Here is a 288358-nt window from a genome sequence, read left to right as displayed (position 1 = left end):
TAATTAAACCTCCAGCCCCCTAAGAGCCTGTCTACAATGGCTTATAAAGGAAGGGCTAAGAGCCAAATTCCAGGTTGGCCTCAGTTATGTCTAAATGTCAATTTGCTTATCCCACACAGTGAAACATATGAACATCCTGAGGCAGACCTCTTTTAAGGGAACAGGGTCAAGTTGCTTAGTAAGTTTTTTCACCCCAAAGGACAGACAGGAATGTGCTGTCTCTATGATTCTATGGATAGATAGAATCATGGATATGTTTATCATTCCATTATAATTCTTTACACTCTAGACCTTATGTTCTCAAACCACAGTTTTAGAGAAGATCTGAATGTTTTAGTAAAGTACAGGCACCATCAGTCCAGTGTTATTGTGTCCGTGTGTGTATGTTCTGGATTAAGGCACTTTTTTTGTTTGAATTATAAACCACATTACTTGATAAATATCTGAGAAAAATGGGAGTGAGTTGGAAATGAAAGTAGACTTTACTTATTCTGTGAATACAATCCTCCTAAGAAAAAAGATTCTTGCGAGTGTTTAGTTTTCTAAATAACTTGTAATGCAGCAAAATCGTATTTTCGCAAAAAGAGCCAAGGTTCTTATTTTGGAATAATTTATTCTATTTTGGTCAAACAGATCAACAATAAGGCCATCAATTTCCTTGGCAACACCCACATCCATTTCCACCCCTACACTGCATTAATGAATTTATTTATTTATGCCTACCTTATCTACAAAGGTTTTTTTCCTATTAGAACTATTAACATCAATTTATTCCATTGTGTTTTTTCAAGGAAGATTTATTAAAATGGTATGGAAAGATCATGTCTCAAAAAAGTTACCTTCAATTTTCAACAAAGCAGCATTATATTTTATTCCATATCTTTTTGGATAAGCAATACTTGATAATATTTCCAGCACAACATGTCAGCAGTTCTTGTAACACCAAATGACTAAGACCTTTTATTTAAGAGCCAGATTTGCTTATATTGGCATCTAGATAACACGACCTTAACATCTAATTTCCTGATGTTAAAAAAGTCAAATCCCTGCTTCTTTAATTTATGAGTATAAAATATATTACCTTAAAAGCTATTTCCATGTCTCAAACTTCTAAAGCACATTTTTTATCCAATAAAATAAACACACCCACTACAACACATCCAGTGATGTTAACTCATACTGTACTTGCCCTTAACAAACTTGAAATAAAGGTTTTTTTAGTTGTAATCATCACTCTTCTTAAATCTGTAGGGAATCTCAATATTTGAGTGACTTTTCTCAACAAAGAAATACTGGCAAAGAAAAGAAAATAGTGACTAATTCTCACATAAATTGGATTTAATTTTGACCAAAGTACATAATTTGAACAATAATTTTTAATTCAACTCCTTAATATGTTGTTTAGGATATTGCATCCTCATTTATAAGTGAAATATGTTTGTAGTTTTCCTTTAGAATAATATATTTTTTCCAATTTTATTGTCAGGTATAACCAGATAAAGTAAAATGATTTTGAAGTAGTTCTTCTTTTTCTGTTATCTATAAGACTTGGCATGATCTGGTTTTTTTTTTTTTCTTTGAAATGATCTTCTATTTTTAGTTATAAATATTAGTTATCTAATTTTTGAGACTTTGGGAAAAAATTAAAAAAGAAGTTAACTGATGACTCCATATTGAACCTCAGAGTCAAAGCATTCTATGATAGACATACTTTTTATCTGACAATGTGAATGTTACTTTTTTTGAATTATTATTATTACTGCTCAATATTTCGTTGCAGCAATTGTCTGATTTCTTTTCCAAATGTATTTATCTTCATTCATTCTTTACGAGGTTTTTGTTTCTAGTCCTTATCTTAAACATTGTTATTGTTATTAAATTTTAAGCCTTTTTAGTTTTGTGAAGGCAAAAAGTGGAAACCAAATAAACACATATGTATGTACAGAGAAAATTAAAAAAAAAGAAAAAAGAAATAGTAGCAACACTGATTATCTCCCAGAGCTTAAACAGTTTGAAAATGTTTTATTGCTCAATCCTTATATTTAAAGTGTTAGTCATAAGGCAGTTGGTGGCAAACTGGCCCAAAGCTGGGTCACCCTGGGTGGGAAGTGGCTAAGAAAATTGTAGCAGGTTTTCAACTTTTTAAAAATCTGCTGGCCACTTTGGCTAAATAGACCAAAGACCACCTACTCTACTATTCCCTCCCTGCTATCACAACAAAAAAGCACTTACCAGAATGGATAGGAAGGAAGCACTTCAATGAAACACCACCAAAGTAACAGCCTGGATTTTATGAATATTTAATATATGCCAGAAACAAAACTATAGATTTTATCATATTAGAAACATTGAATAAGCCAGTCCACAGACCACCAAGGGCTCCCTCACAGATGACACTGTAAATTCAAACTACAGGACTATCTGACATGCAGGTATGTGACTGGGACTAAGTAGTATGCATCCTGGTTAGTGCATGAAGAATCCAGGAAAAACACACACAGCTAAAGCAATCCTGGAAATGATCTGCTATAACTTACACAAAAAGTAAAGATCCCACTGCCAGAAAAGAAAGTCTCTCTTTTTAAAATAAGAGGGCTTGAGACCTACGCTCTCAAATCAAAATTAGTTGAAAGAAACCAGGTTTCAGGGCGGCACCTGTGGCTCAAAGGAGTAGGGTGCCGGCCCCATATGCCGGAGGTGGTGGGTTCAAACCCAGCCCCGGCCAAAAACTGCAAAAAAAAAAAAAAAAAAAAAGAAAGAAACCAGGGTTTCCTTTTCGATTCTGAGTAGCAACTTTAAAATAACTACACAAACTTACACTCTGAGCCTAGTAACATTACAGGAATGGGAAAGTGACTTTATTGGTAAATATGTAAATATACCTCACAGTAAGAATTAAAGTTTAAAAGATCTTGATTATTTGTAATAAATAAAGGTTTTAAAGTGTTAGATAATTTTTAAGGATGAAGTGACTAGAATTAATGCTGCAACTTTGTAGCATTATTTGGACTAATTTTTATGACACCCCAAAAAGGGGTGTGAGCTAAAATCTCATATTCCAAATTGAGTCAGATACACAATTTCAAACATATCCTCCATACATACAAGTAACCTCAAAAAATTTCAAATAAATGGTTTATAATACTGAAAATAAATCACCCTTGAATTCTTGATTTTCCTCATTGTACTGCAAATCACATCCAGAAACAAAATAATCACTGAAATGTTTGAGATCTGCTCCTGAGATGTTTGAGAGCTACAAGACGAGAAAAGGAGAGAGAAGGAAGCAGAGAGCCTGGTGTCTCTTGGCTTGGGCAATGCTGGGCTATTGGAGGTCCTAAGCCATCCACGTTAACACTGTGAGTTCATAAAAGTCAGCAGTAACACTACAATAATAATAATAACATAAATAAAACAGGCTCTGGTTAGAGAGAGAGGATCCATTTACTGCCACCCTGCTGAGGTACATTTGACCACTGAAGGCAGGAAAGCTATTAGCATCCTGAATTAATGGGTGTAGTGGTTTTCAAACAAGATATTTTCATGATGGACACACTGTGGACTCAGCAAAGTTTCTCCTTCAAGAAAAATACAGCTTCTATTTCAAAGAGCACTGATTAGGCTTAATACCATTAGGGAACCATCAAGGTTTTGTGTTGTTGTTACTGCTTTTAACTATCAGTTACTTTCTAAACCAAAAATTGTGGGTAGTTAACTTGAGCAACAGTCAAGGTTTAGGAATGCAGGAGCAATTCCAAGGTACAGATGAGGTTCAGATGTGGACAGGCCTTAAGGAGTTTGGAATTGTTTTAGGTTGTCAGGTCCCAGCCTTTCTGATCATCACCATTATCATTAGTACTCGTCTGCAATTTCAAAATAAAAATCAAATTTCCTCTTCACGTCTCCCTGAAAAAGCACAAAATACTACAAGATTTTAGAAATTCTCAGTAAGGTTTATTAGTGGCAAATAATTACAACAAAAGTCAAATTAAACAAATACACCTAATGAATACATTCTTAACCACTATTAACTGCTTATATGTTATGAGGAGTTATGCTTAAATATAAGCAGATACGCTTAAAAAGTCAATAATATTCCCATTGAAGATTATTTGTAAAAAATAACAGAGTCGATGTCCATTAATACTTGAAAGTATAAATATAAATTAAATAAGGTTCAAAAATCTTTATAACACATACAACAAAATATTTATAAAACAAAGATAACTTTAAAAGAATTGCTCAATTTACTTTATAGCATCTTTTATATAAAATATTTTACAACAGTACATGTTTTCTAGATCACACATGAAAGTTAACATCCAATTTCTTTTCTATCAAGTCCTTATTCTTTCTTCATTGGTAAAATCTTAATTTTCATTCGTGGCTTGATTTTTCTTCCTTGGCAATTCTTTTTGTTACCCCACTAAAATATTTTTCACGGAAGGAATTATGACCTTGGTATGGCAGAAAACGATCACTTAGCAGACGTGAATACTGGTCCCGGTTCTGTTTGGTTGGAAAATACAAAATAAAAAGTTGTCTGAGTTACTTCTTTAGTTAGCTTAAAGCAAAAGCGGTCATTTACTCTATGTGAAATCTCACTCACTGGTGCACATTTGTTTCTTTATTACTTCAATTAGAAATACACAATCACTTTACATCCATATCATGCTTGGTTATCCAGAGAGTTTTTACTTACCTTACCTCTTTTTGATCCTCACAACAACCCTCTTTGTACAGAGGACAAAAACATTTTTGTCCTTAGAGGGGCCAAAGAGAACCGTTTCAGGTAACATAGTCAAGATTATAGCTTTCTTATTTCTTAGTTCAGCACTCTCTGAAACCATCTGCAGCTATGGATAAAAATTATCAAACGAGGAAGCTTCTACTCAAGAAAAGTTGTGACCTAACAAATTACTGCATTTGAGTGATGTCAAACAGACACATAAAACTGTTTGGGAGTCTATCCATACTCAGTTAACAAAATAAACAATTCCTGGCAACATTAAATAATCATAGTAGACGAAGATATAGGCTAAACAAGAGGTTTCCACACTTTATACTTCACAGACAAGTAAAGAGTAGTGCTCAGATTGATATATTTAATGGAAACATCAATCTGAGTTAGAATGTCAAACACATTTTGGCTTAGAAAATTGAAGTTCTTGGCAGGTAACACTGAAACATCAGTTTCTCATCCAATTTCACTAACCATTCCAAACTGTGAAAAAATCTAATTAAAAATAAAATCTGACTTCCCAGTACTCTTGTAAATTCATATTCAATTACACATGGATTCCTATGATTTCTTTTTTTTTTTTTTGAGACAGGGTCTTGCTTTGTCACCCAAACTAGAGTGCAGTGGTGTGATCGCAGTTCTCTGCTGCTTCAAATTCCTGGGCTTAAGCCATCTTCCTGCCTCAGCCTACTGAGTAGCTGGGACTACAGATATCTGCTATCAAGTCCAGCTAATTTTTGTACTATTTGTAGAGATGGACTACAGATATCTGCTATCAAGCCCAGCTATTTTTTGTACTGTTTGTAGAGATGAGGTCTCCCTGTTGCCCAGGCTGGTCTTGAACTCCTGGCTTCAGCGATCTTCCTGCCTTGGAATACGATTTGAGAATAGATATGAAGCCTCAATCAGAAAACATGAACCCTAAATTTTTATACTGACTTCAGTATTAAAATGGTAGCTAAAAATAAATATAAAAATAAATCTGGGATATAAAAATCTTCAAAATATTTTGTATTTTTGTTTAGTCCTATAGGAAATAAGGATCTTTCTTCATCCTTTCTCATATCTAACATTAACAAATATCTAGGTTTAACAAAATAATGTTGGCTTATTTGTGTATTCAGAAACTATTTTTGCCACTCATATTTGCAAAAACCTCAAATAATTAAAAATTATTCAACATGCCCAGATTTCCTATTTATCAAAAATAAAGAGGTGGCTATCTAAATTTTATGGCACTAAGTATATTTCAGTTCCAAATTCTTGGACGCACAATAATCATTACTAACTTCAGGCAACATTCAATCCCCAAAAGGTAAATTTTACACTTACAGAGTCAATCTATGGGTATATAACTAAAGATATCAAATGAAAGGTAGTATTGTGGATATTAGTGAATACTTATTATACTCAATGCTTTATATGTGCTATTGTATAAAACTATTAGTTCTAATAGATAACTATACTATTATCACCATTTTACAGGTGAGGAATTATTTAAGAGCGCAGCTGGTAAGCGGCACAACTAGAATCTAAGAGCACAGATCTGCCCAACTCTCAAAACTGCACTGTTAAAGACAAAGTAATGTGGGTTTTGTGGTTTTTCTCCAAAAGAGCTTTTCCCCCAACTCCATAAGTATGAGGGGCTCTGAGAATAAATAGATGATGAGCTGAGAGGCTTTGATTGCTGAGCTGCTCACCAACAAAGGAGTAGAACTGGACATGGGACACTATTAACTAGGAGGATGCATTTCCATGACACAAAACTTTCATACCAAGGGGATGCTGAGGGATATTAAAACCCTAGGAGTGGCCAGGCATGGTGGCTCATACCTGTAATCCCAGCACTTTGAGAGGCTGAAGCAGGAGCATCACTTGAGGCCAGGAGTATGGGATCAGCCTGAGCAACATGAGACCTCTAGACAAAATAGGAAAATCAGCTGGGCATGGTGGCATGTGCCTCCCAGCTACTCCTCGAGCCCAGGAGTCTGAGGCAGCTGTGAGCTATGATGATGCCATGCATGTAACCCAGACAACACAGCGAGATCCTGTCTCAAAAAACCCCACAAAAACACTAGGATACAGCTGACTTCACAGATGCACTCAAGTCTAGTCCATATCTCGGGACTGTACCAGGACAACAATGTGGAACAACATTCCAGCATTCAACCCTGACTTTTTCACGACGACTTTCCTCAAATGTCTGACTGAAGGGACAGGAAAGGAAGGATCACGCCATCGTCTCCTCCTCCTCCACAGATTCTAAATTCTGCCCTTATGTCAGTTAGGATCACTGGATTAACTGAATCCTGGTAGAAATGTTTTCCATTGTTTCCATCTTAAAGCTGTGTCCAAATGCTGGCATCCATCCTGCTGCAGTCCTCACAGTTCATAGCATCGCTCTCCACCCAGGCATCAAAATCAGAAACCTGCGTCATACCCCTCTTCCTCCTTTTCTCACATTTGCCTCTTCTCACAGTTCTGAAATCTAGGCCTGTATCCTAAATCCACTGCTCTTCACCCATAATTCTAGTACTTTTATCTAGGCCTTCCTCATCTCTCTTCCTTTTCCCCCACATGGCCAGTTGCCCTGCCTTCAGAGGCTCCTTCTCCAGTATATTCTCCATACTGGGACAAAACTTAGTTTATTAAAATGCAAACTTAATATGCCAGCTCCTTGGTCAAAAGCTACATGAGACCAAATTTTCCCCAAATCCTAGGCCTTTCCCTTAACATCTGGGAGTTAGATTTAGTTACACATCAGTTTGCTAAATGACATCTCGCTTTCCTCTCCTGTACAAGAGAAATGAGAGCACACTCAGGCAATGAAGTCCTTCCCAAGCCTGCCCTCCTGACCACTACTACTATCCCATGGCCCCTCTCGGCTGTACAAGATCACCTCCACAGACTACCCTACAGTGCAGCAGTGAGGAGGATGAGGTGGGGGAGAAATATGTGATTCCTGCGCACTGGCCCAGGCCCAGTGTGCCGGGCTGACCTAAGCTGCTGTTACGCAGCTCACAGAGGGAGGCAGGAGGCACGGCCTGAAGCATGGTGAAGATGCACTTCCTTCACAGACCAAAGAGAGAGCTTAACAAAATAGCTTGTCTTTGTCCCGAAGGACAGAGATTGGGCAAACTGGTAATAAAAAAACAAGGGATATAAAGATAAGAATCAGAGACTGGAAATGAATAGCAGAAGCCAGAAAACCCAAAACTAGCAATTAAAAACTATGCTAACTGACGGTTATCAAGAAAACCTTTATTTACTACCTGAGATTCTTTACTGGAATAATTTTAGACCCAAGATACCTTCCCTTAGAATCAGGCAAAAGCAAAAGAAGCGTTTAGACTGTGTGTTCTGTTTAATGCTACAGGGACACAGTGGGAAGAACATACTTGCTCCTGGAGAAGTTAGGAAAGAACAACATCCTTAGAAATGCAACCTCGGGACTGTGGGTGGGAGAAATCGATTTTCCTCATTTCCCAGGTAGTAGAGAAGTATCAATGTGAGGTGTATGTTTGGGTCCTATCCTAGATTTCCCCCCTTTCTATAAGACCAACTGTCTTCTGATTATGAAACAGAACATTTGCAACAGGAACTCTGGAAAAGCCAAAAGCTCCCAATACCTTGTGCAGCCAGAGAACCGCCAAGAGCCAGCCTATTACCCAGCAGCACAAGTCCTGTTTCAGGACAAACCAGACACTCCAAGAACTTTGCTTGGAGTCACCTAGGTAGAAAAGCTACAGTTCATAATGTTTTTCAGAAAACATTCAGTATATCCGTGGTCTAATACATATCATCACATATGATCATACATATGAATACTATATAAGCCTATGACCAAGACACATTTAAAAAATACCCAGTCCGTTATGGGGGCAAGACATGATTGCAAGAGGGACTTTACCTAACAATTGCAATCAGTGTAACCTGGCTTATTGTACCCTCAATGAATCCCCAACAATAAAAAAAAAAAAAAAAAAAATACCCAGTCCGTATGAACTGTACGATACACAGCACTCAGAATGCACAACTTAATGCTGAAGACAATGGCAAACTCAATTTTTGCTTTCTCTTTATCTCTCTTTCATCCTATCTTTAGTTTAGTTTGCCAGGGCCTTCACTTGAGATGATGATATTCAACTCTACATATTTTTCATCACCTTTTCATGACTCTTCGCCATTCACATTCCCAGCCCATCTCAACCAGGAATATCTGCAAAGTTTTTTTTCAACTCAATATCTCAAAGGCCAAAGTGTTTTGTTTCTTTTTTTCAACTCAGTATCTGAAGGCCAAAGTGTTCACTTAAAAGGAGAAGATTATCCTCAAGCAACACAATCTTTGATCTCACTCATTAACTCCAGCTTGCCCCCGTCTGTGACTTCTGTTTTTTCTAACATTTCCAAATCTGTCTACCAGTATCCATCATGATATCATCTACCTATTATAAAACCTGAGTTCTGCCAATTTTTAGTAAGCAAGAAATACTCTTATGGAAAATAAAAATACACAATGAATTAGGGCCTGCCAAGACAGAATATTATGGCAATAAAAGATTATAGACCCACCTTTCCCAAATTTAACTATTGGTAATAAGGAGACATGAATAAAATATTATGTTAAGACTGCTGATTATACTATTAACACCATTTTTTATAATCAGAAGTTAAGAATTTCTGTAGGAAAATTTGTGCTAGCCACAAATAACTACAGAAGGGAAATATACAGCTTTCAGGTATACAGCTATCATTATCCTTATAAGACAATCAGCAATTGCAAATACTACAAGACATAAATTGCAATTCAAGAAAGGAAGTAATATATTTGCTATCAACTGTGTGTTTACACAAGTTATTTAATTTTCTGCATCTTTTCACAATAGATTATTATCTAAATTTTGCAGATAGGGAAACAGAGGCTAACAAAGTTTAAAGAAGCTACCAAGGTCCAAGGTCCACAGCTAGTAAGTAACATTGCCAGATTCATAACCTAAATCACACAGCTAGTAAGTAACATTGCCAGATTCATAACCTAAATCAGACTTCAAAGCCCATCCTTTTTCCATTATGCTCCTCTCTCTCTCTTTCTTTTTCTTTGAGTAGAAATTACATCAAAACAATTGCTAAAGAGTTAATTTCCCACATGGTAGATTAGTGGGTCATTCAAAATGGAGTTTGACATCTAGAGGACATTCCTCACGGAACAGCAACGTTATGGTAGCACATATTTCAGATGTAAACTTTTAGACAGAACCCCTTTAACCACTGTCCCACCCAACCAATTTCCTGTCCTATCAGTTCGACTAATTCTAAACATAAACTACTCGAGGAATTTTAACACACTTGCCAAAGAAACCAAAGGAAGGCTTACAAATTGGTAGTTTACTTTTATGTGCACACTACCCTCTGCTGGCTAGAACAGACAACTCCTTCTTTATATTGATAGTATTTCCTGAAGGGCTGGGAACAGTTTACAGCAGAGTAGACCATACGTCTGACAGGAGCGCTGTTGTTCTAGCTACTTGTGAGTCCTAACTGCTGTAACATCTAGAGTCACACAGCCCCAACATGACCAGCACGGCCTTTCCTGCAGGCAACTTCAGCATTTATTCATACCATTTCATATTTAAAGAATGAGGTATAAATACACAAATACATACTCACCTCAGTAATTCTGGAGGGTATCATTATCATCTGTGTCTACCTAAAATTGCAAATTACTCTCTAAACAAATAAAAAGTACAAAAACTTGACCTTATTCAACTTCTTAACTACTTTTCCAACTAACTGTACATCAAAACTACAGCATTTAAAAAAAAAAAAAAAAGGTTGCTGAAAGGAAGGCCGGACACGGTGGTTCACGTCTGTAATCCTAGCACACTGGAAGACCATGGCAGGCAGACTGCTTGTGCTCAAGAGTTCCAGACCAGCCAGAGCAAGGATGAGACCTTGTCTCTACTAAAAATAGAAAAACTGAGGCAAGAGGATCGCTTGAGGTCAAAGTTAAAGGTTGCTGTGAGCTATGATGACGCCATGCTACTCTACCCAGGGCTATAGCTTGAGACTGTAAGATATAACAAAAAAAAAAAAGATGCTGAAAGGAGAGCACTTCACTTGCTTATAATTTAATAAATTTTAATCTAAAGGGGAATTAACACTCAAGAAAAGAAATCTACCTGCATGTTCTATAGTAACATCTGAATCTGCCACCTTAAATGGAACTAAAGATGCTCTGGATTATACTGTGAGATTACACATATTTAAAAATGTTTCTTAAACTAAGCATTATAAACAGCTCAGATTTTAAAGAACTAAAGATTATTCAGTGAGAACTCCATTTAAGTAAAGTCATCCTCCTACTTACTGCCTTTTCCCAGAAATTTACTATTCTCCTTTATCATTATCTCCTTAAATAAAGGTGTCATGATCGTCTACAGTGTGTCAATTTGGTTGTTTTTTGGGGTTGCTTCTCATGAGAAATGAGGCTTAGGCATCAGAGAATTAAAATGTTTTCATCCCATTACTCTTTTTGAAGAGCAATGCCAGGGTAATGATAAAATTCAGTGTTTTTCTAAACAGAAGCCTTTAGGCTGGCCATAACTATCTGTCCTACTCTTCCTTCAACAAATGATTTAAATGGGCGGCGCTTGTGGCTCAAAGGAGTAGGGCGCCGGCCCCATATGCCAGAGGTGGTGGGTTCAAACCCAGCCCTGGCCAAAAAAAAAACAAAACAAAACAAAAAAATGCAAAAAAAAAAAACCAAAAAAAACAAATGATTTAAATACTGTTGAAAATGATTGTTTTTATTCTAGAAAGGCCCAAAGTAATCACAGAAAAGTTACTACTCTCTCCATAAATATTTATTGAGTGGTGAGCAAAAGAGTCAAAATCTGTGAATTCACAGAGTTTGTATGGTAGTCGGAGACACAGACATTAAACAATATGCACTCAAACATACACTTACAAACTGTGATGAAACGCTAGTAAGAAAAGGCTACCACAAGGATACAAGAAACCTACTTAGAGGAGGTGAAGAAGGACAGGAAAGGCTTGCCTAAGCAAGTGACATGTATCTGAAACCTAAAGGATGAATTAAACTTACTCATAAAAAGAGAAGGGAAGGAAACATTCCAAGGGCAGGAAACACAATGTGAGAGGACTCTGAGTCTAGAAACAGTAAGTCCATTCTGGGACGTGAAAGACGACCAGTGTGGCTAAGACTTGGCAAACAAAGAAGCTGCAAAATGAAGTTGGAGACAGGCCAGGAGTAGATCAAGCTGGTCTGCAGGTTTTCTGAAAGATTCTGAATTTCATACTAAACTCCCCAGAAAATCATTGATGAGATTTAAACAGGGGAATTTTATCATCCATCTACGGTCCGAAAGGTACTCCAGCCACTGTGTAGGAAATGGAATGGAGGAGGAAACTGCAGTGGTGGAGAAACCAGTGGAAGACTGTTACGGTCATCAGGAAATAACACTGTACCATGGTCCTTGGGCAAGGGCAGGAAACAAAAATATGTGCCAGAGAGCTATCACTAACTCAGTTGTCCCAAGCCAGATTTCTAAAAAGTCATCCTTAGTTCACATCTAACTCACCCCAGTTAACCAATTAGTCACCCAGTTCTGCCACATCTGCCTCCCCCCAAACTCTCAATTCCATCATGTCCTCTACAATCCCCATTTCCACCTCTCTGGGTTTACAGCCTCATCATCTTTGCATACTGTGCCAGCAGCCTCCTCACTGGTACCACAGGTATTGTCCCACAACTCAAGTTCCTCTAGATAGTGAAGGTAGGGTGACCTTCAGAGAACAAAGTTCTGCCACTCTTCTAGCTGACATCCCTTGTACATTTGTCCTCACCAATAGGATAAACTTAGAACTCTTTGGTATGTAAGGCCCTTCAGCACTGGGCATCCCTTTCTTTAGTTTTCCAGGGCATCTCCAGCTGTTCCTCCCACGTGTGCTCAGTATGCCAGTCATGCTGAAATGTCTAGGGCTCCCTGCCTGTACCGCAGCCCCTCTCACACCTCCGTACCTTGCTTTAGATGTTGATTTCCCAAACGAATTACCCACCTCTCTTGCCTCAAGCCCCATCTCCTCTGGTAGATGCCTGATCACACAGATCACCGCAGAATACATTACATTACAATGGTCTGCGTGACCGTATTCCTATCGATGTGCAAATTCTCTGAGGGTAATAATCCATTCAGCCTCAACACCTGCAGCATGAAAACCATGCCTTTCCCCCCAGGGAAAGGGTAATCAAGTCAGGGAAAGAAAGTATATAAAAATAGGAAAAGTCCATGAAGGTAAAAATTTTTAAACAACAGTTTTCTTTCTTATTTCTCATAGCACTTTTTCTAAAATGTTACCTGTCCTCAAGTTCTTACGTTAATATTGGTTTATTCAAGCTTAGCAAAAACTTACATCCTTCTTTACACAGAAAACAGCAATCATAAGGTATGGATTTCCTCAACTTACACCCCTACATCCATCCTTTACTACTAACTGGCTCCTACTTACTGATTCTAAAGCCTCACACCACTCCTTACCCACATTCTGGCTTAAGCCAGAATTCACTCTTACAGTGTCCCTTTACTGCTAAGAATTTAATTTTACAGAATCCTCAAAACTTCAGTGAAAATGCCTAAGGATAATCATAGATTTATAAAATTACTGTTCTTTAAAAACAAGGGATCTCCTTTTTCTAGCAGATAAAGTTGTAGAGCTCTGTAATCATTCAGCAGAAAACCAAATGGCTTCTATTTTAATTGCAGGTCAGGTTTAATCTGTCCTTTTACTTACTGACAGTTCCTGATAATGAGATAATGACTTCTTCTACCTAACTAGTATTAACCTTAAGCCATTTATATTCTCAAAGTGACAGTAGTTTATACAAAACAGCAGTTTCACTGCAAACACTTGAATACAAATGGCTTATGAAACTTATTCTATGATAAGTGAAAACCAATGATGCTGTCACTGTAGTGAAAAAGCCACCAATCTGGTGGAGTTCATCTAATTTTGTCAGCAAAGACTTTAGAATCAAAGAACAGATTAAAGCTACAGTGTACATTCTTAAATAGGGTGCAAAGAAGAAGGCAAAGAGATGGAAGAGAAAAACAGTGGGTAGTCTCTTGTAATCAGCTGAGAGTGAAATGAAATGTAAATGACAGTGCCGAATATAAGGGACCTCAGTTCAGCTTCAGGGTAATTACCCACGTCCGGCTTTTGTTTAAAAATCCTGCTCTCCTTATCAAAGCTTCCCACTGTTCTACATCTGGTACTGAACAGTAGCTATAGAAACCACTTGTGCTAAAGTTATACAACTATAAACAGCACTAGGCCATTTCCAAACTAAGGACAAGTAGGTCAAAAGTCTGGCATCCAATAAGATTAAGAGAAATCTCTAGCACTTTCCTTAATGGGTACAAGGTACCAGTGAAATCCTCATCTCTAAATTAGGTATTTACATATAAACTTTTTAAAAATTTCTTTACTATGCAAGATATGCAAGTTACCTAAAGTCTATGAAAATATTTCCATATATTAAAATGTTCATATCTAGAGTTCTGAAAATGAGTGATAATTAATAATTAAACTTTAACATCTGGCACTCAGCACATAATTTCTATCTAACTATTTAAAAAGCATAAAAGCATTGCAGATATCTGTGCTTACCATAATGACATAGAAGTATTAGCACTTTCTACATACTATCTACTAAAATCTGTAACTCTATAAAGTCTAAAACTTAAACCAGATAAAAAATTAGTAATAACTTATTACTATATTTAATATTTAAACACAACTAAGAATCTTGCTTACCTTCTTAAGTAGCAAAGGATGAGTAAGAGACCAAAACACAAACAGGCATGCACATACGTACTTTCTCACTTTAATTTGGGGACTATTCCTCTCCTAGGTAACTTTTTGAAATTATTATTATCTATTAAAAGAAAAATTAATAAAAATGCATATACATTTATATAAAGATCAAAAACAGGCAAAATGATTTTGCTTAGGATAAATTTACTAGTGGTAATATTACAAAGGAAATCAAGAAAATGATTACCATAAAAGTCAGAATAGTGATAACACCTATAGGAAGTTTTTATGGTCAGAAATGGTCACAAAAAGGAGGGTCCTTCTGGAGTGCTACAAAACTCTGTAATCTTTACCTTGGCAGTGGGTACATGGGTGTTTACTTTATATTATCAAACTATACATTCATGTTTTGGATAAAAAAATACATGTTAAAATTTCTAGGTTGAATTCTTGGAGGGTCATGATGTGGGAAGAACATACAAATTCATGTTTAAATTTGAAGAACTTCAAAAAACAATTTGAAGCTAAATAATCATATGATAAAAATGCAATAAGAAAATATATCACTCATTCAAGAATTATAAAAGAAGATCCAGATGACTATACTGACTCCATATAGAAACTTCCATTTCCCTAAAGCATTCTCTTTGGAATCCTTGAATCATATTTATATTTTGTAATTGACCTATGCCTAAGATTCTATAACACCATTAGTTTAAGACTGTTTTACTATCATAACTTAAAAACATGAGGTTTACAGCTCGGGCCATAAGATATATGTTCTCTCTGCCTTCAGAGAACTGCTTGTTCCTGTAAATCAGTGATTCTCAACCTTCCTAATGCTGTGGCCCTTTAATACAGTTCCTATGGGTCATGACCCACAGGTTGAGAACCGCTGCTGTAAATAATGTAAACAGCAACAAAATGCTAGGTACAGTGGCTCACGTCTATAATCCCACCACTCTGGGAGGCTGAGGTGGGTGGATCCCTTGAGCTCAGAAGTTCGAGACCAGCCTAAGCAAGAGTGAGACCCAGTCTCTAAAAAATAGCCAGGCATTGTGGCGGGCGCCTATAATCCCAGCTAATCAGGAGGCTGAGGCAAAACGATCTCTTGAGCCCAAGAGTTTGAGGTTGCTCTGAGCTATGACACAACGGAACTCTACTGGGGGCAAGGAAGTGAGACTCTATCTCAAAAAAATAAAATAAATAAAATAAACAACAAAAGTTGCAAGATCCAGATATCTTTAATGCTTGCCCTCTTGGTGCTGTGAGGAACAGAGTTTTGCTTTTTCTTGGTTTACCAAAAATAATACCGTGAAATAATTATGATAGCATCAACTTTAAAAATCCAATTTGTTTGGCAAAATCACTTAGTTGCAAAAAAGTCAAATGATGACCCTCCAAGATTTAAACTCAAGGAAAAATACAATTTACAGCAAAAGCAAATTCATTTCAAACTAACTAGATCACATGAACCTGAAAACTGAATTCCAGTAGCACAACACGCAGATTCACCAGGCTCCTGTCTGTTTCTGTGAGCCTTTTACAAACACCTCAAGTTAAACAGAACTTAGTGATAATACAAATCAGTTTCCTTCTGACTATGAAGTCATTTTAAAAAAGGTTTTGTTTCCCTTTCACTCTCTCACATACACAACACACTTTGACAGTAATAAATACTAGATCATAGTAAGACATAGACTTGGTTTATGTCCCATTAGTATGTTCTTATTTAGTGTTGCCCTATCCTGTTTTTCTCACCAATTCTTGAGATATCATCTATATCCTAACACTCAATTTTTTTTTTTTTTTTGTGGTTTTTGGCCAGTGCTTAGTTTGAACCCACCACCTCCGGTATATGGGGCCAGCGCCCTATTCTTTTGAGCCACAGGTGCCGCCCCACTCAAATGTTTTAAATACTTCATATTTAATCTCTAATCTCAATGTTGGATTAATAGCACCAATCAAAAGGGAAATATCCACAGCCCTGGCAAGAGACAGGCAAAAACCACAAAATATTTCAGAAGGAAGAGTCAATCATAAGGGAGTACCTTTAATTCAAATAGCTGCGGAAGAAAAACACAGCTACCAACATTAATCCTGAGAAAGAATAATACACAGTGGAAATGGACATCAGCATTATGTCAGCAAACACTGCAGTTTATGACTGGCGACACTAATCTTTTAATGTGTAAACCACTTATCAGAGACTAATTTTTTCCACATCAAGACACTCCTAAGTCATTTTCTCAAGTGGAACCACCGTGTCTATTCTGTCCTTTACTCACTTAAAAAACACTGCTACAATGCTAATGGTTCTTTTGTCCTTCATGGCTTCAAAATCTTTCAGTTCTTTAGTCAGAACCTTTGCTTTTGGCTATCTTCCATTCTGATCAATACGTTCATCAGCTTCATGTTATTGGACCCTTTCATTCAATCCAAAACAAAAAATTACATAAAATTTCTTACCTCCTACTGTGACCTTCTAATGTCCCCCATATTAAATCATGTGAACTATACTGGATAGCTATAAAACTTGACAACTGATTTACACGGTATTATAACTTTAGTCTAAATTAACAGCCATTTAATATCTAGAATTAAAGTTACCCATACTTCTCAAACCACTAGAAGTATATGGTAATGTGTCAATAAATAAGCCACAAAATACATGTGGCACAGAACAGCCCATTTAATGCAAAGGTAATTTAAAACAATTTTTGTATTTAATCAAGTATCCATCATGGAATAGACTATAAAAGTTACATGAAGTTTTAAAAAGGATGTAATGTTGAAAAGGGACTTTTTCATCAGTCCACACAGACTTTGGTAGACAAGGTTGGGAAAACACGGTTTTAGGTGACTTTTATTGAAGACACAACTATTTACTCATAATCTGTCCTGGATAACTCTGGAGATCAGCATTTTTATCCTATAAATTTTATATGAGAAAAATGTTTTATAGAATTAACCACAGTATAACAATCATATATAGCAGCATCAACTACATGTTGTGTAAAAGACATTGACCATGGCCCCATGAACAAGATTAAATAGAATAGGAAAAGGAAACACTATCTTTAAAAGAAACTAGTAAGATGCTACTCAAGAGGGTGGAGACAAGATGGCTAACTGAAGCCAGCTTTCCACAGAGGCTCCTGTCCAGACAGAGAGTTAAAGGACAGAAATTTAGCAAGTAACCTGACGGATTAGAGCTGCACCAAGAGAAGGTTGAAGAATGCACATCAACCCAGCTGAGGCGAGCTGTGACCCCAATGATACAAACAAAAGGTACAAATTCCATCACCAAGCAGATAGGAGTCCCCTCCCACATAAGAACAGTTCAGAGTACCCCATAAACAAACGAGCAGAGTTCAAAAATCCTCCCATTACATCCCACAGGAGAGACCCTCTAAAAACTGGACCTACTTTCCCTACTAGGGTGCCATGGCACTCTCATGCCAGGCATAAAACTATATAAAACTGTATATATTCTCTACCTGCAATTCTGAGCTCCCAGTACTCCCCTCCACTCTCACTTTGAGGTCTGAAGGCCTGTCCCCCAGGAGTCCAGATTCTTCGGTATTATCTAGAGAGGTGCGGCCAGGGCCTGGACTGCTGCTGGCCAGTGCTGATTCTGCGGCATGGGAGTGAGGAGAGGACAGTCGGCTGAGAGAGAATCACACCAGAGCGGCGGTGCCCCGAGGCGAAGAGCAGCAGCCGTTTTTTGACAACAATAGGGCTCAACCCAGGATATTCCAGTCACACCCCCTGTCTCACTGGGCAACCAGAGGAGGCCGGGCATCTTCTCGAGTGGCAGCCACTGGCAGAAAAGATCTGGGACGGAAAGGCAGGCCTCGTGAGTAAAGGGTCTGCTTGAGGCGGTACTGGCCCGGTTGGAACACAGGAACTAGAAAATGCACACACAGAGCCGGCAGATTCCCAGGGCGGGGCTGATCCAGAGGACCGCTTTACTGAGCCTAAGAAGCACCCAGCCCTCAGGGGATCATCAGCCTAGACAAAGGAGGCTAGAACTAACAGCTAACAGTGCTGCAAATACAAACAACCAGGCAGCAGCAAAGACAGGGCCTGAGGCACAGGTTCTGGGAACTCAAAACAGCTTCGCTTCTGCAGGGGAATTTTACCAGGACAGAAACAAATTCCACAAAGTTGTTCTGTTCTGTCAGTAACATCAATCAGGGGCAGGGCTGGAAATGAGTGAACAGTCCCAGCCTCCATGAAGCGCCTGAGGTTGTCAGGCCTCACCTCCCCTGGCCGGATAGTGGCATAGAGCAGGGGCCTGGCTGACAAGACATAGATCTCTCTGTGATTCAGGCAGGTGCAAACCCTGGAGAATCTGCTCATTGGAGGCAACTGGGTTACAGCCCTGCAGGGTTATCAGTGACTGAGTGTGACAGAGATTCAAGGTGGGGAAGGAGGCACCAACCTTCCCAGACTAATCTATTTGCTGATGGGTCCTCCTGACCTCACAGAGCACCAGAGCAAGTCATATTTAAGTTGAGTTGTCAGCAGACCCCTATGATCTAGTTGCCAGAGACCTTTTAAACTCTCCCACCTGAGACAGGTGCTGACTGAGACAATTGATTTGGACTTCTTTTGGGCCAATCGCCCAAGGACTATCCAAGTGGGACCCTGGGTGTGTGTTATAGGAAGGTTTGATTTTTCTTTTACAATTGTTGCCTGTGGGAGGCGGGGTGACGTAAGTGCTAGTATTTCTCCACAGCTGAGACTTCAACCCAGAGTAACTGATTCACTAGGGTCGGACAAAGACGAGTTGAAAACAAGACAGAGCCACTTAGCCCCACCACACCAAGCAGGTCCCCAGTTTCTCAGGCCGTAGCACTGTACGGATCCTTGGCAAAGCTCCAGGGGAAAAGGTACAGACACCAGTCTCAGCTTTGGGGCAAAGGGCTGGTTAATCACTACTCCTGGAGCCCCGAACCCAACTTTTCTTTATCCACTCATCTAGTCAAACGGTATAAAATAATCATAGGACAAAATCAGTGGAAAAACTCTGGTAACATGGATAACCAGAGTAGATAAACCCCGCCAAGGAAAGATACGGCAAACGTAACTGAAGATCCCATTCATAAACAGATTCCACAGACGTCAGAAATCAAGTTAAGAGTTTGGATTACAAAAAAGATTAATAGAATGGAGGAGTACACAGCTATGACTTAACAATAAAAATAAATAAATTAAAAAAAATAGAATGGAGAAAAAGTGGGAATTGGCAATTCGAGGACAAATTCAAAAGTTGTCTCAAGAATTCAATGAATTTAAAGGCAAAACCACCAAAGATTTTGACACATTGAAGCAAGAATTTGCAGCCCTCAAAGATCTGAAAAATACAGTAGAATCCCTCAGTAACAGAGTGGAACAAGCAGAAGAAAGGATTTCTGACACTGAAGACAAAGTTTTTGAACGCTCCCAAACTCTCGAAGAGGAAGAGAAATGAAGAGCAAAAACGGATCATTCTCTCAGAGAGCTCTGGGATAATTCAAAGAAGGCTAATATCTGGCTCACTGGAATTCCTGAAAGCAATGAAGTGGCTTCGGAAGGCACAGAGGCTCTTCTCCATGAAATTATGAAAGAGAATTTTCCAGACATGCCAAGAGATTCTAAAATTCAGATAGTAGACAGTTTCAGAACCCCAGCACGACTCAACCCGAATAAGACATCCCCCAGACACATCATAATCAATTTCACTAAAGTTAATATGAAAGACAAAATTCTGAAAGCAGCCAGACATAAGAAAACCATAACCTACAAAGGGAAGAATATTTGAATGACTGCACATCTCTCTGCTGAAACTTTTCAAGCCAGAAGAGGGTGGTCATCGATGTTTAATCCCCTAAAACAAAATAACTTTCAACCCGGGATCCTTTATCTCCATGACTTTCATTTATCATGGAGAAATTAAATACTTTAATGACATTCACATGTTGAAGAAATCTGCCATAACTAAACCAGCTCTTCAGGATATTCTCAGACCTATCCTCCATAATGACCAGCACAATACTCTACCACAAAAGTGAACAAACTCAGAAACTTTTGATCAAACTCCAACTTCCACAGTGGCGAAAGGATTTAAAATATCCACTGGACTTTCGAAAAACTCAATGCCCAAAATTTGACCAGGCTTATCAATATTCTCCATTAATGTAAATGGCTTAAAACTGTCCTCTAAAGAGGCACAGGTTGGCTGACTGGATACAAAAAGTTAGTCCAGATATTTGCTGCATACAAGAATCTCACCTTACCGGAAAAGATAAATATAGACACAGGGTGGAAGAACGGTCGTCCATATTTCAGGCAAATGGAAATCAGAAAAAAGCAGGTGTTGCAATTCTATTTGCAGATACAATAGGATTTAAACCAACAAAAGTAAGGAAGGATAAGAATGGTCACTTCATATGTGTTAAGGGTAATACTCAATATGATGAGATTTCAATTATTAATATTTATGCACCCAAACAAAATGTGCCTCAACTTTTAAGAGAAACTCTAACAGACATGAGCAACTTGATTTTCAACAACTCTATAATAGTCGGAGATTTTAACACTCCTTTGGCAGTGTTGGATAGATTCTCCAATAAGAAGCTGAGCAAAGAAATTTTATATTTAAACCTAACCATCCAACATTTGGATTTAGCAGACATCTACAGAACATTTCATCCCAAAAAAACTCAATACACATACTTCTCATCAGCCCACAGAACATACTCCAAAATCAATCACATCTTAGATCACAAGTCTAACCTCAGTAAATTTAAAGGAATAGAAATTATTCCTTGCATCTTCTCGGACTGCCATGGAATAAAAGTTGAACTCAGTAACAACAGGAATCTGCATACTCATTACAAAAACATGGAAGTTAAATAACCTTATGCTGAATGATAGCTGGGTCAGAGACGAGATTAAGAAGGAAACTGCCAAATTTTTGGAACAAAACGACAATGAAGACACGAATTATCAGAACCTCTGGGATACCGCACAGGCAGTTCTGCAAGAGAAATTTATAGCACTGCAAGCCTTCCTCAAGTGAACGGAAAGAGAGAAAGTTAACAACTTAATGGGACATCTCAAGCAACTGGAAAAGGAAGAACATTCCAACCCCAAACCCAGTAGAAAAAAAGAAATAACCAAAATTAGAGCAGAATTAAATGAAATTGAAAACAAAAGGATTATACAACAGATCAAAAAATCAAAAAGTTGGGTTTTTGAAAAGGTCAATAAAAAAGATAAACCTTTGGCTAACCTAACCAGAAAAAAAGGAGTAAAATCTCTAACCTCATCAATCAGAAATGACAAAGACGAAATTACAACAGACTCCTCAGAAATTCAAAAAATCCTTAATGAATATTACAAGAAAATTTATTCTCAGAAATATGAAAATCTGAAGGAAATGGACCAATACTTAGAAGCATATCACCTTCCAAGACTCAGGCAGAATCAAGTGGATATGTTGAACAGGCCTATATCAAGTTCTGAAATAGCATCAACCATACAAAATCTCCCTAAAAAGAAAAGCCTGGGACCAGATGGCTTCACGTCAGATTTCTACCAAACCTTTAAAAGGAACTAGTACCTATATTACTTAACCTGTTCCAAAATGTAGAAAAAGAAGGAATACTACCCAATACTTTCTATGAAGCAAACATCACCCTAATCTCCAAACCAGGAAAAGACCCAACAAGAAAAGAAAATTAGAGGCCAACATCACTAATGAATATTGATGCAAAAATATTCAACAAGATCCTAACAAACAGAATCCAGCAACACATCAAACAAATTATACATCATGACCAACTCAGTTTTATCCCAGGGTCTTAAGGCAGGTTCAATATACGTAAATCTAAATATAATTCAGCACATAAACAAATTAAAAAACAAAGACCATATGATTCTCTCAATTGATGCAGAAAAAGCTTTTGATAATATCCAGCATCACAACACTTAAGAAAACTGGTATAGAAGGGACATTTCTTAAATGTGGGTTTGCTGTAGATGGCCTCTATCTACAGCAAACTCACAGCCAATATCCTATTGAATGGAGTTAAATTGAAATCATTTTCACTCAGAACAGGAACCAGGCAAGGTTCCCCATTGTCTCCACTACTCTTTAACACTGTAATGGAAGTTTTAGCCACGGTAATTAGGGAAGAAAAGGCGATCAAGGGTATCCATATAGGGTCAGAAGAGATCAAACTTTCGCTCTTTGCAGATGATATGATTGTATATCTGGAAAACACCAGGGATTCTACTACAAAACTCTTAGAAGTGATCAAGGAACACAGCAGTGTCTCAGGTTACAAAATCAACACTCATAAATCAGTAGTCTTTATATATACCAATAATAGTTAAGCTGAAAAAACAGTCAAGGACTCTATTCTGTTCACAGTAGTGCCAAAGAAGATAAAATATTTAGGAGTTTATCTTAACAAAGGACATGAAAGATCTCTATAATGAGAACTATGAAACTCTAAGAAAAGAAATAGCTGAAAATGTTAACAAATGGAGAAACATACCATGATCATGGCTGGGAAGAATCCACATTGTTAAAATGTCCATACTACACAAAGCAATATACAATTTTAATGCAATCCCTATTAAAGCTCCACTGTCATACTTTAAAGATCTTGAAAAAGTAATACTTCGTTTTATATGGAATCAGAAAAAAACCTCGAATAGCCAAGACATTAATCAGAAATAAAAATGAAGCAGGAGGAATCATGTTACCAGACCTCAGACTATACTATAAATCGATAGGGATCAAAACAGCATGGTACTGGCACAAAAACAGAGAGGTAGATGTATGGAACAGAATAGAGAGCCAAGAGATGAATCCAGCTATTTACCATTATTTGATCTTTGACAAGCCAATTAAAAACATTCAGTAGGGAAATATGCCCTATTTAACAAACGGTGCTAGGTGAACTGACTGGCGACCTGTAGAAAACTGAAACTGGACCCACACCTTTCACCATTAACTAAGATAGACTCACTGGATTAAAGATTAAAACTTAAGACGTGAAACTATAAAAATACTAAAAGAAAGTGCAGGGAAAACTCTTGAAGAAATCAGCCTGGGCGAATATTTTAATGAGGACCACCCCCCCAGGCATTTGAAGCAGCTTGAAAAATACACTTTTGGGACCTGATCAAACTAAAAAGCTTTGCGCAGCCAAGAACACAGTAAGTAAAGCAAGCAGACAGCCCTCAGAATGGGAGAAGATATTTGCAGGTTATGTCTCTGACAAAGGTTTAATAACTAGAATCCACAGAGAACTCAAATGTATTAGCAAGAAAAGAACAAGTGATCCCATCTCAGAGTGGGCAAGGGACTTGAAGAGAATCTTTTCTGAAGAAGACAGGGGCACGGCCTACAGACATATGAAAAAATGCTCATCATCCTTAATCATAAAGAAATGCAAATCAAAACTACTTTGAGATATCATCTAACTCCAGTAAGATTAGCCCATATCCCAAAATCCCAAAACCAGGGATGTTGGTATGGATATGGACAAAAGGGAACACTTCTACACTGCTGATGGGAATGCAAATTAATACATTCCTTTTGGAAAGATATTTAGAGAACACTTAGAGATCTAAAAATAGACCTGCCATTCAATCCTGTAATTCCTCTACTAGGTATATACCCAGAAGACCAAAAATCACATCATAACAAAGATATTTGTACCAGAATGTTTATTGCAGCCCAATTCATAATTGCTAAGTCATGGAAAAAGCCCAAGTGCCCATCGATCCACAAATGGATTAATAAATTATGGTATATGAAATATTATGCATGGAATATTATGCAGCCTAAAGAAAGATGGAGACTTTACCTCTTTCATGTTTACATGGATGGAGCTGGAACATATTCTTCCTAGTAAAGTATCTCAAGAATAGAAGAAAAAGTATCCAATGTACTCAGCCCTACTATGAAACTAATTTATGGCTTTCATATGAAAGCTATAACCCAGTTATAACCTAAGAATGTAGGGAATGGGGTGAAGGAGGGGAGGGAGGGGGGAGGATGGGCGGAGGGAGGGTGATTGGTGGGATTACACCTACGGTGCATCTTACAAGGGTACATGTGAAACTTACTAAATGTAGAATATAAATGTCTTAACACAATAACTAAGAAAATGCCAGGAAGGCTATGTTAACCAGTGTGATGAAAATGTGTCAAATGGTCTATAAAACCAGTGTATGGTGCCCCATGATCACATTAATGTACACAGCTATGATTTAATAAAAATAATAGTGATTTAATAAAAAATAATAGTGTAAAAAAAAAAGAAGGCAGAGCCCAGATGATGGACAGGAAAAAAAAATGCTGCTCAAGAATATTTACCTTTTAATTTTAGTATATTCTAAAGGTAGAAATACGTTTTGGTAGAAAGGCAGCATGATGGAAAAAGGAAGACACAGAATTTCAAGTACAGGAAAGAGCTTGGGTCTCAACTCTGCCAGTGAACTGGGATAGGCCTAGGTCAGTTTCTTATCATTAAAATGTGGAAAATAAGGTCAAATGTATAGAAAAGTTTTGTTAACAATAAAGCCTTCTTATAGTGTTATGTATCAGTCACTAAGCTTTCAGAATATATCAACAATAATGCAAAAACCTGGCTCTTCTTACCAGGAATCTTTGTAATTTTAACGTGGTTATCAATAATTTTCTTTTTTACTAGTTATGTACAATAAACAAGTCAAAAACTATAGTCAGTAATGTAAGGATACAAAATTTTATAAAATATCCATATTCTTCAGACAAGTTGTAACTTAATGTTTATATTTTAAAAGGAGGGAGAGACGAACACTTTAAAACCACATATGGTGTGGGCCAAAAGTTATACTAAAGTTAAACCTAACAGTGACAAATCAAAATTGAAGAGACAAGGTACAGGGCGGCGCCTGTGGCTCAGTGAGTGGGGCGCCGGCCCCATATGCCGAGGGTGGCGGGTTCAAAGCCAGCCCCGGCCAAACTGCAACAACAACAAAAAAAATAGCCGGGCGTTGTGGCGGGAGCCTGTAGTCCCAGCTACTCGGGAGGCTGAGGCAAGAGAATCGCGTAAGCCCAAGTTAGAGGTTGCTGTGAGCCGTGTGACGCCATGGCACTCTACCGAGGGCGGTACAGTGAGACTCTGTCTCTACAAAAAAAAAAAAAAAAAAAAAAAAAAGAAGAGACAAGGTACACAAAAGTATAAAAATCTAAAATTAATAGTCTGGCATTGCCAAAACCAACAGCTCTGAAGAAGCCAGAGAATAATTTGTTAGATGCATGTGAGAACTATTTGACAATTTAATGTCATCACTTGCCTTATAAATTATTTGGAACTTGCTGCAATTATATATACTCCTCTCCATACAAACAAAAGGTAAATTAAAAACCAAATATGACTTATACGACAAAGGATTTTCGTTATAATAAATGTCATACTAGTTAAAACTCACCAATTAAATCTGGTCTTATTAAATTAAGACAATTTCAAAAAATTGCTTGAGTGTCAGGCTTTCTCTTGGTTTTTATTTTATTTATTTATTTATTTATTATTATTTTTTTTTTTTGGCAGGGGCTGGGTTTGAACCCGCCACCTCTGGCATATGGGACTGGCGCCCTACTCCTTGAGCCACAGGCGCCGCCCATTCTCTTGGTTTTTAAAATCAATTTGAAAAGGACAGAAGTAAAATCATAAAAGGAAACTAGGCAAAACTAACACTCCCTTTACAGATTTAAATATACTAAAGATAAGCACCCTTATTAATCATTTTACTACAGACCAAAAATTCTCAAAAGCCTATTTTTGCTTTTGTCTCAGATAAATTTGCTTAGAGAAATATTATACCTCTGGGGAAAAAAATTGGATGTTTTAAACAAATAAAACTCTACCGAAATTTATCATTATTCTGACATTACTCTTTCAAATGTATCACATAAACCTATACATCCATGTGTATGTTTGTATACACACAGCTCCAAATATATGCACAGTAGATGCCCATCAACTACGTATGTACATATATAGGTTAGCTTCCTGAAAGGCCCTCATATTATAGTCTAATTATGAAGGACAGTTTATGTCACACTGAACATTCTGAATGTTATTGATTTTTTTTTTTTTTTTTTTTAGTTTTTTTGGCTGGGGCTAGGTTTGAACCCACCACCTCCGGCATATGGGACCGGTGCCCTACTCCTTGAGCCACAGGCGCCACCCTTGAATGTTATTCATTAATAAAATAAGTCACTAAAAGATTTTGTGTAAGGAAGTGATATAAAGAATGCAGTGTTTAGGAAGACACTTAACAGATAAAAACTAGAATTGTGAAGGAGAGAGATCATTTAGGAGACTGTCAGCATAAACTAGGCATATGGTAATAAGGGTCTAAATTAGAGACAGCAGATAGAAATAATTAGAAAGAACAAAAACAAGAAAGATATAAAATAATATATCCAAAAAGCATTATAAAAATATTAGTTTTTATTATTGTCTAAGAATCTATAAGATGTAAATTAGATAAAAACAAACCAAATGCAGACCAGAGGTGCGTATGACAAAAGCTTCAGACAGCACCACCTGTGTTCGGATTGCCCTAAAGATCCACAGCAAGGAGGGGGCTCATTCTCAAGTTTCCAGTGAACTTGGGGAAGTTTTAGTTGTAAATCCAGAAAAGGACAGCCCAAAAAACATTTGGAGATTTAATTAAGCTCCTTTATGAGGCATTATTCATATCAATTCTGATCTAGACATAAAATAACAGATGTTTTGTTCTTTCCTCTTAAACTTAAATGAAGAGTGTGTGTGTGTGTGTGTGTGCAGGCGGTACACGTGTGAGGTGCACGTGGTAAGAGAGAAAGAGAATGTGTGTTGGACCCTAATAGATGGAAAAATTTACTTGCTCTCTTACATGAAGCAACATACTCTTCTTTATCATAGTCTGAAATCAAGTACTACTGGGTTTCTAATTTTGGAGAAAAATGATAACTAGGAGACTGCTAACCAGACAACAGTTGCTTAACTAAGAATGCTGCTTTTAAGGCTTGGAGCCTGTAGCCCAGTGGTTAGGGTGCTGGCCACATACACTGGGCCTGGTGGGTTCAAACCTGGCCCGAGCCCACTAAACAATGATGACTACAACAAAAAAATACCCAGGTATTGTGGTGGGCACCTATAGTCCTAGCTACTTGGGAGGCCAAGGCAAGAGAATCGCTTAAGCCCAAGAGTTTGAGGTTGCTGTAAGCTGTTACGCCACAGCACTCTACTAAGGGCAATATAGTGAGACTCTGTCTCAACAAAAAAAAAAAAGAATGCTGCTTTGTAATTGAGTTAGCAACAAGTATGTCAAATAAAGCCTAAGAAGTTAGGGCCAACTTCTCTTTCTTTTTTTTTTTTTGTAGAGACAGAGTCTCACTGTACCGCCCTCAGGTAGAGTGCCGTGGCGTCACACGGCTCACAGCAACCTCTACTCTTGGGCTTACGCGATTCTCTTGCCTCAACCTCCCGAGCAGCTGGGACTACAGGCGCCCGCCATAACACCCGGCTATTTTTTTATTGCAGTTTGGCCGGGGCTGGGTTTGAACCCACCACCCTCGGCATATGGGGCCGGCGCCCTACTCACTGAGCCACAGGGCGCCACCCCAACTTCTCTTTCTATTCTTCTACCCAACTTCTATGCCCAACTTTTACCCTCCAATCCCAACCAAATGCCACAAACTTCTTCAGCTTCTGCTTCTTCCTGAATTCATCTATAATTTTTCAAAAGTCAAGGACTAACATTTCCAAACTCAATCATAGGAAAGCTATTTAGAATTTATCCTAAAAATACTAGGGACATTTACCTCAAATTTCTTCACCTTTTCCATTGTGATCAAGCGCCTTGAAGTGTGACTGGAAAGCTTCTGCTCACAGTTGCTAATGAGTTCCAGGCAAGGGTGCCAGGGCACCATCTCTTCCTTGTACCTGAAGGGTGAATAGCTGACTGTTACAAATACTCACATCATCATGAGCGTCACCCCATGTGGGGTACAACGTCTTTCCAATATATGTACCATTTTTTCCCCACACATGCTAGTTGATCATATAATTATAACCAATCTACCTGTACTTTAATAAAGCGAAGTATTTTAACTTTACTACATCTAACAAATGCAGCTTAACTTTTTTACCTGTAGAATGAGAGGTTGAGAGAAATAATACAAGTGTGTTTTATAGAAGAATGCCAAAAATCTAAACCACAAAAATAGAAGATGACAATTCCACCTCACAGAATCCCACAAGGGCAGATAAGACAGATAGAAATGGACTCTACAATACCCCTTGACATTCACGAGTGACTGATTCATCTGTAGAGTTCTACAGATTCCCAAAGTATAAAGTCCACTATAGCACAGACATTCCCTTATAAGATAAAGTGCCCTTGCAAAATTTTAATGACATCTTGACACTACTATGAAGTTTACAAATATAAGACTAAAGTTATTTGTAAAATTGTTCAAATAAACTACATCTAAAATAAACACTACAGGCTCAGTGCCTGTGACTCAAGCGGCTAAGGTGCCAGCCCCATACACCTGAGCTGGTGGGTTCAAATCCAGGCTGGGCCCGTTAAACAACAATGATGACGGCTGCAACCAAAAAACAGCCAGGAGTTGTGGCAGGCGCCTACAGTCCCAGCTACTTGGGAGACGGAGGCAGGAGAATCACTTGAGCCCAGGAGTTGGAGATTGCTGTGAGCTGTGATGCCACAGCACTCTATCCAGGGTGACAGCTTGAGGCTGTCTCAAAAAATAAATAAATAAATAAATAAATAAATAAATAAATAAATAAAACACTATAGATCACATCAGTCTTCTGGTCATATAGACCATGAAATAAAACTGAAGCTGTAATACTAAGTGGTGCAACTGCTTCTGGACAGCTCATGAACAAAGATGACACGAGGACAGTCAGGGACAGAGTTCAGAACTGGGCATCTGACAGGTTGTTGGCATCAATCTTGCCAAAAGAAACAGGTAACAGGCTTGGGGAAAAACAGCTATGGATTAGAATTCAGACAAACAGCAGGGAGGACACTCACTATTTATGGATAGCTTCAAGACAGTTTTTATTTTTCCTTTACAAACCTTTACGCCTTTTGGGGTACTGTCTGCATACATTTAGTATATGGGCATCTTAAACCTCTGATCCAAAATGGGAAAGGTGCTGATTTGTTCTTCATGAAAAGGCCCGTATCTCAGCTAGCTGTCCTAATGCATCAACTTTGTCTTCACCATCACTCTTCCACTGATTTTTCTAGGTCTCTCTGACCTTTAATGAGCTCTCCCTCATTACCTCAACCACCTTCTCAAAACCCTCATCACCCACTTACCAAGCAACATTCATAATGCACTTCAGTCTATTATCAGCGGAAGGAATTTTCTTGAACTCATGCTCTGCCTACTTCCTTAGAGCTGTCAAACAAGTAATGACCATTTCAGATTTCACCTCACCTAATAATTCTCCAGTGCTCACTATATAGCCAGAAATATTATATTTCTTATAACATTAGTTGACATAAAATTTGGAATCTTCATGCAAAGCATTTATGTTACGAAGGAACACATTCTATACCATGGTTGAAACTAAAAATGTGGTAAGAGAAGATATACTCTTGGCCTCAAGCCTGTGAACAGCAGGATCTGTGAGTGTTTGAAACAATAACCTTAGTAATGTACACTTCTCTAAAAAAATATTTTATTTTCTGGTGGATGTAACATATTAAACTGTAACTTAAATATGTCTCAATGTGTATTAGATAGAAGTTTCTTATTCTTATATCCCTAACAACTATAACACCTAAAACAAATTTATAAATAAAGTCCCAAAACACAAAACCAATACAATTTTAATTAACATCTATGACATGAACAATGCTAACCTGCTGAAATTAAGTTGCTGTTTTGGCTTAACAGCAGAAAAACTTATTTACATGTTTTATATTATCTTTTCAAATCAATCTTTGATTTTAAGCATAAAAGAACATCATGTCAGTCATCATTATCATTAACAAACTTATTTTTAACCACAAATCTATTACATTAGCAAGTCAATTTAACAGTATATTCCCAAAATAATATACTAAAAAAAGAATAGCAGTTAAAAAATTCTTTGCTGTGTATATACCAATATATTTCATACCAATGGACTATCTACAAACTGTTAAGTAGCAGATAAAAATCTGTACTTTGAACTATAATGGTATTACAGTATCCTTTCTTAATTTCCTGTTTTTATTACTATCCCTCTACAATCCAAGTTATCTACTTAAAGACTAAATGAGCCAGAATAGCAAATCCACAGAGATAGATAAGGAGTTGCCAGAGGCTGGAGGGATGGTGATGTGCTAATCTGTGCAGGGTATGTTTGGAGGATGATGGAAATGTTCTGGAATTAGATTGTGGTGATGGTTGCATAACTTTGTGGATATACTAGAAACTATGGAGTTGTATACTTTAAAAGAGTGAATTTGAATTTCAAGGTATACAAATTATCTCTCAATTTTTTCAAAAAAAAAAAAAATGGTTGTGTATAGGCTCCTACGTTTTTCATGAATCAATTTTTAAAGTCACTCATTTTTCTGTGTATCTTCATGCCTCAACTACTTTCCAAAAGTCACCGGAATTTCATCTCTCATATGATGAACACTTACTGAGAAAAGTTTAAGGAATCACTTTTTCCTATTTCTTAGGTAAAAGATGAAAAACATGTCCTCTTCACTGATCTGAACCACCACAAAGTTCATTTTACTACCATTAAAATTTATTTGCAAATCCCACTTTGGGTTACATATGGTTTATTTTTTTTAACTTTTAATTGACAAATTATAATTGTATATAATTTATGGGGGACTATGTGACATTTTGATATAGGTATGTCACCACTTTTATCATTAACACTAGAGGCTGGATTTCTGTTAAAGATCATCTTTCACAAAGAAACAGTTTCTAATCACTATAAGAGTTACCTGTGTGTGTGTGTGTGTGTGTAAATATGTAACGAAATTAGATAACAAGCCTATGTGGTTATGTGGAACCTTAGCAAACAGCTACATTCATTAGTGATTCCTATGATACCAAACACACGTGTTAAATGTGTGTCCTATCCAAACAAACATAACACAGATCTTCAGATTCATTTGCAAGGAACCAAAATTGTGGACAGTAAACCCACAAATGCCAGCAGTCTACACTAATGTTATATGATAGGTCTCTATGAGTGGTAAGAAGAGACTGTGAGAGCCCAGAGGAAGGACTGATTGATTCTGCTAAGAAGGGTCTGCAAACGTGTCACAGAAGTGTCTGGATTAAGCCAGAACTTGAAAGATGACTATAATTTCACCAGATGAGGAAAGAAGAAAGGGCATCTCAAGCAATGGGGAAAGAATAAATAAAAATGAAAAGATAAACTACACAGAGTATCTTGACGCTGACAGAAAGTCTGATGTACTGGAGTCAGAAGAGTCTAAGACTATAAGAAAACAGCAAAGTTGGTGAGTAGCGGTTTCTTCCCTGCAATTTACATTATCAACAGTGAGAAAGTCCTTTTTCAATCAACAGCTCTAACAATGTTTCATACATCACTAAGCTCTGAGGCAGTATTTTGTTTCAATTATGTCTTAAACTTTTCAATAGGTCTTGGGTTTAAATAATACCTGAACTTGGTTAGCTTGTATAATTTTATTTTTAAACCTGAATCATACAACAGGATTTGGCATAATAAATATAATTCCATAGTAGAATCGAAAGCCTACACTCACTACACCAAAAACACAAACGTCTTAAAATTACACTATGGTATGGCATGATTTTAAATTTAATTTATTTTTATTCTTGATCTAATAAAAGGCTACATTTTTAATGAAGCATAATTAAACTAATTCTACACTGTTTAATTCAGAAGCAAGAATATTATTTCAAACGTTTCTAGATATTAGTCTTAAATTAATCTTGACACTGTGTTATTTTAAAATGCGTAAAGATTTTGAATATATACTACAAAAGTGAAAATAGTTCATTTTCTAGCATAAATGCTAGCCAAAATTCATTAATAACTTAATAATTTATAATAATTAGTAATTCATTAAGAAGATCACTAAGCGTAAGGACAGAAGACACCACCGGGGTCTAGTAATGAACATCGGAGGACCTGAAAATAACTCTGCAAGGAGAAAGAGTTCAGGAAAGTAAATGCTACAGTAGTCTTCCCACGTCTACTAGCCACATACCTGCAAGCAATCTATCCCTCAAGAAAAGATCTCAGACAAAAAAAAAACACTCATAAAACACGTCTCCCTTTTCTTCTTCTGAAACATCCCTTATTGCATGTACTGGAAAATTTCTCCCTATCCGAAATTAGTAAAATAGAGAAGTTAGTGAAGAAATTGCCCAATGGCTACTTTTTACGGTCTTTAGAAATACATTTAAAGTACCTGCAATTTTTAAAAAGGAATGAATAAAAGAATTCAAAAAGTAATTCTTAATCACATATAATTTCAATTATAATTAAATCATAAATTGCAAAATGGTGAGCAGTCAGGTATGTTACAAGGTAAGAAAGCACACAACTTAGCAAGGACTGAGGAGCCAGCTCAGACATTCCCACTGTTCAAATCTGGAACAATTTCAGCAATAAAATAACAACAGTAATAAATTACAACCCACTGAATAATAAAAGAATCCATGACTCCATACCACAGTTAAGGAAGGAAGGAAGAGAAGGAAGGAAGGGAAGGAAGAAAGGAAAGCTGTTCCCTACAGAATGCCAATTTACAAACACAGAAGGAGTGATAAGCAGAAAAATCCATCATTTGGCAACCACCACAATGGTGGTTATCAACAATGGAGACATCAGTGTGAACAGTGGTTTAATGAAAAACAAGATGCTGATGTACGGCAGCACCTATGGCTCAGTGAGTAGAGCACTGGCCCCAGATACTGAGGGTGGCGGGTTCGAACCCGGCCCTAGTCAAACTGCAACAAAAAATAGCTGAGTGTTGTGGAGGGCGCCTGTGGTCTCAGCTACTCCGGAGGCTGAGGCAGGAGGATCACCTGAGCCTAAGAGCTGGAGGTTGCTGTGAGCTGTGACACCACAGCACTCTACCGAGGGTGACAAAACACTGTCTCTTAAAAAAAGACGGTGTAATCTTGGAATATTACCCCACAAAATACAAATCAAAGAGGAAAATGATGATTCAAAGTAGAGAAACCTGTCAGAGAACAGCATGACCAGGTAATGAAAGTTAAAATCCCCAGCAGGGGTCACTTCGTGTGCCCTGTGATGTGCTGCACAGAGATCGTGTTTGTGGTGCTCTTACCAAGAAAGCATTACATCATTCTGGTCACAGGAAAACTCCTGGCTGAACCCTGATTAAGGGTCAACACTCAGAATGTAAGCCATGTACTCCATAAAACTGTCAAGGACACAAAAGATCAGGAAAGACCGAGGAATATCCCAGACTGCAGGAGACCAAAAGATGAGATAGATGAACGCTGCACACCTTCCTGGATGGACTGCAGTTGGTAAAATGTGAACAGGGTGCATAATGTAGATGGCAGTATTAACCAATGCTGGTCTCCAGACTTGGAGAGAGGACAGTGGTTAGAGAGTAATATTCTTATTTCTGAGAAATACACTGGAATATGTACAGCTTTTCAAATGCTTTCAAAAAGGTTAATGATAATGGAGATGTGCAGGATTGAAAGGATAGAGAAAGATGCATATTAACATTTGGAATATCTGGATAACCAAAGAGATGAAAGGTTTAGTACGATATGTGAAACTTTTCTGTAAGTTTGAAATTATTACAGAATAAATTTTTTAAATTTTTAGCCCTGCAACTTAAATTAAAACAAAAAGTAAGTAGCATGCCACTGGAATTCCCCTTGTCTAAGGTAGGAACATTGTTGCATAGAAATGAATTGTTGCATAGAAATGAACAAATACGCTCTTCTTTGAAACTGTTAATAAAGCCCCACCTATTGTTTCAGACACCAGGTCTATGTGATCCGGAAGGATGCTGAATTACACAAATGCAGCACTGGGAATAGGAATCCAATTAGCTAGCTAGTCTTTAACTAGATAGGTCATTTCACTCATGAAATAATTTTCTTCATTTGAAGAGGTTAAATGAGATCATCATTGACAACAAAATATAAACTCAGTGTTAAAGAGGTCTGGGCACAAATGTATGTTGTCTTATTAATGGATAAAATATATGACAAAAATTAAGCGATGATAACTTCTAATACAACATTTGTGAAATAAACAACAAAAGTCAGCACAGATCCCAAGGGCTCAGAAGCTGCCCATCATTGCATAAAAGAGACAGGCTATCACTATCATTTGTACAATGCTTTTTGTATAATTATTTATAGTAAATATAAGAATTATTTAATAAAAAACAAAAAAAAAGAATTAAAACAATTTTATAAAAAATTTCTATGGTGGATTGAAGACATACCCAAATTTTGAGCTCAATACCATCTTTTAAATCTAAAACTCTTTACCTGTTCAAATTTCTTGTTTTTCACTATTGATGTATATAGCTCTGTTTATACTTAATAGTTACTATTATAAATAATGAAAACTTAAATCAGTAACACTGAAATTAAGGCTTTAAATATATGCATAGCTTTGATTTTGGTCAAAGTTTTTTAAAAAGATATATTTTATTTAAAATAATTGTGATAGCCAATATACATGTATGAAAACTAACATTAGAAGGTAGTAGACCCATGAATCACTCAGCTAAATTGTTGAAAATTACCTGTTTGTAAACTGGCAAAAGAGCTATTGAATAGCTATGACAAATAGGTGCTGAGCTAAGTCCGGTGTATAAGAGAAGTTGGTAAGCTTTTCCTATAAGGGGGCAGAGAATAAAAATTTTAGATTTGGGGGGCCATATACTACAGGTTTTTGTCACATACTCTTTTGTGTGCAGTTTTGAGTGGTTTTTAACAACTCTTTAAAATTATAAAAACCAGTCTTAGCTCAAGGGCCTTACAAAAACAGGCTGAAGACCACATCTGGCCCACAGGTAGTAGTTTGCCAATCCAATAGAAAATGAAAACATCCAAATAATTCAATCACTAAGAGGAAGGAGACAATTTGATATACATACGAAATAACCATAACTAACACACACAAAATTCAAAGATACTAAACACAACTAAATATAAAGAAAAATTATGCCAGATATATAAACATTATAAGAAAAATGAAATTTAAAATAAAATTAAAATTACATACTCTGGTGTATACACTGGTAACCAATAGACTAGTCTTCCACCTAATGCCAGGGTCTCAGCTGCAAAGTTTAACAGGTCAAAAAACATATCACTCAGATGATAACTCAAGGAAACAGGAACGTGGCTTTCTGGACTACACAAAGAAAACAAAATTTTAAAATCAGTGAAACATTGTTAAGACCACTTAAGTTAACTAAAAAGGCAACATGTCTCTCAAAGTTCTAATGCACTATATTTAAATTTTACTTACCATTTTTCTATCCCTTTTGGTATTTCCTTCTGTGAACCTGTTCTTCTTGTAGATTCTCTGATACCATATGGAGCTAGACAGAAAACACAGGCAGTACAATCAAAAGTCACCGAATCACTGATGAAGGGCAGATACACACCATGTACCTTCAGATGTGACACCCTGACAAGGACACAACATCACCCATGCACTACTCCAAATTTGATTACACAAAATAAAGAGTTGGGGGAGAGGCAGCTGTCTTCTTCAAAATTGTCAATGTTTGAAAAGGCATTGAGAAGGCTGTGGAAATGTTACAAATCAAAGGAGGCCTAAAAGATATCACTTCTAAATGTAGTATCTGATTCTAGAGTGGATCCTGCACTACACAGAAAATATATGCTATAAAAGATATTACTGAGTCAAATGACAAAACTGGATGACAAACTAGAGACTAAAGTATTGTAGGATTTTTTGAAATTGCTAACAGTACTTTGGCTCTCTAAGAGACTATCTCCATGCTTAGGAAATACACAATGAAGTGTAAGGGTAATCAGCCACAACAAATGCCACTTACTCACAAGCAGATGAGAAAAAAAAAACTTTATATTTTATATAAATAAAGATACAAAGAGAACAAATAATAAAGCAAACTGTTAATTTTTAAAAATCATCCAATTTTTATAAAGTACATTCACAAAGACACCATAATGCCTTGATAATTTTTATTTCATTAATACTGAAACTATTGGAGAACAATCCAAGATGGCGGCCGAGTAACAGCTTCCCTGCAACAGGGCACAGTGAATCAGGGGAGATAAGACTCCAGGCATCTCTGGCTGGTGGGATCTGCCTATAATCATCCCTTTGAGGACACAGGGAGTCAGCAAGGGACTTCTGGATCCCAAGAGGAGGACAAAAACAGTGGAAAACTGTTACATGTGCTTGATGGACCTAATCCCACCCGCAGCTGTAAGTACAAGCAGCAGTGAGACTGCAAACTGGAAAGGCCTTACCTGTGAATTGTTTTGGTGTTTTTGGACTAGGCACTCAGTTGAACTGCCTTGGGGAGAGCTTGAGCAGGAATACAGAGAACTTTGGGGATTGTCTAGAGCCCCAGACTGAGCCACTGAGCCAGATGGAGCTAATAGTGTTCGGCTGTGGGCCGCAGGGAGCCATTGTGAGAGAACGGCCCAGCAAGCTCCGCCCTCAGGGTCACAGAGCAAGGATGGGGCAGGAGCTAGTAACCTAGTGACTGAGCAGCCTAAAGGCGTGGACTGAGCTGGCTTACAGCCTTAACCCTCAAGGGCAGAGTGAGACGGGTTATGGCACACTGGAGCCTCAGGCTATTGCCCTGGGTAGAGTGCCATGGCGTCACAGCTCATAGCAACCTCAAACTCCTGGCTTGGCACCATCTGGACCTGCATAAGAGCTGCACCGCGACCCCCGACCCGCGCCCACTGATCCTCCACATGCCCTGACCACGAACTGTGGCAGCTGAGCAACCCTGCGTCCTCCCCTCCTGTACCCTCCCTGCCTCCACAACGGCATGCCCATCTGGCCAGGGACTCTGGTAGCCGCATGCCCTCCGGAGCCCTCCCTGCCTCTGCGCAGAGCCCTTCTCCTGGCCAGAGACTGCTGGAGCCTTGGGCTCACTGTGCCAAAGTCACTGGGCACCAGGCACTCCCAGGACCACGCACATCATCTCTCGCCCGGTTGCTGGATCCGGGTGTGTCACACTCCAGAGCTGCTTCCACAACCAGAACTCCCTGGCATGGGCAGCCCCAGAGGAACTACACAGGGTCACTACCTACAAAGAGCCAGTAACAATAGAGTGATCTGTAGGGGTCTAATCTTGGAGAGACACCTCCCCAACTCTGAGGACGGCCAGAGGCAACGGTGAAAAACAATAATGAGGCGAAATCAACAGAAAAACTCTGGCAATATGAATAATCAGAGTAGATCAACTCCCCCAAGGATCAATGGGGCAGAAACAGCACAAGATCCCATGCACAAACAAATAGCTGAGATGTCAGAAATTGAATTCAGAATCTGGATAGCAAATAAGATCAAATTAGAATTCCAAGGAATAACCCAAAAGATATCTCAAGAATTAAACGAATTCACACTGAGACAATAAGTTGCAGCCCTCAAAGATCTGAGAAACACAATAGAATCCCTCAGTAACAGAATGGAGCAAGCAGAAAAAAAGATTTCTGACACTAAAGACAAAGCTTTCGAATGCTCCCAAACTCTCAAAGAGGAAGAGAAATGGAGGGCAAAAACAGATCACTCATTCAGAGAGCTCTGGGATAATTTGAAGAAAACCAATATTCGTCTTATAGGGATCCCCGAAAGCGACGAAGTGGCTTCACAAGGCACAGAGTCTCTTCTCCATGAGATTATGAAGGAGAACTTTCCAGACATGCCAAGAGATTCTGAAATTCAGATAGCAGACAGTTTCAGAACTCCAGCACAACTCAACCCAAATAAGACATCCCCCAGACACATCATAATCAATTTCACTAAAGTTAATATGAAGGAGAAAATTGTGAAAGCAGCCAGATGAAAGAAAACCATCACCTACAATAACTGCAGATCTCTCTGCAGAAACCTTTCAAGCTAGAAGAGGATGGTCATCGACTTTTAATCTCCTAAAACAAAATAACTTTCACCCCGGATCCTGTACCCAGCTAAACTGAGTTTCATTTATGACGGGATGACATTCAATGACATTCACATGTTGAAAAAATTTGCCACAACTAAACCAGCTCTCCAGGATATTCTCAGACCTATCCTCCATAAAGACCAGCGTAATCCTCCACCACAAAAGTAAACCCACCCAGAAAATTTTGATCAAATTCCAACTTCTACAGTCGCAAAAGGATTAAAAATGTCCACCAGACTCTCGAAAAGCTTATCAATATTCTCAATTAATGTGTATGGTTTAAATTGTCCTCTAAAGAGGCTCAGGTTGGCTGACTGGATACAAAAACTCAAGCCAGATATCCGCTGCACACAAGAATTGCATCTTACAAATTTAAACTAAAGGTGAAGGGATGGTCATCTATACTGCAGGCAAATGAAAAGCAGAGAAAAGCAGGCGTTGCAATCCTATTCACAGATGCAATAGGCTTTAAACCAACCAAAATAGGGAAGGATAAGGATGGACACTTCATATTTGTTAAAGGTATATGTTAAAGGTATCTCAATATGATGAGATCTCAATTATTAATATTTATACACCCAACCAGAACACACCTCAATTTATAAGAGAAACTCTAACAGACATGAGCAACTTGATTTCCTCCAGTTCCATAGTAGTTGGAGATTTTAACACCCCTTTAGCATGCTAGATAGATCCTCCAAAAGAAGCTAAGCAAAGAAACTTTAAATTTAAACTTAACCATTCAACATCTGGACTTAACAGACATGTACAGAACATTTCATCCCAACAAAACTGAATACACATTCTTCTCATCAGCCCACAGAACATACTCCAAAATCGACCACATCCTAGGCCACAAATCTAACCTCAGCAAATTTTAAAAAATAGAAATTATTCCTTGCATCTTCTCAGACCATCATGGAATAAAAGTTAAACTCAATAACAACATGAACCTGCATACCCACACAAAAACACGGAAGCTAAACAACCTTATGCTGAAGGATAGATGGGTTATAGACGAGATTAAGAAGGAAATCACAAAATTTTTTGGAACAAAACAACAATCAAGACACGAATTACCAGAACCCCTGGGATACTGCAAAGGCAGTCCTAAGAGGGAAATTTATAGCACTGCAAGTCTTCCTCAAGAAAATGGAAAGAGAGGAAGTTTATAACTTAATGGGACATTTCAAGCAACTGGAGAAGGAAGAACACTCCAACCCCAAACCCAGAAGAAAAGAAAAGAAATAACCAAAATCAGAGCAGAATTAAATGAAATTGAAAACAAAGAATTATACAATAGATCAATAAATCAAAAAGTTGGTTTTTTGAAAAGATCAATAAAATAGATAAACCTTTGGCCAACCTAACCAGGAAAAAAAGAGTAAAATCTCTAATTTCATCAATCAGAAATAGTAAAGATGAAATAAAAACAGACCCCTCCCTCAGAAATTAAAAAAATCCTTAATGAATACAAGAAACTCTACTCTCAGAAATATGAAAATCTGAAAGAAATCGACCAATACCTGGAAGTACACCACCTACCAAGACTTAGCCAGAATGAAGTGGAAATGAACAGGCCTATATCAAGTTCTCAAATAGCATCAACTATACAAAATCTCCCTAAAAAGAAAAGCCCAGGACCAGATGGCTTTACGTCAGAATTCTATCAAACCTTTAAAGAAGAACTAGTACCTATATTACTAAACCTTTTCCAAAATATAGAAAAAGAAGGAATATTACCCAACACATTCTACAAAGCAAACATCACCTTGATCCCCAAACCAGGGAAAGACCCAACAAGAAAAAATTATAGACCAATATCACTAATGAATACTGATGCAAAAATACTCAATAAGATCCTAATGAACAGAATCCAACAACACATCAAAAAAATTATACACCACGACGTGGGATTTATCTCAGGGTCTCGAGGCTGGTTCGATATACGTAAATCTATAAATGTAATTCAGCACATAAAAAAACTAAAAAATAAGGACCATATGATTCTTTCAATTGATGCAGAAAAAGCTTTTGATAATATCCAGCATCCCTTCATGATCAGAACACTTAAGAAAATTGGTATAGAAGGGACACTTCTTAAACTAATAGAGGCCATCTACAGCAAACCCACAACCAATATCATATTGAATAGAGTTAAATTGAAATCATTTCCACTTAGATCAGGAACCAGGCAAGGTTGCCCATTGTCTCCATTGCTCTTTAACATTATAATGGAAGTTTTAGCCATTGCAATTAGGGAAGAAAAGGCAATCAAGGGTATCCACATAGGATCAGAAGAGATCAAACTTTCACTCTTCGCAGATGATATGATCGTATATCTGGAAAACACTAGGGATTCTACTACAATACTTTTAGAAGTGATCAAGGAATACAGCAATGTCTCAGGCTACAAAATCAACACCCATAAACCTGTAGCCTTTATATATACCAACAATAACCAAGCCGAAAAAACAGTCAAGGACTCTATTCCTTTTACAGTAGTGCCAAAGAAGATGAAATATTTGGGAGTATACCTAACAAAGAACGTGAAAAATCTCTACAAAGAGAACTATGAAACTTTAAGAAAAGAAATAGCTGAAGATGTTAACAAATGGAAAAACATACCATGCTCATGGCTGGGAAGAAGCAACATTGTTAAAATGTCTATACTATATATACCCAAAGCAATATATAATTTTAATGCAATTCCTATTAAAGCTCCATTGTCATATTTTAAAGACCTTGAAAAAATAATACTTCATTTTATATGGAATCAGAAAAACCTCGACTAGCCAAAACATTACTCAGCAATAAAAACACAGCAGGAGGAATCACGCTACCAGACCTGAGACTGTAGTATAAATCAACAGTGATCAAAACAGCATGGTATTGGCGCAAAAACAGAGAAGTAGATGTCTGGAACAGAATAGAGAACCAAGAGATGAATCCAGCTACTTACCGTTATTTGATCTTTGACAAGCCAATTAAAAACATTCAGTGGGGAAAAGATTCCCTATTTAACAAATGGTGCTGGCAACCTGTAGAAGATTGAACCTTTCACCTTTCACCATTAACTAAGATAGACTCTCACTGGATAAAAGATTTAAACTTAAGACATGAAACTATAAAAATACTTGAAGAAAATGCAGGGAAAACTCTTGAAGGAATTGGCCTGGGCGCATATTTTATGAGGAGGACTCCCCAGGCAATTGAAGCAGTATCAAAAATATACTACTGGGACCTGATCAAACTAAAAAGCTTCTGCACAGCCAAGAACATAGTAAGTAAAGCAAGCAGACAGCCCTCAGAATGGGAGAAAATATTTGCAGGTTATACCTCCGATAAAGGTTTAATAACCAGAATCTACAGAGAACTCAAACATATTAGCAAGAAAAGAACACGTGATCCCATCTGAGGGTGGGCAAAAGACTTGAAGAGAAACTTCTCTAAAGAAGACAGACGCATGATCTACAAACACATGAAAAAAAGCTCATCATCCTTAATCATCAGAGAAATGCAAATCAAAACTACTTTGAGATATCACCTCACCCCAGTAAGAGTAGCCCACATAACAAAATCCCAAAACCAGAGATGCTGGCGTGGATGTGGAGAAAAGAGCACACTTCTACACTGCTGGTGGGAATGCACACTAATACGTTCCTTCTGGAAGGATATTTGGAGAATACTTAGAGACCTAAAAATAGATCTGCCATTCGATCCTATAATTCCTTTACTAGGTTTATACCCAGAAGACCAAAAATCACAATATAACAAAGACATCTGTACCAGAATGTTTATTGCAGCCCAATTCATAATTGCTAAGTCATGGAAGAAGCCCAAGTGCCCATCGACCCATGAATGGACTAGCAAATTGTGGTACATGTATACCATGGAACATTATACAGCCTTAAAGAAAGATGGAGACTTTACCTCTTTCATGTTTACATGGATGGAGCTGGAACATATTCTTCTTAGCAAAGTATCTCAGGAAGGAAAGAAAAAGTATCCAATGTACTCAGCCCTACTATAAAGCTAAATTATAGCTTTTATGAAGGCTATAACCCAACTTATATAGCACAAGACTATGAGTAAAGAGCCAAGGAAGGGGAAGGGATAGGGGAGTTTAGGGTGGTAATGGGTGGGGCCACACCTACAGTGCATCTTAGAATGGCGAAACTTACTAAAGGCAGAATACAAATGTCTACATACAATAACTAAGAAAATGCCATGAAGGCTATGTTGCACAGTTTGATGAGAATATTTCAGATTATATATGAAACCAGCACATTGTACCCCTTGATTGCACTAATGTACACAGCTATGATTTAACAATAAAAAAAAACTGAAACCATCTAAGTTACTAAAAAACTAAAGAGGGATAAGATAGAACGTTTCAATGTTGCCACAATTTATAGACTTATTGTCAAATACTATAGAAAAGGCAGATCTATTCTTAGATGCACTACCTTAAAGACAGAAGGGAAAACAAGTTCTCATGCACATTCTTGAAGCTCATGGGGTCACAAGCCCAATAGTCCACAGAATACCAAGTTTCTTATAACTCTAGAAAGGAGATGCCAGTGAAAACAGGCCCTACAAAAACATAAATGCCAACACATAGAAAAACGTGTGACATGTGAAACTCTTTTCTTTGAAATTTAATACTATAATTGCAAATGACATTTTAGCTCCAGTTGGTATACTAATAACCAATTAAGATCATTATAAAAACAAATATATGCCTCAAAAAACAAGCTGAAGGGAAAAACAGACAAGTTAATACATAAAGTTATGAAAATGGATGGCAAGTCAATATATTTGCTTAAGAAAAACAAAATAAACCATATACGACTTAGTTAAGTTGGTAACCCACCCTACATTAACAATTTTCTCCTCACTGTATGAAGCAGTTGAGAGTGGGAAGAAGACTCACAAGTGGACAATGTAGGTATATGCTGATAAATTTTGTGCACACAACTTTAGGAAACTAATTCTACTAATTCTATTGCTAGTTTTGTATAAAAATAAACTTACGATCAGTGATAATCACATCAAAATATGTGCCCTTCCTCCAGGAAGGTTTAGATGCATCTGAAACCAGGACATCAAGGTAGTACTTCTCTAAACCATACTGACGAAGATTTGCCCTAATATTTTCATCTGGTCCTCTCCATTTCTGGTTTTTCCTACTGGCCTTTCCTAAAAGGAAAGAATAAGGAAGATAGAAAATATTAGCTCAAACAGAGCGTTTTTACTTCCTGTCACGTTACCTAAAAGTAGTGTTTTAACTCATCTAAACGTACGTTTACTCAAATAAAATTTACTTTCATTTAAAATCTTAATTTATAGGGCGGCACCTGTGGCTCAGTCGGTAAGGCGCGGGCCCCAAATACCGAGGGTGATGGGTTCAAACCCCGCCCCGGCCAAACTGCAACCAAAAAACAGCCGGGCGTTGTGGCGGGCGCCTGTAGTCCCAGCTACTTGGGAGGCTTGAAGCAAGAGAATCGCGTAAGCCCAGGAGTTGGAGGTTGCTGTGAGCTGTGTGAGGCCACGGCACTCTACCGAGGGCCATAAAGTGAGACCCTGTCTCTACAAAAAAAATGCTTAAAATCTTAATTTATGTATACAAGTAAATAATTATCTTTATCTCAACTTACTATAAAAATATACTTTGAATAGTGAAAGTACTGATGTCTAACTGATACTATTCCATTGCAGTTCAAGTAAAATTGCCTTAAAATGCTCACTGAGGCATTTAGTAGTAAGACGCACAGTTGAATAGAACCTGGACCCTTTCCTCTAGCAGTAAACAGTCCTGTGTAGAGATAGTGCTGAATCAGATAAATAAATTAGACATGAAGAAAGCTGACTTGAGAAACACAGTGGCTGTGACCATGAAGAAAGAAGACCAAATGGAGACATTAAAAGTTACAGCGTGAGCAGAGAAAAGGCTAAAGAAGTTCAAAAGTTCCAGTTTAGGAGACACGACTGTTTGAGACAATCACACCAATGATTAAAATCAGAGAACCAGGAGGAAAAACAAGCTTAGGAAAAAAGATGAGATTCATTTGTGATACATCAATTTTGATGTATCTTGAGATACCTACAGAACATTTACAGAGAGACACTCAGCAGGTAGTTGAAGGATGGAATATATACACTTGGAAGATATCAATATATAAACTTAAATTGAATTCATATGAATGAATGATGGTTTTTGTTAACCTAGATGTTACATTAAGTTATGTAAGTGTTGGCTCTATAATTATTCTTAGTATTATATACTCTTCTGTACTACGATCAACTTCACAAGAAAAACGTGTAAAGACCAATACCATGACTCTGAACAACAAGCACTGTGACAGGAGAAGGGGCCAAAGACAGATGCCTGGAAAAAGCACTAAGTGCAAGAGATCAGAGAAAGTTGGCAGAGCAAAGGGACTAAAATGAAACAGTCAAAAAGTAAAAGTACCACCCAGTGAGACCACTGTCTAGGAAATCAAGAGAGCTTTCTGAAGGTCAGCATAAGCCAAATGCTTCTCTAGCCTTAGCAAGTGTTCTCAGCAGAACAGTACGCACAGAAGGTGTAAATAATAGGAAGAGAAGAGAGTGAGAGACGGTGAGGAGATAGAAACTAAGTACTAGTGTTTCAAGAAGCATTTTGACAAAGAAAACAGAAAAACCAAGTGGTAGCTAGAGGGCCCTATAGGACTGATAGAAAAAGTTTTGTACTTTTAAAAAAATCAGAGAAACTATTTCAGAATACAGTAAGTATGAGAAACAGCCTGAGTGTGCTTGCTCACGCCTGTAATCCTAGCACTTTGTGAAGCCAAGGCAGGAGGACTGCTTGAGCTCAGGAGTTCATGGTAAGCCTGAGCCATAGCAAGATACCATCTCGACCAAAAATAGAAAACACCAGCCAGGCATGGTGGCCTGAAAAGGTAGTCCCACCTGCTCAGAGCAGGAAGATTCCTGGAGCCCAGGAGTTTGTGATTTCAGTGAACTATGGTAATGCCACTGTACTCTAGCGGGGGTGACAGAGCAAGACTCGATCTTAAAAAAAATAAAAATAGGGCGGCGCCTGTGGCTCAGTGAGTAGGGCGCCGGCCCCATATGCCAAGGGTGGCGGGTTCAAACCCGGCCCCGGCCAAACTGCAACAAAAAATAGCCGGGCGTTGTGGCGGGCGCCTGTAGTCCCAGCTGCTTGGGAGGCTGAGGCAAGAGAATCGCGTAAGCCCAAGAGTTAGAGGTTGCTGTGAGCCATGTGACGCCACGGCACTCTACCCGAGGGCGGTACAGGGAGACTCTGTCTCTACAAAAAAAAAATAAAAATAAATAAAAGACACACATATACATGTGTATATGGAACAAAGCACATATCTAACAGCATCTTGGATAAACTCTGAGCAAATTCCACTTCAATCAGAATTCTACCTATATAGACTGAAAGTTATAAAGTTTTTAAACATATAAAAACATATGTATAAAGTTTTCAAACATAACTTTAATAAATAAAATTTTGAGTAAATTATACAGTACAATTTCTTCAAAGCAAATATGCTGCTTCTAAAAGCAAATTAAAATAATGCTTAGCATTTTGTCTACTCCAACATATTGCAGATAAAGAATATCCTTTTCTGGTTAGCCCATTTATGCAAACCTGAACTGTAACTCATTTTCTTCCTGACAAATATTACTAAATTTCTTACAGTCAAGGTAGGGAAAAGGTCATCAGGACAATATATCAAACTGCTTCAGCAAAAGAAAATAAAGTACAATAACTCTTACTCATACAGTAACTTATACTGGGTAAGGAAAAGGAAAAGAATATTATAAGGGTTGATTCGAGTTACTATAATGGAATATCAACAACACAAAAAATTTCAGAACATCAATAAAAACTCGACATTTTTAATATTATTAAGCTATAAGGAAATGCTTTTTCAGTTTCATTCAGTTCTATCCTATCACACATCTTTATTGAAACTTCTAGAATTTAAATTATTCTCCAAAATTATCTCAAAAGTAAAGGTGCCTGTCTCAAACACCCTGAGTCTAAGGTAGAATCTTTAAAGTTACTATCACCTTAAATATTTCGAAGATGTTTCAGTCAGTTATGAAATTAAAAACATACATGGTAGCTCAAACACTATTTAATCCAATATTTACTCAATGTATGATTACTGAATAAATGAATGCTGGCAATCTTTACATATAAACTCTACTTATTTTCTTAACATGTATACGCTGATTACAAAATGGCCATCTCTCTCCGACTTCTCTCCCAATCCTAAAGTACCCAAAGATACAGTTTGCCTACTTTTCCTTTAATTTCTACCTCCCTACTAAGTTATAAACACCTGTGAGAGAAGGGCTTTTTCTTACTCATTTTTGTTTTCTCTCAGGAACCCAATTCGCTCACACTGGATTACTTCCTAAAAGTAGAATAATAACCAATGAAGTTTTGTAAAAATAAGTAAAATTACATCACAATTTTTTGTATTTTAACATTAAAATACTATCATATAAAACTACAGTTGACCCTTGAACAATGCAGAGGTTAGGAGTGCCCACTTGCCACACTAAATTTCTTACAGAGAAATTAGTAAGAAATTCTATTTGACACAGTCAAAACTCTGCACAGAACCAACTGATGCCCCAAAAATGTAACTAATAGCTTATTATCATCTTTACTATATGTAATAAAAGTATATTTACTATTCATTAAGTGGAAATAGATTATTCAAAAGGTCCTCATTCTCATCTTCTTCAATTAAGATGAGAAGGAGGAAGAGAAAGGGTTGGTCTTGCTCCGTTAGGGGTGGCAGAGTCAGAAGAACCACCAAATATAAGTGGACCTATGGTAGTTCAAACCCTTGTTTTTCATGGGTCAACTGTGTTTTGTTATTTTATCTCCCTTCCCTATTTCTTTTTTCAGACAGTGTCTCCTTGTGTTGCCCAGGCTAGATTCCAACTCTGAGATCAAGCAATCCTGCCTCAATCTCCTGAGCATGTATTTTATTATTTTAAAGGCACTGGTGTAATGGCAAAAATATAACACTATCTATAACCTCTACTCACCTAAACCATGAACTGTGTTGTAGTCTATATCTGTCCCATATACATATGCACCAAAATGGGCAGACGCTATCAGGAGGCCACCTGAAAAAAAAAACAATCACAAAATTATGACGACTTGTTAACCAGAAAGTCCACGAGTCCTGTTCCTTACTGTATTTAATTTGATCCAGAGCTTACAAACTAGCTGCAGGCAGAGTTCCCTGGAATGACAATGAGCCTGGCCACCCTTATCAAGCCTCTGAACTGAAAAAACAAACTCCTACGCTGTATTCACTAAACTGGTCACGAAGTAGGGAATTAATGTATGCCCTGTATCATTACTTTAAATAGCACTACTTAGGGAAAATTATCTGTGTTTTTATCAAAATAATGTATATTTAGACATTTTCTTATTTTGAGAGATCTATGCAAGGGTTTATAAAAATGAACACATAACACGGCTTATACAAAGAGCTAGCAATCAATTCTGACAACTGGGGTCCATTCTCACTGAAGTTACAATTTTATATAACTAAAGAGGGCATAATTAGTATGTGAAATATTAGTTCTTACAGAAGTTAAAATATTCGGACGTATTTTAACTTTTGTAAGCATTAACTATTTTATTCCAGTTACTCCTATAACCAATCAAGTATCTCCTGTATCAAACTATAAATACACATTTCTTAATAACAACTATCAAATGCACATAAAAAAATCAGTACAATTATTTTTGCCCAATTAGTGCTGCAACTAAAAACAATTATCCCAGTAAAGTTGACAAAGTAATTTGACAGATGTGACCAGGTCACACATGAAGTTTGAAAATCCTAATAAAAATTAAAGTAACAGTGAAACTCTTTAAAATAAAAGGTAATGGTATTTTTAAATTATTTCAGAAAAAGTTTTACAAGGTTTAATAAATTTTTAGTAATTGTACTTTATATTAAACATCATTTTTTAAAAAGTCATTCAAATTAAAAGGCTTTTAGTGCGTGGGCAATTCCTAATTAGCCATACTACAGAAAGGTCTGTCAGTCAAGTTGAAATCATAATTATATTCTTAGACTATAAAATGCACCGTCTTGAACAAGGGGGAAAAAAAAAAAAACTAGGGCTCTTTTCCTTACATCCTTTTGAAACATAACTCGAAAATTAAGATGGGTAGTGCCTCCAGAAGGTCAAGATCTATAAATTAAAGGTGTTCCTTCCACAGCCATTTAAACCACAGTCTGGTAATACGTACTTAAAAAATACTTTGCTCATGACAATACCTGTAACTGACTAGTTCCCGTCAGAGCCCATGAAGAAGAGAAATGAAGACTGAAAGTACAGCAGAAACCAAAACCTAGGTCCTCTCATACTTACTACAAAAGGCATTTATGTAACAGGGAAGGTTAAAAAAAAAAAAAGTCCTCCTAATTCTTGCTCTAGAAATGCAACAGTCCACATTTAGGAAAGGCAGTGTATGTGATGACTTTACCCAAACTATGAGGAATTACTACAATTCTGCCAATTAAGGCAGATACTCACCTAGAAGAACTAGTTGTCAAGGGGAACAGAAAAGCTTTCCTGTGCTTCCTTAAACAGAACCTTATCCATTTGCTTAGAGTGAGTTTTGAGAAGACCCAATTTACAGTACAACTGCTGAAAGGAGATGAATAATCTGTTAGACTACATCTGATAGTCAACTTTGTGCCTTTTAAGCTTTTAAAAATAAAATCATAATAAATTAGCTTCTCTGAACTGTCACTGGATAATCACTATTTGGACATCTAGTTGTTCTTTTGATTAAGTTGGAGCTCTTTTAACTTTTAGTTATACCTCAGCTTGAGTTTTCTTGGAAGCTTTTTGGTGGAAGGAAAGACACCACAAATGGAAAGTGAAGTGTCAGGGAGCCAGGTAAGGTGACTCACTCACTTCCTTTTATGCTATCAAAAGTGAAAATGTGGCGTATGGATCTGGACCAGCAACTCTGTGTTTCAATTTTCTATCACTTAAATAGTAACCACTTTAAGTTTAGGAGAGTATCTTATAGGCAAAGGGATACAATAAAAAGCAGGATTTATTCTGTGATATAGAAATTAATTCATTATTTTCATCTTTAGAGAGCTAAGTGGAAAGCTTTGCAAATGTGGGGGAAATGAGACACTGAGCTTTGGTTTTGCTGAGAGAAAGGAAGAAAATAAAGAAAAATGGTAATATCATTGCATCTATGTGATGTTTTTTTAAAAAAGAACTCTACTTAAATAAATTAACAGGATAAACAGAAGAGCCCTGCTAGAAAATAAGAATCTGCGAGACAAACTATGAGACTGAGGAAGAGGGGACTACAAAGAGAACGAGAAGAAAATGGGAAGCGGAGGATATTGCACAGGCCCACAGAGATCCATTGTCGCACTCTCCCAGCCTTCTCTTTTCCTCCCATAGCCTCCATAGTACCAGGACAGTCAGCTTCCCAACACCTTACTTGTGTGTCCACTATCGCGTAATGACAAAATGTCAAAAGAAGCTACATTCCTTGCCTTACACCTATGGGTCACTGACAGTAGACAAGGCCCGGGAATGCACATGTCTCTCCCTGGGGCATTCTCATTACTACCTGAGCCGACACAACGGAAAGGGCGTGAGAAGGAATCAGGGAACGGCGATAGCTGCACAGCTTTACATTACCTGAGGCGGTCAGCACACACATGCACAATTACTTCAATTATAAACAAACAATTAGAATTTTCAATATTAAGCTTTAATTTTTCCTGTGTGCTAAAATTTGCCAATAATTGCATATTAATAATATCTTGGAAATCAGCCTACAAAAGGACTAGAAAATGAATTCATGGTCAGATTCTTCCACATCACCATTTAATATTAGCTATATCTAACATCTTTCAACAAAAAGCCATCTAAGTCTTTATCAAAATAATAATTAAATGTAATAATGATAACCGTGACAGTACACTGAATGTTTTACCATGCCTCAGGCAACTTCCTAGGAACATTATGTACACATATTACACCTCACTTAATTCTCACAGTATCTTACTATCACCATTGTACAAATAATGGAACTGAGACACGGACAAGTTAAGAATCTTGCCTAATTCACGCAGTAATTTGTCAAGATTTAATTCACTCTATTTGCTCTTTTCTTTATTTTTTTTGCAGTTTTTGGCCAGGGCTGGGTTTGAACCTGCCACCTCCAAGCATATGGGGACGGCGCCCTACTGGGTTGAGCCACGGGCACTGCCCTGCTCTTTTCTTTATACCATAATCAGCACCCATGGAAGTAAATATACATTAACTTGCTGATTAGATAAACAAAAAGAAGATTTGCTACAAAACAAATTACATTAAGTTAGTAAAGCTGTACACTCAGTTAGTAACAGTTGTATTCCAGTCCCAACTCTGGCACCATATCACAAGCAGGGTGTGCCATTATAAGTACTCAGTAAATTCATGCTGATGATTCTTTCAGCCAAAGTCATATGTGAAGAGTAGTACTTCCTATCTACTGAGAGCTGATCCAATGGTATGTATCTTCCCTCTCAGGAAAGTAGAAATGCACTTTAAAAAACAATCTACTAAAATGAGAATCAATTTGTAAAATAGAAAGGAAATGTGTTTCTGCAGCTTTTGTCATTCCAAGTAACACTAGCAAACTCTCTAAAAGAAAAAGGGAAAGTATTTAGGCAAGAAATATTCGTTTCAATTTCCCAGAAGCTTCCTACCCTACTCACAAGACATCAGTAGTCAGTGAATAATATACTTGAGAAATTACATAAATTTCAGTTTGGGACCTTTAAAATGGAAAAGGGATTAGATGCGCTTGAACTTTTTTCTTTAAACACTAAAAAAGGAAACTGAAAGAAAGAAACTGAAATACTTGGTGAAAAACTATGGCCAAGAGGAGGGCACAGAGCCATGTATTTCTCCAGTCCTTCAGAAGGTACTACCCATCAATGAGGCAAAAGGCCCAAAAGAGAAGAGGTGAAACCGTCCTTAAGCATCTATTCACAATTTTTGGCTATTACTAGTTTTAAAACAAAAGTATCAAAAACTCACTAATATCCTAAATGTATGCTTAAACTATAAACGCAGATTATGAAGATATAGTTTAGCACCATCTCTGCAAAGATCCCCCTCTCATATATAAATAGTCATATGATCAAAATATACTACCACTATGAAGAGCTGCCCTAAAATAAACTGAAGCCAGTCTTCTTGTCTGTCACCACACTAAAGATTCACACTGACTTCTGTAAGTTAGAATTTCCTGTGTTATGTATACCCAACCTCATCTACATCAATGGAAAGGAATGTCACTTATACTGACAACTCTCTTTTTAAACTCTATGGTCTAGTCTAGGCGCGTGAGTGCATATCAATCATGTTGTAATTCTATGTATTCTTCTCGTTTCACAGAAAAAGTTTTTGAAGAACAAGATTAAGGATTAATAATGGCTTTAATATTTGGAAAAATGTAAGTCAGATCCACTCTTTACATTATAAGAAAATAACTCTCTCAAAACTGCAGATGCTGGCGTGGATGTGGAGAGAAGGGAACACTTTTACACTGCTGGTGGGACTGCAAACTAGTACAACCTTTCTGGAAGGAAGTATGGAGAAACCTCAAAGCACTCAAGCTAGACCTCCCATTTGATCCTGCAATCCCATTACTGGGCATCTACCCAGAAGGAAAGAAATCCTTTTATCATAAGGACACTTGTACTAGACTGTTTATTGCAGCTCAATTTACAATCGCCAAAATGTGGAAACAGCCTAAATGCCCACCAACCCAGGAATGGATTAACAAGCTGTGGTATATGTATACCATGGAATACTATTCAGCCATTAAAAAAAATGGAGACTTTACATCCTTCGTATTAACCTGGATGGAAGTGGAAGACATTATTCTTAGTAAAGCATCACAAGAATGGAGAAGCATGAATCCTATGTACTCAATTTTGATATGAGGACAATTAATGACAATTAAGGTTATGCGGGGGGGGGGAAGCAGAAAGAGGGACGGAGGGAGGGGGGTGGGGCCTCGGTGTGTGTCACACTTTGTGGGGGCAAGACATGATCGCAAGAGGGACTTTACCTAATAATTGCAATCAGTGTAACCTGGCTTATTGTACCCTCAATGAATCCCCAACAATAAAAAAAAAAAAAAAAAAAAAAAAAAAAGGAGACTTTACATCCTTCGTATTAACCTGGATGGAAGTGGAAGACATTATTCTTAGTAAAGCATCACAAGAATGGAGAAGCATGAATCCTATGTACTCAATTTTGATATGAGGACAATTAATGACAATTATGGTTATGGGGGGGAACAGAAAGAGGGAAGGAGGGAGGGGGGGTGGGGCCTCGGTGTGTGTCACACTTTATGGGGGCAAGACATGATTGCAAGAGGGACTTTACCTAACAATTGCAATCAGTGTAACCTGGCTTATTGTACCCTCAATGAATCTCCAAGAATTAAAAAAAAAAAGAAAAGAACTCTCAGTCGGTGGAGTGGCTCACACTAGTAGTAGTGTAATTCTAGTACTTTGGGAGGCTGAGGTCAGGAAATTGCTTAAGGCCAGGAGTTCAAGACAAGTCTAAGCAAAAGCAAAATTAGCCAGGTGTGGTGGTACTACTTGGGAGGCTAAGGCAGAAGAATTACTTGAGTCCAGGAATTTCAGGTTGCAATTAGCTATGAGGATACCACTGTATTCTTGGCCTGTAACAGACCAAGAGCTTATCTTGGAAAAAAAAAAAAGAAAGAAAAAGGAAAAAAGAAAGTAATCGGCAAATGGACCAGAAATCTAGAAGCAAAAAAAAAAGAACTAGAAAAGTACTAAAAGAAAACATAGTGGATCTCCTTAGGTGTAAGGAAAACTTTTTTTTGCCTGGCAAGAAGCAATTACTAGCAAAGTTTACCCAAGAATCATCAATGGATACTAAACCTGACAACCTGACAAAGGTAAGGGGGGACTTGGGTAAAGAACAAAATATTAACATAGTTTTAACATGCCTCCTCTCCACAGATTGCTTAATAGTTGCAGGGATAAAAACAGTAATCATACAGTGGAAAAATCAAACACTACTTGACTGGCTCATCAAAATTAACATTAAAAGTGGGGGTGGGGGCCGAGAGCCTTGAGAAGGATACAAAAATCACCGATGTAGTAGTCTAGCTCAGAATGTATAAACTAAATTGAATCATGAGGAAGCTGCGAATAAACTTGTGCAACATATATCACAGGTAAAAAAAGGGGGAGGGATAATGTCCCTTACTTTAAAGAACCTTTAAAAATGAGGGTGAAAAGACCAAAAGTTCCATAGCAAAATGGGCTAAAGACATGATAATTCAAAAAAGGTAATAAAAATGCCCCTCAAAATATACAAATTTGTTAGACTTCACTCATAACAAGAGAAAGACAAATTAATACTATGTTGAGATGCCATTTCTCACCTAGCACGCTGGCAAAACTTCAAAAGCTCGACAATATATTCTGCTGGTGAGACTGTGGGAAAAGAGGGACTCTCAGTTACTGGCAAGGATCCTAAATAGTATAATGAAGAGGAATTTGGCAATATGTAACAAACTACATATGTAATGATTCCTTCAACCCAGGAATCCTACTTCTATATCACCCACATTACAAAGGTATATACATATATTCCATAAAGTGAATCATCACAAGCATTATATGTAATGGTAAAATAATGGAAACTACCAATGTCCAAGTACAGGGCTGTCCAGAATGTATCCAGCCATGTAATCCAAAAAAAAGAAGCCTATATGGCCAGATAGGTTCCGGGCAGCCCTTGTATACATGTCTCCTAGCTTGCCTAGTGAAAGGGTCTAAAACCCAGATACTGATCTCTAATACCATTTCCTCACTAAAAGAAACACTGTTTCCTGAGAAACAGTGAGAAATGACAAATGACTAATTCCAGGGCTTAAACAGGTAGAAAAGAATCCAGTAAGTAAATGCTCAAAACAAAAAAGATAGAAACATGTCACAGACAAACAGATAAACGATAAATAGATAAATGAATATGTGAAAGAGAAGAAAGGGCTCTTGCTTACAATAGAATAGTATTACTGGTAACTAGAGGGAGTGCTAGAGCTTGGAAGATTATCCCTTTGAAATCATCAAACACTGGTTTACCCAAGAATCATCAATGGATACTAAACCTGACAACCTGACAAAGGTAAGGGGGGACTTGGGTAAAGAACAAAATATTAACATAGTTTTAACATGCCTCCTCTCCACAGATTGCTTAATAGTTGCAGGGATAAAAACAGTAATCATACAGTGGAAAAATCAAACACTACTTGACTGGCTCATCAAAATTAACATTAAAAGTGGGGGTGGGGGCCGAGAGCCTTGAGAAGGATACAAAAATCACCGATGTAGTAGTCTAGCTCAGAATGTATAAACTAAATTGAATCATGAGGAAACATCGAACTACCCAAAATAAGGAACATTCTAGATAAAAAATAAGGGAGGAGAGATAGTATTCTTCAAAAGTACAAATTTAATTAAAAAAAAAAAAAAAAGTCTTTGGCTATGTTCCAAACTGAAGAGATCAAGAAACACTGGCAATAAAATATAATACCTGATCCTACACCAAAGAGGGAAAAGGTGCTATCAACGATATCATGTAGCCAATTAACAAATTGGAATATGAATATTATGGAAGTATATTAATACATTTATTAACATTGAAAATTATATTATACTTATATAAGAAAATATATCCTGGAGTGGTGCCTGTGGCTCAAACAAGTAGGGCGCCAGCCCCATATGCCAGAGGTGGCAGGTTCAAACCCAGCTCCAGCCAAAAACTGCAAAAAAAAAAAAAAAAATATATATATATATATATATATATATATATCCTTAAGAAATGTATATTTGAGGATAAAGGGATATAATGCATACAATTTCAAATGATATAAAAAATGAAATATTATGTATATAAATAGAAAAAATGATAAGGCAAATGATGCCAAATGTTAATAGTATCTTAGGCTGGGTTACAGATACATGGATGGTCTTTGCTCTAGTTTTATTCTTATAACTTTTCTATAAGTTTAGTATTATTTCCAATAAGAAGTTTAAAATGTGAGTGGGAGACACTTAGGATAATGAGGATGGGAAGGAAAAGAAGAGATAGTTTGTTGGGGATGGACTATATGGAGATACTAGTAGAGTGGGAGAAAAATGACTCATGAATGGATTAATTCAACAATAACAAATATTAGTGATCATTCTATCAGTTAGAAACCTCAATCTCCGTACTACTTCTTCCTAATGATATGTGGTCACATTCCTCAAGTTAGAGTATGACCTAATAGTTGGCTGGCAAATCTTAAAGTAGAGAGAGGCAGCTCCCTAACAGCATTAAGAACATGAACTCTGGGCCAGGCATGATGGTTCACACCTGTAATCCTAGCACTCTGGGAGGCTGAGGAGGGTAGAATGCTTGAGCTGAGTTCGAGACCAGCCTGAGCAAAACTGAGACCCCCGTCTCTACTAAAAATAGAAAAACTGAAGCAAGAAGATCGCTTGAGCCCAAGTTGGAGGTTGCTATGAGCTATGACACCACAGCACTCTTCTCAGGATGACAGCTTGAGGCTCTGTCTCAAAAAAAAAAAAAAGAGCATGAGCTCTGGAATTGTACTGCTTGAGTCTGACTCCTATGAAACATACATGCTGTATAACCTTGGCCAAGTCACTTAACCTCTCCATGTGCCATCATTTCCTCAAGAAAAATTTTAAAAGTATCTCTATGTTAGTTGTTATAAGAACTAAATCAGATAGTAACATTAGAGTACACAGCACAATATCTGACACATTCACTGCTCAACAAATGTTAGCTGTGCATCATCAATGCTCAAAGGGAAAGATGGCTACAGGAGAGGCTCTAGCCACAAATGGAGCCATGGTAGGTTTGGCCAGACAAATCTATTAGTAAATGTGAGTACTCCCTGGGTATGGGCAAGATTATGCAAGAGTGGAAAGAAGAAAAAGTCTTCAGAGTCAGATGAAGTAAGTTTGGCGTTCACGACTGCCACACAGTTAATTAATTACGAGGGCACCCCAATGAAGGGCACACAAACCTGCTTTAGTGGCCTGCACACCACTGATACCTCATCACTTTTCCTACTCCTATACTTATCTATAAACCTTCACAAACCACATCAAAAACAGAACATGTAAACTATTTTGTACCCAAATATATGGTTATTAATTTAAAGGATGAATAAATTTTTTATCTTGTCATTTGAGTATCTCTCCTCACTCAAGATTTCCTATTTATATAAACTATACAGCTTTATAACATTCCTACAATGTATGACATTGAAAGTTTTTCTACAAAAAAAAAAATAAAAAATATGCTCGCCTCTAGTGGTTTACTTAGAATAAGACCCACAACTTCTATCTGCATAATCTCTGAAGTGGTGAAAGTGTTAAAAATACTATTACAAACAAGCATGTGGTTGCCTCTTAGCCACTATCCAATGATAATTAGAAGATTATTCTGTACATTTAATCTTTTAACCCAAATATTACTATGGCCTTCACTAATATAAAAGCAACATCTCCATACTAGCTTGACAGCTAAATAAAAATACCTGTTCCAACAAATGGATCAAACACAACATCATTTGCTTTCACTTTTCCATGATTAGCCATGATGAATGCTAATCCAGCATCCATGCTTGTATTTCCAATGAAGTGTCTCTTTTTGACACTGTATGATTCAATAAGCTCTCTCTGTCCATCTGCAATCTAGATCAGAAATATTTATCAAGTTAGTAGAACGACACAAAACAAATTTAAGATAATCATTCACGATAAAATCATAGTACCTTGTTGACAAAAACTTCTTTCTACCTCTACTGCTCTAAACTTGTTCCTTGAAAATAATATGATTGTGGTCATTACGGATGAAACCTTTCATTTCTTAAGGTCTTTCCATTTACTTTGTATTTTTAAACCAAATTTGAATTGAATTTGAATGCAATTATTCCAGGGGGTAAGTAGTAAGATTTGCCCCTTTGTTTTTCCTCTAAATTAACACAAATCATAGCTTCCATTGACTCAACCTTAGGGAAATGGGCAGAACTACTTTACAGTAATTATATTTCTGTTCAGAATGGAAGATCTAGATTGGAGTTCTTCACAAAGGAGATCTCTTAACTATCACAGCATTTTGTCTTATCTCTAATTCATGAAAAAAGCAGTCCAGATATTTGAAAAGTCTTATTTTTAACATTTCCAGGTACGCCACTTCCTCCCTAAGACCTATATGGAACAAGTCTCTTTTATGTCATAGGATGCTCTGGGGAAAAAGAAAAAAAAGCTTAATCATATACTCTGATTTTAATCCGTATGAGTGGTTCTAACTTTTCAGCTGATTTAAAGTACTACATATAAATCAAATATAAAGACATTTAGCTTTTAAAGAAACAAACTGAAATAGGTAAAAAGAATACTTGCTTACCCATCTACCAAAATAAATATTAAGTGGATTCTCAGGGATGCAGTTTGGGTCCAAACCATAATCCTCCAAAATAGAGAATGTATGTTGTGGCTTCTTTAAATTCACTTTTCCTTCAAATGGCAGAAATTCAAGTGCCTAAAAAAATAAAAGTAATTCTAATGTCCTATAAAAATTTACAAAGAGTAGGGCTTATCTAATAATACCTATCCTATAAGTTTAATATCAGCATAAAATAAAATAAAACATGAAAAACACTCAGAACAAGATGTGGTAAACAATAAGCACTTTAAAGACATTAGGTATTCTTTTTTTTTTTTTTTTTTATCACCCTCGGTAGATGCTGTGGTGTCACAGCTCACAGCAACCTCCAACTCCTGGGCTTAGGCAATTCTCTTGCCTCAGCCTCCCGAGTAGTTAGGACTACAGGCACCAGCCAGAATGCCCGGCTATTTTTTTGTTGCAGTTTGGCCACGGCCAGGTTTGAACCCACCACCCTCAGTATATGGGGCCGGTGCCCTACCCACTGAGCCACAGATGCCACTCAACATTAGGTATTCTTATATATCAACAATGGCTAGACTACATTAGGACATTAATCCTATAGGATTATAGGATTAATCCTACAGGTTTTTTGTTTTTGCCAAATTCACTTACATCTATTCGCTTGACTTTTTCTTCTTGTGTCAGTGTTTTATTAAATGTGTGAATCTTTATTTTATACGTAGAGTCTGAATGTAGAAATGGAACCTAAAATAAAAACAAATATATTTTTTATGTTTAGTAATTCTACAGAATCTGCATATATGCCTATACAAAACCACATTTCACTACGCACCATCTTCTCCACAGGGTAATTTTTAAGAGAACTGTACAGCTCTTCAGGAGATTTTCCATGACCCCATAGTTCAAAAATAGACCTAGGAAATAAATGATTGGTACTAACCTCAGTAAAGAACTCAGTTCACATAGTAATTAATACATTAACAGTTACTTTACTAATTATTTATGCCCATTCACTATTATTACCTATTTTTTCTAAACTATAAATGAAAAACCTGCATCCTGAAAACAAAGATAACTTAAATCCAAACTATACACAGAAGGTGAACTTTACACAGAAAAAAAGGAAATTCAATGTAAGTCATAAGTTTTTCAAGTTTTCATTGTTTTGTTTTTGTTTTTGTTTGAGAGTCTCACTACATTTCCCTCAGTAGAATGGCATGGCAGCATAGCTCACAGCACCTCCAACTCCTGGGCTCAAGTAATCCTCTTGTGTCAGCCTCCCCAGTAAAACAGGTGCCTGCCACAACACCGGCTATTTTTAGAGACGGGGTCTAGCTCTTGCTCAGGCTGGTCTCAAACTCCTGACCTCCAGCAATCCACTCATGTTGGCCTCCCAGAGGATTACAGGCTCTATTTGTATACTGTAACAAATGATGTCATAAAATCACTTTCTTATTTCATAGAAATGGGTAAAAAGCTGCAGAAAAATCTATGTTTCCCTATCTCCTCCATTATACAAAAAGAACAATAATCAGAGTAAAATGTTACTGTTAACATTTAGCTATCATTTAGTAACACTCAGTAACTAAATTACTCAAAATATTAAGATCTAACAAGATAGGTACCCAGGTGCTTGCTACATTTCTCACTCTTTTTGTTATGCTCAAAATATTTTGTGTTAAAAATAATTACAATTAACTTTCAATCCCTAAACTATCAAAGAAAATTTTGAATTAAATTAGTTTCTAAAAAAAGTCTATTCTCCTTTTAGTACAATCAAAGTTACAATTAGATTCTGAATTGTATCCTTTGAAAACAAATTCCTTCTTTTCTATCTACTGAATTTATAGGGACCTTTACAGTAATAATACTCTTACTCAGCTATCACTGAAAATATACCTACACAAAATATACACAGAATAAATAGCAACCAAGGAAATTTTTGTAAGTATTACACAACTATTAATTATACCATTAATCAAATATATGCATAAGAAGATATACACCTTGAAAGTATGCAAATTCTTAGTACTTATTTAGCTAACTTAAACCTAATACGCTGTACCTTTAGAATTCGGACACCTCTTATAGCCATGAATTTTTAATATGTTAATCTATAACAGTAATTATTCAAAGTGTGTTTTTAGTTATGTTTCTATTTTCTAGTCATTTTTATTTAATAGTAAGACCCATCAACAAGCTTCAGTTTAAAAGACTATATATTTAGAGGTCCAGGCAGTTCTCAACGGGGTAAAGTTAACTAAATATGGGATTGTATCCAATTCAACAATAATAGCAATCATGTATGACAACATAAAGCATTGTTAACCATGTTAGTAAAAGTAGATCTATATAGATTTTTATTGGCATTACTTTATCAAATATAATTTCTAAGGAAAAGAAAGTTTTCAGCAATCTGCCAAAATGTTCAGGAAAAAAAGCAGCTCAAAGATGACACTAGCTGTTCAATTTTTAAGATGCTAGTCAAAAATACTACAGTTTAATTTTCAAATCTGATGACAGAAAATTTTCCAACTGTAGGAAAAAAATGAAAGAAAAGGAAAAAAAGAGCAGATGTCAATAAGATCCAGAAATATTCAAGGTAAATGATAAACATCACTGCATTAATTCGTACAAGATGTGATAATAAGAATTCCTTTCTCTAATAAATGAAATAGTAAAAAACACTTCATGTCAGTACCCACCTTTTGTCACCTTACACTTTACCAGTCTGCTCACTCAAATAAAAAACAACCATAAGCAAGGCCTTTTCAATACTTTGGTTATATTAAATGTGGCATCTATTCTATGTAAAAACATAGCATTTACATTCATACTAGACTGCTGCTTAATATAGAAGTTTAAAAAAATTATTCTAAAAGGAGTGTTTCTACTTTTCCTCCACTGAGATTGCTGTTTCAGCAGGTAACTCTCCTGTTCCACCACCACCACCCTGTGGCAAGTGCTGTAACTGCAGCCTAAGGAGAAAACAAATTCCTCCTTTTCTATCTACTGCCAATATAGCAAAAAGTACATGTGCATTCACGGGAGAATATAAGTTTCTCTTACTTGGCACACACTGTCCGTTTCATTAAGTTTCTTGCAATTTCTTCAGAGGGAATGCTCAGAATCCAAAATGGTGACTGAAAGAAATAACAATATACAACTTAATTTTATAAGTGGCTACGTGGCCTCATATGCTTTTATTCAAAAGATATCAAAAAGGAGAAATTCCTATTTGCTACTTTCATGTAAGAATACTTGATTAGGATAATATGGTACAATTAAACTTAAATTTAGAGGTTTTTTTTGTTAAACTACACTAAATTTAAATTTCATTTGCTGACATGTTCATTTATAGGGTCATTTATAAAAGTGCTCTCACATTGTACTATATTATCCTAATTTAACTTTTTACTATTGAAGCGATTTTTATTTTGGTTAGAGTCAGATTGAGTATTCTTACATCCACAGTAAGTAGCATTCCAACAGCAATAAAAGTACACCAAAAAAAAAAAAAAAAAGACTGAAAGGCAGAATCCACAAATTATTAAGCCATGTCAAGGAGGAAGGACTGTGAATGACTTTTTCTTTCTCTATTTTCCAAAGTATAAACTGACAAAAACTACAAATACAAAATGTAAACCCATATGTTCAGTCTTACACAATGAACAATTTCAAATTTTAAAATGTTTTCCAATATAAGCCCAAAATTCAGCCAAATTCTAAATTCTAATTCTAAATACACATGAACAGAAGACAGCCATTATTTCAATGGAAGGATAGATGCAAATTATGGTACAACTGTTCAATTAAAAATTAAAAACTAAATAAAATAAATGAATGCTAGAATCCAAATTATTTTCCAAAGCCACAATTTTTTCCCAAAATATCCCTTTGACTCCATTGCCTCTAGAAACAAATCTCAGTAAGCACACAAATATGAATTTACAATAAGCAGTTCTCTTCAAATCCAAGCTTCTATTATAAGCATACTACATATGGTCTAATGAAAATTGAACTTACCTTTCCATAAGTTTCCTGACTGCTAGTGAACTGTCCTCCAAAAAGTGAAAGTAAAGACTTTATTTCCTATATTGAAAATATTATAGAAAGAGTACAATTTAATACAGAGAGTTCAAAGTCTACTAAGACAGACAGGTATAATATGACTCACAAAATCAAAAAAGTGGGCTGATGATCTACTTGAAAAGGCATTTAAGTTTCAATATCAATTATAATTCAGGGTTCTGAAAAAATTTAATAGTCATAACCATAACCATTTAAAATTTTGAGAAATTTGAGACAACAGGAAAGATGCCAAAGACCTGATCATAAAAGTCCTGATTTTGAAAAAAGAAAAAACAGATTATAGAAACTACAGATTAGTAAATCTGACAACTGATCAATAAAAAAGAAATAAATAGCTAGACAGATAATTTGAGGATGTCTGGAAGTAAACAAATAAATAGGGTGCATCATAATGGATTTAACAAATATGTTAATGTAATCTTCTCTTCTTTCTGGACAAAGTTACAGAACTAGAAAGTGAATTAACCCAATAAATACTTTTAAAGCATCATGGAAAATTAAAATCTATTCAGATGGTGTCCATATTCTCCAAAGCCATCACTTTATACTGATAAATACAAAATGACTATACAAATTTTATTATTCATACTACTAACAACTTATCTCCTTAAATAACATAAAGCAGGTAAAATCCTACTCCTCTGCGCAGGTCTTATGGAGAAGTAACCTAATGAGAGGTAAGTGTCCCCACCGCAGGCTGCTGACAAGGCCCTATTCTCCTAACCAGAAGGAGCCTTTAAAACCAAGCCCACCATGAGCCACAGCTATTAAAAAGCAAAACATATACCCAGACCAGGAAGTTTCCGACTCCATGATCATTTTATATTATAGCAAGTTGTAAAATCAGCCTTATGTTTAAAACACTGGAGTATGACCAAGCTAAAATACCACTTTGCTGCACCTGAAATGCAATTAAAAATCAACAACAGCTTACAATATAAAGATCCTAAGAGTTGAGGGGGGGAAGGGATAGATTATCTGAAGTTGTATGGCACAGCATTAGTTCTACTACCCAAACTTAAGCAACCACTTAAAATTGAGAATAAACATGATAATCCCAGTTTCAAATTGAAAAGCAAAACATGTTTAAACTACTCCATCAACCTACTTAACAAAGCAAAACACAAGATTTTCAATAATTATATGGAAAATTCGCTTTCCAGTTGAGAATTTTTCGACACTAGGAACAGAAGAGAATTTATATTGAACACTGGATATAAAAACGTGGAATGATCTGGGGCACATGTAATGCATTAATTCACATGAGCTTTTCAGTTATTTCAGCCACTCTTTCATCCATACAGGTTGCTTCAGAACAGAAATAAAATCCAAGTGTGTGAATTTTATTTTTAGTATAATAAGACAGCTGCCAACTAAAATTGAACCTAATTAACTCTATTATAGGTAAAACTGGACCACCCATTTCTAATCTCCCATTTTAATTCATAAAGGCAGCCTCCCATTACAGATTTCCTGACTACTGGTTCTACTGCCCAAAAGTATGTATTTTTTTTATTTCAAAATTTTAATTCTTTTTCTATTATTTTAGTGGAGATGGGGGGGTCTCACACTTAACTCAGGGTGGTCTTGAACCCCTGAGCTCAAGCAATCCACCCATCTCAGCTTTCCAGAGTGCTAGCATTACAGGTATGAACTACTGTGCCCCACCCCAAAAGCACAGACCATCATTTTCATTCCCTTCTCCAGATGGGATCCTATTTCACTTAACATATTAAGCAACTTATACATGCAAGATACTGAGCTACATGAAAATAAACACATTTATCCTGGGGAGCAAGTCTAGGAAATTAAAATATTTAACCTCACAACTGAAATATGAGGTGGAAAATCATACATGCTCTCAAAGAAGCAAAAGCAAAAAGGTATTAGAGTACAAGAGAGGAAATGATTACTTCAGGTTTTGAAGGGATGTTTCAAACAGGAAGAATCCAAATAATGACAGAGGACTTCCACTTTCAGAGATGCAAACTAGGTAACTCAGATTAAGCCTCCTGCTAGGAAGAGTTGGAAAAGCAGGACCTTTACTGTAAGGCATGGAGAGATATCAAGAATTACCACACAATGATCCAGGACAGGACAGAAATTACAAGGTGGAGCCACATTTTCCCTGAGACATTTACTAACTCCAAAAGCAGGTATGAGAGTCAACAGCGCTTCTGACAACCTAATGGAGTAAAAGACACACACACACAAAAAAGTACAGAGCCACACATGGGGAAGAGAGGAGACTTGGAACTACCCAAAGATTAGGATCCCTAAAAGCACAGACCTTGATAGTACGTGGGAATCAGAACACAAACAGAATTTAATGCCTGAAAACGAATTAAAGTGATTACTCATGCTCCTGTGTGTTCCCCCATCCTCTTCAAGAGGATGTATATCATCCTAGGCAAGAGGATGTATATCATCCTAGGCCTGAAATTATTTCTTCAAATAAATGTTCAAATATAGCATATGGCACATATTTAAAAAACAACCCAGACCGGGTTCCCGCCTCGCAAGCCACAGGCCATCGGTGGGGGAGTCTCCACGTGGACTGCCTCAGCCCTCCCGGATGGCCACGAGTCAGACTGCACTGCTGTGATCCATCACGTTCTCCTAAAGAAGCATCCTAACTTAATCGCCACACTTTCACACTGAAGAATGCAACACTTTGATTAACTTGCTTAAGGAATGTCACAAAAATCACAACATTCTGAAATTTTTTGGTCATTGCAATGATCTTCTTGATGGGAAGATGAGAAAATGCTTGAAGAAAGAGGACACTGAAAAAAGGACCAAGAGCAGGGAACATGGTGAGGGATGTAAAAGAGACTTTTTAATCCTCAGGGGAACCTGAAAAATAAATTATATTTCCACCGGATGCCTTGGCTGAGACAAGACTCTTGCTTCATAGCTGAAAGAATCCTATCTTATTTGGTCTCCGGGATTATTTGAATGGAAAGTGACCCATGAGAAATTGAACCATGGAAAAACATGAAAACTCTGGATTCTGAGTATTTGTTGGGCAGAGCCTTTAGTTACTGTCTGTCTACCAACAAACCTGACTTCTACCATGTTTCTTGCCTTTGTTTACAACAAGTTAACATTTGAGTAACTTAATAAAATAATTTAAGTAAAACAAACAAGGCTCGGCACCCGAGCACAGCACCAGCCACATACACCAAGGGTGGCAGGTTCAAACCTGGCCCAGGCCAGCTAAACAACAATGACAACTGCAACAAAAAATAGCCAGGCGTGGCAGGTGCCTGTAGTCCCAGCTACTTGGGAGGCTGAGGCAAGAGAATCACTTAAGCCCAACAGTTTGAGATTGCTGTGAGCTGTGATGCCATTGCACTCTACAGAGGGTGACATGGTGAGACTCTGTCTCAAAAAAAAAAAAAATAGTAAGTGGGGCCTTGGTGTGTGTCACACTTTATGGGGGCAAGACATGATTGCAAGAGGGACTTTACCTAACAATTGCAATCAGTGTAACCTGGCTTACTGTACCCTCAATGAATCCCCAACAATAAAAAAAAAAAAAATAGTAAGACTAATAAGAAAAGTAACCCAGCACACATATGAAAAAGAATCAAAAGAAACAATAAATAATAGAAACAAACAAGACCTCTTTGATCAGCTACATACTTTAACTATGCTTTTTATATTGAAGGGGGAAAAAGACAAATAAATCATGTAAAAAAATATAAGACTAAAATAAAAACACAGATAAATCTACATGAATTTTGATTAGTCAATAGATTAGATAATGGAAGAGGAAAGACTCAAAGCAGACTATAGGAAGTTATCCTTGGAATAATGAGGACATAACACAGAAATGAGCTTCTGGAAGATTAAACTGGCACTAGGGTAATACAGTAAGAAGAATTTAAGTGGCAAGAAACAGGTAAAATCAGCAAGTCCTAGGAATATTACTCTAGAGAGCACAGCCTAAACACTCCATCCTCCCTGCACTGCCTGCCTTTAGTGCACTTATCCTCCTTGGCTTATACCAAGTCCCACTCTAGTATCCTATAAGTAGTATCTTTTCTCTAGTACTCTAGAATTATCTCTCTAAAACACAAATGGTCTTGTCATTTCTTGGCTTAAAAAAAGTTAGTGGCTCCCTGTTAAATCTAAAACAAAATCCAAACCTCCTCCATGAACCTCAAAACATTAATACTGAATCAACATTACAAACTTCTTTCATACTTCTAGGGACAATGAGTTGAACAATACTGAAGAAAATTACAATTAAAAATATGTGATCCTCACTTTCAATGAATTTTCAGCTTTGCTCTAATACCTGTATTCTTCTCTACTCAGTGTTTTTACGTGGCCTTGACAACTCTTTTGCTCTCAATGACTATTTCAAATTTTACTATTTTTCTCAATTTCTCCATTCAACTGCTGGCCCATCAACTCTCAAGAAATAACCTCAACTCATCCATTACCTAGAAAAGAGGCCCTTGGGCAACTACCTCATACCCATCTTAAATCTCCTTTGACCAATCTCCCCTTCAACTGAAAGAGGAACACCTCCCATGGTGCCCTTATATCTATTCTTCTCATCCCCTTAGCTTACAAACACACTCAAGCTCAATGTCTTCATGGAAGGAATCTACCCTAGAACCTAAGTTCCCCTCCAACTGTTAACCAACCTCTTACTTTCCTTCTTGTGCTCTAATTAAGAACAGTCCACTTTATCTCTCCTTGCTTATTTTCCACTGACTACTAAACCAAGCACTCTGGCTTCTCCCACTAAAACTCTACACAACAGACTAGCAAAATCACCAATTAATTACCTTCTAATAGAGAGTATCAATGAACATTTTTTTCATTATTTTCTAACTAATAAACCAACGGCATTCAACATTATCAATTTATCCCTGCTTCTTAAAACTTTGCCCTCCTAATTTCTGTGGCCTCACATCCCTCTTATTCTTACACTTGCTTATCTTCTTCATGGACTCCCTTTTTGGACCCTTAATACTTCTATTTTCAAGCACCTGTACTTAGCCCATCATTCCTTTAACACTATACTTTGAGTAATTTCATCCTCTCTCTTCGTTTCCATACGCAGAAGACTCCTAAATATTGACTGCCAGTCCAGACCACTCTGTGCATATTCATATATCCACTGCCTACTGGTCATCTACATTTGATGTCACACATGCACATCAAATTCAGTATACACAAAATTTAAATCATACTTCTGCCTGTGTTACATATTGTAAATGGAGTACTCCTATATGTACCCAAGGAGTCATCCTTCACTGGTCCCTCTTCCCCCGACATTTAACCAATCCAGACCCAATGATTTTATCACTTAAGTATTTTCTCCATTTATGCTATCCTTTTACCCGCTGCCCTCGGTCAGGCCTGCTTAATCTAACAGACTCTCAACTAGTCTCTGATGCCAGTCTTATTCCTCTCAAATTCATCCTCCACATTGCTATCAAAATGATACTTTAAAAAGTAGATTTTGCGGTTTCTCTACTTAAAATTAGTCAATAAATTTCTCTTCCAAGCTTGAGAGTATTCAAGGCTTTGCATTTTCTAGCCCCTATCTACCTCTCTTGGTCTCTTCTTAACCACTCTCAATCACACAGCTGGTGATTAATTAATAACGAACAGTCTGCAATTCTAATTTACATATTTCTCCCCTGGGCCAACTAACTCCTACTCATCCACGAGTGTAAGTTGTCATCTCCTAGGGAAGACCTCCTAAAGATTCCCCTTCTGTATGTTCTCTTATTTCCCACCAAAACTCTCCGCAACAGCCCTAGCAAAATCACCAACTAATTACCCTCTAATAGAGAATATCAGTGAACATTTTTTCATTCTTTTCTAACAACCAAAAAAAAAAAAAAAAAAACTGCATTCAACATTATTGATTTATTCTTCCTCCCTAAAATGTTGCCCTCCTAATTTCTGTGGCCTCACACTCCTCTTATTCTGCATCTCTCTCTCATTGCATTTATCACCTTTATTTTATAATTCTACATTATGTGTCTGCTCGGCTGTTCAGTATAAACAGTAAACTACTTGGAGGAAGAGGCTGTTTTTATCATCCTTATATCCCCAGAATCTGCACATTCAATTACATGCGCACTGAAAATGTTTCTTAAATGAATAAAACACTTTCCAAGTTCTCAATCATCTAATTCCTACTACCAACCCCCTCCACTGAGTTTGACTAGCATAATATGACATTTAAAACATAACATTCTATTTCTGTCAGATGTCTCTATCCTCTGCTAGAGGAAAAGCACCAGGGGTGAGATGAACGGTCATATTCACCTGCCTAATTCTGGTATTTGGCAAACACACATAGAAATGAATGAAAATGCTTAGCCAGCCTTCTCTCACACATCCTCTGCCAAGTTCACCCCGCCCAGAGGGCCAAAGATTGGTTTGGAGACGCGTGATCCGCCCCAACACAGTTCCCCGAATCCCAGCATCCTCGGGCTGTGCAGGTCACCCCCACCCCCACACTAACTCCACTCCGCTGCCCTCTTCTGTCCGAGGCTGCGGAGGAAACTACGGGCTCACCGGCAGGCGGAATTCCAGGTGTTCCTGCGCCATGAGCAGCAGATACCTGTTCAAGGTGCCCGGCAGCGCCATTGCAGCTGCCCACCAGCGCCTGCGCGCTGTGTCCAGGCCCCCGCCCCTCCTTGAAGCGGAGCCTGAGGACCGGAAACGGAAGCTCGGCGAGGCCAGGGCTGTCCCGTCGTTCCTCGCGCTCAGAGTCTGAGCCCCGCCCGCAGTTGGGAGGCGCTTCTCACCTGTCAGGCTGCGGACTCTGAGAAGGAGCCGCGGGTGCGAGGGGCAGCGTTGTTTTCAGGAGCAGGTTACGATAAAACATTATAGTTCCCGGTGACCGTTCCACCAGCAATATACTTCCAGCTTTCTCTACAACTCTTCAAATCTGGTATAAGCTGCCTACTACTAGAAAACCATTCCTGGGAAGGACCAGGAATTAAAGAGGAATTTTGAGCTTTGGTTTATAACATGCCACTTCAGTGTTGAGGCTAGTAGGAAATAATCAGGGATATGAATTCAGACTTAAGTAGCTGGAGTTGATTTAAGTATGATTTAAGCTCCTCCAGGTCAAATTTCCAACAAGCAAGATCTCCAGAAGTGAAGAAAAGTAGATCCCATTCTTTCAACCTGCCCCCAACAAACCTATATCCTCTAATTTGGTATCTGTGAATAAAGTTCTGTGCACAGAAAAAAATGTGAAAGAAAATGAGCTAGAGATTCAGCATTCTCTCCTAGTCATCCTCAAACTCCAATGCTGCCATGATTCAAATAATCCAGCGCCAAACATTTCCAGGCAAACATGATATGGCTGCTTGACTGAACTAAACTAGAGAATTCTCTTCTTATTTCAGCAACTGGCTAAAATAGAAAGTTTTCTGAAAGGATCCTAACTTAGGGCCTGCTAAAATTGCCTCTCTGGATCAGTCCTTAGCTTGATTCTTTGTCTACAATGAGATTAAGATTGCAAAATACCAAAAAGCTTTCATTTTTCTTTTACTCTGCTCCAAATACAAGGTCAAGCAAGACCTGGATACTATCCACTCTGCTCCAGGCTTCAGCTTTGCAGGTTCGGGGCTCTGCACAGATTCTCAAAATTAGCTGCACATTGGAATTACCAGAGGAGTTTATTAAAATACTGAGGCCTGGAATCTATCCTCGGAGACTAAAATTTAATTTGTCTGAGGTGTGGCCTGACAAAGATTTTTAAAAGCTCCCCTGTTGTTAATTTTAGTGAGCAAAGTTTAGAACTACTATAGCAGGAGTTATCAAAGTGTGGTCCTGGGAGAAGCAGCACCAGTATCACCTGGAAAATGTTTAGAAATACAAAATCCTCCCTGACACCCAAACTCCCTGAATCAGACATTATGGGGATAGGTCTAGCAGTTGGTTTTAAAGAAGTCCACGGAGTGGTTCTGAAGCACACTAAGGTTTAAGAATAACCTCCTGGGAAAAGGGGGAATGGATGAATAGGCTTCAAATCCCAAAAGCCCCAGGTAACACAAATAAATAGCATGTTTTGTTGTCTTCTTATCCACTTTTAGGGAGAGAATTTTGTAATAAATTTTCAAAGCACTGCAAATATTTTTCTCTGAGGAACATGTAATACACAAGTATTTCTCTATTGCCAACTGGATTGAGAATTAATGTTAAGAGAATCTCTTTAGCTCACAAAACATCTGAAATAAGCCTACTTAAGTTAGGTCATTTCCTGTGGGCCATGCATGCAGGCTAGAATTAAGGCTTCAGAGAAAATTAAAACATGTCTAATGAGAAAATAAGATAAATGTGTTCCAAAGGCAAGGCATAAAATAAAGGAAAAGACAGTCAGCAAGATGGCAGGAGCTATACAACACTTTTCCATAGCCATGTAAATGTTTAGTTATTAAATGCTTGAAATGCCAAGTGTGGGTGGATTCTTCTCAAAACTCAAAAAGGTTTCATATTTGGAGTGATATTGCTCGCTCGTGGATACCACCATGAAGGACAAAAGGCCAGAAAGATCCAGCTGACACCTATGTTATATTTTTTATTTAGGATTCCAAAGTTGCCCATCGTTATAGTCTCCAAGCATATTTTAATTTGTAATGGTAACACTTTAAAGGATTTAAGAAGTCCTTAAATACTTTACATGTTATTTTTTAAATGTTGTCACTTCTGTCACTGTAAGTTCACATAGTAAAACATCCGATGGTTGCATCTGTTAAAAATTCCTTCTCTGAGGTTAATCATATTTCTGATTCATAAACTTACAGTTTTTAATCTATGTAAGTGCGCAATGAGCTATATTACAAAGCAATACTGGAAAACCTTCAAATATAATTTTGAAAACCCATAACTCATTTATTTATTTATTTACTTTTTATTTTTTGAGACAGAGTCTCACTTTGTGGCCACCCATAGAGTGCTGTGGCATCATAGCTTGAAAGCCCATAACTCATACTTCCAAATCCTTCTTTTCACTTTCAGTGAATGAGATGAAATTTGGACATTTACATCAATTGTACTGTAAATAACAGGCTAAGTAGAACTCAAGGAAAGTACATATGAGTTTCTTAGCCTAAACTGTCACTGTCTACTCACCTAACATTCTATCTTGAATACTCAGTTCCACTGCCACCTGCTCTCAGAAGGTTTCCCTTCCACATTCTCTTCTGTAGCATTATGGCACCTAACACACTAAATTCTAATAGCTGATTTTATCTGACCCCTGTATTAGCAATTGTAGGCAGACTTTCCATTTGCATTTCTTTCATTTCCATCCTTTATTTTTTATCCTTCAGTGTCTGGTACACATTAAGTGCTCAATAAATGTTTGCTAAATGAATAAATTAATGAACAAATGATACACTATTGATCCCAGATGTTGAAATATCAGTGTTAACATTGTGATATTAAAATAATTTTCTCATCTAAACCTGCATCTATCTTCACTTTCAAACAAGGCTTTTTTTTTTCATGATTGTAAAAAAAGCTAAGTTTAACCACTTTTTATTCTAATTTCCTTTCGGTTAAAAAAAAAAAAAAAAAAAAAAAAGCCAGAAAGTAGTTTCTGTGAATCACTTGGTTTCTTTTCCTTTTATGTTATTACAGGTAAAATTAGTGACTTCTGATAGCATATTTGATAGTTACTGTAAACTCACTGTTAGACATTATGTTATATATATTATACGGCTTTCAGGGCCAATTTATTTAAAAAGATATGAGGTTTAAAGAAGTAAAAACCAGTACCTGAAATTTGATAAAAAGTGACATATATATAAGTCTTTTCAGAGATCAGCGATCACTGAGTAGTATGGTATTCTTTTGAAAATTTATGTGTAAAACTGTAGAACTGTCAAGAAATAGCTAAGTTCTTTCTCTCTTTCACTGTAATAAAGGTGCCAATAAAGTACTTCCTATAGATGTTATGTATATGCTATTATAATTGACTTCATAAGGAATTAAATTACTTTACTTATAAGTTTATTTATAAGTAATTGAATTTATAAGGAATTAAATTACTTAAATTAATTTATTTATAAATTTATTTATAAGTAAATGCTATTATAATTGACTACTGAGGAATTAAAATAGTTTGACTTTTTAAAAAATGCAGAACCTGGGCTCGGCATCTGTGGCTCAAGCAGCTAAAGCACCAGCCACATACACCTGAGCTGGTGGGTTCGAATCCAGCCCAGGCCCACCAAACAACAATGACGGCTGCAACCAAAAGCCAGGCGTTGTGGCGGGGTCCCAGCTACTTGAGAGGCAGAGGCAGGAGAATCGCTTGAGCCCAGGAGTTGGAGGTTGCTGTGAGCTGTGATGCTATGGCACTCTACCCAGGGAGGCTTGAAGCTCTGTCTCAAAAAAAAAAAAAAAAAAATGCAGAACCCTTCTTGATAAACAGAATTTGTTTTAAATGGGATTTTTCCATAGCATCATACATATAAAATCTTTAGACAGGTAACCATTAAACCCTATAAGTCAATGACAAGTATTCATATAACTATATCATAGATTATCAGGAAATATATAATCAGAAAAAATTTAAAACTACTCAATAATAGCTTCTCATAAAACCAAACAAACCTTAAAACTGCAGTTAGACATCAAAAGGATCAAAATATTAGTTAATATTGAACCAAGATTAGGGAAATCTTCCACTGTTGACATTTTCATTTTCTTAGTTTTTCAATCAAATGTTCAGCCTGTAATTAAAAAAGCACACACTTTTAAAATTCTAGATATCATAGTCTTTATCAAATAATTCTGCTGCCATCCCTATTATAATACACCACATCAGAAAAGCTACCACATACTTTGTTCTTAAAAATACCTTACAAAAATCTGTGTAACAGTTTTATAAATTACAGTAAAGGCGGTCTATATTGTATATGAATAGGCTGATTGTTATCTACATTGAAAATCCATTAAGAAGTTTCAATAAGATAACGAAAATCAATAACAATACTAAAGATTCAAAAAGTAAAGTAGATATGGAGGAATCTTCAATGCATATTAATTACTAAGTGAAAGAAGCCAACTGGAAAAGGCTGCATACTGTTATGATTCCAAATATATAGCTTTCTGGAAAGGCAAAACTGCGGAGACATAAAAGATCAGTGGTTACGGATGCATAGACATAGCACAGAAGATGTGTAGGTCAGTGAAACCACTCTGTACAATACCATACTGGTGGATATACATATTTATACATTTGTGAAAGCCCAAGAATGTACAAGAGGGAATCTTAAGAAAAACTATGGCCCATAGATGATAACAATGTATCCGTGTAGGTTCACTGGTTATAACAAATGTACTACTGTGGTGCAGGATGCACTAGTGCAGAGTGGGTACACGAGAACTCTGTACTTTCCACTCAACTTTGCTATGCTAAATGTGCTCATTTAAAGAAAAAAGTAAACTAAAGTCTTCGAGTTAGATCATTTAGAGTTTTTTCTCAATTATCCTATATAATCTAGAACATTATATAAGAGTTAGAATAAACTTCAATATTTATCTTTATTTTTTTCAAAGTCTCATATACTGACAAAGTTCCAGATTTAAAAAGAGTTCAGATTCCCAGGTTGACCTATCAATGGATGTCATCATTTTGTACATTGCTGTTTTATAACTAAAAAGTCTTTCATGTAAGAAATACAGTTAAAAACACTACAAAAATGTATGTGCATTAATTTTTTATCACAAAGGTATAGATCTAATGGAAAATTAGAAATACAAATAGGAAAAAAAGTCCCTTCTCTATTATACAAACTTTTTTAAGAAAACCAAAGCAACTACCCTAGAAAATGTCCCACTTTTTACATTTCAAATACATACACATATGTATACATATATATCTTAAATGTATATTATTTAAATAAAATCATCTGGGCAATTTGGGAGAGAAGGATAATATGTTTGAAATATGAAGTTACTAGAAATCAGATACTTTTTCAATTCTTATGTACTATGACTAGAAATATTATTAACTAATAATAAACACTACCTGATGATTATTCAGACAGAGTAACGATAGGTCACCTTACCTTCATAGACACATAAAACAGCCTAATAAACTACTCATCAAGTGGCCTTAGAGAAACCAGAGTCACTTGATCACTGAGGCTTAGCTTTCAGACTACAGGCTTATAAACAGCTGAATTCTAATCTACTTTTACCTCAGCAAAGCAGACTTCTACAATTTTTTAGGCTCAAAGATTCATCTTCAGATCTGGCAGTTGATACCACTACTACAGCCCTTTTTCTAAAGTGTTTAAACTATCAAAAATATAAACAATCAAGTTCTATAATGATGCTAATTATGAGGATGTGTACAAGAAATCATCCCCCCAAAAGTGCTACCTATCTCAGGACTGAATATCATTATGATCACCTTCAAAATATTCCCTTGGGAAGCTATGCACAGATGCCAGTACCTGATAGCTTTGCAATTCCAAAGCAATTTTGGAACTCTTTTTCTAGAATGACCCTCAGAGCTATCTGTGTAGGTGGTGTGACAATTAAGTTCACTAACTTGCCACCATGCGGGTATGTTGGCAGCACTATACAAACAATTCAGTAAGGTTCCATAACCTTGATATATCAGTGTCTCACAGCTGTGTTAGTGTCAGTATGTGGCAGTGTCTCTCTGAGTGGTGTTTATTATTAATGTTACATGTTTTTGTGTGCCATCCAACAACAGCCATGATGGCTATTCCAGAAAAAGAATTCCAAAGGTGTACAGCTTCCCAAGGGGAGTACTTCAAAGGTGATGATAGTGATATTCAGCAATGAGGTACACAGCACTTTTTCTAGGATGAATCCATGAACTTTACTGTCAGACCTTACAGAGGCACCAGATAACATTTATTGAATACTTACTATTTGCAAGATACCATCTTAAAAGCTTTGCACGTAAAGTATCTCATCAACTCATGTAAAGAATGTAACTTTCACCTGGACCCTTCAAGTAAGTATAATGGAGCCAAAATTTGAAACCAGCTCTGACTCCAAAGTTTCAACTCTGAACACCCTGGTTCTTCTATATCATTTCTCCAGCTTACAAAGTGGGATGCTTTAGTCATAGCTTTTCTTCCTACTGATCTGATGACCTGGAAAATGCTGCAAATCAAAATTATTTTAGGGCCAGGCACGGTGGCTCATGCCTGTAATACTAGTACTCTGGGAGGCCGAGGTGGGTGGATTGCCTGAGCTCACAGGTTCAAGAGCAGCCTTAGCCAGAGCAAGACCCCCACCTCTTAAAATAGCTGGGTGTTGTGGCAGGAGTCTGTCGACCCAGCTACTCAGGAGACTGAGGCAAGAGAATCACTTGAGCCTAAGAGTTTGAGGTTGCTGGGAGCTATGACACCATGGCCCTCTACTGAGGGCAGCAAAGTAAGACTATCTCAAAAAAAAAAACTATTATTTTGGATATGTGCAAGCAGTATGTTAGAACAGATGATCAAATCTATAAAAGCTGCTGCCAAGAAAGGAAAAACTGCAACAAAGGGTGGCACTTGTGGCTCAAAGGAGTAGAGCACCGGCCCCATATACGGAGGTGGTGGGTTCAAACCCAGCCCCAGCCAAAAAAAAAGAAAAAGAAAAACTGCAACAAAAAGAACAAATATTTTAAGTATTTTTGTAAGCTATTGATGCAGCATTAACACTTACTGTGATAAACCAATAGGAATTGACTCTATAAACCAAACTGGATAAGAAGCCAAGCTGACTCACTGGCGCCAGAACATGAAGATGCAGGTGGGAAATAGAACAGAATGGTGGGACATGGAAACCCATCCTAAAACAGAAAGATAGAGATGACCAAAAGTCACTTCCACAATAGTTTCCACATTTTTTCAGATGAAAATACAGAAATATTACAGATATCCAAAACAGATACCTTAAGTAAACAGGTTACTTACAAATCTCTTTTATAGTTTTTCTTTTTGCACTTCAGAGTATTTACACACTTCCTCTTCTTTTCATATTAAAGTTCACAGAAACATAAACTTGTAACCAAGGAAGGCCTTAATAACATATTATGCCTCAGTATAATCCTTATGAATTCTAAATTGGCATAATGTCTTATCACTTCAGTCCTTATTCTATTCAGATTTAATTCTCCTAAAATATGCTTCTGTACTGAACTAAAAATCACTGGACATTAAAATAGTAGTGTTCCTTTATTGTAAGACACAGCCAATAGATGGCGTGCTTTTCCCTTAAGAAAGCACTTAGGCATTTTCTTACCAATGAACAGTATTTCAGTAGTAAGACCACGTCATCATAAAAAATTTAAGTTACATGATAATTATTCAAAATTATTTGTTTTCTAAAATTTTCTAAGATAATTCCTTTTAATGGTAAAAAAGCATTTTTAAAGTATGATTTAACCTCTTAAAAATTAATTTACAAACAGTTTTGTAAGTCTACCTATGCTGAATGGTGCAAGGCACCCCTGCAACAATAATCCAAGCCTAGAAATATTTCCATGTTTAAAGTAAAAGTGAGTGAGAGTATGAAAGGAGACACAGGAGAAGTGTTACACTGCAGTGATGATCCTCTGGGACTAACAGTGTGGAGTCATACATGCAGTACATATGCAAGAGCTTCTACCAGTACCTAGAATAGAAGACTAAATTTTTTCCGTCTGTGAAATAGTCATATAATGTAGAATCAAGTAATCTAGAAACTAGAAACAACTCAATACTTCACCCACCCCTTTCATTTTAGAGACGTGGAAGCCAGGATCCTTCCTAAGGTCACAAAGTTAGTCAGTGGTAGAACTGGGATTGAGACTTAGCTCTTGACTCCTTTCCCAATGTTCATTTTTCTAATGAGCACTCCTATGACTAGGAATGAAATGTGCTGACCAAAGGATCTCAAAGGCAATCAGTTCCTTGTAATTATCTACTTGGATGATAAGTAACGGTTTTCACAGAATTTTCACATATGTAATCTCATTTGAGCCTGTAAGGTGGCAGAGTACGTACTATTTTGGAGAGGTTAAATGACTTGTCTAAACACAACAAATAGCATGGAGAGCATTAAAATTCAGTTCTACTCTGAATTCCAGTTCAAACGTGTTAGAAGTAATCTCCACTATATCTTCCCTGGTACTGCATGGGTCACACAAGCAAAGTTAGAAATCTTTTTAAAAGAAAAACTTCACATAGATTAATTAAAACAGTTGACAAATTGAACATCATGTGCTTTTGTTCAAACATTGGTGTATACCACCAGAGTAAAGTTGATGAATTAAAGTTAATTTCATTTTAGAAATATAATTCATCTTTAAATTGCATAAAAGTTTTTCTAAGAAAATTCAACTTACAATTTTATGAGAATGCACATATTGAACAAAGAAAAAAATAGACTTATAACTATTAGGGGGGCCAAAAAATGTATACACATTTTAAGCACTGTTATCTATGTATTACTTTCTGAAGTTGAATTGAATTGCGGAAACATGTAGTATGACGTTCATTAAAAGATGGTATTAATCAAATGAATGCTACCATTACCATGCAACAGACAAGACAAAGAAAATGGCAAAAGCACAGTTGCCTTTTGTTGGAGGAGGGCAAGACACTTTGAAGCGGTATTTTAAATTCAAGAACACTGTGGAGAGGCAGGGTGCAGAGGCTCACACCTGTAATCCTAGCAGTCTGGGAGGCTGAGGCAGGTGGATTGCTTGAGTTCAGAAGTTGGAGATCAGCCTGAGCAAGAGGGAGACCCCATCTCTACTAAAAATAGAAAAATTAAGTGGACATTGTGGTGGGTACGAGTAGTTTCAGCTAGTCAGGAGGCTGAGGCAAAGAAGATCAGTTGAGCCTAGGAGTTTGAGGTTGCTGTGAGCTACAACACCATGGCACTCTACTCAGGGTGACAGAGTGAGACACTGCTTCAAAATAAACAAACAAAAAACGTTGTGGAAGTACAATGACAATGGAGGTGTGAGTGGGGGTGCCTTAAAGGATGTGGGATACTATAGAAAACCAGCTACACTGACAGTACTTGGGGAAGAAATTGAAACCACATGGATAGCCATACAAGTGGACACTTCGGTCAGTGTTACTCAAGCAGCAATTTACCATAATCAGAAGTGTCTGGACGCCGGTGCCACTTTAAGCACCTCCTAAATGCAGAATTCAAACCTGACTTGTATTCATCTTTTGTTATGGATACATATTCAGTATTACAACTTTAAAATAGTTTTTTCCTTTCTTAAAATCTATATACATATTTTTGGCACCCTCTGTCTTTTGCCTAGCGACTGTACATATGTACTTGTTTATCTAAACTGTATGTGGAGATTAGTGGAAGTTGTTGAGACATGAAAGGAAGATATTAAATTTATACTACCAATGAACTATATTCTTATTTTTGGGGAAACTACATTTAAACCACAAACTCTGACACTGCTGCTTCCATTTTCCATAAAGAATTAACAGTTTTAAAATGTCTATAATGTCTAATATTTTCTTTCTACCTTTAAGGATTCATACCTCACATTTGTTAAGTCAGTGAAATTATTCCTTTCAAGAATGGTCTTTCCAACAGTTACCATGTTCTCAACTGCAAAACAGGAAAGAAATTACATTATCCATTTGGAGACATTATGTTCACAAAACTGCTACTAATCTTAACATTTAAGGTCCTAGTTAAAAGTCAGATCAAGGTGGTAAATGTTTAAAAGACACATTCAATATCTCTAGGTTACTGAGAAGTTTGCTAATCAACAACTAAAATGAAGTTTCACATTGAGCCCCAGTGCAACATCACCATCACAAAATACCATACATAGGCGGACTTTAGACAACTGTTAAGAGGTATGATGGAGGAGCAATTTAGGACATCCAGTCATACTGCGACTAATTCTAATCATAAGAAAACTAAGTAATTAAACAGGTATTGTCTTAATTAGTAAGAAAGACAGGAAAACTCTGAATTTGTCTTGAGCCACTTGGCACCTGTGGCTCAAGCAGCTAAGGGGCCAGCCACATACACCTGGGCTGGCGGGTTCAAATCCAACCCAGGCCCGCCAAACAACAATGAGGGCTGCAACCAAAAAATAGCCGGGCTTTATGGCGGGTGCCTATAGTCCCAGCTACTTGGGAGGCGTAGGCAGAAGAATCGCTTGACCCCAGGAGTTGGAGGTTGCTGTGACAACCCAGGGTGACAGCTTGAGGCTCTTCTCAAAGAAAAAAAAAAAAGTCTTTGACCCCAAATTAAGAATACAATTTCCCTTCAAGTAAGCCTAGTCTTGACTAGCCAAACATTTATATAATGACTTTGGCTTCCAAACTCTATCTGCCTTTTGTCTGTTAGTGTTTCAGATGGGAATAAACCACTCCATTAGAAAAATTTTGGTAACCTGATATCTTCAAAGTATAATGCCAAACCGTCATCCCTCTTTGTTTCTGAATGGTATAATCATGCATTTGAAAAAGGAAGAACTAAAAGAATCTATAGAGAATGGTTCTACAGAGGCTTATAAAATTGTCATTAATGTTTAAGTCAGACTTCAGCTGGGAGACTGCCAGACTTCTGACTAGGCGAGTACCATATGGTTCAAAAAAGCTCCCAAATCACTTCAAGCCAGACTGTATCTTTTTTCTTTAAAATATACTCATGTTGCCTTATGGGTAAATATAAAAGCGTCAATTCAATAAGAAGACATAACAATCATAAAATCACAATTATATATTACTTAAAATCATATTAAAATATGTGGAGCAAAGCCTATCGTATCCTCTTTATTTCATTGATATCTACTCTTTATTATTGCTTCCTTTACACTTACTTTGGTTGACTTGCTTCTCTTTCCAGAATCTTAAATGAAAACTTAGATCATTGATTTTAAACCTATTTTTCTAATATGAGCATTTAAAGCTATAAATTTTCTTTATTAAATCATAACTGTGTACATTAATGCATTTATGGGGTACAATATGCTGATTTGATATACAATGTGGAATGCTTACATCTAACTGATTAACATAACCATCTCCTTGCTTACTTATTTGGAAGCCAAGAGGAGGGAGGGTATTTGGGGAGACTTCATCTAATGTGCGTAATGCCATGATACATTTCAAAATTATTAAGATTAGAGTATAAAGGTCTCACCACAACAAAACTATAAATTTTCATCTAGGCACTGCGTTAGCTATATCCTACAAATTCTGATATAGTGTATTTTTATTACCAGTCAACTCAAACTATTTTCTTCTTTGTCTTATTTATTTAAATGTTGTTTATTTAGTGCTATTTGAGATTGTTTTATTTTTCTAATTTAATTCCATTGTCTTCATAAAACATACTTTTTAAGAGTTCAATCATTTGAAATGTTTTGAGTCTCATTTTACTGCTCAGAATATGACCAACCTTGGTAAACATGCTTTTTAAAAAATGTACATTCTGTAGTTATCTAGAGTTCTATAAATATCAGTTAGACTAATGGTGCATGGTAGTGTTATTGAGTTCTTCTATATGCTTACTATTTTCCCAATTTTGTAGATTGCATAAAAATCATTAATTTGCAACTTTTATTACGAAAACATTCAAATATACACAAAAGCAGAAAGAAAAATACGAAACCCGAAATACATCACCAGCTGCTCCAAAACTAGTGACATCTGATTTGCAACATTTATAAATCTAGTTATAACAGCAGTCTCTATTCTCTACAAACTTCCCTCTAATTTGAAGATAAACTGAGAAAGTCCCAAAAAGCTAAAGTATGGTCTCTAAGAAATAATTATAAGAATGAAAATAGGAACTTTAAAATAAGAAAGGTTTTAATTAGTCAGGTAAGTTGAAGTCTAAGAATGAAAATAGGAACTTTAAAATAAGAAAGGTTTTAATTAGTCAGGTAAGTTGAAGTCAAACTGGTATCTATAAGCTCAAAGCTACCCTCTAGTTCAGTGATTATCAACTTTCCTAATGCGGCGATATATTTTCATTGTTACAAAAGGGTCACGACCCACAGGTTGAGAACTGCTGCTCTAGTTTCAAATCATGTATGCTCTGAAATGCACTATCGGAACTTCAAAGCACTTTATTATTGCCTCATTTACACTTATTTTGGTTGACCTGTAGGACTTCAAAACACTTCAAGCACAAGTTTTGCAGTTCAGAATCAACAGGTTGAAAACTGTTAATTTAGTAGCCTAAAACTAATAAATTACACATCAAGGTTTTTCAATAAAAAGGTTGCTCATCTTTTAAAAATCTGGCCCAATTTATCTATCTTGTAGGCTTACTTTAAAGTATTTATCAAATTAATCTCAGACCTTGGTCACAAAGCCTGCCAAAGCAGATTTAAAGTGAACTTAGAAATGTCATAAAATAGCTCAGTGCCCATAGCACAGTGGTTATGGCATCAGCCACATACACAGAGGCTGGCGGGTTCGAACCCAGCCCAGGCCAGCTAAACAACGACAACTGCAACAAAAGATAGCTGTGGCGGGCACCTGTAGTCCCAGCTGCTTGGGAGGCTGGCAAGAGAATGGCTAAGCCCAAGAGTTTGAGGTTGTTGTAAACTGTGACGCTACGGCACTCTACCAAATGCTATGATATAGTTTTTAGCTTCTCCTTTTCAGAAGCTAAAATTTTATCACTAAAATTTATATTTTGGTGCTAATTTGACCTCATATAGGAGACTGCAATACAAGTACCAAAGCAATACAAGACCATATATCATATCATAACTTGTTTGTTTACAATTTTTAATAGCACCTTTCGTTTCAGAGTCAAGAAAAGCCATCATTTGAAAAATCATAAAAGGTATTATCTTTTAGAGATTATAAAAATTAAATAGCATGATGCCTAGGATTTGCTTTAAATCCACTATGGGAGAAGGTTAACACATTAAAAAAATTGTCCATGAGTTAATAAATGTGGAAGTTGAGTGACAAATACATGGAAATTATACCATTTTCTTTATTTCTGCATAAATTCAAAATTTTTTATAATGAACATTTAAAAAAAACATAATGCTCCCTTTTCATAATACCTAGAGAGACTTTTTCTTTTGAATCTTCACTGTCATCCCTGCTACCAATTCAAAGTGACATATAACAATGAAGAATACTGCCATCATCTTACCCAGTTCTATTTGATCTTTCTTTAGCTCTTTGCAGTTTCCCATATGCTTTTTTGGCACTACAAGATAATGATGAGGGACTGCTGGTTTGATATCTTTGAAACAAACTAGGTCTTCGTTCTAAAGAAAAAACATATTGTTAGTGAATTTTTAAAATGAACGTCCTAGTCCTGGTCTGGCATGACTTAAACATCATAAATCTGTCTGACAGGGAAATAGTACTTAAGTTACAACTAAGCCCTACTGGGCAATTTTATAATTACACATTAAGTTCATATTGCTTTCTTCATGAGATGCTTATTTATTCAAAAGAATAAAAGACCACATGAAGTCAATTTCAGGGAAACAATTATGAGTGAAGTTCATTAAAACTTCATTACCAATAGTCCCAGAATTTTTTATTTCATTTTACATTTTTCTACCAGTGCGGTGGCTCACGCCTGTAATCCTAGCACGCAGGATCACCTGAGCTCAGGAGTTGGAGACTAGCCTGCACAAGAGCGAGACCTCATCTCTACCAAAAATAGAAAAAGTAGCCTGGGTGGTGTTGGGCACCTGTAGTCCCAGCTACTCAGAAGGCTGAGGCAAGAGGATCTATTGAGCCCAAGAGTTTGAGGTTGCTGTGAGCTCTGACACCACAGCACTCTACCCAGGGCAACAGAGTGAGACTCTGTCTTAATCAATCAATAGTATCATTTCTCCATTCCTACCCTAAACCAAGGTTTTTTTACTCCTAATATGTACTTTTAAAGGTTTGACTATAGAATCAGAGCAAAATAGATAAATTCTTTTTTATATTTAACTTTTTCCAAAGTGGCATTTTCCTCAATTATAACAAGAATGTCTGCAAGCATCTACATATCCAGGGATTATATTTTAAACCTTTTTTTTTTTGAGACAAAGTCTCATTTGGGTTTCAAACTCTTCTAAGAGAAAATGTGTGTTCCTCTAAATAACTATTTAATATCTTATATTAAAACATAAAGCCAAATTTTTTTTTTTTTTCGAGACAGAGTCTTACTTTGTCACCCTTGGTAGACTGCCATGGCGTCACAGCTCACAGCAACCTCCAGCTCTTGGGCTTAGGTGATTCTCTTGCCTCAGCCTCCCGAGTAGCTGGGATTATAGGCACCCACAACAATGCTCGGCTATGTTTTTGTTGCAGCTTAGCTGGGGCCAAGTTCGAAACCGCCACCCTTGGTATATGGTGCTGGCACCCTACTCACTGAGCCATAGGCACCACCCCTGTAAAGCCAAAATTTAATAAAATCAGTATCAATAAGTATAATTTCCCTGAGTACAAGGTTGCTCATTAGTTCTCCATTCCAAAAGCCAAAATTCTATTCAAACAAGGGCCTCAAAACCATTCCCGTATTCTTGGTTATCCTAAGACAACATGTATGACAATTATATTAATTTTAATCCATTTTATTACGGTTTTTCTGTCTAACAGTAAAATAAAATATTGATATCTATGTAATGTTTTAAAAAAGGAAATGTCAAGGACTACAATGTTTTTGATTGCTTTTTCCATTATTAAATTCTTCCAGTTGAGAAACAATATTGGGGGTCAAATCTAGCACAGTAAAACTTACACAATCATACTTCCAAGATTGGTTCATAACACAACATTATATATTTTTATTTTCTCTCAATTATGGCATTAATTTTTAAAAATCCAGAGGTTAAGTCTTTCAGGTATAGAATACATCCTGGTTGGACTTAGTTTGAGATGACATTGCTGAATATACCCCAGAGCAGAAGTAACACTTCTTTAGATTAATACTACCAGTAAGTGCCACATAATAACAAGAGAAAAGCTAAAGGTCCTAAAACCTGCTGTCCCATCCTCTATAACTTAGCCATAGAAATGCTTAGTTCTCTATCTTCCAACCCCTATTTTGAAAGGTTTTGGTTACTAAATGTCATATATAAATAAATAATTTATTTTCCCAATTCCAATTAATAAAAAATATCAATCAACATAACTGTCATCATCACCAAGAATAGATAAAATTCCTGTTAAAAACAAAGAAACTTGATGTTTTAGTCTATGCTGTGACTGAATTAGATTCCCACTAAATTTTCTAAACTATTGAAACTGGCTCTGTTAAGTCATCGTCTCTTCTACTCCTACTACTGACCCAGCCATCATTTAGATTGCTCATGTTAAGACAGATGATCCTCCTATTCCAAAAATACAGTGGCAAAAAATAAGAAACGACATAAGGCTATTCTTTGCAGCATGATTTATCATAGCAAAAGACTGTAAATCAACCAAATGTCCTTCCGTCATCTGGGGGACTGGTTAAAGAAATCATGATAAATCCATACAATGGAATACTATGTAACTATAGAAAGGAATGAGGAAGACATTTATATACTTATAGAATTATTTCTGTGATACAGTCAAGCTAAAAAAAAAATAGCAAGGAGCACGGCAGTGATTAAGCTATATCGTGTGTGTAAGAAGGAAGAATAGGAGGCAGGGTGTGGTGGCTTGCACCATAATCATAGCACTTTGAGAGGGTGAGGTGGGAGGATCACTTAAGACCAGAAGTTTGAGACTAGCCTGAACAAGAGCAAGATCCTATCTCTACAAAAAAATTAAAAACTTAGCTGGGCTTGGTGGCATGAGCCTGAACTCCCATCTACTCAGGAGGTGGAGGCATGAGGATCACTTGAGCTCAGGAGTTTGAGGTTGCTGTGAGCCATGGTGATGCCACTGCACTCTAGCCCAGGCAACAGACAGAACAAGACCCAGTCTTCAAAAAAAAAAAAAAAATTACAAATATAGACACATACACACACACACACACACACACACACACTCTTACTCACAATGGATGGATAAACTGTGGGGCATGCCACATTCATCTTGAACTCCAAGTAAGTAACACATAGTAAGCCTGTAAAACTGTTGAATATAAATAACAAATACTTGATAGAAGATAAAATTACTAACACATCCTCCTCTACCCCTTAAAAAGTGGTATGTCATTCAGGTTTTCAGATATTTTTCTAGGAACAAAGATGGATTTTCCATGATCTTTCAGTTTCTCCTTGCAGAACACTTTTTTTACATTGAAACTGTGCCTATTTGGGCTTTCCTCGTTATAAGGAGCCTACAATTAGTCTTTTTTCCCTAATTACCCTGCTCCCATATTTTAATACCACACATAACACTGTGTATCTATTTATGTCCTGTATAGTATATTTGTGCTTTATATATTAAAAGAATAAAAATTCTTCTGCCCTTCCTACTTCCACTCCACCCTAGGCAAGATCAAATTTTTACTCTTTTTGATAATATAGAACATAAACAGATACTGAAGGATCATGGAAAGTCCATCTCCATTCCTGGAAAAATATCTGAAAACCTGAATGATATACCATTTTTAAAAGTTTCTATGGATAGGGATAAATAGGGTAGTGATAACTTCATTATCACCAATGACTCTAACCACCAACTTAAATACAATGAATAAACTGTAATGAAAAGGGTAGATTGGCACTCAACCTCCATTCTAAATATTTCTGTGCTTTCTGTACTACAGAAACCAAAAAGGCTAAAACTAACAGATGGAATTTAGATCTTGCCAACCAGATGCCAATTAGAAAGCCATGTTTTTGCTGCTTCAGCTATTTCCACCTGGTCCACAGAGTCTACCGAGATAAATTTCTTTCTTCTTTCTCCCCTCACCCCCCACTATTTCAACTTTTGAAGACACTGGGTGTCAAGAATGGTGATACACCCATGTTTTGTCAGGATGGGCTGCCAACGTGGACCCAGGAGGTATAGTGTGGTTCTTTAGCAGCACCTCTCAATCAGGGGTAGAAACACGAAGGTACTCTTTGGTAGTGGGTGCTACTGTCATTCAGAGCCCAGAGTTCAGGGATGCTAACTATTGCAGCAAAAGAAATAGCCAAAATGCCAAAATGTTCTCCCTGGAAATCACTTAAGTAGCAGCAATCACACTGCTTGCTCATCTCTGAATCACACCTCAGGAGGCATTTTTCTGAAGCTCAAAGTTCTGATTCCCACTTTCCTAAGTGCAGCAGAGGAAGCAACTGCCCCAGGAGCCAGTTCTGCAGTGTGGATATGGGCATCATTCTTGAAGGCTCTTTCTAGAACCTGCTCCACAGCTCTTCCAAAAATAAATAATTTCCTACGTTAAATCAATTCCAGCTTAAAATAGCTAGGATGGTTTTTCTTTCCAGCAACTGAAACTCAATGATATCTAAAGCGAATTAACAAATATATTTGAAAGAATATTTAAGTACCATGCCATTTAAGGTGTTAGGTCAATTTTGATTAAAGAATGGGAAGAATATTCAAGTTAAATTTCCACTGAGACATTTCTCCAGTAGGGTCTCAAGCAAGACGAAATCTAGCCCAGTGCTTCTGAACTATATTTTCATTATTGTCCATCAAATCAGCCTTTTAGGACTTTTTCCCCCTAATCTCACCCCCATGAGATTTTAATACCACAGGTCTACTTCATTTATGTACTTATGTATAACTGTGCCTTATACATAAAAAGAGTAAGATACTGCCTTCCAACCAAAAAACAATTTTCATCCCCTTGGGAGTCACATCATCTCCCATTGAGAAGGCACAGTCTAGCCTTTACTTGTTTTTAAATCTTCAGTATGCAGATTTAAAAAACACCACATAGAGGTTTATGGAGTGAGGAGTCTTCTCTAGCTTTTGTCACAAGTATTTTCCAGACTAATCCCACAGACACTGGTAACACCAATGATTCCTAATAGAATTTTTCTCCTCTGCACTTGAATTACAAATACAACTCACTTTATGTAAACCCAATAGCTTCTGAATGTTTACAATGAATATATATGAATATATGAACGTTTAAAACAAAACGTACAATTTAGATGCTATACGATTATTCTCTTTCTAAAAATATTAATCTTGGCCAAGTGCAGTCATTCGCACCTGTAATCTCAGCACTCCTGGGAGGCCCAGATAGGAGGATCACTTCAGTTCAGGAGTTTGAGACCAGCCTGAGAACAGCCAAGACCCTGTCTCTACAAAAAATTAGAAAAACTAGCTAGGCATTGTGGCAGGCACCTGTACTCCCAGCAACTCAGGATGATACAGGAAGATCGCTTGAACCCAGGAATTTGAGGCTGCTGTGAGCTAGGCTGACCCCATGGCACTCTAGCCTGGGGCAACAGAGTGAGAGACTATCTCAAAATTAAAAAAAAAACAAAATATTAATATTTTTATGTTTTTAATAAAAATAAAACAAAATATAAATTTTTATTAAAAAATAAACAAAATATTAATCTTTAACCTTTAGTGAACTCTTATATATCAAATCATCTTATATTCAATTTGAAAAAAATACTCAACTTTTGGAAGCACTACTGCACAAGCATGTTATCTTATGTTCTGTATTATACATAGATATGATATCATAATAGATGTATTAGTTTTTATCCACATTTCCTGGCTCCTAACTCCCATACCCTTGTTACAGTCTTTTGTTATAATATCAGGGCACTTTAGGCCTCAGAACAAAGACTCTCTCTGACCTCCTGCTCCCCTTTCACCTGCTAGTTGCTGGTCATTGGCTCTCATTTCAGAATGGGGTTCTGCCCCATATACTGGAGGAGGGAATACTGCAGAGAGGCCATGAAGAACCTGAAGGGACAGGCCTTGCTGGGTTTCCCCACTCAGTCTCAGTCAGTCTACTACCCTTTTGGTCTAATCACATTTTATACACAGTGGTCAATTATGCCTATCCAAGGAAGCGTCCATAAAAGCCCCATGAGGACAGAGTTTGGAAAGCTTCTGGATAGCTGAACATGTAGAGGTTCATAGAGAGTGGTGCATGTGGGGAAAGCATGGAAGCTTTGTGCACCTGTCCCACCCAACACTTTGCCCTACTCTTCATTTGTATCCTTTGTAATGTCATTTATAATAAATAGGTAAGCTGAAGTGTTTCCCTGAGTTGTGAGCTGCTCTAGCAAATTAACTGAATCCAAAGAGAGGGTTGTATCCCTAACTTGAATCTATTTGGTTAGAACTTCTGGAGGCCCAGACTTGCAACTGGTGAAAAGGCAGGAACCAGTCTTGGATCCTGAGCCCTCAACCTGTGGGATATGACACTATCTCCAGGTAGACAGTGTCGCAATTAAACTGGAGGACACTCAGCTGGTAACTGTTGCCAAACTGATTGCTTGGTGTGTGGAGGTTTGAGTCATAGAAGTCTTTTGTGTCGACCTTTGCTGAGTAAGAGGAGGGTTTGAGTTTTGTCCACTGACAATAGACTATTATGTACATTCACCCTGTGCTGCCCATTTAGGGGGCAAATTAGTCGAAAGTATTTATCATGTTTAATTTACTCTGTAAAAATGCCCCCAGACTCTTCATATTTTTTACTCTAAGAATGTCCCTAATAAAGAAAAACCCCTGACTGTTGGCTATAATAAAAGTCTGGACCATCTCACACCCTTTGATGAATATTTTTAGTATTTTATTTTTAATTATTATGGGTACATAATAGTTATGTATCTTTATAGGATATACATGACGGGTGTTTGGGAGGTTTTTCATGTAATTTTTTTCATTTCAGATTAATATTAGGGTACATACAATGAGGTTACATTGTCATGTGATGTTTTTATATAGGAATGTGAATTAAATCAGAATAATGAGAGTATCCATCACCTCAGACATTTAACATTTCTTTGTATTAGGAGCATTCCAATTCCACTCTTTCAGTTATTTTAAAGTATACCTTGACTTACTGTTGATCATAGTCAAATATTGTTCATTCTTCCTACCTATTTTTACACCTATTAACCATCCCTACTTTATCCATCATGTTTCACTACTTTTACCAGCCTCTGATAACCATTCCACTCTCTATCTCCATGAGAGCAATTGTTTTTAATATTTAGTTCCCACATATGAGTGAGAACATGCAAGATTATCTTTCTGTGCTTGGCTTTTTTTACTTAACATATTTTGCAAGTATTTTCTCCAGTTTCATCTATGTTGTTGCAAATGACAGGGCTTCATTCTTTTTTCTGCCTGTGTAATATTCCATTGGGTATATGTACCACTGTTTCTTTATCCATGAATTCTGGATGTACGTTAAAGAATTTCCTGATGAATTAGATATAAGAAGTTAAAACATCAAGTTATAATTTCAAGGTTTTTGTTCCAAGCATCTGGAAGAATGGAGTTTTACTCAACTGAAATGGTAGCAGGTTTCGGGAGTGGGAGGGAACGCTCTCCCCAGAGCAGCTCAGTTTCACACAGGTTTGTAACATGTGCTAGACATGGGTATGGGGTGGTTGAGTAGACAGTTAGATATTCAAGTCTGAAGTTCAGGAAAAAAGTCTGTACCAGATGTGTAAATTTGGGGGTCATTGGCAAATAGACAGCATTAAAAGCCAGAGACTGCATGAGATGACTAAGGGGAGTGTAGCTAAGGAGGGAAGAGAACTTCCGTGGTGAGAGAGATCTGGAAGAAGAGAAAGCAGCACACGACAGTAGGAAGGAATGGCCAGGAAAGTGTGGTGTCCTGGAAACCAAGAGCAGAAAAGTTTATCAAGGGGGAGACAATAACTGATTGTTTCTGACACACTGAGGACTGAGAAGGGATCCTTAGGTTTAGTAACGTGGTCATTGGTGACCTTGACAAGAGTAGCTTGAACAGAGTGGTGGCAGTAAAATATGATAGGAGCCAGTGTGGGAATGTATAGGAGACAGGGTTTGGGAAGCAAATAGACTGTTTTTGAGGAGTTTCATTGCAAAGAGGTGCACAGAAATGGATCGGTCCGTGACGGGAAAAGCAGTGTTCAAAGTCAGCTCTTAAGAGTTTGCTACTTATAACAGAAATGAGACTTCCATCCATATCCCCCAGCAAACAGCAAAAATACCGCTGGAGACCAACGCCCCCTGAGAAAAGTAAGTCTGTCATTAACAGTAGGATCCCTAGCTTCGTTCAGCCCCACGCACATAGGGCAGCCACGCCTGAGCCAGCTGAGTGGCGATCGGATCCCTCCAGTCCCCGACCACACAAGGCGAGGCCTCCCCCCACTCGCAGCCACACCCGCCGCCCGTCGCTGCCTACCTCACAGAACAGGAGTTCGGTGCCCGGTTCCTGCCGTCTCGCGATACGGCAGAACACGCACTTGCTGTCGTAGTCCTTCGCGGACTCCGCAGAGTATTTGGGGGCCTCCACAGCGGGCACCGTAGATTCTGCAGTCTCCGCTGCCTCACAATCTGGGGTGAAGTCAAAGTTGCAGTTCACCTGCTCCTGCGCCATCGCACCCGCCCCCGCGGCCTACAGCCTCGGCTTCTCCGGCACTCCAGAGCCGATGCAGGGAGCGCCTCTCGCTCCCGCTCCCGCACGTCCTCGGTTTTACCTCGAGGGGTCGCCCGTCGACTGGCGCTGGGCCATGCCTCAGAGGGTCTGGGCGCCAGCACAGAGTTAGGCCGGCCGCTAAGGTAAAGCTACACCGTGCGGAGCCCAGGAACCAGAGGGTGGCCTTGAGGCCGGCTGCCACTAGGGGGGGCGCGACGGCGCTGCCGGGAGTGACCCCGCCCCCTGAGCCTGGGTGGGAATGACGCAAGACGTCCGGCAACACGCAAGCGCGCCTCGCGTCATGGTGACGTCACTGGGGCGCTGGAACGTCTGGATTAATGGCTCTTTTCGAGCCTTCTGAACCCCTTTTCTCTAAGGCCGTGATACGTCAACTACATGTCCCAAAATTGCACCGCGCTGTTATTTAAAAAGAAAAAAAAGATTTGTAAATTTTTGCTTAAAAAATTAGGAGGCTTTAAGAGAATAAACAAAATCTCCAGATCCTTGTTTCCTGCATAGATCGTGTTCATTTTCAGGCAGGATTTTAGGAGTTTAAGCTCAAAATGTTTCAAACTGAACTTACCATCTCTGTCGACTTTTTGATGTTGTTTAACAGCACCAGTTAGATCAAAATTAGCATCCTTTCTTACCTCACATTCTTCATATGTAAGAAAATGCAGAGTCCAGTAGTTGATAGTCTGAAACAGTCCAGAAATTCCAATACTGGTGCCTCTTTATGCCTCACGTGGACCACTGCAATAACCTTTAAACTTATCTCCTGATTTATTGCTTTATTCATTTATTTTGTCACTGAGACAAAACTTAAACAACTGTAATGTCCAAGAAAAAATAGCCATTCCTTAGCTTGGTATTTATGGTGGACTCTGATTTGATCTCACTGTTTTATAATACTTGGCACGTGCTGAGCACCTAAAATGTGCCGTCTAATCATCAAAACAAGCAAGGTAGGCTTTATAATCTCCACTCTGGAGATGAGGAAACAAACTCAAAAAAACTTGCCTGGTATCACAAGTATTAATAAAGACTTTTTAGCCGTTACACCCCTGGTATTTGTTGACTGAGAAACTACATAATAACAAAGCTTTGTGGTGAATTCAGTAATGTTTTTGAGTGAATTCATGTTGTAGTAATCAAAGAGGGTTATATATTTTTTTGAATAGTTGTACAGACATTTAAGAAATGTTTCATTCCTTTTATAGTTGGCCCTAAGTTTAGATAATTACAATACCTTTATAGCCCCTCAGCAACTTAAGACAGAATTCAAAATCAATACATTAGGCTTTGACAAATGTAAGTATTCACTATTTCCAAGTCTGTACTGCACCTTCACATCGTGCTGTTCCTTACAAAATATTCTTATTTCCATCTCTTCACATCTAAATTCCACCTTCCACGCCACTCCTCAAATGCTAATCTTCTTCATGAAATTTTCTTTAACCAAACTGAAATAAACATTTCCTCTTGTGAACTCATATAGCAGTTTTTTGTTACTTATAGAATATATCACTTTGTATCTTATAGCTATTTATGTTCATATTTTTCCTGCTCGAAAATTGTTTCTTGACAGTAAGAAAGGGTGTCTTTGAATCTCCCATAATGCCTAGTACAGGGGTTTACATGCAGTAGACATTTGACAATTGTCTAATGAACCCAAGAATGGTTATGAGGCCACAGCATGACAGTGTTTAGGTGTTACAGTGTACAAGGATAGCACAAATTAGAAAGTGCTAATTCACATCATATACATTTATTAACTTACAGAAACCAGACAGGTCTGGACATTCCAGGCCTCCTGGCCAAGTTCTGTAGCAATGAAGAGCTGAATCCTATAAAAATTTACACTGGGAGTGGCCTTTATGGTTTCAACATGGCAGAGCTGACGGGGAGGTTTTTGGCTCCCACAAGGCTTTCTACAAGGAATGTATCAAAAATGTTTATGAAGACCCCCCTCACAGTTGGATTTTTAAAAAATCAGCAACCAGAACACCAGGTTTCATTTAATGAACTTAGATTATCATCACCACCTGTTTTAAAAAAAGAAATCAGTGATGGAGATGAGGTAGAGGTATATTTAAGAGCAAATGATCAAGAACCAAGTGGATGGTGGTTTGCTAAATTTGGGATGATTAAAGGAGAATTTTATGTCATTGAACATGCTGCTTGTGATGCTTCTTACAATGAAATAGTCACATTTAAAGGAGTTTGGCCTATCAATTAAAATAAAACTTTCAAAAAAAAGTACCTTCCTTAAATGCACAGTAATGTTCCTGAGGATTTGAGAGAGGCATAAGCTAATGAAAATGCTCATAAAGATTTTAAGAAAGCAGTAAGAGCATGCAGAATTTTTTTCATCCAGAAAACACACAGCTAATTATATTGTGAAGCAGTATATATTTTAAGTGACATGAATTTGCAAAGTATTGATACCAAGTTGATGCTTATGTCCAGAAATGAAGAGGCCACTAAGCCTCTGATGTACAAACAACTCTCAGCATCTTTCCATGAGCAATTTGTTGAGAGAGAAGAATTAATGGATCTGGCAATAGGAACACATGGTGGTAATATATGGCAAGCGAGGGAGCTTCCTGGTGTTACCCCTACTGAGCTGGATGAAGATGCCGGGACACTTATAATTTATGAAGAGTGCTGGTGCTGTAAAAAAGGCTAGTGGCTTCTTGGAATTTGTTTGAAGGATTTTATTTGGGTTCCTAGGAAAAATGAGAAAGTTATTCAAGTAATTGTGGAAAAATCTGGTGTCATTCAGGTGAGAATTAAAGGAGACAATGAAAACAAACTACCTATCCTTTGTTGGCATTAAAGAAAGTGTCTGAAATGTGCAAGTTCTTTTAGAGAATATCTGAGGGAAGTAGAACAGCTAAGAATGGAACTCCTACAGATTGATGAACATCTGCAACAGGGTAATATGGGTTTCAGACCTTCTTCCACAAAAGGGTTTGAAAATGAGAAAGGATGTGCTGCTGATGAAAGTATTTCAGCAAAGTACCATTTGGGATCCAAGCAGCTGTCTGCATTCTTGGTTCTTGGAGTGCTCTTGGCCAAAGAATGACCAGACACCCCAAAGTAAGGCAAGCGTGAAACAAAGTTTGAGGAAGAGAAAGATAGGTTTACAAAGCAAGAGCAATATACAGATTTACAGAGAATTATACATTCACCATAGACAACGAACAATCCCCTTTTTTATGGCAACAAGGCCTTGATTATGACTGGGGCTTCTAGTTTATACTGTTTGGGTTGGGCGCACCTCATGGTTCAGAGGTTACCTTGAAACCATGGAGACTTATTGAGAATGCAGACCTCCCCTGAGTATCTGGAAGGGCATTGTGAAGGAGGGGTAGTGTGAACTGCAATGTAGATTCAGCCAATGGCATACTAATTAGGTGATTATTCTAGGTCACCTCAGAATGTACCTATGCTGCTTGACCTGTGGGCTAGAGTCCTCTGCATCTTCTGCAGTTGGCACATTAAGTTCTGATTGATAGATTGGTGGGGGTTCCCTCCTCCCCAGGTATGAGCAATCACTTGAGACAGGATTAGGGTGGGGTAGTCCCAACATAGGGGGCTTGGTGCCTTCTTTTTGTCGTCTTTCCCAAGGAGACCTGAAATCCTAACTATCTACCTAACAGTATCATCTCTTCTGTACAAGGTTCTAGGTTTTATAGTGGAAGAGGCAGGGGTTGTCAGGGCCCTAATTATGATACAAACTCTGAGCTATTTTACCCCTCTGAAACAGAATCTGAGCATAAAGATGAGCAGGGTGATCGGTCATTAGCAGGAGACAAGACAGCTAACATCAGGATGACAGCAGAAGACTCCTAGGAGGAAGAGGCAGAAGTTTTTCAGGGAGGTTGAGGTTGTGGTGGACCATGTGGTGGCAAATCCACATTAGTTCTAAGTTCGAAGATCCAGACAGCAATCCAGACAGCTTACAGGGTAATACAGAATCAGATCAGCCTGCAGACAGACATCGATGCCAGGCCGTCTCAGAGATGAAAGACTGATGAGGATGCTGTTCCGATAGATGGAATGGGCTAAGCAGAAGATGCCATTGAAGAGCCTGGTCTTTCAGAACAGGCAATAAGTGGTCCAACTAGTGCTGCTGGCAATGAAATTTCTAAGCTACGGTGTACTCCTAAAGAAAAAATGATTAACATCTTATAAGTAGAAAACACTCAAGAAGCAGCAATCCTGAATGGTGTTTCATACACCAAATAAGTTCCCAATTTGCAGTTCTTTTACACTACATTTACAATAGCACTTGTGCAAGTTTGCCAAATACAGAATATGGATTGCCAGTCTTTATCTCACACGTTCAGCTCCTCCATTTGGAATTCAGAAAGGGAAGAGAGCCTGAAGAAATCATATATTAAATACCCTCTGACACCTACTGTGTTAAAAAATATGTTGCCAGATGTGCCTTAAGGATAGTATGTGTAACATTTTTTTAAGTTATTGGCTATAAAACAAGTTTATATGGGGTGCATATGGCCACGACACATACACTCAGGAGACCATTCACTCACAGACTGGCACACACATGGGCAAAAGTTGCATCTGTCCTGAATGCACTCCTGGTGACTCCCAAGATTGCTTCTTTCACTTACATAGAACGTTCAAAGTCTTTCTTCTCATTCCCCAACTTTGAACTTGATATAATTGGCTACCAGGGAAGTGGAGGGGCAACACACTATTTGAAAATTGTGTTATGTGACCAGTGTGGGAGTAAGTAAAAGTACAGGCACTTGTGTGTGTCCAGGCTGGGCAGTCCGTGTTCTGGATAACTGCCCTGGGGAACAGCCATTCGGGTTGTACGACAGTATTAACTTGTGAAATGGAGTGCTATTGTCTATTTCTCAGGGGTACCATATGGGCTAGCAGCAGCCCTTCTTCAGGGGAGGCTCTGGGGTCAGAAAGCTCTACATCTTACCATCTGTGAAAACTTCGGCTAAGTTATTTATCTTTCTGTGCTGAAACACAGAAGTTATTTATGTTCCTGGGCTGAGGCTTTCTGTTTTCTCATCTATAAATTAAGGGTAATGCAAATAATAATGATGTCTGATACATGATTATATTGCATACAGAATGACACACCACCTTGCTTGAAAATAAATCAGGATATGGATGAAAGTCTCGTTTCTGTTATAAGTAGCAAACCCTTAAGAGCTGACTTTGAACACTGCTTTTCCCGTCACAGACCAATCCATTTCTGTGCACCTCTTTGCAATGAAACTCCTCAAAAACAGTCTATTTGCTTCCCAAACCCTGTCTCCTATACATTCCCACACTGTGGCTCCTATCATATTTTACTGCCACCACTCTGTTCAAGCTACTCTTGTCAAGGTCACCAATGACCACGTTACTAAACCTAAGGATCCCTTCTCAGTCCTCAGTGTGTCAGAAACAATCAGTTATTGCCTCCCCCTTGATAAACTTTTCTGCTCTTGGTTTCCAGGACACCACACTTTCCTGGCCATTCCTTCTACTGTCGTGTGCTGCTTTCTCTTCTTCCAGATCTCTCTCACCACGGAAGTTCTCTTCCCTCCTTAGCTACACTCCCCTTAGTCATCTCATGCAGTCTCTGGCTTTTAATGCTGTCTATTTGCCAATGATCCCCAAATTTACACATTTGGTACAGACTTTTTCCTGAACTTCAGACTTGAATATCTAACTGCCTACTCAACCACCCCATACCCATGTCTAGCACATGTTACAAACCTGTGTGAAACTGAGCTGCTCTGGGGAGAGCATTCCCTCCCACTCCCGAAACCTGCTACCATTTCAGATGAGTAAAACTCCATTCTTCCAGATGCTTGGAACAAAAACCTTGAAATTATAACTGATATTTTAACTTCTCATATCTAATTCATCAGGAAATTCTTTAAGGTACATCCAGAATCTGATGTTATCATGACTATCAGATTTGACTTACCCACTATCAGCTCTCACATGAATTATTTCAATCACCTCTTCATCTCCCTGCTTCCAGCCTTACCTCCAACCCCTGTTACTGTCTAGTCTCAACACAACAGCTAAATGGATCCTTTTAAAATGCAAGCTGGATCATGTTGCTCCTCTGCTCAACATCCTCCACTGGTTCCCTATCCCCTTGAGAGTAAAAGCTAAAGTTATGGTAGCCTATCTATATCCTCTGCCATATCCTTTACATTCTAACATCAGTGACACTAATATTTCCACTGCTTACCCTCCTCTTGCCACTGAACTCTTTGTTATTTGTACAGGCCAGGCATGCTCCCACATTTGAGGCTGGCCCTGGCTGTATCTCTTCTTGAACAGGGATTACTCCTCTCTGTAAATTACTCCTTTCACCTCTTTCAAGTCCTTCAGAGACAAACACAAGTAGGTATTAGTTAAAGCAGTGAGATGGGATTTATTCAGTAAGGCATAGAGCTGAGCTCCATTCTGATTTGTGTAGAGGTGGTGGGAGATTCAAGAAGAGTTACAGAAGTGAAAAATTACAAAGGGTTGCTCGGGGTAAATGGGATGAGGCCTACTGTGTCTTCTAGCTGGCAATTATCAAAATTAGATTCTGTCCTTCCACAGAGAGGCTTTGTCTCTCATGATAATTACATTGCAAAGGAATGACTTTCACATCCTTGAGAAAGACACCTCTGCATTGTAGGACATACAGATTCATAATTATAAGCCCTTTTTAGTAAATGCTGTAAGACCAAAAGACTGAGGACCTATTGTCATGGCTTGTGAGAACAAACATGACACCTTTGGGCTTTCTAAAGCTAGTGTTTGCAGGAGTCATCTTAGGGACATGTCCTTATGAGGCTTGAAGCCTAGGTACAGTATGGTGGTCTCTTAGTGGAGCTTTGGGCAGGGTCAGTACATGCCAACATGTGCTTCTCACATCTTTTCTACACTGTTTTTTCCTCAAAGAGGTCAATTCCCACGACCCTTGCAACCTACCCTCTTACTCTCATCTCCAGTACTCCCTTCCTTTTCCTTTTTAACCTGCTCTTTTTTTTTTTCCATTGCATGAAGTACTTTCTATATATGTAAATTAAAATATTTAATATTATATTGTAGAATGTATTATGTGTCATATGAATTTACTATGCTCATTCATTATTGTCTGCTTCAACTCTGTTGAATGTGATCTCTTGACAGGAATTTATTTATTTATTTATTTATTTTTATTGTTAAATCATAGCTATGTGCATTAGTGCAATCAAGGGGTACGATGTGCTGGTTTCATATACAATCTGAAATATTCTCATCAAACTGTTCAACGTAGCCTTCATGGCATTTTCTTAGTTATTGTATGTAGACATTTGTATTCTGCATTTAGTAAGTTTCGCCTGTACCCATTCTAAGATGCACCATAGGTGTGGCCCCTTCCTCCACAATAACCTCCCCCCTCCCTTCCCCTCTCTTGGCCCTTTCCCCACATTCTTGTGCTATAGTTGGGTTATAGCCTTCATGCGAAAGCTATAAATTAGCTTCATAGTAGGGCTGAGTACATTGGATACTTTTTCTTCCATTCCTGAGATACTTTGCTAAGAAGAATATGTTCCAGCTCCATCCATATAAACATGAAAGAGGTAAAGTCTCCATCTTTCTTTAAGGCTGCATAATATTCTGTGGTATACATGTACCACAATTTGCTAGTCCATTTGTGGGTCGATTGGCACTTGGGCTTCTTCCATGACTTAGCAATTATGAATTGGGTTGCAATAAACATTCTGGTACAGATGTCTTTGTTATATTGTGATTTTTGGTCTTCTGGGTATAAACCTAGTAAAGGAATTATAGGATCGAATGGCAGGTCTATTTTTAGGTCTCTAAGTATTCTCCAAACATCCTTCCAGAGGGAACGTATTAGTGTGCATTCCCATCAGCAGTGTAGAAGTGTGCCCTTTTCTCCACATCCACGCCAGAATCTCTGGTTTTGGGATTTTGTTATGTGGGCTACTCTTACTGGGGTTAGGTGATATCTCAAAGTAGTTTGGTTTGCATTTCTCTGATGATTAAGGATGATGAGCTTTTTTTTCATGTGTTTGTAGATCATGTATCTGTCTTCTTTAGAGAAGTTTCTCTTCAAATCCTTTGCCAACCCTGAGATGGGATCATTTGTTCTTTTCTTGCTAATACATTTGAGTTCTCTGTGGATTCTGGTTATTAAACCTTTATCAAAGGTATAACCTGCAAATATTTTCTCCCTTTCTGAGGGATGTCTGCTTGCTTTACTTACTATGTTCTTGGCTGTACAGAAGCTTTTTAGTTAGATCAGGTCCCCGTAATGTACTTTTGATACTGCTTCAATTGCCTAGGGAGTCCTCCTCATAAAATATTCACCCAGGCCGATTCCTTCAGGAGTTTTCCCTGCACTTACTTCAAGTATTTTTATAGTTTCATGTCTTAAGTTTAAATCTTTTATCCAGTGAGAGTCTATCTTAGTTAATGGTGAAAGGTGTGGGTCCAGTTTTGGTTTTTTACAGATTGGCAGCCAGTTCACCCAGCACCATTTGTTAAATAGGGAATCTTTTCCCCACTGAATGTTTTTAATTGGCTTGTCAAAGATCAAATAATGGTAAGTAGCTGGATTAATCTCTTGGTTCTCTATTCTGTTCCAGACATCTCCGTCTCTGTTTTTGTGCCAGTACCATGCTGTTTTGATCACTATCGATTTATAGTACAGTCTCAGGTCTGGTAGCATGGTTCCTCCTGCTTTGTTTTTATTGCTGAGTAATGCAATAGCAATGTTTTATTGCTATTTGAGGTTTTTTCTGATTCCATATAAAACGAAATATTATTTTTTCAAGATCTTTAAAATATGACAATGGAGCTTTAATAGGAATTGCATTAAAATTACATATCACTTTGGGTAGTATAGACATTTTAACAATGTTGATTCTTCCCAGCCATGAGCATGGTATGTTTTTCCATTTGTTAACATCTTCAGCTATTTCTTTTCTTAAAGTTTCATAAGTTCTCTTTGTAGAGATCTTTCACGTCCTTTGTTAGGTATACTCCCAAGTATTTCATCTTCTTTGGCACTACTGTGAAAGGAATAGGGTCCTTGACTGTTCTTTTGGCTTGGTTATTGCTGGTATATATAAAAGCTACAGATTTATGGGTGTTGATTTTGCAGCCTGAGACATTGCTGTATTCCTTGATCACTTCTAAAAGTTTTGTAGTAGAATCCGTAGTGTTTTCCAGATATACAACCATATCGTCTGTGAAGAGTGAAAGTTTGATCTCTTCTGACGCTATGTGGATACCCTTGATTGCCTTTTCTTCCCTAATTGCAATGGCTAAAACTTCCATTACAATGTGAAAGAGCAATGGAGACAATGGGCAACCTTGCCTGGTTCCTGATCTAAGTGGAAATGATTTCAATTTAACTCCATTCAATACGATATTGGCTGTGGGTTTGCTATAGTGGCCTCTATTAGTTTAAGAAGTGTCCCTTCTATACCAATTTTCTTAAGTGTTCTGATCATGAAGGGATGTTGGATATTATCAAAAGCTTTTTCTGCATCAATTGAGAGAATCATATGGTCTTTACTTTTTAGTTTGTTTAGATGCTGAATTACATTTATAGATTTACGTATATTGAACCAGCCTTGAGACCCTGGGATAAATCCCACTTCGTCATCATGTATAATTTTTTTTTGATGTGTTGTTGGATTCTGTTCATTAGGATCTTATTGAGTATTTTTGCATCAATATTCATTAGTGATATTGGTCTATAATTTTCTTTTCTTGTTGGGTCTTTCCCTGGTTTGGGGATCAAGGTGATGTTTGCTTCGTAGAATGTGTTGGGTAATATTTCTTCTTTTTCTATATTTTGGAAGAGGTTTAGTAATATAGGTACTAGTTCTTCCTATAGGTTTGATAGAATTCTGACATAAAGCCATCTGGTCCTGGGCTTTTCTTTTTAGGGAGATTTTTGTATAGTTGATGCTATTTGAGAACTTGATATAGGCCTGTTCAACATTTCCACTTCGTTCTGGTAAGTCTTGGTAGGTGGCATACTTCCAGGTACTGGTCGATTTCTTTCAGATTTTCATATTTCTGAGAGTAGAGTTTCTTGTAGTATTCGTTAAAGATTTTTTGAATTTCTGAGCGGTCTGTTGTTATTTCATCTTCACCATTTCTGATTGATGAAATTAGAGATTTTATTCTTTTTTCCAGGTTAGGTTGGCCAAGGGTTTATCTATTTTATTGATCTTTTCAGAAAAACAACTTTTTGATTTATTGATGTTGTATAATTATTTTGTTTTCAATTTCATTTAATTCTGCTCTGATTTTGGTTATTTCTTTTCTTCTGCTGGTTTGGGGGTGGAATGTTCTTCCTTCTCCAGTTGCTTGAGATGTCCCTTTAAGTCATTAACTTCCTCTCTTTCTGTTTTCTTGAGGAAGGCTTGCAGTGCTATAAATTTCCCTCTTAGGACTGCCTTTGCAGTATCCCAGAGGTTCTAATAATTCGTGTCTTCATTGTTGTTTTATTGCGAAAATTTGGTGATTTCCTTCTTAATCTCATTTATAACCCATCTATCCTTCAGCATAAGGTTGTTTAGCTTCCGTGTTTTTGTGTGGGTATGCAGGTTCCTGTTGTTATTGAGTTCAACTTTTATTCCATGATGGTCTGAGAAGATGCAAGGAATAATTTCTATTTTTTAAAATTGTCTGAGGTTAGATTTGTGGCCTAGGATGTGGTCGATTTTGGAGTATGTTCCGTGGGCTGATGAGAAAAATATGTATTCAGTTATGTTGGGGTGAGATGTTCTGTAGATGTCTGTTAAGTCCAGATGTTGAATGGTTAAGTTTAAATCTGAAATTTCTTTGCTTAGCTTCTTTTGGAGGATCTATCCAGCACTGCTAAAGGGGTGTTAAAATCTCCAACTACTATGGAAGTGGAGGAAATTGAGTTGCTCATGTCTGTTAGAGTTTCTCTTATAAATTGAGGTGCGTTCTGGTTGGGCGTATAAATATCAATAATTGAAATCTCATCATATTGAGTATTACCTTTAACAAATACGAAGTGTTCATCCTTATCCTTCCTTATTTTGGTTGGTTTAAAGCCTATTGCATCTGCGAATAGGATTGCAATGCCTGCTTTATTCTGCTTTCCATTTGCCTGGAGTATAGATGAACATCCCTTCACCTTGAGTCTATATTTGTCTTTGATGTAAGATGTGATTCTTGTATGCAGCAGATATCTGGCTTGAGTTTTTGTATCCAGTCAGCCAACCTGTGCCTCTTTAGAGGACAATTGAAACCATTCACATTAATTGAGAATGTTGATAAGCTTTTTGAGAGTCCGGTGGACATTTTTAATCCTTTTGCGACTGTGGAATTTGGAATTTGATCAAAATTTTCTGGGTGGGTTTACTTTTGTGGTGGAGGATTATGCTGGCCTTTATGGAGGATAGGTCTGAGAATATCCTGGAGAGCTGGTTTAGTTATGGCAAATTTCTTCAACATGTAAATGTCATTAAAGTATTTAATTTCTCCATCATAAATGAAACTCAGTTTAGCTGGGTATAGGATGCTGGGTTGAAAGTTATTTTGTTTTAGGAGATTAAAAGTCGATGACCATCCTCTTCTAGCTTGAAAGGTTTCAGCAGAGAGATCTGCAGTTATTCTAATATTCTCGCCCTTGTAGGTGATGGTTTTCTTTCATCTGGCTGCTTTTAGAATTTTCTCCTTCATATTAACTTTAGTGAAATTGATTATGATGTGTCTAGGGGATGTCTTATTTGGGTTGAGTTGTGGTGGAGTTCTGAAACTGTCTGCTATCTGAATTTCAGAATCTCTTAGCATGTCTCGAAAGTTCTCCTTCATAATCTCATGGAGAAGAGACTCTGTGCGTTGTGAAGCCACTTCCTCACTTTCAGAGATTCCTATATGATGAATATTGATTTTCTTCGAATTATCCCAGAGCTCTCTGAGAGAGTGATCTGTTTCTGCATTCCATTTCTCTTCTTCTTTGAGAGTTTGGGAGCGTTATTTTTATCCTTTGTGTCTGTTTTATTTATTCATGTGTTCTAAGTGACTTTATGCAGAGTGTCATATTCAGAGAGCAATTAAGGACAACTCCAAGTTTCTTAGTCTGAAAACTGGGTGGTTTCATTTATGGGGAACTCTGTGGAAAGAGCAGTTTTTGCAGGGGAAGGGAAAGTCAGGTGCTCAGTTCTAGACATGTTGATTTGAGATGCTATATCACTCTGTTTAGGCTAAGTGTATTGCAGTAAATAACTCCAAAGATGTTAATGCCTTAAAGCAAAAAGCTTTATTTCTTTTTTATTATTTTATTTTATTTTTATTGTTTCAGGTTAATTGAGGGTACAAAGAATTAGGTCATAATGATTGCATTTGTTAGGTAAATTTCCTCTTATAATTGCGTCCTGCCTCCAAGAGGTGTGCCGTGCACCCTAACATTGTGCCCATTAAGAGGGAGAACATCCATCCCTCCTCCTCCTCCCCAATTCCTGCCTCCTCATTCCCCTGCCCCCCACCTTCAATTGATTTGAATTTTTCTCTTATATTGGTGTGTTTTAGGTCATCTACTGGCTTCATATTAGAATTGAGTACACTGAATTCTTGCTTCTCTATTCTTCCAATACTTTACTAAGAAGAATGTGTTCCAAAGCTATCCAGGTTAATACAAAAGATGTAAAGTCTCCACCTTTTTTAGTGGCTGGATAGTATTCCATGGTATACATATACCACAGCTTATTGATCCATTCCTGGGTTGGTGGGCATTTAGCTTGTTTCCACATTTTGGTGATTATAAATTGAGCTGCAATAAACAGTCTAGTGCAAATATCCTTATGATAAAAAGATTTTTTTTTCTTTTGGGTAGATGCCTAGTAATGGGATTGCAGGATCAAATGGGTGGACTAGATTGCAGATTCTTTATACTTCTGGAGTATGAAGTACTTCAAAGACCAGAGTATGAAGACCACAGTATGAAGTACTTCAAAGACGGGAGTACTTTGTCAATTCTTCATATTTTCTTCCAAAAAGGTTGTACTAGTTTGCAGTCCACAAAAAGGTTTATTTCTTGCTGACATTTGTGTCCATTGAGGGTCAGCTGTGGCTTTTCAGACTTCATCTCATGACCCAAGCTAAAGGAGCAGCTTCCAACTGGAGTATTTATGTTGTCAGGATAGAAGGAAGAAAGAGCATAGTAGTCATATGATGGCTCATGAGGATTCTGAAAATGGCTCATGTCATCTGTATTCACATATTGGCCAAAGCAAGTTGCACAGCTAATCCCAACAGTGTTGGAACAGTATATATATAATTTTAGTGCTGGAAAAGGCAACAAATATTTTAAACAATAATACAACTTACTACAGATGCATGTTTGGTACATCTAAGCATCAAGATCATTATTGATTGGGCATCTGAGCCTGAAATTCAAGGGAGAAAAGTTTTAGAGTGTTCAGCATATAATAGCATATTTATATACACAAAATTAGAAGAGCATGAAGGGAGTAAGTAGAAAAAGAGACAAGTTCCAAGGACACAGCTTGGAGCACTCTAACATTTTGAAATCAGAGAAATGAGAAATGATCAGACACAACTGAGGAAAAGTGTTTTATGAGTCAGAAGAAAAACCAAGAGAGAATCATATCCTGAAAGCAAAGCAAAAAGTTTTTCAAGTAGGAGGAAATCAACTAAGTTAAAAGCTGCTGATAAGTTGCAAAAGAAGACGGCTGAGAATAGAGCTGAGGTCACTGGGAAAGCTGATAAAAGTAGTTTTAGTGTTGGGGCTGAGGAGAAAGCCTGATTTCAGTTAGGAGAGAATAATATAAAGGAATTTAAGGTAGCAAGTGTGAACACAGAGATTATTCACAAGGAAAAAAGAGGCAGTACACAGAGAATATCAAGACCATGAGCTACACCAATAAAGACCAGGACAGGCAGAGATGATGGGATGGCTAAGCAAAGTGGTTGTTACCAACTCCAGGTAAATACACAAACATATCAATATATTCATTCAAATGTCTCTATTCCTTGCAACCTGAGGAACCTGAATTAATTCAACATCCTTTCCCCACCAATTTTCTAACTCTAATTGTATCATATTTTTACTTCTTACACACTTACTTCAGGGTCCCATCTTTATGTTCTTAAATATTGGCTCCTCTAGTCATGCCCTGTTAATTTATTCTATTATTATATGCTATTTTTATCCTATCCCTGGGACAGATGCTTCCTAAATGCTCCTGTAAACTCCCTGTACTTATTTCCATTAGAATACAAGTTTCCTGTGGGTGAAATGTGGCCTTCTTTATCATAATATCCAATCTAGTATCTGGCGCACAGTAGGCATTGAAAAACATTATTTGCAAGAATGGATGGTTGAATTGTACACATTAGAAAATGGAGGGTAAGGCCAGGCTCCATGGCTCCCACCTGTAATCCTAGCACTCTGGGAGGAGTTGGAGACCAGCCTGAAGCAGAGTGTGATACTATCTCTATTAAATATGGAAAAATTAGCCAGGCCTTGTGGCAGGCACCTATAGTCCCAGCTACTTAGGAGGTTGAGGCAAGAGGATAGCTTGATACCAAGAGTTTGAGGTTGCTATGAGCTTTGAAGGCACCATAGCACTGTAGCCTGTCTTAAAAAAAAGAAAATAGAGGGCGAACTCTCATTTTCTCAATGGCATCACTGGTGGCATAGCTGCTGGTGTTGTTTTTTTAAGTTCAACTTTTGGTGCCAAATAATTCTCTTTTTACTTCTGCTTCAGGTGTCAGCTAATAATCAGTCTTCTGGGTGGAGCTATTCCTGGTAAGCTGCAATGAACCTAAGAGGCTGCCTTGGATCAGGGGCCTTAGCACAATTGACAAACAAATACTTTCTGAAGAGAATCCTGGGGCACCTTCTTCTCAGTAGGGGGCTGCCAGCTGAGTAGGAGGTGGTGGGATCAAACCCAGCCCTGGCCAAAAACTGCCAAAAAATAAAAAAGAAGAGGACAATGGACCTTTCTAGTACAAGAGATTAATTCATAAAGGGAGTCTTAACAACTTGCCATCATTTTGGTGGGGGTGGGGAGATAATAGCTTCCTTTATATCTTACACCAAAATATACTTCTGATGAAATTAAGTATTTAAGTGTAAAAAATGAACTGTTATGGATTTTTTTAAATGTAGGTGAATATTTACTTTGTCTTGGAGACAGAAAGGAAAAGGCTTTCCTAAGTGCTCAAAATGGATTCCATATAATAAATGACCGATTGATGTGAAATAGCACTTTTTAAAGTATCTATAAATACTAAACACTACTTGAAAGAAAAGTGCCAATTTAAGTAAAAATATTTGCAGTATATATGAGAAAAAGGATTAATAATCCTAATATAGGAAGAGTTCTTACAAAACAATTAGAGTTCAAAACCCCAATAGAATAATAAGCACCAGATATGTAAGTAGTTCATGAAAAAGTATAGTCAACAAGTACAGAGAGAATATATTCAGCCTTACCAGAAATCAAAGAAGTCTAAGTTAAATAACAATGAAATAAGTTTCCACAAACAGATTACCAAAGATTCCTCGATGTGATGGCATTCAGTATTGTCAGGGTCATACAATCATGATGATGCACCCTACATTCCTGAGGACATAAGGAAGCAGCTTCAGAAGTGAGGGTGGGAGGAGACTATTTATGGGAAGTACAGAGCTTTACAAGGGTTAGAGAGCTGGAAGTGGGGGCGGGGATCCTGGGACTCTGATGCTTCCTGTGTAACTGACATGAACAAGGGTAAACGAGTGATGAGAAAATTGAAGCAATCAGAAGAGAACTTCAATTGACTCCCTCCAAAATGATGACTCATTCACTTAGCCTTCCTGGTGTTGCCAAAGATAAACAGCCTGTGCTCACATCAAAGCCAGTTCCTCCACTTATGTGCTCCATCCTGCTCACACAAGAACACCACTTCAGAAATTCCCCTGTTATGTCCTACATCATCAAGTGTATTCTCTTTACTGGAGCATTTACGGTCCACCTACAAACATGCTATCATCTCTTCCACTCTAAAAAATAAAATGAAACTTTCCTTTGAGCCCACTTTTCCCATCAGGATCTGACCCATGTGTTTGTGAGTCTTTGAAGGAAATCTTGAAAGAAGAGTCTGTACTAGCTCTAATTTTTCTCCTCCACTTCTCCCTTAAACTCATTCTTCTTTCAAGCTTTCTCTGTATCCCAACTGCTCTTACAGACAGTAGGTAACCCCTCCATATTGTTGAATTCAGTGGTCAATTCTCAATCCTTTTCTTACTTGACCTATTAGCAGCATTTGGCACATTTTATTACTCCCTCTCTCCTTGATACACCTTTTTCATCTATTTCCAGATCATTGAATTCTCCTGGTTTTATTTTTTCCTCCTAAGTAAGTCTTTCTCGCTTCCCTTTGCTTGTGTCTTCCTTCTAAACTCTTAGTGTTGAAGTACTCCAGGGCTCAGTCCTTGGTTTCTCTACCATTACTCCCTTGATTCCATCCAGTTTCAAACCTCTAAATATTGATATGCCCAAGCCTCCTACACTCTCTCTTCTACCTTTCTCCAAATCACATTCCAGCTGCCTACTTGACAGTTCCATTCAGATGTTAAATAGAATTAACTTCTTTAGCAATTTCGATCATCCTCCTATCTTTACTTCATCTCCTACCCCAGCATACTACAAATCTTGTTTATTCCCAGACTTCCGATCTTGGTTAATGGCAACCTTATTCTTGCTGTTCTAGATCCTTTCACTCCTCTGCTCAAAACTTCTTTTCCCATCAGCAGAGTTGTTGAATAACTTGCCCAATGTCATCCCAGGAGTCAGCAACAGAGCTGGAACCCAAACCCAAGCAATCTGATGGGGATCTGTGTTCTTAACCACTGTAGTAGGATACCTGAATATGTGAAATAGATAACAAGAAAGTCCATCTAGTATGATTCCATGTTTATTAAATATACATAAGCATTTGTAACCAAATGCCTAAAAATTATATTAGCACTATGATCTCTGGCTTTTGTTTATCAGTGTATCATATAACTTCAATAATGAGAATCTGTTACTTGTCATAAGGAAAACATCCTGAATTATTTTTTAATTCAGAATTCCAGGTAAACTTAATTTCCTTTAATAACTCTCTGCTTCATAAATAATCTCATTCTATAATTTTTTTGAGTTGTTCAACCCTGACGTCAGCAGATGTAGGGCATTTTCAAGCAGATTTCTTGGTGTTCTTGGTAGAGGTGGACCACAGAGTTGCTGTGACCATATGTGTGATACAATGTCATGCTTCTTTCCATTTTACAGGGAGGATGTGGAAAGTGTGTTGATGGGTTTGTCCTAGTCTGACAAAACACCCCCTTCACAATAGGCAGATCCTTTTCTACATCCTAAATAGAAATTTCCTGAACAGGAATACAAAGACTTTCCCTGTCTTCTGTTCAGTAAATAGGAATAACTTTTTGCTATTTTACTGGTATCTTAAGAATATGAAATTTTTCCAAAGATAAAAGAAAAACAAGCATCAAAACATTTCTCCCTTCTTAAGAAAAAGAAGAATAAAGGAAATACTAGAGACTAAAGTGGCTGTTGCCTGGTACTAAATATTGCGTGTCTGTTAGCCTTCTGTTGGAATGAGCGTGGTATGTCTCAGCAAAGGAAGGGGAGGGAGGAGTGTTTATGTGTGGGAAAAGAAAGAAATTTCCAGTTTCTGATTATTTAACTGCCATACTTAGAGCTCTCTTTGAACAAATATTGGCAGGTGGCCCAAAGTCCCAATGGTGGTTGTTTGAGCTTTGCTAAAGAACTTGAAGGCAAGTCCTGTTCTGATGCCTTAAATGGAAACTCTGTAAATCATTTGTAATGGAGAGAATGATAAAAAAAACCAAACAAACAAAAAGAAAAACCAATCTCTGATATTTCCTTGATAAATAGCTTTTTTTACTTGTCTACAGAATATAATGTAGATATTTCTCCCTTTTTCATAATGCTTTTTTATAAGCCATGTCCTCAAAGTCTTGAAAGTAATTCCTTTTAAAAACAAATCATAAACAAAGTGTACCTGGGCTTTGTATTTCTGATAAATAATTCAGCATCAATGAAGTTTATTGTGACTAACAATGTAATAACTCTGACTTCACTTTGGGATTTTACAATTTTCTAAGAAAATTTCCATATACATAAATTAATTCTCATGGCAACTTGGAAAAAAGCATGTTATTTCCTCTATTTTAAAAATGGAGAAAATGGGACATAGGAAGATGAATTGACTTGATGGAAGATAGAGGGGTCTGTCTTGCAGGCCTTTTAAGGGTATGGGAGGCACTTTTTATCTTCCCCAAAGCAAGAGAAAAGAGCTACTGTGTAAATCGGCACACCTCCAACATCTTGAAGTTAATGTCGATTTTCTTGTCAAATTCACCCCTACACTTCCTCATAATCTCAAGGCCAAAACATCTCGCCCACACCACCCATCCTTGCTTGTTTTCACTTACCCTCAGAGTAAAAATTTCTCTCTAACTCATACCTAAACTTTCCTGTGCTTACTTTCACCCAATTTTTTTCCACTACTAATCTCCTTTGAAACCCTTTCCACTGTAAAAAAAAACAAACAAAAAACCCCCCACGATTTCAGTGTAAGACCCTAATCTACATCCTCAATCTCAGTGCAGAACCATTTCTTCACCTCCTTTCCTTCACTGAAACCTGGCTTTCCCCCAAGGACATCATTTCCCTTGAGCCTTGGCAAGAAAAAACTGCTTGTTCTCCCCACCTCCCAACATGCTGAGAGAGATTTGGGAGCAGGGTTGGCATTCTCCTGTTTTCTTACTGCCAGTTCCAGGAGATTCCATTCCTGCCTATGTAACTCCCCATCCTTCACCCTCTTTTGAGTCTTATGCTAAAGAGTTTATAGTATAGACACTCAGTCATCATCTTCTGCCAGTTTCTAGGTCACTCCCAGATTCACAAAGAACTTGAGCACCTGACTGCCAAATGCTGCCAAAGTCCTGCTCCTATCTCAGACCACTTCCCTAATCAAGAGTCACTTCTTTTCAGATACCTGGATTTCATGGCCTTTCATTCCTCTTTAACAACTTTCCCCTGTGGAAAAACCTTCACCCTTCACTTGATGTTCACCCAGATGCTCTGAAAATCTGAAGAACAATGACTCGTCACACTTCTGCAAGCTCCTGTCCCAGCAAGGTCACACTCCGCTTTGTGGCCATTTCTGCCCTTGATTTTGCTTTCTTTAGCTCTGTCAACCATCATCCTATCTTTACTTCATCTACCCAGCATACTCCAAAGGCCCATCCATTCCCTGAATCTCTTCTGTGCATTCACCAAAGCCTCCCTCTATCTTTCTGCTGTGCTCCTAACTAAACTTGCTGTTTCCTGGGGTTAACCTGGTGGTTCAAGGCATAGGTCAGAGTCCCGCATCCTGAATTTGAAGCCCATTTCTACCATTTAGTAAAGATTCTACCTTGAACAAATCATTCAATTTTTTAGGGTTTCCATTTCCTCAACTGGAAAATAATAATACTAGTACTTTTCTCACGGCCATCAAAAATTAGGATGAAAGTTGAGATAACATATGTAAAGTGCTTAGACTAGTACCTAGCATATAAGTGCTCAGTAAACACTATTATTTCAATTAAACTGATGGATGCTGCTTCTAGAAACAATCACATAGCCAACTGACAAGTGAAAATACATGCCCAAACCTTCAATGCAAACCACAAACTGAAAAAAATCCTCTCTTTAGATACTGCCAGTTAAAGGGAGATTCTTGAGAAAATACTCTGTAGGTCCTGAGATCTTCTGATATTGTCATGTTAATTATTTGTCTTCCTCATCAGAAGTACATAAAATTACAGACTGACTAATGTCTATTACTACTAAGGTAGGAACAGCAAGGATGTCAGGTGACCTCTCCCAAGAAGACAGACTTAAAAAAAATGGGCAGGAGACATGAAAAGACATCTCACAAAAGAAAAAAACATGAATGGCTGAGAAACATGCTTAAAGATGCTCATTTTCATAATCAGACAGATATTCAAACCAGTGTGATAACATTACACACCCCTGAGATTGGCAAAAACGAAGGTGTCTAACAACGTTAGCTGTTAGATGGGGTACTCTGAGAGGCATAAACACTTTGCAAAACACTGGGATGTTATGTCATAAAGTCAAACCTTCACAAAAAAAGCAACCCTAACTGCAGACAGGAGAATGGGTAAATTGTAGTAGGGAGGTATGTTCACATAGAGCAGTGGTTCTCAACCTTCCTAATGTCGCGGCCCTTTAATACAGTTCCTGTGGGTTGTGACCCACAGGTTGAGAACCGCTGACATAGAGGACTCTCAAACACACATACAGAGATGAAATACGTCTGCATTAACAACATGAATGAACCTTACCAACAGTATTGAAGCAAAAGGAGAAGAGTATGTTTCTGACAGGGAAATGCACCTAGTGTGGTGACACTTTATATTAGTAACCTATTCAATTCTCATAACATCTGTTTGAGGCAGGTGCTGCTGCTTTCATTTTATAGAAGATTCTGAGGGAGAGTTTAAGTAGCTTTTGCTAATGGGTGAAGGTGCTATGATCCGGCTAATATTTATTGCATGTTTACACAACAGTTCCAGACACTGTTCTACTTTGCCTAGATTTTCTATTTTATAAAAAATGCTTTCTAAAATATCATTCTTGATATATTTTTTTTTACCTGATAAATCATGCTTTCCTCCTTCTAATCCAACACTAGTAGCATTGCCCATAGCTCAGTTGGTAGGGCACCAGCCACATGCACGGAGGGTGGTGGGTTCGAACACAGCTTGGGGCAGCTAAAACAACAATGACAACTGCAAAAAAAAAAAAATAGCCAGGCATCGTAGTGGGCGCCTGTAGTCCCAGCCACTTGGGAGGCTGAGGCAAGAGAATCGTTTAAGCCCAAGAGTTTGAGGTTGCTGTGAGCTGTGACACCACGGTACCCTACCCAGGGTGATAGCTTGAGACTCTATCTCAAAAATAAAATAAAATAAATAAGTAAATAAATAAACGAACAAACCAACACTAGTGAGGGCTGGAGAATCTAGGTAATGGTGAGCACTTGCACTCTTCTCCCAACGCCATCACCTAAGTGCACCATTCATTGAGAGCATGATCTTCACTTAAATGGTCTTTGAATCATTTTCCGGGTATGACATTTGGAAACCCAGAGTGTGACTCAATACCAATGCCCTAAAGACCTGAGGCTCTAGAACTGCCATTTTGTCTACAGTTTTCAGAGTGTTCATAACTAAGAGCCTTGAAAATGAAGAAATTCTTCTCTAGATACAACCGTCCCCCAGAAATCTCTTCCCTAGCCTTTTACGTACACCCCTAAAACGCAAAGGGAACAACTCCAGCAGGTGGAGAATCACTTCTCCCTGCATCACACTAGTCCATCTCAAGAATGTGCTTGTAAATTTGTGATGCGGTATTGTGCAGGGATGAGGAGGACAGCTAGGAATCTCAACTCTGTATTTTCCTCCCAGTTCTGCCAGTTAGCTGTGCAACACTAGATATTCCCATTAACTTCTCTGGGGCTCATTTCCTTCAGTTATGTGCTTCAGTTCTGTTAAACTTGACATGCATTTCCTGAATCTAAGCTCCCCTGCACTCTGCCGGGCTTTGGGAATATAAAGATGAGTAAGGCACACTTGGCCAGGGAGGAGCTTCCAGCCATTCAGGAGATTTCGTTCGGCTTTGGGGGCAAACATAACTAAAGATACCCTGGTACTACGCCTCATTAGCTGTGACTTCAGGCAAGTTACCTAACCTCCTGAAAATGAATTTCCTTATCTCTAAAACAGAAATAATAATTGCACTGTCTTCGTTTTGAAGATCAAATAAGACAATGCATATTAAAAAAGGGAGGATGGATATACATGCTAAATAAATGTTACCTTTCTTTCCTCATCATCACTATGTTTAGCATATAAATTATTAGTTAGCAAGGCATCGTGACAGGGTCTGGGGATCTAGGCAGAAATCTGTCCATCAACTTTGTTTAGCTCTAGCTTACTCACAAGAAGAGAATGTTACTTAAAGTGAACATTCAGTTTTTGCCCTAAGACCCTTCCTGAAGATGCTAGCATGTGTTAAAGGATTGATAAGAGGCCAGAGCAAAGTGAAATTTATTTGGGGAAGGTTATTTCTAAATGTTTTGAAATATGAGGGGGATATAAGTTTAGTGTAGAATAAGAGTGTGTATTCTAGATAAGATGGAAGATGGTATTAATACATAATTTGGGGACATGTTTAAGTGAGAAGTGAAAATCATGCTGAACAAATTGGACTTGATCTAAAAAATTATTATCCAGAAGTTACAAAGGAAATGACTGATACATCTAACTACAAAAAATTATAATTAAAAACAAATTCATAACAAGAAAAGTGTGTATTTTAAAAGTATCAATGAACACCAGGCATGGTGGGCTCACATTTGTAATCCTAGCACTATGGGAGGCTAAGGTGGGTAGATTGCTTAAGGTCACAAGTTTGAGACCAGCCTGAGCAAGTGCAAGACCCCTGTCTCCAAAAATAGCCAGGCTTGTGGCAGGCACCTATAGTCCCGGCTACTTGGGAGGCTGAGGCTAGAGAGTCACCTGAGCCCAAGAGTTTGAGGTTGCTGTGAGCTATGATGCCTTGGGAACTCTACCGAGGGTGACAATGTGAGACTCAAGGGACTGTAACAAACTGATCAACATATGGAGGTGGTCAACAGAAGGAAGTAGGCCTTCATACATACATACATGTGGTGCATTTCTGGTCTATCAAAATTAGGTCAACTTAAGGAAATGGTCAATATAGGGAGGTGGTCAACTCTGGAGTTTCTATTAGCTTTGCAGTATCTATGTGACAAAGGGCTAATTTTGTGAATATACAAAAAACATATACAAATCAGTAAGACAATGATGAAATAACTCAATGGATGAAGGTCATGGATAGGCTATTCAGAAAAACAAGACATATAAACAAGTGATACATGTAAAATCATGTTCAACCTCATTCATGATTGAAGAATGAAAATTAAAATAAGATTCCATTGGAGTAAAGAACAAAGAGTGGGGCGGCGCCTGTGGCTCAAGGAGTAGGGCGCCGGTCCCATATGCCGGAGGTGGCGGGTTCAGGCCCAGCCCTGGCCAAAAACCAAAAAAAAAAAAAAAAAAGAACAAAGAGTGATTGCCATAAAGCAGTACTGGTGAGGGCGTGAGGTGACTGACATGCTCACACACAGTTAGTATGAACTGTGTAACCTTTGAGGAAGAACAACAGAATCTTTTAAAATGAAAAACAATTGCACTCTACTTACTGATAAAAATTATCCTGTAAATACATAATTCATAAATGCACAAAATTCTAGGCATAAGAATGTTCACTAAGAATTGTCTGTACTAGCCAAAAAAAGTCCATCAATGAAGGCTGTTCAAACAAGGCTAGACCCCTGCCCTGGGGAATGAAGTTAAGTCTTGAATATGGATAGATTATGTTGTTCATAGTATAATGTTAAATTAAAAGAGCAAACTGAAGAGGAGCATGCATGGTATGCCTCTGTTTATATGAAGAGGTAGAAGTAAATTTATATATGCATTGAAATGCTCTAGAAGGAAACAAAAGGAACTTTTTTACCTCTAGGAATGTAGGGAGGGAAACATTTGCCTTTTATTGAATTCTCTTCTGGACTGTTTAAGAATTTTACCATGAACACACATAATTAAAACTTTCATAATTAAAAAAAAGGAAACCAAACCTTAAAAATATCTAAACAGCAAATGAGAACCATTGCATTATGTCTGAAAATAGTTCTAAAAAGTAGATAAGTTGCCGTCTTAGAAGATGAACTTTCCTTTGCAACTGTTACATCATTAGATCTTTCCAATAGAAAGAGGAATTCCTCCACTGTTTTATTTAACACTTAGTAGTGTTTACTTTAGGCCAGGCATTATTTTAAGTGCATTATTCATCATATAATCATAGGAAGTATTATTATCCCCATATTCCAGGTAAAGAAATGGAAGCATATAGAGGTTAAGCAACTTAACCAAGGTCCATATAGCTAGTAAGTTTTAAAGCTGAGATTCAAAGATTTCTCTCATCTGGCTCTAGAGAAATCATATTTTAACCATTATGTTTTGTTGGCTCTTGAAGTCTTTAGAAATTTTGGGCTCCGGATGGTCTAACTACATGCTTATTAAAAGGGGACCCTTTCTTGGACTCTTAGCTCTTCCTAGGATATTTCAAAATCAAACCTATCCACTTTTCTGAGCCTTTGGAGGATTTAATAGGGAAACAAGACACTACAAGAAAAAAAGACTGGGTCTTATTGGATGTGAAGTAACAATGGGGCCTTTTAACAGTTCTCAAGGTCAACACAGTACTTCAACACAGCGTATCTTTGTTAAAATAGTCTTCTTGTTGGCTCAGCGTCTGAAGCTCCGTGATTAAGGCGCCGGCTAAGTACACCAGAGCTGGTGGGTTTGAACCTGGCCTGGGCTTACTAAACAAACAACAACAACAAAAGTTCCTGGGCATTGTGGCGAGTGCCTGTAATCCCAGTTACTAGGGAGGCTGAAGCAAGAGAATTGAGAGTCCAAGAGTTTGAGGTTGCTGTGAGCTATGACGCCACAGCACTCTTCAGAGGGTGACAAAGTGAGACTGTCTCAAAAAAAAATTATTAACTGGAATCTTTCAGGACGAGGGGCCTGATTTCAACTGTTGGGTAATGTGGCTGATCCATCAGCCAATGAAGAGTGAGGTTGAGCCAACATACAGTGTAGGGATCAAAGGCTGAGTTGCTTGACTGAACTCCAATGTTTTCAAAATGACATCAAGGTGAAGTTTTTTCTTAGTGGCAGAGGCACAATTAGATATGCTTTATCATCTAAGCTTGTTGACAGTGAACATTATTTTTCTTGTGGGTGTTCCTTGTTTAGTATTGTCCTTAAGGATTACGTTGAGCTGGATCAGGGTTATTTTTTCTAATCTTAGAAGTGGAGTTGATCAAATGATGGCCCCTTAATGATGGGTAAATAAGACACAAAGGTTACCTAATAGTCTCTCTCTTAAGGTTTTGGTTTTTTATTCTAAAAGGTAGCTGTTGAAAACCTTTTCCATGTGCAGGTAGGTTTTCTGGGTGTACACGCAGCTAGCTGGCATGCCAGCTGGCAAAATTAATAAAGAAGATGGGTCATTTCAATAGTATGGTGTGAGGCATTCTAGGAGGTTCCATTATTCCTGTAGGCTCTGGGACTGGGTGCATAATCCTGTGTAAGGAATGAATTGCTTTTTTTCTTCTGTGGTTCATTATGCATCATGGATGCGCATCTGGTAAGCGGCATCACACCCTACGGGGCTGCCATGAGCAGTGGAACTTAACATGGGCTGATGTCCAGGAAAACTTTGTGTAAGACAAGGCCTGGGCACTAGAAGAAGTTTTCATTAGCTTTAGTTACACATGGGAATCAATAGTCCTATAGAAATCCGATTTTTCAATAAGGAAAGACTCTTACCTTCCTGGTTACTTATAAGCTGACTATTTAAACAGTGAATGATCTCTATAACCTAAAGCTTAGGTGGTACCAAGCTGTTTGAAGATCCATAATGGCACAAATCAAAATGCTTCGAACTACAGGGTCTCTTTGGTTGAAGGAGTCATAGTCTAATTCAATTGCTGACAAAAATATGGTTGAGCGCTAACAAATTGATTTAGAGCTGTGCTGTTCAATATGGTAGCTACTGGTCACATACGACTATTTAAATTTGAATGAAATAAAATTAAATGAAGAAATTCAGCTCCTCAGTCACACAGGGCACACTTCAAGTGTTCAACATTAGTATACTAGCTAGTGGATATCATAAAGGACAATGACAATTCACGGAACATTTCCAATGCTAATCTAAAAGATAAAAAGTCCCCAAAGATATTCTATCAAGAAACATCTTGATGACTTGATTGGCCATACAAGGAAGGCCATGTCTAATTTTTATTCTGAACCCTCAGAACAATGGTTCTCAACCTTCCTAATGCTGTGACCCTTTAATACAGTTCCTGTGGGTCGCGACCCACAGGTTGAGAACTGCTGCCCTAGAAGGTTTGTAACAGAAAAGAAAGGGAAAGACCTTAGAGTTTAGGGTAAATTGTGAAGCTTAATTTTCTCAGGAAAGACACCTGTTAGGGGATCACTATGAATAATGGTCATAGACAAGGAGGTAGGAACAGGAACAGAGTATGTGATGCTCTGGGGCCAAATGCTCTGAATGAGAAAGAGCTGACCTGACTGGGTAGAAGGAAGTGGTCAAAGACACTTTTGATAGTTGCACAAGGGGTGTGACTGCCCTTGAGTTTTCTGGAATTTCCCTTGGCTTCTGACCTCCTCACCTTCTTCTATCTGATTAAGTTGGTAAAAACAGGTTAGGCATCCTAAGAAAAACATGAATCGTAACACCCTTTTCTGATGCAACAGATTCTCAATGCCTTCCTCAAAAAAGCAAATAAACAAAAAAGAAACAACAAAAAATAGTGACTGTTTTATTAGTCCTGTTTCTCTGTCTCTAAAACCTCCAAAGGAATAAAAGAAAGTGAAATAAAATTAAGAGCAGACATACTTCTTATATTAGTTCATGGTGTCTCTGGCAGCTTGTAGAAAGGGGATACATTTAAATAATTTTCAACAGAGTCTGAAGAAGTATTTGATTGCCTCCTCTCACCCAAATCCTTCAATATGGACTATGGACTTAGGAAATGAGAAATTAAGAAGCAAGGATGACTGCTTGGGGTTCTCATCTTTAGGGGCTAGGTGACAGGAGGCCAAAGGAAATTTATCAGAGGGTTTAAGTTGTCCCTCATGAAAATTAGGAAGCAGGTTGAAACATAGTAGAAAGAGGAGGTCATTATTCATAGAAGAGTTAGAAAGTTTAGAACAGAGAAGGAGCTTGTAGATGGAGCCAAGAGTTATTTTTTTCCAAAAATTGCACCAATATAAAGCAAAGCTCTAGTTGATGCGAGTGTGTTGTGTAGGCGTTAGCAGTGCTGCCCTCACTATGCGCTCATTGGACAGTAGCGCAACCCCAAGAAAAGGATGGTTCAGAGTTATTTCTAATGACTATACCAAGAGCAGTTTCCATGAACTGATGAGAACAGGAGAGTGGCTGCAGGGAATGAAGAGGGAGTCTCCAGGGCAGAAATGAAAACATGAGCACTGCACCCTGGTTAGCCCAGAAAATTAAAAACTCTAGAACCCAATAAATACGTGAGGCTATTTACATTTATACGAATTAAAATTCATGACGAATGGAGTCTCAGGAGAGAAAATCACACTGAATGCATAAATTCCTTTATTGAAAATATTGGGTTAGCACTGCATTACATATAGTCAGTATTCATAAATCCACATTTCTGATTGGACAATACTGTTTTAAATAGAGAAAACACAGCATCTGGATATGCTCTCACAAGTAAAGTAGCATGGACTAAACTAGGTCAGAGTGAACTATACGCAAAATGATCACTTTATTAATAGCGTATGGCTACAAATGGCGCAAATGGTAAATGTGATCATCTTGAGACATTCCTGGTATCTGACACCAAAAGATTACTTAATGAGCAAGGTGAAACTGCTAATATGCTGTTAATCAAAAGTTCTCAGGAGGAGAAGTTGGGTGAAAAGTACACCCAGGTTATAGATTTAAAATTTTATAGCATTCATTTAAACTTGTATGGAATGTGAATAGATTATAATAATTGTGGGTCTGACAGGAGGCCACCAGACAATGTTAGGCTTTTACCAATAGTCTACACAAGGAGAATAATCTAAAGGAAATATTCTAAGAATTATTTTAAAATGCAGATACTTAAGTACTTTAAAAAACTTTTTTCCTTTTAAAGATTATTGAGGAAGTAATTTATGATAGACCACATCTCAGCTTTGGCTATTATTTGAAGTTTTTTTCCGCTAGCAGTCTTTGGCTTTCGTAAAAATCTGGCAATCAATAATATTGTTTAAATTTTTTAACAAGGCCTTATTATTGTTTCTAATAGAACATGTTTTATGATGTGAAAATGGGTTATTTAAAAAATAGATTTTCTTTTTTATTCCAATTTTGGTATGAATGAATTTCTTTGCATTGTTTTTTTTTCTCAAACAAGTCTAAAAACCAAGACAATTGGTCTAATTTGACATTTTTCATCTGATTTTTTAAAAACATAGAAATTAAAACACTCAGTCCCTTTTGGAAACAGAGGCCTGCTGTAAAAGCTTGGGAAAGTTATGCAAAAAACACTATGAAAATAAAGTTTCTGTTATTAACACACATCATTTTATAAGAAGCAAAACATTTTCGTTTCAAAAGCAGGGTTTTTTCATAAGTCTAGTTTCATAAAGGTATCCATTTCTGTAAATATCAACTTAAGATTATAAGAAATTGTATATTCTTCTTTACACAAATATGTTTAGGGTAACTGAAAATGTACCTTTTAATGACTAAATGGAAAGATGGCCTATAATAGTCAAATCAATATTAGTGATGAGTTTTTAAAAATTCAGAATTATACACTCATATATATGTATATACACATATACATACACACACTCACACACACACACACACATATATATATATATATATATGCTGCTTAAGACTTATCACCCTAAACAATCAGGGCAAAAAAAAAAAAAAAAGACAATATAAAACTATATAAAGCAAATGGATTTGTTTCCAAAACACAGCACAAAATGTATACATTTCTGTATTTCAAGATTTGACACAATAAAAGAAAAAAAAACTGCCAACATATTTCAGACAATGTACTAGAAATAATAAATAAAAGTTTAAAAAAATCATATATTCCCTTTGAAGTGCTGTGCACTTTCAATTTTTCTAAACAAGGCTAACCTGTTTTCTAAACAATGGCAAACAATAACTATACATTTTGGTAATGAAAATTATGCCGATAAATACACAAGGCATGTATATATTTCCACAGTATCTTTTTTCACAGTTACCAAAAATAAAAATTGCATTCAACTCATACATCTATAAACACTCCGATTCCTCACTGTGTGGACTTGAAGGAAGTAGCAGTACATACAAAGTCTTTCAACAATGTAGACTTGGAACTTCTTTCTTTAGTGCCTGCCCTGCACGTGTACTTTCTGGAGTCTTTCTGCAAGGCGATGGCGCTCGAGATGATGGCAGAAAGGAAAGCATTAGGGTGGTACGAGGCAGCCTCAGCTGGGACTTCTTCCAGCCAGCGTTAGGAGGGCTGATCTAACCCAGTCTTTTTAATGTTGTATTTTAAGGCAGTCTGAATGTCACTCAAATGTCCATACCTCTAAGTCCTGAACTATGAAGTCTTCCTTTTTGGAAAGAATATCATTATTGAAAGTGCTGCAAGAATTGCTTCGTCCATGGTATAAATCAGCATCTAGCCATAAACCAAATCGTCCTCTGAAAAGGTTAAAAAAAAGAAAGGTTAAAAACATTTAAATACTTTCTGTTTTCTTTAGACCCCATCTTCTTTCTTTTATGCCATAAACAGGCAAAATTCCAAACCGCTTGTAAAGCAATGTATATGTATTCCCTTTTTTACATTTAAGTGACCTGTCTTCCTAAAATACAAGTGGTAGTAATCCCTCATTTAGATGTACAAACAAATGATTTTATCTTTGATTCTTTTCTTTTTTTTTTTTTTTTGACATAGTTTCACTTTGTCATTCTCAGTAGAGTGCCATAGCATCACAGCTCACAGCAACCTCAAACACTTGGGTTCAAAGTGATTCTCTTGCCTCAGCCTCCCAAGTAGCTGGAACTACAGGCACCCGCCACAACACCTGGCTATTTTCAGAGACAGGGTCTCACTCTTGCTCAGGCTGGTCTTGAATTCCTGAGCTCAGGCAATCCACCTGCCTTGGCCTCCCAGAGTGCTAGGATTATCGGCGTGAGCCACTGCTCTGGCCTTATCTTTGATTCTTAATGTTAAATCACTGTCCTAATTAATCTAAGCACAATAGCTCAAATCATCTGACACTAAGGTTTTAGTTACCTGGTTCAAAACAGACCCACTCAGGTCAGGTGGTAAAAAACAACAACAAAAACCTTACCCTCCACCACCAAGTTCTAGAGAACTTATGTCTCCATTGATAAAATATGAGTTTTCTCCACTCCACTTAAAGACCTTGGGGTAGAAACACAAAACAGAGAGCAGGTATTAATTTGAAGAATGAGCAAAGAGGGACATTCAGAAGGGCATGAACAAAGAGGGAAGTTTGGAGGTACAGAAGGGCAGCACCTCACTATTGAGGAAGCTCCTGACCATCAGACCTGGCCCACACCAGCATGAGATCCCCAAAGCTGTTATGAAATAGAAAAGACCTTTCAGGGACATGCTGGCTCTGACCTACAACTCCTGCTTTGAACTCAAACTGAGCAAGTCCAAAGGCCAGGGGCCCTTAGCAGTTTCTGTGTTACAGTTATGAAGGACTAACCCAGGCTGGAGTGAGTCTCGATGAGCTTACAGGACTGGGCTACCTCAATGCCTTACCCACTGTTGACACTGTAACATTGGGAAGCTGGGTATTTCGCTCATCTAAGTACCTTGAAATTAGGGCTAAATGTGTAGAGAAAAGTTTCTCCTGTGCCATAATAGTGATCACTGAACTTGAAAGGATGAGTTGCATATGCTCCAAAAATCTGTCAAAAGAAAACAGAAATGTTACTTATGTGCAAACCTAACCAAGAACTTTCTGAAATATTCTTGACACATTCTTGCTCTGAGACTTCATTATTTCTCTTTCAGCAAAGATTATTACCTAATTGGAGCTCTTAAATACAAAATACCACCAACAAAAGAAAAAACAAAATATCCCAAGTTTTAACTGGAACCCAAGTGGCCAGGCTTCCTGGTGCATGGAAAATCCATCAGACAAAGCTCAGAAAACTTGTTTGTCAAAGGCCAACAATTTTTTCCAATTTTAAAATACTTCCGAAGTCCACTATGGACACAAAATTCCCTTAGTGAACACAGAAGACAGATGGGAAACATTAAACAAGAAGATGCATCTTAGACACAGAAACGAGACAACAGTCACATCTTGGGTCTGTTTTTAAGTGGAATCATGTCTAGGCATTTCCCCCAAGAAAGTGGAGTCTTCTTCCTTTTGATCTCTAACAATGAGTTATTAATATGCTTATTAAAACTATGTCCTTAATATGGCTGATCCAATACATCTTAGTTTGAACTGACTTAAAAAAAAAAGCAAAAACTCAGGTGGCGCCTGTGGCTCAAAGAAGTAGGGCGCCGGCCCCATGGAGGTGGTGGGTTCAAACCCAGCCCCGGCCATAAACTGCAAAAAACAACAACAACAACAAAAACCCTCAAAAATACCATGGGCTTAAAAGGTGATTTAGATGTGTTTAAATCAATGATTCTACTACTTTTTCTTGTTGGGGGATAGAAAGAGCCAAGTTACACAAAGAGCAATGTTTTTAGAATGTCCATTACCTTGGCATTCCATCCTTCTGATCCTGATCTGTACTGGCAGAGTGAGGACATTTTGAAGATACCACTAGGAGATTCCACGATACCTTTTCCAAATGCTACTTGAAAAACATCATCTTAAAAATGTCTCATAATTTTCCATAAATTATTTTAATTGGATCACAATTTCTGTGCTCTTCCTCATTGATTACACTCAGTTTCTGACTACCTGCAATACTAAATATTAGGTAGAAGATTTTTTTAATTAACATTCTTCACACTTCCTGGTACCAAACCTTTCCCTAGAACTGCTAAGAACAAAGAAAACAGAACAGTAACATCTTTTTCCTTTTTTCTGTCAATCTTTCAGTAAAAGAACGAAGGTACAACTGAAATAGGCATTTTAAAAAGCACGGTGTTAAAATGTGACCAACGGAGCAATGGTTGCAGGTGGAAGAAAGTGGGTCCCTCGCTGATTTACAAATAGTTTGAAAAGTCATCCTTACTCTCAACTGCCACAGAACTTTCAATAATCAGTTTCTAACATTTTCTCAATGATGATGAAATCCATTTAAGGACTTGGGATAGAATGATATTCAGGAAATACGATTAACGTTGTTAGGTTTACAGTATTCTAATTATGTTAAGAAAATGTCTGTTTTCTTTTTTCCCTTTTTCTATTAATTTAGAAAGATATTTTACAAAACAATATATTTAATAATGGTATTACTATTCAGCCTATAGTATGTAAAACGCAGTATATTAACAATAACAGAACAAAAGAATCTTACAGGAATAGAAAAGAACCATTAGAAATGATGAAAAGAAGGTTAATGCTACAGAACACACAGGTGTAAATCTGTTCTCCTTTCCTCTCTTAACTTGTTTAGTAGACATACAAAATTATGGAAAGTCGTAATCATAACAATCTATTATTGGGTTTATAATACATGTGGATGCAGTATGTGTAAAAACAGCACTGATACTACAAACTGTGGGAAGATGCAATAGTGGAACAGGGGAATACAGGAGTAATATATTTTTTTTTTTTTTTTGTAGAGACAGAGTCTCACTTTATGGCCCTCGGTAGAGTGCCGTGGCATCACACGGCTCACAGCAACCTCCAACTCCTGGGCTTAAGCGATTCTCTTGCCTCAGCCTCCCGAGTAGCTGGGACTACAGGCGCCCGCCACAACGCCCGGCTATTTTTTTGGTTGCAGTTCAGCCGGGGCCAGGTTTGAACCCGCCACCCTCAGTATATGGGGCCGGTGCCTTACCGACTGAGCCACAGGCGCTGCCCCAGGAGTAATATTTTTATGCCCCACTGGAATGAAGTTGGTAATCGGGCTTTTCTAACTGCTTGATTTGCTGTAATACTTTCAAACAGTGCCCGGTGGTATAAATTACTCCACAGTCTGATTTGATTACATTTAGGTCCCTTTGCAGGGGTAGTTTCTTTGGCCAGACTGAAGTTTACCAAGACTCCAGGAGGCTCTCCTTAGGTGCCTGTTTTCCTAGGTCTCTCTGGTGTACCAGATGGTCTACACCAGTGGTTCTCAGCCTTCCTAATGCCGCAACCCTTTAATACAGTTCCTCATGTTGTGGTGACCCTCAACCATAAAATTATTTTCATTGTTACTTCATAACTGTAATTTTGCTACTGTTATGAATCGTAATGTAAATATCTGATATGCAGGAGACCCCCAAAGGGGTCGTGACCCACAGGTTGAGAACCGCTGGACACATTTTAGCTTGTTGCTGTCATGGCTACCAGTCTTCTCCTAAACATTTCATCACAAAAGTTCTCATTGTTTTCTAGAGAGCTCTTTGGCTTGAAATTTCCCACAGGCGTCTAAATAAAGTCAGTTCCCTAGGGAAGAACTTCAGTGTCCTGTGACTGCCTCTTCCCCTTGGCAGAGCCTCTGATCTTGGCATGGCTCACCTGGTGTGAACTTCAGCTCTGTAAGTGGCAAATGAGTGGAAGAAGGCGGCCTAACCCCAGGCCACGCTAGCCTGGAATTTAGCCTCTGAAACACAGAGGTTTTTTTTCTTTCTTTTTTGTGAGACGAAGTCTCTGTCACTCTGGGTAGAGTGCCTGGAGTCATACCTCACAGCAACCTCAAACTCTTGGGCTCAAGTGATCCTCTTGCCTCAGCCTCCCAAGTAGCTGGGACTACAAGTAACTATCACAATGCCTGGCTAGTTTTTCTATTTTTAATAGAGACAAGGTCTCGCTCTTGCTCAGGCTGGTCTCAAACTCCTGAGCTCAAGCAATCCATCCGCCTCAGCCTCCCAGAGTGCTAGGGTAACAGGCATGGGCCACGGCGACCGGCCTGAAACACCGATCTTGGGTGGGGGATAAGAAACGCTGGGGACATGCACCTAGAAGGGGTATACAATTGCCCTTGACTGGCAGCTGTGGGGGGAAAAGAAGCCCCACATTCTTGGTCACACATACTCAGAGTGAACCCAACATCAGTCTGAGCTGGGGGTTGGAGAAGAGAAGGTTGTGCCTCAAGTATAGCAGAATTTCACTGTTACTACTGAGATTTATTAGATTTTCTCATAGAAATCTTTCTTCACTTGCTATACGCCCTTAAGAAAATCTCCAGAGGGGTGGCACCTGTGGCTCAAAGGGGTAGGGCACTGGCCCCATATGCCAGAGGTGGCGGGTTCAAAGCCAGCTCTGGCCAAAAACTGAAAAAAAAAAAAAAAAAAAGAAAGAAAATCTCCAGAGACTTTAAATGATGGTTGTTTTTATAATTTCTACCAGTTAGGGTTCTTTCACTGGGGATCAGACCTGAATCTGCAGAGCTCCTCACTGCTGCCAATCTACATGTGTAATATTTTTATTAGAATTTTATACAATACATATCCAGACACATTTACAGGGGTTGTTCTATCATGTTCTCAAACAAGGCAAAGCCACATTCTCCCCTTGGGGGTAGACAGGGTGTGGAAAGTAGAGTTAGAGTCCAGGTGTCCTCAAACAACATGAGCGCCTCCAGGTACATGATTCAGTAAGAGTCTACCACCTGCCAAATCGCACAACCTTCAGTTGCAGGCCTCCTTTTCATATCTGCTGACAGGAAGCTTGGTGAAACCACTTCATCAACACCTGCTCTGGGTGGACCATGGCATTTCCTAACAAGTTTGACATCTTTGATAGATAAATAGAAGAACTAATCTATACTTAGGTGAGGGTTTGTATGTGTGATACTATAAGACAATCTACCCAAACCACATCCAAAATGTTACACCCAAATTCTGGAATATTTCACTAATCAGTAATTCCATTTCAAGCCATGTGTTATTAATATTTTAATGTTTTATATTGATTCTTCCCACTATGCAGCTTGGTTCATTATTAAATGAAATATCACTAACATAACAATAACAATGATACACAACTAGACTCCTCCTTGCAACTCTTAAGGTACAATAATATTGCAATAAAGTCACACTATCACCATTGAGAAAAAGTATCTTCAATACCCCCATCTCTCCACTAATTTATCCTAAGAAAAATTATGACAATTAAATTCTAATTTTTTTTCTTTTTTGGGGGGTAAACAAAATCTTGTTCTGTCCCTGGCCTAGAGTGCTTTGGTGCCATCAGAGCTCACTACAACCTCAAACTCCTTGGTTCAAGTGATCTTTCCAACTCAGCCTTCTGAGTTGCTGAATTACAGGCGTGTGCTACCATGCTCAGCATTTTTTTCTATTTTCTGTAGAGACAGGGTTTTGTTCTTGCTAATGCTGGTCTCAAACTCCTAACCTCAATTAATCTTTCCACCTTGGCCTCCCAGAGTGTTAGGGTTACAGGCCTATGAGTCACCGCCCCTAGCCTATGACAGCTAAGTTCTATTTCCCCTAAAACGATCTTGCTTTTATGGATCATTAAGAGATAGGCATGTTGTCAATATAAAAATTCTACACTTCACAGCAAGCTCCCAATGCTTAACAGAACCCAGAAAATAACAAGCACTCTTTAGACATTTGCTAAATGGATAAATGAATGTATGGTTGTTGAGTGAAACCTGCCTCATTGTTAGAAACTAGGAAAGGATGGTACTCGCATTTTAAAATCTTAGAGCAGAGGTTCTCAACCTGTGGGTTGCGACCCACAGGAACTGTATTAAAGGGCTGCAGCATTAGGAAGGTTGCACTGTCTTAGAGGAATTCCTTCTTAATATAATACAGATCAAGGGCTAGATACTGTGGCTCACACCTGTAATCCTAGCACTTTGGGAGGCCAAAGCAAGTGGATCACTTGAGGCCAAGAGTTCAAGACCAGCCTGGGCAATTGCAAGATCCCCTCTCCACAAAAAAAAAAAAAAATTAGGTGTCTGTAGTGGCATGTGCTTAACTCCCAGCTACTTGGGAGGCTGAGGCAAGAGGACCACTTGAGCCCAACAGTTTGAAGTTACAGTGAGTTATGGTGATGCCATTGCACTGTAGTTCAAGCAACAAAGCATAACCTTATCTTTAAAAAAAAAAAAAATATATATATATATGTGTGTGTGTGCATATAGTTTGTTATAGTTCCTTGGGTGGTGAACTTAGAGAGGTTTCATATATATACATATATGGGTTTTTATATATGAGCTTTTATTTATTTAGATTAATTTATATATATGTGTATGTGTGTTTGTATATATATATAAAAAACCAATGTCCAGAGGTTTTAAAACCTCTGCAAATTGACCAAGTAACAAACTAGTTAACATGTGGAACTAGCCCTATTGTACTGGTAACATACATTTGGTATATATCCAGTCTGTGAAAATTAGGTCACCTGGCTCAGTGCCCATAGCTCAAGCGGCTAAGGCGCAGCCACATACACAGAGCTGGCAGGTTGGAATCCAGGCTGGGGTCTACCAAACAACAATGACAACTACAATGAAAAAATAGCCAGGTGTTGTAGTGTGCGCCTGTAGTTCCAGCTACTTGGGAGGCTGAGGCAAGAGAATCGCTTAAGCCCAGGAGCTGGAGGTTGCTGTGAGCTGTGATGCTACAGAACTCTATCCAGGGCGACAGCTTTGAGGCTCTGTCTCAAAAAAAAAAAAAAAAAAAAAAAAAAAAAAGAAAATTAGGTCCACCTTAAGGCAGTAGTTAACATGGGAAGCAGTTAACATGTATTTAAGCACAGATTAAACTGAAATACATGAAGAGCAGACTTCAGTGATGCTTTCGTTGTGTTATGCAAAAGCCTAACTGGGTAGTGCCTAAGAGAAACCTAGACAGACTCCACTCACAGTCTAAGCTGAACTGAGGGAAGAAGTGACAGTGTAGGGTAGACAGGCATAATATCTAGATTTCACTACTGCCTCCACGAAAGACCAACCATAACCCAGACGAAGGTGCAGTCAGGAAGGGTGCTGTGCATCTCCCACTGGGTCCCCCAGGCACAGCACACCAAGCCCTTCACAGGCCTTCCATCATAGCCTGCATGCAGGCAAGGTCTGTGGGCACTACTCCAGCCACCCAGCAAAGCTCTGCTATAGTACCAGAACTTACTTCCCCAACTATCTCCAAATCCAGATTTGACTTTCCCTCCAATTTTTCCAGCTGCAGAATATCATTATACTTTCCTGGTCCATGAAGAGCACAGGGAAAAAAAATTCTTAGAACATGACTGTATTTGTAAGTATGCTCCATTCTCTTTTTAGAGATGATTCTGAAATATGTTAGTGTGAAATGATGTAACAACTGGGATTTACTTCAAAATTCTTTGGCAAAAAAAAAAAAAAAAAATGAAGACTAAACAATAACAAAAAAAGACAGATGAAGATGTGGCAAAATCCTACCAACTATGAAATGTAGGTGATAGGAGTTCAATGTACCAGTCTCTTTACTATTGAGTAGGTTTGAAAAATCATCATTAAAAAACGTTCTCTATGAGAGGAATAGGCCTCACCTGATTATCCATATCTTTGATGACCAATAGGACAGGACTGTCTAGTGATGCCGATTTTCGATAGAGTGTTTTCAAGCTGGTCCCGTGCTCTAATGTGCTGTAGGCCAGTCTCCATGGATACCCTTGCACTCTTGCTGGAAGGCGGCGGGCCAGCTATGAATCCAAAGGAGGAGATGTAAATACATGGTCCGGGAATAAAGCACTCATAAACGTGAAGTATAAAACAAGTGCCTGTGACTCAAACTTAAAATCATACACATATTATTTCCCTTTACTCTGGCAAACATTTACCACTCTGTGCCGAGAGAGAGAAAGAAAAAGCATGGCTTGGCAGGGATGCTGCCCAGAGGATGTTTCCCCACTTGGGGACCTGACTGTGAGGTCCCTATGCCATTACATTTGGAGGGATTATAATGTATACATTACACATTATACAGATCAAGCCGAACAGAGTGTTATTAACTAGACATATGCTCTTCCTTCCCATTTCAACCTGACTTTTACCAATTAGTTCAGTTTTCTTCAACTGTTCTTTCTAAACCCTCATAGGCTCAGAGCTGCTATTGACAAATGCAGCTTCCCAAAGAAGTGAGAGCCTGAAAACGCAAGTGTTTTATGCTGGAAGTTGGATATAGTCTGTCCTCATCCCACCTGTGTCTTTCACCTACATCAATATTTAAGCTTAAATATGGCTGCCTGAAGTACCAGTAATGTACATTACCAAAGGAGGCTATGATGTGCTAATTCTTCAGAGTGCTTAAACTCAGTTCTAGTATCATCATGAAGCCCGTCTCTATACCTGCTTGGTAAAGTCTCTTGGCTTTCTTGGGTTCACTGGTTCACCTATAAACTGAGGGAGGTGACCTTTATTTTTCTTTTCTGAAACAGTCTCACTCTGTGCTCTGAGTAGAGTGCTATAACATCACAGCTCACAGCAACCTCAAACTCTTGGGCTCAAGCGATCCTCTTGTCACAACCTCCCAAGTAGTTGGGACAATAGGTGCCCGCCACAACCCCAGCTAGTTTTTGTATTTTTAGTAGAGACAGGGTCTTCTTGCTTTGTTCAGGCTGGTCTCTAACTCCTGAGTTCAGGTGATCCATCCACCCACCCGCCTGGCCAGAAGTTGAACTTCTTTAAGATCTCTGAAATTGAGGTTTCTAAACTAACTGATGAAAGAAAAATATAAGAGAGTCCTTAATAAGGTCCAAATAAAAAAAAGCACATGGTAATAGCATTTCATAAAATTCAAGTAACAGATTTTCAGAAACTATAAAGGCAATTATAGAAAAAGAAAAATTCTTTTGGAGAGACAGATATTTTACATAAAGTGAGTAAGGTATATTTGCTTTATTACTTTTATTGAGCCCTAGACATGAAAGCTATTAGAACTCCACAGTAATCACCAGAATAAATTTGGATCCTTTTTTAAGTCCATTAGGACTATGGTAGGACATTTAAATAAACTTTGTTGTTTCAGATAAGAAATGGCCTTCCCTTCAGGTGCGAGAGAAGGCTGCTAGCATCTGACCAAGCCCTCACACTCCCAAGGAGGCAGTGGGGAATGTGACTGTCACTGTTCAGAAGCAGAGTTGGGAGCCCACGGTCTCGGGGAAGCACTGACCTTCTGCCTTCCTTACGTGACTCCCTCCTCATCCCCACTGAGAAAAGCAAAGGCAGGCGGGGTGGGCAACACACTCCCCACTTCCTGGCCAGGAAGCACCCCTCGCAGCCCTAAGGGCGCCCACCTGCTCTATGTGCATGTTCTCCAGGAGCGCACTGTGGGGCTGCAGAATTGGCAGCGCCTCCTCCTCCTCCTCGTCACAGTAGCTGCACGTGCTCTTCCTGCGCTTTGCCTCCTCGACGGTGATGATCTGCAAGGAGGAGACACGAAAGCCCAAAATATAACAGACTTGCTCTTCCTCCACCTGACGAGAAAACGATCTCAGGTACATGACTGCCTGAAAAGGTGGAGCTCTGGCAGAAGGAGATAAATTGAACAAGATTTGGGAGGGAAATGGCTTAAGTTTTCAATTTCAGGACAAATGCAGACTTTAAGGCAGTTAACATACACATTAAAATCACAAGTTTCCCAGTTTGACTGCTGGCTGATGGCTCACTCACTGAGAGCAGTGTATAACTCCAGGAGCAGCTCACGCCTCTGAAATGCCTTAATTTAGTCTCCTTCAGCCTACATCCAAATTTGAATTCTTAAGCGCCTAATCAGAGACCCATCAGTCTGTCGTCAATAAACAGAGAGCTTGGATGAAAGGATAGCTTTTAATCAAGGTTCCTGATGTTTTCTCTTTAGGTTTTACACACAGCAAATAATTCTAATAGAAACAATGGATGCTAACAGCAAACAGGAGCAACAATACAATGGCATACAAAGTGTTAAAGTCTCAATTATTAGGATTGATGATTCTTTATACACAGTTCCGAAATGATCAAAGTATTCTTCTCTCCTAAAACGAAGAGCATTATACTGTCCACATATACAACATTTATTACTTAGTTACAGCCATGCTTATGAAATACCCATGTCCATTTTACCTTAAAATCCATTTTTTGTGCCAGAATTAATTCTGATTCAGAATAAATCACTATTATTTTTGAAATTGAAGGATATATATTAGATTGCTTGGCCTTTTAACTAAGATCAAGCAAAGGATTACATTAGACAACTAGTTCATCAAAATTCCCATGGTACCAGCATTAATGACTTTTACAGTAAAGAAAAAACATTTAAGACACATTAGTCAAAGTTATCAGATAGTTTACTACTCAATTTCCAAAGTGCACAGTGACGAAGTACCTGCTGCTGTCTCAGTCAGATTTACAGGTAAGAAAATTAAGTGTATAAACATTACCATCTTCTGGAGGAGTGTTTATGAATCAAAGAATGACAACTACCAAAGAAGCAAGAATCCAGCATTAAGAATATTAAATAAAGTACCATGTTTTTGGCAAACTCTACATTTATCACAAGCATAAAGTGAAACTGTGGAGCAGAAAAAAAATCAAATATATGGATTTCTGACTGCAAAGGGAAGGGGCAACCATACCATGTCCCCCTTCACAATGAATAAAATACCTGTGCTGGTTGAAATGTCAGCACAACCCTAGCTAAACAGAATGAATTTGAAAACATACTGAGCGGCAGGTCACTCAGAATTCACCAGGACCTTCTTAGCCGTTGGGGACACGCTCAAACATACCTCCACAAAAGGCTCTTGGTCAGGTCTGGCACAATAGAAAATCCGGATGTCCAAGGGCAATCTCCGGCCTCTCATTGTTAGCAGGGAGAAGTGTGGCTTGCTCTCTAATGAGGACGATGTCTCTCTCTGCCTCCCAACCACAGTTACTTGTAGCCACGCTGAGCTACAACTGTTTTTCAGTATCTAGTTTCCTGCACGACTGAGTTTCTGTTTCCCTTAGGAGAGGGTTCAACATTTCTACAGGAACACACCCAAATTAGGATTTAGAGCGAACTCACTTCCTGCCTGGCTGAGTTGTGAGACTGTAAAATGACACTTTCACCTTTGAAACAGTGATTTCCTAACACTACCTACCTACAAAGAACCCCCCACTTTGTTTTTCCTTTTCCTTCTTATGATTTTCTCATTTGTCCTCCAGCTAACCCAGCTTTTCTAGCTCTGCCTTTTCAGAATTTCTTTTCCCCAGCATTTTATTTAAAGACTAACACTCCAGTTTAAATGTTACGTTTCCTGGAATCAGTTTGAATCTCAAAGGAAGGATGAAAAGGAGGCTTTGAGGGAGGTAGTTTCCTAACAGTGAAAACAATGGTATTTCTGGCATTTCACTTCAATACCAAGTCCTGTTTGTTGAGTGTAGGGGACTTCAAAGAATGAGAGACTGGTTTATGTGAGGCTGTAAATGTTTCATTTTATAGATACTTTTACAAATAGCTGGCTGGATAATATTTATCCTTTTACATTTTAGAATTAGTCTTAATGGGTAAGAAGCATAATGAGTCCTCCTCTACTTCCTGGATCAGATAGCAAGGGACTGGAAAGACATGTAGATCCCCACTAGGTCAGTTTCCAATGATCATTCTGGGACTCTTCCAGGTCTGTAGTGGCCTTTCTTTCAGTCATGGGGACTGATAAAGGAACTGCATCAGAGGGCTCCTGGATAGCCCATCCTGGGGGGTCAGCTGTAAAGAGGACTCTGGCAGATAAGTAGGAAACAGTCCCAGGTCAGCCAGAATCTGCTCTCAATGAAAGAGCCTGGGCACAAGCTGAGGCAGAGTATCTGGGGGGCAGTGCTCTCACCAGGCCTGGCTAATGTTGAGTACTTTCCATATGACGGTGGGTGTGAGAGCGTGTAGTGAGAATAAGATGGAGTCGGTCAGGGTAGGGCCAACATGCCACAGCTCATCTGCTCCATGTCTCCCATTCTTATTGTTCTTACTGTTCTGCAAATTTAGCTCCCTTCCTAAAGATGTATATCTTGAGTACTTTTTGAGACCTGATTTAGGAAACTAACTTTTGAACTGGAAATGTTGTAATAGTCACTGAGTTATGCTGATTTTTATTTGAAATAAGGGTTAACAAGGTCTTTGCTTTGAACTTTTATGTTTAAAACTGTGGTTTTGGAAATGGAAGAACAGAACAGTTGTGGAGAGACTACTCTCACTATTCTCCAGAGTCTCTGGCCTTCTGACAAAGTTTGCTAGACACATCCCCATCTCTGCATATTGGCTGCCAGTGACAGGCAGCTGGACTCTCTTCATCCAGCAGCATTTCTCTTTATCTGGTAACAGGTGCCAGATGCTTTGCTGGACACAGGGACATACAGCCTTCCTCAGTCTACACAGAGTGAGGAGACCAGTAGAGAGACAACTATAAATAAACAGATGCCATTCCGTGGGACGCAGACGCTAAAGCAATAGTAGGTGCTCAGAAGAGCCTGGGGGCAGCTGGAGGATTGATTCTGAGGGGCTCACACAGAGGGTGAGGTGTGGAGAGTTGTTCTATGTGGAAGGACAGAAGGAATACAGAGATGGGTTCTAGGGTTACTACTGCTAGGGTATGAAAGCAAGGGAAGTTGAAATGAGGGAGGTGGAAGAGGCTGGGGAGGAGGAAAGAGCAGAGAAAATGAAGAACCTTGATGCCACAAAAGGACTTAGAACTTATCCTATAGGTCAGTGTTTCTAAAATGTGGCTGTTCTTCAAAATCATCTAGGAGCTTTGAAAAATACAGATTCCATCTTTCCTACTCCAGATCTACTGCATTAATGTCTCTAGTGGTAAGGGTCTAGGATTTTTTTTTTTAATCCCAGGTGATTATTCTAATCTAATGACTAGCCAGGTGGGTAACAATTGATATAGACAGTGAAAGGCCACAGAAGATTTTAAGCAAGGAATGTATGGGCATGCTAGGGTATTTTTTTTTTTTAAGATATGCAGTCTCCCTCTGTTGCCCAGGCTAAGAGTGCATGATCATAGCTCACTGCAGCCTCAAATACCTGGGCTCAAGCAATCCTCCTGCCTTAGCCTCCCAAGTAGCTAGGACTACAGGTATGTGCCACCATGCCTGGGTAGTTTTTCTTATTTTTTGGTAGAGACAAGGTCTTGCTGTTGCCCAAACCGGTTTTGAACTCTGGCCTCAAGTGATTGTCCTGTCTTGGCCTCCTAAAGTGCTGGGATTCCAGGCGTGAGTCACTGTGTCTGCTCTGCTTATGTGTTTTAATGATATTAAAGAAACAGCACAGTCCACATATAAGCCCTTTCAACATGATGAAGGAAATATTATAAATCATTAAATATGCCATAAAAACTATTAAAAGTATCACCTACAATAACATCAAAAAAATCAACTATAAAGAGTTTAAGTTGATACTGCAAGGCCACTTATACATGAAAGTACTTGAATAAAATAACAAAACAATGAGCAAAATTAAAACACAGATAGCAAACTAGGAAAAATCTATTAAAAATATGAAAGATAATTAATATCGTTAATCATAATGAGGTGAAAGAATATAAAAACTAAAGACTCCTTTAGGAAAATGGGCAAATGAGTGAACATCACAAAGAACAAACACAAATGGCTAATACATATTTACATTTATCCTCAATGGGAATCAAGAAAATAAACATTGGATTATGTCATTTCTTAGCTTTGAAATTAGCAAGTATTTTTCAGAAAAAAAAGGATAGCAATAACATTTTCTCTTGGCAGAAGCACATTTAGAAGAGTTTTCCTCATATTGCTGGCATGTTAACCTGGCATTATATAAAAAATAAGGAATCTTAAAACATTAGTATCACGTAATTTTACTTCTAGGAAACTAAGGCAATAGTTAGGGATACAGATCATCTCATCCTTGGGAAAAGCTTGAACCAATAAAATGATTCCCAGAAGTGGAAAATTGCTAAATAAATTATAACAGCAATTAAAAATACTAAGTAACAATTCGTAATGAGGCTCTTAAAAATCCTTATTAAAAAACTTAACAATTTTCACAGTATGTCAAGTGAGAAGAGTCAGATACAAAACTATAGTTAGAGCACAACTCCATTCTGCAAAAATGAAAAGCAAGACTCCATACCACCACCTAGAAAACACACTGAAACAAAATAGAACAAAAAAGTTGATTCAAGTGTACAAAAGTTTTAAGTGTTGTTACATATTATTTCTAAATTTTCTGCATTATATCTTTCTATAACTTCCAAATTTCCTACAATATGTAGGTATTACTTTAATAAAATGAGAAAATGAAGCTTATTTAAGGATCTTGTCTGTAGGAACAGGAACTGGTGGTTGGATTGGGACTACAGGTACCCTTGGGATCCAGGAAAGCTGGGAGGCTGACTATGGCAGGGGTGGTAGAGGGGAACAAAGGCACCGGTCCCTCTTAAGATCAGAATTAACAAGATTCTGACTTATAAAGACATGACAAAGGAGAAGAATCTGGGATGATATCTAGGTTTCCAGCTTGAGCACCATTAAGATGGAAATACATAGATGGAGAAGCAAGTTTGGAAGAAAGATGAAGAACTCTTTTGGCCATGCTTAGGATTAGACACCTGTTAGACTGTAGGGAAGTAGGAGACTGCTCTTGCCCACCCACAAAGGAGGAGCAATGCTGTGATGGGGCATGGCTTTCAGATAAACCTAGTGAGCAGAGCTTCCTTCTGCATAGGAGGGAGCATGGCCAACATTCTCCTCATTGTACTTTTAGACTCTGTCTTCCAGGTTGACAGAAAGTAGGGATAAAGTGGCCTGGACAGTCTGGTCACCTCTCTCCAGCTATTTTTTCTTTCCACGTGTCACGAGCACTGGCCAGAGCACTAGAGTTTTGACAGGCTACCTACTGCTTCCTCCTTCACCATCTCTTCTCCTCTTCCTCTGAAGGTCCAGATCCCAGAGACTACCTTCCAGAAGGACTTGGCGTCTCATTCTTTTCAGCATCTGGGCCAGAGAAGGCCTGGAGCAACTTGCCCAACCCCACTCTCCCAACTCTAGATCCTGAAGTAGACCTTTCTCACTCTGCATGCCTCTTTAGCTTCTTTCTTCTGGGGTTGGTATATGTGGCCCATTCCCTTTCCCAGATACACATACTCCCTCTTCTGATTTCAGATCTGGGAAGCTTCTCTGATCTTCCCAGCTTGGTTCAGGTGACTGACTACATAATGCTACTGCACTGGACACTTTAGTTATGATGGCAATTATTGCATTATATTATAATGATTTATCTTTACTCTTTGATGTGAAACTCTGCTTATCTCATTCATTGTGCTTCTAGCAAGGAAAGGGCTTAGTAAGTGCTCAGAAAAAAATTATCAAGTGACTTTTGGGTCAAGAAAAGAAGCTTGAATTTTTTCCATTAAATTAAAAAGACCTGCAACATTTTTTTATCCAGAGAAGTGACCAAACTATAAACATCATGAGATCAGAGACTATCCTTACTGTGTTTACGACTGTATCCAAAACACCCAACATAGCATCTGGCACTCAGCGGACACTCAAATGAATGAAGCTTTCCTAGAAAGATGACTTGAGCTAAGATGGAAAGGATGGGCTGGAACGAGAAAGGTCAATGTGGTGAAATCAGTTTGTGAGATGTGGCAAATAACAGCCAGTAAAGTAGTATCAATGGAGAAGGGTTACAGAAGCCAGATGGAGAAGGGTTACAGAAGCCAGATGTAAGAGACATTCCTGCAAAAGGATTGGAGGCTATTCAGATGGGAAGATAAGGGACAGAGAGTAGTTGATGATGCAAACCTTTTTAGTTTCGGTGATGGGGATTCATTGAGGGTTACACTGATTGCATTTGTTAGGTAATGTCTCTTTCATAAGGTGATAAGGGATTGATGCAACCATTAACAAAATGACGATGATATGAAGCAAAAACAGAACCCCGAGGACAAGTGTGTTGGGTTAGGGAGGATCCCTGACCACAGGTGAACGTGTTGAATTAACACGTAGGCTAAGCCTGCAGAAGGGGAGAGAGGCTGAGAAAGCAGAAAGAGAGCCAAGAATGGTCTGCACTCAGGTGCTCACCAAGGGCTCTAGGAGTAAGGGAGGAGAACAAGAACAGAAATATGGGGGAGGAAAACATTTAAGAGGGTAGGTGAGGGAAAGGAGTAGAAAGAAATGTCAGGGGAAGTTAGGCGAAGGTGGAGCATGGTGGTATGCAAGCCAAGTGGTAAGAGTGTTAGAGATTGGGTGAGGTCAGCTGTGCTAAAGACAGAGGAAATCCACAGAGAATGAAGATGGTGCCTTAGATGGCGATTTCAATGGTGACTGGAGAACAAGCTGAGCTTCAAGATGACGACGATGAAAGGGCAGTTGAGAAATTGGAGACAGAGTATGAGCCAATTTCTTAAAAGAGTTTGATGGTGAGAGAAAAGAGGGGATAGGGAAGAACCTGGAAAGAGATTAAGGATGAAGAAAAGTTTCTTCCTGTTTTGTTTTTAAACAAACATCTTTATCATAACCTGGTAAAAGAGAGGGAGCTAGGAAGGAAGGAGAGAACACTGACACACAAAAGGACAGCTATAACTGACCAAACAAGAAAAACAAGAACCAGCCTTAGTGAGGGGAGAGATAAACTCTTCTGAGCCAAAAATGAGGGGTGCAATAGCAGATGAATAAAGAGATGCAGAAGATGAGGATCATCTTGTCCCATGGTGACTTCTTTGTAAAATGAAGGAAAAGCCAACCTCTGGGATTCACGAAGATGAAGTGGGCTAGAGAGCTTACGAAGAATGGCAAGAGGTTAGGAAATGAATGAAGTGATGAAGTACACAAAAGGTCTGTAACCCTGGAGGAACTCCGATGAATTCAGAAATCATGTATTTGTAATGCCACCTTTCTCCCCACTGGACAGGTTTTCTCCAGCAATGTGTGGCTGCCTAGCCATTGTATGCGGGGGGACTCATCCGGGACTGCAGGCAGGCCGGATGTGTATAGTGATGGAAGGGGGACTGAGCACTCATGAGTCCTGGGAAGGGTGTCCCTGAATTCATTACATCTGCCTAAGCCGGCAAAGAAGAAATGCTTTGTGGGATCCAGGAGTGGAGGAGAACAGCAAGGAGTCATGATTAAATAGACACCGGCGCGATCCATTAGGATGAAGGACAGGCTTAGTGCCAGGAAGGAGGAGCAGACATATTTGTCCTTGTTTTGTCTTCCATCATCACTGTTGAGCCAGCTTATTAAGGACACAGCCTATCTTGCCATCACCATATTTCCAGGGCCTTCCCCAAAAGGAGTACACGGTACATGCCTGTCTAATTAGAAGGGATCTGAGATCTGGCAAATTATAGCCTGTCAGCCATATATGGCCCACCACCTGTTTCTGAATAGCACATGATCTAAGAAGGTTTTTTTCATATTTTTAAATGATTAAAAAATAAACAATATTTGTGACATATAGTAACACAGCAAAGCTCCTTCATTTATGTATCGTTTATAGCTGGTTTTGCTCTGCAATGGCAGGAGTGAGCAGTCATGACAGTAATTATGTGGCCTGCAAAACCAAAAACAATTACTACCTGACCTTTCACCAAAAAACTGTGCTGACCTCAGAACTAAGGCATGGCGTTATGAGTGAGAACATAAGTGGATCCACACAGTGTGGTCAGAATGAACCGTGTGCAGGTGTGCATGGTGGTGGTGATATCTTTCTTACACATATAATTAGCTTCAAACATAAAGAATAAAGTTATTTTCCCTATGCTTTCATCAGTGCACAAGGACCCCAACTTCTTACCAGCCAGATCCTTGGAATCTGACCATGAGTACATTTTGACTGCACACCGCACTTTAGAGACATGACAGCCTGATCCTAAGTGCTCTCACCTCCCAGCTCTTGGTCGTCGGCTCACTGAAGAAGTTGTCAATCATATTCAGTTCTTCCTTTTCCACCACCACAAAGCCTTGCTCTTTGGCATCTTTCCCATAGACATCAGGAGACCACTGAACAAAGAACGTGTACAAATGATCCACCCTGAAAAACATGTTTGTGATAGGTGTTAACACCTAGTCTGCTTTCTTGACAGACACTAGTAGGGGCATAGGGACATAAACCATCTTTCTCCTACTAGGCAAATATATTTTGCTAATTGGAAAATTTCACGCTGCCAAAATTATCTCTGAGTGACCTTCCAAACTCAGACAAATTAAGAGCCAACAAAATAAAAGCCAAGTCCACAGTCACTGAGGAACTGTTCAAACTGTCTTCCAATCTGAGGGATGGACCAAGAGTTGGGACATAAAACTAGAAAACACAATGAAATATTTACATCAAATGGTTTTTTTCCTTTATTAAGTCTTCATTTATTGAATAATGGTAACCACTGAGGAAAAAAAATGTAGATCTAAGGCTTTAGCTGAGTACAAAGATAAATAATACTCCAGCGGGCCTTTATGTAGCTCAAAGTATTCTTTAGATTGTAATTTTAATAAAATGTTTGATAACTCACAAGTGTCAGAAATAATACCAACTATTATTATTTTTTTATTATTTTTTTTTGAGACAGAGTCTGACCATATCACCCTGGGTAGAATGTTGTGGTGTCACAGCTCACAGCAACCTCCAACTCCTGGGCTTAGGCGACTCTCTTGCCTCAGCCTCCCAAGTTGCTGGGACTATAGGTGCCTGCCACAATGCCCGGCTATTGTTTGTTGCAGTTGTCATTGTTGTTTAGCTGGCCTGGACCAGGTTCGAACCCGCCAGTCTTGGTGTGTGCTGCTGGCGCCATAACCACTGTACTATGGGTGCTGAGCCCCAACTATTATTTTAATAGTAGAAAGAAGTCCTTGTTTTATTGACATAGCCATATACTTTGCTTCCAATTTCTCTGTTCTTTTCATACATATTTATCATATGAAGGTTTTGAAACATCTCTCCATGCTCCATCAATAGAAATATGCATAGTTCCTGAGCAGAGAATGGGAGCTCTTAGTTCTGGCACTTGCAGTATCTCTCAAGGTATGACAGTTACAGCCATTCTGACCTTAGATTCCACAGTTTATTACGATCACAAAACGGGAAAGAACAGTGAGTAGAATAAAATCATTCTTAAAGTCTCTTCTTATTGCAAAACAATAATTCCAATTTGAGGCTACTGTATGTCAACTGATCATCAACTTCAAAATTTATAAATACATAAAAATATAACAGGAAGACTCAAACAGAAACAGAAATGTTATTCTGATGTTCCAATAAATCAAACTGTTTTTAGGTTTCCACATTCCTATCTGCTCTTATCCACGTGTATGCATGGTTTATACACAGCTTTCTTTTCATTGCAGTTAGAGCCAAGACATGATTGTTTGTTGTACAGTATGTAATACACATTTATCACGTTGCTAGTCTTCATACTCATTTTTAACAGCTACAGTTCAGGAAATTAATAAGCCACAATTAGCCTGTGTTCCGACAATTGCCAGGATACTTAGGTTTTAGTTTCTATTTCTTTGACTTTATAAACGATGTTCCTGTGAATATAGACAGCCTTTTACCATCATTTGAATTATTTCCTCACAATTAGTTCCCAAAAAATGGATTACTGGGCCAAAGGGCATGATTTTGCAGTTTTTTGTTTTTTTTTTTTTTGTAGTTTTGGGCCAGGGCTGGATTTGAACCTACCACCTCCAGCATATGGGGCTGGCGCCTTACTCCGTTGAGCCACAGGTGCCGCCCCGATTTTGCAGTTCTTGATTTATTTTGTCAAACGGCTTTTGAAAGCTTTGCTAGTTTACTCTGACATCAGCATCGTAGTTTGTGTATAAATTACATTAACAACCTTTATCCTTAAAAAAAAAGAATTTAATATATGTACGTTTTGCCCAACTCATTCTGCCATTCTTTGAGTGCTAAGGCATTGAACATTTTTGGTGTTTTCTTCCTGGTTGCAGCTTTTCTTTTGTGAACTGGCTCTTTGTGACTTGTGGCATCAATGTTTTTTTCAATTTCTGGGAGCCTTTATGTAACATGAACATTAATCATTATCAAATGGGTTACCAAGCTGTTGTTTCCCTTTTTATATGAATCGTGTCTTTTCCCCACTATTCATATACCTTAAAGGCATATTTCATTTTAGATTTGTCCTTCAAAACATGAAAAGCTGTTATCCAAGACAAGGTATATGTCAATGTATGATCCATTAACATTCTATTAAAAAATACCTTACAGATAGTGATAGATGCTATAATTACCTATGTACATAATGGTTATGTTTCAACTTGGTGAGGCCAAGGTACCTAGTTTTTGGTCAAATGCCAGCCTACATGTTGCTGTGAAAGTATTTTAAAGATATGATTAACATTTAAATCAGTAGACTTGATCACCCTCCATCAGGTCAGTGGGCTTCATCCAATTAGCTGAAGGCCTTATGAGAAAAGACTGAGGTTCTTTAAGAAGGAATTCTGCCTTCAGACTTTCTTCAAACTTGATACTGCAACATCAACTTTCCCCAGGCTCTAGCCTGATAGCTTGCCCTGAAAATTTCAGACTTGCTAGCCCTCACAACTACATGAGCCAATACCTTCAAATAAATCTCTCTTTCTCTCCATATATATGAAATATATATATATGTAATACATGTCCTATTGGTTTTTTTCCTCTGGAGAACCTTGACTAACACAATAGACTATTCTGAAAGGCTACAAAAGAAATTGATCAAAACGGTTACCCCTGGAGAATAAAATTCTCCTGGGGTGGGAGAATGATATTTTAAATCATATATATAGATACTTCTTTAAATTATTTTAGTATTTGGAATAGGCAGTACATTTATATCATCCAAACATCAACATTCTTTTTTAAAAGTCATATAATGAGAGGTTTCCTTCTTACATCCTTGTTCACCCCAAGTCCCATAGATGATCGTTCATTTTTGTACTTGTAGTACTATTTATGTAGATAAATCAATACATATGTTTGTTGTCTTCCCTTTTTATTATTCTTTACCTTGTCTTTTTTTTTTTTGCAGTTTTTGGCCGGGGCTGGGTTTGAACCTGCCACCTCCAGCATATGAGGCCGATGGCCCTACTCCTTTGAGCCACAGGTGCCGCCCTCTCTACCTTGCTTTTCACTTACCAATATACCCTACACATCTTCCCGTGCCAACATATAGACAGCTTCCTCATTCTTTCTCTTGTAACTACACAGAACTTTAGTAAACGAATTTACCTTAATCTGCGTAAGCATTCTCTGTTCCAAGATTGTGTCATGAGGAATTAACCTTGTACGTGAGTCATTTCACATGAGTACAGGTAGATATTCCCCGAAGTAGAACTGCGTTGTTAAAGGAATGCAATCTTTTTGATGTGCGGCAGCACATTGTTCTGTAAGGGGATTATATTATTTTTGCCCTCCCACCAGCAATACGTATCTTTTTTGAACCTCGGAATTATTTTTACCATGTGGTATGAACATCCCTATTAAAAATTAACTTTGAAAATATGAAATAAACCACTAGTCCAGAGAGGTCTCTTAAGTATATAATTTTAACTCTCTTAGTATTTTTTAATATTTAAAAATTTAGTCCATCTTGAATGTCTTTTGGAGTAGAGAACCAAATATGCTTCACTCTGAAGTTTGGAAAAGGAAACTCTACGTGCATATCCATACTGGACAAAATGCCTGGGTACAGATGGCTTCCTGATACTTGTTGGCTAGCTTCCGTGTAAGAGAAGAAAATTTGGGAGCTAGCTGGTATGATCGGTTAGGTGTTGCTAGGGGCTGGTCTAGAGTTCACAGCCATGCCAGGCTTCTCCTATTGAACATAATTTTATAGAACATGAACATCAAACAAGGTTACTACTCTACCACCATGATGAATCATGACAAAAAAAAACAAGACCACTCTGTAATCCTATCTGAAAATAAGCAAAACATGAATGTTGTTTTGCTACAAAAATGACTAAACAGCCCCCTTATCTAGTATAATATGAATGACTGTGCTTCTTTGCCAATTTTAGTATTAGTTTCCCTAGTCTTCCTTCCTAGATAAGATTTAATAAAACAATAATCATAAAATGACCTCCACTTCCTGACAGCATCTCATTCAGAATACAGTCCTGCTTCCCAGAGTCCTCCTGCAAATAACCTAATACAAATCTAAATCCTCTAACTCCTTTCTAACACCCTCTCACCAGGATGGCCCATGGGTCCCTATTGTGTGTTCTCCCTTGTTGCAACACATCAACACAACTTGTTCAATGGCAGGTGTGTTCCTGGTAGCCTCTGTCTACAGGGCCCTGCTTCCTTTGAAAACACTTTCTGTACACCCGCTATGTGCTAACGACCCTGCCTTCTGGAGCTTACCCTCTGGAATATTAGAATGGAACACTGGCTATTATGTAATTCAGTGAATTCTTCTGGGATATAAGGGAATGAGGGCTCTGCAGTCAACCATGAGGATCATACCCAGGACTCATTTCCTGAGGTGGCAATCAGGGTTCTTTCTTCCATACCGCAAGACTCTCCCCTTATTCCATATGGGTTTCTGAACCATTTACCATTTAATTTCCTAGTTTTGACACAATACACATTTTTGTCACTTTTTGGACTCACTTTCCAAGAGGCACTGCTCATTTGTCCCTAACATTTTACCCTCATAGGGGAGGTCGACATATAAGCCTACAACTGAAGGACGACATGTTCTGAGCTCATGCTGTTGTGCGTCCTTGTGCAAGACTGCAAGGGAATGAGGAACAAGTGGCAGATTTGAAGTTAAGCTTTCATTTCTTCTTAGACATTTTAAGAAAATGTAAAATGTGAAAAATAAGATTTTAGGGAGAGAACCTAACTGAGCAAATGCCAGTTACTTCCCTTTCTGGTGGCAGACACTGAGTTGCTCAGGGAACCCACTTGGACTGTCCTGCTTAATTACGTGGATATGAGGGAAGCAGAATTATGAGAGGGGAGGGTGATGGAGAGGATAAAATTGGGCATTCACTGCTTTACGAGGACAACTAAGGCCAGGCATGGTGGCTCACGCCTATAATCCCAGCTGAGTGAAGCTGAGGGGGGTGGATCACTTAAACTCAGGAGTTCGAGACCAGCCTGAGCAAGAGGGAGACCCCACATAGCCAGGTGTTGTAGGGGGCGCCTGTCATCCCACATATCAGGAAGTTGAGGCAAGAGAATCACTTGAGCCCAAGAGTTTGAGGTTACTGTGAGCTATGACGTGACAGCACTCTACTGGGAGAGACAAAGTGAGACTCTGTCTCAAAACAAACAAACAAATAAACAAACACAAACCACCCAACTAGTTCCTACAACCAGTTGGGAAGGTGAAAGGGGTGGAAGATTGGAGAGGGAAAATGTGTGTAAAGCTCAAAGGATTTCCTGAGGAGGAATTAAATACCCAGTATCCTCTCTTTTGAAGTTCAGAACTGAGATAAGGCCAAGGAAAGGACAACACCTTTTCCTTCATCTCACTGTTCCTGAAGGGAACACTCTGCAAGGGGCTCGGGGACTTGGTCAGATCTTGCCATAGTCATTTTAGAAGCAGCCACCTTTGGGCATGGTGTGTTGCTGATTCTGCAACTTAGGCCAAGCCCCTTGCCACTGCTGGCCCGCTACGGAAGGAAATGCTGCCATCTGTATACACGTGGGGTTCTTAGGAGCTGTAATAAGGGCAGTGCTACGAGTCCAGCAGTGGAAGGAACAGGGACTGGGCTGCTTGTGTCCTACAGGCCACACAGGATGCCTCACTAATACTACTCCAGCTTCATCAATAAAACCCAAAGCTGAGGAAGTAATTTATCTTCAGCTGGGGAGGGCTGCTTATCAGCGTGAAGCATTCTTTTTTTTTTTTTTTTTTGTAGAGACAGAGTCTCACTTTATGGCCCTCGGTAGAGTGCCGTGGCCTCACACAGCTCACAGCAACCTCCAACTCCTGGGCTTAAGCTATTCACTTGCCTGAGCCTCCCGAGCAGCTGGGACTACAGGCGCCCGCCACAATGCCCGGCTATTTTTTTTGGTTGCAGTTTGGCCGGGGCCGGGTTCGAACCCGCCACCCTCGGTATATGGGGCCGGCGCCCTACCGACTGAGCCACAGGTGCCGCCCAGCATTCTTTTTTTTTCTTTTGAGACAGAGCCTCAAGCTGTCACCCTGGGTAGAGTGCCGTGGCATCACAGCAACCTCCAACTCCTGGGCTCAAGAGATTCTCCTGCCTCAGCCTCCCAAGTAGCTGGGACTACAGGCACCTGCCACAATGCCCAGCTATTTTTTGGTTGCAGCCGCTATTGTTGTTTGGCAGGCCCGGGTTGGATCTGAACCCACCAGCTCAGGTGTATGTGGCTGGCGCCTTAGCCACTTGAGCCATAGGTGCCCAGCCAGCATGGAGCATTCTTGCCTGCCTGACAGGTGATGAGCAGCCAGGGCTGGCCCTGTAAGCTGAGGAAGGCCCTACGACTTACCACACTTTCTCTGTTACCCTCTGGAGAACAGGCAAAGGCATTTGCAAACTATCACACAGGCTTAAAGTCAGACATTTAAAGATCAAACAGAGAAGCAACCTTATGCTTTAAGCAATGCTGGTGTCATGTAACACAGAAGCTCCTTAAAAAGAAATGCTGTGATGCCTGCTTCAAGGACCCTACTCTGCACAATAACTAGGAGTCACATATTACTGTGCCCAGTTTAAAGACAGGGAAACTGGAGCTCAGCAAGATTGAGTGGTGTGTCCAATACTCCATCCCTGGAAATGTTCTCGCCATCCCAAGCTGGCCACCTATTTTTTTTTTTTTTTTAATAAATGCTAAACTCCAAGGGGACAGGTACATTTTCGTATCTGTCCATAGTCAGAGGTCTCCTATCATATCGTGGTACAGATTGATTACTTCCTCAGCTTTAGGTTTTATTGATGAAGCTGGAGTAGTATCAGTGAGGCATCCTGCATGGCCTTTAGGGCACGTGCAGCCCAGTCCTTGTTCCTTCCACAGCTGGACTCCTGGCACTGCCCTTCAGGCCTGAAGCAGCCGGTCAGCTCTGTGCTCTGCGCTTAGGGAACAGTGAGGGAGCTCTGAGGGGCAGAAGAACTGAATTCGTGCGCCCCTCAGGTGGTGGGCTCTGTCTCGGCAGCCAGCAGTCACTCCCACCTTGGGAAGCCTCAGCAGAGGCCCTGCCATGGGACAGACATGTTCGTGACTTTACTCCAGAGGTTCAGGGCACCAGGACACCCCAACTCCCATCAACGGCAGGCTTCCATGTAGTATTCCCTCATTCTCTCATGCAGAGGACCCTTATACCATGCCTCTGAGGGAGAAGCAGGAGAAATGAAGAAAAAAAATGGCTTGTTCCCTGACAGAATATTGACCCTTTCTGATCTGACATAACGACTTTTTTTGTTTATAAAATGAAACACTTTAATAATTTTATGTAACCTAAAATAGGTAAAAAATTATCAGGTGAGTTCATATTTGTGTTTTTCTCTTTTAAAACTGTAGAATAATTACAAGTAATCCACCAACATCTTTCCCACCCAAAATAAATAAGGGCTAGGAGTATGCGGGTGGTAGAAACACCGGAATGGAAAGGGTTAAGGTTGGTGTCCATCGATCTGCGTACTAAGTTGTAATGTGCCCAGATCACAGGGAAGGAATTAATGTCCCTCTTCCCAGTTGTACTTACGTCCCATTCTCTATCTTTTGTTTATGTTATTTTTATTACTTAAGAGGGGGATTTAAAGGATGTGACTTCATCTTTCTTTCCTTCTAAATTAGAACTGCCTTAAGTTTATTTCACGTAATTCTCAGAAGAGTTCTTTTCAGCTAACTGGGTTTTTCAAGTGGTTTGTTCCTAGAACTCAGCCCGGCCTTCTGGAAACAGATCTCAAGTCCTGAAATTCCCCGTCTTGTCCCCCTGCCTTCCATCTCACCCACTCCTTCCTCCTGGGTCTACCAATTCTCACCCACCTTGACCTCTGCTCCTCTGCTCTCCCCCAGCTTAGGCCCCTCCTGGATTCACATACTTCTGGGCCAACCTTTCTGATGCACCAACACTCCCCGGTGAGCCTTCTGCACCTGCCTATCCAAACACCCGTCCACACAAACAGAAACACAAACAGGATCATCTTTCTCACCTGTCTTGGGATGACAATATTGCTGGGTTTGCTTATTCATGCTTAATGTGTCCACAACCAATCAAAAGTACCTCAGCTTGGGAAAAATCCCCTCCCAGTGCAGCTCCACAACTCACCTGTAGCTCCTCTCCTACTGTTACAGACCTTCTGTTCCTCAAGTTCCAACCCCACTCTCTGTTCTGCCCCTCTGTGAAGATTCTGTGGTATCATTCTTAGAAGGTGCCTCCTCCACCAGTTCTCTCTGCAACCTTTTCTTCAGAAGTAATTCCTTTCTCGCCTGTCGACCCTCCTCTCTGAACCTCTGAAAGCCCCACTCCTTGGTGAACCTCCTCCCTGATTTCCTCTCACCACGCTCATCCTTTCCATCCTGATCTCGTCCTTGATCCATAAATCTAATTACATCTCCTCATCCTTACAATATACGTTTCTGAATTTTGTTTCCTCTTAAAGTTCCTTTCCATGGCTCATTTTCCCTTCAGGGTGTATTGTGAACGTTTGAGTTAAGATACTTCCCAGCTCCTTTTCATTCCTCACCTCTTCTACTCTGATTTTATTCATCCTTTTGTATATGCCCCTCGTTAAATCAATCCTGGCGCAGATGCTTTCTGGAGGAGGGCAGAATTTTAAAATCTTGTTCCTTCCCTTATCCCTTCAAGTGAAGCTGGTTTTCTCAAAAGTCACCAACTATGAAAATTAGCAGTATCACTGTAATCATTGATCTTGACCTCTGACAGCCTGTTGATAGCTTTTTTGAAATTTCCTCAGTGACTCACCCTGTGGTCTGGATGAGTCACTGAGCATCTCTGGGCCTCATCTGCCTCAGGACACTATCCAGGGCCTCCTGCAAACCGACACAATCACCAGTAATCACAGCCACCCTGGCTGCTCACGGTTCTTGAAGCAGTGGGTATGGTAACACCCATGAGCAGAAAACTAGGTCAGGAAATGGGTCTTGGGAAACTAATATTTGAAAGATGAGACAGAAGTGATCCTGGAAGGAGGCCAAGAAGAAACAGCAGAGCGTTAGAGGCCATCTTATAAAATGCAAACCCTATTGCTTCACCAAGCTGCGTGAAATCCTTCCAGTACCTCCCCACAGGTTTTGGGATAAATTCAAACTCCTGCAGCTACCTAGGAGCCATGTTTTGTGCCCCTCTCCAAAACGCACTCTCTGTCTAGCCATTGCTCAGCATCTGAGCCAGGATCCATTCTGGCTCTGCACTCACACTGCTGCTTTCTTTTTGAAATAAGAGTAATGAAAAAAGTGAGTCCAGTGGAGACATGTGTAAGGCTGCAGTTGGGGAAGGCTTCCCAGGGGCCATGGTTAAACTGTGCACTGAGGGAGGCAGAAGGGTCCGTCATAGGAAGAAGGGGAAATGTTACTCTACCAGAGGCAGTGTGCATTAACCTTAAGATCAGGGGGATCCTGTGATCAGATCAAAGCAGACATAGCAGAGAGAAAGAGGGACAGCGTGGTCAAGTCACTGGCCATCTCTGACAGAGGAGTCCGTGATGTGGATGAGGCTGTGGGATGCAGGAGATCCAAGTTCTGCCTCTGAGTACTCAGGTTGTGGGGCATAAACAAAAAATCCTAACACAGGACCAGCAAGACAGCCGGTGGGCATCTGAGCTGGGATGTCTACGTTCAACAGGAACTCAATAGGCACGGGGAATTCCTGATGTGAGGGATGACTAAACGAGACTTATCCTTTGCTTCAGGGAAAGGCAGGAGCTGAGGAAAGAAGCTGGAGGGGTTGGGTCACTGGGTCACAGAAAGTCCTGGGCAGAAGATGAAATGCTTGGACTTCATCCTGAGGCCACACAGGGGCAGCCCCAGTGACTTCAGAGGACATATCTGAATAGTTATGTATGTACTTAAAGGGTATAATATGTATAACATATTTTAATAGTTATATATGTCCTTAAAGGGCATAGTAATAAATACAACCAACATATTATATTCTGATTTAACGGATATTACTGCTTAGAAAAAGGCAGTAAAAAAGTTTTTAAAAAATGATAATTTAAATCCTTTCAAGACAACTATTAAGTTCACAGTAACACAGACAGTGTACAGATCTAGGGATATTTGTGAAGGAAAGCAGGTGTGTGAACAGTCTTGAGAAGTGGGAAGGAATGCCTACAGCTCAAGCAGGGAAGTGGCATGGCCAGGTCTGTGAGTGAGAAAGACAGCTGTGGAGCCATCAGGGAAGGACAGGAAGGGACAGGAGCAGCTGGTATCGACAGCCACGAAAGTGATCTAGGCAGGAGATGATCAAGGCCAGACCCCAGGTGTGGCAGGAGGCATGGGGAGAAACCTGTTATACACACTTTACTAAAATTAATGTATTTAGTAACCAAAACCTGGCACTTGGGCTTTGCTTAGGTTTTCTGTTTCATTACAAATTTGGACTTAATCAGATTTCTTCACATACCTCAAAGGTCTTTATCTTCAACATAAGGACAGATAAAGTTATCTCTAAAGAAGAAATTCAAAGAAGGTACATGACACAGGTTCTTGGAAGGCAGGGCTTTACTCAGAAGCAACAAAGCACTGTAGATGCGTGAAGTAACAGCAGTGGCAGCATCAACGAACTTTCATTCCATGTATGAACAAGCTCATTTATTGTCATCATAACCCCACAAGGTAGGCACTATGAGGAGCATTGGTATTTAACAGAGGAAGAAACAGATGCTTGCACAGACTAAGTCACCAAGATGACAGAACAGTAGGGGAGCCCCTAGGTCATATGTGGTCTTTAGCAACATGCTTTGCCATTGCCTTTAGGGTTAGTCCCACTGATCTGGTATTACTGGTTCATAAATGCCTGACACTGACAAAGCTACAGGGCTTTAGGGATAAAAAATCTAATGAAAAATCAAAGAGTTGATGCTTGGAACAACATATATTCTATTATTCATGCTTTAGGTGTAAGGACTTTAGCTACTTTAGGTATAATTACAATCTATTTTATTGAACAAGAGTCACTACCAGTTATTGTGGGATTTAATTTACTGTTGCTTCTCCCACAACACACTTAAAAAAAAAAAATAACTGTGCGATAAAGTTTAAAAAGTACACATTTTTAAGTCAAAGGCCTGAGTTCCCAAGCTGGAGGGAATTAGCTGGAGGCTTTGGGAAAGTTCCTGAATCTCTCTGAGCTTCTGAAGTGAAGATAAGAAGACCTAGCTCCTCTCAGAATTATTAAATGTGCAAGGAAGTCCACTCTACTTTTGGGCAGACCTTACAGAAAGTCCCTCATATGTGATGATCTAAAATCTTGTTACCACATAAACCAACTTGACCAATACTACCCAGAAGCAGTTAAGGCATTATTATTTTATGAAAGGCCACTTGACAGTTAGGAAAGGAAATCAGGGGTACCCACAGTGGAATATAACCTCTGAACTACTCACTTGACTTAAAAATACATAAGCAGGGGCCATCAAACAATTTAATATTGATCATACCAAAAACATACTGCAGAGTATATTATGGCACAGAGATTGGGAAATATGAAAGGGGACAAAAGAAAAGAAAGAAGAAAGGATGTGGTATAGAAAGTACTGAAATACAAGCGCATGTAGTCACGTTGGTCACTTGCACTGTCCCTTATAAATGGAAGTAATAAAATGCATTTCCATCCATGACCTCCGGAGGCTCCCTTCTGAATACAGCTGCAGAGACTAAGATGGCGGGCAGACTAGAGCAGCTGGCCAGGAGTGTAAATCGCAGGCAGATGCCTACCTCCAGAGAGCCCTTCTCTGAAGGGGCACTGTGAAATCACGGAGAAGCGAGGGGGGGCCACTCAGAGTAAAGGAGAAGGTGATAGGGATCTGTGGGGAGGCACCTACAGGTGGAGGAAACTAAGAGGATAGAGCACTGGGGTGCCACGTTCATCACACAGATACCATGGTGGAGTTGTGGGAGGGCTCCTTCTGCCAACACAGACCTTTGTGTGGACACAGCGAGGAGCTGCCTGAGTCTGTGCTGGGTCACTGCACGGCAGAACAGGTGTAGTAAGGGTCTGGTGGCAGCCAATCCTGGGTTTCTGCAGATGACATCATCCTGTGTTCTCATATACAGGGCACCAGGTTAGCAATGGACTCAGCTTTGCAACAGTAACCTTCACAGCATCCTCAGCAGGCAGGGAAGACAACAGAGGCTCCTCTGAGCCACACCCTATGACTGAGCCATTCCCTCCAACAGGGAGGAATATGAGCAGAGGAGTTGCCACGGCACTACGGGACCCAATTTGTGAAACTTTGGGCAACTGCTTCAGGGGGAACTGGGGTTGGGGGGAGAACTTTACAATCTGTTGGAACCAATCTCCACTCATGACTTGGCCGCTGTAGTCCTTGAGCTTACAGAACAGCCGGCCACCTGTGCACAGCATCTTCATCTATCCCCCAGGTCAGAAAACTGTCACCTTTGGGCCCCGTCTCTATGTCCCAGGTGGAAACAGCCAGCTCCCTGTGCAGCCTTGCCCACATGGCTCTGCTTCTGGCTTTGAGGTCCTGCTTCCAGCTTTTTCCAAGTCCTGACTCTGAAGCACTCAAGACAGAGCCCAAAGCTCCACCCAAGGCCTCAGAGCTCTTGCCAGGCATGGGCTGCCACTCCCATGATTTCAGTGCTGCACTTGGACTCTGAAACCCCACCCCTAAGTCTGCACCACTGCCACAGGGCTGGCAGAACTGTCCCAAGGTCCCAGTGCCCTCCCAGGGTCCCCCCAGCCTTGAGCTGCCATTACATCTGGACTGGTTTGAACAACTGCCCGCAGCCAAGGAACCCAGGACCACTGTCTAGATAGCGTCACCCAGTTACCACAGACTCCTTTGTGAGCAGAGCCTGGGCACAGCAATCCCCACAATGCTGCCTCCATGGAGAGGGTCTCACCCAGTGCCCAACGTGAACTTCCTACAATGACCTGGGGAACAATCCAATACTCAGCACAGAGATGATCCAGTACAGGCCTGAACTGTGGCAAACACAGGGGAACAGGACAAATCAGAAGAGCTGCACTACAGCTGTTTAGTGCACACACTACTTGCTCCCTGCCAGCATTTCAGAGTGAATAAAAGCAGCATCCAGGGATCTCCTATTCTTCTACTGCAGCAGGAGGGTTCCCAGCCAAGAACAGGTGCCTTCCAAATCTATTAGTCCTGAGACAAGAAAAGAAGTTTCAGATGAAAAGAAACCAGCAAAAGAGCCCTGGCAACACAAAAACACAAAACACCTCCAAGGGATCATAATGGAGCTATAGTACTGGACTCCAACCACAAGGAAACTGCTGAAACGGAGTTGAGGATATGGATGTAAAATAAGATGAATGGGACCAAAGAGAATTGAAAACCAACAAAAAGAAGCCAAACCGATTTTCCATAAATTAATGTAACACTAAAGAGCTAGACAACATATGAAATCATATCATAGAACTTAAAGCAACAAAAGAATCCTTTACAGAATTTCAAAACACAGCAGAAAGCCTCAGCAACAGACTAAACCAAAGAGAAGAAAGCATGTCAGAGCTTGCAGACAAGGCTCTTGAGCTAAGCTAGTCATTCAAAGAGGCGGAGAAGAGAATAAAAAAGACATTAAAAAAGCTGAGCAATCCTTTAGAGAGAGAGGGACTATGTAAAGTGAACTAATATGCCAATTATAGGAATCCCTGAAGCAGAAGTAAGTGTTGAAAGCCTAGAAAATCCTTTAGAGGGAATTACTGACGAAAACTTCCCTGGCATCCCCAGAGATCTAGACATCAAGATACAAGATAGTCACTGAATACCAAGAAGATTTATAGCAAGTAGGACATCTCTTGAGACACATGAATACAGCTACAGAAGGCAAGTAGGACAAATTGTTCTTCCTTTACCACAGAGGTTGCAAATAGAAAACTATCATCTTTTAAAATCTAGTCTCAGTGATCTGGATAGAAGCCCTTATGTGAAATAGGTAATTCTCCTTGCCCTGTACGGTAACCTTCCAGTTTCAATATTTTACAAGTCCAAAGGAAGCCAATCGCTGGAAATGCCCTGCCTTGTACGCTGGCCATTTTCAAGGGTTTAATTGTGCCTGTGAAAATAAAACTATTTGTAATATATCAAACCAACTAACTACTTTTCTTTGGTCCTACAATACAATAAAATGACTACATTTTAACAGTATTATATTGTATACATGTCCTTGAAATTTTCTAAAAAGTATTCTTACCACACACACACCAAAAAAGAAGAAAACAGTAACTGGTGATATGTTAACTAGCTTGTAGTTTACATCTCATAATGTATACACACATGTGATCACCTGGTTGTATACCTTAAATATCAAAATTTTTAATTATCTATCCTACTTCAATAAAGCTAGGAAAACAATACAGTTCCGTTGTGGTGTAAACTAAAAATTACACAAAAGCTCTTTTGAGAATCACTGATCAAAACACCAGTTGTAGGTATAAAAAGAATAACACAAAAATAAGTAAAAATGTAAAGTTTATATTAGTATCAATGCTAGAGGTCTTAGGCTGGTAGCCCATATCCTGAATTGAGCAGTGGGATGTTCTCTTTGGTCTGTTCACTAGTTTTTAAAATTAAAAAATGGCCAATACTAAAATATTAGGGCAATTTAACATATATAATCTATATTTCAACTTCCCTTGAAAAAGATCAGAAGATCTAGCAACACCAGGCCACGTTAACCATTCCTACTCAGCTGCAGAGGTCCATAGCAGCTGTTGCATAACGCTCTGTAATTAACCCTGGCCCCAAGTCTTCTTTAGTCCCATTCCATAGCCTGACCCCGGCAGGCATTTAGGTTTGCAAAAATTAGTTTCCACATACTTACTCCCAAACACTATGTGCAGCACCCATTGACAGGAACTAATTAGCCTGCAGTAGAAATGGGGCCCAGCTATTCTCCAAAGCTACTGTCCTCAGAGCTCACTTCACCACCAAAAGCACAGCCACCACTGTCAAGAATTCACTTACAAAGGAGGTCATTTTTGTCAGGAGCTTAGTTCTGGCTGAAGTCAATGATTAACTTGAGGCATTTGCCAAAATTGGTTACTAAAGTTACTGAAGGGTGGCTGCTTAATAAGCTGTTTTTGGAAGGTGAAGAATTTCTAGAATTTAAAGTTGATCAAACAAAAGGTAAAATGACCAAGTTAGGAATTAAGAACAAACAAAATCACTTCAAAATAATTTCAGGTATTTTTAAAACATAGAAGTGAGAAAATATTTATATGACTAATAACTGTATAACATATTTGTTCAGTGGTTTTCCAAAATTCATGTTAAATAGGCAGAGAAAAAGACAATTTCTTTGGGGATTGTTTTGAAAAGTTGGGTTTTTTCTCTATCTGCTGGTGACATTCTCACTGTAAAATATCACTAGTAAATTACATATAATATCACACAATGATCCACGGTACTTAAAAACCGCAAGGTTTGTATTCTGAAATACACCTGTTTGGCTGAGTAGGATGTAAGCTGTTCCAGAAAGTAAAGTACTTAGAAAATGTTCAACACTATGGTCTTCTTGGCACTGACAGGCATTAAAGATTCCCATTCAGCACTGATCCCATTAAAAGCAAGGTGACTTTTGATCAGAAAATTTCACATTAACTATGCTTAAAGATTTTTTAGTCCATCCTTTCTTCTCTAAGAAAAGTGCTGTTAAGAACTTTTTTCCTGGGCGGCACCTATGGCTCAGTCAGTAGGGCGCCGGCCCCATATACCAAGGGTGGCGGGTTCAAACCCGGCCCCGGCCAAACTGCAACCAAAAAATAGCCAGGCATTGTGGTGGGCACCTGTAGTCCCAGCTACTCGGGAGGCTGAGGCAAGAGAATTGCTTGAGCCCAGGAGTTGGAGGTTGCTGTGAGCTGTGTGAGGCCACAGCACTCTACCGAGGGCCATAAAGTGAGACTCTGTCTCTACAAAAAAAAAAAAAAAAAAAAAAGAACTTTTTTCCTAAGTCTTCAAGATAGTTGTGAATTTCTTCTCGTAATATGAGCTTAACAGGAGAATCAATTTTATGATTTTGTCTCTCATTATAATTTAATGCAGGCTCATTAAACACATGTAGATAGAATATTTAATGGCAGACTCTTTTCAGTAAAAGTTATTTACATCTACTCTCTCTCTCTCTATATATGTGGTCTATGTAGTATTATCACATTAATCCATGCATAGAAACAAAAGGCCACACAAATAAAACCAATTGTTATCTCTGTGTAACAAAATCATGAAATATTTATTTTGTCATTTTTGCTTTTTTGTATTTTCTGCACATTACATAAAATCTATCTTATTTTCTGAATAGTTATAAGGAATAACTAGTAAGTTTTTCTCTGTTAGATTGTAGACTCACTTATTCAGGCATCCATCCAAAATCTAAGAATATTTCTTATGTACTGGACACTAAGATGTTTGTAGGATACAGTGGCATAACACTTGGTCCCTGCCCTTAGGAAAAAGCCACAGGTAGTCCATGGCTATAGAAGTATCTGTAGTGGAGGCGAGCATGATGGTGGGATGAACGAGTAGCCCACCTCTCCCAAGTCATCAGGTGAGAGAAAGGGTGGGGGTCTGAATCTTTTCCACGTGTGGACTATTGGTGTGGACAGACAGCTGGGAGACGCACAGCGAATCGGCGGACTGCCGTATATGAGGTGTAATTTAAAACCACCGGACTCTGCTGTAGAGATTTTCCCTGCTTGGCTGTGCTGGCTGGCAGTCCCCTCCCTCACGGAGGACAGCAGCTCGCAATTCCTGGCAAAACCCAACTGACGAAAATTTATTCCTGAGCAGAGTTTGGCACCCAAAAGGGGAGCCACTCAGAATTACAAGGAACTAAGCAACTAGATGGAAAACTGAAGGGAAGGAAACAGACATTTTGAATTGTCCGAAATGGAGGGCACCTTCCACCAGAACAACAGGAGTGATTAAATAGGAATAGACGGGACCATTCCTACTGGGGAATATTGGTGTGGGTTGGCAGTTCAGGCTGCGCTGTGAACTGGTGGGTGGCTGGACTCAAAAGTCCAGATTCAAAAGTGAGACTCTGAGCCACAAAAACTGAATATAAGGTTTCCTTGCACTGCAAGGTTCCGGCAGCAGCCAGCACCCTCCCCCATAGTCAATTGCAGTTGCAGGTTTGCAGGAGAACACGGGACCAGAGTAGAAAGATTTGTGAAGCGTGGACTCCTGCACTGAGTTGGAAGGTCGGATAGGAGTGCTGTCTGGAACATAGCAGCTAAGGTTGCACAACAATTAGGTAAAAAAACTTTAATAGAAACTCCAAAATGGAGATCAGCCAGGTAGGGTGGTTACCTGTGGTAACAGTATAAACTGTGAACCACTCACAGCGCCACCTGGTGTCCAGAAAGTATATTGCATTATAAATATATTCCTACAAAAGTTGATCCCCACGTCATATGTATAGATGTATATTTCTACATACATACAGGAATAATATTTTTGTGGTTGGTGCCTTTTTTTCTCATCATTTTCTTGGAGGAACTATTGTTAATTTTCATTTATATATATATATTTTATTTTTTTCTATTTTTAATTTTTCCTTTCTTTTTAAACTTTTTTATGAACATCACTTTTTTTTCCCTTCTCTCTTCCTCTTCTTTCCTTCTTATGGTTTCTGAGAGTGCTAACATCAGATTTCCAGAGGGTATTTTGTTTGTTCATTTTGTTTGTATACTTTTTACCTTTTTTTTCTCAATTATTTTCTTACTATCATTATTTTTATTGTAGTTGTTTTTTTTGTTGTAGTTGTTGCTGTTGTCTGTATGTCTATGTGTTTCTCATTATTTGTGCATCTATGGTCTTGTGTGTCTGGTAGCCTTTTTATCTGTTTATTTGCTCATTTGGTCTCAATGAGTTTGGTGTTTCAACCTGCAATTCGAGCACCCAGCACTCCCTTCCATTCTCACTCTGAGGTCTGGAGGCCTGTCCCCCAGGAGTCCAGATTCTTGGGTGATTTATCGAGGGGTGTGGACAGGCCTGGACTGCAGCTGGTCAGTGCTGATTCTGCAGCATGGGAGTGAGGAGACAACAATAGCCTGAGAAGGATCCACACCAGAGTGGGAGTACTCTAAGGCGCAGAGCAGCAGCCGTTTTTGGCAACAATAGGGCCCACCCCCGGATATTCCGAAGCCACAATACCTGTCCGCCTGGGCAACCAGAGGAGGCCGGGCATCTTCTCAGATGGGAACCACTGCGGAACGGATCTGGGACTGAAACACAGGCCCCGTGAGTAAAGGGTTTGCCTGTGGCGGTACCAGCCTGGTTGGAGCGTGGGGACTAGAAAACCCAAGCGCAGAGTTGGGAAATTTCCAGGGCGGGGCTGACCCAGAGGACCGCTTTACTGAGCCTAAGACGCACCCGGCCCTCAGGGGATCATCACCCTATAGACAAAGGAAGGCAGGAGGCTAGAGGTGACTGTGCTACGAATACAAACCTGCAAGAGTAAAGACAGGGCCTGAGGCACAGGTTCTGGGAACTCAAAACAGCTTCTCTTCTGCAGAGGAATTTAGCAGGGACAGAAACAAATTTCCACAAAGTTGTTCTGTTCTGTCAGTAACATCAATCAGGGGCAGGGCTGGAACTGACTGAACACCCTCCCAGCCTCCATCAAGCTCCTGAGTTTGTCAGGCCTCACCAACCCCTGCTAGATAGAGACAGAGAGCAGTGCCTGGCTGAGCAGTTACAGATTTCCTTGTGATTCAGGCAGGTGCAAACCCCTGTAGTATCTGCTCACTGGAGGCAACTGAGTCACAGCCCTGCGGGGCTATCAGTGACTGGGTGTGACAGAGGTGAAAGGTGGGGGAGGAGGCATCAACCTTCCCAGACTACTCTATTTGTTGGGTGGGTCCACCTGACTTCACGGAGCACCGGAACAACTCATATTTGAGTTGTCACCAGACCCCTGAAATCCAGTTCCCAGAGACCTTTGAAACTCTCACACCTGAGACAGGTGCTGACTGAGACAACTGATTTGGACCTTTTGAACTGAGCCAATTGCCTGAGGACTATTCAAGTGGTGACCTGGGTGTGTGGTTGTACGAAGGTTTGATTTTCCTTTTCCAATTGTTGCCTGTGGGGTCCGGGGTGACATAATTGCTGGTATTTCTCCACAGATGAGACTTCAACCCAGAGTAACTGTTTCACTAGGGTCGAACAGAAACCAGCTGAAAACAAGACAGAACCACTTAGCCCCACCACACCAAACAGGTCCCCAGTTTCTCAGGCTGTAGCATTCTAAGGGTCCTCAACAAAGCTCCAAGGGAAAAGTCAAATGGTGTAAAATAATCATGAGGCGGAATCAGCAGAAAAACTCTGGTAACATGAATAACCAGAATACATCAAACCAATCCCCTCTCCCCCCAAGGAAAAATATAGCAGATGTAACTGAAGATCCCATTCATAAATAGCTGGCCGAGATGTCAGAAATCAACTTCAGAATTTGGATTACGAACAAGATCAATAGAATGGAGGAAAATTTGGAAGTAGAAATGCAAAGAGCAATTCAAAAAAAAAATTAGAAATTAGAGGAGAAATTCAAAAGTTGTCTGAAGAACTTAATGAATTTAAAGACAAAACCACCAAAGATTTTGATGCACTGAAGCAAGAATTTGCAGCCCTCAAAGATCTGAAAAATACAGTAGAATCCCTAAGTAAGAGAGTGGAGCAAGCAGAAGAAAAGATTTCTGACACTGAAGACAAGGCTTTTGAATGCTCCCAAACTCTCAAAGAAGAAGAGAAATGGAGAGCAAAAACAGATCATTCTCTCAGAGACCTCTGGGATAATTTGAAGAAGGCTAATATCCGCCTCACTGGAATCCCTGAAAGTGATGAAGTGGCCTTGCAAGGCCACTTGAAATTATGAAAGAGAATTTTCCAGACATGCCAAGAGATTCTGAAATTCAGATAGCAGACAGTTTCAAAACACCAGCACGACTCAATCTGATTAAGACATCCCCCAGGCATATCATAATTAACTTCACTAAAGTTAATATGAAAGAGAAAATTCTGAAAGCAGCCAGATGTAAGAAATTCATTACCTACCAAGGGAAGAATATTAGAATATTAGAATTTATAAGAGAAACTCTAACAGACATGAGCAACTTGATTTCCTCCGGATCCATAATAGTCGGAGATTTCAACACTCCTTTGGTAGTGTTGGATCAATTCTCCAATAAGCTGAGCAAAGAATATTAAAATGAAACTTTTCAAGCCAGAAGAGGATGGTCATCGACTTTTAATCTCCTAAAACAAAATAACTTTCAACCCCGGATCCTGTATCCAGCTAAACTGACTTTCACTTATGATGGAGAAATTAAATACTTAATGACATTCACATGTTGAAGAAATTTGCCGTAACAAAACCAGCTCCTCAGGATATTCTCAGACCTAGCCTCCATAATGACCAGCCCAATCCTCTGACACGAAAGTAAACTCACTTAGAAACTTTTGATCAAACTCCAACTTCCACAGTGGCGAAAGGATTAAAAATGTCCACTGGACTTTCGAACAACTAGATACCCAAAAATTTACCAGACTTATCAATATTCTCCATTAATGTGAACGGCTTAAACTGTCATCTAAAGAGGCACAGATTAGCTGACCGGATACAAAAACTTAGGCCAGATATTTGCTGCATACAAGAGTCATATCTTACCTTAAAAGATAAATATAGACTCAGGGTGAAAGGATGTCGTCCATATTTCAGGCAAATGATAGCCAGAAAAAAGCAGGTGTTGCAATTCGATTTGCAGACACAATAGGATTTAAACCAACAAAAGTAAGGAAGTATAAAAATGGTCACTTCATATTTGTTAAGGGTAATACTCAATATAAGGAGATTTCAATTATTAATATTTATGCACCCAACCAGAATGCACCTCAATTTATAAGAGAAACTCTTAACAGACATGAGCAACTTGATTTCCTCCAGATCCATAATAGTCGGAGATTTCAACACTCCTTTGGCAGTGTTGAATTGATCCTCCAATAAGAAGCTGAGCAAGAAATTTTAGATTTAAACCTAACCATCCAACATTTGGATTTAGCAGACATCTACAGAACGTTTCATCCCAAAAAAAAAAAACAGAATATACATACTTCTCATTAGCCCATGGAACATACTCCAAAATCAATCATAACTTAGGTCACAAGACTAACCTCACTAAATTTAAAGGAATAGAAATTATTCCTTGCATCTTCTCGGACTACCATGGAATAAAAGTTGAGCTCAGTAACAACAAGAATCTGCATACTCATAGAAAAACATGGAAGTTAAATAACCTTATGCTGAATGATAGCTCGGTCAAAGATGAGATTAAGAAGGAAACTGCCAAATTTTTGGAACAAAATGACAATGAAGACACAAATTATCAGAACCTCTGGGATATTGCAAAGGCAGTCCTAAGAGGGAAATTTATAGCACTGCAAGCCTTCCTCAAGAGAACGGAAAGAGAGGAAGTTAACAACTTAATGGGACATCTCAAGTAACTGGAAAGGAAGAACATTCCAACCCCAAACCCAGAAGAAGAAAAGAAATAACCAAAATTAGAGGAGAATTAAATGAAATTGAAAACAAAAGAATTATACAACAGATCAATAAATAAAAAGTTGGTTTTTTGAAAAGGTCGATAAAAATAGATAAACCTTTGGCTAACCTAACCAGGAAAAAAAGATTAAAATCTCTACAATCAGAAACGACAAAGACGAAATAACAACAGACTTCACAGAAATTCAAAGAATCCTTAATGAATATTACAAGAAACTTTATTCTCAGAAATATGAAAATCTGAAGGAAACTGACAATACTTGGAAACACATTACCTTCCAAGACTTAGCCAGAATCAAGTGGAAATGTTGTACAGGCCAATATCAAGTTCTGAAATAGCGTCAACCATATGAAATCTCCCTAAAAAGAAAAGCTCTGGACCAGATGGCTTCACGTCAGAATTCTACCAAACCTTTAAAGAGGAACTAGTACCTACATTACTCAACCTGTTCCAAAATGTAGAAAAAGAAGGAAGACTACCCAACACGTTCTATGAAGCAAACATCACCCTGATCCCCAAACCAGGAAAAGACCCAACAAGAAAAGAAAATTATAGACCAATATCACTAATGAATATAGATGCAAAAATATTCAACAAGATCCTAACAAACAGAATCTAGCAAAACATCAAACAAATTATACATCATGACCAAGTAGGTTTTATCCCAGGGTCCCAAGGCTGGTTTAATATACGCAAATCTATAAGTATAATTCAGCACATAAACAAATTAAAAAACAAAGACCATATGATTCTCTCAATTCATGCAGAAAAAGCTTCTGATAATATCCAGCATCCTTCATGATCAGAACACTTAAGAAAATTGGTATAGAAGGGACATTTCTTAAACTGAGAGAGGCCATCTACAGCAAACCCACAGCCAATATCGTATTGAATGGAGTTAAATTGAAATCATTTCCACTCAGATCAGGAACCAGACAAGGCTGCCCATTGTCTCCACTGCTTTTTAACATTGTAATGGAAGATTTAGCCATTGCAATTAGGGAAGAAAAGGCGATCAAGGGTATCCATACAGGGTCAGAAGAGATCAAACTTTCACTCTTTGCAGATGATATGATTGTATATCTGGAAAACACCAGGGATTCTACTATAAAACTCTTAGAAGTGATCAAGGAATACAGCAGTGTCTCAGGTTACAAAATCAACATTCATAAATCGGTAGCCTTTAAATATACCAATAATAGTCAAGCTGAAAAAACAGTTAAGGACTCTATTCCTTTCACAGTAGTGCCAAAGAAGATGAAATATTTGGGAGTTTATCTAACAAAGGATGTGAAAGATCTCTATAAAGAGAACTATGAAACTCTAAGAAAAGAAATAGCTGAAAATGTTAACAAATGGAAAAACATACCATGCTCATGGCTGGGAAGAATCAACATTGTTAAAATGTCTGTGCTACCCAAAGCAATATACAATTTTAATGCAATCCCTATTAAAGCTCCACTGTCATACTTTAAAGAACTTGAAAAAATAATACTTCGTTTTATATGGAATCAGAAAAAAATCTTGAATAGCCAAGACATTACTCAGAAATAAAAACAAAGCAGGAGGAATTACGCTACCAGACCTCAGACTATAGTATAAATTGATAGTGATCAAAACAGCATGGTACTGGCACAAAAACAGAGAAGTAGATGTCTGGAACAGAATAGAGAACCAAGAGATGAATCCAGCTACTTACCGTTATTTAATCTTTGACAAGCCAATGAAAAACATCCAGTGGGTAAAAGATTCCCTATTTAACAAATGGTGCTGGGTGAACTGGCTGGTGATCTGTAAAAGACTGAAACTGGACCCACACCTTTCGCCATTAACTAAGATAGACTCTCACTGGATTAAAGATTTAAACTTAAGACATGAAACTATAAAAATACTAGAAGAGAGTGTAGGGAAAACCCTTGAAGAAATCGGTCTGGGCGACTATTTTATGAGGAGGACCCCCCGGGCAATTGAAGCAGCTTCAAAAATACACTACTGGGACCTGATCAAACTAAAAAGCTTCTGCACAGCCAATAACACAGAAAGTAAAGCAAGCAAACAGCCCTCAGAACAAGAGAAGATATTTGCAGGTTATGTCTCCGACAAAGGTTTAATAACCAGAATCCACAGAAAACTCAAACATATAAGCAAGAAAAGAACAAGTGATCTCATCGCAGGCTGGGCAAGGGACTTGAAGAGAAACTTCTCCGAAGAAGACAGGAGCCCGGCCTACAGACATGAAAAAAATGCTCATCATCTTTAATCATCAGAGAAATGCAAATCAAAACTACCTTGAGATACCATCTAACTCCAGTAAGATTAGTCCATATCACAAAATTCCAAGACCAGAGATGTTGGCCTGGATGTGGAGAAAAGGGAACACTTCTACACTGCTGGTGGGAATGCAAATTAATACATTCCTTTTGGAAAGATGTTTGGAGAACACTTAGAGATCTAAAAATAGATCTGCCATTCAATCCCATAATTCCTCTAGGTATATACCCAGAAGACCAAAAATCACATTATAACAAAGATATTTGTACCAGAATGTTTATTGCAGCCCAATTCACAATTGCTAAGTCATGGAAAAAGCCCAAGTGCCCATCGATCCACGAATGGATTAATAAATTGTGGTATATGTATACCATGGAATACTATGCAGCCTTAAAGAAAGATGGAGACTTTACCTCTTTCATGTTTACATGGATGGAGCTGGAACATATTTTTCTTAGTAAAGTATCTCAAGAATGGAAGAAAAAGTATCCAATGTACTCAGCCCTACTATGAAACTAATTTATGGCTTTCATATGAAAGCTATCACCCAGTTATAACCTAAGAATATGTGGAAGGAGGAGAGGGAGGGGAGGGAGGGGATAGGATGGGTGGAGGGAGGGTGACTGGTGGGATTACACCTGTGGTGCATCTTACAAGGGTACATGTGAAACTTAGTAAATGTAGAATATAATTGTCTTAACACAATAACTAAGAAAATGCTAGGAAGGCTATGTTAACCAGGGTGATGAAAATGTGTCAAATGGTCTATAATACCAGTGTATGGTGCCCCATGATCACATTAATGTACACAGCTATGATTTAATATAAAAAATAAAAGAAGTCTCTGTAGTAAGGGGCTTGACAAAGGTGGGGTTGAGTGGAGGGGCATCTAAGGCAGATGGAGAAAGTCTCTTAGAGGAGATATTTGAGCATGTACAGTTAAAGTGAAGGTAACAGGTATAAGGGGGAAGAAGTTAGGCATTTCATGCTAGCCAGCCAATGAGTAGAATTTACATTCTTGAAGTTCAGACATAGTCAGTTGTCCACACAAAGGCTGGAACAGAAGTGAGTGATCTGAAGAGATGTTAAATGGAATGAGCTAGCTATGGTGACTGGCCACGTGGGTAGTTGGCTGTGAAGCAAGATGATGCCACATTTTGGTGATAGACACTGAATGGATGAATTTACTACAATGGAGAAAACAAGAGGCACAAGCTGTGGGAACAGAGGTAGGCACAAAGGTGGAAATAAGAAATTTAGGGGTGACACCTTTGGCTCAGCGGTAGGGCGTCCACCCCATATACCGAGGGTGGTGGGTTCAAACCCAGCCCCAGCCAAACTGCAACAAAAAATAGCCGGGCGTTGTGGCAGGCGCCTGTAGTCCCAGCTACTTGGGAGGCTGAGGGAAGTGAATTGCCTAAGCCCAAGAGCTGGAGGTTGCTGTGAGCTATGACGCTACAGCACTCTACAGAGGGTGATAAAGTGAGACTCTATCTCAAAAAAAAAAAAAAAAAAAAAGAAAAAAGAAAAGACAAAGTAAAGAAATTTAGTTTAGGGTATGATCAGTCTTAAGTTTTTTGATCCATGGACAATTCAAATACTGAAAATTAGTGGTCATTTATATGTTTGGGACTCCGTAGAAAGTTTTAGACTAAAGATAGCTGGAAATGTTTGGCATGTAACACAGAATTAGATCACTGGGTGTACACATTGTGAGAAACAGAGAGAGTCTTTAAAAGGGGAACATTTAAAGAGGAAGCAAGCCAGCTGCAGTGGCTCATCCTTCAATACTCTGGGAGGCCTAGGTGGGAGGATCACTTGAGTCCTGGAGTTTGAGAGCAGCCTGGGCAACCTAGTTTGACCCTGTCTCTAGAAAAAATTTAAAACTTAGCCTGGCATGGTACATTCATGTATAGTCCTGGCTTCTTGGGAGGCTGAAGTGAGAGGATCACTTGAGCCTGGAGTTTGAGGTTGTACTGAGCCCAGATCACATAACTGCATTCTAACCAGCTTGGATGACAGAGCAGGATGCTGCCTCTAAAAATAAAAATCCAAAAATGAATAAAGAGGAAGCAGAGGAAGGAAAAGACTGGGAAGGAACGGTGGAAAGGAAGAAAAATGGTGTCAAAAAAACACAACAGGGCAGACAATGAATGGCATTAAAGGAAAATAAGAACAAGATAATGGCCTTTTATTCATCATACTAGGAAGGATGCCTAACAGATCCTAGGATCCTAACCCAAAACCTAAGAAGCAAAATATCAAGGAAGGACCTAAGCACATTTATGTTTAAAGGCTCCTAGAAGGTTTTACTACATAGCTAAGTTTGGCACCACTGAGCTAAGCCACAAATTCTTTGTTAACTCATCCACCTTCATAGCTATGAAACACAATATATCCCTCCACAGGCTTTAATCTCCTACTTTTCTGAATTTAGAAATTAATACATATTGTTCCTGTGTGGGGAAAGGATGCCGGACTCTGATTCCTCCCCTATGACAAGGTGTTATTCACAAACCATGGTATGTTAGAAAAGGCCTATCCTTGCCAGTCCAGGCAGGGATTGCTGGAGGGTTTATTATTTTGGGAAACAAAGGATTTATACAAGTACCTAAGTGAGGGAAACCACCTGAGTTCAAGAATAGCATTTGAAAAGGTGCCAAGTGGAAAGGTCCTAAACTTGTTTGGCAAGGTCAGTAAGGTGACCGATGTCAGTAAATCTACAGGTTCAAGTGGATCATCAAAAAGCTAGGAAGGGAGGCCAGAATACCAAAGGCTTTTAAAAACAAACAAGGAGTTCACATATTAGTCCTGCACTTACCATATTTTTATGGCAAGCTCAAATAGCTTTTTTTTTTTTTTTTTCCTGCAGTTTCAGGCTGGAGCTGGGTTTGAACTCTCCACCTCTGGCACATGGGGCCGGCACCCTACTCCTTTGAGCCACAGGTGCTGCCCCAAATAGCTTTTGTTAAGATTATTGTGGCCATAATGTACAAAATGGGTTTTAAGGAGAGGAATTGGAGAATAGAAAATTGTATTTAAGGTACAAGATGGTATGTTCACAACAAGAGTAGCACAGGCAGGGCACAGTGGCTCATGCTTATAATTCCAGTGCTTCGGGAGGCCAAGGTGGAAGGCTTGCTTGAGGCCAAAAGTTCAAGACCAGCTTGAACAACACAGTGAGACTCTTACTCTAAAAAAAAAAAAAAAAAAAAAAAAAATTTAAATTAAAATTAGCTGGGGCTCAGTGCCTGTAGCTCAAGTGGCTAAGGCACCAACTTCATACACTTCAGTTGGCAGGTTCGAATCCAGCCTCAACTCACTAAACAACAATGACAACTAAAACCAAAAATAGCTGTGCATTGTGGCAGGCTGTAGTCCCAGCTACTTGGGAGGCTGAGGCAAGAGTGTCGCTTAAGCCGAAGAGTTGAGCAGTGCCACCACGGCACTCTACCCAGGGCAACAGCTTGAGACTCCGCCTCTAAAAAAAAAAAAGAAATTAGCTGGGTGTGGTGGCATGCATCTATGTATAGTCTTAGGTACTCAGGAGGCTGAGGTGGGAAGATCACTTGAGCCCAGGAGTTTGAGGCTTCAGTGAGCCATAATTACATTAATATATTCTAGCCTGGGCAACAGAGTGAGACACTGTCTCTAAAAAATAAAAATAAAAAAGAACAGCATAGAGTCAAGGAGGGAGGGAATTTGGCACCCTGCCTGCTCTTTCAATTCTTTCCAGTTTAGATCTGGGGAAATTGATACTTCTAGTGGGCTAATTTCTTTGATATTCCTCTATGAGTGTTAAGAGTGATAATCCTATTCAGGATGATGAAGATACCATGGGGTCATCTTTGTAAAAGTATGTGCTCAACCAGAATAATCTGATGTACTTTGTAACATTGCAATTCAGGCTCCAGAATTATATCAAGGTCCAGTTAAGCTTAGCACCCACAGTTTTACATGAACAAGACTTCAGATGGATGATAAATCATAAAAACCTCAGTGCTGGGCGGCGCCTGGGCTCAAAGGAGTAGGACGCTGGCCCCACATGAACCTGAGGTGGCAGGTTCATACCCAGCCCCAGCCAAAAACTGCAAAAAAAAAAAAAAAAAAAAAAACCTCAATGCTCATGACTTTTGCTCTAAATATTCCAGAACTAAGGGTGAACACTTCTGAAACACACAAAGAAGATATGCAAAGAGTTACAAGGTAGGTCCTAAGATCTGTAGTAACTCCTATCAATACAATATAGCTTTGGTGGTCAATGCATTATTGGGTGGTCTTGGTGTGAGTGCTTGGTGCTATCTGAAATGAGAAAATGGGAAATAACCCCCAATTGCCTTTGCTAGAGAAAAGAATGTAAAATCAGCAGAGAGCAGATAGCAGAGCTGGGCCCACATAAAACCAATAGAGATTAGACTAACATAGCCTTTAAATATATGAATATCCAAGTAATCTCATAAAATTAAAATGTGATTAGAGATAAAATAAAAATCAACTGTATGCTAGTACCCCGTTTTCCCAAAAATAAGACATCCTCCGAAAATAAGACCTACTCACAGGAAAGATAAGGCGTCCCCTGAAAATAAGACCTAGCGCATCTTTGGGAGCACACCTTAAAATAAGACACTGTCTTATTTTCGGGGAAACAGGGTATATGCAAACCTAGGAATAATAGTAGAGAACAGAAAATAAAACTTAGAAATTCCTATAGAAGTTCATTAAGGGAGTAGCAACTATGAACATAGGTTCTACCCTAGAGTAGGGACCATATTTAACCATGAAACACTATTACTCGTCTATGGGATTAGCTTTCCATTGTTGGAGAAATGCTGACCTACAGAAAAGACATCCTTCCTTAAAACAGGGCTTTAAACATTTGGTTCCACTCTGGTCCAGGCAACCATGAGGAACTATGAAGAGATGGTACCTACCACAGAAAACACCACTGCTGGTTGTAAATTCAAATATGAGAGATACAAAGACAACTAGAATAGGACCTATTAACAGGATATGTATGTACACATTAATCGTTTTTATTTGAAAGTAAAATTTCCAACTATTATGAAGTACTTGTCAATTTCAATTATGCTTGATATTAAGTAAGAAAATGTTATGCTTTCTAAAATAGAATCAACTTATATATGATGAATACATTCTAATACATGTATGAGCACAAAATAAAGGGTTTGCTCAGAAACTAGAGAAACGGCATTTTGCAATCATTTTTAACAAATTGATATATCATACATTTGCATACCGAGTTATAAATAAATTTTTATTATTAAAGGAGTTACACAGAATAAAAAGCCTCAGGCCACTATCATGGCCTTGCCTTTTATCAAAGAAAGTTTATATAAAAAGTGCTTGCTCAACTTTAAAATAGAACATTTTAAAGCTGCATTTGATTCCTTTTTTATCTACCAAACTGATAAAGATTTATAGGCCAGGTGCAGTGGGTCATGCCTAAAATTGCAGCACTTTACGAGGGTGAGGCAGCAGGGGCCAGGAGGTCAAGACTAATCTGAAAGACATAGCAAGACCTTGTCTCTACAAAATATAATAAGGATAAAAAAAATTTGCTGGGCATGGTAGCACATGCCTATAGTCCCAGCTACTCAGGAGGCTGAGGCAGGAGGATCAGTTGAGCCCAGGAGTTTGAGGTTGCTGTGTGCTACAATGATGCCCTATCCTCTAGCCCAGGCAACAGAGCTAGACCTTGTCTCAAAAATGAATAATAATACTTAGATTTCCCACCCGGGGAAAAGGAAACTTTTATGTTGGTGGGTGCATAAATTGCACTTTCATGTCCAGCATATATTTAAAGCCTTAAACATATTCTTTGTTTTGGTAAAACTAACTGAAGTATTTCACAAAGATCTAACACTGCTTCATAATGGCCAAAAATTCAAAACAACCTAATATTCGAAGTAGGGTAAGATTAAATCAATAAGAAAACATAATGGTGGTGTTAACTATATTGTAGTTGTTCCTTTTTTCTTTTTTTTTGAGACAGGTCTCACAGCGTCTCCCAAGCTGGTGTACAGTGGCATGATCAGGGCTCACTGTAACCTAATTCCTGGATCCAGGTGTCCTTCTTGTCTCAACCTCCCTATTAGCTAGGACTAAGTGAAACACCACACCCGACTAAATTAATTTTTTTTTTTTTTTTGTAGAAACAGGGTCTTGCTATGTTACCCAGGCTGGTTTAAACTTCTGCCCTCAAGCAATCCTCCTACCTTAGCTTCCTAGAGTTCTGGGATTACCGGCGCAAGCCACCTTGCCCTGCCATGTTCAAATGTTGCTAAATTATCTTAGCATTATTATTTTAACTTAAAAAGAATAAAAAAAAAACCCACCTGCTTTCCTTCTTCTCCCCCTTTTCTCTCATATTACTACTTTACTTATTATACAAATCACACTAAACAATTAATTTGGCTTGGATTAAACATTTATAAATGAGTTGGCAGACTATACGTAATTCCTAGTATTCAATGCCATTTCAACTTATTTTAAAAGTTGGATAACATAAAATCAATTACTATAAAACATTTCAGAGATTAAAAGGCTATAAATAATTAGGAAAAAAAGAACAGTTTTAATTTGGACGAGAATTAGTGGTTCTTTCTAAACAAGGATATAATCTCTTAGTTTGAGAAAAGGAAGGACAATCAGAGCTTTTTTCTTCTTCTTTTAACAAAACAATAATGAAAGGCTGTGGAATATTATCATATATTCAATCTGTAGAAAGTGCTAGAACTATTTTCAATTAGCTTTTCATAAGGTCTTAAGGGGAGGGTCCCAGTCTTATTTATTTAGAACAAGTCCAGTGCCTGCCAGGAAGTATGCACTCAGTAGCTGTGCAAATATGATCTCATTACTTAACACTCACACTGACCCACTTTTTAAATTAAGAAATCATGTTTCAAGGGGATATAGTATCTTATTCAAGGGCTCAAATTTCCTAGAGATTCTCATTCACATCTGCCTGACCGTCGGCCTCTTATTCTGGGGCCCATTACTTCAGCCCAAGAATCCATACCACTTTCAGGGCAGAGGGTGGTACTGACATCTTACATCTCAGATAGCTTCTAGCAGAGTTTTATGCCAAGTGCATTATGCCAAATCAAATGCTTCTCAATACCAACAACCTTATGGTTTGTCATTCTCTATCCGTCCAGATAACAGCAATGCTCCTAAAGGAATATTTTTATATATAAATATTGATTAATAAAGAAAGTTAAAAATGTTAATGAAACTTTCTGTAGAAGGTGTTTTAGCTTTTTTTCCAACTTGGGACCTGTAGGATGGCTCCCGCAAAGAAGGGTGGCGAGAAGAAGAAGGGAGGCCATCAACGAGGTGGTGACTCGAGAATACACTATCAATATTCACAAGCGCATCCATGGAGTGGGCTTCAAGAAGCGTGCCCCTTGGGCACTCAAAGAGATCCGGAAATTTGCCATGAAAGAGATGGGAACTCCAGATGTGCGCATTGATACCAGGCTTAACAAAGCTGTCTGGGCCAAAGGCATAAGGAATGTCCCATACCGTATCCGTGTGCGGTTATCCAGAAAACGTAATGAAGATGAAGATTCACCAAACAAGCTCTATACTTTGATTACCTATGTACCTGTTACTACTTTCAAAAATCTACAGACAGTCAACGTGGATTAGAACTACTGGTGATTGTCAGACATATCAAATAAAATTATAAAATCACACACACACAAAAAAGAAAGAAAACTAAGTATTCCAGGTTAATTGCTACCCAAGGACAAATAAGTCATGGTCGCTCTGAAATACAATATAATGGCATTCAACAAGTGACCTATTTTTAAAATCTCACAAAAACCACTTGCATAAGAAGTCAAAGAGAAGTACTATTTCAGCATTAAGGGTTTCTTCTGGGTTAAAGAATGACAGTAATATAATACCATGTGTGGGACTGGTTCAATTATTCTACAAGAATCCTTGGTGCACACAGTTCCATTAAAGATAATAAAATTCAAAGAAAAATTTCTTGTAAACAATACACTTTCCCAGAGAAAAAGTGATACATATGATATATATGTGGCTGGAAGTGCTTGTTTTCCTCACCTAGAAAATCAAGGATTGCCCTAAATCTCTGTAGAAGTATTATTATTCATCTGTGAAATTCTAAGTTGTAGGGCTCCAATTTTAATGAGGCTTCAGAAATTTCCATTGCTTCTGTTGAAACATTGTAAGGTGATAAAAGGCACACATTTCTCCCCCTGCCCCACGCCAGTATCCACAGTTTAAATAGTTTCCATGAAATACTGTGGGAGCCGCATGCACAGGTAAAAGAAGGAACTTAACACATAAATGCAAAACAAATTATCTTTAATGTCCATGTCTATGTGGGTCTGTGCTATTAGCAAACTCATTAATCAAAATCCTATGATTTTTCACATTAAATTGTAATTTATTAAAACGAGACAACCCTCCTAATGAGAATTATTATCCTAGGCAGTAATCAGCCAGGAGGCAGACCCTTCCTTGGAATTTACTTTTGCTGCATGGATAATGCATGTGAAGGAATCCTCCTGGGCACATTTGTTCTGGGCAAGTGTGTTTGCCCAGGTCTGCGCAGATGATGACACTTGATGACTAATGAGGAAAAGGCAGGACGCACAGGTTTAACAATTTTGAAAACTAATCATAAGGCCTTTGTAAAATCAAGTTTATTCTACCATGTAGACAAAAGAAAAACACTTACTGTCCAAAAAGAATATTTCCTGATTATTATAAAGACTGAAGTGAAGCAGTTATACTACATTATAAACTATTATAAAGCAGTGCAGTACCATTGAGGCATTCTACGCCATTGTCCCTCCTACAGTAGACTGCCATATGAACAATGGTGACGTAAAAACACAAATCTCTCCAGAGGTATACAGCCCCGCCAGCCTACCCAGGAAATCACATGTCACATTTCTCTGTTGTTGAGTCACGGATGCTCCCTCCATAAGGGACAAAGAACTTTCATTCCCTAGAATCAGAAGCACTTTAAAAATTACAATCCTGCCTCTTTACTGCACTTAGCAGGCTCTGGAACTGCTCTAGGGTATCTCTTTATTCTCCACGGAAGATCACTTCCAATTACTGGCCCTTGAGAATATCACAATCTTCCTTCACTTAAATAGCATCTGGGTACAAAGTCATGAAAGTGGCTCAGGAACACAGTACCCAAGAGGGTCTCACATTAAAGCTTTCCGGCTTTAGCAGAAAGCCACTCAAGTAATATCCTTCTAGAAATTCTAAAATCTATAATTCAGAGAAACCTCTTATTTGAAAATAAAATTAAGTATTTTAAGATAAAGAATATCAAAATGCAATTTGAATCTAATGCAGGAACAGGTTTTCCACCGTAGCCCGTACCCACCTCTCCCGAGGAACTGCAAACCAGTACTCCGGCTGCTTCCTTCGTTTGCCATACTGTTGGACCATGGCTGTGGTGTGAGTGGCAAAGGATTTTCTCATTGGTTTTCCCACTTTGATGCACAGGAACATGGGTGGGGTCTTGCTTTTTTCTTCTTTTGAAGGAAGCATGTCTGAATTACATAGGAAGAAACTTTCCTCAATATTGATAATGGTGATACAACTACATCGTATTGTAACTAATAAATGTTTTAGACGTTGTTTAGCACAAAAGCAAGAAGCTCTGGATGTTGTAGGCTGGACTACATCACGCGAGATGCTACATACTGAAAATAAGCATAAAACCCAACAGAACAGCAAAAAATGGAGAACTGTGATAATCACCAGAATGCTCATTAATGATTGTACTGAGGACTCAATTACACCAGAATGTAATTCAGTTTAGAACTGACATCTCTTCAAAAAACATTTCAAATTCCTTTAGATTTAGAAATTCAAGGTAAAAAAGGAAAGTTGCTTGCAAGATTTTTTTTAAGTTGCAAACTGCTTTTGAAGTAAAAATCTAGAAATCTATGCCATAGGTCAAGTTCTAAGTATAAAATATCATATCTTGCAAATTTTCTCTCCAATTATTAATGCTATTATCCTAACAATTGGGGGGATTAATGCCATTAGTAATAATACATTCTATTGAAAAAAACATTGGTTTCAAACTACTTTGATATTACATGTATTAAGTTTTAGAACGACAATTATATAATAGAAAACAAAGATTTTAAAGAAAAACAACTTACCTTCAATGGGTACCTGAATTCTCTTTAATAGCCATAACTGAATTTCAGATTTATTATCTGTTTGTGTGCCTTCAAGGCTGTTGCCCAGAGTTGATTCCAGAGAGGGGTCTAGAGGCTCTTTAATCATGCTTTCTTCCGTAGAAGGGTCCATTTTCATTGGAAGGGGCTCTCTCTCTTTCACCCAGGTTTTATCTGGTTCTTTATTGCCCTCAGTTGAGGGATCGCCTGCTTGAGGAAAAGAACTACTAAGGGTGATGTCTATTCCCACCGGTTCAATACTTTTGCCATCACTTAATTCTGCCTTCTGCAAATTTTCAGATAACTGCAACCCTTCTTTGTTCTTATGAAGGTAATATTCAATAAGTTTAACTTTATCTAGATCTTCATGTATGTTCAGGGTGTTTTCCACCTGGCTGTCTGGGGATCCAGATTGTTTGTCCACTTCTGGCATTATATCTTGCTTTTCACAGGTTTCTAAATCTAGGGCCCCCTTCAGTTCAGCATCATTCCCTGCTTCTGAAAAGTTCAAGGTTGACTGCACCTGCTTTTCCATAGCAGAATTGATTCTCTGTGACTCAGCCTTCTTCCGCTCTTCTGAGTTGAGAAAAAGGCACTCCTTCGAGGGGTCTCTTTTGTCCATTCCACTATCAGGTTGAGAAGGAAGTTCTTCTAAGTCCACGAAGTCATCATCTTCCCCTAAAAGAGAGTTTTCTTTGGCTAAAGATTCAAATGCAAAGTGAGTATCAGAAGGTCCCTTGTTGAGCTTAGTCACTGTGGAAGAGTCACTGGCTGTCTCCCTGGAAGATTCCAGTTTCCTTAATTTTTCTGACACAGAGCTGCCTGAGGGCTTCATATGTGTGTGTTCTGTCAATTTCTCCAAAGGCCCTGTTGATTTGGAATCCAAAGTAATGGTTCTCTCGCCACTCTGCTGTCGTCTTTCCTTGTTGATGGATTTGAACTTGCTGAATGGGTTGATGTCCTTTTCTGAAGCCAGGTCTTCCCATTCTCCAGGCCTGTACAGAGGACAAAGATCCTGAGGTAGGTCACTGTGGGGGGAAAAATGGTGGGTGCACATGGAATGTTAAAAATAAAATCAAAAACAAAATGGAGGAAAGGCAAACGACAAAACAAAAACCCAACCAAAAACCAAAACAAATGTCACAACTTAAATTTATGTTTAAATGGTTTCAGAATAAAAAATAAAATCAGAAACTAACTTCAAAATAAAACATAAATCAACTAAAAGTAATGGAAAAGAATAAACTGTGAGATGTGCATATTCTTTCTAGAAGCACACAATGGTTTTGAAAGTTATACACAAACATGGAGATGTTACCCATAAGATTTTCAAATATGAAATAATAATGTGTTTGAGTTTCATGAAGGAAAGAACAAGGAGAAGAAATATTTTAAGTCTAAAATTCCTAATATAGTCAAAGCTTTCCCTTTTTCTATAATAGTATAGAAAACTCTGTATTAATTCCAGAAGGCTCACTGACCCAAAGCTCCTCATTCAACTGCTCTATCACGTAACTGACCTTGAACCCTTATTTGGGGTCTCATGGCTTAGGATCTGATGTTTCCAATCACAGACACCCCTCTAAAAGTGCAAAATAAAGCTTCCACCATTATTGTGAATATATAGCAGTTGCTCCATATTACAGTTTAAAAATTTATAGAAAATGAAATCTTATCAAAAAAGCTCTTATGTATGAAACTTAGTTTAAATATCTTACCTAAATATCTCTTATTTTATAACAGGGCAACTTGTTTATCAGCTGAAATTATTTTCCTTAATAACAGATGCTTTACAACCCAGATTTGAATTATGGAAAAATAATGGCTAAATATGTTCTTCCAAGCTTAAAATATATGGTCAAGAAATGTATACTTTAAAAAATATGACTGGAAATATCTTGAGCGACCTCATATTCCCATCTCCCACAACCAGTAGCATTACCATTGTGGGGTTAAAATGCAGAGATACAAAAACCCATTTAAAAAACAAGATTTTCAATTTCAGAAATAATTATATTTTCTAAAAAAGCTAGATCATCTTCCAGTAATACTTTATCTATTGCTGGCTTTGAAATAAATGGTTATGACATTAAAACAATGAGGTATCATGGAGTTCTGAAGTTACAAGGAGACTGCCTTTCCAAAGTTATATAAACCACTTCAATAGAAAAGGTCTATGGCTTTTTCCAATAGAAAACAAAAGCCTACTTAATTGCTTGGCTCTGATAAATGCTTTAAAAGCCTTTTTAATTCATAATTCATTACATTTCAACGAGCATTCCCTGTTCCCCTAAATGCTATATGCTAGAATACAATTGTGACAAGGTCTCTATTCTGCAGAAACCTACATATGGAAAATGTTCTGCCCAATGCTAGCATCCCAGGATATGTTAAAGATGCTTCAACCCTAGAGTCAAATTAAGTTATTGCAGTGTAGCATAATCTCCATATTAAAAGTCAGAATCTAATTTGGCATATTCAAAGCTGTAAGAAGTCCTACAACAAAGAACCCCAGCTCTCCATATACTTAATAAGTAAAACTTATTTCTTAAACATCCATACCCCTTTTCAACTCCTTCCTTATCAAGCTTGACCCCCACAAAAGATCAGCCTCTTAAATTACCTGTTCAGCCCTCCCTTCCTGTACTTCTTCCTAACTCGAGCTGCCAGTAGCCTACTTGAAATTAATTTAGCCATCAGCTTTTCCTGCATTGCAGCTGCCAAGCACTGCTGGGGCAAAGTACGTAACAGTGTCAACTGGCTCTGTTATTAATTAATGTTTTCCAGACTTAGCCAGGCACCTAATGATAATCAATTCCTTCAGGTGTTTCCTTCCTACTCCGTGGCAGCTGGAGTTACAAAATGTCCTACATTCACACACACAAATCTTGAAGGTCAGGAGACACACTCACCACTTTTTTTTTTTGTTTGTTTGAGACGGGGTCTCTGTCACCTAGGCTGGAGTCCAGGGCCACTAATGTAGTAGCCTCAACCCCCAAGTTCAAGTGATCCTCCTGCCTTAGCCTTCTGAGGAGGTGGGATTACAACAACGGGCTATCATTCCCAGTTAGTTTTACATTATTTTTTGCACATACAGGGTCTTGCTATGTTGCCCAGCCTGGTTTTGAACTCCTGGTCTCAAGCAATCCTCCCAGCTTAGCCTCCCAAAATGCTAGGGTTTCAGGTGTGAACTACCATGCCTGGTCCTCATACAGAATTTAAAAAACTATTTGCACACTGTAGCTAGATAATTCACCATTATACTTTTAGGAACAATGACATTTTAAGCAATACGTAACTCTGAGAGAACTGAAATTCTGAAGACAATACAAAGCTTATTTCACACTGAATTCCACTCACATATTCTTGTTCATTAGAATAAAAATCCTTACTTTACCTGCATCCAAGGCAGAAATCAAAGCACAATCCTGAAATAATATCAACAAACTAGGAGGCAATTCTTTACTCTCCTCCCTTCTTGCAGTCATAGCATTATTCTTAAATTCCAGATCATTAAACATAATCTCACACTGAGAAAAAAAATATTTTTGAAGATATACATTCCCTTTCTATTATTAAACACAATACTTAATATCCTAGGCTGAAGATGTACAACAGTATTACTCCATTAGAAGCCATTTTCCAGTAAGTAATGACCCTATTTCTCTGGCTGTCTACTTCCAAACTTACCTATATCCTTACCTGGTCTTCTTCCCCCTTGCTGCGGAGAACCTGATATTCATGCCTGCTTTCACTCCCTCACCTAAGATCCCAAGGCAGCTGGACATTGCCTTACATGGTTCTCATGGAGCACTGTGCACATTGCTATATTTATGGTGCCACTTAATTACACAACCTTGCATCTGATGCACCCAGCAAACTTCAGACTCCTCAAGGGTAGGCCCATGACACACTCATCTTCATATCTTTGGTGCAAAAGAGGCATGTTCTAAGTTGCCCTAGCAGGCTCAGTCCATATGGATAACAAGATCCCCAGGGAACAGAGTTTTGGATGTGAACTAAAAGTTGAAATAATTAACAGCCCATACTTATCAAGCACTAGGCCATTTTCTAAGAGTTTTGATATAACAATATGTTTAGTTCTTACAAAAGCCCTGTAAGCTAAAGAATATTATTAACTCCCTTTTACAGAAGAGGAAAGTAAGGCAAAGATTGAGGAAGTCATGTAGGCCATGGAGACATACACAGCAGAGACAGGGGAAGACAGGCAATCTGACTCCAGACTAACCATCACGCCTACAGCTCATCCACCTCCCAAATCTCTCACGTGAAGACTTATGGAGACAGAATTTGGAAACCACTTCAGTGCTCATGTTCTAGTGGTATCTTCAGTGACTTGGGGTTGGGATCAGACACTCAGGACCGTAGGTGTCCAGAGGAACCTGCTGCTATGACCCCCGAGGGATTCTGTGTCTGGGTTTAGTTCTCTAGGCACCTTACCCTCTTTTCATATGAATCCAAGGGCAAAAGGACAATAAAAATCAGAGCACCCCGATAAGTTAATCAATTCCCTAAGCTTTCTTAACTGTCTTTCTTCCTTTCTCTCTCTCTTTTCTAACAATAAACTCAAAATTATAAGGCCAAAGTGATCAGGACTAAATTAATATTCATCTACACTTCAGAGAAAAAGCCAACCAATATTATTCTCTCTTCACACCATGGTGGGTGGGGGCGGCTGCTATATTGTCCATTCAAACTTCGCTCCTTGTAGGATTAAGAGAGGCCATGAGGGAGGGAAACCGCATTTTCTAGAATTTAAATGAAGACAAATAGAACTCTCCTAACTGGTTCGGCACCCGTAGCACAGTGGTTACAGCACGGGCCACATACACCGAGGCTGGTGGGTTAGAACCCGGCCTGGGCCATGACAACCGTAACAAAAATAGCCAGGCATTGTGGTGAGCACCTGTAGTCCCAGCTACTTGGGAGGCTGAGGCCAGAGAATCGCTTAAGCCCAAGAATTTGAGGTTGCTGTGAGCTGTGATGCCACAGCACTCTACCGAAGGCAACATAGTAAGACTGTCTCAAAAAAAAAAAAAAAAGAACTCTCCTAACTGAAAAGGAAACATTCACTAATTAATAATCAGACTAAAATACTTTCAGAGAAATACCATTTGTTCTTTCACAAATTTATTAAGAACCTGCAATTGCTTTTCAGAAAAATAAGCCAAACACATATCATTTTTGTCTGCTGGCTTCTTGGCTTTCCTCTTTTATGTTCAATGTTTCCCTAACACTGACTTTATTATTTCCATTTCTTTTCATTTTTCTATTTTTTACATTTAGTGCACAAATTTTCTACCTTCAAATTCTCCTATACACAGTCCCTTGATCCTACAAACGCCCTCATTTTTTAACTGCATGTCATTCTCAATACCCCTTTTATTCTGGTAAACAAAGGAGGGTCTCTTACGATGGCAAGGCGTCTTTAATCTTCATGTGAGAAATGTCATTGTAGAGGGCGATGGAAACAACCTCTTCCATGGGGCAGATGAGGCCATACTCCTCACACCCATTTTCGATAACCAAGGGATCGGACTTATGAGGGTCAAACATGATGTTATTCGGAGTGACAATCATGACGCCTCCAACCACACCCTGCAGGAGAAAGACAGGGCAGAATCATCTTCAAGCAGAAATGCTCTCAGCAACCATTTCATTGTCTATGAACCACAATACCCCATGTGAGAACCAATCACATACCCTGTATAAGGTCTGGGAGACCAGGCTGAAGAAATGCAATGCTGAGTGCTGGGGGGAGAGGCGAAGAAAACAGACTTGCCTTTCTGTGGCAATCAACTGAGCCCAATTCTAGCACAGCTGTTGCAACAGCACAACTGCAGAGTGATCCCAGTTCACCCATGTGTGTCTCAGATTTCCTAGTTCTGTGTAAAATGAGAGGGGCTATTCCAGGTACTTCCAGATGGAGATCACAGAGCTTTATAATTTACTTAGCAAGTCTTCACCACATGTCTAAAAAGACAGGTATTGTATTAAGGGAGCAGCTGTCTCAGAATCATGGTGCTGAAGAACAGCCCCAGTATTTTTCTCTAAAATGTTTAGAAAGCCCACATCCAGAAAAATTCAAGAATATGAAATTTCTGCAGCCAAACTGAATATAGCTCATCTATGGAAAGAAAAAGCATGAAGCAGTAGCTTAGTGGGATCTTAAAGGTCTGGAGCTTTATCAGATTATGTTACAGACCTTAATGGCCACAGGGATGTTATCTACCATGGACAGTGGGATAAAATGACTCCTTAACGTGGATAACTTATTTTGGTACTTTTAATGACTCTAGTGATCATCTTTGTGAAAAGTTTTGTACATCCAGTAACCTCATTACTGGATGTATCCAAAGGAAATGAAATCAGTATGTGGAAGAGATAATCTGCACTCTCACGTTTATTGCAGCATTATTCATAATGGCAAGGATGTGGAATCAACCTAAGTGTGCATCAACGGATAAACGCATAAAGAAAATGGGAAATATGTACACAGCAGAGTACTATTAACCCATTAAAAAAAGAAATCCTGTCATTTGCAACAACATAGATGAACCTAGAGAACTTTATGTTAAGTGAAATAAACCAGGTGCAGAAAGACAAATACTGTATGATCTCACTTGTGGAATTTTAAAAAGTTGATCTCATATAAGGAGAGAGTAGAATGGCGGCTACCAGAGCAATGGGGGGTTAGGAGGAAGCAGGAGATGGGAGATATTGGTTAGTGATTATGTAATTATAGTTAGATAAGAAGAATAAAAAAAATGTCCAGAATAGGCAAATACATAGATACATGAAATAGCTATGTGACTGTCTGTGGCTGGCATGGGGGTCTTGGAGAGGGTAAGCTGTGGTAAGGGGAGAGAAATGGAAAATGAATGACTGCTAATGGTTATAGAGTTTCTTTTTGGGGGGATGAGAATTTTCTAAAATTGACTGAGGTCACTGATGGTTTGACATCTCTGTGAACCAAACTAAAACCATTGGATTGTAAACTTTAAATGAGTGACTTGTATGATATGTCTTTTAAAAAAAGTTTTGTATTTCAACCATTACTTGTTATTATTTGCAAAAGTTTCAATGTACATCAATACATATTTTCCTATTGCACTAGAACCTCTGTAAATTGACCACCCAAGGGACTGTAACAAATAGGTCAACACACGGAGGTGATCAACTAAGGAACTAGGTCTACCATACTGATAGATGCATGTGGCGCATGTCTGGTCTATGAAAATTAGGTCAACTTAAGGAAGTGGGCAACGTAGGGAGGTCATCAAGTGTGAAGTACAGAGTTTCTGCTCTATTTGAAACCTGACAGAAGTCTCTGAAATGACCACAGGAATTCATTTGACACCAACCTAGCCCTTTCTTCAGAGGCTCACTAAAAGCTGGATTTGTGCTTTGTAAAAAACAAACAAACAAAAAACTAAAAACATGACATAGCAGACACTAATACTAGCACTGTCACCAGCAAACACAGGCTAAGAGTTTACCATTTTCCAGTTTAGATGCAAAACTCTTTGCATGAATTATCTCTTTTAATTATTGTACTGTTACCTAATTTTTTAATTGTTCCTATGTTATAGATCAGCGGTTCTCAACCTGTGGGTCATGACCCACAGGAACTGCATTAAAGGGCTGCAGCATTAGGAAGGTTGAGAACCATCGTTATAGATGAAGGAAATGGAAGCTTAGGCAGTTTAAATACCTTGCCCATGCTCTGAGTTAGTGAGTGGTACAGCTGGAATGTAAACTCAGTGCATCTCACTCCAGCGTTTGTATTAAATACATACTCTAATGTCTCCCTAACAATTCCACAGGCCAACAACTGAAAGACAAAGTGATAAAAAACTAACAGGCATTTGTCAAATCTGAAACTGAAATTTTGTGGCAGATATTTTAAGGTAGCCTCCATTCCAATAATTTGCAGACTCAGTTTTCCACAGATTTCAAGAAAAGGAAACAAGTTGCATAACTGCATACCTTTCCATCAGTGAAGTATCGACAGTTCATTTTTAAAAATTTCACCACACCTGGCTCATCTTCTTCAGAAGTAGATGATAAGACTCTTTCGATGGGTTTCAAGGCCTTTCGTGCTAAGTCAGCATCCTTGCAAAAACAAAAATTTCCAAAATTAAAATTTTTCAGAACAAATTCTATATAGAAGTCAAGCCACATAAATTCCCTACAAGAATACTATTTCTATTTAAATTGAACATAAAAAAAGGCAAGTACACCTTTTCCCTTAAGAAATGCCACAAATATTTCGATAGGTATCCAATCAAACTAACATTTAAAAAAAAAGCCAACAGCATATGTGTAAACTCATGAAACTGGCTTAACAAAATGTCTTTGGAAAATAAGCTCAATAAAATATTCATATTAGACTCATAATACAAATTCCCTTTTAAAAAAAAAAAAGGAGGTCTGGCTCGGTGTAGCTCAATGATAAGGGCGCCAGCCACATACAGCAGAACTGGTGGGTTCGAACTTGGCTCGGCCTGTTAAACACCAATAACAACAACAACAACAAAATAGCTGGGTGTTGTGGTAGGCGCCTGTAGTCTCAGCTACTTGTAAGGCTGAGGCAAGAGAATCACTTAAGCCCAAGAGTTTGAGGTTATTGTGAGCTATGATGCCATGGCACTCTACCCAGGGTGACATAGTGAGACTATCTCAAAAACAAACAAACAGAAAAAAAAAAAAAAAAAAAATGGTCTACAAATAAACTATTTTACTAATTTCATTGGAAATTTAACCTCATACTTTTAAAAGGTATGCATTTTTGCCTTTGAGATCTTAAAAATGAACATGTTTCTCTTGGAAAAGATGCATTTCATTCTACAGTTACCTATCCCTAACCCTTTAGAGAGAATTTTAGATGTACTCTTATAAAAAATAACACATTAAATTTTACAACCCACAAAAAATTTCTCTGATAAAAATGAACTTCCGTGTGTGAAGTGGATGACGTACGTACAGGCAGTTTGTCATATTCGGCATCTGACGATGAGGGAGAGACAGTAGCACCAGGACTGGACGATGACAGCCTTAAGGTACTGGAAGGATAGTTGGCATCTGGCACAAAAAGGACCTGAGAAAGGCAAAGAACACATGAAGAAGTCCCAAGAATCAGACAAATCACTACCTAGTGTTCAGTGAAGCCATGCTCTGCCCATTTCAGTGCATGACTAAAACTCAGTTGGCTTTCACAGAACTCATAAGCAACTTGGGGTCTTCTAGACTAATCCATGTAATAAAGCTTGGCCACCTGAATGTGTGCAGTGTGAAGGTTATGGAACACATCTGTGGACACTGTGGAAGCTCAGAAAAGGGGAGAGCAAGGTGGATGAGTTGTCTGGGCAGGACACAGGAAGCAAGTGGGGTCCAGTGAAGCCTTGAAGATTAAGTAGAAATAAGACTGGAGAGTGGGAGAACCCTCCATGCAAGGGGACTAACAATAAACAAATGGAGACGAGATAACATAATACCTGTGCCAGGTAGAAATGGAATTAATCCGGGTTTGCTAACTCTTAGCAGGCTCTGAGCTCTGAAGTAGTAAGGTCCTTATACAACAAACTGTACAAACTAACATCAATACAATAATCCTAGTGCTTTCTCTTCTATCACTGTCTGGGTTATTTAAAAATAAAAACAGGTCAGGAGCAGTGGCGCATGCTTTTTATTCCAGCACTCTTGGGAGGCAGAGGTGGGCAGATCACTTGAGGCCAGCATTTCAAGACCAGCTATGGCAACATAGAGAGATACCCAGTCTCTACAGAAAACAGAAAAATTAGCTGTGTGTTGTGGCACATGTCTATAGGAAGACTGACACAGGGGGATTGTTTGAGCCTAGGAGTTTGAGATTGCAGGGAGCTATGATGATGTCACTGCACTATAGCTGGGGTGACAGAGCCAGGCTCCAAATAAATAAATGCATACATAAATAATAACCCCCTCAATGTACAAAATAACCATTCTTCTGGAAAATATGCTGGTTCTAGAAATGTCATAAATCTGTCATTCAACACTCCTTTAATTAGACATGCTACATTCTAGCATATATTAAATGTAATCTTAAATTGATGACCTTTAATTATATTAGACAGAATTCAGAGCTAATCATATAACTGGTCACTGATCAGTATTATTTACTATCTCCCATCCTTTCAGCCACATTTCTGTTTCAACGTTATTTAAATGTCATTTTAATCCAGAAAAAAATTGAGACAATAAAAGACACATTAAGACAAAGGTGGGGAAATCAAAGTCAAGAGGATGTAAGATTAGGACCGATTACAACCAAAATTAAGTCCTCCAAAATTACTAAACACACACTGGGAAGTGGGCCCTAAAATTGGCCTTGAGTTTCTATATGATAAATGCAAAGATATGGAAATCAACTTTAGGAGCACTCAATGTCTGTAAGTTAAGAAGAAACCAAATATTCATAAGTACAAGTATCCTCCCATGAAATCTCATTGAACTATTTGTCCTTCATGACATACTTAACAGTAAAAACAACAACCAGTTTTGGAGGACTATTCTTTATAACATCCTTAATACAGGTCAATGGCAAATGTCAAAGTTTAGAGTTCTGTAAAAACAATTTACAAAGGACTAATATTATGTGATAATATAAATTTTAATATGTAGCTTTTTTCTTTTGAGACAGAATCTCACTTTGTCACCTGAGGTAGAATGCCGTGGCGTCACAGCTCACAGCAACCTCTAGCTCTTGGGCTTAGGTGATTTTCTTGCCTCAGCCTCCCGAGTAGCTGGGACTACAGGTACCCGCCACAATGCCTGGCTATTGCTTTTTTTGTTGTTGTTGTTGCTGCAGTTTGGCTGGGGCCGGGTTTGAACCCGCCACCCCTAGTATATGGGGCCAGTGCCCTACCCACTGAGCCACAGGCGCTGCCCTGATATGTAGCTCTTACTTATCTTACATGGCTAAAGTGGAAGAATGAATAGACAGCATTTCCCCAAGCAATTCTTCATTAATAAGTATTTCTTTTGCACGTGAACTCCTGAAAAATATTAGCCAACACAGATTGAGATTCTGTGGTCTGACACATTGCAAATGCTGCATCTAAGGGATGCTCCCTTACTTAAATGGCTCTCTGCATTGCAACAGAGGTGAGTGGAGAACATGGGCTACCTCAGCCTGGAAGTGGGCCTGGATCATGGGTAGGGTGAAGGTTTCCTCCTGCCTTCGGAAAACTATTCTGGGCCTCCTCCAACACCAGCATATATGGTTCTGAGGTCCTAAAATTCCTTATTATAAAGCAAAGCTGTCATTTTAGCCCAGAAAAAAATTTTAAGCATCTGTAGCCAAGGTAACCTATGAACACAAAAACATGTTAAAGTACTAACCACAGTGTAATTCTTGAGTGTGCTCAAGATAAACTACTTGTAAAAGTACATTTTTTTTTTTTTTTGTAAAAGTACATTTTTTATATATGCCCTCACATGTGATGTAAGTATTAAGAATTAACAGCCAAACTCAGGACCTTCTGAAGAACATTTTATGCCTCAATTATTTACTTCAAGTGTGTCTGCTCTTGTTTTTTTTTTTCTGAAGTAACAAAAAGTCTAGAATTAGATTGTAGTTTGATAAACTCTCAGGTAACCTCCTCCTCAAATCACTCTCATATGAGGGCACTGACTCAACCAGACCAGTTTTATTTTCTATCTTAAGGTGATCATCAACTCAGCCTCCAGAAGGGTGAGTCTCACATTTTTGAAGCCAGAGAAGATCAAACTGTTTTTGATTTATCAGATCTGCTGAGATGAGAGCGACACCCACCCCTCTACATACCAAAATATAGTATTTTAAAATCCTTGAACTCAAAAGGTCATCTGCAGTTTCTGAAAGTCCCTCAACCTATTTCCCTCTTCTTAATTCTTTATCTTTGCCAGCAAAAGTCATGAGTATAGATGGGTTCCAGGACAGCTAACAGCACACAGTTATCTAATTCTATAAGGGCTGACACCACAATAAAGGCTAAGGGGACATCTAAGATAATACCATGGAATATTATTCAGCCATTAGGAAAGATGGAGACTTTACATCTTTTACATTTACCTGGATGGAGGTGAAATACATTCTTCTTAGCAAAGTACTGCCAGGAATGGAAAAATAAATATTCAATATACTCCATACTAATATGAAATCAATATATAAACAATTACATGCTCGAAAGAACAATAAAACGCTAATATAGACCAGTTCAGGGGTAGAGGGAAGCGAGAGGGGGCAGGCAGAGGACATCTGGCAGAAGGAAGGAGGGCAGGAGGTGGGAGCTCGCCTGATGTGCACATTATGAGGGTGTATAACACGCCCCCTGGTGAGGGGCTCTTCTACAAATGGAACTTTACCCTGGAAGTGAGCCTAAAATATTGCACCCTCACATTAATTTGAAAAAATGAAGAAACCCCCCCCCCCAAAAAAAAAATATATGGTCCAACCTCTAATTTCAGAGGTTAGGAAATGGAGATACAAAATAGGAAGTGACCTGCCCAAGTCATGTAGCTAAAACAAAACCAATGTAAATAAAGCTTTGGGGCTCCTTTTCTTAGTATTTTTACCATTACAGTAGGTGTATTAAAATAGTCCTTATACTTCTACCAGCTATTGGACCTTAAGCTAGTATCAATCAACTATTTTTTTTATGGGTATAACATAAAGAATCATCCTCAGTTATTTTACTATATTCCAGTGACTATAGTCTTTTGCCTTTAATTAGTAAATTTAAGCCTACACCAACAATGAAAGAGATTAAATTGTTAGTTATCCTAGAGATGAAAATTTATTAATTTTTGAGAAGTTCTAATGCAGATCTCCCCCCGTCCCCACACACACATTACCTGGTGCTGGCAGTATACTAATTTCTCCTTTGGACAAGAATATAAATACCAAAAACACTACAGTACAAACTGGCCAACTTGTGACCCTGTTGCCTTCATGTGCTGCCCTTGAAAAAATGCAAAGAATAATATCATCATTGCCTGAATGAAATTGTGCTTCAAAGCAGCATTATCTATTCTGAAAGAATTAAATGTCGCTATAATACCGAGATCCATGGAGATGCCCTAGTAAGTTAACACAAGGGAACTCAAATGTGCTCATGGCAACAAAGTACTTCAATGGATGGGACTGGAGACTTGGCCTCAGCTTAACTCCTTCCATAACTGAACCATTTAAATTTATTGCCTGACTGTAGTTTAAAAGCGGAGATACGAGAATATCTTATCACATAGAAGGAATTAATTTTTTTATTGTTGCAGTTTGGCCGGGGCTGGATTCGAACCCGCCACCCTCAGTATATGGAGCCAGCACCCCACTCACTGGGCCACAGGCACCACCCGGAATTAAAAAAAATTTTACTGGATTAACCTAGAGTGGCACAATTATACAATCTGTCAAATTCATGCAGCCTAACAAACAAAGTATAGTCATGTATCACTTTACCAGGGGGATACATTCTGAGATTTATAGTTAGGTGATTTTGTTGTTATTTGAGCACCATCTTGTGTACTAAGACAACAGCCTCTATACAGCTAGGCCATATGCCACAACTTACTGCTCCTAGACTATAAACCTATACAGCACGTTACCAGACTGAATATTGCAGACAAGTGTAATACAATGGTACGTCTTTGTGTAACTAAACATTGAAAAGGTACAGTTAAAATACAATAGTATAATCTTATGGGATCATTGTTGTATATGTAGTCCACCATTAATCAAACTGTTGCTATGCAGTGTGACTGTACTAAAAACCTGGAAAAAAATGAGGGTGGCTTTTTATGGACAGTCCTGTTAAATTCCTCTGTCTCTGACCAGGATGACCATTCTTGTTATGGTGTTAAACTAAGACCAAAAAACCCTCAAAAGTTCTGCCCAAATTAAAATAAAGTCATGGCTACAATTACCCGGAAGGGATAGATTAAGTTGAAATTTGCAATTCTGAATTAAACAGTCTGAGAATATCTGTTATATTCAACAGGAAAAAAAAAGAGTCACATTAATTTACAAATCTCTTGATGCCCTATGAAACACCTATTACATAAACTAACAATAGATATAACAAGCTGCATTAATCATTTGCAATGTATTCGTCCCTGAACCAGTTTGTAAGTGTTGGGATACTTTCACAATTCTTGGATCTAAAAGAGAGAAAAGATTGGAGATAGTCCTGTGACATTAATAGTGAGGCATTAAAAATGGCAGTAAAAGGTACACATGAAAGTCATAGTCAACAAGAAAATAATTACCTGGCCTGGAACAATAGTATGTGTAAAGAGTTTATTCAGTTCCACTAATTTATTGGGAGTGATGTTAAACTTCAGTGCTATGGAGTTTAGGGTATCCTGGCTTCCCGCCTAGAATAGTCAAATAAATAAGAGTCAATATATAAAGCCAAAAAAGAAGTCCTTTTTATAGATAACATTAATCTATTCATAACATGAGTAAATGAAAAAGTAATAGTTTCATACAGATAGACCATGAAAATGAGTGGATACATTCTCAATTCTTAATAAAATCACATAAAAGCAAACTCTTAAATCCAATTCATTCCTGGGCTCCGTCATCTTTGCATTTTGCTGTCCACGAATAGATTTATAATTTTATTCAGAAACAACCTAGGTGTAGGGGGTAGAGATCCAAGAAGTGAAATACAAAATTTCAAGAAGAAAAGAAAGAACACACACACACAATTGGGGAAGTGGGGTGACCTCCTCTCTTACAATTTTCTGTCATTTGTCTGTGTCACCACTGCGATATAAGCTGCTGGCCGGCGGCCTGTTAACAGCTGTTTTTCCCTGTGCTCAGTGCAGTGCCTAAACACAGAGGGCACTGGAGTAGTTGGCACATGAATACTATGGCAAGCAAGGAAATCGGACAGAAACTCAGATTAGCTACCAGTAATGGTTCACTGTCATTAAAATGATAACTTTCCACAGGCAGCCAAATTAGTGTTATTCTCCAAGTCTATAAAACTTGTGACTTTTGTTCCACGTGTAAACTTTTCTTTTCTTCTATAGGACAGGTGGAGGGGGAAGAGAGGACAGTGAGGAGATGAGAAACTTCACAGTAAAATAGCTCCACTCAGAAAGAAATTGCCTTCCTGTGGTCTTGTCAACGTCCCAGGATGTGCCTGTCCAGAGTCACCAGATGGCGTTGTCAATGGGAGGTGACTCTGATCAAGGTCACTGAGAAGGTCCCGTCTGTAGCCTTGGGTCAAGTCTGCTGGCTGACTCTGCAATCAGAACCAGCTCTACCAGGTGAGCCTTGAATTACACAGAAGTTTGAGGAAGCCAAAGGAAGGTGTGGACTGGTGAAAAAACTGAGATGGAGAAGCATCTCAATTTAACCCATTAAACTGGGCAGAATTAAACCCATCCCTGCCCTCGGTACCAAAAGCCCATCTACCAGATGAACTGCTTCAGACTGATCTAAGTTTATAGTTACAGTTTACTCTGAAACAGCCTGAGAAACTTTTTAGAAGAAGTTAGGATATAAATATATATATTTTAAAACCACTTAAAATTTAAGTAATAGCATATGCCCCTATGAGAGGACAGGATACCCTAAGCCTATACCTATAGCCTAACACAATCATTTCTACTAAAAACAAACCAAAAAGTTAAAACATTTTTTTTCTAATACTATATTAGATATTTATATAATACATTAAAACCTATAGATTTTCAGGGTTTGGAGTCAGGACAAGATTGAGAATCCAGACTCTAGAACTAGACGGCTGGAAGTGAAATCCAGATCTCCTACTTGCTATCTGTATGACCTCGGGCCATTTGCTTAACTTCCCGGTGTTTCCAACACAGCTAACTTCTCTGTGATGAAACAGAGCTCATCATAATATGTGCTTTATAGCACTTACTTTATGGTAAGTCATCAATTAATTTATTTTATATTGTTATGAGTAAAGCTTGTAAAAGATACCATGTACAGGGAGTTCAGGGAAGGAGAAAAACTTTAACAATTTCAGTTATTACATGAGGATAACACATAAATAAATAAATAAATATGTATGTGTGTGTGTGTGTGGAGAGAGGGAGAGAGAGAGAGAGAGAGAGAGAGAGAGGGAGAGAATTAGGCCACGGACCCTGAGAGGGATGCTGGTATCTTCGAATGCTTGAAACCAGAATGGTTGAACCTCCATAGCTCAGGAGCATTATAAATAATCCAGTAAGTGCTAGCAGGTTCTCTATACCCAAAGTTACATGAGTTACCTTTTATTACCAAGGAAAGTATAAAAATAAGTTTCCAAATAAAACAAATCTCTCCATAACACATAATTCAAATAGTTAGGCATGGCTGCCATACCGACTTAATCCCTACTTATGTTTACTAATTTGGAGGCTGATTTTTACGTCCACTGCATTTTATTGAGGAGTATATACTATGTGAAACAACTTCTAGCAAATGGTGCTTCTCAATTCTTTAGAGGGGCTTGTGAATTGTACTGGTGAATGAATACACACAGATCTCAAGGATTATGGCTCTAGAATTAATATTGTTCTTAACAATAATTTAATCCAATATTTCTCAAGTGCTTATTTCGAGAAAAGGCACTCAGTACAGTGCCTTATCAGTGACGTTTTAGACAGTCGTAATGTAAAATATAATCACCCCGAATCCTTTCTGAAATGAATGGGCCTATGTGCTCCTGAACAAACCCTAGAGATGATCACAGAGCATGCCTAGGCCAGGCTCTTCCAGGTGACTCTGTAGAGGCTTGGAGAAGATCCAAAGGAAACACCAGGGAAGGATCAGACCTGGCTGCTCACCTCATGCAGAGCACAAATAATGAGCATAAAACAGGTGCACCTCATGGTGCACAAATAACGAACATAAAACAAGTACATGTTGGGAAAACATAACTAGGTAATGACAACAGCACTCTGTTTCTTCTTGGAAGTCAAAGAGAACACTCATCAACGGTGCTACTTCACAGTGAATCAAAATAGATCTATAACTGAGTGCCCACCCTGTGCCAAGGCTAGGATACATAAGATACAGCTCTTGGCTCCAGGAGCTTGTGGTGCAGTGAGAGAGGAGAGCTGACACACTGTGTGGCGCTGCAGTGATGCAAACATGCATAGCACCATTCATCTATTGATTCAACAATGCAGAAGCCAACACCCTTCAAGGTGCAAGGAATAGGATGTAAACAAGCAGGTATATGGTCTCTCCACAGGCATACAAATCAGGGCACTAGATATACATTAAAATAACAATCACACTAATGAAACAATAATGTGAAATTGAGATAAATTATATCAAGGAATACTGATTCTGTGAGAATAAAAAAAAAGGGATCTGGTCTAGACTTGCTGGATAGTCGCAGAAGGTAGGAATGAACATGGTGAGTCAAGGAAAAAAGATGCTGAGAATAAGGAATAAGGTTGTAGGTTGCATGGATGATGAAGCCAATACTTCTTGAAAAAGGACCAGGCATGGAGGACTAAGTGAACGTGTTGAATAGTCAAGTGAACTCAGAAAAGGTGTCTGGGATGGACACCTAAAACTGGTACTCACTGTCATATAAAAGATAAATCATAGGTTTGTTTGGAAGTTCTAGCAGGGGATCACAGTTCTAGAATACTCTTAACTGAAGAAGAGTCCTCCTGTCTTGTGGAAGGTCATCCCCTTCATCACAGCTTCCGGGCATACACAGGGAGCAATAAGAGAGGAAGGGGTCACTTGCCTGGTCAGTCAGATTGGCCTATGCAGCATTGGTGATCAATAGGGTGGGCAGATGCTGTAGGCATATCACTCACCTCACATTCTCAAGCCACTGGGTGACACGAGATTGCCAGGGGAGAAAATACGAAGGGAAAAGAAATGACTCAGAATTTATCTGAAGAAACTTCATACTATTTAGTGGGTAAATAAGTAGAGAAGCCACGAGGCAGAAGGTGTCAGGATAAACCTTACATAACCCTAGCAGTGTTACTGATGTCCATGCACCTTGCTTATACTTACTGTGTATTCCATGGTACCATGGGGCTTCTGAACCACCATCTTCTTCTCTTTTTTATCATGTGTTTTGTTTTGATTGTCATCTGAAGAATAAATTGATGTCAATGAATAATTTCATTTTCAAGAAGTGAAGACAAAACAAATCTGTAGTATATGAAAATCCAATTTCAAATCAACTAATTAAGACAGTAATAGAGAAACGAGCCCAGGTCACAACAGACCACATTCACAGAGGCACACTACCCATCAATGGACACCTGGATAAATGACTAATATTATCTATAACTGAGTAAAAATGAGGTCACTTTTATAGTTATTAATAGTTTAAAAGACAATGTTTATGAAGTTAATAGTAAAACCAATATAGTCATGATATAAATGATGCATAATGAAAACCAGTACAGCCTTTTTAGAAAGAAATTTGACAATATGTAGTATTAGCCATAAAAATGTTCATTCTCCAACTCAGTAATCCTTCTCCTAGAAATTTATCTTAAGGGTAAATTCAAAAGAAAAAAAATGCTACATGACACAGCATAGGATTATTATAATATTTATAATACTTGCAATGAAAACTTAGAAAGACCTGTATATGTCCAGCAATATAATAAGCGGGACCATAGATTTTAACTTTTCTTTTTTTTTTTAGGTCAGAAATGGCCATTGGCATTTGGCAGCTACATATGATTCATCCTAAATGCTATAATTAAATACATTTCATTATATTAATCTACATATCAAAACCCATGAAAATACATGGCAATAGATAAAAATTTTAAGTGACAATATAAAATTGAATTAATCATGAAAAGATGCTCTGGCTTGTAGGTGATCTGAGAAATGCAAATTAAAACCATGTGTTCATTTTATACCTATTAGCCTGGTACAATCAGAAAACTGCATAACCCTAATGATGACAGAAATGTGAACTGCTACCGGGAATGTACACTCGTTCGGTCATTCCAGAGACTTAAGTATATATAGTTCACATGACCCAGTAGTTTAACCCACAGATATATATCTTCTCCCAATATATATACTTGACCCGCCTGAGGATATTTATCACAATGTTATCTGTGGCAGTGGGGAGCTAAAAGGCAAGAAAAATGTGGTAGATAAACTCTGAGGTTCCAGACAGTAACTGAAAATAAAAACAATTTAAAAGCCAGAAGTATACACAACAAATTTACATCAAGAGAAACAGACGGGGAAATACAGAATTTTAAATTTAAATGTACAGCATTTATGTACATTTAAAACAGATGGACAGACAACAATCACAAATATTGTTTAAGGGTACGGAAAAGCCTACACACATGGAACACAATAGAATGTGTGAAACGGGGAGAGAAATGGAAGTGAGGAATGAAAAAAGGGCATTAATGAATACCTAACAAGAAGCCCCACTGATGATATGCCATGATCAACTCAGCTCTCTTCATCTGAGCTCCTGCAAACATACATACATAAACACCCAGAAATGTTATCAAGAATGTTGATATGTTATCAAAATGTTGAATGTTATCAAAATGTTATCAATGTGCTACGGTGCATCTAAGAATGGTACGGGTGAAATTTACTAAATGTAGAATATAAAAGTCTGATCACATTAACTAAGAAAATGCCATGAAGGCTACGTTAACTAGTTTGATGAAAATATTTCAAACTGTATATAAAACCAGCACATTGTACCTCATGATTGCATTATTTAATAAAATAGCTATCATTTAATAAAAAGAAAAGAAAAAAAGAATGTTATCAATGATTATCATTCATTTACATAACAAAGATGGGCATAGTAGATGAAAACTGAAAAGTAGCACAGAAACATGAAAATCAAAGTTAATTCCATAAGACTTGTCTGACTTTCCAATATTTCCTTTCTATAACTTAAAATTGAAAACCAAGAAGAAAAAATAAATTTAAATCAGAGCTACCCTTAGAATTCTGTTCTAGTCATCTATATGTTCAAATCAGATCCATTTGTATAACCAAAAAGACCATAAAAACCACCTCTAGTCTAAAAAAAAAAAAAAAAAATGATCTCTCTACTTGTAGATGGCCCAATCTAAATTACTTGAGAAAGATGGGACTAATGACTCCAGAGAAGGAGATTCTACATAGCTTATTCAAAAACCCCAATCACAATATTTTACAAATCAGTAAAAACTAATTCGAATAGTTCTTGGCAGGTAAGAAATAAAATGTTAACAAAAGTCTCCCTTTTTTCCTTCTAAACAATCTGAAATATTTTAATTGTTTGCTTTTGCTTTGATCACATGGAAGATGAATACCCCAGGCTAACAGTCCTAGACACAGCCTTCCACAATTCCTGTTGGCATAAGGTTAAATGCTATTCACTCCTTTTAATATCTCAGCTCTACTTTCTTGGCATATTTCTGCCCTCCTCACGGTCTTCATAAACAGCTGTCGCTTTAGAGCCTCTGGCTTTCAGAGTAGCCCGTTTATATTCTTTTAAGCTACTTCCTGTTAGAAAGCCTAAGATGCTTCCTTCTTTACTGCTGTGCAGCGTCTGGTACACACCCTTCCACATGCTGTTTGTCGGTATCTCTGGTCTCAGTGGGGAACATTACTTTCAGCCACCAATATGTGGGAGCTTCCATCTTATCCAGCTGGGGGGAAAAAACGTGTGCTGACTGAACCTTTCAGGACAAACTTAACTATGAATGCTGGAATTAGTACAAAAATTAAATTACCTTTCATTGGTGCAACTGAGTAGGCTCGAAAAAGGTCAAGCATGTGATATTACTAAAAGAAACAAAAAAACCTTCCCTTCTAGAACCTTCAGAGTCTAAGGTTTTGAGGTCCTGGAGGTAATGACCATAATGTACCTATCTTTGAATGTCCTGTACCTTAATATGATACCTGATATATCTGGTTGAAATAACTTCCAGGTATACATCAGTGAGCCTGATATGTTTGGCCGTAGAAAATACTTTTCACCAATGTAACATCGCGCTGGGCAAATCATATGCAGTGTCAAAGCCACAGCCCAAACACTATGTTTCAGTCAGCTCAATATAGAAAGTAGAGGAGTAACTGGCAAATTATAAGGATCTAATTTAATTGACTTTAACATCAGGATAGCCCAAAGTTGAGTTTTATATTGCTAAATATAAATACTTTATGCAGTGAGTTGTAAAGATGATCAATTATATATCTCAACATGCAAAGTTCTGAATGTCTTACCAAGACAGGTTCTGCCGCACATAGTCCACAAAGCCCTGGAAAGGTTCCTGGCTCTAGATAGAGCCAGGAAGACACAGGAGCTGCCGCGGGAAAGCACCATTCTGCTGGGCTTCAGGATGGGGCTCCACCTCTCGTGTTTTAGGTGAGGACCCATGACCATCCCCAAGGGTGCCACTGTCTTGCAGTGACACCACTTCTACACCTTTATACCTACCCAGACCCTGGCCCTCCCTGTGCCCAGGAAGCTTAGGCAAATGATATACAAGTATCTACTGCCAAGAAGGGAAATTTGGCCAAGTGCTCCTCAGAAGCCACTCTGGCTGTATGGACTGTATCCCAGTCCAATAAGGAAGTACCTGTGACAAAAACGAAAAAAGCCCCAGAGGAATGAAACACAGCCCTTCAGCCTAGAGCACTTCACACTGCATAAGTCTTGAGGGAGCTGGAATGGGGAACTTGTGTGGAACTTGCCTGACTTAAACCTGAGTGATCTTGGTGCTCTGCCACCTCCCTCCCCGCCCCGTGAGAAGACCTCCAGGGCCCAGAACACAAGCTCTTGGCTCCTGCAGTGAGAAGAGGACAGATAGAGGTGTGTGGGAAGAAGACTCCCCTCTCTGCATCAGGACTAACAGAAGGGGACATCCAGCAGGGTGCCTGGCCTGGAGGCCGGGTGTGAAGGAATCCCTTGGACTGGTCATCTCTCACGTCCTGGACAAGTTCACAACTGCCACGAGAGTAAATCTTATGAGGAGGTCTGAGATTTGAGAACAGAACCTAAGAAAGGTTTAGGTTTAAAGGAGTGGCAAAAAAATTACAGCAGTAGAAGGGCAGGAAAGGTATTAGAGAGATGAGGAAAGGAATGTAACATCCCCAAGGCCATGAAAAAATCTTAAAGGGAAGTGTTTTTGACACTGTCAGATGCTACACAGAGGCCCAGAGATACAAGCCTGGGAATGGCTAACTGGAAGTCAGTGAGAGCTACAGAAAGTGGAGGGAGCTCAAGACAGATGGTGTCAACCAGAGCAGTGAAGGAGGGGTGAGGTCCTCTACTAAAGCATAACAGGTAAAGACAGGCCTGGGGGAGTAAGAGGTGGTGAAATTTATTCATTTTTTTGAGACAGAGTCTCACACTGTCACCCAGGGTAGAGTACCATGACATCCTAGATCACATCAACCTCAAACTCTTGGGCTCAGTGATCCTCTTGCCTCAGCCTCCCAAGCAGCTGGAACTATAGGTACACGCCACAATGCCCAGCTAGTTTTTCTGTTTTTAGTAGAAATAAGGTCTCACTCTTGCTCAGGCTGGTCTCAAACTCCTGAGCTCAGACATCTACCTGCCTCAGCCTCCCAGAGAGTTAGGATTACAGACACCATGTCCTGCCAAGGTGATGAAACTTAGAGGAGTTACTATGGCAAAGATAAGGTTTCAATAATGCGAACATTAAAAAGTTATACAACAATAAAGGTTCACCTAGAGGTGGGGTCTCAACACCAGGGTGATAGCTGCATAAAGCAGGCCAATACACCACAGTAGGGGCCATCTGAAGAGCTAGAACAGCTGTGGGTGGGGGACAGGGAGATGCTGGAGGAGAGAACAGTGTGATAAGTTAGTTTCCTACTGCTGCTGTAACAAATGACCACACATTTAGTGGCTCACAGTAAAAATAAACACAGATTTATTGTCTTATAACTCTGTAGATTAGCAGTCATGCATGGGTCTCACTGCTTTCCTTCTAGAGGTGCTGGGGGAGGGTAGGTTGCCTTGTCTTTCCTAATTGCAGGAAGCTGGCTACTTGCCTTGGCTCAAGGCCCTTCCTCCATCTGTAGAGCCAACAGCACTTCCCAAGTCCATCTCACACTGCCATTTGTCTGGCCCCCTCTTTCCTATCACCCTTTTGCACTTTTAAGGACTCTTGTGATTACACTGGGCCACCTTGATAAGCCAGGAAGATCTCCTCACAGCCAGCAGGTTGGCAACCTTGATTTGCTTTTGCCATGTAACATAACAGGCTGTGAGAATTAAGACATGGCCATCTTCATGGGGAAGCCATTATTCTCCCCACCATAAATGGAGAACAGATTTTTGAGAAAAGATAAGAGGTTGAGATTCACTGAGGGAATTTTTGAGGATTCCAGTCGTAATGTCAGATGTGGACAGTGAGTGTACTGCGGGGTGTTAGGGATGCAGGACTCAGTAGATATTCCAGACCGGGAAAAAACCGGTAAGAATGAGTCAATACCAACGTTCTTCAAAGCTGAGCATCTGACTCCTGTCACAGAACAGGGACAGGGTGGATACTGGACATACTTCATATTCTGGTGGAAAACAGAAACAAAAGAGACACCTAGATCTTGAAACCATAATTTCTACAGATACAAGGAGAACAGAAAAGAAGCTATAGAGCTTTTCCTCCCTCTTATTATCACCTACCTGACCAAGCACAAATAGAACTTTTGAAAATTATCAGGTTTTCAAATTATATCAAGGCCAACTCTGCACTGGGCTTGTGCTTACCGAGGGTGTGTGTCTCCTGCCCTGACTCCCGTGGGCAATCAACTCTCTCCTCTCCATCTGTCTCTACTGGGAATTCTGAATGGGGTTTACGAGGCCAGCAGCACAGTACCACTGATATCTAAAGAAGGGAGAATTGTTTCCATGGCATCCAATGAGAGAAATTCGTAAAGGCAAAAATTGTGCCTCATCAGATTTTTCTCAGAAAGGAGTACCTTGATTTACGAACACGAAGATGTTTCCAGTGAGAGGGTATGCCCTGTACTGGAAACCAATCATTCGGCTATGACAGCCTGTTCACAAAATCAGATCATCTGCCATCTCCTTTGTGTCACCAAACATCTTTCTGATTACAATTTGTCTTAGAGCAAAACGAGCTGGGTTCAATAGCATTGCTGACACATTTTCACAGCTATGTGACGTTAAGTAAGTTACTTCTGAAATCTTTGTGCGTCAGTCTCAATTATCACCTCTAAAATGAATTACTATCTCAAAAATGTTGTTGAGGAAATTAGATGATGAATAAAGTATTAATTTCAGAGCCTGGCACAGAGTAACTGTATAACAAATGTTATTATTATTATCATCAACATAAGAGCAATTTGAATTGTGTTAAAAGAGGTATAAACTGTGAGCAAACAGTTTCATACCAGAAATACAGCAGTGATACAATATTCATGATAGATTATGAATTGTGTGAAGGAGAAAAACCACATCTGATCACTTTGATACATGCCCCAAATCATTAGATGAAATTAGCCATTACTGTAATTTTTGAAAATATAACTAAAAAAACTAAATGTAAACTTCCTTAACCTGATAAAGAATTTATTTATTGTTTGATATTCATTAGAAAGATGCTTGTGAACAAGCAAGGCAACACTAAAGAGCAGGCATCTCAAAAGCATTGTGTTACAGAAATGAAAACTGACTGACTTGTGTTGTCACTTCCAGGTCTGCAATAGCTGGTTAATTACCTAAACTCAGCGGGCACTAAGGCCTGGGGAGGCTGCAAGAGATACCCAGGTGAGCAGAGGAAACGCACTGCACCAGCTCCACCCTCTTCCTTTACCTTCTATCCGCTGAGGAAAGCAGGTGCCTAAGAACCATCCCAGCAAAGTTTTTTTTTTTTGCAGCTTTTAGCCAGGGCTGGTTTGAACTTGCCTCCTCTGGTGTAGGGGCCACGCCCTACTGCTACATAGGCACCACCCACCCCAGCAAAGCTTTTAAGGCTTCTGGGCATGTTTATCTGTCACTGCCCAGAATTACAAAGCAGAGGCTAACCTACTGCGATGTGAGGCCACACCCCAAGTATTGAAGGTCATAAAGAAGAAACACTGTAGTGGAGATAAAAGCAGAAACACTACAAAACATAATGGAGACAGTTTGGGAACTCCCAGGATGGAGAGAGAATTCCTGCCACTCATTGGAGGCTTAGTGGCCCTGCACAGTGCTGCAAGGCAACAACTGGGCTGTGAATGTACTTGGCACCCACTCTGACGTCAATGATCTCTTGAGAAATTAACCGCAAGCTCTCCTACTAAAGCATTATTGTATAAACTGAGATGAGTCCTTTTATCAGAAACTAGAAGGAAAATTTTTTTAAATAGTGTAACACTACCAATGTCAATTCATGGTTTATACCTATCTTTGTTCTGAAATCTCTAGTCAAAGCAATAGATAAGAGTTTTAAATTCTAAAAAGAAATGAAAATGTGATTAGCACATAAATTAATTTTCTACTTATAGAGCCAAAATTATCATAAAAATGTTAAGAATTCATAAAACTGTTCCGTAATACATAAGACTATCCAAAAATACTTTTAAAAGGTGAGAGAGGGTAGGAACACTCTACTCATCTCTATTGATGTTAAAACGCATGATAAAGCCACAGTAATCAAAACACTGTGGTGACATGACTAAAAAACAAGACTTCAGTGTAAATAAGAGAGCTGTTATTAATCAGCGAGAAAAGGCTGGGTTTTCCCATAAGTATCACATAAATTCAGGTTAGAGGGGAGGTTTTGGCATCAGACAGATGTGGATGAGAGTTCTAGGTCTGCCCCTTGCTCACTAGGTGAGCCTGGCAAGTGACTTTACTTAAGCAGAGTTGGTTTCCCAGTGTGTATAAAATGAGGATGTTGTCGACTCCAAGGACTTACTTAAGCATTTGAAAAGCAATTTAGAAAGGGCATTCTGCAATGTACAAATAAGGGCTCAAGGAACTTAAAGGATTATCAAACACTGGCTAAGATTTGGAGAAAAGTTTAAGTCACTCTCAAATCAATGCAGGTGGATTAAAAATTCAATAGCAAAAAATAGTCATAAATGTCTTTGAAGACAAAATAGGACTTATATTTGCTTCAAGAAATAACATTCTCTACCAGTGATGCACACGTCTCAAATTATTGGCTCGAGAACACAAAAAGTGTAATTAATGTATCCAGGACTGTTATTTAGCACTTGAAGGGGAACCTCTGGAAAATCTAAATTGCAAGCTGTTACAATTAAAAAAAAAAAAAGATGTGTCAGGGAAGAATGAACTGTGTACTCTACATGAACTTTGTATTTTAGCATCTCCACAAAGGACAATTTCATTCCGTACATGTCACCGCAGCCTGGATGGACTGAGACGATGGACAGTTTGATTCCTGTGAAACTGGCTTTTATATTTCCTGTATTTTCTTCTAAAGTATAAATTTGCCCAGTTAGGTCCTTGAACCATTTTCTTTTAAAAAGTCATTTTGAGGGCGGCGCCTGTGGCTCAGTGAGCAGGGCGCCGGCCCCATATGCCGAGGGTGGCGGGTTCAAACCCAGCCCCGGCCAAACTGCAACCAAAAAATAGCCGGGCGTTGTGGCGGGCGCCTGTAGTCCCAGCTGCTCGGGAGGCTTAAGCCCAGGAGTTGGAGGTTGCTGTGAGCTGTGTGAGGCCACGGCACTCTAACCGAGGGCCATAAAGTGAGACTCTGTCTCTACAAAAAAAATAAAATAAAATAAAAAGTCATTTTGAAAAGGAGTATTTTGGAGGGTGGGAAAGACACTAGGAAGGGGAGAGAAGCAACACAAGGCCTGAGGAACAGCAAAAGGAACCTATACGGATGCGCATCCCCGGGGGGTAGATACTTCATTTCTTTATTTAATTTAGGACTCATCATGAGCATTAGAACAAGTCAGATTAATAAGGAATGACATCTGTGTTATGCAGACCACTATGGTGATATCGGGAATAGACTCTGAACTCAAGCTCATATGTAGCAAGATAGGTTTCTTAAGACACAGCAGATTGAGTGACTATATCTTTCTGTTCCGCCAATGACAAGAAAACGCGCGTTAATGGGGCTGTGAGGTCAGGGAAAGAGGGTCCCTTTGGTCAAAGCTGGTATAACCAAAGCCAGGACAACTCAGGAGTGTTTGTGTCAGAGCTGCTTACCTGTAGACGTTAACTATTCTCCGACTACTGGGATTTCTAAGGAAATGTAACCTTGAAATTCTGGATTATAAATCCATCTTTCCCTTTGGAATGTATTTCTATAGAATAAAATTTACCACATTGTTGATATTCTGAGGTTTTGCAAACTGTGTGGCTGAAAATGTCTACAGTGACAATGTTCAAAATAGAGCTGAGGAGAGAAAAAACAGCAACAGTCTATGGAGGGGCAAGAATGAGCCAGAATTTCTTCTGGAGGCTAAGAAGTTTTCAAGTCATGAGAAACAGAAACTTCTCTCTACCTCATTGATCCATTTGTTTTATGTCTCAGGAATGTGGAAACAAGAGATCCGGTGCTTCAGACTATAAAACATGAACAAATGCTACGGGGCTGGAGAGTCTGCAGCGCGTGATACTTGGGATGTGCAAAGCCTGACCTCCCACTGAGGATCCTTGCTCGCTTGGCTCTCCCTTCTACTTCTCTTTCTCAATATTTGGTAACCTGAGAATTATAAAGCTAGTTAATTACTATATAATTGAAAGATGTTAGATCTTGGGTTTTAAGAATTGTGGTGCCTTTAACATTCATAATTATAATGGTTATGTATTTTTAATTTTATGTTTAATTAGTTACCATGTTCACCACCAATTCTTTCATGTAAGTACCGCGTGCTAACTGATTGCGTCACTGAAGCCCCCACCAATTCTTTCTTAAAATGACTTTTTTATTCTTCAGGCCTAGACTTTGGCATGTCTCTGACAATAATATCCCTCCCTCTCCGTAAATTTTGTTTCAGGAAATATATGACTCAAGAGATATCCCTCCTGGAACTTTGTATATCTCAGAATGTCTGGCTGTCTTTGAACTTAAAAAATAACATTCACAACCACACAACTTAGGAAAAGATTTTAATTCCTCTAGTGTTCACTGTATGATTTCTACACTCAGGTCTGAGTTATAGCTCATAAAAACATTTTCCTAATCTGTTACTGGCTTTGATCACTGCTTCTACTTTTTTGGCTTCTTCTCCAAGAACACCTTTGATTTTTAGTCTTCATTCATGCTTCTCATTTCTGTCATCTTCTTGGACCACCTTCATTCCATCAGCCACAATGCATGCATTCTGGGGACGCCTGTAAGGTTTGTCCTGTTCACTACCGAGGTGTTCACTGTGTGAAACATCAGTCTGACTTCTTTGATGGTCCCCAAGAAGCACAGGCCTATTTCCATCCTAATAATCTCAATTTATCTTATATTTGAATCCCCTAAGCTCATATGGCTTGATTAAAGAAAATTAGATTCTTGACATCCTATTCCCCCATGAAAATCCATTTTAATTTTGGATTCTCTAATTCTTTGAGATCTAAAGTACAGAAATGATCATTAGTTTTGCATATAAGAACAAGGCCATTGTACATTGTAACTTTACCTATAATGTTTGGAAATTAACTTATCAAACAAAAGTCTGATTTGGTTAAACAAAAACCCTAAGGGAAAAGTAATCTGTATATGGAAAAGTGTCAAGGTTGCCTTTGCGGGAAATAACTCAGTAATTAGTCACTTTCATATCATGAAAAACAAAAAATGTATAGCAAAGGAAAATAAAATTCAAGTTATTTTTTCTTGGTAAGTTTCTTTTGAACTCAGGATAGTAAACTATGATTTAAAGTGACTAATATAAATATGACATAATCATAATATATTTCATTCCAATTTAGGCATTTAGACATTTAGATAAATGTCTCTATCGCGTTCCAATCTTATGACTGCATAGCTATATTTCAAATGAAGAACTTCCCTATACTGAAATGTTACCCATGTTTGTAAAATTCCAATTCTTATCTCCATGTTCTTAGAAGCAAGGAAGTGTACTAGTCTGAGATTAAGGAATAACGCATTCCTTTAATATGAAAGTATTCTGTGATATAACTCATGCCAATTTAATATATCTTGATAATTTAATACAGACTAAGCATCTTTTGATACATCTATAAATATCCCAACATACTTGTATCACATTTTACTTAATATCTAATTTTTAAAAATAGTATATTTAAGACATATTATTAACAAACAATTCCTTAAGAGTTTATATTATATAAACAATAAACGAAAAAGGAGTCACTATGTGTTAGGAAATACACATGAAAGCATACAAGGGCTGGGTTTGCTTATTCTAGAAGCTTTTGTTGATGCTTGTCGCATGTGAGGTTCTGTGCTAGGTGCTGGATCTACATCTATCTGATGCCACCTGCTTCAATATAATTACTCCACTTCCTTTCTCCTACTCCCCTTTCAAAAACAAAGCAAAACATTTTTAATATCAGTATAATATTGTTATAAGGAGACAATTCTCATGACTCAGTCTTTCCATAACATCCTTTATAAGTATCTTAAGTGTTCTGTTCTTCATAGTATCAAGAGACAGCAATGAATTTATTACTTGCTAGCAAAAGTGAGGCACAGACAAGCATAATTCAACAAGTGAAAACATTTAAAATATGCATCTTCGGATTAGGCCGGTAATGTCATAGACATGGAAAATATACCTACAAAAAGTAATCACTTGCACATTGCTTACAGAACTTTGTATTTGTTTAATGTTCTTTTGTAAAACCTTTGCTTTTACTCTAGTATTCCATTTTCCTATATTCCCTAATTGTTAATACTAAAAAAATAACTACATGATGTGTAGAAAAGAAAAAGAAATAAAAAAGAAAATAAACTCCCTTGCAATTTGTGTACCCAGAGAAAATACCAACAGACTGCTAAATGTCCTTGTGATCTTTTCCTCTATACATAATCATTTGCTGCCCAGTAACATTTCATTTTGACTCTGTTATGTGGTCCCTGGATTACTTACTCTTTTACACGTATAGATTCATCTCATACCTTCAAGTGGTGATCTGCACGCTGCCTTTCACTTGAAATCTAAGTTCCTCGGGGCAAATTTACTTGGCACTTCAAAAACATCTCCAAACACAAATTCATCACCTTCCTTCCTCCTTGAGCATCCTAGTTTGGCAGTTTTGACCCTGTGCCCTTTTCCCTCACACACTACACTGGTCATCGGATACTGCCATTTCTATGAGCAAAATCTCTCTTCAGCCTGTGTTTTCTGGCAGCCTCTGTCTCAGGCCAGCACAGCCCGCCTTGGTCCTGCCATTTTCACACACAGTTAATGGAAAACAAAAATGAATAGAAAAAAAAAAGTAGGAAATTTCATTTGTCATTGAAATTCTCTTCCACTGGCTCCCTACTAGCTACTGAACAAAGTCCAAATCCTCCCAGCCGGTCATCAAGATCCCCCCACTTTGGTCTGCCTCTCCCACCCTGACTAGAGCCGCTAAAGCAGCACACAGCTGGACCGGAGAATCTCTCTAATTTGAGGTCTGACACGCCCCCTGGTGGCACAGAACAGAACCCTGGTCTGGGAATCTGGGGAATATAATAGGCAGACTCAAGAGGGAAAGCAAACCTGCCTAGATCAGAGTTTGTCACCTCCATCAGATATGCAAAGGGCCAAGGAACACTGAACTCAATGTGGCCCAAACCAGAGGTTTTATCAAAGCACTGAATTCTCCTGAGGAAATGCCTCAAACCTCCAAACCACTTGTTATAATTACCTACCATTTTTGAGAGAAGATAACAAGCTATAAAGAGATTCTCTTGAACTTATTGCTACCAAATAAAAATACAGGCTAGTTTTCACCCAATGACTATACTGTCGCCTATAATATTCGAGAATTCTTATGAAATTCAAACAAATAAAGACACAGTGTACACTCATCTCTGTATTAATTCTTCCCTTTGATGCACATTTAAAGGACATTTGTAATGCTGCAGGCTAAGCCACCTCTGCCTGTACACACAGGGAAGCAGATAAAACCCACGGTAACAATGCGTTGAGAAGTCCAACCGGGGCGGGGGCAGGGAAAATTTCCCAGAAGGGATGATGACTGGGCTGATTTGGCTGAGCCAAGTAAGAGTGGGTCAGGTAAAAAGCGAAGAGTATTGCTTCAAACTTAGCATTACACAGGCGATGAAGTATATCACAATAAAAAGCTATCCAAACGCAGCAAGAAGTCAGATGTAAAAGATGATTTGAAATGCAACTTTCCTTAATCCTCTTACTTTTTGGAAATAAGGGACAGCACACAATGCTTTAACTCGGGGGAGAAAATTTATTAACATCACAAGTCTCTTCCATTGGTTAACAGTTACAGTATTTTATATAATACTGAATGGTTAGAGATGAAAAGCATCCATTAAGATATGGAATACAGTATTATACAATCATCTTAGCCCACTGTGATGCCACAAACCACATGCTTTCTGCTGCAGTTAGCTCATCTGCCTGTGTGGGAGCAATGCCAGCAACACAGCACTCATTCCCACCTCAAGGGCAGTCTGTTTCATCTTTGATGATCACTGTTAGAAAGTTACATTAAACCTGTATACAAGATATGTCTCCCAGTCTCTTTGGTATTAACTTAGAGATCAAGTGTAGAGCCCTCCAGAACCACTTCTTATTGCTCTGCTACAAGACCACATTCCTACATTGTATTTACAGGATGTTCTCACAGATCTCCCTCAATTTTCTCTCCCTTTGCCTAGCAATCTCAAACGTACCGTAACCCGTGTGCCACTATGGTTAAGTTCTGACTACTGTTACCCGTTATTTATTTTATTTGCATTCTGTTTGGAACACACTTCAGGCCCATATATGATAGGACAGTAGGCATGAGATGCATGGTCCAAGTAAAGCTAGACATGCCACTTCCGCTAAGGCAGTTTCAGATGCCATGGCTGTTCTGAGACATGTAACACTGTGGATGCACTTTAAGATCCTCTTCAGCTAAAATTCCCACGTTTTTTTTTGTTTTTTAACTGACAGATGCTAGGCCATGTCTCCTCCATTTTCTAATGCCAAAAAGTGCAGGCATTTCTATCAACAGGTTTACAGACATGTCTATATACATTAAGAAAAATACGCCTTTCTAGGGCTGGACGTGGTGGCTCACGCTGTAATCCTAGCACTCTGGGAGGCCAAGGCAGATGCACTGCTTGAGCTCAGGAGTTCAAGAGCAGTCTGAGTCAGAGCGAGACCCTGTCTCTAAAAACCGCCAGGCGTTGTGGCAAGTGCCTATAGTCCCAGCTACTAGGGAGGCTGAGGCAAGAGGATCACTTGAACCTAAGAGTTTAAAGTTTCTGTGAGCTATGATGCCATGGCATTCTACTGAGGGTGACAAAGTAAGAATCTGTCTCGAAAATAAGAAAAATAAAATGAAAGAAGGAAGAAAAATACACATTTCTCATAAAGGGAAAGGGACCATTCATTTGATGACTATGAGTGGTCATCTAATGCTACATGCTGGGGACACAAAGCTGAATAAGATGTTATTTCATTGTGAGACTACATATGGAAAGCACAGCCTGGGCATGTAGTAGTGTTCTCAATAAACTGCTACTCTTATTAGTATGATCACTTATAAATTATAGACTTTGAAATATTCTTACAGATTTCTAAAATGAAAATACTGCAGTAAGCGCCATTGAGACTCACCCATACTGTAATATCTCTTTAGCTCTGTACGTCTGATCTCTTTTAACTGGTTAGTTTTTCTCTTTTTCTTCTCATCAGTAACATATTCTGCTTCCACAGCATTGTTGCGTTTGTCTTGCTGTAAAATGACGGTATTAACATCTTCTTTCCCCGTATGAGTCCTTGTAGCTATAGCTGAGGCTGTTTCTGCATTTTGTTTGGCTTGTTTTTTCTTTTTCAATCTAAGAAGAAGGAAAAAAGGAAAACCACTGGAGAAATGATTTGCTGGTAGAAATCACATTAATTTCATACTGTTGGGCTCTGAAAACTAATTAACAGATCCAGGAAACATTTTCCTTATAATAGTGTTCATTGTATTTTCCTGGGTTCCCAGCCCCTTTCTAACCATTTGCAAATTCTTATGTGGAGATTTGTGGCCTTTTCTCAATTTTATAACCGCAGTACTATGTCTCAGAAAATTATTGGGAAATGGTCTATGCCTGAGGAAAAGCAAAATTCTCCTATAGGGTATTAAATGTTGAGTTTTTTTAAATCAAGATATTCAGTAACCCTGTTACAATGCCACACTAGGAGAATTATATTTCAAAAAAATGCTTCTAGTGTTCAACATTACCTTTGACCTGGTAGGAAACATGTTTATAAAAATAAGTCTTCTGTCCTTTATAAATAACTCACACACTGATTTATAAAGATTTGGCAAGGTATGAACTGAATCAGGCCTCATAATTCTTCTCCTTTATCGTATGACAATAGTACTGAAGAAAAGGCTGCTTTTCCCAAGATAGGAAATGCCATAATGGCAATACATAGTTATCTTCATGATTTCTAATAGCCAGCTGATGTATTACATAACAAGTGAGGCTTTCAACTCTTTACTACTGAGTCAAAGATGTGTAAGAGATGAAGTTTATCACAACTCACTGAAATCTGATAATTCAAAATATTTTCAATGATGCATCACTCTGTAATTAATTGATGGAGCACTCTGTACCTGCTAGCCCTTCTGAAGTATGCTTCTGCCTTAGCAGAAATGTAACTTCTATGAGGACTAGGACATTGATCCCATAATATGGGTGACACTCTGCTCATATGTAAATATTTTTTTCAGTTAGTACTCTTTCCCAGTTAGTACTCTTTTCCTAGATAGAAAGTTTTCTCTACACATTTCTGTTTCCTTGGCCCTCCTGAGCATGTGTACAATATGATGTTGGGCAGTGGGTAAGAAAATGTTTGGGTAGAAAAATGAGAGAACTGCAGGATAATACAAGGACTAAGATTTTATCTGCTGCACTGCACTGTGACTTTGGACAAATCAATGTGACAAGCCAGAAAGGCCCCTCCTGAAGTTACGACTCTTAATGGCACTCTGACCTCCGCTAAGAGTCTAACTTCTTGAGCCTCAGCTCTCTCATACATTAAATGCTGATTACTGTATTTTGTAAGCCATCTAACAGGGTCTTTTTTGGGGACTGAGATATCATACGTTAGCATGTAACACAAACAATGAGAAACAGAAATAGCAAAATATCCCCTAATACAATCAAATAATGACATGACAACTAAGCATGGTAAGATATATGACATTCATGTCAGGGGATCAAGGTCCCATATTCCAACCAGATATTTCAACTAGACTGTTATTTGCTAAAGGGTGAATAGCCAGAACCTGAGTATATAGCCTAAGAGACAGGACAGCTAGTCCTAGCTGGATACATTCCTCATCTTATGCTTAGCTTCTTTTTATGTTTGCTATGAAAAAAATTTACAGTACAAACAGAATTAAAGACTCATAAAAAGGGATTATTTGCAGTAAACATCCTTTTATTTTCTATCCTCAGACTTTAAACTGTGTGTCTGGTAAAAGAGTAGGTGGCTCCTTGCAAGGTTAAGTTAGATAATAAAAAATGTCTCTCTTGATCAACGTTCCTGTTTCAGGCTGAAATTAATATGCAGTAACCTGGATACCATACAGAGATCATCTCTATACAGGGAGGTTTGTTTATGCAAAGAGCTTATCTCTGTACCCGAAATGCTGCTATGGATGGGCTCATCTTGTTGTTCTGATGGACTGGCCCATCAACAGCATGTTTGAGGGGAACTTTGTTGCCCTCTTCTAAAATGATTCCTTCCAAGAAAAAGGAGATGTCAAAATTTAGTTCTATTCAGACTGAGACACGCTGCTTATTAATCTTCTGAATTATTCCACTGTAAGTTGATTTAAATGTCCTCATTTCACTGTCCCCATGATAATTAAACTCACTCGGATCTAGGGCATGTGTTTTGATGAAGGCAGCACTGTTTGGGGACATCTCATTAGAGAATGGTTTTCACACATGGACATAACAAAATGGGATACATTGTTTTACTCACTTCCCACATGTCCCCCACAGACCATTACTGTCAACACATACAGCCAAGGGTAGTTACTTCAGAAAAAAAAAAATTCTAGAAAATAGCAATACGAAACTAGTTTAACAGCAAACAGAAAACAATTTAATACTTTGGGAATTCTACAATCAGCTACATCTTTTGTTTTGAGAGTACTCATGAAAGTTGGTTTCTCTGGAGGTTATCGATACAAATGGAGCATTTTGATCTTGCAACTAGAAATCAAAATGTGTTTCTACAAGCTAACATCCTTTCTTCTAAGCATAGAAACACACTTATAACACCTTTTCCAAAGGGGAACAGCTTCCAACCTGATGAATATGGTATAGTTGATACTCTTCAAAGATTCCTTGTTAGGGCTTTTATTTTTTAGAGTTTTCTCTTCTGTTTTTTCACTTATATATCTTGATAAGACATTCTCACAATAACAATCTGTTAGCAATAAATGAAAGTAAACTGAAAATAAATAAGTCTTGCAGAAAAATGAACTTCTCTTATTACATTTAAGTTTTTTTAATGACTCCAAATGTACTTATTTATGCTATGGAGTAAAACAAATACTTGGAACACTTTGCAAATCATCTTAGACAAGTGACTGAAAAATAACAAAATTCAACCTTTAATTGCTGTGAGTAGACATAAAAAATATATATATACACAACAAACCTTTATTTTGCTATGCTGCATTCGTCCTTCTTTAAAATGGACCACAATTACATAAAACAAGTGTTTTTAATTCAAGCCTCTCCTACCACTGTGACCAAGCACTGTCAACTCTCTGCTCCCATTGATCATGCCAGGCTTTCACGATGTTTCTGCCTGAACTACTTTTTATAGTATTATTTATTATGCTTGCTTATTATGAAAATAATATGTGCTCATGTCAGAAATTTTTCAAAATGCAGACAAGCAAAAGGAGACTTAACTGTAGTGCTAAGAAACAATCACTGTTTGGGGGAGATAATACGAAAGTCAGTAGAAAAGGTAAATTACACCCTTCAGACCTTCTCCAAGGGCAGAAGAATGAGGTAGTGTGGCTCAGCACCACGACTCGAGCTTCTCTTCCCATACGGGAAGATTAAAGAGATTTTTAATTCTGGAAGCTCTTGGTCTTTTTACATTAAAATGGTGCAGGCACTTGCAGAATACATACACACATCATCAGTGTCCCAGCCCGGAGTTAGCAGACTCACTGAAGTCGTGACTAAGGGGCTCCTGGTAGAGAGCTCGTTTTTAATACCTGAACGAAAGCTGGTTTGCTTCTGAAGCCTTTTCCTTTACTAAGGGTAACAGTTTGGGCACTGGCGGTACTCAAAGCCAGTGCCTTGGGTAAGTTGCCGAGTCTCTGTCACAGTTCAGGGAAAGGCACCCCAAAAAGGCACCAAATGAGGAGGCTTCTCTTAGCACTCAGAGTGAAAGCTTCACGAGGGCAGGGGCTTCTTATATCAAGTGCTGTGCTCCTAGGACTTGTGCTGGGCGCACATGAGGTGTATGGAATGACTGGGTTGAGATCTGCTTTTCCAGCCATTTCACAAGCTTTCTCTGATTAGCAGTATATTCTCAAAAATACTCTCCCATCTCCTCAATTATATACTTGATTTAAAAAAGAAAATAATTAGCCACATATAATTAAAATTTTCTGAAATTACAGGCTTCTTTAATTAATACTGAATTAGTGATTTTACATGACTCTTTCCTTACTTTTATAATGTTGGAATCCATGTGTTTTTGAAAAAAGTACCATAGGCAAAAATATCTAGCCTGGCATTATCTAATATGGTGGCCACCGGCCAGTTGCCCATGTTATTAATTTTAATAAAAATTTAAAATTCAGTTCTTTAGTTATAAGACACACAATTTAAGACTTATGTGCGTGGGGAAGGACAATGAACAGGTACAGTGAACACTATTCAGGTGATGGCCAGACTAACAGCCCTGACTTAAGCATTATAAAAGCTATCCACGTAAGAAAACATTTGTACCCTCTTAATATTCTGAAATTTAAAAAAAAGACTCATGTGCTAGTGGGTACTTTATTGGACAACATACATACAGAACTCTGTACAGAAAATATTGGACAGTACTGACCTAGAACTATAGTTAAGTCCTATACAGCAAGAGACTAGAGGGAGGGGTAAAAGATAGAAAAAAATATTTAAAACTTAATAATCATATCCATAGAATATGTTTGTAAGAGTATACAAAAAAATTGGTAAAGAAAATTTCCAGAAAAAGAAAGTTATTTTGGGGAGAGGAGTTAAGAAAAATTACTTTTCATTGTGTTTTATTTTGTACCTTTTAAATTTCATACCACCTATTTGAATAGGTATTCAAATAATGGGTGTTCAGTCCTTGAAGTCTCAGTAAGAGTAATTTAATACTCTTAATCTTAATTACAGTAAGAGTAATTTAACACAGAAATATTACCAAACTTTAACTGAATTTTACTTAAAAAAAATAACAAGCTTGAAAGAGCTTTCTTCTAAAAGCTACTGAGTGGACTAAGGAACCAGGCATTCTGTGTACTTTACATATATTTTCATTTCCTTATAAAAAGCCAATGAGGAAGGCAATTTTAATCTCTTTTACAGATAAGAAAAGGCAGGCTGAGGAGAAGTAGGGCCATTTCCTAAGGCCACAGGGCATAGTTTAAGCTGTGAAGCAGAATTCACAATCCTAGGTGACAGCCAATTGCCACACCGTCTCTTGGGAGCCCCTAAAAATGTGGTCCGTGGGATATGCCTCACATATATCTTGACTTTAAAATCCACTGGACTTTGGAAATTCTATGAACTATTTGGTAGGGGGTGACAATCTAGTGGACTCCAATGGGGAGTGCACTTACAGAAGATTTGAACCCTAATTTAGCTCTGGGCTTGGCTTTCTCTGTTACCGTGTTTGTGTGACCTTTGGAAATATGATAAACCCTCTGGGATCTCTAAGTAAACAAAAGCAAAAGACTGACAGGATTTTCAAGGTCTAACAGTTGATACTTGGCTGAGAAGATCAGGAAATGTGCGAAAGCTGTTTTGATGTTAAAAAGAAAAAACTTTTTTTTTTTTTAAATCCAAACTAAACCTTCCCAAGAGACTTTGCACTTCCCCGTGTTTTCTCTAAGTATCACTTTGATTACTTTTTCCATCCACTGCAGAACTTCCAGCCCTGGGAAAGTCCAGAGGTCAAGACAGAGAACAAAATTCATATGCAAAGGTTGTCAAAACAAAAGCAAAAAGGAACCCACCACAGCCACAACAAAAAACACAGTTCCACAATTTGGGCCTCATAGCTCCAGGAAAAAAAGTCAAAAATGTCAAAATTGACCAATCCTGAGAGCAGTTAGAGTCTTCTTTGACATAAAATCTCTCCTCAAAATGACCTCTGTAGGGAAACAGAATCCAGCATCAAAGATGTATATATAATATTATTTCATGAAAAAAGTTACAGAACAGTATTATGACTCCATTTTTGTGAAAAGAAACATACAGAAAATAATGTACCCCTCCAAAAAGACCAACAACTATATGCACATAAATATATGTATGAGGTAGTCCAGAAGGTGGACATTGGCTGGCTACCTGACTAAGCCTCCAGCCAAAGCTTAAGTCTGCTCGCAATACTGAACAAAGGCTTTGAAAACGATTTTGACACTCAGCTTCAATACAAGGTGATTCTGCTGTCTTTAACAGGACGGGCATCCAGTAGAGCAGGGTCCACTGGCCCCAGTCAAAGCCAGCACAAACTGGTTAGTGCCAAGATGAAGCCCACAGATCTCTCACTTCATTTCAATACTAAAAATCACACCCAAGGGTAGAGAGTCAACGTGGGATGTAGGAAGAAGCATGATCGCTGGTCAGGCAGCTGCCAGCAAATTTCCACTTCTACCTGCTACAATTTCAGTGTTGGCACCAAACGTCTCTACGTTTTAAAAGTTCCCAGTCCTTTATTCAGAGGACCAGTCTGACTGTTCTTTAACCAGCACTGTCTCCCTTTTGTTCAAGCAAAACCCCTCTCCCCATGAAGCCTTTCCTGTATAAATTCCTTTTTCGGTCCTGTACCAACTAATATTGACTCAGGGACCAAGAACCATATATGGTCAGTGATGCCATATATGGTCTGGTGGATGTACAAGAAAATGGTTGGTCAACAGGAAGGGGAGAGACCTTTTACTTTACATTTGATGTTGAACTTTTTGTACAGCAAGAATATATTACTTCTGTAATTAAAAGGCTAACAAACAGCTACAACAAAAATGAGATACATGTAGCTACAGCAATATTTTGGTAAATCTTGCTTAGTAGTCTGCTCTTTGCCCTCAGTCTGGCTATTGTAGTCAATCCCTGGACTCCAATAACACACCTTTTTTTTTTTCCTTAATCAGAGCTGGCAGAACTGGTCTACGTACCTCAAAGGAACCTTCTTCGGGTTCTTATTCTTGTGACCTTCAGAGTCTAGGCTGTTTTTCTTGGTTGTCTAATTCTGACTTTTGCCACCTCCAGACTCAGGGAAAGGGTGCTACAGTGGAATGAGCTCACACCTTCAGCAGAAACATTTGTTTGAATCCTCTTTTGTTCCTTGGGTGCATCCTTGGGCGAGTTACTAAATCTAAGCCTCAGGTTCCTTGTTCTTGAAATAAAAATAATAGCCTCAGATGGGTTTTTGTAATAATTAAACAGTACACAGAAAACTTACTTTTGCAATCTGTGCTTGGTTTACAGTTAGAGTTCAACAACCAAATGTTACTCATTTGTTGTGTTGTTGCTGTTAATTATTCTTACTTGGGCACTGCTAGAAATCTAAGTAAATTAGAGAACATAAAGAACTAAAAATCCCGGATATTAATACATGCTCATACTCCTTTTTTCATTGTATATAAATATCAATTTTATTTCACTCTGCTATAAATTTAGACACCAGTACAAAGCAATTTATAATTTTTAGAAGACCAACATTTCTTGTATTCCATTTCATTTTGTGATTTCACAAAGTCAGGTTTTAGTTTCCACTGAAAATCCCTAAATGTGATACAGGATATACCAAAGAAAATCAAATTTAAAGGCAGAGGGAGAAAAATAGTTCAAACAAGAACAACTCAATGAAAATTATCTCTGCGAATCGTGGTCAAATAAAAACAAAAAATTTAGGAGTCATCACTGGAAAGATCTATAGATTCTAGTGTTATTCTTTGAGAAGGGCAATCTTTTTTTCCCCTTTTCTAGTGTGATAATGAATTCCTCCTACTCTTAAAACAAATTCATCAGTTAAAGTGAAAATATTATGGTTTCAAAGAACCAACACAGTTCGAAAAAGGATATCCTTTGGCTTTAAATTCAATAACTAGTACTATATCCTTATATCCTCACATACACATCACAGAATTTCCCTTGGCCTCAAGGAAAAAACCACATTCTAATGAAGACCAATAAAAAGAACGCCAATCAGGAGGAAACCACAAAAATCCTATTTCCCTTCTCTAGGATTTCCTCCTACTATTAAAACAGTGGTTGGGTCAACAGTTCTTAAGGAAATCTGGTAACCAAAGTGCAGGTGCCAGAAATGGTTGAAAACAAATTCTGACTCTCTCAGAGGAGCCTTGGGGTGAGTTCATGCAGGACGTTTCAGAGAACCTTACAAATTTCCCCAGTACAAGGATTACAATGACACTGCAGCTAAATGGCTACACACTATAGTGAATGTCTGCCTTGTTCTTTTTTTTGTAGAGATAGAGTCTCACTGTACCACCCTCGGGTAGAGTGCCGTGGCGTCACACGGCTCACAGCAACCTCTTAATTCTTGGGCTTACACGATTCTCTTGCCTCAGCCTCCCGAGCAGCTGGGACTACAGGGGCACGCCACAACGCCCGGCTATTTTTTTGTTGCAGTTTGGCCGGGGCTGGGTTTGAACCCGCCACCCTCAGCATATGGGGCCGGCGCCCTACTCTTATGAAACAAAACAGGCTTCTGCAGAATACATATGATGGCCATGTAGGAGTCTGGTTCCCTTTTTTAAAAGTCAGGATGCTGAGCCACAACCTGAAAAAGTTACAGGGAAATCGGTGGTACAGACGATGGTAATACATATCTCAGCTATAAACTGAGAAAGGGAACCAGAAAAGGGAACTGCTCCAGGTAATAAGAAATTGTGTTGTGCTAGGAGCAGTCAGCAAAGTCCTAGAGAAATGACATTTATGTACTTACGTTGGGAATTTTACTGCTTATTAACCAAGAACAAACTGACAAAACACAGAAATAAATCAAAATCTGCAAACAGAAATGTTAAGAAGTGACAAAGTATTTGGAAGCTGTTTATTCCCTTTTGCTTTACAACAGTATTATGCATGTGGCTTATTTAACTTAAAATAGTTAAACTAACTGAATGTATTAGTTCCCTACAACTGCTAGGCCAAATCACCACAATCTTAAAACAACCGACATTTATTCTCTTACATATCTGGGGGTCAGAAGTCTGGAATCACCAGGCTGAAACCCAGGTGTTGGCAGGGTCATCATTCCATTGTTTTTCACCTTCCATAGCTGAGTTCCTGGTAGCCCTTTTCTCCACCCTCAAAGCCAGCTAACACACTGCAGTCAAATCTGTCTTCCTCTTACTTAGATACTAGTCATTGCACATAGGACCATCCAGATAATCCAAGAGGCCCTCATCTCCAAATCCTCAACCTAATCACATCTGCAAGATCTCTTTTGCCACAGAAGGTAACATCCTCAGATCCCTGCGGGATTAGGACCTGGATATCTTTGGGGTCATTATTCAGGCTATGACACTGGCTGGCTTAGCTTTTATGTTAATCGTCATAAACTGAGCATCCTATCACTGTGGTGTGTCAGTTTCCAAGTCCAGATCATTACCAAGCTTATTCAATGCAGCATCTATGCTATTTTAAAGAGTTCACTGCAGTGACTAGCAATTAACACATTTCTAAAGCAAAACCAAAAAGTTTTTTTAGGACTAACCTTGAGATTTCTCTCAAGCTGCAGTGAGAATATTATACACATAAACTTCTGTTTTATGTTAGGTGACGCCAAAGCAGCCTCTTGAAGAAAAATTTTAACAGGCAGGATTTCTAAAGGGTTAAATATCATTTTCATGCCTAATTACTTCAATCTGCACTGAAATCAGTTATTCACTCTTACAAAGCCAAGGAAGTCTTCCAAAATATTTTTTTTCTTTTACTATAACTCCTTAGCATGCCAAGAAATTTTTTGTCAGTTAATTTTCTTTACTCAATATTTTTTTACTCAAAAAAAGAAAAAAATGTTTTTTACTCAAAATGAATTGTATGCTCTGACGGCCCAATGAGTTTTAGAGCAAACAGGCTTGGGCTATATTTTAGTGATACACATATCTTACTATAATAGTTATGTATCTCAGTGACACAATTCTGGAGAAAAAAGAGAAAGTTTGTTTTTTGGAAGCCATATTAGTTGAACAGGCAATTAAAGGATAGCTACCTTAGGAAGCCCCAGGCAGAAATATGATGATGCTAGGGATTTTGTTCTCTAATTTTAACCTACCTTCCTGCTAACTATAGGAGCATGGAGGAAAATAAAGATTAAAAAAATATAAATTTGAAAATAATCATTTTAGTACATAAATTTATGCTCTCCTGACAGCCTAGTAAGTGAACCATAAAGTTTATGATCAGCAGAAATGGCCTGCTGACAGAATTAGCCTATGTTCTAATTCACCTTCCCTCCCTCAACATTCAAAACTACCCTGTATCAATTTTATTTTTATTTTTATTTTTTTGGCCGGGGCAGGGTTTGAACCCACCACCTCCAGCATATGGGACCGGCGCCCTACTCCTTGAGCCACAGGCGCCACCCCAATTTTATTTTATATTTATTTATCTTTTTGTAGAGACAGTCTCACTTTATTGCCCTCGGTAGAGTGCCATGGCATCACAGCTCACAGCAAACTCCAGCTCTTGGGCTTACGCGATTCTCTTGCCTCAGCCTCCCAAGCCGCTGGGACTACAGGCGCCCGCCACAACGCCTGGCTATTTTTTTGTTACAGTTTGGCCGGGGCTGGGTTTGAACCCGCCACCCTCAGCATATGGGGCCGGCACTCTACTCACTGAGCCACAGGCGCTGCCCGTCAAATAGATTTTCGAAGAAAACGCTTGGTATTGCTTTCATATTTCTGAGGACCCATCTCCAGGGCAATAACTATATGGTCACAAGACAGGCTTGGTCAGGATTTTCAAATAGCTTCATCAGTGGCCATCTCTCAAGTTTGTTCTTAACCAGCTAGGTGTTAGGGCGGGTTAGAAATGAGCAGGGTGGCTGGCAGATGCAGCCAGGCTATTTTAGACTGGCTTGGGTCAGGCTGACCTGAGCTATTGCAGGAATGGGGCTAATTGCTATTAGAGATCTTAGAGGTGGGTGGTTTGGGAGAACTGGTTGTTTAAGGAACTGATTAATGTCCTGGGACTTTCTGATGTGAACAGATAAGAATTGTTATGGAACAGAGCTGATCAAGACCCTGGAAAATTTCCGAGCAGCTGCCACCCTCACCACTTGTGTCTAGAATCCACCACTGCTTGCAGCCGCTAGGGCGGGTCCTGGTTTGCTGTCCAAACCATTACACTTTTCCTTTCTTGATAAAACTCTACTGGCTCTAGTTCTCTTTAATTATTTGGCGACTACCTGAAGCTGTCATGGTGCTGCCCTAACATTTTGGCGAGCCAGCCAGGAGAAGCTCTTGTTGAAACTTCGGCACTCTGCCTGCTTGCACCTGCTGGGTCTGCTCGTTCACTCTGTTGACTTGGGGCCGGTAACCATTCTTCCCTACCGGGAACCAAGAACCTGGGAACACAGGGTCCTGACATCTGGTCCACCCCTACTCTAAGAATACATGTATGACAAAAAGTAAATATAGTCACATGGATACGATCTGAAAAATGTATTGTTAGGAGATTCTGTTACTACATAAATATCAGCGGGTGTACCCACACAAATCTAGATGGAATAAGCGTCTATGTGCACCCGGGCTACATGGTACAGTCTATTGCAGCTAAGATACAAAGCTATCCAGCAGGTCACTGTACTGATTACTGTAGGCAACTGGAATAGAACATTAAGTATTTGTGTCTCTAAACTGATTTCAACATAAAAAAGGCACAGAAAGTATAGTATAAAATATTTAAAAATGGTTAACCAGTATAGGGCACTTAACCATAAATGGAAGTCACTCTGGGTGAGTCAGTGAGTGGGGGGTGAATGAAACTGAGCCTACACTAAATTTATAAAAAATTTACAAAAAACATTTTTTCTTTCTTTAATAATAAATTAACTTCAGCTTACAGCAACATTTTTACTTCATCTTCATTTTTTTTAACTTTTTGATTTTTTTAATAACACGCTTAAAACACAAATACATTCTATCACTGTACAAAAATATTTTCTTGATTCTTATATAAGTATTTTTATATATTTTTTTACTTTCTGAACTTTTTTTGTTAAAAATGAAAACAAACACACATTAGCCTAGGCTTACACAGGGTCAGGATCATCTATATCATTGTTTTCCAGTTCCACATCTTGTTCAACTGGGTCCCGCTGGAAGGTCTTCAGGGGCAATATTGAGCAAGGAGCTGTCAAATTCTCCTGATAACAATGCTTTCTGAAATACCTCCTGCAGGACCCGCCTGAGGCTGTTTTACAGTTAACTTTATTGTGTTAAGTAGAAGGAGTACACTCTAAAGCAGACCTCCTCAAACTTTTTAAACAGGGGGCCAATTCACTGTCTCTCAGATGGTTGGAGGGCCGGACTATAGTTAAAAAAAAAAAAAAAAAACAAAACCATGAACAAATTCCTATGCACACTGCACATATCTTATTTTGAAGTAAAAAAACAAAATGGGAACAAATACAATCACACCGCGTCATGTGGCCCATGGGCCACAGTTTGAGGACGCCTGCGTCTAAAGTAACAATAAAAAGTACAGCAAACACATCAACAAGTGTACCTGGCTGTGTATCACCATTATCAAGTATTCTGTACTGAACATGATTAGATGTGCTACAGGTTGGCACTGGCAGGACAGTAGGTTTGCTCACATCAGCAGCACCACAACCACAGTACTGGACTGTGCTAGGATGTTACCATAGCTATAGTGTCACCAGGTGATAGGAACTGGAATCTTACAGGACCCATAAGCTTATGCCCCAAAGCTGTTCTGTGGAGCATGACTGTATTTGGTCTTTGTCCCCTGATTCCTGGCACAGATTTCCTTGGCACACTTGGAATTTCTCGGGAGTGATGAGCGATTTTTGTATTCTAATGAGAGGACTTTGAAAGCTGGGGAGGAGGGAGGTGGCTAGACAGCTTCAGGATGGGGGCTGATCACCAGAGAGCTCAAACTGGGATTAGAAGGTTGGACTTTCAGCTCTACTTCCCCACTCTCTACCTCTAGAGATGAGTGAGGGGCTGGAGGTCAAGTAGATTTACCAATGGCCAGGGATTTAGTCAAACGACCTATGTAACGAAAAAAAAAAAACAACATCCTGCCCTGTGCATCTCTACCAGCAAGCTGCTGAGGTGTTTTGAGCCATGTGTCACTCTAGTAAAATATCAAATCTGAGGAGAGGAGTCACAGGAACCCTCACATCCATAGCCGAGTTGGCAGAAGTATGGGTGGTCTTGGGACCTGGGACTTGTAGATGGCATCTGAAGGGAGGGTAGCCTTGTGGGACAGTCTGTGGAGTCTGATGCTGACTTCGGAGTAGTTAATGTCAAAACCAAACTGAATTATTGGATACCCAGCTGATGTTGGAGAATCAGAGAACACCAAACTCTAGTGAAAGAAAGAAAAACAGGCCCGGTGCAGGGGCTCACACCTGTAATCGCAGCACTCTGGGAGGCTGAGGAGGGTGGATCCCTTGAACTCAGGTACTAGAGACCAGCCTGAGGAAGTGCAAGACCCTGACTCTACTAAAAAACTGGAAAACTAGCTGGGCACTATGGCAGGCACCTGTAATTCCAGCTACTTGAGAAGGTGAGGCCAGAGGAACGCTTGAGCCCACGGGTTTGAGGTTGCTGTGAGCTGTGAAGATGCCATGGCACTCTACCCAGGGCAACAGAATGAGACTCTGTCTCAAACAACAACAAAGAAAAAAAAAGAAAGAAAGAAAAATAATTCAATTATTTCAAAAATAAGTGAAAGAAAAATAATTCAATTAATTTTAATAAATTAAAAATAATTCATTTTAAAATATTTTATACTATACTTTCTTTGAAATTCTTTGAATTTCAAATTCAAATTCTTTATTCAAATTCAATATTTCTTTGACATATTTTGGAAGGGGCTACAAATAGAAGTAGTCCTGCAAAGATGTCTTTTCTGGGGCAGATTTGCATCTGTGCAGAATCTGCATTGATGGCAGCTAGCCTTTCTCAGAGGTCCTCCCTCATCCAGCTCAAGGAAAGATGAACTCAGTGTTTCACAACTTTAAAGGTCTGAAAGAAACATTTGCCATCTATTCTCTCTGAGAGCCGCTACCAGTGAGGTTTCAGCTACATAACAAGGCCATCTTTGCTAACCAGGCTTCCTCTTTTCCCCCACCTCCAACCTGTCTAGCCTAGATAACTTAGGGATAACCTAATTTACCAAAAAAACCTGGTTTGGGCTATGCTCTGAGCCCTGTTCTTTCTGTAACCTCAAGAAACTTCCACATTGAGGGATTGTAAAATCACTCTGTGGTTCTCCCCCCAACCTTTGTGCACACGTTAATAAATTCCTTATGCCTTTTCTGTCTTTTGCAAGTTGATTTTTCAGCAACCCTTCAGAGAACAAAGGGGAAGTTTTCCCTCGGCCCCGACACTGGGTCTTAATCAATCTGGTGCACAGCAGAGAAGATCAAAGTTAAGATTGATAAAGACTTGTACAAAAAGACGTTATCTACCCTTTCTTCTGATCAGAGACAGACCACTGACTATACTCTGGGATGTTTTGCTTAGCCCATGAGCACTTTAAAAAAAATTCAGACGACTAAATAATGAGCATTTAAAATGGTGACATTTCACGTAAAAAAATCATAGGCTCATCTTCAGGGTACAGCACGGATCTGCAGACCCACACGGCCAGACAGGATGGAGCTGAGCAGCAGCCACCTCTGAAAGGCACGAGCTATCGAGTTACCATCTCTTCCTTCCCCGGGGATCCCCCAGCATGTGAGGTGGGCCGTTACTGCTTATCATTACCCCATTTATGTCACCATGTTGGTCCTGAAGGTCTTTGTTCGCATCTTTTGGCTCCAGACAACACAAAATGTTATTCTAGGGTCCATTCAGATCATCACAAAGCTGCAGTCTTAGGCCATGTGGTGTCAGTGCACTGCAGAGGATCGTTCACTGAGTCAGACGCTGGCACCAGGCTCTCTCAATCCCACCCACAGTTGCTGCAACAAATTGCTCTACGGGTGTTGTTAACGACACTACTATTACATCTTTCAGAATTCCCAGGTGAAGTCCTGTATTATTTTAGAGCAAAGGGGTAGAAGGCTTTGTCATCTGAGGAATGGGTGGTGTTCTGCTCATGAGCGAGAAGAAATAACAAAAAGGAGTGCTTTTTCACACTGACCATGACTGTTCCACATCTGCCATATGACTAATGGCATGCAATTTAGTGCCCCCTTTTTCATGCCAGTGTACAAGTTCCCTTGTCCATACTTTCAAGTTTTAAATAGAACTTTGCAATTTTTTATGAGGGGAATGAAGAGAATACATTCACTAACATGTGGATGATTTCAGCTCATTCCTGTGCTGCCTCCTGAGGGAAAGTCGGGATTTGCTTTTTTCCCTGATTCTGGGTTTATTAACACAGATGTCAGAGATTAGGAGAGAAGTTGAAAAGGGTATACAGAGAGAGAGAGAAGAAAGAGAGGAAATAGAAGAAAACAGACCTAAAGTAAAAGGGAAAACACAGGGACATGAGGAGATAGATTGACTAGTTTTGGGAAGAGCTTGGAGTAAGCTTGAAGAAGGAGAAAGAGTTTGGGGAACCAGCTCCCAGCCACCCAAAAAGTCAGAGAGATAAAGAGGATTTTTATAAGTTTTATTAACTATAATACATTCATTACCCTACTGCGTATTTCTTAAGAGAGTAAAGCAATTTATGAGTCATTTTCAGTTACTTCCTCTGTGATTCAGGGCTGGGACTGGACCAAAACCATGCTGATTATGGAGAAGTTACATTAATACACGTGTAGTTTTTCTAAGGTGTGTTAAATGTGGACTATGAGTGAATGCACACACAAAAAAAGAACAAACTTTAGTCCTGGAAAGATGAAGCAAGCTAATTGTAAGTTATTTCAGTCAAATTTTATAAACTGATAAAACCCTTGTCATATAGACTAAAAAGAGAGGAAGGTACCCTAAATTTTTTTTTTTTTTTTTTTGAGACAGAGTCTTATTTTGTTGCCCTCAGCAGAGTGCAGTGGCATGACAGCTCACAGCAACCTCAAACTCTTGCCTCAGCCTCCCTAGGAGCTGGGACTACTGGTGCCTACCACAATGCACAGCTATTTTTTTTTTTTTTTTTTTTTTTTAGGAGACGAGGTCTCACTCTTGCTCAGGCTGGCCTCTAACTCCTGAGCTCAAGGAATCCACCCACCTCGGTCTCCCAGAGTGCTAGGATTATAGGCATGAGCCACCACACCTGGCCACCCTACATCTTTTTAATGAAAGAAATCAAACTCCACCCAGCATAACTTATTACAGTAGAAGCTCTGTATGTTGGCCACTCAAGGAGCTGTAAAAAGTAGGTCAACATACGGAGGTGGTCAACATAAGGAACTAGGCCTGCTATACTATTAAGGTACATTTGGTGCGTGTCTAGTCTATAAAAATTAGGTCAGCTTCAGGAGGTGGTCAACTATAGAGGTTCTACTATAATTTAAAGAGTAATATAAGGTGTTTGGCAGGGGACAGCTATCTGAAGACCTAACAATTCCTTAACACATGAACATTCTCCTTCAAATAAAGAGAACTAGAATTTCCTACCATGAACTCTTTTTTACACCTGATATGTCAGTTGGCACCTACTTGAAATTAACCGAGCAATCAACGCCCCCTCTTCAGTAGCAGTGTTTACCAAAAATCTTTTGCTTTGACTTTATTACACTTTCTTTTTGATTAAAAAAATTTTTTTTATAAAAGGCAAGGTAATTTCTCATAGACTTGTGCTTGTTTATGTGGTTTTAAATGTTCTGATCTCAGACATTCCTTTTAATTTTCATACACATTATAAAACCCTCTTAAACGTTTGTAATGTTGGAATACTAGTCATCCAAATTTCCTGTGGATTTCCATACTCCTGAATTAAGCCATAAGAAAACTCAGCCGAACTTTATTTTGGCTGTGATTAAAGCAGGCTTCTGAAGGAAACCAAAATGGAATGATAACAATATTTCATCAGATGGGGGAAAATAAATGTTTTTACCTATTACTGAGACTCTGCAGGGAGTATATCTGCTACAGTTCAAATAAAAGAAAATTTCATTATTGTTTGCATGAATTAGGCCAAAGAATCTCCAATTTTGCTTGGCAAAGTGTCCCTTAAAAAGAGGGACTCAATATTTAACCCATGTATACATAACCATTTCACAATGCCATGGACAAAAACTAAAATTCAGCATTTATCAATATTTTACCCTTAGTGAATCTACTATACATTAAAAAAGCACTCTATCAATATATTAATTCTTATATATTCAGGTACTGTTTTAAGAGGACTTGTGTTAAGCACCAAATTGCATTTTCTGAATTCTACATAAAGCTGTCAGGATATTAAAAATGTTTTAAAAAAGGTTAAATAATAATTTAAAATATAAAAATGATTGTCAAAACTGATAAACAAATTATCACTTCTGTTTTGTTTTCTTGGAAGCATGGATCACAGAGTCTCAAGTAAGAACATTCCTTAAAGATCATCTCATCAAATCATCCATTTGATATGCAATTAACTACTATATTTATACTCCAGTGCCTAGAAACTCATCAAGACTCAATGTATGTCATTCTACATTTTAAAGACTCATATTCCAAATACCTGTAATAGATTTTTGTTGGCCTCCTCACAATTTATTCCTCCTTATTTTGGCATCAAGACCCAATTTTCAATAAAAATACCTCTCACTCTCATACCAGATCCTGGGTAGGGTGCCACCCTTGAGGCAGGCTTGTCTAATTAAAGCACTGCGTTCCAGGCTGCCTCCCCAAACCAGCACCTGATCTAAGACAGGCCAATCAGTGTGAGTCTCAGGAATTGTGTGACTTATTGGCAAACACTAGCCTTCCCTGCTGTTATGCAAGGGAGAGCCTGAGTTCCCAGTCTTTATCAAAGAAAGCCGGAGAAAGGAACCTAAAGAAATGGAAGGGCTGAGATAGAGACAAACTGAGTCATGATGACATTATTTGAGCCCCTCATTCAAGCATTCCTGAGGTCAAATCCAACTTTGGGCTTTTTTTTTTTGGAGACAGAATCCCACTCTGTCGCCCTGGGTAGAGTACCACGGAGTCATAGTTCATAGCAACCTCAAACTCTTGGGCTTGAATAATACCCTTGTAACTGGGATTGCAGGGGTGTGTCACCACGCCCGCTTAGTTTTTCTGGTTTTAGTAGAAACCTGGTATCACTGTCTCTTAGGCTGGTCTCAAACTCCTGAGCTCAAGCAATCCACCCACCTCGGCCTCCCAGAGTGCTAGGATTAAAGGTGTGAGCCACCGCACCTAGCCTCTAAGTCTGTGGATTTTTTATTTATGAGAGCAAGTAATCCCCAAACTCCTTTTTCTCCTAAGCTAATTTGATCTGTTTTCCCATACCTGACCCCAGAATGGGGAAAGAGAGTCCTTATTATTACCAAAATTTGCAAAAGAAGTTTGCACCAAGAATAATCCTGAAATGTGGGACTGGATGGTAGCTGGGAAGTCTGCAGTTAGGAAGTTGGCAGTCTTCATCACCTGACAATAAAATGGACGGGCATTATACTTAGTATCATAAGACTACCTGTGTCCCTATCAATACTGCATTATTGGGAGACTCAGAGGAAATTTTAAATACTGGAATAGTATTCTACTTCTTTTAGCCTTCAGTGAGGTCTTATAAGAAACAGACAAGTTGAAAATAGAGGGAAATGAAAATACAACTCTAAGAGAAGACCTTTGTTTATGGCTTGCAGCAGCTGAGAGTCTAGTGATTTTGGTTAAATAGCAACATCTTGAGACCTCAGTAACTCATCTCTACTAAGTTAGCCTAGGTAATCTGTAAGGTGTTTTCCAGCCTTAAATGTCCATAAAAATAAACCATGTAAATAAAAATCTGAGTCATACAGAGATTATTTGTAACACAAAAATCTTCAGTTATTCTTTAGGAATTTTTTAACAATTTGCTTATATCTGCAAAGGATTAACTATACAATACCCACATGTATTTAATAAGCATTATTTATATTTTTTAAGTCATGTTAAGTTTTTTCCAGTGATGATTTCAGGTACAAAGATAAGTATTTCATGAGAGCTTTCCATGGTTAAGACCAAACATTTGTTTTCATTTTTAAAAAAACAAAGCCCCCCACATGTATCTTTTGATACTCTTCTGGTGTTTATCTAAAGACATCTTATTTTTAAAGATTCTTTATCCTTTCTTGATAATCCTACCTACCAAATGTTTTTCCATGCATTATGATTTTTTTTAAAAAAAAGCAAAATGCATGTTACAGTTTAACATGATAATTTCTTTAAAGATCCGTTATTATTTCTTAGAAGAAACACCATTGTAGAACCAACAAAAAGAAAGGAAGAAACAGAAGGAAGCAAATAGCCTGTCTGTAATTTCTCTACAGGAAGAAGTTAAGGGCAAAATTGAATTTTTAGGGAGTGAAGGGAGGCTTAGGAATATGTCTTAAAAGCTGCATCTGCTTGGGCGGTGCCTGTGGCTCAGTGAGCACGGCACCGGCCTGATATACCGAGGGTGGTGGGTTCAAACACAGCCCCGGCCAAACTGCAACAAAAAAATAGCCAGGCATTGTGGCGGGCGCCTGTAGTCCCAGCTACTCAGGAGGCTGAGGCAGGAGAATCGCCTAAGCCCAGGAGTTGGAGGTTGCTGTGAGCTGTGTGACGCCAGGGCACTGAGTTGGAGGTTGCTGTGAGCTGTGTGATGCCACGGCACTCTACCGAGGGCCATAAAGTAAAACTCTGTCTCTACAAAAAAAAAAAAAAAAAGAAAGCTGCATCTGCTAACCAAGCTGACTCCTTTCATCAGGACTGCAGGCTTACTAGGAGACGGGGGTGGGGGATGGAGGAAGAGCCCACAGCCCCCAAAGAACCTCCTGCCTCCACCTTGACTGAAACAAAAGACCAGCCCCACTTACTTCTTTCAAAAGTTTCAGTTGTCTGCCTACTAGGCTAAATGTTTTATTTGTATGTGTGTGATTATAATTACAACCACATTTGGCTTTCCTGGTTTCCAGTTTTTTTCCAGAATTTCTCATTCTTCTCTTTATTGAGGTTAAACTGTATAAATCGATTTCACAAATCACCACATTTCTAGGGCCAATAGTGTCGCTCTGCAGTAAACTGGAGCAGAAATTTATTCCGAAAAAACATGTTTCATTAGATATAATTTCTAGAAAGTGGAAAATAATTTCATGAGAAAGAAAACTATTGTTCCAGAGAGAAACTGAAATTAGTGACAGAACTTGGGTTGGCAGAAGACATGGGAGGAGAAAAGAGGCGCGGGACCATGCCATTCCGCAACACAACTCTGTGACCCACGCTGCAGCAAAAGAGGGCGGGCCCTTTACCACGAGTCCTGTCAATCTCCCCGTGTAGTGGTGCTTCCCCAGGAAACAAACTCGATGTTGAGATTCACTACAACTGCTAGGACTTAGAGCTGCCCACCATCTAAAGCTGACATACTATACAGCTATGATCTTCAAACACCCTTGGCGAGCTAGGCCCTCATGGGTCCTAACTGAAGGCTCTTAACTGACCAGTGAAAAATGTGACTAGCTAAAATTAATCATTTGTGACCTTATGGACTCACTTTCCCTATCCAGGGTGCAAACGTCAATCCTTACATAGCATAACCGGTGAATGATGTGTGTTCTCTTGCTTGGTAAGTAATAAACTCAGTGCTGCTTCTGTTGATGCCTTTAGTAGTTAAAAAACAGTGTTTAGGGACTCCCTGTCAGGAGGGATGAAAGCAACCAAAATTCTACCTGGTAGGGTCAGGGAGGGTTAGTGTACTAAATGACAAAGCGGCAGGGAGCCTTCTACAAATTACTCACTAATCACTCAAGAGAAACTTATCCAGACACAAAGTTAAGAGACCGATCTGCCCAATGCAAGAAACCTGAAATGATTCCCTAGTGCCTTTGGGGTAGGACTCATGGAGATCTGGGTCTTCACCAGTGCTTTCTCTTATTTTCTCAGAGAAGACTATGGCTGCATCAAAAGGAAGCTCTGGAAGCACACAGTGGACTGTGTGAAAGAACTGATCCAAATGACTGGCTTCTCTCATACAATATAAGAACTCTCTCAGCATCCTAGTCACAGGCAAATCACTTTCATGAGGCCGTGCATCTGCACATCTCTCAAGCTCCCCTTCTTCCTTAAGGCAAACATTTCCTCCCATCTGATGACAGACCATCGCCACCTCTTTTGTGACATCTAGGATTTTTCTGACAGTCACTTCTTCCGCTCCATGCCCTTAAGCATTTGGCAGTCACCTTGGATCCAGCACTTAGCCCAGTGCTACTACTTAAAAAGTATCCTGTTATTACACCGGACTGTGCATTCCCATAAATGTCTGCTGAGGGAAAGGATGGATCTATGATCTCACAGCCAGAGGTATAAGGAAAATGGCTCCAGAAGGATGATATGTTCTTCCAACCAAATCCTGTCAACTCCATCACAATCCCATTGAAGAGGCACTTGAGTTCGTCAAGTTTTTAACGGGCATGCATACAGGGGGTGGTAAAAAAGCACAAAATTAGGGTCAAACAAAAGCAAAAAGCGAATGACAGAAACCAGAAATACCAACAACAGAAAGCAAAGGTCAGAAAAGAAGTTTGTAAGCAATGTAAAGGAAAAGCAACAAGGAAATTACAGGGCTGTCGAGGGGATGCAGTGGCAAGAACCAATAATTCCACTGGGTAAAATTAAATTATAAGAGAGAAAAACAATCCTATTTTGCAGCTAAGGGATGTGATTTATTCTGTGTGGAACCTAAGTAACTACCCTGTTTTCCTGAAAATAAGACATCCTCCGAAAATAAGACCTACTCACAGGAAAGATAAGACATCCCCTGAAAATAAGACCTAGCACATCTTTGGGAGCATACCTTAATATAAGACACTGTCTTATTTTCGGGGAAACAGGGTAGGAATAAACAGAATAAGTTGCAAGAAAATAAATTTTAACCAAAAATTAAATTATCAAAGAGAGTAAGCAAAAAAAAGATGACACATTGATGGCTAAGAAGAAAAGTGAAATCCAGGGTGAATTCGCTAGTCCTATACATGCACAAAGCAGCCCTGTGAGTCGTAGAATCATGACCATTAACTTCTGAAGAATCACCGAGAAGGAAGATTGGAAGTAGGAAAAAAAAAAAAAATTCAAAACCTGGTTTTCAAAAGAAAAAAAAAATTTAGAAATGAGAAACTGAGAAGCTTGATGCCATTGTCAGAAAAATAAACTGAAAAACATCACAAATCTTTTGTGATTCCTTGAAAATGAATTATTGACCACTAGGAGCCAATGTAGGGATACTAAAATGAGTGAACAGAAGTAAACATAACTGTCTTTTTGGTTGGGCTACTGGCTTTGGCATATTGATGGGCCAGTCACAAGATGTAGTAGCATGTACTACATTACGATTTCACTAAGGGGTGGTGCTGGGTCTCAAAGGAGTAGGGCACTGCCCCCATACACCAGATGTGGTGGGCTCAAACCCAGCCCCGGCCAAAAACTACAAAAAAAAAAAAAAAGATTTCACTAAGGCCCTTGAAAATGTCTGCTGCTACCTTCTTGAGAATAAGATGGAAACAGCTGGGTTAGAGAAATTTGGTTAAGTGAACTTAGAGCAAATTAACTTATAGCAAATTGAAATACTTAAGGATAATTTCTTAACTCATTGATGGTACTAATAAGCCATCTTTCTTATTCAGACTTTTAATCAGCCACTTGTATAAGAACATAGAAGAAATGCTATTTAAGTTTTGTATCTCATCCAAGCCAGGAAATATACAAAACATGTTCAATGTCAAAAAGCAGGCTCCCAAATTCCTAGAAAGCTAGAATCATGGGTAGAAACCAAACAAGTTAAAATTCTAATTCACAAGGAATCCTTGTTCCCTTTTTAGTGTAAGTGTAACTATTGTGAACAAAATAATGAAATATGACAATAAAAATAAAGGACAGCAGGTGATAGTTCTATAAATAAATGAATCAGGTATATAAGATGGTAAAGAATCTGAAAACTCTTGTCTTAGGTGGAGAGATTTAGAAACAGGATACTCAGCCTAGAAAAGAGAAGGTTCACAGAGAACCTTCAAACATATGCAATGCAAAGATATGAAAGAGGGATGTGATTTATTCTGTGTGGATTCTAAGTAGGAATAAACAGAATTAAGTTGAAAAAAAAGAAATTGTAACCAAAAATTAAAAAAAACAGCTTTCTACTAACAAGTTTTTCAAACAAGAAATGAGCAGCTGTGGGAATCCCTAGGACATTATTATAGGCAGAAAAGTCCAGGCTGGAAAAAACCTGTTTGTCAGAGGAGGGGAGATTCCACCTCTGGTGTGGTAGCCCTGATGACTTCTGCCTTCCAACTCAAGGACTATATGATTCTGAAGTTAGGCCTGGTGTATAAAGCAGAGAAGTGGAAGAAGAAAAGATACCAAGTTAATGTGAACCTGACACTTTTAAAACAAAATGCTGTCTTCTCTTCCTATTCTCTCAATTACTTCTTCCAGGCCCCAGGATGTCATCTAATTACTATATTACCTGGTGCTTCTAAAACCCAAACCTTCTTTTAGAGGAGGTGAAATTCCTCAGATGATGTGCCTAAAAATTAAGACATTGTGGAATCATGCCCTAAGAAAAGGGCATGGGGGCACTCAGAATTCTGAACGCAGGCAAAGAAATTTACCAGCTGTTACCAGAGCTACAAAGACATAACCACCTCGCGGCATGCTGTTTACATGGAAAGGCAGGAACATATTTGCTAGTGCTTCCTTTCCGTCCAGAAAAGAGGATGCTGCAACACATCCAACTAATTATTCTCGACAAACACACTGCACTCCAAGCTCCTACACCAACGTCACTGCCTGGAGAGCATTAAGGTTAGCATTTCTTCACTATCATGAATGATTGATGCTCACCTATAAAGAATAATTATACTAAAGCACTAATATGTTAAAACCTAGTCATTTAAAATTTATTTTCAAAACTCATATCTGGTAGGAGCACCAGGGTGCTGCTCTATCTAATTCTTACCACTGTACATCTGCTTCTTAAAATAATATGCAGTTTTTTCTACTCAAACAACTGAAACACTGAGGAATTCTCCAACTATATTTAGACATATTTCAAAGAGAGCATCTTATACTCTTTTTTTTTACACTAATGGTCATAAAATTTTTTATGGAAAAATTTCTAAATTTTTAGAATTTAAGTTCCAAAATTTCAAAATTAATGTTTTCATCTAAGATATTATAATTGAAATTTTCTACTATGGAGCAGAGTTATTCCAATTATTTTTACATTCTTAGCTACTACATGGGGGTAGTAGGTAAGAAAAAGACTTGGGGCTGGACACAAGCAGGAAGAGATCCTGGCTCCATTACCTGCAAGCTGTGTAACCTGGGGAGTTACTAAACCACTCGGAGCCCATTTCCTTGCCTGTAAAATTGAGGAAGCTAATACCACCTACCTCCAGGGATTGTTCTGAGAATTTAGTGAGGTCATTATGTGTAAGGCTCCTGGCACAAAGTGAGCAATCAGCAAGAGAGAGCCTGCAGGGCCGTGAGCATCGCAAATGAAAACATAATACATTACAGGGCCCTACATGGCCAGGATGCCTGTGACCCAGCAAGGCTCATCCGTTGCTGTACTGATTTGCTAATATCATGACATCATCTAAGGATCAGCCTTCCAGCTGACCTCCCCAAGCACCTCCTCTCTGATGATCATCCCTGTGAGCCAACAAACATGCTCTAGTAACTCCTCTTCTTCATTTATTTTTTTTTTTTTAACACAGAGTCTCACTCTTGCCCCAGGCTAGAATGCCATGGCATCAGGCTAGCTCACAGCAACCTTAAACTCCTGGGTTCAAGTGATCCTCCCTGCTTCAGCTTCTTGAGTAGCTGGAACTACAGGGACCCACCACAATGCTGGCTAATTTTTCTATTTTTAGTAGAGAGGAGGATCTCACTCTTGTTCAGGTTGGTCTTGAACTCCTGAGTGCAAGCAATTCTTCCACCTCAGCCTTCCAGAATGGTAGGATTACAGGTGTGAGCCTCTGTGCTTGACCTCCCCTCCTCCTTTAAAAACTCACCCTTCTGGCTGAGTGTAGCGGCTCATGCCTGTAATCCTAGCAACCTGGGAGGCCAAGGCAAGTGGATAGCTTGAGCTCATGAGTTCAAGACCAGCTTGAGCAAAAGCGAGACCCCATCTCTACTAAAAGTAGAAAAACTGAGGCAAAAGGATTGCTTGAGCCCAAGAGCTGGGGTTGCTGTGAGCTATGATGACACCACACTCTACCCAGGGCTACAACTTGAGACTCTGACTCAAAAAAACAAAAGAAAACATAAAAAAAAAAAAAAACTCACCCTTCTGTGACCAGCTGAGGCCCCCTCCCCCCTCCCCCCAATCTTCCTTTTGCCAAAGCTGAATTTTTGCTGTCCCTTCTCAGCCAAGTTCCTAAAAGAATAGCCTAGAAGCTTGGTCTCCACTTCCTTACTTCCCAGGCACCTGGAACTGGCTTCTCGAATCATTGCACCAAAACTGCTTTTATCCAATCCAGCGGTTCTCAAAATGTGGGTTCCTACCCACGGGAATTGTATTAAAGGGCCACTGCATTAGGAGGGTTGAGAACCACTTATCCAACCAATTAGTGAGCTCCAAGTGGTCAATCCTAATGGATACTTTTCAGTCCTCATCCTACTTTACTTCTCAGCTGCTTACAAAACTCATCCTCCCCTCCTCCTTGAAATGCTTTCCTCTCTTGGCTGCTGTGATTCTTTGTCTTTTGGATCTGATCCTACTTCTCTTTCTCTACTGGACCACTAAATGTTGCATGTCCCCAATTCTGTTCCCCATTCCTTAGTTCTGTCGTCTTTTCACTTCACACTCTTTCCTTATATGATCTCATCCCTTCCCACGGCTGGGGCCAACATCCCTTAAAATTTCCATCTCAGCCCAGTCCCAGATTCACATACCCAACTGTGCATTTAGATGTTCTGCTGGGATGTATTGTAAGCACTTCAAAGATAACATATCAAACTTAAATTCTTGGGATTCCTTCTCAAAAGGAATTTTAGTTATTTTTTCAGTTTTTCTCATTTCAGGTAAGGGTATCCATACATCCAGTTGTTCAATCCAAATTCTTAAACATGGCCAACCAAGGGCCTGCGTGACCTCCCTATAAAACACCCTGTACAGGGCACACTGGCCATCTTGCAGATCCAGGAAACTGCAGAGCTTTTTGTCACTGTAAGAACTTTTCATCCGAGTGTTTTCCCTCAAATAGAATAGTCCCTTCTCTTCCCAGCCCTTCCCCTAAACACATATATTACCTGATGAACCCTTGCTCATACTCAGGATCTTTAGAAGTCATTAATGTATGAGCATTAAATGGCTTTTCAATGTCCTTTTTCTCCAGCGGTGTTAGTTGAGCATCACTCCTGTTCAAGTAGATCCTACCTACCCTTGCAATTCTCTTTTATAATATCATATTACTTTTCCCTCATAGTAAATACTACAATTTATAATGGCATATGCATTTTTTTCTTTGTTTAATGTTTGCTGTGATTTTAATGTCCAAAATTCATGTTGAAATTTAATTGCCATTGTGATGGTATTAACAGCTGGGACTGTTAAGAGATGATTAGACAGACCCCTCATGAATCAATGAATGAACGAATATTATTATCATGACAATTTTTGTTACTACAACAGTATGTTGCAACAAAAGTGAATTCATCTCTTTGTTGCTCTCTTGCTCTCACGCTCTCTTGCCCATCCACCTTCCCCGTGGAGACTAAGCCCACAACACTGACACCATGTTCTTGGACTTTCCAGTCTCCAGAACCACAAGCCAAATACATTTCTGTTCATTACAAATTCTCTGGTCTGTGGTACTCTGTTATAGGAACACAAAACAGACAAAGGCAATGTCTTTGTGAAACATACTCTATCCATGGCAAGGACCACATAATTTTTTTCATCACTTTACTTTATGGCAGTGGTTCTCAACCTTCCTAATGCCACAGCCCTTTAATATAGTTCCTGTGACAGGTTGAGAAAAGCTGCTTTATGGGCTTAACAGGTACAGGTATATAAGGCCTGTCTGAGATGTAAGCAATGTACATGTTTCTCCCCATACATAACATACATAACTTCACACCCAAAGATAAACATTCTAGGACACTAAGAAATTCTTACATCTGATTAATTCAAAGAACTGGGAGAAGTCTTAATATCCAGTTGCATCAGATACTATAGAAACCAAATGACCATTTATTAAAAATTAGATGAAGATTTTCCCATGTATTAAAAATAAACAGGAGGAAGGTATAATAGATTCATAACTCAATTTTATAATTTTACATTTTCAACAATCTGTTGAGACAGTGCAATTTCTTATACATTGTACTTAAACATAAATGTTTACAAGTAATTTTAAATATTTTAAAAATCCAATATTTTTAAAATCCATATGCTCTTATAAAAAATGTTTATATGTGTACATGTTTGTGTATAACTTATTTTTAAAATTAAAATATATTACTCTTATTTTAAAACTCTACTCTTATCTAAGCTTAAAGTTTTGATTAAATTTAATTATTCTCATTATCTAGTGGAAGTGGTTGACTTAAGCACAGTAAAAGGAAATACCCACACCCTACCCATCCCCAGAAGAAAAACAAAGATAATGGAGCCATTGAAACAGCTTGCTCAGTCCCCAGTGACCTCACCAGCATCTGCTTCAATTACCTTCTGAAAATGAAATAGGCAAATTACCATTCAGCTTTCTGCTGTGCAAACAAAATCTGAAATATCAAAATTCATCTGCTCTATGATATATATTATGCAACTTCTAAAACAAAAGCTCTTCTAGTTCTAAATTGTGAAGGACAGGCACCATGGCTGCCATAATCAACAGTAGCACATTCTCACATACGCAGGAAAAATTAATGAAAAGATTAATGACTTAGCTCAAATCATCCATGACCGTGATTTAAATCACTCTGCCTATTCAAAAATGGTATCAATCAATTTTGATTCTATTCTGCTTTCCACAACAGATATGCCCCTGAAAATATATGTGCAAATTGTATTTAAAAAACCATAGAGTGACTTTCTAGGATAAGAAATACAGTTTTCCTTAGTTTAGAAAAGAGTATTTTAAAACATGACTAGCCTTTAACTTAACTGCTTTGTAAGTTCAAATGGTCATATTTTGGCTACTTGGTCTGTCAACTCTTCCATAAATACACCAACAAACGCATTTTAAAATCGTATTGATGTGATCTTATTCTTGTGCTCTGGTTCTTGTGTCAATTTACTTCATGCTCTCCATTCTCTATACCTAAACAATTCTTGTCTCACACATCAAGCTACATTTCTCATTTCAGTCCATGATATCCCCACCTCAAAGTTATTGTTGACTCTTCAAATGAGATCAGTTGCCTGGTCCTAGTAACAGAATTATTGAGAAAAGGTTCTTCTCTCCTCCACCATCTTCTACACCTTGTCTTGCTTTGGGAAAAGACCCAGGATGTCCCCAGTGCAACTAACTCATCTTCCCTTCTTGTCCCTAGCACACTCAGGCGCATGCTCTGTGTTGATGACACATCTGACTTTGCTTTATTTGGTGCTGAATCATATCTGCAAATTATGCACCAACTGGTGTGTCTTGCTAGGCCTCCTTAAACTGGGCCCACTATCTTTTTCATTCCCATTTTCATTTATGTGTGAAAAGCAAAATGTTGAAACAAGTAGGCAAGGCTGCTGCATGTTTGCTGGCAAAATACACCACAAAAATGGGTGCAGGAAAAAAATGAAACTAACTATGTTATGTAAATTCTACTGGAGACATAAAGAAAAAAGGAAGTGAAACTGTGTGTGAGAACAAATGCCCCCCCCCCATCCTACCCCCTCAACTTTTTACAACAGAAGTGCCTAAGTTGGAAGAATTTCAGCTGGAATTTCAGAATCCAGAGAGATAGCCATATAAGAATTCTTGCCACACCCCCAAAATATAGAAGTCAGAAAACTGCTGACTTTTCTTGCTAGTATGTAAGGACATTCGAAGTTTCATGTTCTGGGTAAAACACAGCTTCCCTAGATTGTTCTAGAGTTCCTAAGAATAACTCTATACTGAAAATCAAAAGCAACTAGTTTAGTTCTTAAATATGTTTAATCATTTTATCATTGAGATCAGTGAGTCTTACTTATCCTTGTAGTGAGAATTCTTAAAGTTCTATAAAATTCAATTCAACATAGCTTAATGAAGAACACTGATTAATGATTAAGGTGTGGGCTGTGAGGTCAAGTGCACCTGAGCTGAAACCCGGACCTGCCACTGCATAGTTATGTAACCTCAGGCAAGTTATGTGATGTCCGCAAGGCTTAGCACCTTTATCCATAATTAGGATTGATAATAGGATGGGGGTAACTGTAAGATTACAGGAGAAGACAAATCAGTCTGTGAGTAGCTCAGCTGTCACTCACACTGAATGCGTGGTAGATGCAGGGTACAGGGCTAGGTCCTGTGAAAAACATAGAAAGAAAAAAGAGCCAATGACAGCACACAGATAAGGTATAGAAGATTAGAGTGAAGAGTGTTACTGGGTGTACCCCAAGATAGACTGTGTTAAGGGACCCAAGAGAAGCCAAAGGAAGCCTAGCAATATCCGAGGACTCCAGGGGCAGGGGATGCCCATCTGGTTACATGTGTTGGGAGGACAGAAATAAAATGCCACAGTTAAAGACAGGTTTTGACAGAGAGATACTTACATCGCTATACATAAGGAAAGGACAATGAAAAGCAGTTCTTTGTATACAGAAGGCAAAGTTCTAAGGGTGCAAAGTATAAAACATGTCCAGAAAATCAAAGCGGGTTATAGACAGAAGGGTAGGAATGAGCCATATTCTGCAGAACCTCAAAGGCGGGGAAGAAGTTAAGAAACAGAAGTGACTTATCTGAGCTCTGTCCAGGAATCCGAGTCCGGCAAGACTCGGATTATGCAATTAGCACCTGATTTACAAGCAGCATAGAAAGAGTGAAGATGTTTGAAAGGAAGGAAAATTTAAATTAAAATTGCCCCCAGCTGAGTTTCAAGTGTGAGCGATGATGCTTTATAGAGCTGTGAGCACAAGCATTTTGTGGTTCAGAACTCAGCTTTCTCTTGCTAAAGAGCAGTTGTATCAGCAACAACAAAAGGTTTCAAATGGATATATATCTTAGTTCTCACTGCTAATGAAAATTTCACAGACAGCGTGCCTTAAACAATAAACAATGTTCATTTCTCAGTTTCAGAGGCTGGACAGTACAAGCCTGGCTGTACTTTGGCTGACCCATTTGGTTCCCGGAGAGGATCTCCTCCTTGCTGTGCCTTCCCAGGGTGGAGATGGCACTTGTCTCTTGGGTCTCTTCTACTTCTATCATGAGGTCTCTACCCTTATAACCTAACTACCTCTAAAGGGTCCCACCTCCAAATACCATCCCATTAGGGATTCAGAGTTGCAACGTTCAAATCTGAGGGGTCAGGTAGATAAAAACATTATTCAGTTCATAGCAATGTGACAAAAGTTGTCTCAAACCAATAATGTTAATTTTAGTCCAAATTCAGGAGTCAGTTCAGGGAAAGTATTTCTCAACTGTCAGCAACAACATTAAAAAATGTGGGGGCAAGGCATGGAGGCAGGCACCTTGAATCACTCATTTCTTTTCCTGGAACTTGTGTTTTAGTGTCTGAAGTCTTGGGTTTTTCACTGAAGGCTGTAACTGAAGCATGTTTTTGGACAAGTTTTAGGAGATATATAAATATGTAAACTCCCTGGTATTTAAACAAAATTTGTGTCTATGTATTTATTCTTACTTTTTCTTATATATCACTTATTCCTGAATTCCTCATTTAGGGAGCATGCTTTTCATATTAAAATTCACTAGTGCTGATTTTTAAAATTACTCTTCCACAGACTTTATATGTGTGTGTGTCTTGTTTTGTTACCCTCGGTAGAGTGCCATGGCATCATAGTTCACAGCAACCTCAAACTCTTGGGTTCAAGTGATTCTCTTGCCTCAGCCCCCTGAGTAGCTGGGACTACAGGAGCCCTCAAAAATGCCCATAGAGATGGGGGTCTCGCTCCTTCTTGCTCAGGCTGATCTCAAGCAATCCACCCTCCTGGGCCTTCCAGAGTGCTAGGATTACAGGTGCGAGCCACTGCAACCGGCCAAGACTTTATATATTTTAACTCATTTAATCTTCTCAACAACCTTACAAAGAAGGTTCTGTTATTAGTCCCATTTTAGAGAAAACTATACGCAAAGCCCCACTGCTGTTTATAGTTCTACAGAGAGGAAAGAAACGAAGCGCCGAAGCACAAGTTTCCCAAGCTTCAGGACCATGACAGTTCCATCTGGAGGTTTTGTTAGGTTACAACTGTACTGATCTGGAACCAGGATTTGAAATGTGCAGATTAGTCTGGGATTTTAGGTTAAACAGAGACACACTTGCTATTGATTCTTGAAATGAGTTTAACAGGAATCCACTATACTGTGCTGTGGGAAAGTATATTTATAGAACAGGCACTTTCTGCACCAATGCCTTTGAACAATTGGTTAATATGTTAGATGAATAATTTCAAAGAAATTCATTTTTTAATTATAAAAGATAACCTCACTTCCAATATACTAATAGCCAAAGAATGGTCTAAATCAGAGTCATTTTTAATGATGGCCCACAATTAAAATATAATTTTAAAGTTATTTACAATATATTTATAAATATTTAAAACAAAAATTTCACAAATTATATTATTTATTCTAACCACATATAACATGATCTAATATTTTCACTTCTGGTCTAGTTTACTGGATTTAAAATGCTGGTTTCTCTCCACTAAACTGATTTCATAACACCCTCCTGGGTTGTAACCTACAGCTTGAAAAGCAGCATTCTACATGGAATTAAATCAAGCAACTCAGCTTGTTCCTTAAAAATGAAGCAAAAAGCACGAGTCTGTTAGTAGCTGAATGTAAGTTTTTTTTTAATCTCTACAAAAAGAGTTAATGATTTTCTAAAATCATCACCAAATAAAACTTGACCAAGGATGTTTTTCCTAATAAAAAATGTTAAGCAATATGTAAATGTTCTCTGAAGAGCGCCTGGTCTGAATTCAATTAGTAAGAAACATAAGCCTTAGATAACATTTCAGCTGATGGAAGAGTTTAGTTGGCAATAAGTAATATTGCCAATAACGCACTAGCAAATTTCACATAGACAATGGTTTTGAAATAGTCTTAATCTTTTTAAAGTCAATAAAACTGCTGAATATTAAAAAATTTATAGTGATAGAAACTAAGATTCACAAACCCTTTACATGCTACATCAAAAGAAGCTGTTTAAAATGTTCTTAGTCTGCCAGCTGGGTAACAAATATTTAACACTTGCAATATGCCAGCTACTACATAATAGGCACATCTTCCAGAAGGCCGCCTGGGGAGAGACTGTAAACCCGTAAACAAACAAGAGCTACGGAGACCATGGAATGGAGTGTTCTGGGCAGTGCTGTGGATCATAACAGGCATGCAACACTACAGGCACCTAGGGCAGTTCTTTGAAATTAAAACCAAGTATGAGACTTGACATCTTTTTTTGTTTATTTGGATGGAGCTGAGACACATTCTTCTTAGTAAAGTATCTCAACAGGGAAAAAGTATCCAATGTACTCAACACTAATATAAAACCAGTATATAAACAACTACACGCCCACACAAGAGAAAAAAACACAAGTATAGACTAGTGAGGGGAGAGAAGGGAGAAAAGGTGGGTGCAGAGAAGGAGCAGGGCGGGTGAGAAAGAGAAAGAGCAGGGAAGGAGCAGGGCGGGTGAGAGCACTGTAATGCAAGACACTGGCGCGCGCGGGTGGTGTGCACGGGCGGCGTGTTCCCTATGGCCTTGGTAGGTTAATATTCTGACATTAACCACGTTATGGATGACTAAAGTTGACAAGGCATGGAGTATGGGAGGTTGCCAAGTCATAAACAAGTTGTTTTTTAAAAGTTTACTTATAAGTTAGCTCTTTAGAAGCCCATGATGCACTTCTCCAAATGAATTTACAGTAGTGTAAATCAATGCTAAGCTGTCAGGACTGCTCACAGGAACCTATGCAAGCTTCACAGTGAGCAGCAGCAGGTCCGGCAACCTGTGCTGTACAGGCCCTGTCCATCTCGAAGGTGGCACACGGCTTTGGGCACCAGTGAAAAGCATAAACTCCAGATGGAGAAGGACAGAGCTGGTTCAAATCCCTATTTATCTACCTTCATGTCAGTGAGGTTATTCAACCCCTTTGAATCAAATTTCCACATTAGTCAAATCATACTTGGAGATGAACTTTTTTTGAATCAAATGTTTGATGTGAGTCAGTTTTCACAACCCCTTTTCACATCAGTGCATACATAAAAAAGATAATACTTACACTGGACCCTAAGGTAAGATGCTGAACATAGCTAGAGGTGACCAGCCCAGGTCTCTGGCCATCCCAATCTCTCCCTGGCCACTTGGAGGGCTGAGGAGGTCAGTATCTCCAGCATTCCTACCTGAGTCATGAGCATGTCCAGCAACACCAGCAGTGAGGCTCTGATTACCAATTAATACATAGAAAAACACCCTGGCATGGAGCCAGCACATCGTGGACACCTGCACCTGATGGGCTTAGGTTCTAACTGTTAAATAAAAGGGTGACTTGGACTTCTTAAAGGCCTTTGGACTACATAATTCCACTTCATGTTATCGTAGAGCCTAACTGTGCTCATAACAAAGTGTTTTTTGGAAAACGTATTATTCCAATTTCGATTGTTGTAATTGTTCCAGCTCATGGAATAGGAGCGGGTACCAAGATATGAACTGGGTAGGCAGATTAAGGTGGAGGTAGGCACAGAAGTAAGGTCAGGAATGATTCCTTATTAAAGGAATGTCTGAGTACTCATTAAGCCAGGAACTCTTCATGGATTACCTCAATATTCCCAGCCAGGTTGGTTTCATTTTGTTTCAACAAAAAACAAAGTGTACTGTTCACATTTAATAAAAAAAGGATATACGGTGGGTTCAAACATCCTCCTCCCCCAGAAAGGGAATCAGCAACCAGCTGTTCAGCTCTGGGGTTGGCTCTCTGCTGCGTCCCATTTGGATTTCTTCCCAGTTCCAGCGGGGACACTTCCTACTTTGAAACCATCTTATTAGTGATTATCAGCCACATTTAACAAATGAAGAAATGTTGGGTAAAGGGAGTGTAGAAAACCTGTCCACGGTTATGCACTACAATGTTCAAACATTAGATATTCTGGTGACTCGGAGGTTTAAAATGAAAAACTGCCAGGGCAGAGGCTGTGAGTGGAGCTAAGATATGTTCTACATTCTGCGTCTTTTATCACTGAGGCTGGTGACAGAGGCGGCAGGATCCTACCACTGGCTCTGAAGGGGCTGGGCAAGAGAAGAGAGGAGGTGGGAGTGGCAGTTCTGCTTTTCCTGATAATCAGGGAAGGCAGAGGCGGGGAGCCACAAGTCTAACAAAGAAGAGCCCACAGGAGCAACAAGGGTCTGAAGAGTCTTTATCACTCGGTGTAGACTCACAGGCCCTCTCAGAACTTATCAGGGGGAAAACGAAAACTTCCCACAAAACACCACTTTGGGGTTCACGACAAATGTATTTTGGATGTCCTGAATTAGCCCTTCATCCTAAAAAATATGCTTTCAAAGAATTTTCAAACATACATACCAATAGCATCAAGGGACCTACACGAAAGTCACAAATGCCAAATGATGTTAAATGAGTGTAAGAGAAGAGAGCCTGTGTGGCACCACAGGTGGGGAAGGCAAGAGGGCAGAGGCGATAATGAACAACATTGACCTCAGAGGAGAGTAGAATCTGTACAGAGCACAAATAGTACAGAGAGTATAATTTGCCTTAAGAATTCAATTTTACATTTGGTTTTCAACATCTGTCAGGGATCAAGGCATTCATACACATATACATAACATACTAATTCCATGTATTCAACTTATCTGCAAATCTGTTCTAAAAGAAACTGATATAAAACTATACTGAAGCTCCCCAAAACCAGGTGGACCAGGGTCAGAAGATCCTAGAGACTCCTCATGACTTACCCAGAATAAATCTGTCTATAGAGGTGAAACTAACACACCCTTCCACTTAAGAGTTACACAGGCATGCTTCAAGATAAATGATAATAAAGGATTAGGTGACCCTCAAATCATGAATTTCGATCCAAAATTATCAACCTAGGGTCTTTTTAAAATTTAACTTTGCTTTGATGTTAAATCCCCAAAGGGAGAGAGAGAGAGAGAGAGAAACATCAACGAAGGAGGTCTGGCAAAGAATTATTTACCAAACACAGTCATACAATGCTTATGAAACCACACGATAATATAGAACACAAAGAAAACATTGGTTATTTAGTTACTCAGGAGGAAAAAGGTAAGCGGAAGGAGGGAAACAGAGTTAAAAAGCAATTTTTAGACTTTCAGATACACAATCGTGCTGGCAGGCAAAACGTCAGGGCAAATCTCCCTTTGGGTTTCTTCTGAACACCAGTGGAGATTTGTCTAGGGCGGTGTAATTTAGTGTAGAGGAAACTGTGATTGCATCAACTTGTCCTTACCCTTGGCCTAACTTTACATTCCTCTCCAGAGATCTCACTTGGACTGCCCTTAAGAACGCTGCTCCAGAGAAATCTGCCCAGTGTTGTCTGATACTGGCTTGTAGGTTTGGTTGCTAATCCTACTTTAAGATTTTGTCAGGAAGCATTTGCAAACACTTGTAACTTTGGCCGGCTCTTTTCCAACTGTGGAGTTTGGGGTTTGCTTTTAATAGCTTGACTGTTTCTGCTTTCCACTGCATTACAACAATTATAATAGAGAAATCACAGGTCTGTAGTCCGTGTTCTCTCTCCTTCCCTCCGTTTCTCTCTCCTCATTTCCTAGTAACATCCAAATATCCTGTCCTCTTACTGTCCAAGCACCACTGACTTCTGTCCTAGTCCTACTGTTACAAGGTCGGACTTAATCATTTTGGGATATATTTTTCTTTTCATTGTTAGAATACTTTTTCAGAAGAGGTAAGCATGACAATTAAATTTTACTTTTCTGAGTTTAAGAAAAAAAAAAAAAACTATGCCGTTCTTCAGAACATTTTGGCTTATATTCTTCGTCTATTATTCCCCTTCCTCTACATTTTAGGATCAGAAGAGGTTAACATTGAGCAAGTTGTTCAAGAACCACCAGTTACCAGTACTTACTCTGGGAAGCAGTTTGGATTAAGACTGAAAAGGCACTATAGCTTTTCCACAAGGGGAAAAAAAAGCCCACTGAGCAATTCTCTTAAAATGGATCACAGACTTAAACATAAAACACTATAAAACCATTAGAAAAAAATGAGGCGTCTATGGCCATACCACCCTGAACGCGCCCGATCTCGTCTGATCTTGGAAGCTAAGCAGGGTCGGGCCTGGTTAGTACTTGGATGGGAGAAAAAAATGAGGAAATATTCAGAACCTAGAGCTAAGCAAAGAGATGTTAGAATTGACACCTAAAACACAAGTCATAAAAGGAGAAAGTGACAAATTGAACTGCATCAAAATTAAGAACTTTTGATCTGCAAAAGACTCTTAAGATGATGAAAAGACAAGCAACAAACTAAAGGAAATATTTTCAAACCACATTTCTGACAAAGGACTAAGTTCTAGGATATACATTCATAAGAAAACCAAACAATTCAACTAGAAAATGGCCAAAAGATATGGAAAGGGATTTCACCGAAGAAGATACACAGATGGCTAATGAGCACGTAAAACTACGTTCAACTTCACTAGCCATTAAAGGAACAGAAATCAAACCTGCAATAAGATATCACCATGCAGGTACTAGAATGGCTAAAATAGAAATAGGGATAATACCAAATGCTGGTGACAATGTGGAGAAACTGGATCTCTCACAGTTTGCTGATGGGAATGTAAAATGGTACAACCATTCTGGAAAAGAGAGTGGCAGTTTCTTATAAAACTAAACATACACTCCTCATTTGATGCAGAAACTGAATGCTTCCCCCTTTATCTCAGAGAACTGAAAACGTATGATCACACAGGACTTGAACACAAATGATCCTAGCAGTTTTGTTAGTAATAACTCCAACGGGAAACAACTCAAATATCCTTCAATGGCTGAATGACTAAATAGCGGTGGTACACCCATACCAGGGAATTGTAATAAAATTCCTGGGCAATAAAAAGGAATAAGCTCTTGATATAACAACTCCACAGAGCTCAAAGCAATTATGCTGAATGAAAAAAAGCTCAGCAAAGGTTAGATACTATACGATCCCCTTTATATGACATTCTTGAAATGACAAATTATAGAAATTAAGAACACATGAGTGGTTGTCAAGAGTGGCAAGCAGAGGGTGGGAGATAAGTATGGCTACAAAAGGGTAGTATGTGGGATCCTTTCAGTGGAATTGTCCTGTGTTTGACTGTGATGGTGACCACACAAATCTACACCTCTGATATAACTGCGCAGAACTAAATACAAATAAACATACAGACATAACGAGGGATTATAAATCTGGTGAAATCTCAGTAAGGCTGCTGGACTGTATCAACGTCAATTTCTTAGTTGTGATATTATACTATACTCTTGCAAGATGTTACCCCTGTGGGAAATCAGACAAAGGACCCAGGGTATCCCCCTGTCACTCCTTTAACTACATGTGAATCTGCAATTATCTCAAAACTGAAAGTTATATAGTTCTTGTTTACTCTAAATGTCCCATCTTTCTAGTGTCTCTCAGCCATTACATACCTGATTTCTTTCATCCCCAATCTTGCTACTTTCTCTAGTTCCAATAGCAGAAAATATTTCATTATAATTAGTAGTTTAACTCTTATTTTTCAAAAACCCTTACTTATGGTTTATTATTCCTAACTGGAGCATACCCTTTAGAAATAGATCCATGTTTGAATACTGACTCTTAATACTGTATAAAATAAGACAAAATATGTTCTGAGTCTTGGTTAATAGGAAAAAAGTACTAATGTCATAGGTTTATTTTGAAGACATATAAAACAATAAATAATGCACTTAGTACATGGTAGATCTTTACATTGTTCCCTTCCTTTTCTTATTAGCAACTTAAAATACAGCTTAATTACTACATAGAAACCTCAGCAGCAAACTTTGGTTTTTTGTTCCACAGATTGTATTCAGAAAACAGGAAATGAATATTTAATAAGCATTTCTGGAGACTGGGAATGAAATGTGGCTAAATTCAGTCCTTAAGAAGTACTTCACTTTAGGAGAACCATAATGATCATTTTAAGACTATATTTTCTGAGTTTGAAAACATTCTGGCTATCAAAATGACTTATAAATGTTCAGCATATCACTCCTCTGAGTACCAAATAGACGTTTTAATCCATAAAACAGTAACCAATACGTACATTAGATTACATATCTTCAAATATCTATAAATATGTATAAATGTTGGACAAGCAATAGCCTTAAAAATGATACCGATTCCAAAATATAATTTCACTCACTTCACCTACCTACACAAACACCTTTTAGTAATAAACTCCCCACAAGGTGATAAGCTTAAAATGTGTCATAGATTTTTAGTTATAGCTGAACCAATTAAGCTACAGAACAGCAGGAACTTAGGATTTTAAATTCAAGCAGGTTGTTAAACATGGGATTCAGAGCAGTCTGCAGGTTAGTGCTTAACAGCTGGCTTCTCTGAGCAGCACTGCCTGACAGAGCTGTCAGAAACAGAAAGAGAAGAACCAAATGTTATTCCTACTACATACATAAATGGACGAGGCAGAGCATATTTAACTTCTGCAGGTTGGTTATCTGCTCTGTTTATGAACAGTCACACAACAAAAAAGGCCAAGTAATACTTGAGGACAAATCCCTCAAACCTGTTTTTTCAAAGTACTGATATAATTCTGCAAAGTGAATCTTACCGAGCAAAATAACTTTGTTTCCGTTCCTTCTTCTCTTCCTTGGTATCCATACTACACAATCAAAAGTGCAAAGTATTTGGAAAAGTCCTTTTTTTCAAGATCGATGAGTCATAACCCTGCAACATAAAATAACAAAGCAACTGTGTATTAGAAAGTTTAAATGGCCAATATGAAGAATAAAGCAGAGCAGAGCTACATAGCCCAAAACAAGTGAAAGATAAACTTTAACCAGGAAATAGTCACATGAGTCAAATACAAAATGCAAATGCCCACAGTGGGGTGGGGGAGTGAAAGAAAACACAAAACTACAAATGGAAGGGAGATGTGAAACTCTAAAGTAAAAGGCTGATAGGAAACTGAAGTATTTTCTTCATAATTAACAAACAATTACTTTAAGATGTGCCAAAATAAATAAAAACCTTCACTGACTTTGTGAGATTGTAGGCTAGCTATACAGATGCTATTTAAATTTTTTTTAACTCATAAGTAATTAATAATGAATATATCTCATAATTAAGGAAAATAGCTTGCTTAGGTGTTTTACAAGAATGTTTTCTTTAAAAATAAAAATAACGTCAGCACTTCATTTTATTTTCGGAAACACGCCAGCAACTACATCCCAGTTGAGCAAATGTGGAAATAAAAGTACAAAGACTCAGGAAGCTATTCCCCAGAAACTAGAACCTACGGCCCTGGGGCCACACGTGGCCTTCTCCAGCCTTGAGTGCAGCCGAGTGCAGCCTTTTGATTGAATCTAAATTTCACAAAACAAATCCTTTTAATAAAGGCACAGCATTATATAGAAACAATAGGGTCTAAGTCTTCAGTTTTACTAGTTTTCTCCTTGTCCCTGACAAGGGCTTCACTCTCAAAGAGTTTATCATCCAATGGAGAAAACAGGACAGTGCAAATAACTCAACTCTGGGGTGGCAACTAGGAGCTGTTCCTTTTAGTAAAGGGATTTGTTCTGTGAAGTTTGGATTCAGTAAAGGTACTATGATAAGTGCTAGAGAACAAAGACAAGTGAGACATGATATTTGCTCTAATGGTGTTTACTGTCTTGCTGGGGAGACTGTCAGGATTTGAAGACAATGTGGTGTTACTACTGTGGAGGTGGTGCAGGCGCCACCACAGCCTGTAGGAAGAACACTTGAGCGGCTCAATTTTTGCTTTTCTGCAATGTATATATTTCAAAATATATTGGATACAATAAATGATACTTTTCTTCAATTGAAAATTAAAACAACAATAACAACAGCCACAACAACAACCCTTACACAGGGCCCACCTCAGGCACTTTGCACACACAAAGGGCTTCCCAAGTAAAGGGTGCAGGGAAGCAGATCCAGATTGAACAAAAGCAAGACAAATAGTTCCCTGCTGTCCCAGGGTAAAGTGAGTTTAAACTTCCATGACCCTGACCCTTCCCAAGTCAAGGTCATGGAAGACCTTATATGCCAATGCTAAGGAGCCTAAACTTGAAATCCAGTTATGTGCCATGCGCTGCTCCCCCACCCCCCGCCCCCTTCGCTATGCCTTGTCAGACGTCATTAAGTGATCATGCCGAACTCAGCAGCAGCACTTGCAGCAGCCACTACAAAATTAATCAGAGCTGGTTCATGACATAAAACCGATATTCAAATCCCAGATCCATATGAAAGGAAGTCACCCAAGGGTTTAACAAGACAGAGCGTAGCAATCAGATTGTGGAGGTAGAGGATGGACTTGAGAGGATTAAGGACAAGGCAAAGTAGACTCATTGGAAATTACACTAAAACTAGTTGAAAGAGGAGGGCCCAACCCTAGGCAGCAACAGTAGACACAGAAATAAAGAGGGGGACAAATTCAAGAAATACTGAGAAGGCAAATGAGTTGAGATTTGGTGACTCATTCAATGTAGATAACACAGGGAAGGAAGGAATGAAGACTGTGCTTCAATTTCTGCTTCAGGGACCGAGGGGACTATGACACCACAGATATGACACAGTGCACATGAAGAGGGCAGACTGTGTCGGTGAAGGAGGAGGAGATGTGAGACCCGTTTGGACATGTTACCTTTGAGATGCCTCTGGGATATTAGCTGGAGACCCTAACCGGACATTTGTTTACCTGGACAACACAAAAGAGCAGTGAAGGCTAGAGAAAAGGGACTGGGAATTACCAGCATATGGTTGTAGCTAGGAAAAAAAGAAAAGAAAAAAACAATATGACAGATCAAAACTATACTGGAAGCCCAAAAACTATACACACAGCACCATACAGAAAAATAGGGGACTAAGTGTTAACTCCTACTGGTTTATCACCAGGTCCCTCACAAGGGCTTCACACTCAAGGACGTTTACCAACCAACAGAGAAAGTAAGTATGCAAATAACTAAACTCCAGGGTAGTAACTGGGGGCTGTCCGATGAATAATATGAAGACTCTAGGAGACACAACGTTTAGTCATCACTGAGGTGATAAAATAAACCTTCCAAGGTGGTTACAATTTGTTTTTTTTTTCTTTTCTGAGACAGGGTCTCTTTCTGTCTCCCTGGCTAAAGTGCAGGGGTATCATCATGGTTCACAGCAATCTCAAACTCCTGGGCCAACAGATCCTCCTACCTCAGCCTCTTGAGTAGCTGGGACTCCAGGCATACACTACCACACCCAGCAAATTTTCTTACTTTTGGTAACAACTCTTGGCCTCAAGCAATCTTGGTTAGGATTTCAATCAGTAAAGATAAAAGAGCATTTCAGAAAGAACAGCTCAGCAGAGGAGTGGAAGTGAAAGGGCAAGGCACATTCCAGCAAGGACGACAGAGTGGCTACTAGGTAGAAAGGGAACTAACCTTGAGGCTTGCCTAACCTAAGTCATTTATTTCATTATATTATCCATGTCACCTCTTTTAATCCACACATTATGAGTTCGGTGTCCTTATATCCATTAAACTACGACTGAGAGATCCTAATTAATTTCTCTAATCCAACTTCAGTGTCTTTCAATAACTTTGCAGCCAGAAAGCATTTGGAGATAAGCTAGAAAAATCAGTTTGGAATCAATAATATCTAATGCCACAGCATAGATTCTACAAGTTAAGACAAATATAGCCAGCCACCAGGAGAGGAGAGGGTCACAGAAGACCATTTATAGGACTGCATTACCAGAGCAGTGGGAAGGGAGTCCATGCTACAGTGAGTTGAGGGAGTCAGTACTCATTCAAGGATTTGGGTGATGAAAGAAAAAAAGAAAAGCAAAGATGGTACCTGAACATCTGACTCTGCAGAGCTCAGTCTCACTCCGGTCTGAACCCGCTGGGCTCCTCTCCAACTTAGTACCTTCACGACTACCCTCTCTCCAAGCTCCAGGTAAACCTGTTACGCTTCTTGTTCTGACCAGGCCCAGCCAAGGCCCATTCCCACTTTACAGCCTTCCGTGATTACCCGTGTGCCCTTCTCTCTCCTCCTTAGGAGAGTATGTCACACATCACCTATCAGTTACCAGAAGGCTCTTAAAATCATACACTGTGTAATGACACTTTACTTCTCCTTAGCCCCAAGCCATGAGTTTCTCAGGTCAAACACTACCTTGTTTCACACTTTGCTTTTATCAATGCCTCCTTAAATACCTGGGATAGAGTAGGCAGAAAATCTAGATCAAAGCTCAGCAAGGAGTTAAATTAATCCAGAATTGGGGAATAGGGTCAATTATACTGCTGACCAATACAAATCCAAGGGTTCCTCTCAAATTAAGAGTTACTTAGGGATAGGATATGAAGACTCATGCCAGCCTCCCTCAGGCTCCAGAAAGGATTAAAATCATAAGCACTCTGCCCTGCCTTGGGCCAGGTGGTTTATTTTAAAGTTCATTTCCTACATGCCACAAATATGGAATGATCTCCCTTAAATTCCCCCTCATGAATAAAAATGAAGTCATAGCAATCTAATTGGAAAATTTTTATATTGCAAGCTGAGCCAGACACCAATATTTGGCTCCAGTAGAAAAATATTAACAAAAATAAGCACAAGGAAAAAAGATTAAATGATCCAAGAACTGACATCTGGTGCTGCTGTGCCTGTTTAGAATGGGTAAAGCTTTTTTTATTTTTTAGTATTCTATTAGATAAATGAAAAATATGCTAATCTTTGGTTTAAGTTTCTAGAAATCTTTATATTCCTTAAACAAGACAGATGCAGTCCTTTCAGATTTAGACACACCAACAGATTAACCAGAAAGAGCTCAGCAGAGGATGCCATAAAATGATTTGCACGGAACACAACACCTTCATGCTTTGGTGAAGAACCAGAGCTCCTTAGATCAATCTCTAATGGAAACTGCATTTTCCATTATAAGAGCTTATAATAGGCTTCTTAAAAGCCCTTCATTCAATTAATGTTGACTTTCCCTCACATCAATACACTCTAGACTCATCTAAACACTGACTTATAATAGTCTCCTGCATTTACAGTGTATTTGCAGACCAAGAAGAATTTTATGAGAGCCACAAGATGAATCTTCTGTCCAAACATTTCTTCTTTTCACTCTTAAACCAGGATAGTTCACTTAAACCTACATTTAATTCATTATTCAAATAAAAATGGTACATACAGAATCCTTACCGCTTAAGACCTGTGTGGAAAACAAACTTTTTTTGTATATTACCAGCATAATGTTCCCTTTTTGAGATCATGGCACCATTTACCAGGGGTGTCCAGCCTTTTTTTTTCTCTTCTCTCTGCTGCACATTAGAAGCAGAGAAACAGTGCACAAGGGAAGAATTAGAGTGGTCTCAGGCCACATATTAAATACACAAATGCTAATGAAAGCTGATTAGCAAAAAAAGGTCTGTGCATATTTTTCATGATACCTGACACCACAGATAAGCGGGGGGTGAGGGAGTGGGGGAGTAGGGGGGTGGGTGGGTGGTGGGGAAGAATCCTCACAAAATCAGCATGTGGCCCGCAGGCTGCATTTTGGACACCCCTGATTTAAACAGAATTTAAGAAGAGAGCTAGTAGAGAGTCCCTAACTCCATCAAACCAGTGCAGACGCACATGGCATGTATGACTTTTGGGATTCACATCTAACACACTGAGCTTCTTGAACATTCATGTATAACCAGTTAGGACGAGAAACACCAGTGTACCCATGATGTCTGGGAACTGTTTTCCCCAAAACATGTTTCCTAATATACAAATGAAAGAACGACGGGAACATATATGGGGCTTGGTCACAATGAGTTTGGCCACTTAGGGAGCAAACCAAAACGTACCTTTTCTAGACATTTCCTCCTGGAAAATAATACCAAACTATGGCAGGTGTTCAGTTTCTCTCAAAGCCATACCTTCATCGAAACAAAGGAAGGATATTAAAATTTTGGTGTTAACTGGGGTCAGAAATTTGAATACTGTCTTTACCAAGAGAGAAACCTGGGAAGAAGGACATAAAACCAGGCACAAGCATATGCCACAAACTTGACAGGGGAGCCAACAAGAGACAACAAATGTGTGTCACAAAAACAATGCAACAGCAGCAAAAAAACAAAACTTAATGGCAGCAAAGAGTTAAAAAGTTATGCCCGAAACAAGGGGATGAGTGAGGACAGCTACAATCTGCTACTCGGGAAAACAGGAGGAAGTTTTAGATGGCAGAACAAATGGGGAACTAGTTAACTCTTGTCCCCCGGTTCTCTGCGTAGGGAACTCAAATTTGAAGTGAAAAAAAAAAAAAAAAAATTATTAAAGCAATGTGAGTTTTAGTGCTCTCCTACCTAAGATGAGCAAAGAGAAAATATTTAAGATTCTAGATACTCCAAATGAAGACTTATCTCTGGGCAAGAGAGATCATTTTGTAAGTTCTCTCTCTGAAGAGGACACACAAATGAGGTTTCTAAAAAGTCACTGACAGATTCAGGAACTGTAGAAGGTGTGGGAAATGCCAGGAGGAGGAAACAGTCAAATGCACTTTAATTTTTAACATAAGTTAGAAAGAGGATTGGGCAAACCGCACACTGAAGGAAATCACACAGATCCCAGAAAACGTTAGAAATGATCGTTCCGGTAGGCTGGTTAAGGACCTGAAATTCAGAATGTTTGTAGAAAAAAATTCAGGAGAACAACAAAGTGAATCCTTTTTTGTAACTTCTGCCATGGACCAAGTACTCTACTACACATAGAAAATTGAAGACAGCATTTATAAGCCAGGAAGCTCAGAAAGAACATCCCTGCCCTGCAGCCCATCAGCTGATAAAATGAGAAGTGGTCAGCGTTCTATGGGTACAGAGAACCAACTAACTCACTCTGCCTCGAAGGTTAGGAGCGTCTGGGCAACATCACAAGTGATGCCCCAGCACCGGGCTCTCAAGAGGAGCAGGTGTGTCCCAGACAGAGACTGCAGAGCGGGCAGGGCTCACCAGGCAGAATGAGGAAGTACAAGCCACAGGGCAGGGAATGCGTGGTGTTCAGGACTCCTGAACCTGGTATGGCTGGAGTGCAGGACAGGTAGAAGAGAGGATGTTCCTGGAACGCTGGCTTAGTCAAATTACACTGACCTTGTTTCCCTCTTTGGAAATGAGGATTAGGAAAATGAGGTAACAAACACAGTGTAACTGCATTTAAAAGGCATCTGATAAATTTCTCGTCTGCTTACGGATAAGATAGAGAATTGTGGGCTACATGTGTAAGCGGATGTTTGTTTCTAAGGATAAAAGAACTCACTGAACCTCTGCACCAAGAGTATTTGCTGAGCAACCAACTAACCTCAGCTTTGAGCTGGGAGCTGACCTCCATCCTCAACCTGGAGAGAGGATGTCAATAGTATAATGCATTTATTGGGCACCCTTGACGTGAAGGAAACTATAGAGGCCACGTTATCAGCCTTTTGGAGGCATAAATAATCACCTGGATAACAGCATTAGGATTTAGAAAGGCGTCAATTATTATGAAGTGTTTACCCCACGTGAATCTCGGTTCTTCTGGTGAGGTGCTAAGGAAGGAGAGAGGCAGAGCGCAGCATTAGCACAGGTGAGTGTGATTTGCAGTTTCAGATGACAGTAAGATCCCTGTACCTAGGGTGAGTCCACTGCATTCCTCCCACCTCTCAAAAAAAAAAAAAAAAATCAACTCAAAATAAAAACATTATGAGTCTGTAGCACTCTTTTTGAGGATAAGAATATATCAAGATTACTACATTTAGCTTTGGACCTTACACTATAGGGAAATTAGAGCAACCAGATGATTGACCAAAACTAAATTCTGAGAATTTAGTCAAAGGAGATGGTCGGGTTTACCTTGGAGAGAAGACTTGGAATTAAAAACAACTGTTTTTAAATAACTGGAGAATCTCTGCCCAGTAGAGGATTTAGGCTTGATAGATCTTCAAGGGGTAAACCTAGGACCAGACATTGCACATGGAGGGAGAGAGGTTGTGGCTCCATGTAAGAAAGAACTGGCAGACAGAGAGCGGCCTGCAGATAAGTGGATTCTTATCGCGAGGACTGAAAAGCTGAGCAACTACTTTATTTTGACTTCTGTAAAGGGGCAGTTCCCAATCTTACCATAGCCCAACATCTCATCTTATCTATCTATCATAAAATAAAATTCACAGATAATGTAACTTACTTACATAGTTAATTTTATAAAATCAATGGAATGCCCAAAAGGAAAGTAATTTATCATAGGTATTTTAACATGTAAATTCTCAGGCACAAATTCATTAGAAGACATAAAATAGATTCATATAGATCCTATAGAAGATGTGAGTATAAGGGACAAGTCTTCATTTTCTTGGACTGTCTCATTCCTTGAAGGGTATTTGGCATCTGTGCTTCCATCTAACTAAATGCTAGTACACACCTCCATGGCCAAGCCAACCCAGTGCCCGGGGGTGTCCATGGGCACCACACCCACTGAGAACTACTACTGAGAGGAAAAATCAACCTATGGGCAAACTAACATTTTAAGTAATTTTTAAATTAAATTTTTTAATTTCAAAATTCCTTTAAAGCTGAGATTTTATGTACCCCATACGAGCTTTGTTTTCAATATGCTCTGTGCTTATTTGAGTAACAGGTAAGCATCCAGGTCAGGGAAGAGCAGCAACAGCGAGACAGACCTCCAGCACCTACAAGGTATGTAGCCTTGCGCAAGTTACCCAATTTCTTTAACCCTGTTTCTTTATCTATAAAATAGCTATTACAGAGATTCAAAGTGTCTAAAAGATGTCTTTGGAGTCTGGTCTCCCACGGATCAGAAAATTCTATCCACTGAGATTTCAATGAATTCAAATATTCAAGTGTTCATGAAACACTATTTTCAACAACACCTGGACAGCTAGATTCAAATGTGCCCCATGGAAAATCACCAGGTGAACCAGGAAGCTAGGCAGACCCAGTGAATATAAAGAAGACAGAAAGTAGTCAACAATTAAACACTTCTTGAACCCAAAGTTCAAGGCAGTTCAAGGCAAAGTTTTTGTTCAACACTTACCCAGTTTATCTTTACAACTATATAAGGGAGTTAGTATTTTCAATCTTTTTCAGATAAGGAGCCTTTAGTTTAGAAATATTAAAGAATTTACTCAAGGTCAAGTAGCCGTTAAGAGATACAGCCAGAATGATCAGTTTTGTCTGACCCCAAGAACTACTAGTAACGGCCTTTAAGGCTAGGCTGTCACCACAGAAATTTCATATCAGTTGCCTGGTTCTTAACCACATTTAAAAAGAACAAGAGGATGAACCCTGCTTTCTGGGCAATTGTCCTTCAGGATGTAAATACTGATCTGTATTTAGGTTAGCCATTACAAGTCATACTAAAGGCACTGCAGTGAACACATTAGTATATTCAATAAATATTTATTACACTGATTAGGTTTTTAAAGAGCTAACTGGAAAGCACAGTCCCTTAATTAACTGAATTAAATGAAACACTAAGTTTTAAGGACAGGAGTAATGACATATCCTTTAATATGTTCTTAACAGCTGGCAACTTCCTTCTGTTTCTATTATTTTTAATTATAATCTTCTTCCAATCTAATTATTTCCACACAAAAACCAGAATTGGAAAATACAAAAAAATCAGAATTTGGAATTTTGATTTAAAAATAAAATATTCCATTACTAATTTTAAATTACAAAAGTTGTTTTTTGCTAAGCATCTTTTTAGAACTAAACATTATACGCCTCTAAAATTTCTACCCAAGATTTTAAATATATTGAATGTTTTCATTCATTAATGTTCATAAGGTACAAAAAGTCAGTTTTGAACAGTTTTCTACCTGCACACAGAGGGAGATTAAAAGGGAGAAATCTTCATTAAGTCACACAGAAAGTTACTAGAGGTGATGGAAATACCACAGAGTACTCTGTTGATCTAATCTCCCAGCGATAGGAGAAAACTTCTTCTTTTTCACCATCAATCACAATTTATTGGGTATACTACATCTGTATAATACATGATTGCTCCTCAGGAGAGCTGGAAAAAAAACTGATGCCTGCATCACCTACAGTGAGGTTTCTAAGGAGATCTGCTACTATTTCTCCAGCACTAGAAGATCACTTCAGATGATCTCTAAGACAAATCTAAAGGTGGTAGGCTCTAAAAACCAATAAACAGTCAAAATGGGAAGAAAGGTTTGTCCTCAATAACTTCCAAAATTCACTGTACCACTATCAAACAGACCTATTCCTAAAATCATAGGGTCTCTGGCCTGTTTGGGTTTTTTGCAGACATCTAGCCTGACCCAAGAGGAATAAGCTCCATTCTTCTCTTCTGGAGTCTCTTTATGGGCACAAAACTCCATCTCTCTCTCCAAGCCTTGCAGAGAACAGATGCCAATGTGAATCACTGTACAGGCACCCTACACTCACAGCAAATGGTCCTCGTTTTGTACCACGCCCCAATTCCTTCAGTGCCAGGAGAGAAAAGTATGAGCAATATTTACTGATATCACTATTACTGGCGCAAATAATAATTATTATTTTGTGCTTCACCAAATAGTAAACTGTGAGACAGAATCTATTTGATGGATCTGAATTAAGAGTTAATGGATGAAAACAAAAACTAGTAAAATTTGATGAATAAAAGGTGTTAAAAATTAAATGGAATACCTTTTCAAAAATATATAGTACATGGGTAGAAAACATTAGTTTTCAAGAATTTGAGTGTCCCATAAGACCTTATCAACAAGAAACACAAAATTGACTCTAACAGGTAAATTGCCACTTAACTAAGGAAAGGGCCATATGGCTTCTTTGTTCTCTGCAGATAAGATATGCAATTAAATGGTATACACTGGCATACGCTTATACCAGTAAAAATAAAAAATGAAAACCTGAGTTATTATTGCTCTTTTTAATGTCCTTTCAGCATATTTATTCACATGGAGAGTATAGGTGACAATAAACAATTTACCCTTACTCCTTAGTGCCATGAAACATATTTATGAGTAATTTTCTTTAATTCAGTAGTATTTACTAAGAACTCATTTTATGTCTACCACTTACTATTTGTCTAAAACCTACAAATACAAAGAGGACTCAACATGCTTTAAAGAAACTTCCATTTTTGACAAAGGGCATAAAATTACATAAATAAATCAGAAAAAAGGAGACAGGAAATATTTATGCCAAATAAAATGTACAGCACACAGAGGAAGTGCTAATGGGAAGTGAGAAACAGCCAGTTCACATGCACTAGTGTTGTTAGGGAGGGTGTTAGAAGCGGAACAGCTCCAAAAACCACCATTCATTGTCAAATTTCACTAGTGCTGTGCAGTCAACAATCACATCTGTAAACCAGAAATAGTTGTCTCCTTAATGAAAACATTCTCTATCAAAGAACACTCAAGAGGCCAGCAATTCTACCTGATTCTGCCTCTGACGTGTTGAGTACGGATGGAGAGAGGAATCTACTGCTTTGGATAGCACTAAAATGTGGTAAATACACAGACCCGGGTCCAGGAACAAAGCTGTAATAAAGCGTGTAAGGGGCAGGAAATATGCCAGATATGCAATTGAATCAGTTTTGTGAAGTACTAACTTCTTAAAAAAAAATGATGCATATGATATTCATTTATAATTTTCTAGGAAACTGGGTTAAGAAACTAAGTCCATGGTTTAAGTACTTTTTCTTTTAAAAGTATGTTGAGTTGCTTGTTAGAAAAGTTCTCGTAGAGTTCAAAAGTAAAAGGACTCTGGTAAACTAGATTGTTCTTGATTATGCACGCTTTCCCTCCCTGTAAGAGAACTGTATGTCCATATCCCATGCTATGCAAGTCTGTGGTATTTTGCACTAGACCAGAGTATATGTCTCCACCCAATTTTCCTTGTGACTTGTTTTTGACCAATAGACTATGAAGGATTAATAATGTTGCTGATACGAACTTGAGGCACGAAGAAACCTGGAACGTTCCTGCTCTCTATCAAAAGAATATGCTACCAGCAGCTGCTTTTTCTTCTTCAGCTTGGGTCTCAGGATGAAGATACATGGAGCAGATCCGACCCCTCCCTACCTGAATGGGGTTCAGCTCGGCCCTGCCAAATCCAGCCAAAAGCAGCCAAACCAAACTGTGGTCAACCTGCAGATCCATGAACGTGAAATAAATATTTATGGATATAAACCACTGAGGTTTGGAGGCTGTTATGCAGAATTATCACACAAAAAGATACACCCTTACACACATCCTGATCCACAAATTACTTTGTGGAGTTTTACCAGGAAGATCAAAACCACATAGCACATTTTACTGTCTACATAAATAATTCTACCTGACTGGGATACCAAAACCCAGAGGCAGAAGCAGCCAATCGAAAAAATAGTAGAGGAAAGCTTCCTTTCCTTTCAGTTGTCATTTAAAGTATCATTTGATAAGCCCCTGTGCATTGTCCCCGTATACTGATATTCTTAATGTTATGGATTGAGTTGTGTTACTCCCAAAAGAGTGTAAGAGTTAAAGTCGTAATCCTAAGTACTCCAGAATGTGACCATATTTGCAAACAGGGTCAATGCAGACCTAATTAGGTAAAGTGAGGTCATACTGAGTAGTGTGGAGGCCTAATTCAGTATGACTAGAATCCTTATAAGATGATGGCCATGGAGAGACGCACACAGAGAGTGAAGGCCATGGGCAGATGCATGGGAAGCTCAAGAGTCCTGCAGCTACAAGTCAAGGAATGCCAAGGTTTGCCAACAAGCCACCAGAAGCTAGGAAGAGGCAAGGAAAGGTTCCTCTGCAGGCTTCAGGGGGAGCATGGCCCTGCTAGACCTGGATTTTGGACATTTAGCCTCTAAACCGTGGCACAAAAAACTTTTGTTATTTTAAGCCACCTAGTTTGTGGTACTTTATCATGGCAGGCCTAGGAAATTAATACACTGATCTTAAATTCCATCTGTATACCATCACCACTCCAAAAGGATTCCACTCCAAAAACTTTCCTACCGTGACTATTCCGCCGCATTCTTGTATAACAAAAAGGAAATGCAGGCATGTCACTGAGAAAACGGGTGATTATTATTTTGAATATTAGAGAAGAAAGCTCATCCAGTTAACATCTATGCCCAGGAGATAATTCAAGGACAGCTTATTTGAGTAAGTGGACTAAGAACCAATCTGATTATCAAAAAACATTTTAATCTACAAGGGGCTTTGAAATATTCCAGGAACAGAGCATCACCATGTACCATGCCACTCTCACCACACTTTCCTTAGCAATTTTAATTAATTTATTTATTTAGAGACAGAGTCTCACTCTGTCATCCTGGTTAGAGTGCTGTGGCATCATAGCTCATAGCAAACTCACACTCATGGGCTTAAGTAATTCTCTTGCCTCAGACTCCTGAGTAGCTAGAACTCCAGGTCCCTGCCACAGTGCCTGACTTGTTTTTTTTTTTTTTTAAAAATGACAGGATCTTGCTATTGCTCAGGCTGGTCTCGAACTCCTGAGCTTAAGCAATTCACCCACCTCAGCCTCCCAGAGTGCTAGGATTACAGGTGTGAGCCACTGCACCCAGTCCTCAGCAATTTTCGACTAACAAAACTCATATTGCCAGGTTTTTCAGCACACATTTATGCTACTTTGTGACTTTTTTTTTTTTTTTTTTTTTTTTTTGTGGTTTTTGGCCAGGGCTGGGTTTGAACCCGCCACCTCCGGCATATGGGACCAGCGCCCTACTCCTTGAGCCACAGGCGCCGCCCCGTGACATTTTCTGATTGTTCCTCATGCCCATGTTCTTTCCAATCAACTATAAGCTCTCCAAAGGCAAGACTGTGTCTTAACGTTGTCCATCCATGCCACTGTGCACACAACAACACACAACTCCTAGTTAAGGCCAGATACAGAATTCACATTTAATAAGCTGACTTTTGACTTGTTATGGCTAAAAAATAGAAACTGACTTAAGGTTATGAAACAAGGTCTGCTTTTTATTTAGATTAGTGGTCTTCACTTTTAAAAATCATGTTCCAGAGGACAATTAATGACAATTAAGGTTATGGGGGAGGAAAGCAGAAAGAGGGATGGAGGGAGGGGGGTGGGGCCTTGGTGTGTGTCACACTTTATGGGGGCAAGACATGATTGCAAGAGGGACTTTACCTAACAATTGCAATCAGTGTAACCTGGCTTATTGTACCCTCAATGAATCCCCAACAATAAAAAAAAAAAAAAAGAAATTAAGAAAACAATTCTATTTATAATAGTATCAAAAAGAATAAGGCACATAGGAATAAATTTAATGAAGAAGGTAAAAGCTCTGGCCAATGAAAATGATAAAGTATTGATGAAAGATATTAAAGAAGACACAAATAAATAGAAGGACATCATGTGTTCATGAACTAAAATAATTAATATTGTTAAAATGGCTAAATAATCCAAAGTGACATACAGATGCAATCCCTATCAAAACTATAATGACATTTTTCACAAAAATATTTAGGAAAAAAATTATGAAATATCATTTAGAACCTCAAAAGACTCCAAAGATCCAGAGCAAGAAGAAAAGATCTTGAAAAAGTAGAAGAAAGTTGAATACATCACACTTTCCGATTTTACAATAAACTACAAAGCCATGGTGATAAAGTAGCATGGTATTGGAATAAAAATAAAAATATAGAGCAAAGGAAGAGAATAGAGAACCTAAAAAAATTCCACACATTTTCAGTCAATTGGTCTTTGACCAAAGCAACAAAACACATAATAGAGAAAGGGCAATCTATTCATCAAAGGATATTTGGAAAATTGCATATTCACAAAGGAAGAATGGATTTAGACCTTCATTTCATACCACATACAAACATAAACTCAAAGTGCCTTAAAGACCTAAACATAAAATTTAAATATACTAGAAGAAAACACAGGGGAGCCTCTTGACACTGGCCTTGGTAATGATTTCTGAATATGACTTCAAAAGCATAGGCAACAAATACAAAAGAAACAAATAGAATTTCATCAAACTAAAAAAACTTCTGTACAGCAAAGGATAACCAATAGAGTGAAGATATAACCAAAAGAAGCAGAGAAAATATTTGCAAACCATGTATCTGATAAGCAGCTAATATCCAACACACATATGTATAAGGAATTCAAACAACTTAAGATTGAAAAACATATAACCTAGTTTCTAAAATGGAAAACGGAAAATAGAACATTTTCAAAACAAGACATACAAATGGAAAACAAATTTAGGAAAACAAACTCAATCTCTAATCATTAGATAAGTGCAAATTAAAACTATAGTGAGACAGTTTTAATTTTAATTTTCATTTCACATCTGTCAGAATGGCTATTACCAAAAAGTAAAAAATGTAACAATTGTTGGTGAGGATGTGGAATAAAAGGAACTCTTGTACACTGTTGGTGGGAGTTTAAATTAGTGCATGGAAAATAGTATGTAGGGTCCTCAAAAAATTAAAAATAGAGCTAAAATATGATCCAACAAATGCTAAAATATGATCCAACAAATACACATCTGTATATATCCAAAGACATGAAATTAAAATTTCAAAGAGATATATTCACTCCTATGTTCATTAAAGCATTATTCAAAATAGCCAAAAAAAAACCCCAAAAAAACATGTTCCATACCAATAAAAGTATCTGAGCATAAAACCCTAATTTCTTCTGCACTTACATATTATAAGACATATAACAAAAAATAGAAGTCATGAGATGATGTTATAGACATTCTAACAATTTCTTTTCATATCCTCATGGGGTACATGAACCCTACTTTGTAAATCACTGGTCTATACTATGAGAGCAGAGATATAAAAACATTTCCTGGGCTTTGGTCCTTTCTAGGAAATGCAAGCTCTATGAACTTCCAACACATTTATGAACTTTACATACAGTCTGACAGATTCATGAAAATGTTTAGAGCAAACGAGCAATATTTTAGAGTTGATAGAGCTGTTCTTGCAACTAGGATAAATCTGTATAAGACCCTATTATAAACGCATTTGCTAACTGGTGTGTTCTCTGCCACTGAACCCTTCAGTTTTTAGATTTTAGAAATGAATGTCTATTATCAGCTCTTCAGGCAAATATCTTTAAGGATACCAAATAATGTAACATTCTGATCGTGAAAATAAGAGAAAGATGAACCAAGGGGAATATGAAGCAGAAAACTCAAAAGTCATCTCTAATGTCATCAACACACTAACATCCAATTTTCCTGTGTTCTGCATGAATGTATGTGAATATCTTGTGCTAGAAAACTGAAAGACGTACAGTAATATAAAACATAAACCCTATCAGTTTATTGTAAGAACTAAGCAATAAAGCAAGCCAATATTTAGTTCACATATGGCACATATATTTAAAGTGCCAAGAGAACTGAAAGTAGAGTAGAATAGATGGTTTACAAAGTGTTCATGGAGGGCGAAGCCTGTGGCTCGAAGGCGTAGGGCGCTGGCCCCATATGCCAAAGGTGGCGGGTTCAAACTCAGCCCCGGCCAGAAACTGACAAAAAAAAAAAAAAAAAAAAAGTGTTCATGGAATTATCAATCTGGTGCAAAAAACTGACTTTAAATAGAGAATTGTGGAAGCTGATTTCAGATTGGGAAGACAGCACAAGGCTTGGAGTCAGGTAATACCCTCTTGTGTGTGGGATTAATGAGGATTCTAACCCCACTGGAGAGCCAAGTTCACGCAGAGTCAGTGTGGGAGGTAAGGCTGAATGCGTGAAATGTGGAGAGGATGCCATGCCATCATCACCTAAACAGCATTCTCTGGCTTAACGCCAAGAGAAAAGCGCCACCACTAAAATCTCATAAACCATTTCACTTCCTCTGCCTATTCTGGAAGAAATAGACGGAAGACTGATCTATACACAAAGCAAGTAAGCTAAATGCAAGAAAATACCAAGCAGATGATATGTGGGTGAAGACTTTGAGGAAGTGAAATAGCAGCTTTAAAAGGAGGAAGAGAATGTAATATATGTCAAAAAGAGTATGTGTTTGGAAAAAAAAAAAGTAAAGCTAAGAATTATATGACATGTTAACTGTGATAATTTTTAATAATTATTGAAATACATACAAATAAGAATGTGAAAAAAGAAAACATACATGTCCTATGATCCCACCAGTGGGGGGAAGAATACCATGTTGTCACTTTCCTTTTTTCTATGCAAATGATTTTAAAAATCAAATTAGGGTCTTTTTGCACATATAGTGTAGGTTTAACTCAGTCATTACAAATGTCTCCCGTGTGATTAAATACGGTACAAAATCATTTTTTAACAGCTATTTTATAATATATAGATACTATCACTTAAAAAATGACTCCATTGTTAGATTTTTCTCAAATTTTCACTATATCACCCTTGATAATAACTAATACTTACATAGTTGCTTAATCTGTGCCAGGCAGGGTTCCAAGTACTTTGCATAACTTAACTTACCTAATTTTCTGTACAATGTAGGAGGTAGATACTATTATTATCTTCATTTGACAAATGAGAAAAATCAAAGTGCAGAGAAATTTATTTGCCTAAGATCACATAGGTGGTAACTAGTGGAGCAGGATTCTGAGCCATATAACTGGCTCCACCATGCCAGTTGCTTCTTAAACATCATGGGTTCATCACCAAACATCAGCCTCATCTCTGATTATTTCCTTAGGATATTCTCAGAACAGAATCACTAATGCCAAAGGATTCCATGAACTAAACTGCTCACCATGTAGTCTATACCAACACACTCTCTCATCGTTACTGGGATATGATACAACCTCACGCTTGCCAGCATTATTACCAACTTCTAAAATGTAATAATAATCTGTATTTCTTTGATACAATGAAGTCAATATTTTTTCATGTCTTGGCTACCTTAAGTTTCTGTTTTACAAATTTTCTATTCCATTACCATTATTGCAATGCTTTTTAAAGAGTTAAAGCGTGCTAAATTGAAATTATTTTGGAAGGCTCTGTAATTCAAAAATGAGGGTTGCTAAATACTTGTTTCAGTGGCCCCTCAGAGAGAGGTTTGTAGTACCCTAGGGGACTTAACCAGAAAGGAGGAATAAAGGCTCAGGCGTAAACACCTAAGACCATATGACTACATAGATCCTCCCAACAGAATAATAACCTGAAATTATGATTTTTACCATATAGCAGGTGCTACATTCATCCAATGGGTAGAATATTTATCACTACTATTCAGGGCACATTTTCAACTCTCAATTCTTGGTATAAACATACCTGGGAAAAACAAATCAGTAAATCTAATGTTTGCACACTGAACTCATAATTTCAGAAGGAAAATGAAAGATCTTGTAGGTTCTCACACCTATGGAGCTATCTCACGAGTTATTCCTATACTATAAGGCATACCTGGTTAGTGATAAGAAAAACCCACAAGTCAGAAATTCCTCATGAATAGTGCTAGACAAATAATTTTTACTCTCTAAATCCTGTTAATCAGTCATCAAAAGCAAATGACCTCATGCCAAGCACTATGCACCTGGAGTAAATTCAGACAAATTGGGTTGGAATTTAAAATATCTCATACACATACTTAGAAGTGACTTTATAGCATGGGCCACCAGCCACTCTCTTCAGATGGTTCATGTCATCTAATAATGTTGAACACTTTTGATTTCTTAAGAGTAACCTTTTTTGCCTGTTAGATCCCTAAACTTTAGTGACACCATATTAGCCCACTTTATCCACCAACTACAGAAGAAAATCCAGAGTTGGAGGCATAAACGTGGCACTCTCCTACTGAGGGTCATAATAAATATGAAAGCTACTTTTAATAAGTGTTAACACAATGTTTGAGATAGAATTAATAAAGGCAAGCAAGGACTGTTTAAGAAAATGATACGGACATGTATAATTGGCTCTCTATAGCCATAGGTTCTGCTTCCATGGATTCAACCAAGGATCAAAAATACTTGGGGAAAAAATGGATAGCTGAGTTTGTACTGAACATATATACAGACTTTTTCTTGTCAGTATTCCCTAAACTATACAGTGTAACAACTACTTTAATACCATTTACTGTATATTATTATAAGTTACCTAGAGATGATTTAATATACAGAAGAGGATATGGATACATTATATGCAAAAACTATGCCATTTAACATCAGGGACTTCAGTACTAGCAGATTTTGGTATCCACACTGGTTGTAGAACCAACTCCCTAAGGATACTAAAAGACAAATGAATTATACTGAGGTACAGGTGCATAGGGAGAGAAGTGGGATAAATAAACAAAATCTTCAACCTTGTTTTGTTTTGCGGTAGAGTCTTGCTACCTCAGGTTGATCTCAAACTGCTGGCCTCAAGCAATCTTTCTGCTTCAGCCTCTGGAGTAGCTGGGACTATAGGTACATTGTTATTAATATTTTTTTTGGACCAATCTTACATACTACCCAAAATTATAGTTAATTTTTTCTAAAAAAGGCAATTTTGCTATTTTTAAGAAATGCCTGTTTCTAGTATAGAAGCCTACTTGGGACTAATAACACAAAATTACATGTGGAAGGCCCCAAGAGTTCACAGAATTAGGGATGACACCAGAACTGAGTATGGCTTGCTCATGAAAAGAGGAGGACAGAGTGTTCCAAGTAGAGGGAACAGCATGGAGAATAAAAAAATCATACTCCATGTATGTGCAGGAAGTAACAATCAGTTTTATTTTACTAAAACAGAGATTGTTAACTTGGGTCCATAAACAAGGACTTGTAGGCAAATGGCATGTGAGCTTATGTCATAAAACCCTGAACTTTTATCAGATCTATTTAAAGGGCCCAACCTGTGGGAAGGGTGGGGCTTTGCTAAGAACGCGTGTGGGTCAAATGCATGGCAGGAAGGGGCGGGATAGGACGCCAGAGTGTTGAGGACTACAGGTACAAAATGTCTCTGGCAGCCAAGGGTAAGAGGGAGTCCTTGAGCTATATATCCACTTGCATCTTTTGACGCACATGACCATATTACTTATTCTAAAAATAAATTTAAAGAAAAAGATACAGAGGTTGTCAGAATAAGATGCTTCTATACAAAAACCTTCCCACGCTTCTCTCCAAACCTTCTTCCTAGCTTTTAAACTGCATTTTTGAATTCAGATTATTTTGATGTCAAAGACTTAAGACTGGACCAATGACTGACCCTTTGTGAAGGGTCAATCTCTCTGCCTATAAGGGTAGGTGATAAACATATCAAACTTAATTTGGTATCGTGTAGATGTAAATAGCTATTTACCTGTCTAACTTCAACCAACTTAACAGTTGGCAAAACATCAGAATAAAGAAAGCCTGGTCAAGTAATTCAGGGAACTCAATGTTTTACATTTCATAATAAATAGAAGAGACTCAGAGGAACAATCTACATCTGATTTATTAAAACAAGGGTAAATCACTGAATCGCTGATGTGGAAATCAGAATGGTGATGATCCAGTGTAGAGTGTTTGCTAGTTTAGGGTAGACATTTGACTAAAAATGACTTTTTAAATTATATAGTCACTCTTGTTCAATCTAATACAGTATATAAGGCAGGTATTCCAGATATAACTGACAAACTAAATGACCTTACCAAGTCCAAATTAGTGATGAGTGGATGTAAATTTAGTAGTTAAAAAAATCAAGATTTTCATAAAATATAACACTGCTTTCCATTTGGAGATTTTATATATATATATATATATATATATATACACACACACAGACACACACACGTGTGTGTATATATGTATATATGTACCCTCTCACCATTAGAGGTGATATATATTAGCTCAGATCTACTAAACATGCACTAGTTGTTCAAAATACGGGGTGTCCATAAACTCCATGTGCAATTTAAAATAGCTAATTATGAAGAAAAAATAAAATAAAATAAAATAACTATTTGAAATTTCACACAAACTTTATGGACATCTTATATATTTATGTAGCCAATTAAATTGATCTCTGTGTCCAGAGATCAATTCTGCAATGTTTTCATTTGGTTTTATTAATGTGTTTCATATTTTGCCTTGTTCTAGAAAGGATGTGAGTCAGCTTAAAAATATAATTCAATAAAATGGGAAAATGTAATTGACATCAAAATCAAGAAAAATAAGATACAACAGAAGCTCTAGACGAAAGGAGAAGTTAAAACAAAACTATGTTACAATCATCCAATCCCAGGTCTTTATGTGAGTTATTAAAATTGAGTTGCAGATTTGACTCTTCATTTCCTAGTTGCCAGGTAGAAATATAATGAGTTATCTGATTCTCAATTTGTATGATGCAAAAAAGACACACACTTTGATTGTCCAGGGGAAATAAAGCTTTTCTTTAAGCACCAAAAGCTCAATGGAATTTGTTGCATGGGTCTTCAAATAGGAGCCATAAAAGGGACCACGATCTTAGAGTAAAATAACAGTAGGTTTCTTTTGACTTTTTTTAATAATAATATCCCTCAGTGTGAGGACAATGGGTGGTGGGGGGGGAGGAGACAGCACCCAAAAAGTGAGTCATCCAATCCCAGAGGCACTGCGCATTTGGATGCAGGACACACACAAGAGAAAAATACCTCTTCAAGTCTAAGATTAGGAAAGAGCTCTTACTTTACTGTGATTCCAAGGCCCAAATTAAATAGCACATTGTTAAGTGCTCAATTTCTGTTAGTCAAAGGAACAAATAAGTGCTTATAAGAAACAAAGTAAAAAAGGTTTACAGTAACCACAGGGGAAGGCTCTTTTGTAAAGTGTAAAGTATAAAAAGAGCAAAGAAGACATCAGTATCTTTGATTACAAATTTCAGACCCGTAAAAGGTAAATAAACTGCTCAGTATCTTTGATTACAAATTTCAGACCCGTAAAATGTAATTATCTTTACTGCATGGGGGAATTTTTGCTCTGTTTTAACAATAACAAATTGGACTTTTTTTTTTTTTTTGACAGAGTCTCAAGCTGTCCCCCTGGGTTAGAGTGCCGTGGCATCACATCTCACAGCAACCTCCAATTCCTAGGCTCAAGAGAGTCTTCCGCCTCCGCCTCCCAAGTAGCTGGGACCACAGGCACCTGCCACATGCCTGGCTATTTTTTGGTTGCAGCCATCATTGTTGTTTGCCAGGCCTGGGCTGGATTTGAACCTGCCAGCTCAGGTGTATGTGGCTGGCGCCTTAGCCACTTGAGCCATGGGCACTGAGCCAAAAACTGGATTTTTTAATAAGGTCTCCTGATCAATCTAGGGTGAACCCACCCAGGTTAAAGAAGTAACAGTAATAAACTATGGTTAAGCATACTGTGTGAAAATAAGTCTTTTGAATAATAAATATAAAGTGAGGATGAAGATGTATTAAAATAACAAAATATCTGAGACCACTCCCAAGTAATTTTAAGCAGAGATTGAAAATAAATTAACACTGACTCAAAATTTATGCGACAAGAGAAAAAAATGAAATCAAAACAAGAAATATCATAGTGCAAAAATAAATCAAATAAAATATGATGGCGTGAACTTAGTTTTTTTTCCAAAATAACATTTTAAAGCAGAAAGACACTGCATCTTCCAAACCCCTCATTTCACAACTATCCTGATTGTCAAACACAGAAACGGATGTGTTTACATACTGAGGAACACAGTTAAAACTGTCTGTCTATACCATAGCTTTTGGATCATTTGGGAATCACAGATACTTCTAAATGTGTTATTTTTACCTTTACCTATAATAAAATGCATTCTAATTAGATGAAACCAGAAAAACTCAAGTGTAAAACAAGTTAATATGTCACTTACAAACCAGATCACTGTTCCCTCTGAGTAATTTAGAATTTTCATTGTAAAATGAATTGTATTTTTAAAATTGACAGTTTATTTTTTTCTTTTCTTTTAATTGTTAAATCATAGCTGTGTACATTAGTGCAATCGTCTGTACCCATTCTAAGATGCACCATAGATGTGGCCCCACCCATTACCCTCCCTCCACCAAAACCTCCCCCCTCCCTTCCCCTTCCTTGGCCCTTTCCCCATAGTCTTGTGCTATAGTTGGGTTAAAAATTGACAGTTTAATTGAAATAGGTTTGATTACCAAAGAGACTGGAAAATTTGCAAGCTTAGAGGTGACATGAACTTAGTGGCTGGGGAGGATTACCTCACTTAATAACATTACAGAAGAATACCATATGGTCCTAAAAATTTCACAATTTAAATATAAATGTTAAAGTAACTGAGTTTGCCTATTTATACAAAGACATTTTTAAAATCCAGTTAAATTTCACCAGCCACAGAACAAATACATTGTGATTCTAAATTGTCCTTTTTAGATGAATCTTGAAACACCTTTTTATTCAGTGGGCAAATAACTAATGAGCACCTATGAAGCATCAGAAGCAGGGATCACAATGAAAAAAATAAATAAATAAAAGATTTTACCAAGCGCGGTGGCTCACGCCTGTAGTCCTAGCTACTTCGGAAGCTGAGGCAAAAAAATCGTTTGGGCCCAAGAGTTTAAGGTTGCTGTGAGCTATGACGCCATTGCACTCTACCGAGGGCAACAAAGTGAGGGAGGGAGGGAAAGAGGGAAAAAAGAAGGGAGGGAAGAAGAGAGGGAGGGAGGGAGAGAGGGAAGAAGGAAGGAAGGAAGGAACGAAGGTAAGTTTTGTCTTCTTGGAGCTTATATTGATTCATTTCTCCCAATCTCTGAACCCAAATGCGTTAACATAAAATTGGAGTTTACAATAATCCATCCTGCAGAACTCTAAACCTTACTGTTTAATCTAAAATAAGAAAGGACAGTTTGGGAAGAGATAATCTTGCCAAAAGCTCTGATGTAGGAATTTTACACCTGGAGAGAGAAGAAATAATTCATAATCAGTTTCTCAGAAATACACACCAGAGCACTGAGTTGAGACATTCGGCTGCGCCCGAGTCTGCCTCTGCCGGCTGGCAAGGGTGCATCCTCGTCGCACCAGAATCTCAACTCTCCGCACCTGTATCAAACTTGCCACTCCACACACATCCCTTCACATAAACAGGAGCCTCCTAAGGAGGGAGCACAAAAATATCCCAGGCTCATCCATCTCCTGGATAACCTGGCTCCTATTAGGACCTTCCCTCAACAGACCTTAAAACGTGGATGGTAACACCATCAGTTTTATATACCCTGTGGACAGCTCTGAAATATACAAAAATTCACAGCCGATTACTATATGTCGCTAAAAGAAGCCTTTGCTGGTCTACACGTTCTGGCTAGAAGACAGGAAGAACGCACCTGCTAACCCTATCCCAAAAATGCTGTGATAAATTTCCACCTGAGCTGCTGAAAAACAAACGGTCTTCTTCCCAAATAAGCCACAGGCTCCCCCACCTTGGCTCCAGCGCGCTCCCCACCGCCCCCAAGGGGTGGGCGGGAAAAGGTCAAGTCCTCCACCCCAACCCAGACCCCAGGGCTCAAGCGGAGGTTTACAGGTTAATAGGGGGCCGGGCCCAGCGCCATTAGCACACCTCGGAGCGCACCGCCGAGCACCAGCTGGAGGCAAGTTTGGCCGGTCCGGCCCCTGCCCGCGGCCTCTCGCCAGCGACAGCTTCAGCTGCGGGCGGCCGCGAGAGCCCGGCCCCGCCTCACCACCTACCTACAGGGTGGGGACGCCGGCTCCTAGGGTCCGGAAGGAGGAGGTCGGACTCGCGCATTTCTGGGAGCGGTGGCCTCTGCCGCCGGGCGCAGGGGAGCGCATCCTCTCGGGTGGGAGGAAGGAGGGGTCGGGGGAGGACCGTACGCCGAGGAGGAGCCAGGGGAGGAGGCGGGGGAGCCGGGGCGCGCTCCCGCCGGCCCAGCGTCCCGAGCCGGGGGGCGCAGCCCCGGCTCGAGATCTCTCAGGCCTCTCCCCACCCGCAGTGCCTCGCCGCCACTGCAGCAGCGCACACGGTCAGGGCATCGGCCGCGACAGGCACCCGGGCCCGGCCGAGGCGGGGAGCTGCGGGTGGCGCAACACGGTTCGGGCGTCCGCCTCTAGCTCCGCCCGGCCCGCGGCGCGCTGTGCGCCCCTCCGCCGCGGCGGGGGCCGGGGTGCTCGGCGGCGGGGCTCGGCGACTCCAGCTGCCGCCGCGGCATCCTCCCTGCCCCCGCGACCTCCGAGCAGGGCGGGACGGCCGGGCACCCCCGCCGCCCTCGGCTGCCGCAGCCTCCGCCCTCTAGCCCAGCCCGGGCCCAACGGCCCCGCCCCGGAGAGCTGCGCGCGCGGCCTCCGCAGGCCTCGGCCCTTTGTGACGCCTCCCGAGCGCGGGCGCGCGGCCGCCCCGCTGCCGGCCTCCCGACGGCGGCACCTGGGAGGGTCCGCTTACCTCGCCCCACGCCGCATCCCCTGCGCGTGGCCCGCCTCGGCCCCGGCTCTTCGTGAGAAGCAAAGCTTTGCGAGCACAGCTGGAGTTACAGCGTCTCCCGGAGCTTTAATGCCCCTTGACTTTCCTTCCAGCTGGGGACCGCTGGGTACAATAAATTCATCCTTCTGTCCTTTCGGCGTTGCATTTAGCAAAGAGGCGCCCCGTCGCCTCCCCCTCCCGTTCCCGGTACAACACCCTGGATGCTGCCAAATTGCAATCATTACAGCAATAGGAATGTAGCAATTGGCCCCTCCAGCCAACTCTTGGCAGAGACCCGACAGAACTTTTGGCTGGGAAGGTCTGCATCAGCAGTGGGGTCTGTGCCTGGAGCTTCCCGTCCCCCGTTGGGTGCTGCTTTTCCCTCTGCAGTCCCATGACCAGCCCTGCAAGATGACTAGGTGGTTCGAGCAGTGGGGTTTACCCTTACACGCGCAAACTAATCTCAAGAGCCTGCAGCTGGTTTGGTATCGGTGTGTCACAGGCATCTACGCAGACATGATAGCTAGCGGCCTCCTTCCTTGGGGTTGCTGATGCTGCTTAAGCTAACGGCTTTTCTGGAAGGCGGAGCAAAACCTTCCACAATTCAGTTGCAGGTGGTCACGTTATGCTGTTAATATATTGCAAGTATGGAATAATTGCCCAGTTCTGCATGTATAAATTTGGACTCCAGATTATATCTTTCTGGTTTGAATGTGATGAATCAGGCTTTTTTTTTCTTTTTTTTTTTTTTTTGGTTTTTGGCCGGGGCTAGGTTTGAACCCGCCGCCTCCGGGATATGGGACCGGCGCCCTACTCCTTGAGCCACAGGCGCCGCCCCCCTTTTTTTTTCTTAAAGCATTGTGTTATTTATAATTATTTAGCCTTCAACAGGGGAAAATTGGATTACTAAAATATAAGGAGCTGATCTGACTACCATAAGAACATAAGATTTGAGATCTCCAGAGAAACTCGTTCGTCCCACATTTCTTTGATGAGCACTTTTAGGATTATGAAATCTAAGGTTATTAAAAATCAGGCAAAAGAAGAACGCGTTCCATGGCAAGTACAAATTGTGATTAAATAAGATTTTTTGAGGTAGTTTTTAAAAGCAAAGTGGAGGTTGGGTGTGGGGCAGTATAAGAGTCACACTGCACTGGGCTGGGAAACATCCAGGGGCACATGACTTGGCTGCTTCCTGAGACTCTGGGTGATGGAGGGCCCCATTTTTTTTTTAATCAAAAGATAACTATTACTATTCATTTTGTTTTGTCCCAAATTTAGAAGGACTTAATTATAGAAGTGTATATGTACACTAGTGATGTACAAGTAACAGGATGGATGAAGTTGGGAGAATTTGGCAGTTGCTTACTCTAAGGGTTTTTAAGTTTTGAATGCACTTTTTGCAGGAAATATCCGTTGAGTTGCAAATCTTCAGTTTCCCAGTCTTTAACCACCACCTCCCTTTTGTTTTTCTCTGGATCCTCTGTCTTGTCAACAAATAATTAAGCAGTAATCTTTTTTTATTAGACAAAGATGAATGGAGTATTTTAGAAGTAGTAAACATCAATAATAAAATGTCAGCCTTTCAAAAACGTTGCAAGTAATTTAAGAATCCCCTTCACTGTATTCCTGAACTACTCTAAGGCTGCATGCTGTATCAAATACTTGTTATAGCATTTTATTAACAGTGAAAGTCCTGATATAATAAGGATTTCTTTTCCCCACTTTAGGGCTGGGTGGGGTGAGGATGAGGTGGGGAGAAAATTTACTCTGTAAAGATTATTCACTCATTTTGTTTCATTAACTGAGCATTTGCTAAGTTACATAAGCCTAGAAATTATAAAGAAATCAGAATAAATAAAACCACTTCCTTCTGTCTTAGATCTGTTCTGTCCAGTACAGTATACATTACCTACATGTGGCCATTTAAATTTAAATTATGGCTGGAATAGCACAGAGTGTAACATTTTCATTATTGCAGAACATTCTTTTTGATACCACTGTCCTAAATGGAAAATCACATTAATTGGAAGGTAAGCTGTAATACATAAAATAATTTAGGAAATCTTAGTACCTTATAAATCAAACCTCATTAGAAATTGTATTTCTTAAGAACTGGTAATTTTTAAGAATTCAGGCTCTGGCTTCAGACTACAGCTCCACCACATGCTGCCCTTGGGTAAATTACTTAACCTTGTTTGCCTTATCCATAAAGGATATGCTTTATCCATAAAGGATGGTAACAGTACCAACTTTATAGGGTGGATATAAGAATTCAATGAGATAATCCATGAATGGTGCTTAGAATAAAGTCTAGGATATAGCCATCAATAAAAGTCATTATTATAACAATATACTTTCTCTGTTGAAAGGTAGAGGCCATCATAGGACAGATTAGACTGAGTTGTCATCTTACTTTTTCTGAAATAAACAACACTTGTATGTTGAGACTTCGGGTAGAGAGAAACAGAGTTCCCTTCAACTCTTAAAGAAGGAAAAGAGAGGTTACTTCACTTGCCTTGCCCTTTGTTTGCTCCACTTAACAAAGGGCAGCTGAGGGTGGCACCTGTGGCTCAGTGGGTAGCACGCGGGCCCCATATACTGAGGGTGGCCGGTTCAAACCCCGCCCCAGCCAAAATGCAACAACAGCCGCATCTTTTGACCGGCACCTGTAATCCCAGCTACTCAAGAGGCTGAGGCAAGAGAATCCTAAGCCCAGGAGTTGGAGGTTGCTGTGAGCTGTGATGCCACAGCACTGTACTCTGGGCGAGAAAGTGAGACTGTGTATCTAAAAAAAAAAAAGGGGGAGGGGGGCAGCTGAATCTCTGAGTTCAGGCAACATGTGTTCTCCCAAGTAACTTTCTGGAGGGTCCTCAAAGTGCGGCCTGCGGGCCACAAGAGGCAGTGTGATTGCATTTGTTCCCGTTTTGTTTTTTTACTTCAAAATAAGATATGTGCAGTGTGTATCAGAATTTGTTCATAGTTTTTTCTTTTTAAACTATAGTCCGGCCTGCTAATGGTCTGAGGGACAGTGAACTGGCTCCCTGTTTAAAAAGTTTGAGGACCCCACCTCTAGGCACTCCAGGGCTTAGAGCAGTGGGTCTCCGACAGGAACTGTATAAAAGGGCCAAAGCATTAGGAAGGTTGAGAACCACTGGCTTAGAGAAACATCACCAACAATAACACCTATGAAATGTCTTCAGTATTTTTCTTATCTATTTATCAAAAGATAATTCTATAATGAAGAAATATGTTGAGTATTAGTGTTTTTAAACAACAGTGGTAATCTCCCATGAAACTAGAATTCTAGAAATATTAAGAAATATTGCTCTAACACTTTGCCAAAAGGAATGGCTCCCTGGATAAATAACAAGCTTTCAACCACAGGAAGTATTGGAACCTCTTTGGAAGGTCTCACTGCAAAGGTGTGAGACAGAAGATTTGTTCATAGGGTGATGAGTTTCATCTGCTGGCACCAAAAACTTTCATGGTTGAACCTATTTAGTACAGAGAGAAATGCCTCTTTTCACCTGACTCAAGCTAGCTGAGACACGGGAGGTAAACATTAATGACATTGTGGAGGTATATGCTTAGTCTTCTTGCACCTAAAGAGGTGGGAGACAGTTTATTATTTAATAGTGTTGAAGGTAGTGGCACATTTTCACAAACGAGGATCATGGTCCATTGGTTCATTAAGACACCATCTTGAATTCTGTGAAGAATGTAAAAGGGTCCCTTTGTGAAGAGACCTTAAAGGTTTAGTGCTTCACTTGGCTTGTTCTAATCTGAAGAAAAGGTGGAAATCACCTTGGTATTTGAAAGTAATCTACTAGAGTGTATGGAGAAAGAAATACTGCCATATACAGAAATGGATTGCTGTCTGAGTACTTACCACCACTGCTAACTTATGGTTGGTAATTGAGAGTAAGTCCCATGAATTTCTCCTTTTCTTTTATTCAGAGCTAATTTTAAAATATCTGCCTTTAAAGAGTTTCCAGTTGTCTTATTTCTGCTAAAATTAGTCTGTAATAGCTGGGGAATTCAATATGTATTTTTTACACTTTCTGAAAAATGTACTCAAATAAGCTAAGACATAATGTATAACTTTGAAATGAATTCCTAAACTCACAGTGACATTAAGTGGTAGTTGCTGTCTGGATTTACTGGGTAAATGAAATTTACAGTGAATATGCTAAAAAGGGAATTTTTGAAAGGAAATAATTAGTGGCAAAAATGTATAAGGAAGTCCTGTGTTTCCCCCGTGCTTTGCCCCAGTGGTAACTTCTTGCATAACTATGTTACAATACCAAAACCAGAAAATTGACATTGGTACAAACTTTTTTTTAACTCAGTTTTAAAAATGGATGCAAAAATAGAACATAGTTTGGGGGTACATGCAATACTTTAATACATTCATGTAATTTGTAAAGATCAAATCAGTATGGCTGCTATATCCATTACTATAACTTTGTCTTTTCTTTGTCTTAGAATAATTATGTGAATTCTTCTCTTTTACCTATTTTGAAATATACAATAGATGAATGTAAATTATAGTCACTGTACTGATCTAACACTAGGTCTTATTTCTTCTACCAAACCACATATTTGACATTGGTACAGTTTTGAGAGCTTAAATTTCACCAGCCTTGTACACACTCATGCATATGTGTGTGTTTCTATGCAATTTATCATATGGATTGATTCTTATATTACCACCACAATAAAATACAGAACTATCACCATGAGGCTTGCACGAGCTATCCCTTCAGAATCACATTCCTTCTCCTCCTTATCATAGCCATAATTTCTAGTAACCACTAATCTATTTCTATCTCTATAATTTCAGGAATGGTATATAAATGGAATCCTACAGTATACAACCTTTTGGTTTGGGTTTTTTTCTCCCCATTTAGCATAATTCCCTTGAGATCCTTCCGAGTTGTTATATGTATCAGTATTTCCTTCCTTTTATTGATAAATATTCCATGGTATGGATATACCACAGTTTGTTTAACTATTCACCTATGAAAGAGCATTTCCGTTCTTTCCAGTTTTTGGCTATTATGAATAAAGCTACTGCTATTAACATTCTTTGCGGGTTTTGTGTGAATGTAAGTTTTCATTTCTTTGGGATAAGTGTCCAAGAATGCATTTGCTAGGTCATGGAGAGTACAAATTTAGTTTTTAAAGAAACTACCAGACTATTTTACAGAATGGCTGTACCATTTTATATTCCCTTTAACACATACGAGTGACAAAAGATAGATATTTAACCTATTTTAAAAACTTATTATGGTGCTACATTTCTTTCATTATACTGTAATTGCTTGGTTACTTCTTTGCTACACTGTAATTACTTGGTTACTTGAATCCCACCCGTCTAAGCTTTAAGATCAAGGATCGTATTTTGTTCACCTTGATGTCCTTGCTGCCCAAGATAGTGCCTGACATATATTAGATTCAATAAATATTTGTTATGTGAATGAACAAAAGAAAAACAGCTGAGTCAGGTTGAAATCATAAATGAAAAATAAAATTATTAATAAATTATAACTATAGTTGAATTTGTATTGATGCTATGGTTTTTCTTCTAAAATATAAGAACATTTTCTTTTTCCTTTTCTTTTTTTTTTTTTGAGACAAAGCCTCAAGCTGTCACCCTGGGTAGAGTACCATGATATCACAGCTCACAGCAACCTCAAATTCCTGGGCTCAAGCGCCTCCGCCTCCCAAGTAGCTGGGACCACAGGTGCCCGCCACAACAGCTGGCTATTTTTTGGTTGCAGCCATCGTTGTTTGGTGGGCCAGGCTGGATTCAAACCTGCCAGCTCAGGTGTATGTGGCTGGCGCCTTACCCACTTGAGCCACAGGCGCCACGCCCATATCAGAACATTTTCAAACTAGAAATTGTCACCCTATAAGATGAATCATTTGTGGGCAAACTAATAAAAACCAAATGCTAAATTGTTGATCCAAGATAATTTGTTGTAGTACTTTGGTAACAGCAAAAGATTAGAAACAATCAAAATACCCAATTATACAGAACTGCTTTAATAAAATATCTATACAATAGAATGCCATGCAGTTATCAAAAATCATGAGGAAACTTGATGTAAATAATGGACACCCTTAAAAAGTTATTAAAAAAGAACAGTATGTGGAGTATTCTGCCATTTGTGTACAAAATAAAGAAATTAAAGAATAGATATATGCATGAAGATGTTAATCCTCCCTGTTATTTTATGAAGTATAGGGTATATACACATGGGTTATGTTGTGCTAGAAAATAAAGAAGTGCTCAAAAATTTATAGGAATATGCCCAAAGAACATATGAACCAGCTTGAAGGGACTCTCTCTGGTCAAATTTTGGACAATTTAAGAATAATCTCAGCAATAAACTATCACAGCAAACAAAAATTCACGAAATACAGAAAAAGAATGTGAGTCCAAGCTGATATATTAAAATTAAATAAAGACTAAAAAGGAAAAACAGGAGAGAAAGCTCTTTATGGAAGAATGATAAGTATCATAAATTTGTCATCACTATAGCAATAATTGATTTAGGCAAAGATCATCAGGAGATGCTAAAACCAGTGGGTGAAAATGTGCTGAGAACAGAGCCGTCTATAGTATTAACTTCATAGGTGACAGTTGCTTTTTCCAATTTCTTTAATTACAAATGTAAAAGGTACCTTTATGATGGAGAAATATGGCAAACACCTTAATGACCAAATGATCAAACCTACTGTATTAGTGTCCTATTGCTGCTATACAAAACTAGTGGCTTAAAAGAACAGAAATTTATTATCTTACAGTTTTGTGAATCAGGAGACCAACACAGATCTCCCTGGGCTAAAATTTAGGAATTGGCAGAGCTGCTTTTTTTCTGGAGGCTCTACGTGAGTGTCTGCCCCGCATTTTCCAGCTTCTAGAAACCACTTGCATTCTCTGGTTTGTGGTTCACCTTCCTCCTTTTTAAAAGTGAATCTTTTGAATTTCACATCACTCTGACACTGGCTCTTCTACCTCTCTCTTTCATTCATAAGGGCCTTCCTGATGATTTGAGGCCTGCCCAGCCAATGTAGGATAATCTTTTGCATCTCAGGATCCTTAACTTAATCACATCTGCAAAGTTCCTTTTGCCATCTCCACAAGTTCTGGGGATTAGGACAGGGATATCCCAGAGAGGTAGGGGAAATTATTCTGTCTACCACACGTACACATTACAGATAATGTGATAACCCTGGAATTAAGCAGATTCTGGTGTAGTGCACTGAGAATGACACATCCCTTAGGATAGTTTTCCTGCCAAAATAAATATCGAAAGACTTTTTGAAACTACTGTTGAAAAAGGTCAATGTTGTAAAGGAAAAAAGGTTGGGGGAAGTGTTTCAGATTAAAGGAAGGAAACTACAGACACTTGACAATTGAATGCAATGTATCATTTTTTTAGTGGATTTTAGATAAAAAGAAAAATTATAAAAGATTATTAGGACAATTAAAAACTTTGATTATTAACTATGTAAAAAATAACAATATGGAATTAAACTTAAATTTCCTGAGCATGAAAATTATTTTGCTTGTTCTCAGTACATGTATGATAAAGTATCTGGAAATAAGAGTCATGCTGTCTACAACTAACCTCAAGTGGTTCTGAAAAAAATAGATTGAGAGAACGCAAATATGGAAAAATATTAACAAATGGTGACTCTAGATCAGTATCGTAAAATAGAAATATAATGCAAGCCGCATATATATTCTTAGCTATACTTAAAAAGTTTTGAAAGGTGAAATTAATTTTCATACTTTATTTAACATGTCAAATTGTTATAATTTTTAAATTTAATCAATGTAAGAAGTATTAATGAAGCATTTTACTTTTTTTCATACTATAGCTTAATATCTAGAGTTTAGTCAACTCTTATAGAACTTCTAAATTTGTACTAATCACCTTTTAATACACAGTAGCCACATGTTGGAGCTACTAAATTATACAGCACTTGTCTAGATAAAAGGCGATTGTGTTCATTGTCCTACAGTTGCAATTTTCTGTTGGTTTGATATGTTTCAAAATTAAAAGTTGGGAAAAAAGAATTGGGTATTTGTTGTATGTGCACAGACTATTTCTGAGAGGAGAAACTTGCAACACTGGTTACCTCCAGGAAGAAGAAATGAGTAGGGGATAGGAACGGGAGGGGTGGTTTTCACTGTACCCTTTTATACAATATTGCGATTAAACCTATTAAAATTTAAAATAAAAATAGTTGCTTTATCTTTGTAGTCAAAACTAGACAACCCCGCAACCGAGAGGTAAGAGCTCCACCTACTGAGCGTCCTTCCCTATGACTCCCTGATGTAGGAAAGGCGTTTGTGTTCCATCTATTATAAAATACAACAGTTGAGAAATTTCTTCTGGAGATTTTTTTTTTATCTTTGCTTGTAAGTCTTAATAATTCATTTTATTCTTCCTGTTTAGATATTACTAAATAATTTTAGATAAATTATATCCATTATTTAAACTCCATCTCCGAATTGTTCAGAACAAGAAACAATGTCAAGCACAAGCTCACCAAATTTTGCGGTAAGGGCTGAAAGCTTCAACTCACAGTGGTGCTGGAGGTTGTGAGCTTGTTCATTACAAATTTATAACAAGTCTCTTTCCATCTTGCAGCGGAGCGGTGTCTCTTGGGTTGTATTTCTACAGCTGTAACCGCTGGCACTTTCTAAGTTGAGTTATATCCTACTGCCTTCTGCACCTATTTAACCAGGGTTTCTAAACTGAAACTGCGCTGTAATTTCTCCTGACCCGTTTGGTAATTACATCATTTCCTGGCCGTGTCTAGTACATGATGTAGAGAAGTGCAGCAATTGCGCAGAAAACAGCATTGTTCGAAAAATATGAGAATAAGAAACGCAGTGTTTGAAGGATTCCTTGGGTTTCTGTGCGGGTGCCCTGATTGTTCTCTAGGCAGGCGCCACCCGCAGGTCTCTCAGCTCCCGTAGGCGGGAATACACCCAGGGCTCGCCACACGGTCGGGTCCCGCAAGGCTGCGAGCGCGCGCATCACCCTGTTTACCTCCGGAGTACGCGCTTTGGGCCCTGGACCAAGTGCGGCTCCGGCTCCCCGCGGCCAGACGCTGCCCTCCCAGGACAATCTACTATTGTTAAGTGTTCACTGGGGCTTAATGTTCGGGTTACCGGGAAAGACAGCCGCACAGAGAGAAGTTAGATTCGGAAAGAGCGGCTAAAATGGTTAAGAAAATACTAAGCAAATGACCAGGCTCTCGACAGTAACACTTGCCTAGGTGAGGAGAAAGATTTGCTTGATTATTATTAATAGAATGAGAATTTCAGGACGTGTAATCCAGCATGACAGTCTTAAAAGAATCGGATTTGGAGGACACAGATTTTTCCTAAGGGGGTCATCACGGAGCTCCGCGGGAAGCGCTGAGAATTCCCTTCAATTTCAGGAACTAAATTCAGGGCTGAGACCCACAGCAAAAATAAAATGAATGTGACTTTAGAGGCAACATTCCACCCTCTAGTGGTCGAAAGGATGTACAGAGTTTAAAAGAATCAAGTATAATTATACAAACAACTCCTTCAAGTTCCCTGGTGGTCTAGTGGTTAGGATTCGGCGCTCTCACCGCCGCGGCCCGGGTTCGATTCCCGGTCAGGGAAGCACTCTTTTTTGCCTCGCACCTTCAAATCTAGAAATCATGGATTTTGAGGGCCCCTGTCCTCTCCCTGTGGTCTTATTGTGTAGACGCTCCTCAGCTCTCGTCAGCCTCCGGCTGTCCTTTGAAACCGAACGCCATGCCTTCCATTAAGTTGCAGAGTTCTGATGAAGAGATATTTGAAGTTGATGTGGAAATTGCCAAACGGTCTGTGACTATCAAGACGATGTTGGAAGATTTGGGAATGGATGATAAAGGAGATGAAGACCCAGTTCCTCTACCAAATGTTAATGCAACAGTATTAAAAAAAGTTCATTCAGTGGTACACCCACCACAAGGATGACCCTCCTCCTCATGAGGATGATGAGAACAACAAGCGAACAGACGATATCCCTGTTTGGGACCAAGAATTCCTGAAAGTTGACCAAGGAACACTTTTTGAACTTATTCTGGCTGCAAACTACTTAGACATCAAAGATTTGCTTGATGTTACGTGCAAGACTGTTGCCAATATCATCAAGGGAAAAACTCCTGAAGAGATTCGCAAGACCTTCAATATCAAAAATGACTTTACTGAAGAGGAGGAAGCCCAGGTACGCAAAGAGAACCAGTGGTGTGAAGAGAAGTGAAATGTTGTGCCTGACACGGTAACACTTTTTTGGCCGGGGCTGCGTTTGAACCCACCACCTCCACTACATGGGGCCAGTGCCCTACTCCTTTGAACCACAGGCGCCGCCCCATTGATTTTTTATTTTCTTCCCCTCCTTGTGCTCTTTTTTTCTTCTTCCTTTCACAGTTACATTATTTGTATTCATTTGTAACCTTACTGTATTCTCTTATACTCTGAGTTCTTCAGGCTCTGATTATCACTTGACAGTAATACGGCTTTACTTCACCTCTCATTTTTCCCAAACTTAATAAAGTCACACATGTCATTTCACATTAAAAAAAAAAAGAAATCATGAATTTTATCTCCTATTGATTTGGCAATTGCTGACTTTTTTCGACAATAAAAATTCGATTTGTTTTTAAATGTTATTTAATCCAGTATTTGAAACACTCCATACCTTTTTACAGATATCATTTACAATCAATTAAACAACATACAGATCCCTAATTATAAACTTGCATTTTTCAGTCTTTAAAGATAATTTCAATGTGTTTAAAACAATGATTCCCCCCCTTTTTCCCTAGACTTTATTCAATCTTGAGTTTGTTTTGACCACTACAAGAAGAAAAGAATTTTGGGAGGAATTCTATCTACTTCGTATTGTGCTTAGAATCAATCTTTATTTATTTATTTATTTATTTTTTCTGTAGAGACAGAGTCTAACTTTATGGCCCTCGGCAGAGTGCCATGGCATCACACAGCTCACAGCAACCTCCAACTCCTGGGCTTAAGCGATTCTCTTGCCTCAGCCTCCCGAGTAGCTGGGACTACAGGCGCCCACCACAATGCCTGGCTATTTTTTGGTTGCAGTTTGGCCGGGGCAGGGTTTGAACCCACCACCCTTGGTATATGGGGCTGGCGCCTTACCGACTGAGGCACAGGCGCAGCCCAATCTTTATTTTTTCTATGTAGATTATGTACTTTGCAGAGTAAATGCATACATTAGAACCATTCCTATCTGCTCTCCTTTTGAATACCAAACCTTTCTTTGAGATATATGGTTGGCTAATTATTAAGTAGCTAGTTTATCATGTTTTCTTTTAATAAGCCATTTAGTTAATTATTTTATCTGCTAAGTTTTCAATTTTCTCTGGGAGACTCATACAAATATGATAAATTTCATACATAAAAGGTGTCAGTTTTCCATATATAAATCATAGGCACTTCAAAAATGCATCTAAGTATCATTAAGTATTCTTACATTCAGTAGAGTAGAATTCTGTGGGTTCCTTTAAAGAAAATATGGAATGTTGGAATCAAAGACAAGAAAAATGGTGTTATATTGATATATATATATATTTTTTTTATTGTTGGGGATTCGTTGAGGGTACAATAAGCCAGGTTACACTGATTGCAATTGTTAGGTAAAGTCCCTCTTGCAATCATGTCTTGCCCCCACAAAGTGTGACACACACCAAGGCCCCACCCACCTCCCTCCTTCCCTCTTTCTGTTTCCCCCCCATAACCATAATTGTCATTAATTGTCCTCATATCAAAATTGAGTACTTAGGATTCATGCTTCTCCATTCTTGTGATGCTTTACTAAGAATAATGTCTTCCACGTCCATCCAGGTTACTAGGAAGGATGTAAAGTCTCCATTTTTTTTAATGGCTGAATAGTATTCCATGGTATACATATACCACAGCTTGTTAATCCATTCCTGGGTTGGTGGGCATTTAGGCTGTTTCCACATTTTGGCAATGGTAAATTGAGCTGCCATAAACAGTCTAGTACAAGTGTCCTTATGATAAAAGGATTTTTTTCCTTCTGGGTAGATGCCCAGTAATGGGATTGCAGGATCGAATGGGAGGTCTAGGTTGAGTGCTTTGAGGTTTCTCCATACTTCCTTCCAGAAAGGTTGTACTAGTTTGCAGTCCCACCAGCAGTGTAAAAGTGTTCCCTTCTCTCCACATCCATGCCAGCATCTGCAGTTTTGAGATTTTGTGATGTGGGCCATTCTCACTGGGGTTAGATGATATCTCAGGGTTGTTTTGATTTGCATTTCTCTAATATATAGAGATGATGAACTTTTTTTCATGTGTTTGTTAGCCATTCATCTGTCGTCTTTAGAGAAAGTTCTATTCATGTCTCTTGCCCATTGATATAAGGGATTGTTGGCTTTTTTCATGTGGATTAATTTGAGTTCTCTATAGATCCTAGTTATCAAGCTTTTGTCTGATTGAAAATATGCAAATATCCTTTCCCATTGTGTAGGTTGTCTCTTTGCTTTGGTTATTGTCTCCTTAGCTGTACAGAAGCTTTTCAGTTTAATGAAGTCCCATTTGTTTATTTTTGTTGTTGTTGCAATTGCCATGGCAGTCTTCTTCATGTCGTCTTTCCCCAGGCCAATATCTTCCAGTGTTTTTCCTATGCTTTCTTGGAGGATTTTTATTGTTTCATGCCTTAAGTTTAAGTCCTTTATCCATCTTGAATCAATTTTTGTGAGTGGGGAAAGGTGTGGGTCCAGTTTCAGTCTTTTCATGTAGACAACCAGTTCTCCCAACACCATTTATTGAATAGGGAGTCTTTCCCCCAAGGTATGTTCTTGTTTGGTTTATCAAAGATTAGGTGGTTGTAAAATGTTAGTTTCATTTCTTGGTTTTCAATTCGATTCCAAGTGTCTATGTCTCTGTTTTTGTGCCAGTACCATGCTGTCTTGAGCACTATGGCTTTGTAGTACAGACTAAAATCTGGTATGCTGATGCCCCCAGCTTTATTTTTGTTACAGAGAACTGCCTTAGCTATACGGGGTTTTTTCTGGTTCCATACAAAATGCAGAATCATTTTTTCCAAATCTTGAAAGTACGATGTTGGTATTTTGATAGGAATGGCATTGAATAGGTAGATTGCTTTGGGAAGTATAGACATTTTAACAATGTTGATTCTTCCCATCCATGAGCATGGTATGTTCTTCCATTTGTTAATATCCTCTGCTATTTCCTTTCTGAGGATTTCATAGTTTTCTTTATAGAGGTCCTTCACCTCCTTCGTTAGGTATATTCCCAGGTATTTCATTTTCTTTGAGACTATGGTGAAGGGAGTTGTGTCCTTAATTAGCTTCTCATCTTGACTGTTATTGGTGTACACAAAGGCTACTGACTTGTGGACATTGATTTTATATCCTGAAACATTACTGTATTTTTTGATGACTTCTAGGAGTCTTGAGGTTGAGTCTTTGGGGTTCTCTAAGTATAAGATCATGTCGTCAGCAAAGAGGGAGAGTTTGACCTCCCCTGCTCCCGTTTGGATTCCCTTTATTTCCTTGTCTTGCCTAATTGTATTGGCTAGAACTTCCAGCACTACATTGAATAGTAAAGGTGACAGAGGACAACCTTGTCTGGTTCCAGTTCTAAGAGGAAAAGCTTTCAGTTTTACTCCATTCAGTAAAATATTGGCTGTGGGTTTGTCATAGATAGCTTCAATCTGTTTTAGAAATGTGCCACCTATGCCTATACTCTTCAGTGTTCTAATTAGAAAAGGATGCTGGATTTTATCAAATGCTTTTTCTGCATCTATTGAGAGGATCATGTGATCTTTATTTTTGCCTCTGTTAATACGGTGGATAACGTTTATAGACTTGCGTATGTTAAACCAGCCTTGCATCCCTGGGATGAAGCCTACTTGATCATGATGAATGACTTTTTTGATGATAAGCTGTAATCTATTGGCTAGGATTTTGTTGAGAATTTTTGCGTCTATGTTCATGAGTGAGATTGGTCTGAAATTCTCCTTTTTGTTTGGGTCTTTTCCTGGTTTTGGTATCAGGGTGATGTTTGCTTCATAGAATGTGTTGGGGAAGATTCCTTCTTCCTCAATTTTTTGGAATAATTTCTGCAGTACAGGAATAAGCTCTTCCTTGAAGGTTTGATAGAATTCTGGAGTGAAGCCATCTGGACCAGGGCATTTTTTGGTTGGAAGCTTTTTTATTGTTTCTTTGATCTCAGTGCTTGAAATTGGTCTGTTCAGGAGCTCTATTTCTTCCTGGCTGAGTCTAGGGAGAGGGTGTGATTACAAATATTGATCCATTTCTTTCACATTGTCAAATTTCTGGGCATAGAGTTTCTGGTAGTATTCAGAGATGATCTCTTGTATCTCTGTGGGATCAGTTGTTATTTCCCCTTTATCATTTCTGATTGAGGTTACTAGAGATTTTACTTTTCTATTCCTCGTTAGTCTGGCCAATGGTTTATCTATTTTATTTATTTTTTCAAAAAACCAACTCCTTGTTTCGTTAATTTTCTGAATGATTCTTTTGTTTTCAATTTCATTGATCTCTGATTTGATTTTGGATATTTCTTTTCTTCTACTGAGTTTAGGCTTAGATTGTTCTTCTTTTTCCAATTCCATAAGATCTCTTGTGAGATTGTTGATGTGCTCTCTTTCTGTTTTTCGAATGTAGGCATCTAAAGCGATGAATTTTCCTCTCAAAACTGCTTTTGCAGTATCCCACAGGTTTTGGTAGCTTGTGTCTTCATTGTTGTTATGCTCAAGGAAGTTAATGATTTCCTGTTTTATTTCTTCCTGCACCCATCTGTTATTCAACAGAAGATTGTTTAGTTTCCATGCCTTTGGGTGGGGTCGAGCATTTTTGTTAGAGTTGAGTTCCACCTTTAGTGCCTTATGGTCTGAGAAGATACAAGGTAAAATTTCAATTCTTTTGATTCTGTTGATATTTGTTTTGTGTCCCAGGAAATGATCAATTTTGGAGAATGTTCCATGGGGTGATGAGAAGAATGTATATTCTTTATCTTTGGGATGGAGTGTTCTATATGCGTCTATCAAGCACAGTTGTTCTAGGGTCTCATTTAAGTCTCTTATATCCTTGTTTAATTTCTGTTTAGAGGATCTGTCCAGCTCTGTAAGAGGAGTGTTAAGGTCCCCTGTTATTATGGTATTATCATATATCATATTGCTCAGACTGAGTAAGGTCTGTTTCAAGAATCTGGGAGCATTTAAATTGGGTGCATAGATATTTAGAATTGAAATGTCTTCTTGTTGTATTTTTCCCTTGACCAATATAAAGTGACCATCTTTGTCTTTTTTGACTTTAGTTGCTTTAAATCCACATGTATCTGAAAATAAGATTGCAACTCCTCTTTTCTTCCGAATTCCATTTGCCTGAAAAATTGTCTTCCAACCCTTGACTCGGAGCTTTAATTTGTCTTTTGAAGCCAGGTGTGTTTCTTGCAGACAGCAAATGGATGGCTTGTGTTTTTTTATCCAGTCAACCAATCTATGTCTCTTCAGTGGGGAATTCAAGCCATTAACATTTATTGAGATAATTGATAAGTGTGGTAGTATTCTATTCGTCTTATTTTGTGAGAGCCCATTGCTTAGTTTTATCTTTTGCATCAGTGTGGAGGTTAGGTTCTGTCCTTTAATATTTGAGTTCTTACTTTGCTGCTGATCCATTGTGGTGGTCAGTGTGCAAACAGGTTGAAGTATTTCCTGTAGAGCTGGTCTTGTTGTGGCGAATTTCCTCAATGTTTGTATATCCGTAAATGATTTGATTTCTCCATCAATTTTGAAGCTTAGCTTAGCAGGGTTCAGAATTCTGGGCTGGAAATTGTTCTGTTTAAGTAGATTAAAGGTAGATGACCATTGTCTTCTTGCTTGAAAAGTTTCATTAGAGAAGTCTGCGGTCAATCTGATAGATTTGCCCCTGTAGGTCAACTGGCGCTTACTCCTGGCAGCTTGCAGAATCTTTTCTTTTGTCTTGACTTTGGACAGGTTCATCACAATGTGTCTTGGAGAAGCTTGGTTAGAGTTGAGGCAACCTGGGGTCCGATATCCCTCTGAAAGCAGTGTGTCAGAATCTTTGGTGATATTTGGGAAATTTTCTTTTATAATATTCTCTAGTATGGCTTCCATTCCTCTGGGGCATTCTTCTTCCCCTTCTGGAATTCCTATAACTCGTATGTTGGAACGCTTCATGAAGTCCCATAATTCTGACAGTGAACGTTCTGCTTTCTCTCTCTTCTTTTCTGCCTCTTTTACTATCTGAGTTATCTCAAAAACTTTGTCTTCTACCTCTGAAATTCTTTCTTCTGCATGGTCTAACCTGTTGCTGATACTTTCCATTGCATCTTTAAGTTCCCTGATTGACTGTTTCATTTCCTTCAGCTCTGCTATATCCTTTTTATATTCTTCATATCGTTCATCTCTGATTTGATTCTGTTTTTGGATTTCCTTTTGGTTATTTTCCACTTTATTAGCAGTTTCCTTCATTGTTTCCATCATTTCTTTCATTGTTTTCAACATGTGTATTCTAAATTCCCTTTCTGTCATTCCTAACATTTCTGTATAGGTGGAATCCTCTGCAGTAGCTACCTCATGGTCCCTTGGCGGGGTTGTTCTGGACTGGTTCTTCATGTTGCCTGGAGTTTTCTGCTGATTCTTCCTCATGGGTGATTTCTTTTATCTGTTTCCTTGCCCTAATTTTCCTTTCACTTCCTCTTGCTCTTTAAGTTCTCGTGCCTGTGGACTAAGGGTTATAGGACCAGAAGGGTGAGAAGGTTTAAGAGCAAAAAAGGGATGAAAGAAAGGAGGACCGAGTGATAAGGAAAAAAAAAGAAAAATAGAGAAAGGAGAGGGGGAGTGTAAAAGGAATATTGACAGAAAGAAGAGAGGCACAGAAAGAGGGAGACAGAGCAATGTAGGTGTACAGTAGGGTACTTTGATACAACCTTAAAAAAAAAAACCACCTTCTGGGGGTGCCCAGTTGGGTGGTTCCCTTGAGGTCAGCAGCTCTTTGCTAACCTGATCAGACACAGTATCCCACCTCCACCAAGTAGAGAGGAGAGACAAAAATGCTATAAATCAAACCAAAACAAGCAAACAGAAAACTTTACGGGATAAAATTGGCTGGAAAAACCAAATAATAGCGGTAGAAACACTAAGAAAAATGAAGTTCTAATTATTGAAATAGGCAGCAATGGGAAATTATAATTAAACTAGAAAAATTGAGAAAGAAAAAGGATCTGTATGGAAAAGGTTGAACTTAAAAAACAAAACAACAATCCACAACATCGAAATAAACAAAAAAAACAACCAAACCAAAAAAAAACACAACCAAAAACAAAGCAGTATGTATATGTTATTGAAATTTGTCTGGGCAACACGTGGTCTTCTGGGGTATGAGATGTTAATCACGGTTCTGATACGACTGGAGGCTGCTAGTTTCTCAAACCCCAGCAGGTAGACACCCTAAATCTCTCTTCAGCCCACTTAAAAGGCACTTTGAACTTGTTCACTTACTGAGCAGAAGCTTTCTCAGGGAAGTGCTTGTTGCTGGAATCACTGCTGAAGTGGCTATCCACTTACCCTGTCTGTCAAAACTGGTCTCCCTCTGCCCCCGAGGGTTAGGGCTGCAAGGCAGCTCAGACCTGCCCTTAGGCTACTTGGTCACTGGGTTACCAGCTCCCACCCAATTCCAGCTCTGCGACCCTGAGGGCGGAGCTTGCCGGGGCAGATCGCTCACAATGTCTGCCTGTGACCCAGAGCCAAACGCTATTAGCTCCGTCTGGCTCAGCAGCTCAGACTGGGGCCCTAGACAAAGGCCAAAGTTCTCCGCACTCCCGCTCAGGCTCTCCCCAAGGCAGTTCAGCTGAGTGCCAAGTCCAAAGACACCAAAACAGTTCACAGGTAAGGCCTTTCTGGTTTGCAGTCTCGCTGCTACTGAACTTACAGTTGCGGGCGGGTTTAGACGGATTGAACACACGCGACCACTTGCTGGTTTTCCACCGTTTTAGTCCTCCTCTTGGGGTCCAGAAGTCTCTCACTGACTCCCTGTATTCTCTCAGGGGTGATGATAGGCAGATCCCACCAGCCAGAGATGCCTGGAGTCCTATATCCCCAGACTCACGGTGCCCAGATGCAAGGAAGCTGTTACTCGGCTGCCATCTTGAGAATAAACGTCGATATTAACTTTTTTTAATCCCAAAATTTCTATACCATTCTAACCTTTGCCTCTTTTTGAACTGTTGGGGGTTTTTTTGTTTGTTTGTTTTTGCCATTTCATTATTAAAACAGAAACTTCCTAACAGTGTATAAATGGATTGAAAGCTGGACTACAACTAGAATGGGTTTGTTTTGCTTTCCTTTTTGTTCCTCCTTTCCTAAGGAAAGCTAAGCTTTCCTTAGCTGTGCTAAGACTGATTTGGAAGAGGAGATGCTGAGTCTATTAGTGGTCCAGGAAGTGCATTGTGATAGATCCAGTTGAGAAAAGAAAATGTGTTCTTGATGCTTAAGGAGCTTTCATTTTATTGGAGAATTAAGACAAAATATGTTTGTTATTATAATTGCCATTAACAAAAATAATAGGCATCATTCATTGATTATTTGATCAGCCACATCAAATATTCATGATATCTAGTAAAGGAAAAGAGAAGGGAGTGAGTGTAGGAATGAAACTAGAATTTGAAAACTGGTTTTAAAGCCAGACCTAAAGGCTAGTTGTATCTGGGATGCCTGAGAAGAGAATGGGCAATTCATCCAGGGGATCCCGGATGACCAAGTTCTGGCATCTGCAGGGAAGATGGCTATGTTGGGTTCGCTATAGCAGGGGACCTATTCT

At 38.8% G+C, this 288358-nt stretch overlaps 3 protein-coding genes, 2 non-coding genes and 5 pseudogenes across 12 annotated transcripts; 6 read left to right on the top strand and 4 right to left on the bottom strand.

The window, feature by feature from the left end:
• Positions 1 to 3948: 3948 nt before the first annotated feature.
• TRMT11 (tRNA methyltransferase 11 homolog) lies at positions 3949 to 73081 on the bottom strand. Of its 2 annotated transcripts, none has more exons than XM_053591776.1 (13): positions 73061 to 73081; positions 62381 to 62446; positions 61424 to 61497; positions 59187 to 59268; positions 59006 to 59098; positions 58352 to 58486; positions 57480 to 57636; positions 47870 to 47950; positions 43823 to 43987; positions 36139 to 36211; positions 35890 to 36021; positions 28443 to 28563; positions 3949 to 4509 (listed from the first exon to the last, which is right to left on the bottom strand). In XM_053591776.1, the coding sequence occupies exons 1-13, from the start codon at positions 73079 to 73081 to the stop codon at positions 4378 to 4380; spliced, it is 1332 nt and encodes a 443-aa protein (XP_053447751.1). In that variant the 3' UTR covers positions 3949 to 4377. The 2 variants fall into 2 exon arrangements, with proteins under 2 accessions (XP_053447751.1, XP_053447750.1); XM_053591775.1 differs by lacking the exon at positions 73061 to 73081 and adding an exon at positions 69002 to 69108.
• On the top strand, positions 65094 to 65404 carry LOC128586440 (COX assembly mitochondrial protein 2 homolog; annotated as a pseudogene).
• Positions 70999 to 91153, bottom strand: HINT3 (histidine triad nucleotide binding protein 3). 2 transcript variants are annotated; one of them, XR_008380198.1, is made up of 6 exons: positions 90692 to 91153; positions 82583 to 82700; positions 78982 to 79051; positions 76145 to 76271; positions 73061 to 73179; positions 70999 to 72828 (listed from the first exon to the last, which is right to left on the bottom strand). XR_008380198.1 is itself a non-coding variant. In XM_053591778.1 (5 exons), exons 1-5 carry the CDS (start codon positions 90884 to 90886, stop codon positions 73147 to 73149), a joined length of 543 nt encoding a protein of 180 aa, XP_053447753.1. In that variant the 5' UTR covers positions 90887 to 91152; the 3' UTR covers positions 70999 to 73146. The 2 variants fall into 2 exon arrangements, 1 of the variants encoding a protein (XP_053447753.1); XM_053591778.1 differs by having other exon boundaries at positions 70999 to 73179; positions 90692 to 91152.
• A 1692-nt stretch (positions 91154 to 92845) lies between these two features.
• LOC128585556 (RNA-binding protein FXR1-like) lies at positions 92846 to 95125 on the top strand (annotated as a pseudogene).
• A 22827-nt stretch (positions 95126 to 117952) lies between these two features.
• On the bottom strand, positions 117953 to 118078 carry LOC128587067 (U4atac minor spliceosomal RNA). The gene has a single exon (XR_008380491.1). It is a non-coding gene; the product is annotated as a U4atac minor spliceosomal RNA (small nuclear RNA).
• Positions 118079 to 118309: 231 nt separating this feature from the next.
• Positions 118310 to 270055, bottom strand: NCOA7 (nuclear receptor coactivator 7). Of its 4 annotated transcripts, none has more exons than XM_053591526.1 (16): positions 269417 to 270055; positions 244677 to 244792; positions 205779 to 205999; positions 191067 to 191146; positions 187331 to 187438; positions 182031 to 182144; positions 181034 to 181159; positions 178458 to 178642; positions 173006 to 174051; positions 172216 to 172384; positions 138724 to 138871; positions 130137 to 130262; positions 128391 to 128543; positions 121588 to 121683; positions 121095 to 121168; positions 118310 to 120441 (listed from the first exon to the last, which is right to left on the bottom strand). In XM_053591526.1, the coding sequence occupies exons 2-16, from the start codon at positions 244724 to 244726 to the stop codon at positions 120306 to 120308; spliced, it is 2832 nt and encodes a 943-aa protein (XP_053447501.1). In that variant the 5' UTR covers positions 244727 to 244792; positions 269417 to 270055; the 3' UTR covers positions 118310 to 120305. The 4 variants fall into 4 exon arrangements, with proteins under 4 accessions (XP_053447501.1, XP_053447500.1, XP_053447502.1 ...); XM_053591525.1 differs by lacking the exon at positions 269417 to 270055 and adding an exon at positions 268708 to 269236; XM_053591527.1 differs by lacking the exon at positions 269417 to 270055 and adding an exon at positions 268708 to 269236 and having other exon boundaries at positions 173006 to 174018.
• Positions 170111 to 170486, top strand: LOC128586022 (60S ribosomal protein L31-like; annotated as a pseudogene). Its single transcript, XR_008380168.1, has one exon. The product of XR_008380168.1 is annotated as a 60S ribosomal protein L31-like (transcript).
• An 8989-nt stretch (positions 270056 to 279044) lies between the features above and the next one.
• Positions 279045 to 279116, top strand: TRNAE-CUC (transfer RNA glutamic acid (anticodon CUC)). The gene has a single exon. It is a non-coding gene; the product is annotated as a tRNA-Glu (tRNA).
• Positions 279117 to 279207: 91 nt separating this feature from the next.
• Positions 279208 to 279976, top strand: LOC128585899 (S-phase kinase-associated protein 1-like; annotated as a pseudogene). The gene has a single exon (XR_008380139.1). The product of XR_008380139.1 is annotated as an S-phase kinase-associated protein 1-like (transcript).
• An 8314-nt stretch (positions 279977 to 288290) lies between these two features.
• LOC128585555 (protein SET-like) overlaps positions 288291 to 288358 on the top strand; it is a 6048-nt pseudogene continuing 5980 nt past the window's right edge.

This window comes from Nycticebus coucang, chromosome 5 (assembly GCF_027406575.1).
Source record: "Nycticebus coucang isolate mNycCou1 chromosome 5, mNycCou1.pri, whole genome shotgun sequence".
In the NCBI taxonomy this organism is placed as follows: domain Eukaryota; kingdom Metazoa; phylum Chordata; class Mammalia; order Primates; family Lorisidae; genus Nycticebus; species Nycticebus coucang.
The sequence above is the reverse complement of the archived record's forward strand: the minus strand, read 5'-3'. Positions and strand labels throughout refer to the sequence as shown.

What these genes read in the sequence shown, in the direction of transcription:
- HINT3 (XM_053591778.1), bottom strand. Translation starts at nt 90,886, where the DNA reads ATGGCGCAGGAGCAGGTGAACTGCAACTTTGACTTCACCCCAGATTGT. An exon ending in CCGAACTCCTGTTCTGTGAG is followed by an intron (nt 82,701 to 90,691) that starts GTAGGCAGCGAC and finishes TTTTTTCTTTAG; the next exon opens with AACGAAGACCTAGTTTGTTT. An exon ending in ACTGACTTAACAAATGTGAG is followed by an intron (nt 76,272 to 78,981) that starts GTATGAATCCTT and finishes TTTCTGTTTTAG; the next exon opens with GATGGGTTTCCATGTCCCAC.
- NCOA7 (XM_053591526.1), bottom strand. Translation starts at nt 244,726, where the DNA reads ATGGATACCAAGGAAGAGAAGAAGGAACGGAAACAAAGTTATTTTGCT. An exon ending in AATTCAGGTACCCATTGAAG is followed by an intron (nt 172,385 to 173,005) that starts GTAAGTTGTTTT and finishes TATGTAATTCAG; the next exon opens with ACATGCTTCCTTCAAAAGAA. An exon ending in CTAGAACTTGGTGGTGGAGG is followed by an intron (nt 120,442 to 121,094) that starts GTAAGGTTTTTG and finishes TAACCTTTTCAG; the next exon opens with AGGACGATTTGGTTTATGGC.
- TRMT11 (XM_053591775.1), bottom strand. Translation starts at nt 69,073, where the DNA reads ATGGCGCTGCCGGGCACCTTGAACAGGTATCTGCTGCTCATGGCGCAG. An exon ending in AAAAAGTCAAGCGAATAGAT is followed by an intron (nt 58,487 to 59,005) that starts GTAAGTGAATTT and finishes TTATTTTTTTAG; the next exon opens with GCACTTGAATTTCTGCCATT. An exon ending in AAAAGGTGAAGAAATTTGAG is followed by an intron (nt 4,510 to 28,442) that starts GTAAATGTCCCT and finishes CCAACCAAACAG; the next exon opens with AACCGGGACCAGTATTCACG.